Raw genomic sequence first — 262,690 nt, 5'->3', positions numbered from 1 at the left:
AAATAAAATAAAATAAAATAAAATAAAATAAAATAAAATAAAATAAATCTGCTAGTAGAGCTGTAAGTATCTAAATCCAACTATTAGATATATGGAAGTATCATCTCATGCTCAGATAAATACAATGTTAAGTGCTATTAATAGTGTTATTGTGGTCATGATCTGGTTTTGCAGACCTAAATAATAAAATTATTAACTTAGCTTGTATGGTGGGAAAAAAAGTTTCTGGGCACATGAGATGTAGAATGGAAAAAAAAAAATAATAAAAATAAACTGAAACATTGGTAAGATACTGATGGACACAAAAACTGAAGAGTGCATGTATGTCTGGACCCCAGTGTGAAAAAGAGACTAGAAGCACTAAAAAAGAGAAGATAAGAAAGATAAGAAAGGTATAGAAGGGTCCCCATGCAAACAAAAGCTAAATAAACTAGGATTCTTTAGCACTGAAAAGACATGTGACAGGGCCTATAAATCCTAAGTGGCATGGAAAAAGAAAGCAGATGCACATTGTTCTTCTTAATAAAAGACGGAAAGGGCCTTACATGAAACTATCAGATCACATTGTCAAAGAAAGGACATTTTTCCTCATAATTTGTAGTTAAAATGTAGACCATTTAATCACAAGAATTTTGTGGATGCTTAATTGTTATATGGATTTGAAAAGAAAATGGACAAATTAATGAAGAAAAAGCTACGTCTAGCAAATACAAAAATATGACTGTTTTGTCCAGAAGTCCCTGAACTACAAATCACTGAAATGTGTCCTGGGCACCTAACACTGCATGTACTTCTCCAAGGCACTTGCTGTTGGTTGTATTGAAACTGTTGGGATGGAATGGAACAATGGAATTCCTGCTTCAGTGCAACACAGCCATTCTTATACTGCTATTAGTACCACTCAGTTTTGATACAATTTGGCTTCACTGCATATTGGAGAAAAAAAGTAATCCATAATGACCGAAATTCTAATAGGTTCTTTTTCTCTCACTGTAATAGATGATGGCACACAATTCTGAACTGTATGAAATGTGTTTATAGCAGGCTCCTAGTCCAACACCAGGACTTCTCATGTGACTTTTTAGGATTTTGGATAAGATTCTATCTTTTCCCTGGAAGCCCTCCCTCCAGGAACCACTGAAGGCATAAACTTCAAGTGGGAGGATTAACTGAAAGGGTCACAGCTGTAAAAGCCAACTAAAAGGCAAAGGATTTCCTTCCCCTGACTCTACACCCTGTCAATATTAATCTTTTTCCAGATTGTATTTTATCTTACCTGTATCATTTTAAATACTGAAACCCCACAAAAATATAAATAAACATTGTGACTGTGGAAAGCTGGTATTGACTAGTAGGATTTGAATGGTGTTGATGTATTATGCTTGCAAAAGGAATTACATTACTGTCAAAGTCTCCTGGCCAATACATATCCACATCCACAAAATGGAAAACATCTTGGTTCTTGCAATAGTGGCACTGAGCTGACTAAAACAATATCCTTTTCACTGCCATTATACTAACACAATATAATTGGGGAATTGCTGGAGTCCCTATATTTAATTTTAGTGCCCCAGCAAATGATCCTAACAGCCTAATGGCTAGATGCTGCTGTTCTTAATACTGTTCAATTGACTAGGTTTCAAAGTGTATCAATGAGTCCTTTAAGTATCCACTAGAGCTGTAAGGTTTCAGATTACAGCTCTTAAACTATATGTGATCTCTAACGAAAAAGAAGAAGAAGAAAAAAAAAAAAAAATTGATAAAGCATGCTAAGGCAGCAAAGTCAGCAAAAATTGTGCAGGCGATCTTACTTCACTCTATAACCAGGTAAGCACATAAATTACATTTGGTCAGTAAATAATACAGCTGGGAAAGTAAACAACAATGCAAACAATAATCCATTTTTTTATAATTAAATCTTACCTAGGCCCTCATTTGGTCAGAATCACAATTTGTATAGAACTTTAAGTATGAACATGGGATTTGTTTTTTTTAAAAAATGCCTTGTAGCATTTTATGAAAATTAATGCATATCCAGTATTGATCCTGATTTGTGCATGTTAAAACAAGCCTCCTCGGGTAAAATATTCTTAAAGTCAATAATATGCTGTAATCTCATGTGACACTAATAAAATAACACAAATGACAATTCATTTTTGTTTACTTGTCTCCTCTTTAATGGATTGATAATTTTTTTTTATTTATTTATTTTTTTTTTTAAAAGTAAATCCTACTGCATAGTAGGCATATTTCTAAAACAGTTCTGATTGATTTTGGGGGTCATTTTTGAAGAAACAATCAATCTCTAGAATTTTTTCCTGAAACATATTTTAATGGCTGTTGAGGTATGTTGTGCATAAAACAAACACCCAAAAGCAGCCTTGAAGGTTCTAATCCAGCAAACACTTTACACTTGCTTCCTCCAAGCATACAAATAGGTCCACTGAACTCAGTGAGGCACAGCTGATTTCACAGATTTTAAATTAAGCATATGCGTTTGCAGATTCTAGCCTAAAAGAAGCTGAGATATTACAGAAAACAATTCTGTCATAATCGGAGTTTATCTGTGTACAATGCCAGCTGTATTTATTGTAAATTGCCCCAAATTAAGATCACAGCTATTACCATTCCTCAAGTAGCTGTGTTTTGCAGCCTCTTGGAAACAGAATAGGAAATGGTGAAAGTCCTGTCACAACAGTACTAAGAACTATATGTACTTACTGAGACAAACAAAACAACCTTGAGACTATTCTTCTGCCATAGACAGTATTTCACCTCCTCAGTTATGGAAAAGAGTGGGAAAAAAAAAATAATAATTTACTCAGCCTTTACAAACTGATAAGAGGAAGTGTGTACAAGGTGTTGAGTGAGATCCTTTCATATGCTGTTGGTTAGGTCAAGTATTTTCACCAGAGAAATCAGTGATCTCTGTTGTTATTCTGGTGTTCACATAACAGAGGGAAGAGTTCAGTAAATAGAAAATGAGTTGAAGTCTGAATGGGGATAAGATACCAGTCTATCTTTTCAGAATGAAGGTATATTAGGAGCAGCATGCCCTACGTGCCCTTGAAAGACTAGCTCTGCAAGCATCAGAACCAAATTTCTGTATTTGTGTTACAAGTTAGAGTTCCTGTGGCAAGAGTCTAATTTCTAAGAGGAGTAGTCCACACTGGAAAGTTCAGCTTCCCCCAGTGGGACCATACCCTTCCTAGTCTAGATTTGATTGCTTCACGGGCAAATGGGCTCCATATATAGCCATGATGACATAACTGAATTTTTAGAGATAGAGAGAGAGAGAGAGAGAGAAAAAAAAAAAAAAAAAAAAAAAAAAAAAAAAAAAAAAAGTGCTATAAAAGCATTTATTAGATGAGATTGTAAAGTCTCATTGAGTTCAGTAGAAATGCTCATGGACCTGATCTATGGATAAGCTGGCTACCATTTTGCACTGACTACTGTCCAGACATCCAGTTTCCTACTACATTGTATTTGAGTAGTTCTTATCCCAGTACTAAACTGAAAACAATGAGAACAAATCAAAGTTAATCCTTTGTTAAACAGTGCCTCCTCATTTTCCTTTCTTTAAACATTGAACTTCTGGAGAAAAAAACACTGTCTTCATGGATTCTCTACTGTTGGAAGAATATAGCCAATGCATGGCAAGTTTTTAATAAAAGCTAGTAATTGCTAGAAACAAACAAATTCAAAACAAGTTCATGGTGCTGCCCCTTTTTTTTTTTTTTTTTTAGTTTACTGCTTCTAAAATAATCTAAGAAATTATATGAATGTGTTTTAAATATGTTTTATGTGTAAACCATATCAATTTAACAAATTGCGGACTACCAAAATTCCAGTGTAAACTGGTTAGGTTCTTTGGTTAAATATATTTTTGGTGTTGCTCCTCTGCAGTGAAAAGAGCTATTCCAGAGACAGATTAACATATATACTTTCTGATATCTGTGAGTATGTTTTCACGGACATACCTTCCTTTCTCTTCCTGATCCAATTTAAGAAAATCAACTATTTGAATTAACATTGTCTACTAAGTCCTTTGCTTTGTTTTTGTTTAAACAGCTCAGCTTCTGGACTTAAGCTTCCAGAAATTTCATCCAGCTCTCCATCATTCATTAAAATAAACACTGCCTATTTTATTATTTGCAGTTCTGACGTCTCTCCGCTGAAACAAAAGGGTAGATTGTCTGCTACAAGAGACACCTGGAAGGTGCACAAAGTACAAAGGCTAGGATTCAAAAGAGTTCTCAGTGTATTCAACAAGCAATTACTTCTGCTTGTGATAGGACACTGTCAGCTTCAAACACAAGGCATTCTTTGGAAAGATTAGTCCAAATTACATTTTATTACATTGGCCTGCTTGGATGGCCTAAACTTCATCTAGTTCTTATTCTAATGGAATTCAATCAAGGGTATTAATATATTGTTTATGACATGTTTGGAGTTCTTGTGTTATCAGCATACATTCATGAGAGGAGCTTCAAACAGTATCAGATAACAGTGAGCTGGATGTTGGATGTTGTACAGCACAGGGGATTTTATCATCTTGTTGAACCAGTGGCAGTGATTAAATTAAACTGTCTGAACAAAGCTTTTGCATGTCAGGCTGTTGAATGGCAAAATGAAAGAGTGACACACTTCAAAGATCAAGGAGAGAGAGAGTTGGAAAACCATAGTTATGTAACTTCTTATTTACTATATTGAAAAACTGAATCAGTGGCTGCCTGGGCTTCTACTAGCAAATAATCAGAGCAAAACATTTTATGCATTCAAGAATTAATTTACTACATATGCCTGCCAAAATGCATACGAAGTTTTTAAATTGATGCTGTTTCTCTGATTTCAGTGAGCACCACTCTGAGTCTTACTGGTTTTTCCCTGCCATACTTTTGAAAAACTTCCAGAAAACCTGATTTATAACATTTCCCCTTACAGGTCAGTTTTCGTATGTGTGAGATCCAAAGGCACAATTCATACCTGTTTTCTAAAATGAGCAATACCGAGAATCATCATTTCATAGACACCTGCAGGCCTGTTTGTGGGAATAAATATTGTTCATAAAAGTTACTACTACAGTATCCAGACCCTAAATTCTTGAAATGTGGGATTTTTAACAGCTTACATTAATTTAAAAAATAAAATAAAATAAAATAAAATAAAATAAAATAAAATAAAATAAAAATACAAATACGAATGGAGACCAAGTTGAAAGGGAACTAATAAAAGGCAAAAGAAAAGAAAAAAATAAAAAAAAAAAAAAAAAAATGATCTATGTACCATCCTTCCACAGTGCCTGGTTTCTGAAAACAACTACTTTTTGCAAACTTCATTTACTTAAGTGAGACTTTTTAATGTGAACACCATGATTTACAGTGTAGCAAACAACTTGCTGATTTTTTTTTTTTTTTTTTAATATTCATTACTAGCATACGTCAAATTTTAAGAAACACCAGAATGACTTTCTTTCATTCTATGCAGAACTCAGAATAGGTCTTGACCTTGTTCAGGGTGTTAGCATAATATAAATTATCATTTCTTATCAATAATAATTTCATTTCATTACTTTACTTTGCACCTTTAAACAAGCTTTAGTATGCTTTCTGCATAAATAAATAGATTTTCTTTATTTATTCAGCACGATTAATTTGTTTTCATGTGCAAAAATGAAAGCATCCTTATTTTTATCAGAGCTGTGACTTAAAACCCTTCTTCAAAACCTGTAGTGTTTTTATTTGATAGTAATATTTTTCCTTCTTGTAGAGCCATAGTGCAATGACATCCATTAACATTCAAAACTGAGGAATGCTTTCAAATTCAAATCCACTTGAGATGGTACAGTAGCAGAAATGGAGCCTGAGGGAAAGAATTCTGAGAATAAACAGAGAACCAACCCATTAGAATATTCCACTGTGTACATCTGTTTTTATAATTGGTGCTACATATGTGTGCATACATGTTTGTATTTAATTGCAGCTCTATGAATAAATCAAGATTTAAAATTTATGGCAAACTAAATATTAGATGTTTCAGTGCACCACGGTCTTTATGCAATAGCACAAAGATACCTAATTATTTGGTGCATATTAAAGCTTACATATATGTATGCTTATTTAAGAAAAAATATACAATAACTTTCCAGATATAGCTGCTCATATTAGACATTCCAGGAATTTCAGGCTATGATTCAATACATTTATAATCCGTACTTTTTCAATCTTCCTCTGTTTTCATCATTAAGTGGCACTGTATATAAGGCAACTTAATGGCCAATAGCATGAAATGTACTTGCCTAGAAAATGTGATTGTTTAATTTTCTTTGAAAAAAGTAAATATTACACATTCACTACTTATGAGACATGGGCAATCTAACCAAAACAATGTAACCATTTAACCAAATAGCAAGACTATTTTCTTCTTTTTCCATAGTATCTCTTTTTCAAAAAAAAAAAAATAATAATTATAGCAAAAATAATTTAGGAATCACGGTTTTAGTATCATGCAGGATTCTAAAGTCTGCTGGGATGAACAGCATTATAGTGGAAGGATTTTAAGAAGCTCTTCACTTTAAGTTTAGTTCTGCTACTAGAGAAGGCCAAAAAACAGGTCTCATTATTCATGCGCATATTCATGTAAGACAAGGAGAATGTGACCGAGGTTGTATACCAAGTTATTACAATCCTCTGTGTTGCACTTTTTTTTAAATATATATTCTATATCATAGAATAAAAAATGCATAATACTATGTACACAGGTATTTTTTATTGTGTACAAGCATATGTATTTATGCACTAAACCTTGGGGTTTTATTCTTTTGCCTGATAATATAAGTGTGATTCACTAGCAAGTAGGGTGAAAGCATTGATATTAACAGTTGAGAATTTCCTCTGGTGTCTTTTAATTACTGTGTGACTTACTGACACTTTCCAAATCAGATCTCTTTCAGACGTTTGTAGTCTGAAGTCCTCAGCCTGTGAACATTTATACATATGACCAGTCTCACTGCACTCAGCAAAAATAGTACATGAATAATGGTAGTCGTGTCTGTGAGAATGGAGCTCATCTGATCAATAATAGACGGATGTGTCTGATATAGTCTAGATAATCAGCAGATTAATATAATTTGATTTATCCATAACAGTAGTCTAAAATAAGTCAGACTGTGTCCCAAAAATGCGTCTCCACCAAGAAACAATATGCCTAAAACAACTAGCTCAGTAATAGACCTCATTACGGAAAATGTGAAGTTAGTCAAGGTGAATCTCCAAGCTATAGGTGAACCTCCAAAGATAGGTGCTAGCATGCAGGAAACAGGTCTCCATTCTGAACTATATAAGTGCATGGGAATTCTTATGTAGCTCATAGGGTGAACATAAATATATTTAAAAGAAGATTGTAATCCAAGGCAGGAAAAAGATGAATCCTTTCATGGGCTATATATATAAGAAATAATCCACTAATGCTCTTTGAACTATTCATTCCTCATTATCATCCTCTCTTATATAAGTTCACTTCAAATAACAGTAATTTACTAATGATATTCTCAACATTGAAATTCATATTTGCTTTCCTGTAGATAAAAAATAGAAGCAGTCTTGTGCTTCACTGGTACTACTCACCATGGAAATGGATCAGTTTCAGGGGAAATTATATTTGTGCTTCATTCCCTATATTGAAAAGGACTTCCAAACCCTGAATAGAGTCCATGTGAATTCCTTTCCTTATCATGCTATTCCATACAGAGTCATGCAGACACAGGCTTAAATAGTCCTGTATATCCTATGTGCTAATCCATTTATTTAAGCCAGAATCTTCATGAAAGTACTTCAAACTACTACAAAAGCAGTGGACTCCCATTTGTCTAGTCCCATAGAAAGCACTCTACAATATGACTTTCTGCAGCTAGAGGACACATTACTTCAGCCGGAATGTCTGAGGAGTCTGTTCCCCTTCCTAATATCTAGGAATGTATTAATTATTCTTAAACACAGCTATTAGAAGTGTTAGCACATCAATATAAGGCAAAGATAAAGGCAATTCAGAGTGTGCAAAAGGAGCAAGGCAATATTTTACTATCTAAACTATATGCTTGTGTTAATGCTCATGGTCAGAATCCATCATCATGCATCAATGCATGCCAGGTCATATAGGAAGGAAACACTACTCTAACTGGCAGCCATAGCATGGATCAAAAGACCAGAGTGATATGCTAATTTGGTTTAAGATGAATAAGCATGTCAGCTGCAGCATTTTATGTAAAACAGAACTTGTGAAGTTTTACAATCAGGTAGACACCAGAAAGGAATTACAATAATCCACCTTGGAGGTGACAGAAGTACTATATGGATTAGCATTTCAGCTGTGGCCTGAGAAAATATTATCCTCAACCCAGCAACAACAAGCACATAAAATGAGTAAAAAGTGCAGTGAGAATGGCATGTAAACGATCACTAAAGAACACAAAGAGTAAGAATGACTATAATTATCTGTGGCAAGGGATACAGGGAAAAATGCAGCTACAACAAGGAACACCAGGAATCTGCTGAAGTACTTACACATGGCTTAGTTTCTGAATAGTTTCTGACACACCTTTGCACCTTTACCTGAAGGCCCTTACTCATCAGTGCATTTAAACCGGCAATTTGAGATATATTCAGGAAAGCTAGGAAATTCTAGCCAGTGCCTATCAAGAGACAGGGTGATTTTTACTACTCCTAGCACAGGGCTGTGGGAGAAGTTAGCTCCCAAAATGCTCCAAAATGCCCTAGGGTGGTCCCAAAAGGAGTTATTTCACCTATACTCTCCTGGCCAGAATAACGAGGGATTTATTTCTTTTCATATATAGGTTGACACTATATTCTAATAGCATTTGTTGCCTCTTTGCATGACAATTACCGCCTACAATAGTGGTGTAGTAAAATCACCTTCAATAGGAGGTGTAGTAAAATCACTAGTGTGTAACATGGTTACCTACTCAAAGAATGGAAAGCTACAGTGAGTGCGTAAAAAGCCAATGAACTGGGATTTGAAATGGTTCTGAATAAGCTTACAGAAGTAATTAAGATATTTAACATTCCATTTTAAGCATTTGTGCTCTAGGAAACACTTGCCCAATCTGGCAGTATCGGTTAGGCCTTCATCTTCAAACGAGGGAAATGGTACTCCGTGCTGCTTACAGGGCAATTATTGTAGACTTGACTTTAAAACCTGAAGCTTATGTTAAATGTATATATTAACATTCTTGTGCTTCATTTTGTATGAACAAGGATTTGCCTAGTGTCAATGTACCAAATAATATTTCCTCAGGAATTTATGCTAGAGATGGTGTGGGTCTAATTTACACCATTATAGGAATATAATGTGTGAAGTACAAAGATCATGCATTTTGATAAATATGTATATAATTTCTTTTTGCTTCAGTGAGATAGGCTATACTGGGACAGGTGTTTTATGGGGATATTCCCCCATGAAACTGATAATCCTTATTCTAGTGAATGCCAACAGGCATTTTAATTGAGAAAATATTATCACACATTCAGTGTCAAGTAGTTTAATGGTGTTTAACCTGGCGCTAAATAAGTGTAAAATGCTAAGCTCCATACTTCTAATATGTATGTTGCAAAATAAAGATTAAGCAGGTATGTTCTGCATGTACATAGCCAACTATAATTCTTGTACCGAGTAGCAAATATATTAATAAGTAAGGCCTAAGTGAACAAGATCCAAACAAGTGGAGCTAAATTCACAGCTTTATTAACACACAAAAATAATATAGGAAATACTCAATGCAAAGTCCACTGAAGTAGCATGTATAGTTCCAACGGTATTCAATATATTAATGCAAATTTTAGGCTTTATAGTAATTTACAGCAATGAGCAGTCTGATAACTAAACTAGTTTAAGATCTGTACAAGCTTCATTTTACAGCCAAGTACTTCTACTGCTGTTGTCTTTGTCAGACCTGTGTCTGGCTACTCCTCTCCATGCTTTAGAATTGAAATTGGCTTGTAAACTTTTTCAGAACTTCTTCAGAAGCTGCACTACATTAAAATAACTTTATCATTGCCCCTTTTTCTTCTTGAAAGCATTACAGATATCTCATTTCTTCCCTCATCTTTTTGGAGTTCAGGACCCTTTAAATGTTGCTGTACTGTGTTTCTTACCCTCCAAAGAAAGCCTCTTTTTTTTCCTAAAGCATTTTGGACAACTGAAGAACATCATAATCCTGGTCACCACAAAGGCTGTTTGCTTCACGTGTGTTTTATAGTACAAGTGTTTGCTTCGCTGGTTAATGGGCAAAAACTTTGAACTGCTATGATGCCTGTGAGAAAACATTGAGCTTGTGATAGATTTGGGCAGGGGACAGGCTACATTTCTAAAAGGGAAAATAAACAATAACAACTAAGTAAATCTTTCAAGGCCTATTTTTACAGTCTCCTCTAGAAAAAAGAATCAACAAGACATTTGCGACAGTGCCATCTGGTGACTCCCATACTATCAGCTGTAATAATAGGATTTATTTGCAACAGTTGAAAGTTTGTACCACAAAAGAGATCCAAAATAATGAGGAATGTCTTCCTTCTGATTATAACACATTCAAAAAAATATAATTTCTCTCTTGGATGTCAATTTTGGCTTGGGTTTTTGGAAATACTCTGATTATTTTCTATATTTACAAACAGCAGTGAAAAGAATAAAATATACAAAATTATAGAAAATAGTATTAAAATACTTAAATATTACATCCCATATATACACACATAAGTGTATACATGGAAGTACAAAGGAGATATGTAAAGTGAAGGAAAATAATAAGATGAAAAAAAAAAAAAATAAGCAAAAGATCTTTAGTCTAGTGCTGTGTATTTTAAAATCTTCAGTAATAAGATAAAACTCGAATTAGCACTAATATTGTACTATTCTCTGAAAAGGGAAATTGTGCTGACCCAAGTAACTTAAGGCCAGTAAGCACCAGAAAAAAATATAGGGAAATTTAATGGAAAAGCTAATAAGCTGATGTGGGATTCAATTAATACAAAATTAAAGGAATGAATATAATTAATGATGGTCAACATGGTTTTGTAGAAAATAGGTCTTGTTAAACAAAACTTACTTCATTCTTTGATGGGATTATTAATTTGGTTTATAAAGGTAACTGCATACATTTGGACTTATGTAGGAAGTTTCGACTTCAGAAGGTATGTTTTTTGTTTTAAATGGCCTAAACAATTTTAGTAAAAACTCCTTTCAAAGGATTAAGAAGTGTCTAAATCTTCCAAAATTCACTTTCCAAAAGCAAAGAAATTGTTGGGACATAAAGGACAAGCCATGTACATAAGCACATGCTGTGACCATATAATGGAATGCAAGAGCACATCCAAGCAAGAGTACCTACCCTGACTTTAGCAGGGTGCTGTAAGGGTCAGTAGGTGACCTGATACCTTTTCATAGATAACCTGGAATTAAGTTTTTAAAAACTGCAGATACGGTTTGTAGATTACACAAAACCTGATACAAAAGCTGGTGGAGTAGTAAATGTAAAGACAAGACAGACAGAGGGATTTTGAACTGTTCCGTAAGGTAGACCAACAAAATCCATTTTAATACAGCTACATGAAAAGCCAAACAACTATGAACAAGTTGGGCTACATGTAAAAAGTAGAGGACTGCGTTTTGCTAACCGGTGCCTCCAGAAAGGACTTAAGGCATCAGACAAATAATTCAAAGGGAACCATGAGTGTGATATTGGAACAAAACGGTGAATAGAGCCGAGAGATCTTATCTCCACAGACAGCACAGGTGAGACTGCTATCACACCTGAGGGAGAGCAAAAATAAGACGGGCTGCAGGAAAGAAGAGAATGATCACTGAAGAGAAAAAAAAAAAAAAAAAAAAAAAAAAAAGGAAAATCCTTTCAGCTTATCAAAAAGGAGATACAGTGGTGGCTTGATTATAATCACTCCCTCAGGAGAAAAGCCCACAAACCAAGGCGTTCTTTAGTTGAGAAGGAAAAAGCATAACAAGTAGCTGTGTACTGAGCCCAAGCCAAATAAATTAAAACAAGAAATAAGGCACACAAAGTTTAATAGTGGAGATGATTAACTACGGAACAAACCAACAAAGGAAGCAGTGGATACACTATCTCTATTAACGTCTTCAACTCAAGAATAAATGTCTTTTTGGATACGCTTTATCTAAACACAAGTTATTGAACTCAATAGAGAGGCTGTTGGGTGAAATTCAAAGGCTTGTGAAATACAGGAAGTCAGAGTAGATGATCTAATGGGAATATTTGCAAAGACTAATCTTAGCCTCAGGATACTAGTCTCCTTGGGTTACCTCTTCAGTCAATAGAGAGTTTCCTTTAGAGAGCAATTCAGAGAAGAAGAATAACTTCAGAGTTCTGATTTGCCCCTCTCCACTGAGAGCTTGCCTCTCCACGGACTGAAGAGGAAACCAGAGGTTTAAGGATAACTGAAATAATCTGGGCTTTTCACTAAAATGTGACCATTTTAAGATTATAACAATTAAAAAATGACAATGTTATTATGTATTTGGGGAAGGGCTTACTGGGTGAACTGAGGGGAGAGCCCTCTTTTCACCAATTAACCCTTGACAACCTGATTTGATTATGCAGGGAGTTACAGTTTTTCCCAGAGATTTTATCTATGATGTGAGGCTGAAGATTAACATGGCACTCCTTTCCCACCCCCTTAAATATTCTACTTGAGGATATCTCCATCCTTCCTCCATTACCCTCTAATTTTGGAGACTACAGCAATCATCAGTAGATCCAGAAACATATTTGGTAGATAGAAATGAACCCCGTGGCCACCACTGAGTTGGTGGGAGGGTGCCTCTGCTTCCTGTCCCTTTTTAGTACTGGAAGTGGTAGGAATTATCTTAATTCTTAACTAATGTATCAATGTGGCTATCTGTTTGGTAATTTTAAACTGTGATGCTGCTATGGCATTGGTACATCCATACCATCCGTTGGTGCATGCTAACCAGGGAGCCATATCTTCCTATGCTAGTTAGTCTACGTGCTGCCCTTACCTCTGTTGTGCCTCCTTGTCTTAAAGGGCATAAATTGCTGACTAGCTGCTAGAAAGTACTTAAACACCAAAAGGGAAAAGCTAACCTGGTTATGAACTACAGAGTGTTGTAGAACTTCCTTCAGTGCAGTTTCTAAGACACTATGTGCAGACTTTATTATTTTGAAAGGAAAAATATGTCACTACTGATTTGCCATGCTGAAAAAACTCTCTATTGTGGCTACTTTAATGCTAGCATATCTCATTTCAGTAAAAGTTAAATGCATAACATACAAAATTTTAAGTGCCTAAAACTCAGTTCTCTCCTTTGTGGGCCAAAATCACAAAATCAATAGCATGCTTTTTTAATTCTTCCATCTAGTTTTAAAATGTTTTCAAAAATAAATCAAAAGGTTAAATTACACCAATCCTTCATTACACTGAAAATTGATCCTAAGATACTATTTATTAGAATCCATGCAAAACTAACAAAGGAGCATTTTACATAGCTGTAGCACTGGTTGCAAATGTTTGTCTGCCATCTAGTGGAGTATGTTACAGCTTTCAGTGATATTTATTTTTCTCCTGTTTTGTATTTTATAAATGTTGGATGTTATTTGAAACAAGTTATAGAAGTAAGCATGAAAAGCATGAACAACAGCGGTTCTCTCCTCATAAAATTCTTAGACAACCTGAATTGCTTCAAAAGAAAAAATAGTCACCGTTGTGTATGCAAAATTCTGTAATGCAAATTAGGTTGTGTCAGTTGATTAACACAGAAGCAGGGATAGAAAAAGATGAATACGTTGAAAATCAGGGCAAAGATCTGTGTTTTTTTGCCCCTTTTTTTTTTTTTTTTTTTTTTTTTTCTGTCTGAATTTTGCTCTAGAAATATTCTGGCCAAACCTGTACCTATATAAACAGAGACCAAATGCAACTCAGATACCTCCTGTTTGACACAGAACAAGATAGTAATAGTAAAAAGCAAATTAAAGCTGCATTTTTAACACAATGAAGGATATCCTTGATATTTATCATACAAAGTTTTGGGTTAGAAGGAACCTTAAAGATCATCTAGTTCCAACCGCCCTGCCATGGACAAGGATGCCACCCACTAGATTTGGTTGCCCATTATCGTATCTATGTTATATGTCTCCACACTAAATTGGTATGCACATGCCAATCCCTTGAATACCTACACTGCACACGGTAACACTCTAAAGGTATTTAGGGATACATAAATTCAGAATTTTGTGTACCAGAACAAAGAGCAGCTTTGGCCATGTGGAATATTGTGCAACTCTGACAGTTTCTGTAATAGTTGTGTACATATTAGGACCAGTCAAAATAATTCTATCAAAACTCCAGGACAAATATGAGTTGTCAGGAAAAATCCTTATTGAATAATGCTTGTTTATGTAGGGGAAATATTGTAGAAATGACTGCTGAAAAATTGGAAACCAATGAAGCCCAGCTAATGAGAAACTCAAAATCGAAGGGAGAGAGGGAAATGGTGAATTATTGCAGATTTATTTGGAATAAGGCCCACTTCACTTCACAAAAATGGAGGGATAAGGTGTAGGACATTAAATCATGATAAAATAATCCTGAACGAAAATCTCTGAAGCTGTAGTATGTGGTATTTTTTAATTGATTTTTTTAATTATTTATTTATTTATTTATTTATTTGTAATTAAACAACCTATTTTAACTAGAGTGCTCACCCATTTGAAAGTTAGAGGATCTGCCCAAACAAAATCATTTCTTTGTGTCCTCCATTCAGTCACAGTTAAGATGAGCAATGCCCATATCCACTGGTGGTTTATGTCCTGCATGGCTTTCACTAACTTCAATAAAACTTCACATGATGTAAGTCAATGCTGAACTTGGGCCCAGTATGTCTAAAAATGGAATGGTCATTGCAAAGACATTTAACTAGAGCAGATAGACAGCTGCTGATTGACAAAAACTGGCAGCTTTATTACTACTGTCATTCTTACAGTGAAATGCATAGCCTGAGATACCATGCTAAAAATACAAACTACATTACCAGCCTGCTGTAGTCATTTTTTTCTTCCATGTGAGTACAATTGTCACAGCATGCAGGACTAAATAAGCATGCATGTAACTTGCTGAGTTGCTCCTATGCCTGAGATTGTTTTCATACAAACAGTGAAGCTAAAGAAAACATTCATTTCTGAATTGGAAAAGCACTTGATTTGGGAAAAAAAAAAAAAAAAAAAAAAAAAAAAGTCTGAGTTTTACTTTAGTCTGTACCTCTGATAGGAAATAGAAGCTAGGCTTCTTTTTCTGTGACCTTAGGAAATTAGGAAAGTCTGTCCAGATATTTTGGCTCATATCTTTACTTTAAAATGTGTAAGGCCAGTGTATGATTCTCTTTTAACTCCCACATTAAATCTTACTTAGACTGAAGTACTGTATTTGCAAGTGATTAATGTATTTCCTTAATATTTTTTCTAGAGCATTTATATCTCATCTGAGGTCTTGAGCTTCATGTGTAAGGTGCATGTGACTGTAAAATGCTGGCTTTTTCACGGCCCTAAAACACTAATAGTAAATAGCAACCTGCTACTCACAATACACGTTAGATGCAGGTTCACTGGTCATTAGGAATGAACTTATTTCTCTGTCCTTGATTAGCCCTCTCAAAAATTTAATTTGTCCTGTTCACAAATGTCTGCCCCTATAAACTTTAAAGAGAAACTGGGAAGAAAGCCAGGGGGTACAAAGCAGCCTTCCTAGGAGGAAAGAAAAAATGTCAAAAGAAGCTTTTTTGGAGCCTGGTGAAGAAGGATGAAGCGAGAGGTGATAACGTCAACTAGCAGCCTCACAAGCTTCTTGCACTGACATGGGTTTGTGGTGGGACATTTTGGATCAGGGCAATGATGGCAGAGGAGGCTGGCAGCCCCATCTTCCCCCCACTGCCAGCCTCTAGGCCTAAAAAACATCAGAACAGTCAAAAAAAAAAAAAAAAAAAAAAAAGTTTTATCACTCTGGGGGCCCACAACCCGGCCTGGGTCTGGCCTTATCCCCAGGGAGGTGCCTGATGCCCAGGGCTGCCCCAGCATCCCCTCAGCCTGCCCAGCTCTTGGCTGGGGTGGTGAGATAGGCCCTGGCTGCCAGGCCCTGCCCTGAAGGACCCCTGGGGAGCCCCTGCAAGCCCCCAGCCTCTGCAGTGCCCCGACACTGCCTCACTGTTGCTGTTTAATAAGTGGCTGTGGCCAACTCAAAAAAATCTGTTGTTCAGCGTGCTGACCCTGTGGTTAGGGAGAAAGGAAACATGACCACCTTGCAACCTTACTCTCTTCCCTGCATCTCCTATCTTTAAACATGACAATTTTTGGATCTGTCATGCAGATAACATAATCAAATAAAATCAGGCTAGGATATCCCTCAGCCTCCTCACCTGCCTGTGGCCCACTCCTCTTCTCCCTGGCTTAATGGTCCTGCCTGGCTGCTTCCTTCAGAAATTTCAGTACAGCCAAGTGCCTCCTCCTCGATTCCTCTTTTCCATCTTCTTTATTGAAAATTACCTGGGATCTCCTTATACATGCTTTTTGTTTGTTTGTTTGTTTGTTTTTATATCAGGTAACATCAGAATGTCTTAGAAACTAGGCTTCCGTTTATCTTACGGACAGAAACATCACTGATATTTATCCTGAATATTCCTAATATTCATCACATTACTTTTTCTTAGCTCTCTTTTATACTGCCCTTCATGGACTGTGAAGTCAGAAGGAACTGCTACAACCAATTTGCCTGACAGCCTGCAAAAAACATTGGAGATTTTCCCCAAAATCTAGACTAAACCATGTCTTTTAGCAGTATTTGTAATTTCATTTTAACAACTTCGAAGAGTAGTCAGCTTGCCATTTCCCTAGTACGCTGGGTCAATGTTGCATTACCTTAGTTCCTGGAAAGTTGTACCTTATCTTTAAGGTATGATTTATCTAATATCAACTGTGTTCTTTTTGTTAGATTAAAAAAAAAAAAAAAAAAGCCATTGGATTTCTTTCTGTGCTCAAGGACATACACATGGTGATAACGTCTCCTCTCAAGTTTTCCTTAAGGAACTGCATAGACTGAGTTCTCTAAGACCTCATGAGGTTAGTTTTCCAGTCCCAAAACAGTGTTATGGCTTTTATATAAATAATTATTGTATCACCACAAGTTTCTGGATGTATAAGCATCGAGCCTGGAAGCAGTAATCAGACAGCACCATGGTTTTATGTTTTCACTGTCTGTATGATAAATCTATTTTCTGAATTTAGAAGGAACTCTTCCTACAACTAGGCAACACTTTACAAAACCCTCTCAGTGCAGCAGTTTATTCAGTTTACTATTTTTCAAGAACTAGGATTTTGCTTTTTACATTTTTACACCTGAGTTAACTAGACAACTAAACAGATAACAACCAGTACATTTCTGTTTTTATTGAATGATGTCAACAGTGTGTTTTAAGTGAAAGTTGTCTTGCAAAATTCAAGCATATTGCTTCTACATTTCACACATAAACCTGTAATAGAAGAGCCTGCCTACATTTCTATGAAACAGTGTTCAAATAGAACTCACTACATTTTTTATTTTTATTTTTGTCTTTCATTCCTTGCTGATAAAATCCCAAGTTCACAGATTCACTCTTTGCTAGTACTGATGCTAGGTGGCTGGTCTTCAATTCTGTAATCACTCTTTTAAACATCAAAATTAATTAGCACACTTTTCATCTCTGGAATCCTCAGTGTTTCAAACTGCTTAAAAGTAGCATTTGTGATTCAAAGAAGTAATCAGTTGACCCCTTTGGTTGTATATTACTATGCAATACCTAAGCCTCTAGCTCAGGTAATGCATAGTAATGTATAAACCCCCTTGTTCAGTGTTAGCTCTCTCTAAAGCAGGTTGTCTACTACTACAATACATGGCATTTTGTCATGGGTCACTGATGGAATCTTAGGGTGCTGTAATTTCTGTGCTTTTTATTTTAAGGCATATGCAAGTATGAGGTATACAAGGGCTGGTGGTGGTCGTGGTTGGGGAGTTCTATAGCATAAAACTATAAGCAAGCTTTAGTCTGAGATAAAAGTACACAAGTGTTTGAAGGTGAAAGGTGTTGTGTAGAAGGACTCATCCTGCTAAGGAAGCAAGTCTAGGAATAACCAGAATTTGTTCAACTGAGACTGGCACGTGGGAAAGAAAGCAAGCTGACTTTGCCTGATCATCAGCCAGTGTATTTTCAGGGTTTTGTAAGTCTTTTTTTTTTTTTTTTTTTTTTTTAACAGACTTTTTGGGAATCAAATTTCACTAAGAATCTCGGACTCCCTAATGTTAAGATGGAGGTTTCAGAATCATTCTTTTTGTTGTAGTAATTTACAACCTCCTGTGAAATTATTTTCTTATTTAAATTTCTAGAATGTAATTATGTAACTTCGAATTTCAGGGATCGTAACAGTTGTCTAGAATTGCATGCTCTCTGCAGGACTGGATTCATGACCGTGCTTAAGCTCTCACAGCTACATTATGTGACACTAATGATAGTGAGACTGCAGGAAAACTGTGAGGAACTGCAGAAAGACATATTAAGACCGGTTAGGTAATAAAATGGCAGATGCAGTTCAGCACAGATAAACAAAAAATATATATATACAAAGAAAGAAACAATCATAGTTTCACATATGAAAGAAGAGCCTTTGAGCTTATCACTGCCACTCACAAAGAGAGCTCAGTGTTCAGTTCATATTAAAAAAGTCAAGTATTAGGAATTACTAGGAAGGGAATAAAGAACTAAAGAGTATACAAACAGGCCAGTATTTACATGACTAATGCTGTGTGCAGTTCTGGTTCTCTTTTCAGAAAAATAATGAGACGGAAAAGTTTCAAAGACAAACACAGAAGCTATTCCAGACCTTTGGGCAACCAAAAGTATTTTAACATGTATCATTATTAGTTACAGTAGTATGGGAAGATTTAAATGTAAATGTTATACCTGCAGAATCATGACTTTCACAACCATGATACTTAAAGGTGTACTGTGCAGGGAACATTAAACAAAGCTAGTAAAAATCAGGTTCAAAATAATTAAGAAGTGGTGATTCTTTATGCCACGGACATCGAATGATAAAGGCTGCTGTTAGTCAGGAAACATATATAGTCCAAGGGAAACTGGACAAATACTGGAAAAAACAACATTAGGGATTACTAAATAGACAAACCATATGATGTTCAGGAAAGCCTGGAATAGAAGACATTTAGAAGCTAGAATACAGAAGGAAAAGAACCAAATGTGCTTGCATTGTTCTTATTCTTCCTCAAGCATCTGCTTTTGACAACAAAAGAGAGACTATTGTGTTAGGAAGACGTTTGGTTGGAACCAGTATAGCTATTCTGTTTTCAAGAGTTCAAGCTGTTTGACTCTTTACTGTTAAATCTAAGTTGAATGTTACCATTTAGATCCATGTAACAATAAAAAATATGCATTTTGAGTCTATATCCATCAAACTGAGTTTCTGAATGTCAAAAACATTCTCTGCTTCTATAATTCCGTATAAAAAGTTGTCTACCAGAGAAAATAAGTGTATAAAACCAGTAAGTTTATCAATGATAAAATGATAGCCACAACTTATCAGACAGAATTGCATGCAGGCTGATCTCATATTGCAGTTGCAAACTGTTTTAAGCACTTCGGGAACATAGAACCAACACTGGAAATCATGCTAAATATAGAAGTAAAAATCACTATTGTGTATTTCCAGTGGGAAAATGATAAAGAGCAACGTCAAGAGAAGCCAACAAAATTACTGCACTGTCTAAAGATCTGGTAATGCAGGAAAATGAAAAGCACTAGCATGCACACACACTCTAACAGAATTTCACAATAACTTCGGCCACATTTTTTATAGTTCAAATAAAACTTTTGGAGTTTAAGATTCATAAGTGAGAATTCGCAGATTTAGCTATACTTTGGAGCCACAACTATTGGATTGCCTAAGGATACATATATTTACATAAAGGCCAGCATAATTTCTCACAATAATTGTGTACTCGTTGAATATATAGAATAATTTAGTAAGAATCACCAGATTTTTTCAATAAAATTGTACAGGAAGAACAAAGTGTCTTTGGTTTATGACAATTACATATTAAATGCTAAAAACACTGTACAACAGTTCTGCCCAAAGCTTTTAACATGTGGCTGAGCCCGAACAACATTTTAATGTCAGTGATTGGTTACTTCAAAGTCATTTTCTTTTTACCACTGAAACAAAGATTGTTCAGGCAGTAAATTTTAGTTCCTTGATTCTTTTTGGAAAGAAAGGAAGATAACCTGTTCACAGTGCAAGAATGCTCCCCCAGTCTTTTCTGATTATGACAGGTAGCACTGAGTCTAGCTAAAATAGCTGATCATTAATTTAACTGACCTGATGCTTTCATGACATTTTGCTGACTTTTCAGATTTAGTAGGATAGATTGCATTATTAATCTTTTCATACTATGGATAACGTAGCATTTTCAAAAAGAGAATCACAGAATCACAGAAAAATTAAGGTTGGAAAAGACCTCCAAGATCATCTGGTCCAACCATCACCCCACTACCAACGTCATCCACTGAACCATGTCCCTATGCACCAGGTCCGACCTTTCCTTGAACACCCCCAGGGATTGAGACCACTTCCCTGGGCAACCCGTTCCACTCTTTCTGAGAAGAAATGTCTCCTAATCATTTTAATTGTTGAAGAGTAGGGCTCCTTGTTCAATTCTTTGTTTTAAATATTGAAGAGTAGGGGCATGACATTTCCATTTTTCCACTCAACAGGGACACTGCCCAAGTGCCAGGACTTTTCAACTATGATGGAGAGAGGCTTGGCAACTACATCAGCCAGTTTTCTCAGAACCCTGGGATTCATGTCATCAGGTTCCATAGACTTGTACCTGCTTAGATTCATCAGGTGGTGTCGAACCTGCTCTTCGCTTACAGTGGGTGGGACTTTGCTCCCCCAGCCTCCATCTACGGGTTCAGGGAAATGAAAGACTTGGGAAGCCCGTCTACCAGTGCAGACAGAGGCAAAGTTGTTGAGTGCCTCAGCCTTCTCCATGTCCACCATTACCAATTACTCAGATATAGAAACTCACTCCTAATATAAGAAATTAGTCACCTATAATCACTTACACACTACTATTTTCACCCCTCAGTCTATTTTCACAAATGTTAAAGGCACATGGTGGCCCTTGGGGACCCCTCCTGTCACCCCAGCCCAGCAGCCCAAAGGAGCTGGGTTCCCTATTGTGCTCTTCCTCGAGGCTCTGTGCAGAAGGGATGCCACTCGTCGTACAAGGGCTGGGGGATGGGAAAGAAGCACTCACACAACCCCTGAGAATTGGCAAGAGTTCTTTATTTCTGGAACATCTTGCAGGTGAGCCTGCGAGATGTGCATGGTGTTTGGTGGCTCCAAGCTAATGCTTGGGATGGGGCCTGCATGACAATTAGGGAGCTCGCTGGGCACTCCTGCGATGCTGTTGGTGTGTTCGCATGGCAGAGAGCAAAGATGTGCCAGGGTAGTCAGAGGTCTGGTCTGGCTGAGGTGGATCCACCTCTATTGGTTCCTCCACATCTTCTGGTGGATCCAACTCCATGGGCTCCACAGTGTTTGGCAGAAGGACAAGCCAGTCCTTGCCCAGGACTGCCCACACGGGATGCCTTCCATCTGGAATGTTTTCAGGCCAGGGTGCCAAACCAGGGGGTCGTCCAGTTCTGTGCCTAGGTCCCATGCCACTGTCCAGTTCATTTCCATGCCTGGGTTCAACGCTGCCATCTGTTTCACGGCCATGGCTGGGTCCCACACTGTGTTCTGGATGACAGGCATGCCTCTGCTCCCCATGACTGTCCGGATGACCCTCCTGCCTTCACCCCATGCCACCGTTGTGCCACTGGTTAGGCCCAGGCCCCCTGTCGCTGTATGGCAGAGGGGGCGGCCTGTTCCCTGCGTCATTGCGGTGCCAGTGGTACCACTTCTAAGTTTCTGTGGGCTGTGTGCCAGAGGTCCCTTGGGCACTGGTGTCTGTTGTGCCACAGGCGCTACCCCTCTGCCCTGACACTTCTTCTTGTTAGGTGCACTCCTTCTCGGTGCTTCCTTGGACTGCATTGCTGTCCTCACACCGAGGAGGCCTGCCGCTCGCCTTGCTGCTTTGGCTCTTCTTCCTGCCACACAAGCCAGCTGTCAGAGTGCCCAGAAGCTCAGCAAGTGGTGGGCCAGCTGCAGGGGTCCTGTTTTATAGGGCTCGCAGCAAAGGCGGGGCAGTGGTGGCCACTGTGACCTCAGCAAGCCTCTGTGATGGAGTGGTCCACGCGTGGCCGAAGGCGTCTGTGTTATGAGCGGCCTAGAAGATGCCCTCACGTGGAAGAAGGAGGAGGGTTGCGGGGGCTGAGGGATCCTTTTCTGGGGCTGGCTCCCCCGGGCCATTTGGCTTGCCAGAGAGAAAGGCTGCCCCTCAGCCACAGGGACTGCCCTGCACCTCCCATCCTGTGCCCTGGGTTTATTTTTAACACTTGCACACCCCCAGGGACGGTGTCTACCATGATCCCCAGTACCTTTTCTGCAAACATCACTTTCAGCCATCTGGCTTCCAGTATCTACTAGTACATGAGATTTCTCCTCTCCAGGTGCAGGTCTCAGTATTTGCTTTTGTTGAACTGCACGATGTTCTTGTCAGCTCATTTCTCCAGCCTGCCATACAGAGATTATTTAATTTCCATAATGATTAAAATTTATCACTGCTGAAGAGTCACTGCAAAACACATTAATTGCTTAACATGCTTTAAAGCTCTCTCTTAAGTACAAGAAGATGTCTTAAATGGGCTTCTAATATTTTACTGTTATTATATAAGATACATGAACAAGAAGGCAGGTACCATCAGTCTTAAAGACTTATTTAGAATAATTAATTTAAGAAGTCTTTAAGAATTTGTTCTCCAGAAGTACAAAATATTCTCACCTCCAAAAATGGTAATAAGGATAGCTAATTCCTTGCTAGATAAGGCTAGGGCTAGCTTTGTGACTCAAGGTCACACAGGCTATGTATATTCGGAAGCCCTGTGGCATAATAGGAATGTATCTACAGAGTGAAAAAGTTCATAAAGATGATCCATTGTTAACACTACTTGCATATTGGAGGACTTTCCTTCAGACGAGGTCAAGTCCCACAGATCCCATGCCCACTAGTGGCTGGAGAAAAATTGATGTAATCATAAAATGCCTCTTTCAGTTTAGATTCATCTGTAAGGAACTGAGCTTGTGAACTGCAGCTGCAACTGCTCTGTGATGTGAACCAAAGTGGAGTCTGTTACACCCAGTATTCAAAAAAGCTTTAACTCTGAAGTTAGAACATTGACTTAAAAAGGATTTTGAACATCCATTATGACTGAGACAGATGATATTACTTTAAATCCCTGATAGTTTGATTATCAAGAAGTTTTCAGAGCATCCTCCTGGAATGATTTTTTGACAAGAGTAACTGGAAATAATGGTAAATAACTTAATGTAATATACCTTTCTATTCTCTGCCAGGAGTATGAAGTCTTTAACCTGCTTGACCACTTTTTGTAGAGCTGTGACCTAGCTAGAATGTGTATGATGCAAGCTCAAAATAGAAGGACCTTTTTTTCTCTGCACAAATAAAGTTTGACTTAAAGATTCCTGGTTTATTTCTGTGTACTCCCCTCTATCAACCATGCAGGTCACTACAGTTCCACTAACAACACTATACAGCTTTAGACCATTCTGATAAAAAAATACAAAAGCTTAAACAGCAGCAGAGGAATAATACACCAGAAACATTTTTTTTTTTTTTTTAATGAAGTATATTTCCTGGATGCAAGGACATTCACTGGATAATATGCTCCACAGTTCACTTTATATGCACTATAAAGACTCGTTTTGGCATCAGTGAAGATTCCTAGTGCTGAATATAAAGACATTCCTTCAACAAATGAGCATGAAGACTCACAACCAAATCTTATACTTTCCATATATGCTTTGAGTCAGAAGTAACAACACAGACTTAATATTTTCAGGTCTAGTACTCCAAACAAGCGTAAATTAAATAAGATTTAAACTCTGTATGATATCCCGTCATACAGAATTCAAATTTACATAGATATCTGCATAAGTCAAAGTTCCTTTTTTACACAGGTTAAAAACACTTCTTATAGCAATGTGAATTAAATGACAATTAATTATCTTCATTATAAAAGTGCTTTATTTCTTACTTTCAGAATGAGATTTAAATCACTTAAGTCATCGCTGGTACTCTGGTTACAATCAAGTCAGGAGGGGCTTAATTCCTATCTTGCCCACAGATGAAAGTGTCCACATTGTTTTATACAAATACAGGAGTAAAAACAGGATACATTAGCACTTCTAAAGGCCACTTTAACCAGCTATACTCATAATATTCACTGGAACATGCTAGCAATTTCAGCAAGTGTTCAGTACCTGACATGGTTTAAAAATACTGGATGCTAAAGAGGGATTACACTATATTTACACATGGTTCACAAAAATAACCAAGTATTAAAGAATAATAAAAATATTGTTGGGCCTATCTTATTTGAAAAAACTTCTCAAAGCTGTTCTATACATCATCCTTTTCAAGAAGATTACAGAAATATTCTGAAACCTTCAGTCATAATTTCACTCTATGTCTGAACAGCAATCAATTTTCTTATCTATTAACCCTAGAACTTTGAATTCTTCTCATGCAGAAGGCTTCTTCCACGTCAGCCTGTCATATTTTCAGCAGCCTAAATAAAGAAAAAACGTTTATTACAAGTCATAAAAAGAAGAAGATGCCATGCAAGTTAATACCTTATACTTACCTAGGAATGTTATATATATATATATATATATATTTAATAATGCTTTCAACTGCCATTAGCCTTTACTAACATAGCCATTACTGTTTTGTTAAATCGTGTATCTTTATCTGAACAGATTGTATCCTGATCATTTTACTCTAATACTTTCAGGAAGTGCTAAAATGCATGATGAAACTTTGCATAGTAAACGCCAAAGGAAAACCTCTAATTATTGCTCACTCATACAGTGAAATTATTTAAACAAAATTTATTAAAAACGATACTTATCACAACTGCCTAGATCACATTGCCAATTATTTGATCAAGTTCCTAAGTCTTTATGACCGCGTAACTCAACCCACCCAACTAAGTACAATATTGATGGCAGGCAGGCAGTGCTAAATTTTAAGCCACATATAGGACAAACAGGCAAAGGATAGAAACAAAAGCAAAGGGGAAGAATCAACCCCCCCCCCAATTACGTATAAGCACAGTTAAACATACATATGCACACACTTAAACATATAGATGAGTAGGTACACCAGTAGGGAGGATCCCTTGGGAGTCAGTCCTGAAGGGCAGAGGGGTCCAGGAAGGCTGGACGCTCCTCAAGAAGGAAGACCGAAAGGCACAGGAGCAGGCTGTCCCCTTATGCTGTAAGATGAGCCAGCAGGGAAGAAGACTGGTGTGGCTGAACAGGGAACTTTTGCTGAGTGTCTGGGAGACAACAAGTTTGTCTGTGGAAGAAGGGACAGGCAACTCGTGGAGAGTACGAGGAAGTTGACAGCATATCCAGAGAAATAATTAGGAAGGCCAAAGCCCAGCACGAGCTCAACCTGGCCACTATGGTTAAGGATAAGAAAAAATGTTTTTATAAATATATTAAGGGCAAGAGGAGGGCCAAGGAGAATCTCCATCCTTTACTGGACACGGGGGAACATGACTACAGAGGATAAGTAAAAGGCTGAGGTTCTTAATGCCTTCTTTCCATTGAGCCAGACCACTTATTTACGGGGTACTCATCGTCCCAAACTCTAAGTCAGGAGCAGAAGAACCCCCCCCCCCACAGCTCAGGTGGAAACAGTTAGAGACATGCAGCTCCACCTGGACTGTCACAAGTCCATGGGGCCAGATGGGATATACCTGAGGGTGCTGAGGGAGTTGGTGAATGTGATTGCTGGGCCGCGTTCCATCATTTATCAGCAGTCTTTGTCACCCGGATATGTCCCAACCTTGTCTCCAGTCCCAACTGGACACTTGCCAACATGATGCCCATCTATAAGAAGGGTCATAAGGAGGACCCAGAGAACTACAGGCCTGTCAGCCTGACTGCAGTGCCAGGAAAGGTGATGGGACAGGTCATCTTGAAGGCAATCACACAGAACATGCGGGACAATGGGGGATCAGGCCCAGCCAACATGGGTGCATGAAAGGCAAGTCCTGCCTGACCAACTTCATCTCCTTTTGTGACCCTCTGACCCACTTGGTGGAAAAGGGAAAGGCTGTTGACATAGCCTACCTAGACTTCAGCAAGGCCTGGTCTCCCACAGTATTCTCCTGGAGAAGCTGGCAGCCCATGGCTTGGACAGGTACATGCTTTGCGGGGTTAAAAACTGACTGGCTGGCCAGGCCCAGAGAGTGGTGGTGACCGAAGTGAAATTCCAGCTGGTGACCAGTCACCAGTAGTGTTCCCCAGGGGTCAGTGTTGGGGCCCATCCTCTTTAATATCTTTATTGATGATTTGGATGAGAGAACTTCGTGCACCCTCAGTAAGTTCGCAGATAACACCAAGCTGGGGGGAAGTGTCAATCTGCCAGAGGGTAGGAAGGCCCTGCAGAGGGACCTGGACAGGATGGGTCGATGGGCAGAGGCCAACGACATGAGGTTCTATGATAGTCAAAAACTCAAATAGGGTGGAAAAATAGCCCTGGCTAGGATCCATGTAGTCAAAATCTGAAAACTCAGTTTTGTACTAATCAGAACAGAGATAGATAGGCTAGGTACGGATTTTCCCTCCAACCCTAGAGAAATAAACGTAAGTTACAGTGAAAAGGAACCATGATGCTTAGGTAGGCAGTAACAAACAAAAACCCTTTAAAAGGCAGGTGAGTTTTTTAAACTATAGTCATTTACTCTATTAGCTGAACAGCTAAATTACAAAGAGCCATATATATACACACAGGCACCCCCTATGAAATCCCATTGCTTGCCCCTGGAGAGATTTGAAGCATGGGTTGATGTGGCTAGAGCAATGTGTGAAATCTCCATTAGCACCAGCAGCTGCATGAACTTGTTTACAAACACTGAACACTGTGAGGCTGAAGTTGCTTAATTAAGATGATACAGGTTGAAGAAGAAAGTAGCAGACAATCACAACATGACACAGATGAGGGGGCAAATGCCAGCTGAAAACTCCAGAACATAAAACTGTTTTTTATTTCAAAATAGAATTTATACATTGAAGCGTAGCAAACTGAACATAGATCTGATTCTTTTAAGGAGAAGGGTATGTGCTTTTTAAGTAACAGTATTACCTTTAGAGCTTCTGTAGCTTTACGCAGTTCTTTAATAACAGAAGATAATGCTTCTGGATTGATGCCCTGCTCACAAAGCCGCACACAAATAGACAAAGTCTCCATATCCAAACCAGTGTTTAATATTCTTGAAATCTCAAACAGAACTGTAAAAGGAAAAAATGAAAGCAATTAAATCCCTACCGTGATCAAAAGTGTTATTCATCAAAATTTATTTTCCACTGTAGAACCTGCAGAGGTGGCAGTTGAGTCTCTGATTCAGCAAACTTAACGCTGGATAAAGGGTTTTGAAAAAAGTGAAAAATTCAATAATTAAACTGCTTGTAAATTATGTGAAAGGTAGGCTATAAAAAATATGTGGTTTTGAACTCCAAATACTTACTGAAAACCCAGCTTAAATGGACTGGAAGCTTTGACAGAGAATGCCAGGAGTTTTCTAGCCCTTTCATTCTACAGCTAAGCCTGGTTTTATATCCAACATTAATAGCAGACTAAGGACAAGCAATTCTATTAGAATCCTATAGAATTCAAATTTACCCAGGCCAAGAGATTAAAGGTCTAACATATCCAGTCAATTCCACTGAAGTCACAGAGAAAAGTCAGATGCTATGGAAGAAAGCCTCTGACTTCCACAACTAAAGTAACATGACCATAGGAGATTAAATTATGAGCATGCATCCTAGATATACACATTGTTACACAGGAAGCCTGGGGTCCTAAATCTGCAGGCTAATACACTTTCCATTAAAGTTCTTAAAACCTTACTTTGTCTCTAATTCTCCATACTCTCCCTGACATCCCACAGAAATGAAGAAAGGGAAGGTGTCAAGTTCAGTTATAAAATCTTAGTATCGCTCTCCTTCCCACACAAATCTCTCCTCAGGTGCACAGAAGCAACTTGAAGCACCAGGACAGCCACAGTTGTCCTGCCAGTGCCACCTTCCCTTCAGCTGTAGCTCAGAGGAGGGAGTTGAACCACACGCTTTTGCACCACTTCAACTCATGGGGATCTTTGCTATGGAATCCTTAAGTAACCATAAGCCTAACAAGTGAGGGATGTAAGGAAAGGAAAGGAAGGATGTAAGGAAAACACTTAACTTTTTGCATCCATACCACAGTTTCTTAAGACCCACAGTTAAAACACACCCCCATAACCAGCTAACCTTGCTTCCCCATGGTTAGCCTGACAAAGAAAGGCAACAACAGATCGTTATTCACCCTGCGCACGTTACTAGGAGTTTTATTTAGTTTAGTTATTTATTTCAAGAGTATTTGTAAGTCTCTAGACTCATCAATATTTCTGCTTGCTTCTAGTGCTGCTCCTCCCGGACTCTTTATCCCACAAGAGAGTCATTTTTCTCTTTGCATCAGGAACTGTTATGCCTCCGTCACACTCGCTGCCCTCCTCACAACTCCTTCCTTACCAGGCAGGCTGACTAAGAAAGGGAATTGGCATACCCATAGCTTAACAACAGGCATATCAGCCAAACCCAGAGCTTAATAAGCAGCCGCTGGGTTTAATTAGGGTTTAATTATGGATGAATCAGGGTTTAATCGGGTTATTTGCCCCCTCACCGTCCATGGTCTCCCTCACGGCGTTGAGGCTGGCGGCATTGCTCGCCATGGCGACCGCGCGAGACCCACCCGGAAGCGGAAGCTTCTCCTCCCACACCACGTGATGCCGGCCGGCAGGCCCCGCCCACCCAGCAGCGCGCAGGCGGAGGGCGGCCCCGCGTTCGAATTCGTGCCGCGGCCCCCGCCGGCTATTGGCCCGTTCGAGAAAGGAGGGAGAGTCGCGATTGGCTCGGCGGCGGCGGCGGCGCGTTCTGATTGGGCAGAGCCGCGAAGGGGGCGGGGGTAGTTAAAGAGCCGCCCGGCGCCACGGCCGCGGGCCGCTTTGAGCTGGGGCGAGCGGCAGCGGGCGCCCGGCAACCGCCCGCCAACGGCCCCAACGGCCGCGCTGAGCGCCCGCGGCTCGGGGGGTACCGGGGGGAGGGGGGGCCGGAGTGCCCACGGGGGGTACGTGAGAGGGGACGCGTTCGACTTCAGCGCTGCCGTGGTGCTTTTTAAATTAATTTATCTTTTAACTGCTATCTCCTTTCGCTTTTTGAGGTTTTCGGGAGCGGTGGTTTGGGTTGGTCTCGTGTTGTGCCCCCAGGGAATGCTGAGCGGGAATGGGTCTCGTGTGGTACCGGGGTGTTTGTGCCTGCTGGGGAACAGGAGGCTCAGGGGAGACCTCACTGCTCTCTACAGCTGCCTGAGAGGAAGGTGTGGGGAGCTGGGGGTCGTCCTCTTCTCACAGGTAACTAGTGATAGGACTAGAGGGAATGGCCTCAAGTTGCGACAGGGGAGGTAGGAAACGAGGAGACATTTCTTCTCAGAAAGAGCAGTCAGGCATTGGGACCGGATGCCAAGGGAAGTGGTGTAATCACCATCCCTGGGGTTGTTCAAGGAAAGGTTGGACGTGTTGTTTAGGGCCATGGTTTAGTGGGTGACATTGGTAGTGGGGTGACAATTGGACCAGATGATCTTGGAGGTCTCTTCCAACTTTAGTGATTCTATAAAAAAGTCAGTACCACCAAGCCCAAGCTACCTGTCTTTAGTGTTCTCTTGGCTCCTAACAAATGGCTGACTACCACTCTTTAAACCACCCCTCCGTACAACCCTAAAAAAAAAAACCACCAGAATTCTAATTTCCTTCCCCCTATCCCTTTTCTCTCTCTTTTCTAGGCACAGCTCATTGGTATGGGTGATACAAAAGAAGCTAAAATGCAGATCACACCAGAAACTCCAGGACGAGCTGCGGTCTTGAATCCTTTTGAAAGTCCAAGCGATTATTATACTCTTCAGGAGCAGATTGTCTCCAGTCCTTCAGTATTTAAGTCAACAAAATCTTCGTCTGTAAGATCTAGTCTTTAGATAGATATATAGATGTTATATAGAGCGCTAATGAAATGCTTGAATGCTGTATTTTATTTTAGTGTACTTTAGCGTATGTACTAAGCCAAGAAATTTGGTGACATTTCAGTGGTTCTTTTGATTACTTCAGCACGCTTCTTAAAGTCCTAACGTTGTTGCTCAGTCTTCCTACCTTATTGAAAAAAAAAGTTTTTTTTAGACCTTTAAATAGTTGATGTTGCAATAGATTAGCATATACCTGGTAAATAGAAGAAAATCAAAAGAATAAAGAACAGTTTTTAAAAATAAGTACGGCAGTGGTGCTGTAGTCCCACTTTAAATGGAACAAAACGAGTTCCTATGAAGTGCTAAGCAGTCTGTATGCAAGCAAAGCTTATTTTTATTATGAGCTGTTTGCATATATCATGTTGCACATGTACATGGAACACGTTTTCCAGTTGTAAATTACATTCTGATTTTCACTGGGAATTATCTCAGTAAGGTTTGCAGAGGGCTGTGCTGGTGAAGCTAAAAAGATTTGGTAGATTGTTTGCTCAGTGTTTTGTACTTAAGTGTTAAATATACGAGGGAGGTTGCTTTATTCTTGAACTGGATTTTGTTGTGAACTATGCACAGCATTTCCCCAAAGTGTGACTGCTTATGGCATTACAACTCCTAAGGCTCCTTGGAAAAGTGAAATAATAGGAAGGTTGCTACATTATTTGAAAATCTTGGATTAGATCAACTCATTAGATAATGGGTTTTCAGGGAACTTCATTTTTCACTGTGGCAATATAGAAGCAGTTTTATCCCATGTTTTGGATCTTTAGTAGATTTGCTGTCAGAAATTGAGGGAAAAATGGCAACTAGATTTGTAAATATTACCAATAGGCTTTCACTTCATATCTCACAAATCGTTTTCATACCACTACCAAGATGAAGAAATCTGGCTGAGGTGGGGTTTTTGTTGTGTTTGGCTTTTTGAAGCAGGTCGTTTAAGTAGAAACTCTTTTGATTGGCTTGGACAAATCTGCAAGTTATGATTGTCTTGTTCCATAGATATTTGTCTTGTGGCTTTGTGTTTATCATTTTATACTAGCAAGCATTAAGTTTCCATTTCTTTTTTTTTTTTAGACACCAGGAAAATTTAGATGGTCTATCGATCAGCTTGCTCTAATAAATCCTGTGGAAATTGACTCGGAAGATGTTCGACGCCAAGCAATGTATTTGAGTCATGCTAGGTAACTCACCATCTGTTTTTAGGCAGTTAACTTAGCTTGAACAGCAGAACACAGTTCATTTGCTTTATTGATATTTCTCACAGCATTAAAAACTTTTATTCAAACTTTTCAACATAAATTGTTGTGTCCCTGATGTGGATATAATAGGATGAGGCTCCTCTGTGTTACTCTTTTAAAGTTGAGAACTGCAGTGCCTCTCTGATTGCAGTTTGAAAGACAGCTAGATACAGCAGTCAACAAAAGCAAGACAGATAACTTGCCAGTAGCTGCTATCTAGCTACCTCTCCTGCTTCTTGTCATAACACAGCTTATCTTCTCAGTGTTCAGTATTGACACCTAGGAAGAACAGACTTCTGTGGTCTTTGGGACGCCTGCAGAAGAATAAAGCTGGGAAAGCCTGTACTGGCAACCCAGTACTGTTTTTGAAAGGTACAGATTATAACTAATGTGAAGGAGGAAAGACAAAAAACCTTGTCTTTAAGGAGAAAACTGCTAGTTACTTGAAGTTATATGGGATCTTGATCACAACTTTTTCCTTTCTCTGAATGTTTCCGGGAAGGGAGGGGGAATATGAGCAAGTAAAACAGGCTTGGTAGTCAGAGCTCAGGTTGGAGGATGGTATTTAACGCTACTAGAGCAGTGATGTGTCAAAGGTAATCAAGGGAAGACCAAAAGTGTTGATTCCTGTAAATAGTCCCATACGTTTCTCAGATGTGAACTTCCACAAAGAATTGCACCTCATGGCATGAAGCATCATAGTAATGGAATAGTAAAAGTCTTCTTTCATGTTTATTCCTGTAGGACTTTTAAGTCTTGTAAGTGAAATGGAGGAACAGATAGAGGGCTGTTAAGGGTGAGAGATGTTGTGAATTAGACTTTCTTACAGTCTGACTGTACTTCCGTTGCTCTTCCTGGACAGGCTTTCTGTCCTTGGCTATAGCTGTGGGTGATGTGTATGGGTGAATGCATTGAGGGGAGGGAGAGAGAAGGGGGTATGTATATAAAACTTTGTATGAAAGCTCATGTTAATTGATCTTGCATAAATTTTGCTTTACAGAAACTAAAAAGTGTCATAAATGCAGCTCTTAACATTAAAAGTTTCTGATTAAAAAAAATACTTTTTGAAGCCAATATGTAATCATAAAACCACAGAATGTTTTGGGTTGGAAAGGACCTTAAATTTCGTGGTTCTAACCCTCTGCTGTGGGCAGGAACACCTCCCACTAGACCAACTTGCTTAAAGCCTTATCAAGCCTGGCTTTCAACACTTCCAGGGACGGGGAATCCACAATAATGTTACACAAGCTATATACTCTTTTAATAAAGCTTGTTAACAAGTCATTTTCCCAAGCAGTTGCAAAGAAAGAGAAGCATAAGGAATTTGGTGTATATTTCAAGCTGTTAATTCTCCAGTATGTAATGAAAACACTGGGTAGCACCAGTGTGGAAACCTATGAGCACTCTGCATACTCAGAGTGTGTAGACTCATATGTAGACTTAGGCTTGTGCAGTATTACTGTTTTCATAAACTGGGCATCATCTACGTGCTTATGTGCTCTATGTTTATTGCATTATTTATAAAGCAATAAGAACCTTTTTCTGGGAAACTGTTAAGGAAAAATATAAGGCATGTCAGTAATTTACATAGCCATTTTTTGTTAATATGGCGCAGTCTTGTGCAGGAACTTTCCTCTTCGTTTCTACTTTCTGTTGGTAGAATCTGTACTGTCTTGCGTGCTGTGTTTCAAAGCTGGAAGTGCTCTGTTGCTTGAAGTTGTGTGCGAGACTGGCTTTTATTCCTGTTAAACACACATGCCATTTTCACTTTATTTGCATGGAGTTAGTCACTAAAGAAAATCCATCCTATCTCCACACTAGCCAGCACTTTTAGTGGGAGCTGCTTTTCCAGTTTCACTGTTTGTCCTTTGGAATCTGGCTTGTAGAGATACTTGTTACGCATGATCCACTATGCATAACTAAACAATGATTGTTTACTTTGTTGGTACTGTACCAGAATTTTGTGCAAGTGCCTTCACAGAACAGTCATTTATAATGTCTTCAGCTACATCTGCTTAGATGATGCTAAAGATAGCATATCAAAGTACTGCAGAGCTCTTTAAAGTCTGATTCCCATCAAAGAAAGAGCTACAAGGGAAACTTTATTCATGTATAGGTACACCTATATGTGTTTTTAGCAAATAATGTCTGTTATCTTGCTGCTATTTAGTATTATGTACCAAGGGATACCAAGTATGCATGAAAGTAATGTGATTGATCTTTCTAAGATGATGAAAAGTCATTGTAATCTATTTTGAACCTTATAAAATATAAAGTAGTAATTGAGACTTGAATGTGATTGTTAGAGGAAACATAAATGGAGAACCTCACGTATCATTTGAGGGTAGTTGAAGTAATTGCAATTTTTAAAGACTATTTTTTAATTAGGCTTCTTGATTTATTTTTAATTCTCTTTTTTTGCAAAAGGTAAGTTAAGGGAATGTGTTAATTGGTTCAAATTGAAGCATAATGTTTTATTCCTGAGCTGAAGAAACTATGGAAGACTAGCTATTTGAAAGGGAGAGCCCTGTGCTGGGAAAGTAGGCTGCGTCAGAAATTTGAGTGTGCAAATGTTTTCTAAATATCTTCTATTGCTCTCTTTTCCAAAACTTTTATTATACTTGATTTTATAGTAAGCTTCTTTAAACTGTTACCATGAGATTAGGCTTATGAAGTTCAACATAAATAAATGGTTTATTTAGGAAAATCAACTACAATTGAGCTTTTGTTCAGATAAATAAAAAATGCTTACTGATACAAAGAGTAAACAGAAGGTCAGCAAATCTGTACCTGTACATTTTACAGATCTTTTTGAAATGAATTAAAGTAATTGAGATATGCTTGTCAATTTTTAAACTTGTAGTATGAGTTTATTGCTTGTAACAGTAAAAACATTAAGCCTTAGTCTTAGTATGATTTCATTTATCATATTTCTCTTATAAAATGCTTAAAGACTACATGGCTGGGCTTAATATTTTTTTTTCGAATTGCAATGGTTTTGATAATTGAATTGATTTTTGCTCCTTAGAATTGATAAGGAGACAGAAGACAGAAGGCAAAGAGCCATTGAGGAGGTAATCAAACTTTCTATGCTCTAAAACGTTAATTTGTTTTAACTATATGCCTTGGGGGGCCCCCTCCCCCCCCCCAAAAAAAAAAACACCACACATTTTTATATAGAATTTCAAAATCCAAGTGTATTAGATTTTATTGAGTGCTAAGAAAGTATTTTTTGTATCCTCTTCCCTTGCAGATGTAGTTAGAATCCACATGCCTTTTGCTTCCCATCTTCTTTCACACACTTGTGGGATAAAATAGCAGATTTTTAAAGATGCTCTGTTGCTTTAAATCTGCATATCCTTTTTTTCTTCCTTGTGAAGCTTAAGAACAGCATGAAACCATATCTCAGATGGGTAAAAATCACACCTGTAGTAGTTGCGTGTTTCAAATTGAGTTTTCTTGCTCTGGTTCCAGTCTTGCTTTTATTGTGAGAACAAAATTTGCCGTGTGTTTCTTGAGGCTATGTAATAGTGCTCATATCTGTAACATAAGAGCATTTTTAGAGTGTAACTGACAGCAGGTGTGGTTTCTGGTTAAAAAAAAAGAAAAGACTAAGTGCCAGTACTCATACATGTTTTACTGCTAGCAAGTTTAGTCAAATGAACTAACAATACTACCAAAAAGTCTTGGTCATAAGCTTTTCTTATTGTCACTGCAGAGTTTCCTTGCTACTTTTGCAAAACAGTTCAGTTGTCAAAGTACAACAACTTAACAAAATTAAAATTTGGAATTAAGTATGTTAAACTACTCTGCAAGAATGGTAGTATGCAGTAAGTACTGTAGAGAGGATTCAATTTTTTTAAACAAGCAGTTAATGTTAAATTAAGTGTTTACAGTTTGTATTGCGCAGACTTGAAAGATCTGAGCTGGTATGTGATATACAGAACATAAGGGTTCTTTTCAAATCAAACTGTTCTTAATATCTTGAGGCGTGAAATAACAAGATATATAGGTAGAAAACTATATTTTAGGTTTGGGGAAGGGTTAAAATTCTTAAAATACAGGTCTGTTAATAGTGAAAGGTGTGCCTTAATTTTGTTCTTGTTCAGAGTACTAATCTAAATATATGTTGGGAGTTCACAATTCTTAAAAATGCTAAGATGTTTTTTATTCTGTTACTCTAGTTTTTCACAAAAAGACTCATAGTTCCTTCTCCTTGGACTGAACATGAAGGCAAACAAGTTTCTCAGCTTAATTCAACTAAATGTAAGTAGCTTTTGTATGTCCACCTAGAATTGTCTAGCATTTGAAAAAAATCCTTTGCTTTTTTCAACTCCAAACTTCAAGAACCACTGATAAAAGATGGCACAACTGATGGATTTCTAATAGTTCTATACAAGTGCTTTCTTAGTTAAAAAACAAACAAAACATTTATTAAAACAGAATCTTAAGTATTTTTTTCTATTTTTTCTTTTGCATCCTGTTCTTAAATCTTTCCTGTCATAACATTTCTCCAACCAGTTTAATTCACACACATAACTTTGCTAAGCCAGTACTGATAATAGCCAAATCTTCTATTTCATTCTTTTGTCATCTTTCTCATATTCTTATTGCTTTCCTGTCAGTTTAAATGTATGAGAACAGAGTTCTATATTTATCTAGCCTTATTTCCTACGTAAATGTCCTGTCCTTGGTGTCCTGCTGTCTCACTATCACTGTATGTTGTGGGTTTTCTAAACTTATTTAATGTATGCCATTATTAGGTTTTATTATTAGTATTGTTATAAGATTTTATACATAGTCAACAGAACACACAGTAAATGGCTTAGAAGCTGGATAAATGTTGGCTATGAAGTACTGTGTGATAGGAAATTCTTTAACAAGTGTTTGGGGTCTTTGTTAGAGGATAAACTATTAAAATACCTCCTCAAGGAGATGCAAGGTGTGGATAGTGGGTATTGAATTGTCAATTTTAAAATAATCAGTTCGTGAGCAAAGAACATAGGCCACAATCCTAGACCCAGGAAAGTGAGTGGTGAAACAAAATGGTGTAATGCTGTAATAAATAAATAATGGTGTAATAAAAAGGATAGAGTTGTAGATGCTTCATCTTTGTCTTCAAGTCCAGACTGCATGATTTTCTGCAAGTGTGTTTTACTTGAATGCAGCCTATTTGTCTAGCTATAATACAGCTTTGTTTCTGATCTCTAATGTAGAGGAGGCTGCAGTGGGCAAAGATTTGGGCAAAGTTGATGCTGTTTCACAAAGCTTTTTTGAACAGAAATGTTGGAATTCTCTTAATCGGCTATAGTTGTAACTTTAATATTCCTTTCTAATCTCTCCAAAACTTTAATACAGCTGTATACAATTTCTGTATCAAATATTCTAATTTACTGCTGTTAAGTTTCAAAACTATATGCAACACGTGCTTAAATTTAAATTCTTATCTGTTCCACAGCCATAGATCTAAATAACATTTCTCCAATTGGAAGACAGCTACCTTTGCAGCCTGGGAAAAGCAATGGTGAGTAAAAAGCAATGTCTGAAATTACGGGTTTTCCTTGAAGCATTGGAACCCATTTTTTAAAGGCTACTTAACTTCAAAAGGGAATGATTTTTTTTGTTAATATTCCTTAAGAAATAAATGTTCCTGATCTGTGTGCTACTGCTTATTTTAATATCTGTTTCTTATAGTAATTTCATTCTGTTATATTGGTTCATAGTCTTCAAAAAAAAAAAAATCCTCTGTGGAGTGTACTTTTTCCAAGTCCATACGTACTCTATGCTCTGAATTTACAAATAGTAAATAAAAGCTTCAGGTTTATGGGTAAATTACAGTTTCAATAAACCTTTAACGTATTGGATCATTTTGGGTTACAAAATCTTGGTTATTCTCTCTGCCAAATAAATAGCTTAAAAGATGTCTTAAGGTGTCTTTCATTTTAGATATCTTTTTCTCCCAAGGTATTTTGATCTTTCTCCCATTTCCTTTTCAATCCTTCTTTTCATCAGAGGCCTGTTTCCTCAGTTAAGAATGCCTCTCCAGAGGCCTCTGTGCTACAAACCTCTATTTCATCTCTAGGCCTGATGAGTATGCTATGTATAGTATTGCTAAATCAAAATCCTACTCTTAATTAACACTTTTCCTTCTTGCAACTGTAACCTTTAAATAGCTCAACTGCAATGCAATTTAAAAGTTAATTTTTGTTTCTACAGTTATACTAAAAGGTCACTGCAAGCTAATTTTGTTGATTTTATTCATTACAGCTGCTTGTCAGACAGTACTGTCTTTGCCAGTGGATTTTAATTTAGAGAAAATACTAGGTATGCTTTGTAATATCTAAATTTAATTATGGATGTCTAAATAGAAAACTTGTTTTTGGCTTGTTTTTGCTGTTTTTATCTTATGAAATAATGAAAACCTAATGTATGAATGAGAGTTTTTCGTAAGTGGTCTTAAAAATAGCCAGTTATTGTATGTTGCATGGGACATACAATTTAAAGTTCATATGATTAGAGTGTAGACATAAGGATAAAAGAGATGGAGGATGATTGGAACTGTATTAAAACACCAAATGCAAAAAAAAAATAATAAGCAGAAGACTTGTTGTTCCTCCTTCAAATACAGCAGTTAGTTAACTTTGACAGAAGTTTGTGATTAGATCACCACCTCTACAATAAGGCTTAGAGCCTGATCTTTCCTTGAGTAAAACTATACTATAGTTGTGCCTTTAATTTAAGTGAGGCTGTGGTGGTGACTAGCAGTTAAATGGTGGCAAAAATGCCATGATTGATGAGGAGGAAGGGACAATAGTACATAATTAATTACTCTGTCTGCTATATCAAGCAATGGCTGTTTGGCTCTTCAGGCAAAAGGACTGGAAAGACCTGTTCTTACAGTTTAATGGATGTGAATACACATTTTAGAGGGTTTTGGCTGCTTGCTCCTATCCCAATATTGAAGTTCCCAACCCCCATTGTGCCACTTAAATTATTTGTGAGATTGCGGTATAAATTTATTTAACTTGGTTATCAAAACTAAAGTGGAACCTTACGTAGTGCTTTAGTGTTTGATCTTAACAAATGCTTCCATCAATGAGTAGTGCATGAATTCATGTGAACTTTCATCTCTTACAAGAAATAACCAATTAGGGCAAGATATTTGAATGAGTTTTTGTTAATATTGGTATGCACTTCTACTGTAAACTACTAAAATGCTTTAACTTCAAGTTCAATCTGTTTTACCTTTGGATACATCACCATGATCATCAGAGCATGTGAGAGACTTGAAAAAGGGTCTTCTATTGTTTATAGAGTATAACAACCCCTTTTATCAATTTAAAATGTTAAGAATAATACAGTTTTGGAAAAAGGCCAGTAAGTGGACGCTAGCTTCTCTCTCTGTTAAATAAATTGCAGACTAAAGTGTTAAAGGTTGATAGGCAGAAGTGGAACCTTAGTGGAAAGAGTGTAATGACTGTTGTAATGAGAACAAATGATCCCTTGGGATAGGTCCCTAAATTAGTTCAATTCCTTGCTGTAATGGTAAATTGGATTAAATGTTCTGATTTTGTTATATATGCCTCCATAGTGGAAGGTTTTTCTTGCATTCTTATTGGAAACAACTTCCCCCCCCCCGTTTCTAGGTGAATATTTTAGAACTGATGAATTTGCAGATCAGTCTCAGGAAAATCTGAGCTCTTCATCACTCAGAAGAAAGCTGTTTTTAGAAGAAAATGGAAGTGTATCTGAGTGTTTGTCCCCTCCTCTGCATAATCCATGCAGTAGTCAGCCACTTGGAGTGCTTTGTTCAATAGATATATCTCCAGTCCGGTGCAGAAGCCCCCTGGAAACATCTAGCTCAGTAAGTAGCCTGTTGCGGGATGGATGGGGTGTGACTTAGCTGGCACAAATTCTTTACAGCAGGCTGTACCAATTCTGTTTTCTAACAGATTTAACAAGATGAACAGCTGTTTTTTTTTTTTTTTTTTTTAGAAAGCTACAACTTTTTTATGGAAGAGCAGGTATTAGATCAAGGGTGTTGGTTTTTCAAATTCCATTTTCAGAACAAATTTATATGAACAGAAGTCTTGAAAGAACATGTAACTAATTTTTAATCATACATAATGTCATGCTGCTATTCTCTGTAGAAGACATTTTAATTTCCTTTTGCTATGAAAATGAAGTAGGAATTGATATATCAAGGACTTCCCTGTAAATATGTTGGAAACAGGTTATTTGTAAAATGTACACATGGAAAAAATGTTTAAATCAATGAACTGCTATCTAAAATATTAGCTGATATAAGCTGATGATACAATTATATTCCTTACAGCTCATAAGCTCATTTGTGGTGGGAAAAATAACTTGTCATATAAACAGATCTTTGAGTGCTTTTTTCTTCTCCATTGACCAGCAAATTCAGATGAATAGACAAATACTATAAAATGGAACGTAATGTCTGGATCTTAAATAAAGTGAGGGTGAATCTTATGCCCAGATAACCAGCTAAGCTCTTTTAGGTGGCATGGTAGTATGGCTTCATCTGTTTGGAGGCTGAAATGCATGGAAAAAAAAAAATCCCAGCAAGAGCAGAGCTTCAAAAAAGTCCACACCATAGTGAAGCATTCCTGTAACGCAATTATACTGCCTCTTTTTTTTTTTTTTTGCATCAGACTCTTAAGCAAGATCTACTATATGTTTTTTGAGGAAAATTACTTTGTCTGCTTGTGAGTTAAGTAATTCAGCTATTGATTCCATTAAAATATAAATAGTAGGCAGCTTTCATCTGTCATGGTGTTAGTTAGAAACTGAGATGAGTACTTGACTATACAGCTCTGTTCAGGCTTCTCATAGTTCTTAAATATAGTGGGTGTTAGATTCTCAGTTGGTATTAAATGATAGAGTCCATTGCTCTCTTCTGTGCGGAGGCATAAAGTCCAAGTGAGAAGTTACAGTAAAGCTAAACTAATGAAAGATTGTCTTCATACAAGACTAGATTTCGTCAGTACTGCTATATTTGGAAATTGCTTGCAAATCAGAAAACTTCTTACGTGTGTATATTAATCTAAATCTCCATTATGAATTTTTTTTTTTTTGTTATTGAAGGGTCAGTTTTCATCCAGTCCTATTCAGGGAGGAACAAGGGCGTACAGTCTGGGAAGCATAACCAGCCCCACGTTTCCAGAGGGGTCTCCTGCCCATGCAGGTTCTCCTGCTTTTTCACCAATTGCCTTTCATATAAGACATACACCACTGTCAGGTACAGTTTCACTGTATATGTATTACTCTTTCTTGATTTACACGTTTTGATTATAAAAGCAGCTGTGTTCTTACTGGGACTTGTTTCAGAGACAAGGCAGTGGGATTGGCATGACAGCAGTCTCTTTGGCACAGTCATTGGCTGTGAAATATCTGAATCATGTGAAACTAGGAAGTGTAACTGCTTGCAAAAATCAATTAAGGAAGATGATTTAGAAAAAGGAATGGAGATCTAATGAACAAAATGTAAAGGATTAATCTAGTGTGTGGAGGAGGGGTTTAAAGCTATATGCCTGAACAAAGGCAGGTCACAGTTTTGATTAGGTCAGACCTGAAGGATTTTAATTGGACAAAGAATATTTAGCTTGAGCTTTCAAATCATGTTATGGTCAAGATGACTTAAAATGAACTTGACTAGAGAAGAAATAACTGTTGGTGTCCTTGCTGTTATTCCGAAATATGTCAGTATTTTCATGTTTCATCCATTACCTGGAAGGACTTAAGCCATGTTTCTGCATGATTTTGCTCTGAGCCTTGTAATGTTTCAATAGTTACAGAAATGGATTGTATTGGTATTTTGCCACATTTTTTTTTGTTTCTTGACAATTTTATTGCTACTCAAATTTTTTTACATGCCTATGGAATGTACGCATTTGTATTTATTCTGAAAACAGACACAGAAACAGCCTGCACATGCTTTCCTGGGAACACTATAGCATTGCTAATTGAAAATGCAAGGCCTCCTCAGCCTTAGACATAGTCTACCTTGCAAAATATGTAGTTGGAAAAATGTGGTGGTAAAATCTGGATTAAAAGGTTGCCTTGACCATGTCAGGTTCTTCTAGTAGGCCTTGGGGCAAGGAGACAGTTCCCTGTGAAATCCTGTGTAGTTCGCTATAATTATTCCAAGTACTGCAAAGCTTTGAGGATGATCACTTTTAACTCCATCTGATATCGAATGGAATAACTTTTTTTTTCTTTTTCCTGTGGACAGACCAAAGAAAACTTACATTTTGTTCTCCAGATATTCCTTCTACATCCAATAGAATGACACCCCCAAGTACAAGAAGTCCTTACATCGATGGTTGTTCTCCAATTAAAAATTGTTCTCCTATGAGTCTTGGAGGATGCAGAGGAACTGCTCAGTATCAGACTTCTATCATTAGAATACCATTTGCAGTTGAAAATCATGATGAGGATGAGGACAAAGAAAATGCTGCTCCTGCAGAAGTTCGGTTCCCAGAAATGGATAACGGGATAAACTTGTGTCAGCAAGATGATGCTTTCACACATGGAACACGTCTCGTTGTAACAACTGTGTCTATTGCACCAGATCACTCGGAAGCTTGTCATCAAAGGTTGTCATCGTTTCAGGATACAGAAGGCTCAAAGGAGAATAATACTGTAGATATGGCTGATGCAGCTGAAGTATCAGAGGAGAACACTTGGATAAAAGAAACAATTGGTAACAGCAATGCACCCATGACCAGCTTTATGACAGGGATCACTTTCAGTATTGAAAACTCCCGCATGTGCATGTCACCTCTTGCAGAAAGCAGTGCCAATCCTTGTGACAACAGCAGCATTCAGGTAAAAATGAAAACCTTTTTGTTCTCCTATAACATTGAACAAAATGAATTCATTTTTATTACGTATGCAATACTTGGATGCATTTGCCTATTTTTCTCTCACTGGATGTAGCTTGCAGGTTGTATTGGGGCTTTTACTATGCACCCACCCCAACTTCCTTTCTCCAGTGGAGCTTACGTAGTACTTAGTGATTTTTTTTTTAATGTTACTACATACAGTAATACATTTAACTTGATCCAAACAAATTCTGGCTGGCCATTTTACATCTTGCTTTTGTTAGTAACTGATAGTTGGTTGCATTTGATTAACGCAACTTAATCCAAGTCATATCCCTCAAATTTTTATACTTGATTTATTGGTGATAAATTGCAGTACAATTTAAAGTTCTTCCTCTTGATTCTTCCTCTTGATTTCAGGTGGACAGTGGTTATAACACACAGACATGTGGAAGCAGCATTATGGATACTGTGGGGGCTGAAAACAGTTGCAGAGAAAATGATGTGAATACTAACATATTTCAGAATAAATCTCAGCTTCCTAAAACAAAGGTAGGAGTTAAATTACCAGAAAAAAAAATGAGTCTTCCCATCTAATTCATCCATTCATTATTTTATTCAGTTTCAAGGGGTGTGAGAGAAAAGACTGTCAGGCAAATAAATGCAAAACAGCATATTAATATAGCATCATTTCAAGTATGTTGAAAACAAAGAAGAAATATAGGACAAACATTGTAAGCTGTCAATTAAAGTAACGTATTCTATGATAAAGGAAAAGATAGTTTAACGAGAAACTGAGGTATATATAAATGGTAGGTTGTGAGGCTGATCATGGTTTCTGAGGCATTGTAGTCTGTCCTTTTTTTTTTGCTTTTGCTTTTTTATTGCTTAGTTTTTAAAAACTTGTGTGCCTGTGGAGAAGCACATTTTGGGGGGTAATTGTCCACCACTTCATTTTATAAACTTGCTTCCAATTTTCTTGACTGTATCTGTCAGGCTGACTTGGTGGGGGACTCATGGAGGGATGAGTCTTCTGATTATGAGCCCTGTAATGACCTACCTTAAAAAAGCCTCCAGAAGACATCTAGCGAGGCTCCCAGGCTCTTAATCTTGTGACTGATGGGAGGCATTCTGCCAGAGCAAGGGAAGCAGGGCTATAGTTTCTTTGCAGTAGAAAGCAAAGGTCATCTCCTCAGACTTGGTAATTATGGTCTCATCAGCTTAGTCATTTACTGTCTTCTCCTAAGCATGGTTTATAGTCTTTGAAGACAGTAGTGACCAGTAAGTACAAAAAGACCTGAGTGCATTTAGCCCTGATTTCACATCTGGATTTGACATGCTAATTGCTGCTTCTCTTCCATGGTAGAGAGTGGACTGATGCTGTTTCAAAGACCAATGACAATAAATTTGGGCTCAGTTCAGATTAGGATAACTGCCCTTACAGGAAGAATAGATGAATCCTTTTTTCCTCCAACTTGTGAAAATGCTCATCAACTCTGAGGTCTTGTCACTCAGTCATCCTTGTGGATATGGATTATATGTGTGACGGTATTCTTCAGAATCAGTTGGCTTCTATAAAACGTGTGCTAAAGAGTCAGTGACGTCACATAGCTGGCTTTTCCCAATGGCAGTCTTGCGATCGCTTGGTCCTGATTAAGCCCAGCTTTATGTTTTGGATTCTAATTTGTGTTGCTGGCATTATGTACTTAATTCAGCTCTTAGAACAGAGAACCCACAGAGAATGGAAAGCAAAAAGCATGGCTATTGCTGGCTGAAAGAATTGAGCCTGGCTCATTCAGAGCATGTGTGCGTTAAGAGGTTCTTGTTGACAGCCTGTCTCAGCAATTGTCAAGAGAAAACATTTTCATTCTTCTTTCATTTCAGACAAGGAAAGATGGGAGGCTAAGGTACTAACTGTAACTTGACATTTTCAGATACTAAGTGTGGATCTTGTTTCTTTGGGGAATTTTTTTTGTGAAAATGGTTTTAAAATAAACTTTTCCTTATAAATCTAGGAATGTTTTTTAAGCCATAAGGACAGTCAGTTGCTGAGAGCAAAATCTCCAGAGAAGCAATCCTGTTTCCATAAAGCGAAAACACATAGCACGGTATTTGGTCAAAATGCAAGTTGCAACATTTCTACCTGGAAACATAAAAATGAAAATCAATTTCAGGGATTTCACAAAAGTGGTATGTAATGCCCTGATGGGGAACTTGAGCTGTGCTGTCTAATAAATGTTGATATGTATGATCTCAATGTATATGGGAATGGAAAAGGGTAGGCTCAGCCTAAATCAAGTGATGAAACTCAGCTGACCTTTGTTAGGAATGTGTGTATGTTTCACAGTAGATCACAGACTGTTAAAAATGAATCCTTGGACTTTAATATCAGGCTACTCCTTCACAAGTTTTGCTTTGTTTTGCATGGAAACACCATTCCAGTTGTAGAAATAACTCTTCTTTAGACAAAATTTTAAATTCTCATATTACAAAGATGAGCTTTATGTCAAAAGAAGCCTTTCACCAACTCTTTCAGCAGTTTTTGTCTTGATTTCACAGAAGTCAGGGAAGAGGATAGGTGACAAATTTCTTTATAGGATAATAGAATTCCTGCCTTTTAAGCAAGCAGCTCTTACTCTGAAAAGTGTGTATCCATCAGTTTACCATTATCATGTAGTTAACTAAGATGTGCTATTGGTTACTTCAAAGTTAAAGGATAGTGTTGTTACCTTTAGTAATTGCATTACTGCTGATCTTGAAGATGATCACCAGAGTTCACTAATGTCTAGTAAGAACACTTGTGTCCAAAGCCATGCTCCAGTATGCTTTCCAAGGAGTGTAAATAGGTGCAGTGGTGTTCACTGGTCTTAATATGTCAGTAAGGGAATGGTGCAGCCATTCTTATCATGGAAGTAAATAATTCCTACTTCCCTCCTCTATTTCAGCCCTAATTCTATTATGCCTGCTACAAGAATTACAAAAAAAAATAAAAATAAAATAGATAAGTATCTAGGAATACAAGTCTTGCATGCCAGTTTTTGCAAAAAGCATTTGTTTAAGAAAACTCAAAATACTTTTGAGAAAACCATCAATGAACAAAAGCAGTGGAATGAGGAGGGTCTGCAAGCCCATAACTACCTTTGCCTAATCAAATGAGATTTGGTTAAATTTGATTGAATTTGTTTAAAAGGTTCATTTGGAGTTAATGTGCTTGTGTGTGTGTTTAGAAACAAAAGTATGGAATTTTTCTATCCCTACTAAGTAAGAAGGAAGGGAAGAGAGAAGGGGAAGAATTAGAATCTGGGGGCTCTGTGTTTGTAGATCTCTGAAGCTTTATATTTTTTGTGGATTACTCAAAACATCCATTTTAGTAGTTGCTCCAGTTGAAGTAGTCTTTCTCTCTTTTTATAGCAACGATATCCAGTCCCAGGATGCTGGATGCAAATTCTGCTTCCTATTCTGTTCAACAATCCACAGAAAGGCCGACATCACAGTGACAGATGCATAGCCATCAGCATACTAAGCTTGAAACAGTTGGTCCAGCCTGAATTTGAGGGAAACTGACGTTTTTAAAAATTTCAGAAGTGGAAGTATGAACAGCATTGCATAGCATTAAAAAGCAATGTGTTAAAACTGGGACTTCTGTGCAGGCTCTGTATGAATGGAACAGTTCTTGAAAAAATGTCATCGGTAACTTAACACTGAAGGCTTTCTGAAAAATATCCTTAAAGAAAAAGGGAAACTTCTGTGCTATCAATAAAATGTGGTTTTAGTCTTCACATTTCAAAAAATGAAAATTAAATAAAAATCACCTTAGGTTTCTCACCAGCAAACATGACGTATGTTATTCTTACTTCAGTAACAGTTTTATCAGTATTTCTGTAATGTTCATCTGATGATAATTGAACCCTGAACCCAATGTCCTGAGAGATCTATTTGATAAACTTGAATTAGTGCCCTGCTAAAAGGTGGAAATATTTGACAGGAATTGATAAATCCTAGAGGATCACTTTTTTAAAAAAGTGAAGAATTAATTTAGATTTCTGGAGAATTAGTACATTTAATTGGGCATTCAAAATGTTCTCAGCCTTAGCTGATAAGATTTGTAGCTCAAAGGCAAAACAGCTTATTGTCAAATTTAATCGTATTTATTACTTTGTCTTTTGTTCCTCATTATTTTCTTTAACAATCAGTTGAATGGGTTACCTTTAGGTTACCTTTAGATTTCTGGAATGTGCAAAGGAACAAATAACAGTATACAGCAGTGTAGAGAGGGGGAAGATGAAAAGCATTGTACTCTAAATTATGATCCATTTCTGAACTGCTCTGTATGATAGGTATGGTTACAATGTGGTTGTACTTTTTTAATGAAAAATGTGATTCTTCATAGTGATCTGTTCTGTGATCAGAGGCTTTTAAAGTAGCAGGTTGAAAAAAAATCATAAACTGATTGTGCCCTCCAAGTATTTCTTCAAAGATAAAGCAAAGATAACACCAAAAATGGTGAGCGTGTGAAGTAATTAAGGACACCATCCCCCCTCCCCCCCCCCCTCCCTTGCTGCAGTTTGCGGTATCTGTGATTTTAGTGGTGCCTTTGTGTATTGTTTGGGTGGGAAGCAGCAGGGAACTGTGGGAAGAGGTGAAGCAAGGTTGGCAGCTTGTTCTATGTTTATAGCAGCTTGCTATACATAAAGTCTGGGACCAGTTATATGTCTGTTTCTTGAAACTACATTTGTAAAGTTTCCAAGCAAGCCTTTTAGACCAGTGGTAATGGGATTCAAACATGTCAACCAATGTAATATTTTTTCTATTGTAATCAGTTAATCATGTTAATTGGCTTAATCATGTTAATTGGCTCCTTCTGATGTCTATAAAATCTGATCAAGTCCTTTGTAATGAGTGCTCACAGAGCTGAGTATTGTCAAATGACAGCTATATCTGACCCAAGAAAACCACTGAGGAGTGAGCTGTTCCTGTGAGGACTGTAGCAGTTCATGGGCTGTGATTCTTAAGATCTTGGAGAAAATCTGTAGTAGGGGGGATTGCAGTTTCTGGACTCTGGGAGGTGGCAATTGGCATTGGCAGAACAAGTCTATTCTGAGGCTAGAATGAAAGCTACTGCATTCCCAGGCACTTTGGAGGATAGCTCAACTGTAAGGAACTCACAAAATTCAGTAGCTACCACCTTGAAAGCTTGGTATCCCTAGTTGCTGTGGTCAGAGTTTACCAGTGAGTCTTGGAGCACACTTAAAATTACTTTTGTTCACTCCTGACAGCACATAAAACATAGCCACAGCCAAGTGATCTAATGTAACTTAAAGGCATGGTTAAGATTAGACCTTGTATCCTAACTTGCCCGTACTGTAGCAATGCAAACGAGACTGATCACTGTGACAATCTTCACTTTCAGATTTCTATATAAAATTCAAAATAGTAAATTACGCTTAAAACAGTTTATCTGAGGGTAAGCAATGATCTTACATTGCTTTAAGGTATAGGACAAAGGCTAACACACCTCTATGGTGGTATGGTTTTATCTTTTCCACCTACACAGTGTGCATGTTTGCACAAAGTCACCCATACCTCCAACACCCAAATCTGGAGGGAAAGAACTTTTCCAGAGAGTAAAAACAAAGTCCATGGCATTTATTTTTCAAAAGACATGTTCCTTTTTTTTTAAAAAAAAAAAAAAAAGGAAAGAAAAAAGGAGAGCTTGAAACTTGTATGTAGCAGAAACTTTTTTTGTTGTTAGTTGTGCACCTGCAGATGTGGGCTTGCTTTTTAATGAATGTAACTCAGGTTCACTTCTACTGTTCACTTCTACATAAGCCATTCCTTACCTTATCCTGATAAGGTAACTTCAGAAATCCTTCTGTTCTATTAGTTGTTAGCTTTTGTGAACATTAGGTTTTATTTCGTAGCTGTCTTGAGCTGTAGAAGTTCTTCTAGGCTTGCTTTATTTGTCCTTGTTTGCAGGAGGGTAGATTTGCCCTGTGTTACTGTTCTTTTTAAGCGTGATGTATGTTTACTTTGTCAGCTTGCAGAATTCACTATGAGAGTGAATTCCTGATGTCAATTTCTAGCAGGGCTGTTGAGGCTGTCTCTTGAATGGGTACACTTTCATTATCTTCCTCAGATGAATCAGGATTGAAGCACCCTATTCTAACTAGCAGAAAAACTGCGAACAAATGAACGTGTGGCTACAGAAGTGAGACTTACCAGTTGAAGAGGGGTGGCTTTTTCTACTGTGCTTTTTCTTTTTTTAAAACACTGGATATTAACCCTTGAAGGATGCTACCACCATAAGCCCACTGGACTGCAGCATTACTTGTTTAGGGAAGGCTGAACTCCAACAACAGATGGAAAACAGTATTTTTCTTGCTCTTGAAGACATCATTATTTTCTAACAACTTTACAGAAAAAAATGTTCTACACAGCTGAACAAATTGGTTCTTAAGTATTTCCTTCACTAGTAGTAGAAACTTTTTAGAAAGGGGGGTACAGAAAGTATATACACTGTGCCCTGTTCAGTAACATCTACTTTATTTTATTAAGATGACAAGGGTCCAGAAGGACATACAGAAAAACATTATGACATCAATTTCATCATTTTGGAGATGCATTTATTTTCCTCCATAAGCTAAGTAAGGCTACAATATTGGTTTAAAAACTATTGTCCTTTCGTCCTTTATATTCATAAAAACAGTTTAAAAAGCAGTTTTACAAATTATTAAAAAGTGTACTTCAAAAGTAAACACAGTTTCCATCATTTTGCCCATAGGGAAAATGAAATACAAATGATTCACATATGGTTTTAACCATTCTACTTAGCTATTGTTGTAGCTTCTTTTTCTTTTTTTCTGGTTCGTTGTTGCTGCTCATCGCAGTAGAGAACTGTGCAGGCACATCATTTCCCAGTATCTACAGTAAAACAAAAAGAAGTCAAAACTGAATTTTAGCTTATATTATGCTTATAATACTTGAATTTATCTCCTACAAGTACTCTATCAACATGGGAAAATACTACAGTAATCATCTAAAAAGGACTCTACCATCATGATGCATCTATCACAGCTAGAACACTAAACTGGAGCTGGAAAAATAAGGGAGATACAAGAAGCAGCATCCCTCCCCCCTGAAGTGCCATCCATTCTTTTGCACAAGATTATGGTGCAATACATACCTTAGCAAACAATTAAAAGCTAGTGCGCATGAGTGAGGGAGAGGTGAAAAGGTCTCAAAAGCAAAATGAAAATTGTTAGGTTACAACAATCCCAACTCTAGTGTTTTCCTGAAGTGCCATTACTGTCAAACAGGCCCTGCCAGGCTCAGTACGTGGCTCAGGATACTGCACAGTAAAAACAGCTTTAGCTTTGGTAGAAGCTATGAGAATTTCAAAACAAGTAGAAAACAGACCATCTAGAACAAGGAGGAAATGGAGAAAAGCCTGTACCTTTACAGAGGTAGGCTGAATTGTCCTCTAGGAAAGAGGTGGTTAAGAAGTGCTTTCTTTGGGAACAGGAAGTTGTAGCATGCAAGCAAAAGTGAAGCAGCTTTAGAATGAAGCACCCTTCATTTAAGTAGGGCTCACAAAAGAATTGGACCAACAGCCATCCACATGAATGTTCTGCTACACTCAAGACAACCTGTGATGCCTGATGAATGAAGAGGTGATGGGTACTTCAGGAGTTTGATGCAAGGAAACTGATCGCTAGGACTTCAATGCCAAGTTACATGAATGTGACAAAAATATACATCATTAAAAGAGGCATGCTGAAGACAAGTTATGTTCTAATAAGATTAAATTAATTGTACTAGAGTAACACAGTTATCAATGCTAAAATTAAAAAAAAATACCTCTATTATTAACACTAGCACTTACGGCTAGGTTTTTGGTCAGCTAGCTAGGATGGGAATAATGATGACAAGCTGCAGAGCTCATTAAGTACCCTCAATAAGTAAATGTCACAAGAAGGCACTAAGACACTCTAGCTTTCTAGATGCTATAACACTGCATTTCTTAGAACAAAGACTTACAGACTCCATGAAAAACAACTCTTGCCTGAGATCCTGCTTAAGAGATTACCCACAGAATCATCCTTGTAATACTCATTTCAGTGTACTTATTCAAATACACCATCATGGTAGAAGCAAAAAAAAAAAAAAACAAAAAAAACTTAAAATGTATTACAGCAGTAATATCAAGGGATTGAATGACACCTTCATTAAAGGTGGTGCAAAAATGGTAGAATGCTTTCAGAGTGAGATGGAACTTAAAAAAAAAACTGACTGGGAGTCATATACAATTTATTAATAGAATTAAGAGGACAGTTTAAAAAAAAAAAAAAGTGAGTAGAGAGATTTGTATTACAAGTCAAGAAAGATCCTTTAAATGAAAATCCTATTCAAATGAAGAGATAAGTACAAAACTGAGTGTAAAAGAAGTTAAGGCCTAGATCAAAAACAAAACAAAAAACAACCTGCTATAGACAACTATAATTTCATAAAAAGATCTTCAGAACAAATGAGGTAAAGAGTAATAATGACATTGTGAAGTCCTGCCACTTTCCATCCATTCTAAAAGCAAGTAGAAAAAATGTCAGCTAGCAAAGGTTCATGTGTATAAGCTCATTGCTTCAAGTTGGTCTGAATACCAGAAAGAATGCACAACGATGCAAAGTGTTCTCATCTAATGCCATAAAGAACAGAAAATTTGATCCTGTATGTATCGGTGTCATGAGTAAAGTATATGGAATTGAGTAGCATAGGAATGGTAAATGGATTTAATAAATGAGTACTGTTTTTCCTATATTATGAAAAGCATGTTATCAAATAACAGTATTAGGCGTCAGGCTTGAAAAAAAGAGTAAGTTGTTTTTTTTTTTCCCCATATATAGTTAGTGACTTGCGGAACACTCTTAACAAGACACTGAGAGAGCCAGAAGTGTAAGTTAGGGCAGCGGGTGGGTGTCGTTGAACAAATTCACAGAACAAGACTCCATCATTATCACCAGAACATTTCTCAGTGAGATCATATGCAAGTCCCACGTTGCTGAAAGCTTTGAATGGACACAAAGCGAATGTGTATGTGTGTGTTTTTTTTTGTTTTTTTTTTGTTTTTTTTTAGTACTACAAATGTCTACTCCTGTTCTTTGAAATCATGAGGACTGCTTGTCACCAGACATCAAAATATTTGCATGCATTTGGAAACAGATGATTTCTCAGAAAAAAAAAAAAAAAAACAAAAAACTAACATATTTGTATAAACAACAAGGACCTGTCATTTATCTTCACTTTTCTTTTTCCTTCGTAATTACATATACTCGTTATGTATACTCAATACTGCAACCATCTGTTTACCAAGAGTCACATGCAGCTTGTATGAAAGTACATGATCTTGTAATGCCATGGAAAACACTCAGCAGGCCTGAGGTATGAGCCCTGGTGAAGACCCCCGAGTCCCAGATGCAGTGAAAATCAGCCAAAGTCAGAAATAGTCTTACGACCAGACATACACTTACTAGGACATTATAGGTCTTACAACATTATCAAGAGAGACTTTCATATTGTGGAATTTGTGGTAAAAAAGGACTGCTATTTATACACCTCTCCATGCTCAATCATGCCATTTCCTTCTGAGCTACCTAGCATAGCTGGGCAGTAGTTTACTAGAGTTAAAAAAAAGTTCCAAGTTTTGGAAGAATTTCAAAGAGGAGATCTGATTACAGAACCATGAAACTTAAGAGATAGTATTTCAGTGAATCATCATCTTTCCCGTCACTGGAAATATTCCTGATGGGCCAAGAAAGGAAGTTTAATTTAAAACCCTTTATCCTTTTCAACAGTCAGTAAAAAACAGATCTGTGTTTTATTGAGAGTAGATAAGAAGCAAATAACTACATTCTGCTGATGTGTTTTTTTTTTTTTTTTTTTTTCCTTTTAGGATAAATTTTACTTTATCCTAAAATTTTAAGATTACTGAAAGGTAATATGCTGCTATAAATCACAAAGCTTTTGTCTTACCTTTGGTTCTACCAATACCATCCGAATTTTCTGATGCTGGATGTTGGAAGCATCTAACATAATGTTCACTTTAACCTTGTCAAATACATGTAACGTTGTGTCTTCCACAGTAAGTGATGGTACCTAAATGTTAAAGTTTTGTATAAATACTTACTGCTTATAATATGTCTTACATTTTTATATCAATAAATATTTTTATACACAGTTTTTAATGTGTTCATTTTCATTGACATGTAATGAGTTACGGTGCTGAATGCCCAGAGTGTCATGGTATAGGTGCTATGTTTAATTTCTGGAATAGATATTAATATCTAATAATCCAAGTAAATACCACACATTCCTCTGTTAGGACCATTTTTGTTTAAACTTATGAAGACCACAGTGACACTATTACCACAGATTAATGAACCTGAAATTAGAAAAGTCTCTATTAACCATCTAACCCAACTAGAACAGATTTTAGTCAGTCTGCTCAATTAACATTTTTTTTTTTAAAAAAGGACAATTAATAAAGGTTACAAAACCTACTTCATTGTTGTAATCAAGTCTTGGTGTTGGTTTATCTTTTTCCTCAAAGAAGACTGTTCCTTCTAACCCATACTTGGGAATCAAAACCACAATTGCATTTTTTCTTACAAATAATATATATGCATCTTCATTCACCACTCCTTTGGTTTTGAAGAACAGCTGTAACAGAAGATACAATAAAAAAGTGTTAGAACATTCTCTTCTGGATGACAAATACACCAAATTAAAAAGAGTAAAACACTCAAGCAAATACAAATTTATACTTAGAGATAATTACTCACCATATATTTAAAAGCAGATTCATATCATTATATTAGCTACTTATAGTACCACTGCAGTATTAAACATTCATCATATTTATTAAAAAAAAAAAAAGTAAAAAGCATCCTCTAGATGCAATTCTAAATTTTTTCAGTACCAGCAATATAACATTGAAGCTTTTCCTCAAATAAACAGCATTCATTCTTAACGATTACTGCAGACTTATTGATCTACAAAGAACAACCTGATTATTACTACTCAGTATTTCCTTCCTTCCTTTAAGGGCACCGCGAATCCTCCATAGTTTGTACTCCCACCTCAACTACTTACCTGTGTATGGAATGCAACAGATGCTCTCTGTGCATATTGAGCCATTTTATGCCGGTAGTTGAGATTTTTACACAGATCTGATAGTTTATGTTTATCTGTAAGTTCTGGATAAGTACTGTCTGCTCCTATGGCCACTGCCAAAAGTCGATGTACTATAATGTCAGCATACCTGCAAAGACGATCAGTGACATGTCACATTATTTTGTATTACATTTCTGAATATAATTTTGTTTTTAGAAATCTTACAGATCAGAAAAATCTTTGTAATACCGATGGTCTGCTGACATCTCCCTGTATTAATTCAAGATCACATTCCCTTTATTGACCAAAGATATGCTCTGCAGAGAGAAAATAAACTACGTTGTTTTCTTTTTCATCTAAGAAAATCTTTACTACATTCTACCAGTACAGCTTGTATTGTTGAGCACTTAAAAGAAGAAATAAATAAAGCTTTATTCCTGGACTAAAGCATAAAAAATATGTTTCACCAATACAAATCTAAAGCTGAACAAATACATTATATTGTTTTAAATAAATACCACCAACAACTAAAATATTTCTTAACAAATAAATCACCTTTGTCCTCTAAAACTACCGTAAAATAAGTGTACCTTCTAATGGGTGAGGTAAAGTGGGTATAAATAGGTGAGGCTAAACCATAGTGATGAAAATCATTATCCATTCCAGAACAGAAATACACAGCTTGCATCATGCAGCGAGTGGTCAAAATTCGCAAGAGTGTATTTAGATACGGGAATGCAGGAGACTCAGCTTTGTCTAATGATTCAGCTAAAGCCTTGGCAGAATCAGTCTTAATTTCCAAATTCTGTAGGAAGGGAAAAAAAAAAAAGTCAGATATTACAAGCAAATATTAACATATCATTATTTGAATTTCAACACTTAAATCCATGCTGATCCTAGCAACAGTAACAAATATCATACCTGATAAATTCTGAAGTATAGACAACTTAAGGAATGACAGTGTTACAAATAAAGTCCCATGCATTCCTCATTATTATTATTTGTGTTCTATGCAAACAATGAAAACCTAAGTCAGTAGCCTACAAATTAGTTCTGTATGGATGCCAATATTAACAAATTTCTCTTCGTTTTATTGTTTTCCATCTCATTATTGGTTACAGGTATATAAAAAGGTATATAAAAAACAACTACCTATATATATATATAATTATATACATAAACATATATCTTTTTGAGTAATTAAAAGTAAATTTGGTTAATTAAGAGAACGTTCATCCATGGAAAGCCTTCCAAGTAAAATAGTACTTTTAAAATCATTTTCAGATTAGAAATGTGTGTGACCCAAACCTAAAAACTGTCTCAAAAATCACATACAGCTTAGCAATGAGAAATGTTTCACAGCACATAACATTAAAAAATAAAACAGACAGAAAGATTTGCTTTCTTTACCCAATAAAGTGTTTTTTTTTTGTTTGTTTGTTTGTTTTTTTTTTAAAGCAGAAGATTTCACCTAGAAGTGCAGGAACCTTGCTGCAGTTAAAAACTGTAGCAAGACACACTTTTACAGTACTGCTTTCCAACCCCTATTCTTTGGTAAGTGCCCAAACAGAGAGAAAGTGCAGCTTTTTTATCATACTAATTAAGTTAATTAATTATAAAACTTGCCTTGGACTTTGCTGCTTTCACAAGAATGTCATAATTCGATGGAGGAGGAGCTGGATGTTTCCGGAGCAGGGCAAACTCTGGGAACTCATCGTAAATTTTTTGTGCTACAGAGACATTGGCAAGCAACATGAACTCTTCAACCATGGAATTTGTTTCTCTGTCAACATAAAATATTTTGCATTGTTAGGAAAGCATTATTAGGTATTTTTTTTGTGTCTAATGAAGAAAAATTTTACCATCCTATCAATATTATGTATTAGCATCTAGTAAACCAGTATTTTTGAACATACAGTACAAGCAGACAAACATTTTTAAGAGCAAAAACACACCAAATATTTAGTAAAGTTCAAACACTGGGGCAGAAGGAAAAAAAATCAAAATATTCTAAAATAACAAATGAAGAGAAAAATGCTCTTTAAGATAGCATTGCCCAACAGATGAGCTGCTTCTTCCTAAGAACACTATTCAAACATGTGTATGAAGCTTAAAAGCACCATATTGCACACGATGAAGTCATGACAATGGACACAACTTGCTGCAGATTTTAGCACAGAAACTGCGTAGCAGCATGACAGAAAGTAATTAAACAGATCCAGAAATTGCATGAGTAGCTCTTCTTCTGAAACTCCTCAATAATACTGCTGATATCACTCTGCAAATGTGCAGTAAATTGTTCTGTTGTTAAAGTTTCAGTACTCCATGACTCCAAATTCTACTTTCTTTCCCTTGTTAGTACCAGCAGAAGAGCTTCAGAGAGGTCAGTGGGATGTAGACAATCGGTAACCCAGTGCTCCCTTAAATCAGTAGCAAAGACTTAAGTTCATATACAAAGCATTCATTTAATAGCTTACTTCATAAATACTGTAGTAAAAAACAGATTAACTGTCTTTTCTAGGATTATTGACTTGCACTGTTATATAAACCTTGTACATTATTAAGTAAATGCTGTTAGTTAAATATACCTTAATTCCATCCCTGCCCCAAATTAAGCAATTGAGGAAAATAAAAAGGCATACTTAAGTTCCTTAGTTTGCAGATCAATAGGATCATGAGTTTCACTGTCCATGTGGAAACGAACTTCTGGTGAGGAAAGTGTCAAAGCTCTGGAAGACAATTAAGAAGTATTAATGAATTACAGTAAAGCAGAAACAGCAGCAGAGTTGCAGGTCTATGCACAGCACCTACGTTTGTTCTGAAAAACATAACAAAACAAGACTGGAATTGATGTTCAAAATAGCCAAAATTATGATGCTGCCACACATCACAATTAGCTTCCACAATTTCAAATTTAAAATGCTACTCCTTTGGTTGTTTCCATAATGACTGTAAGAGAGCCATATTGCTGATTCATTTAGCAAAGGAAAAATTAACACCCCAAGTTTGTGTTTTTAGGGGAACAAAGATAACTGTTTTTCTGCAAATCAAAGTGGCAAAATACTTTTCTTTCCAAAGATTTTCACTGGAAAAACGAACACATCATCAACATATAATTTCACAGTTGTAAATAGACAAAAAATGGGGGGAGGGGGGAGGTAACAGCAACACTGTGTGGTTTACCCATTATCAATTCTCTTCTTCTTCAGAATTTTTGCTAACTTGTTTAGTCCACGTAAGCTGACAGTAATATCGTCATTCATTGTTGCTGAATCAATTCTCATCTGTGCTTCAGCATACGTGAGAGAAGCCTTGAAGAGGTTAAAAGAAAAGACATACTTAACTGAGCACTGAAAAGAAAAACACATTTCTGTCTTGCAGAAACTGCAGTTTGTCGTCAAAGCTGGTTCCCAGTAATACAAAATTTTATATTCAACACCTCAATGTATGTCATTTACAAAGACTAAAGGACAAAACAGGACAGATCTTTGGAAGACCCTAAGAAAACTCAAGTGTTCACGGTGCTTTTTTAATGCTGATAACAGACATATTTTATACGTTAGAGGTCTGATTTTACTGAACTGTATTAAACACATACAGACTCTAATGAATTTATCTAAATGGCTAGCTGGTGTAAACCAACCATGCCAATAAATATCAAAACACTTATACTACTTAAGCAAATTACCATAATAAAGTAATTGCAGAAAAAAACATTGCAGCCATAGATGTTCAGAAGAGGGCAGAATACAAGAATTTCCTTTATTTTAGGATTTAAGCATGATTTTCTAATTCCAAGAAAGTACATCAATATCAGAAATGAGAAAAAAACCCTTCAGTATAAAGTCTGATGATCACTGCTTTTGTAAAAAGGTCTACAGCTTTTTAAAATAATATATATTCATGTGACTAACCTTGGAATTAATAATACTCTTTGTAAATCTGGTTTTTAGAATTTCAGCATTATGGTTCATCTCCCATACACATGAAAATGCAAGCCTATGAGAGGGGGGTGGAAAATCTGTTAAAATCCACATGCGCACATCTGAAGTTTCTTGTCAGGATTGAAGTATGGATCGTATACATATACCTGTCCACATTTGATCTTAAGGAGCATAAATTGGAACTCAGTAACTCTGGAACCATATCAATCCTCTGCAAAATAATGAATAAAAAGCATGACTAGTCATAAATACTTAATGTTGTAATAAAAGCTTGGAAATAATTTGATTTTCTCACTATAAAAGCTCAGATTTGTGAAAGAAAGGTGCACTACTTTAGAGAAAACTCATTCCAAGATCTATTTTAGCTATTTATTGTTTTAATAGCAGTTATTTCTAAGAACCAGGACAGTGCGAAATAATGTACAGTTTTAAAGAATACAGACCATAGGAAACAGAGATTTAACTATCATAAGGAAAAAACAATGGAAATGACAGAAAACAGGTCACTTCTTTTGCAGTTTCAGATCTATATTAAAACAGAAGTCAAGTTTTAGAGCGTGTTATTTCTTGCATCAAACAGAAATTGAAAGGCATATTCTCTATGTAATTGGTTTTAAAAAAGAAGTCTTGCTGTGTAGAATGAGGGAACTCAACTTCATTTTGATAATTATGCAAATTAAGCGCATCCCAAAGGAGCTTTTCTTTCTTAGTTTAGAGATAGTGGCTCTACTCCTAAGAATTTAAAAGGGAAAGCAATGAAAAATTAATTGTACAAAAAGCTGTCTATATAGAAAACTCACTTTTTCACACAGATACACAGTTGTTCCTCTTTTTGCTGACTCCTCATCCAAAGCATTTCCTGGGCGAATAAAATGACTGACATCTGCAATATGTACACCAACCTTAAGAAAACAAAACAACAAAACAAAAAACCAACAAGCATCACATTAGACATCTTATGAAACAATTAGGTCTCAACATGAAATAAACTTTCTCAGGTTTTTATTTACAAGCCAATTTACCTATTTCCTGTTCCCTCCAGCATATCCTATATTTATCAGTAGGTATAGTTATAAGCTCTTAAATTAAAAAAAAAAGAATTGTAGCAATTATGCAAAATAAGGACATGCATATATTTAGTGGAAAATTGCGTTCATTACCAATGCAACTCTTCTTGCCTAGGGCCTCAAACAACCTGTTTTTTCAAGGCTCATTGCAATTTTTTTTTTTCTTTTTTCTGTTTGCCTGACCTTCAGTGTTGACATTCTCTGCTATTACAACTACAGATTAACTTATAGCAAAGAAAGCACAACTGAATCAGATATAATGGTGCAGAGAGCTAGTGTTAATCCTGTAGCTTTTTAATGCCTTTTTAATCAGTCCTTGGCTATTACAGCTGTAACTGCACTCTACTAGCACTTTCCTATCCTAGCTTCAGATATCCATGTTTACACTTGGCTAAAGCAGTAAATAAATTGTTACTTTCTCATAGTAGATGAGCTGACAGCAGGGTGAATTTAGAAAAGATTCAATTCCCACTTTTGATAGAATGTCTCTTTTTTTATTCCCATCTTACAGTTGTACAAACACCAGTAATTTTTTTCACAACAGATCTTGAGCTTTGCTGGTATCAGTTACTATTACCAATACTGCACTGCTTGTAAAATATATAGTAAATGACTAGTTTGACAAAACAAAGAACCCACCTCCAGATTTCCGTTTTCCATTTCTCTACAGTGTAATGCATCATCAATATCCGTACAACCAGGAGGATCAACACTACAAACACACAGATGTCTCAAGTCCTCCCTGTATATCATATCCTGAAGTTAAAAAACAAAACAGAGGAAAAACCATCTTCCATATCAAAGTAGAAATGATCATTCAAAAGGCACTTTGCGTAAGATTTTCCAAAGCAACCAAACATTTAAAGAGTGGCTTTTATTTAGCATGATTTCCAGTGTTATTTATCTACAAGATGTATAAACTATAGTGATCAAAAAACAAACAACAACAAAAAAGAGATAGATGATGATCAAGTACTGCAACGTGTTTTTATAGCAAACAGGAGGAGAACGAATAAAACCACAATGCTTTCATCATCTCGGAATTAGCAGGACCAGGAATCGAGAATTTTCACATGAAATTGTGACTGGTGTCCAGCTAAATAAATCGTTTAGAATAACTGCTTACAAGTAACATTAGCTGTCCAGGGCTTACATATCTACACAGCTGGAAGGAACTGCACACTTTGGAGGTATCTACCTTTGTACAATGGCTACAAAAAGATCTTAGATACGTATCTTTGACTAGACAGCCAATGTTAGACAAGATCCGTCTGTTAGTTTCCAAGCTCGGAAGAAACGAGTATTGTGGGAGTGTGGCCACGGGGGGTCGGCAAACCCCACGGTTGGTGATAACATCGGATTCTTAACGATGAGGCCATCAGGAATGTAAAGAGTTCAGAGGAAACAAAGAAGGGTGACTCAGGAGACGCCTTGCCGTCTCGGGTTGCTTGTTCTCCAGCTCTTAAGACATGGAAGTTGCTGGATGTTTGCTGTTACCAGGCAAATTTGTTGACCAATACTGAGTGGGAAAGTACTGCTGTGGGGCGAATGGTATAAGAAGGGAGCCTGTCCTCAATGAGGGTTGAAGTTATGCCCTCAATAAAAGAGTGCTAAAGTTATGTCATCAATAAAGAAGTAGTAGTTATTGATCCTAAAAGAACCCTGGTGTGGTCATTACGCCACAAATGGCGCCCAAACAGGGACATGAAGTACAGGGACAACCTGAAGAGCAGGGACAAGCTAACAGAACATGGACAAAAACAAAGGAGGAATGAACAGGGACAGGCTAGCAGAACAGGGACCAGGACAGGACCAGGGACAACGATCGCCTCATGAAGGTTTGGACAAACTCAGCAAACTGCCTGCTCAGAGAAGCTCGTACTGAAAGTCACTGGAAATAGGTGCACTGGAGCTGGAAACAAGCTCAAGCTGAGAGAAGCGGACCCGCGCACACAACTGCCTCTCACTGGTAAGCAGTTGTGCGCTATGGGGAATCATATGGCCTTACAAACAAAAAATGTCCTGGTAACCTTACAGCTTATGATCCTGAAACATGGGACCAAATTGAGGTCAAGGTGTGGGACTCTGCTACAAAAAACGACAAGGTTGTGGTGGGATTGTTCAGCACCTGGCAAGCAACCTCTGAAGCCTTAAAGAGCCATGTGGGGCCACAATCAGAAACGTGTGGTTTGCCAGACAGTGAGGGAGCTGCAGGCTCATTTACTGATCCGCCTGCTGTGCCATCGGCGCCCCCACTGCTACTGCCATCGCAGGCCTTTGCTGTTATGCCTCCTGGTGACCTGCACGTTCCTTTTGATTCAGGCCCTATAGGCCCTGAAAAGGAGCCGGATCTGTTTCCCTTCAATCCGGGAGGAACAGGATACATAGGGCCCGAAGGCTGAGTTGCTTAACAACTTAAAGCGAGACATACTGTTCCCACGACTAGCCCTGCAACTTGCCGGTGTTAATAATCAAGTAAGGATTACAATCAAGTAATCAAGCCTCTGGGTAAGGATTAAGGGATGAACAAATAAAGGGGATGCTATTGTGGGAGTCTATTACAGACCACCCAGTCAGGATGACAACGCCGATGAATTATTCTTTGCGGAACTGAGAGATGCCTTGAGATCAACTCCCCTATTCCTTATGGGGGACTTCAACTTGCCAGACATCAACTGGGATCACCACATTGGCGACACAAGCAAGTCCAGGTCCATAAAGCACCTAGATGATAACTTCTTGGTGCAGGCGCTAAGGGAAGGTGCCCTCCTAGATCTGCTGCTGGAGAACAGAGAGGGTCTTGTGGGGGACATGGCAATTGGCAGCTGTCTCGGCCATAGCGACCATGAAGTGGTTGAGTTTAAAATTTTGGAGGCAATTTTCCTTCTGTCACCATAAACTTCAGCCTTGGATATGGGGAAAGCAGACTTCAGGCTGCTCAGGGAACTAGTCAGTAAGGTGCCCTGGGAAACTGCTTCTGAAGGCATGGTGTCCATCAGTGCTGGTCAGTCTTTAAGCATTGCCTCCTTTTTGGAGGATCAGGCAATTCCAAAATACTGGAAGTCAAGCAGGCGGGGCAGAGGGCCAGACTAGCTGACCAGGAATCTTCTCTTGGAGCTTAAGCAATAAAAGAAAATGTATGGCTGCTAGAAGGAGGGTCAGGCGACGTGGAAGGAATACAGGGACATCGTTCATTTTTGTAGTGAGAAAATTTCTGTGGCCAAAGCCCAACTAGAGTTGAAGCTGGCCAAGTCTGTGGGAGACAACAAAAAGTTTTTTTTTTGTAGATATGTGAATAGAAAGAGGAGGACCAAAGAAAACATAGGTCCGCTCCTTGATGGGGAAGATCACCTCACAGACAAGGACATAGGCAAAGCAGAGATGTTTAATGCCTTCTTTGCCTCCGTCTTCAACACTGATGATGGGCTTCAGGACCCAAGGTGCCCTGAGCTGGAGGACCATGATGGTAGGAATGATAAACTCCCAACCAACCCTGACCGTGTGCGGGATTTGCTGCTCCACCTGGATCCATACAAGTCCATGGGTCCGGATGGGATTCATCCTGGGGTGCTTAAAGAGCTGGCTGATGCCATTATGGGCCCTCTCTCAATTATGTTTCAATGATCTTGGGAATCTGGAGAGGTCCCGGTAGACTGGAAGCTGGCAAACGTTGTGCCAATTTTCAAGAAGGGCAAGAAGGAAGACCCTAGCAATTACAGGCCTGTCAGTCTCACATCAGTGCCTGGTAAAACTATGTAGATTATTCTTGAAGTTATTGAAGCACACCTGGGGGACAATGCAGTCATTGGTCCCAGCCAACATAGGTTCACAAGGGGTAGATCCTGTCGACCAAGGGAAACCAGCTGATGTGATCTTTTTGGACTTTAGCAAAGCTTTAGACACAGTTTCCCATAGGATCCTACTGGACAAAATGTCCAGCATACACCTAAACAAAAACATCATACGATGGGTGAGCAATCTGCTGATGGGCAGGGCTCAAAGGGTTGTGGTAAATGGGGCCACATCAGGCTGGCAGATGGTCACTAGTGGGGTCCCTCAAGGCTCCATTTTAGGGCCAGTCCTCTTCAATGTTTTTATAAACGATTTGTATGCAGGACTAGAAGGTGGTTTGAGCAAATTTGCTGACAACACCAAACTTAGAGGAGTTGTAGACTCGGCTGAGGGTGGAAAGGCCTTGCAGAGAGATCTGGACAGATTGGAGAGTTGGGCAATCACCAACTGCATGAAGTTTAACAAGAGCAAGTGCTGGGTCCTGCACCTCGGATGGGGCAACCCTGGCCGTACATACAGAGTGATGAGACACTGGAGAGCAGCCCCACAGAGAGGGATCTGGGGGTTGTGGTTGACAGCAAGCTGAATGTGAGCCAGCAGTGTGCCCTGGCAGCCAGGAGGGCCAACCGTATCCTGGGATGCATCAAGCATGGCATTGCTAGTCGGTCGAGGGAAGGGATTGTCCTGCTCTACTCTGCACTGGTGTGGTCTTACCTTGAGTACTGTGTGCAGTTATGGGCAACACAGTACCAAAAGGATGTGAAACTGTTGGAGAGTGTTCAGAGGAGGGTGACAAAGATGGTGAAGGGCTTAGAGGGGAAGACATGAGGAGCGGCAGAGGTCACAGGGCCTGTTCAGCCTGGAGAAGAGGAGGCTGAGGGCAGAACTCATTGCAATCTACAGCTTCCTCTCAAGGGGGAGTGGAGGGGCAGGCACCGATCTATTCTTCTTAGTGACCAGTGATAGGACCCGCAGGAATGGTGTCAAGCTGAGGCAGGGGAGGTTTAGACTAGACATCAGGAAGAGGTTCTTCACCAAGAGGGTGGTCGCACACTGGAACAGGCTCCCCAGGTAAGTAGTCACTGCACCAAGCCTGTCTGAATTTGAGAAGCATTTGGACTGTGCACTTAGTCACATGGTGTAAAATTTTGGGTAGACCTGTGTGGTGCCAGGAGTTGGACTCGATGATCCTTATGGGTCCCTTCCAACTCAGGATATTCTATGATTCTATGATTCACAATTATTTGAATTGTAATCTCCCATCCTTGTCAAGTAATTTTGTTTTACATTTTAAATGAAACCTTCTGTAGTAGTAGTGGTAGTTGTTTATTTTTTTATTATTATTATTTTAAATTTTAAAGTGTCTATCCCTAACAAACAGTTTTAGCCAAAGACAAGAATCTTGCTGAAGCAGATATTGTTTCCACAGGAAATCAGGATAGAAGTCCAGAGAAAAATGGTTTTAGACAACATTTCTCCTCTATTTTTTGGACACGGGAATACCCAAGAATGTCACAGTGTTTGATTTGAAGGAGAAGGCATAGTAATTATTGTAATAATTAAAATCCATTACCTTTTCTGTAATGCTCCATGGCATTTTTGGTAGGAAACTAAGGACAGCCTGTGAAAAAGGTTGATGAGGGACATCATGTTCAAGCAAAAGAACTTCTGTCTCAGTCTCTTTATCTCCAGCACTTCCCAAGTTCTTTACAAAATGACCCTGAAAAACAACATACTATTTATATATATATATACACACACACAAATATATGTACAAATGCATACATGCATGAACATCAAGCAATACCATTTGCTCAGAAGTAATTAAATATTTGAAATGCTCCTAACATGAATACTTTAAAATGTATTTTTTCTAATGAATTAATTCTTTCTAACTCATTTTAAGTAGCGCGACCACAATGTAGCATATACTGAAGATGCATAACGTGCTACTATTGAGTAGCACACTTCTGTAACTTGGAAACGTGTCTGGCCTTATTTAACGATCTAGCTAGCATAAAACAGATTTGTATTCATTATTGGAATAGTTGGTGTATATGATAGTGTTTCAAGAAAGCCAAATCACTGTGACGCATTTGCAGCTTTAAGGTATTCCTGCAGATACTGTTTCATTCTCTAGAAATTTTTTAAAGTGTTATTTCCTCTCTTTTAATATACAGCATACATTCGCTCTATTAATACCTTAAGACTGTTGTGTCTGCATCTCTGAGACCTGCACAGAATTTGCTTCTTTGCACATGTGATACATGTGTTATGTACGTGAAAGTGAAAATATGCCTTTTTTTTTTTTTTTGTAACTACAGAGCTAATTTTTGTTTGGGTGTGAGCCATATTCAATATTCACATAAATAATTCCGCTCTCTACATAAGCCTTTCATGATTATATGCTATACTGCTGTTAGACATGCACACAGTTGTTTATTTTGCCAGGATGACAAACTGCTGAGACTTCATGCACATCTCAAACAGCCCTATTGGTCTTTCAGTCCTACTGGGACTTGAACATGACGGAGTTGATAAAGCTCAGGATACCCACCACTGGGTAACAGAGATGTTATACATAGAAATGAGGGCTACATCTATACTAACAAGCTGAACAGGAGCAGGTATAAGTTTGCTGTCTGGCCTGCAGGCATCTGTAATGAATAAAGGAATAGAATAGCTCAGTTAGAAGGGGACCTACAAGTCCAACTGCCAATAGTGTTTGATCAAAAGTAATTAAATATTTGAGACTATTATTCCGTAGATTATTAGTATTAAATTAGTTATTAAATTACACAGTAGGAGTCATATTTTCTTCTTCATTTAACCTTCTCATCTTAAACAACTGATTCAGGAAGTCTAAACTTTTTCTTTTCTTTTCTTTTGCTTCAGCAGTACTAAATTCTCCAAAGTTAAAACTGAAAAAACTGTAAATATGGCAATTCAGTTTTGCAGGAAAGAAAATTGTTGCCACAAGCCACAAAACAACTAAGGTTTAATTTGTCTATGAATTTGTGCTGCACCATACATCCCACTCCCTAATACTTTAACTCCCACCTCCCATCCTCTGCAGCAATGCTGTTTGCCTTAAAACACTCTTTCTGTACGTTCTGAGTTTCCTCCATACCTGTAAATGTGCCTGAGACACCTGTGCTCTCGCTACAAACTACACACTCTTACACAAGCCAGTGGAAGCCCCTTCCAAACCTAGTGTTCAGCACAAATTGAAGCTTATGTCCAAACTTTCTCTTATATTTTCCTATTTATTTATATAGAACTTTTAAGAACTTAATTACCTGCAACTCTGCCCCACCTGATAATTTGACTGAATTAGGCCCATATGCCTAAAACTACTTGCCAGGATGCTGATCAACATGTAGATGAACAAAGCCAGAAGAAAAAAGTTGACATTTCTAGGAAGCCAGACTAAAACAAGGTAGTCCCTAGTTAGTCTAGGTAGTCCCTAGATAAAGCACCATAGTTAGGAAGTATAGGTTCATTGCAGAACCTGAAGACTGGGTTTTTTGGTTTGATAACATGTAATTTTGGGGGCAGCAAGAGTAAACTAAATTATTTAGGGACTTCCTTAATTTGCACCATTAAAGAACAGTATACAAAGAACTTTAGAAATTCACGTCAACACCTGAAGTTACTCAGCATTACAGATAATAATAAACATCTTACCTAATAAGTACAAGTCAAATAGATAAAAGTTCAGAAGGAAACACAAACTTACGTTAGGATACCTAGAATTCCTGGGCCAACCATCAATTGCAACAATTATTCTTTGTCCTTCCAGAGTATCTGCTTGTCTTGTTTCTATTCGAATACGAGGAATCCTGCGATCAGCTGGCGTAAACAAGTGCCGCCTTGCCTATAAGCAGTCAGAAAAAGGAACAAATAACTTCTAATTAAAATAATAATAATAATAGTAAAAATCTACTCTTACAATAGCTTTATTACCTTACCTCTTTGATCTGTGATTTGGAAAGCATGCCACAGAATGGTCGCCAGTTTCGTTTTATAATGCCCACTACTTTTCCTGTGGGTCTCAGCATGCTCTTGTTAACAGAAGTCTTCAACTGGTACAAAACAAAGGGGGGAAAATACACAGAACTGTTTGAACTCGTTAACGTGTTTGATTACAGCACATATCTCAAAACCTTGGTGGTAACAGGTTAGGTTATTGCTATAATGCCATAAACTTATTATGGCTTCATAAACAGAACAATTAGTATTTGAAATGTGACAAACTTTACTCTGTAAGGATTTTTATGGACATAATTTCAGAACAAAGAACAGCAGACAAAAAGACTGAAGAAATGTTATCTTCTGCTGTCTCAGTTTGTTCCCCAAGTATCTCCATTTTCTTTTCCAACCTATTCTTTTATTTTTTAATGAGTCTTTTTAATGTTGCTTGAAAATTCTCCAGTAATTCTAAACACCGTAATAAATATGTTCCAATGAAATTCAGTGGAAATATTCTGTTTTCCAAGAAACACAAATATTTGTTGGACAGGATATATATACATGCATACACGCTAAGCAGAATTACTGCTAATAGCTGAGGAGTATGTTACAACTGGTTCCAAATACATCCAATGCCATTAAAAGCTGACTCTCATTGTAATACCATATCTGCTCCTATTCCAGCAACTCCTAATCTACACATCAGCATATAGCTTTGCATTTTGCAACCTGGCTACCACTCAGAAACATTGGAATTATGTAATTTAACAAAATGATCTGGGAATATCTGATAGGGATTAATACCCCTCAAAAAAGCACCCATTTTATACATGTATTCACATAGCCAATGCAACTGTAGGACTAGAATAAACATTTAAGTTTCCAAGATTTTTTGAGATAATTACAGCTTTTAGGAGGCAGTATTAAAAAGATGCACAAATCTAAAACCTAATGATCAGGATATTACAGATTTTGTCTCTCTTGACAGAGAGAAGTTAAAAAACAAACAAACAAAAACATACAATGTTTTCTTTCTCCTCTTCAGTTTCAACATCATCTTCATTCTGGCCATCATCTTGCAAGACCACTGAGGATGGTGCCACCCATTCATCTTTTGCCAACAACTCCACAGCTACAATATCTTCATGAACTGCTCGGTTTAAATGTTTAAGACCTTGTATAATTATCTGGATTTTTAAAAGACAAAATGAAAACCGTCACGATGATAGCAACAAAAGATCTAAATCAAAGCAGCATAATGGAACAGTATACATGTACAACAGGCTCTGTACTCTAAAGAATGTTTAAACAATTTTTTTTTTCCACTCTGTAGGCTTATTTTCACACTGATATTACTTCAGGATTCCAACAGTCTCTCCAAAACCATCTGCTTTCACTGGACTTTAAAAAAATATAATCAGGCAATTCTATTTTTGCGGGCTAGAGGCCTCCACACGCTACCAGGAAATTGGAGTTAAGAGTCAGAGAGCATAAGAAGCACATCCAGCTGCCACCAGAAATAGGGACAACTGCTGCTGCTTGGAAAGTGTCTGTACAACTGTACCAACAGTTGTAGGGACATAATCCGGTATCACAGAATCATCTAGGTTGGAAGAGACCTCCACAATCACCGAGTCCAACCTCTGACCTAACACTAACAAGTCCTCCACTAAACCATATTGCTAAGCTCTACATCTAAACGTCTTTTAAAGACCTCCAGGAATGGTGATTCAACCACTTCCCTGGGCAGCCCATTCCAATGCCTAACAACTCTTTCAGTAAAGAAGTTCTTCCAAATATCCAACCTAAACCTCCCCTGGTGCAACTTTAGCCCATTCCCCCTCGTCCTGTCACCAGGCACGTGGGAGAATAGACCAATCCCCACCTCGCTACAGCCTCCTTTCAGGTACCTGTAGAGTGCAATAAGGTCGCCCCTGAGTCTCCTCTTCTCCAGGCTGAACAACCCCAGCTCCCTCAGCCGCTCCTCGTAAGACTTGTTCTCCAGACCCCTCACCAGCTTCCTTGCCCTTCTCTGGACTCGCTCGAGCACCTCCATGTCCTTCTTGTAGTGAGGGGCCCAAAACTGAACACAGCACTCAAGGTGTAGCCTCACCAGAGCTGAGTACAGGGGGACCATCACTTCCCTGGACCTGCTGGCCACGCTGTTTCTTATACAAGCCAGGATGCTGCTGGCCTTCTTGGCCGCCTGAGCACACTGCTGGCTCATATTCAGCCGACTGTCAACCAATACTCCCAGGTCCTTCTCTGCCAGGCAGCTTTCTAACCACACATCTCCCAGCCTGTAGCTCTGCTTGGGATTGTTGTGCCCCAGGTGCAGGACCCGGCACTTGGCCTTGTTGAACTTCATACCGTTGGCCTCAGCCCATCGGTCCAGCCTATCCAGATCCTCCTGCAGAGCCTTCCTACCCTCGAGCAGATTGACACACGCACCTAACTTGGTGTCATCTGCAAACTTGCTGAGGGTGCACTCAATCCCCTCATCCAGATCATCGATGAAGATGTTAAAGAGGACTGGTCCCAGTACCGAGCCCTGGGGGACTCCACTAGTGACCAGCCTCCAATTGGATTTAACTCCATTTACCACAACTCTTTGGGCCTGGCTACCCAGCCAGTTTCTAACCCAACAAAGCATACGCCAGTCCAAGACAAGAGCAGCCAGTTTCTTGGGGAGAATGCTGTGGGGGACGGTGTCAAAAGCCTTACTGAAGTCAAGGTAGACCACATCCACAGCCTTTCCCTCATCCACTAAGCGTGTCACCTTGTCATAGAAGGAGATCAGGTTAATCAAGCAGGACCTGCCCTTCATAAACCCATGCTGACTGGGCCTGATCGCCTACTTGCCCTGCAAGTGCCATGTGATGACACTCAAGATAATCTGCTCCAAGAGCTTCCCTGACACTGAGGTCAAACTAACAGGCCTATAGTTTACTAGGTCTACCTTCCGGCCCTTCTTGTAGATGGGCATCACGTTTGCTAGCCGCCAGTCGAATGGGACCTCCCCCGATAGCCAGGACTGCCGATAAATGATGGAAAGCGGCTTGGCCAGCTCTTCTGCCAGTTCTTGCAGTACCCTCGGGTGGATCCCATCCGGCCCAATCAACTTGCATACATCCAAATGCTGCAGCAGGTCTCCAAACATTTCCTCGTGGATTGTGAGGGCCACATCCTGCTCCCCATCCCCTTCCACCAGCTCAGGGTACTGGGTATCTAGAGAAAAACTAGCCTTGCCGGTAAAGACTGAGGCAAAGAAGTCATTAAGCACCTCAGCCTTTTCCTCATCTCTTGTAACTAAGTTTCCCCCGGCATCCAGTAAAGGATGGAGATTCTCCTTAGTCCTCCTTTTCATGTTAATGCATTTATAAAAACATTTTCTGTTATCTTTAACAGCATTAGCCAGATTGAGATCTGGATGAGCTTTGGCCTTTCTAATTTTGTCCCTACACATCCTTACAACATCCTTATAATCCTTCTGTGCGGCCTGCCCTCTTTTCCAAAGATCATAAACCCTCTTTTTTTTTTTTTTTCTCCTAAGCTCGAGCCACAACTCTCTGTTCAGCCAGGCCGGTCTTCTTCCATGCCAGCTCATCTTTGGGCACATTGGGACAGACCACTCCTGAGCCTTTACGATTTCCTTCTTGAGTGCCCAGCCTTCCTGGACTCCTATGCCCTTCAGAACTGCCTCCCAAGGGACTCTGCCAACCAGTGTCCTGGACAGCTCCAAGTCTGCCCTCCACAAGTCCAAGACAGCAGTTTTACTGGTCCCCCCCTGACTTCACCAAGAATAGAGAACTCTACCATTTCACGGTCACTCTGCCCAAGACAGCTCCCGACCACATCTCCCACCAGTCCTTCTCAGTTTGTGAACAGAAAGTCCAGCGGGGCATCTCCCCTGGTAGGCTCACTAACCAGCTGTGTCAGCAAACTATCTTCCACACTCTCCAGAAACCTCCTAGGCTGCTTCCTCTGAGCTGTATTGCATTTCCAGGACATATCTGGGAAGTTGAAGTCCCCCACGAGGGCAAGAGCTGACGATTTCACAACTTTTGCCAGCTGCCTGATGAATTCCTCATCTGTCTCCTCATCCTGGTTTGGCAGTCTGTAACAGGCTTTCCCACCAATCCTAACCCACAGGGACTCAACCTTATCATTCCCAGTCTCAGCCTCGAGTTCCGCAACAAGAAAACACTCTCTAATACAGAGAGCCACACCACCACCCCTTCTGTGCTGCCTGTCCCTTCTGAAGAGCCTATAGCCAGTCATTGCAGCACTCCAGTCACGGGAGTGGTCCCAAGCAGGATAAACTTCTTGGAGGGGAACAGCCTGAAAACAGCAGGGCAAATAAAGCAAGAGAACCACGCAAGGGCTCACCACAGTTTTTCTCAAAATCCTCTGCAAAGTTGTTTCTCTTTCACCAAAAGTTTCAAAATGATTTAAGAAAAAATGTTATATCCCAGTCAACTGAAATAGCATTAAGAACTAAGATTCAGATTTTGTTATATGTATTTTATCAAACCACAAATTATACCTTTAAACAGGTTATTCTTTTTTTCAAAAAGGGCATATTTGGTATTTCAGCGGTCTATATCCACACAAACAAGGCAAAAAAATGTCAGAAAAACATGGAAAAAATAATATAACGTTCCTTTAACATCACGAGTCACAATGAAAGAATTACATTTTAGGTCATTACTGACATTGACTAAAATTCAAGTGTGAAGTTAAAATAAAAAACTCACCTCTTTGTTTTCTTCAGCATCTCCATGAACCCAAACAGTAGCTTCAAGATAATTATCTCTGCTTGCCCTATAGGTTCCTTGGAGGTAAATACCAGATTTTATTCCTTGCTGCAATCTGCTAAGCGGAAGGTGTTCTGGGAAAATTATTTTGCCACTTTCTATTTCTTTCTTTAAGGGAAAAAAAAAAATAGAGAGTCTTTTGTATCTGTAATAATTCCAAAACTGTCCTCAGAAACCTGAAACTCAAGCTAGCAAACTACAAAATTATAACTATGTGTACGAATGAACATGCACAATAATGAAAAACTATTATTAAGCAGTCATTTTTTCTAATGAAGCATAAAATCATAAAGAACATAGAAATATAATAATGCTAGGAAGATCTTTTCTCTTCCTGCTTGCCTGCAGTTACTTAAAAATTTACCACAGAAGTAAAATATGCATGTATGTTTGTTTATATTGACAAAATACATATTTGGTGAAGAAAATATTATCACAGTACTACATAGCAAAGAGTATAGCATACAGGGTAAGCAGCTGTATGAAACATGAAAACACACTACTAGGACTAAACTTTGAAACAGTTACTAAATTAAAGCTGAATGAATTGTAGATAACCCCTGAAAGTAGCAGTTTGGCTGCCCTCCACCTTCTTCCCACTCTTGTGTGTCATAGAATCATAGAACCACAGACTAGTTTGAGTTGGAAAGACCACCTATTTCCAAAACCCCTGCCATGGGCAGGGACACCTCCCACCAGACCAGGTTGCTCAAAGCCCCATACAGCCTGGCCTTGAACACTTCCAGGGATGGGGCATCCACAGCTTCTCTGGACAACCTGTGCCGGTGCATTGCCACCCTCAGAGGAAAGAATTTCTTCCTTATATCTTATCTAAACCTACCTTTTATTTTAAAGCCATTACTCCTTGACTTATCATTACACTCCCTGACAGAGAGTCCCTCCCCAGCTTTTCTGTAGGTCCCCTTCAGGTACTGGAAGGTTGCTGTAAGATGTCCCCAGAGCCTTCTTTTCTCTGGGCTGAAGAACCCCAACTCCCTCAGCCTGTCTTCACAGGAGAGGTGCTCCAGGCCTTTGATCATCCTGGTGGCCTTCCTCTGGACTTGTTCTAACAGGCCCATGTCCTTCCTGTGCTGGGGGCTCCAGAGCTGAACACCATACTCCGGGGGGGGTCTCATGAGAGGAGAGCAGAGGGGGAGAATCACCTCTCTCGACCTGCTAACCATGCTTCTTTTGATGTAGCCCAGGATACAGTTGACCTTCTGGGCTGCAAGTGCACCTTGCTGGCTCATGTTGAGCTTCTCATCAACCAACACCCCCAGGTCCTTCTTCTCAGGGCTGCTCTCAATCCATTCTGCACCCAGCCTGTATTTGTGCTTGGGATTGCCCCAGCCCAGATGCAGGACCTTGCACTTGGCCTTGTGTAACTTCATGGGGTTCACACAGGACCACCTCTCAAGCCTGTCCAGGTCCCTCTGGTGTGTTCCATTCCACTCTGTTAAAAGTAACTGATGGAATTAATCTTCCCTTTTATTGGTGGTGTTAGTTTTCAGCTATGTTAATCTTACATGAGCACCTCAACCTTAATTCTGATAAACACGGGACAAAGGGAATAGACAATGAAGTAACTCATCTTCAAGCTGCAGCATATACTTCTGTCCACTGACCACTAAATCAGATATTTTGCTAAAAAATGCTTTTGATACATAATAAATTAACACAAGCTTTCAAATAATAGCCAAAATAAGAAAAAAAAAAACAAACACAAAGATCAATTGGTTTGCAATAGACTTCTGAAGTTTTCAGTTTAGTTAAATAATTTCTAGTATTTATACAATTTGCTGAATCACAAGTTAACATTCTCAACCTCGTATCAATTACCTAAAGCAAGTGTTTTTTTCACAAATAAATAGGTGATACCTACTAATAAGTTTATAAGCAGCAGTAAAAATAGCTGCAATATTTTCTTTTCAGTTAGCAATAAGTTGTATTGTCAAAATGGTAATAAAGAGTTTTAATTTCTGAACCGATCCTAGTAGCCTGACATACAGCATCCAACAATAGACTGCAGAACATTTAAAAAAATAAATTAAGCACAAAAGAAAATAAAGACATACCCCTTCATCAGATATGCAAGCAAGACGATCTACAAGATCAGGATTAGCTATCAAGCTTTTTATATACTCCTCACCTACAAAAGCACACACACAAATAGTTATACAAGAGAGGTAATGAATTTAGGCATGAAGATACTGCTGAAATAGTGTATCCATGCAATAAATTAAACATACATGCCATTTAACTTACACGTATAAGCAGTTATCCCTTCCTCAAAGGCTTTCTCTTTATTATTTCTGTCATTTGTTAGAAAGATAACTTGGATCTCCTCATTCTGCATTTTTTTCAAGTGGTCATTGTACCATTTTACTGCTACCCGAATGGCTCTGTCGTTGCGGTCATTAGAACTTTCTCCTTGCTCTTGCTCTACGTATGTTTCTCTAAAGAAAAATAAAAAGTGGAAGGGGTGGTTAGCAAACCAAAGCCAAAAAAAAAAAATCCTAACATTTATCCATAGTCACATCTTTTTCAGACAAACAAGATTAAGATTGTAAAGCCAAATGAATCACTCCTGTACCAATTTTTAAAATGTGTAACACTAAAGACCACTGAAGAGTTAGGAGATAGGAGGGTCAAGAAAAATAGCAAGGAAGTGTTAATTTCTTACACAACCTCCTCACTGACAATTGAACAGCGTGCAAGATGAACACTGCTGCAACTATGATACTGCTGCAGTGGAAATTACTTACGAACATAAATACAGGCAAATTAATTGCATCTTCATTTCTTAGACCCTTCTGTCACTACCTGACTAACCGATTTTTGAATTCTACAGGTTGAGCTAGCATATTAATAAAGTATTGGAATATGTTTAAACGGAACACTGAAATAGAAGAGCATTATTCCATTGCACTGGTTAATGCTATTGCCCATAAAGTTTAGTCAATACCCTTCTCAGAATATGTATGTGCCTACAGCAGTTAAAAAATTAAAAAGCTCATGGAACATTCAATTATTTCCCAATGGGATTCTTTAGAATTATATAGTGCTGTGCACTAATTAGACTGACATGCCCATCTGATTTATTTGCCTAGTTCATGTGTTCCAGCTGTTTCCCAGCTTTTTAGCTGACATCTATACAACCTTATTATATCCTATTCTACACCTTACCGATGATGTTCATTGGTGAAAGAATAGAAATGTTTTTCCGGGTTTCCAATCACGTCTCTAATTCGTTTGTACACCGGTGCACTCCGATTCCTGACTTCTTGTAAAACTGTCTGTAGCACAATGACATTCTTGATAACAGGATCTTCAAGTATATCAATCTGAGGAAGAAAATGGAAATGCATCAGAATTGTTTTGTGTTTTTTTTTCTTTGTTTTTTTTCTGACAATAACATGATTTGAAATATTTGTTTGGTTAATATGCAAAAAACTAATGTGTGCTCACAAGCTATTCCTGCCATTCTCTCTTGCCATTGGGAATATGAAGTGAATAATAAGCTGCACCTTTCTGCTTGTGGGCAAAAAGCTCAGATTGGATTTTCCCATCTCTCTCTCTCTTTTTTTTTTTTTTTGTTTGTTTTTTTTTCTTTTAAATTTAGCACTGTTCTTTTTCTCTGCTCCTGACAGCCACGGTATACAACCATGTCCAAAAACCCATGCTCCTGTCAGGAGAAAAAGATGTGTGCTTCATTTCTGAGCTTGTGGCAAGCAACTGTGTAAACCCACCTCCAAAAAGAGACAAAAATGAGATACTGGGTGGCATGGCTGAAATAATTAAGAGCAATGCCAGATCAAGCTTCTCTGATGTATGTTTAGATGACCTAGAACAATGTATACAGGACAAGAAGCTTAATTCTATTCTACACACAAACTGAATTACCAGGCCAAGTGTTACTGTTGCAATCCTGTTCCAGTTACTAGACAAAACCTGTTCCTGTTTTTACTTGCATCCTGGCAAGTTCTCCAAGTCCTCTACAACATATGAAAACTTCACCAACAGACAACAAGAAGTTCACAGAGAATAGGCCGAAAACATCCACTCTCTTGCAGTTTTGGATGAAAACCCTTACTCACCGCTTTTGATATTGCTAACTACTAAAACATGAGAGCTCTGTGCCCCTCTCCTGAGTAAGGAATGACAGCATTCAGGACCCACATCTTCCAGCCTCCAACATCTGCAGGGGATATTGTACGTTCTACTGATGTACTCAACAGTATTAAAACAAACAAATTAAACACTGAGCTTGAGAATTCACCGTCTCACAGCCTGCTGTACTGCCTGTGTTGCCTAGACTTAAGACACTTTATAGTGATGGGTTGCAGAGTTCACCCCAAACTCATGGGGCTGTACCTGGGATAACTCCATTCATAACTCTATTCATCCATAACTCATAACTCATCCATAACTCTATTCATCACATGGGACCAACACCGCACTATAAAATTTGTAGCAGTCTCTGAAGGACAAGAGAGGTATTTAGGACTATAAAACACAAGAGGCCACCTCCCGTGGAGGATTCAGATCACTGCTTCAGCATCTGCTCACCCTCCCTGCCTTTCCACACCCACGCCAAACCAAAAAAAAAAAAAAATAACCGGGTTTCCACTCCCAGCGTTTCAGGCAGCGAAACCCTGTAAGGAGGAAGCAACCCAGAGCCAGGAGAGGCGGCAGGACAAGGGGAGCAGCTCCTCAGCCCGGGCTCAGCAGCCCCTGGGGAGGGGGCGCGGGGTAATGGCGCCCACGGGGGACTTAACGGCGGCCGCGGGGGAGCCCGGGGGGAGGCGTTGTGCTGTCCCCCGTCCCGGCTCACCTGGTGGAGGAGGAGGTTGGTGTCCGGCAGCAGGTAGTGCGGGCCGGGGCACAGGCTGCTGGCGGCGCCGCTGGGCCGCTCCTCCAAGACGCTGGGGCCGCCGTCGGGGCGCGGGGGGCAGAGCGGGCAGGCGGCGGCGCCGCAGGGGATGTCGTCGCGGAGGTAGTGCTCCCGCACCACCTTCAGCACGGAGCCAGCCCGGGTCCGCTTCAGGAAGGTCCGCGAGGTTAACATGGCGGCCGGCCGGCGGAAAGGCAGAACGAGTAGTGGAGGGAAGGTGGGAGGGGGGGGGGGGGGAAGATGGCGGAGGTCGCGTCGCCGCGGTGATGGCGTCGCGCAGCCGCGCTGAGGGGGAGGCGGGAGCGCGGCCGGGAGAGCGGTTGTGGGGCCGGTGGTGCTGTGTGGCGTCCTGCCGCCCTGGTGAGTCGGAGCCTGCCCCTCTCCAGGTCCTCTAGAAGCGTGCACTCGGCTGTGCTTCTCTGGAGCGAAACCCGCGGCCTGTCCCTGGCGGTGCCGTAAGTAGACGTGGGTGCTGAGCGAGCCCCGGAGCCCTGCAGCGGCTCGGGACCCACAGAGCATCCCGGTCCTGCCCTGCCCTGCCCTGCCCTGGGCATGCCCCCCCGGAGCAGGCAGCCCGGGGAACCCCCAGTGCCTCGGTTTTGGGAGGTGCCCCTAAGGTACCAGGCACATCAGCCCGGTAAAAACAACAGGGATGAAGCTGGGCTTCAGGGGGTGCCTTTTCTGTTTTCTTGGCCCACCCGTGTTATGCTCCTCGCTGGGTGATGCTCTGTGATGTTTTATGGCTTGGGGTCTCCTTGAATGCTCTTCTGGCAGTGGGAGAAGCGGGTGTGCCAGCAGCAGGCTTACTGCAGTCAAGCCCCTTGTTAGTGTAATTATTTAGTAGTATAAATCCCCTGTTAGTATCATATGTTAAAAAACAGGGTCCTCAGGAAACCACCCTGTTCAGAGCTTTTTAAAATGTCTTCCTTAAGTAAAAGAGAAATACGGTACTGCGATGTTGAGAAGCATTGCTTGTTTAGTTAACTATTCATAGTGACATCATGTCTTAATTGTTCTGCTTTTTTGCAGTTGACTCTTCAGGGGGCTATTCTCAAAATATAACTTTAAGAAGTGTTTAAAATAGTGAAATAAAATGTCACGTAAAAGCTCTAAGGAAATCAGGAAAGTAAACATCTCTAGCTCCTTGGAGTCTGAAGATATTAGCTTAGAAACCACCATCCCAACCGATGATCTTTCTTCCTCTGAAGAGAGGGAAGGTACCGTGAAAATCACTAAGCAGCTGATTGAACGGAAGGAGTTGCTCCATAATCTGCAGCTGCTTAAAATAGAATTATCTCAGAAAAACTTGATGATTGATAACTTGAAAGTAGAATATTTGACCAAGGTAAGAGATGTTACGTTTCTTTCGCCATACAATCGTTTCTTGTTTCTGCTGCTTTTAGAGTATAGTAATGGCTTGAGTTCTCAAAAGGATGCCTCTGAACTGCGTACTGGAATCCTACTTAGCATTGTATTTGTTTATTTATTTAAAATCACAAAAGGAGGAAACAAAGATACAGAAAATGTAACTGAGTTGTCCAAGGCCTTAAACTTACGAATGGATGAGCTGGGATCACGTTAGGTCTATTTCATTTCTAAAGGAAAAGGAGAAAGACCTGTTTTCTTTTCTGAAACAGTAAATAATTTGTCATTGATGTGAAAAAGTTAATGGGACTTTTAACCTGAACTTGATGTAGGCTAGAAAAAGTCCTCTGAATGCTATTGAGCGGTCTATTAGCGAAGATGTAGCTAGAATATGCCACATAGTAATAATAATAGTAGCAGATTTTGTTGTGTGCAATTTCAACTAAGATGCCTGAAACTTTGCAACATTTATGTCAAGTCCAGGTTTACAGCCTCCTGTACAACTGGTCTTTTCACTAGTTTGTTGGCATAAGTTTAAGGCTACTTTGAAATCAGCCAAGCAAGTAGCTATCTGGATGAAATAAGCAGCTGCAGAACTAAGTCTGTTTAATTTGGGGCAAAATCCATGCTGTATTTTGTGAAGCCTTAGCATATTTAGAGACCTTGTTAGACAGTCATCTTTGTATTCCCAGTTCTCTACTTTTTTCTTAATAATTATTATTCTTTAAAATAAATGTTTAACAAACAAAGAGTAACTTCTCTTCTGCATTTTATTTTCTTTAGATTGAAGAGCTTGAAGAGAAGCTTAACGATGCAATCCATCAAAAGCAGCTGTTGTCTTTACGACTGGATAGCCAGCTGGCATTACAGCAAGAAGATGCTAGGTATGACAATGTAATGCTAAAGACTTTGATGGTTTATTGATAGGAACTTGGATTCATTCATGCTAATGAAAAGTGATGGTTATGAGTTGCAGGAATAGGATTTATTTTGTAGATTATACTAGTATTTCCATTCTAAACCATTAAGCATAAGTAAATTTTAATTCATTTCTCACTTGCTGAAGTCTGTGATTTTGACTTTATCTGCATTCAAAATTAAATAGCATCTTGAATAAGGGATGTTTTAAAAAAGCATAAAGAGCAAAAAGAGCAAGGAGAGGTACCAGACTGAATCACTGGAACTGATTTTTTTTAAAACTGCGCAGCCTGTGTGATTTAGGAGTGGTAAGGATTTACCCTTAACACTTCCAGGGATTGCAGATTGGTCAGAAATGCTTCCTGTTAATGAGACAGAAATTTACTTTTCTCCTTGCTCTTCTGCAGCATTTTGAATTAACCTGTAGCTGAGAATAGACTGGCTAGCATAGCAGGCTTCCCCAGGTTACTTGGGCAATTAATTTTTTTAACACCCATAAGTGGTCTGTAAAGGGAGAACATGACTAAACTGTCTCATGTTACAGTAAAGAATACACCAACTTAGAGGATGTGACTAATTCAAAGTCATATTCTGTAATAATCCTGGAACAGATGTAGTGCTATAAAGCCAGATCTGAGATCAGCAGACTTTCAACCAAGAGCAGCTGATTGTTGGAGAAGTGTCTCTAATTCTGTAGGGCTGTTTGCACAAGGGGGAATATTTTTGTTTGTTCATAATAAATTATCTGAGAAGTGCTCTGTAAAGTACTACTGTTCAAAATATTAGTAATACTAATCGGCATAAAAAGGTTGAACTGCTTTCCTTCCTTCAGTTTTTTCATTAGTTGTCTGTTACCTCGATTCTCATCCCTGTTTAACAGAATCATACACTATCTGCAGAAAATGTATGTATGTGTGACTGCTTTGATGAGAAGTTTTCCTCTGAAAAAAGAATTGTCTTGTTATACTAGTGATTAAATTTATGACTTTTAAAATAATTTAGAAGCTACTGCTTTTTGAAGAATGATTTAATTTAAATATGTTTTGAAAAGTTACAGCAAAAAAAAAAGCCAAACAGTTACTTTTAATTAAAAACAAAAACTAAAAAAATAAAACTTTTGAAACATCTCTTGCTGAACATCCAGTTCTCTTGCTATACAGTACCTTGTCAGTGGTGAAAATAGTGATGGCAGTGTTTTGAGTCTGGAAGTAGCGTTGCTTGTTTAAGTGTTGTTTTTTTTTTTAAAAAACCCCATTTATATGTACAGGGTAGAGCATGAAGGGATGGATGTGTATGGAATGGACCATAAGTATGTGTATTCTCTAACTCAGAAAGACACAGGTTGAAGTTAATACAGCTTTATTTGGTGATTTACTAGTTCCTTGGATTTTGTGTGGAAATAAATTCTGCTTTTTAACCTTTTATTTGGCAAATTAAGACTAATTCATAAATTAAAGTCAGTACATGTGGAGGTTAATTGTTACTTCACAGAATCAACATACTATTGTCTGACTTTGGGTTACTGTCAGTACAATTTTGCTGAACTGTGTGTGGGGCTATGAAGCTCCGTTTTTTTCTATTTATATGATGTCAGATGTGATTGTGTAACCATGGTGGTGTATGCTCTTGCACTGATTTCCTAATCTCACTCTAAATGTTCTCCTTTATGACACAAGCATATCTCCTATGCCAGGATATTGTGCAGGTTTTTGACTTATCTTACTGTATTGTCTTCTGTTTTCAAATCAATCTTAAAGAAAACATCACGCTCTAATGAAACAAGAAATGGAAACTATTTTAATGAGACAAAAGCAGCTGGAGGAAACAAATCATCAGTTAAGAGAGAGGGCTGGAGATATCCGTCGGAGCTTGCGAGGTTTGGAATTAACAGATGACTCCTATGAGAAGCTAAAGTCTTTGCCTGAAGATCAGCTTTCCATCCCTGAATATGTTTCTGTGAGTATTGTCCTGTGTTGGCTTAAAATAGGGCTGTGTGCAGGGTCTGGTTGGGATGGCACTAACTTTCTTCATGGCAGCCTACATCTTCCTGTGTTCTGGATTTGTGGCTAAAACAGCGTTGATAACACACCAGTGTTTTGGCTGTTCCTAGTGATTGTGGTGTTGAGTGTTTTTCTTTCCCTGCTTTGACTCTCCCCATAATGTGATCAAGCTAGGGGTGATCATGAACTTAAGAGGAGACACAGCTGGGACAGGTGACCTGAACTGGTGAAAGAGATGTATGTATACATAGTGTCATGTTTGGCAACATAAACTGAAGGCAGAGGAAGAACCTTGGAGGATGAGAGTGGTGATGGCTACTTCAAAGGTGGCTGTCACTCAGAGACTGGCTGGGTACCAATCTGCTTGTGGGAGGTGATGGCTGTTTTTGCATATATATATATATTTTTTTCCTTCTAAACTTCCCTTTCATTTTCTCGTATTAAACTGTGAAGAAAACTTCCTGTTCTCTCTGCTGTCCTGCCTCAAGTCAGGGCAGGGAGGGTGTGAGCGACTGTATGGGAATATAACTGCCGGCCAGGTCAACCCACCACAAGTTGTAAACTGCTTTTATTTAAAATCAAGGGGATCTACAGACTGTAGAAGCCATTCTGGATGTCTAGAGTTCTTATTCTTCCCTAGCTAGGAATGAAAGACTTTGTCCTTTTCCTGTCTCTGACTAAATGCAGAAGCTAAAGAGTAGCTTAAATTATGCTTTAGTTTTGACTTTCTTGCTTTAAGAAGTTTGTTAATTCTAGATCACGGGTAAATTTGGGGGGAAGAGAGCAGTATTCAGTTTGCATTAAAAAGGCAATGTTCTCACAGACAGTGGGCATGTCCAGAACACCCTGGGCTCAATTCTGAGAATACAAAGGGTTTAGACATATAACTTTGACCGAAGTGCTAGTAAGGTACTTATCTATAGAGGTGGTTATTAAAGAAGGTGTAATTAACATGATTTTAAAAAGCTTAGTGTGCTAGTTGAGTGTGCTGTGTGAGTGAGCTCTCTTGCTGGACGGAAGTCATCATACACTGTGTTCTAGGCTTGTACAGAGAAATAAAACCTTTCATCCTTAGCCAAAGATGTTCTTGGAAACACCTCTTTAAGTTCCAAAACTTGGACTCCTGAAAGTACTAAGAAAATTTTAAGGCTCTGAGTGATAAACAAAAATGCTTAGTTTGGAGCCTACTAGGTTATTACCCTCTAACTGTCTCTTCCAGCCCCTATTCTTTATATAAAGTGTTTGAAGGTGGTGTTTATTTATTTATTTATTTTTCTGTTGATTCCTGCACTACCATGGTTGACAAAGCAGACTTTAAACAGAAACCGAACTCCATGTCAGCTTGCTTGAAATTGGTGTGCAGGAAGCTCAACTACTCCAAGAACTGACTGTCAGGCAGTTTAAAAGCCTGTGTCGCTGAGCAGGACAGGCATCAGGAATTAATAGCCTTGCCGACTGCTTTAAGTGAAGCTGTCACAGTATGATTAAAGTGCTTGGATTGTGTTTGTGAGTAGAAAGGGGTTCTCAAAAAGCTGTGAAGTGAGAGTGGTGAGTAAGAGCCACCTTCTACCCCAGTCTACCTTCTACCTTTCTTTTCCTTTTGCATTCAGCCAACTGCTTGGTGACAGAGACTCCACCTCACTGAAGCCCCTTTCCTCCTTACATATATGTCACTCGGTTCTTTTGAAGAACTGCTGGTTTTGGTCTTTTTTTTTCCCTCTTCCTCCCCAGAGAAAATATTCTAAAGATACACTGTAGTAAGATGCTGTTTTTTGCTTGTTCTCCCAACTTTTTTCACAACGCAATCAGTGTGAACCTGAGCGTACCACTTAAGCTCAGTGCTTGCTTATCATTACTTTGAGTTATTCTGCTGATACGGACACTGGAAGGGTACAGAGCTGTTTTACGTGGCCTGTCTATGCATCCATTTGGCTTCTGGAGGCTAGGAGACGATGTTGGGAAGAAAAAGTGATTTCTTTTTTTTAATGCTCTTCTCAGCTTTGCCCACCTAAGGAGGACTTGTGTGTTACTGTAGTGGGTTTATGTGGCAAGGTTTTGGTAGCAGGGGGCCATAGGGGTGGCTTCTGTGAGAAGGATCTAGAAGATGCCCCATGTTTGGTAAGGGCCCCACTGCTGACCAGAGCTGAGCCAATAAGTGATGTTGTTTGTACCTCTGTGAGAGCAGATTTAAGACAGGGAAAAACGCTGCGCCACACAGCACCTGGGAGAGTGAGAGGAGTGAGGAACAGCCTTGCAGGCGCCAAGGTCAGTGAAGAAGGAGGGGGAGAGGTGCTCCAGGCACCGGAGCAGAAGTCCCCTGTGGCCTGTGGTGAGGTCCATGGTGAAGCAGGATGTCCCCCTGCAGCCCATGGAGTACCACGGTGGAGCAGGGTTCCACGCTGCAGCCCGTGGAGGAGACCACGGTGGAGCAGGTGGCCCTGCACCGACGGAGACTGTGGCCTGTGGAAGACCCTGCTGGAGCAGATTCCGGGCCGGACCTGCAGCCCGTGGAGAGGAGACCACACAGGAGCAGGTGACCTGGCAGGAGCTGCTGCCCGTGGGGGACCCAGGTTGGAGCAGTTTGCTCCCAAGGGATGGACCCCGTGGTACAGACCCATATCTGGAGCAGTTCTTGAAGAACTGCTGCCTGTGGGAAGCCCACGCCGGATCGGTTCGGCCAGGACTGCATCCCACGGGAGGGACCCCACAGCACTGGGGACGAGAGTGACTGAGAAGGAGCGGCAGAGAAGAAGTACTATAGATTGACCATAACCCCCATTCCCTTGCGCCACTCGGGGGGAGGAGGTGGAAGAGGGTAGATGGGGGGAAGGTGCTTTTGGTTTCTTTCCTTTCTTTCTCACTTCTCGAGCTTGTTAGTAATAGGCAATAAATCTTACTATCTCCCTACTCTGAGTCTGTTTTGCCCATCATGATAATTACTGTGTGATCTCCTTGTCCTTATCTCAACCCCTGAGCCATTTTCATCGTATTTTCTCCAAGCTCCTCTTTGAGGAGTGGGAGTGAGAGAGCGGTTGTGGTGGAGCTCGGCCGCCCACCTGAGTAAAACCACCAGCGTTACTCAGGCAGATAAAATCTCTGGATGCAGATTTATTTGCAGACCAATAGTATAGCCTATAGATATTAAGGTAAACTTCTTGGCAAGAAAGGGTTCTGCTTAGAGAAAATTTGAACAAGAGATTTCCAGACTTGAAGATAAGAACTCTTTTCTATTTCTCAGCATTAAATTACTGCCTTCCAATTCTTCAGGATGCAAGCAAATTTATATACAATGCATATACTTGATTTGCAACAGGGACAAACAGCAGTAGTACAGTTTAAAATACAGATATTGCAAACTTAAAATACTAGAATTAAAATAAATGTGAGATGTTTTTCTCTTTTCTTCCACAAAGGGGTGCAATAGTGACATGTTAGAACTAAGGCTAAGCAATGTTTATCCTTTTTGATGATGACAAATTTCAAGTGATAACATACAAGTATTTTAAGCATCTTTCTTTTAGTGTTGTTTTTGTTTGTTTGTTTTGAACTTGTATGTTAAAAACTTTAATGTTTTTCATCACTTTTGAAAATTATTTTAAAGAAATGGCATATGTGAAACTTTAAAGCACTTCAGGGCACTGAACTGGTGCTTGGAGACTGAATCATTTGACATTCTCAATAAAGTTGTGAGCATCTTACGTACTCATCTGTGTTTAAAAAACAACGCAGCACTTTTTGTTTGTTTAAATGAGTCAGTCTGCAGTTATGTCTCAATTGTTCACTTTTAAGTAGGCTAGAAAGATAAGTAAAAGCTGTGTTTTCCTTCTCAACCCTGAAGAGGAAAAAAGTCTTTTAAAATGGTGTTTTCTTATTCAGATAGGTTTGATTTTAATCACTGCGTCTTTCATTTGTATCATTTTTACTGACCTGCTCTCTTCTTTAAGAAGGTGCTTAACTGTAGCAGCTGCTTTCACGTAACTTCATTTGACAGGTGCCAAATTTCCCTTATTTTGCACCCACCCATTTGTAGCCGAACTAGCTGTTGTGGTTTAACCCAGCAGGCAGTTAAGCACCACACAGCTGCTCACTCAATAATCCACTGCCCAAGTTGAATGGGGGGGATAATCAGAGTTTTAAAAAAAAAGTTAAAGTCATGGGTTGAGATAAAGACAGTTTAATAGGACAGAAAAGGGAGGGAAAATAATGGTAATAATTATGATAAGGAATGCACAAAACAAGTGATGCATGATGCAGTTGCTCACCTCCCACTGACCAGTAATACCCAGGCAGACCCTGACCAGCCTCCCCCAACCAACTCCCCCCAGTTTTATTGCTGAGTATGCTGCTGTGTAGTATGGGGCATCCCTTTGGCCAGCCTGGGCCAGCTGTCCTGGCTGTGTCCCCTCCCAGCTCCTGGTGCACCCCCAGCCAACTCACTGGCACGGCAGTATGAGGAGCTGGGAAGTCCTTGGCTCTGTGCAAGCACTGCTCTGCAGCAACTAAACATCAGCATGTTATCAGCATTGTTCTCATCTTATATCCAAACCAGAGCACCATACCAGCTGTGTAACTGGATGAAAATTAACTCTATCCTAGCTGAAACCAGGACACTAGCTTTCCATAAAGTGCTTTTTTTTGTTTAAGTGCTTTTATTGGTGACTATCAAGCTTTTTAAGAAAAATAATTTTAAAATTTTATTATCAGTTTTGGGAGGGGCAGGAGGGAGAAGATTTGATGGAAATTCAGTGCTCAGTTTCAGATACAATCAGACAAATTCCAAAAGAATCCAGACAGATGGAAGCTGTAGTTAAGTTGTACATACTTACTGCATTGCGTGCACATTTCTAAAGCATTTTTATAAGGATGTAGTTGAAGCCTGTAGTAGGTCAGAAAGAAGCCACAAAAATAACTTCACTCTTTTAATTTCACGTGAACCCATTAGAAGCAATGTGCTTTCACAGATACATATGGAAAAATCTTAAATATTGTAGGGCTAGAATACTGAATGAATAAAACAGTAATGAAACGATGAAGCAAGAGAATTAAGTTAGTTCACTTTAAATGAAAGTACAATTTGTAGTTGAACAGTGGCATGTGACAGTTGAATTTGTCATTTGAAATATTTAGAATACGAAGAAAGTTGTCATACCATATCTTGGGTTAAATTGGATTGTAGTTTTAAAAATCTATCACTTAGTAGGAAAATTAAGGATGTAAGTAAACAGCCAAAACGAACTGAAAATCCCTTGGACGCTCCTCATTATCTCCTGCTAATTACAGCGCAACGGAGGCCAGCCTTCCTGCATGGAAATGCTTGATTGTTCGTGAACACTGACTTTATCTATGCTTTTTTACTTGCATTTCTTATTTATGCATATGTAAAACAAACAATTAACTGGGGGGAGGGGGTGGCGGGGCATGGTAGTTTTTCCCTGAAAACGCAAAGTAATCTATTTGTCCCCCCAAATAAACATTTTAAGGTAGGAAGTTAATCTAGAAGTTGCAGTGGGGGGGAGTTCTAAGTACTGTCATGAGGGTTCTTTCTTCATTGTGTTTTCCTTTGCTTTTTACTGTTAACTTTGTGTTTTTACTACTGACGTTTCTTGTGTCTTTTCTTGTTCAGTGGAAGTGTTCTGGAAAAGTTTTATAAATCTCTTTTTTTTTTTTTTTTTTTTTTTTTAATCAGAGGCTATGCTTATGACAGGAGTGGGGTGGGATGGGATAAGGACGGAGTATGTGTTAAATAGGTTTAAAAAAATTCCTTTTACAAGGTTTTCCAGTGCCAGTTGTGCAGAGGCACATTTCTGTTTATGCCGGAAGTATTTATACTGTATGTATGAGGGTTTTTTTCTTTCAAAATGTACTATATAGTAAGCCTAGAATGATAACTAATTCTGGGACATGTTCCCTCGGAATAGGGCAGAATCCACATCCCCAGTCTTGGGGCTCATTAGCTAATTTCAATCTAAGTTGCTAAAAGCCTCCCCTTTTCTGTCTTCAGCTGTGGGGTTTTGCCACAGTGTTGGTGAGCTGGTTTAGGCAGCTGGTTGGGCCGTAAAGCAGCTATTGTTGCTATTTGGATGGTGCGAGGGGGTGTCTTTTTGGGGGGCAGGGGTGCTGAGAATTAACTGTTTGGTTTAGATAGGATATAGTTCTACTGAAGTGGAAACCAAAGCTTTCCATTTTTTTTTTTCCTCCAGGATTCATCTCACAAAACCCAAATGGACTGGTAGCGTAGTTTCATGATGCAGCTGAACCCGGAGGGCAACACGTTCCTGCTGGAAGTGTGTGGGTGGTGGTGGTGTGGTCAGACTTCTGGTGGTGTGCTGTGCTCACTTCTGTGCTTGCTCTGGGGTTTTTTCTTGGTGCACAGAGAGCATATTGGGCATACTGAACAGGCAGAAAACGAAGTTAATCTCTCTCCTTGGCTTCACACCCCACAAAAAATGTGCATTGTCTCCAGAGGGTTAGCAAATTAATCTGGTTTACTGCTAATCAAATAGGCTTTGGAATTGGCACAAATAGAGGGGGCAACCGTGTGCTCCCCTGTTAGCTGTATTTTTCTACTTGGTCAGCCTGACTGGGAGCTGTCTCCATTGAACAGAAATGTGTATCTTTACCTTTATTCCTTTTTTTTTTTTTTTTTTTTTTTTTTAAGTACCAGACACAAATTGATTATTTCTTAGTTGCTTTTTTCAAAGGCTGAAGAAAGTCACTGTCCTTGGTTTAACCCCCAGCTCAGGCTCCCAGTATGCACTATTTTGTGAATTATTGCCACAGAATATTGAGCTGATTTGTTTTGGAGATTGTAATACTGCAATTTTGTCTGTCTGAATTTTAAATATATATTTTGTTCTTTTAGATTCGATTCTACGAAGTAGTCCATCCCTTGAGAAATGAGCTAAGTGACCTACAGGCGAAAAAGGAGACCCTAACAGAAGAAATAAGTGGGTACAAATCCCAACTGAAGTGTGTGATGGAGGTCTGTGTACTTCAATTATATCAATTAAGAAACTGTGTAATTATATATGCTTATATGTGCCATAGAATCATAGGGACACACATCTCTCAACAGATATTACTACCTATAAACTTGCTCTCCAAATCATGTATATGATACAAAAGTTTTTTGGATAAAAGTTTGGGGGATGGAGAGAGAGCAAAAGTGCTGTCTATGTGCTTGTATAACAGTTAATTTTATATTATAGCTACCCTGCAAGATCTACTTACAAGCTTACTGCTGCTAAGGTGTAAGACATAGCTCTTACCAATTTTGTCATGCTCTTTGATGGTAAAGTTCAAATAGGTGAAGCTGAGACAGCAGATTCATCCAAGAGTAGTCAGACACAAATGATCAGCATCTAGTTTTCAACATGGTGGTCCTGTTAAAAATTTCTTCACCTTTTGTTTTCACAATACATAAATGACATTTTTTTTTGCATTCTTTGGTGTTACATCTTCTCTGTTATGCCCTTCAACTTCATATATTTTTATTTTCTAATTTATCTTTGTACTAAACAGACAATTTGATTTTGGGTTAGATAAATATCTAAAGTAGAGAAAAGTTATCTAGATGTATTTAGGTTTTGTTTTCAGACTAAAGAAGTTGAAACAGTATAAGGAGAATGCTGCTTTTAAAGGTATTTATAAATACTAATAGTGTCCATATACAGCTAGGATGTTGATTATTTTTGTATTGTAGCTTAGTTCTGCATAAATCTGGAGCTTCAGCTACCCAGATAGTATTTATCTAAATCATGGCTGACAGGGACTTAAATGTCACTGTCATTTTATTTCTTTTGAAATTTTTTTTTATTTTCCACAACTTTTTTTTTTTTTTTTTTTTTTTTCCTTTGAAATTTACTTATGGAATAATCAAGTGTAATGAGACAGTAAATCATGCAGGGTTGTCCTGTGAAAATTTTCATTTTTCATCTTGATTGAATTTGGCAAAAAAAAAAAAAAGTCGATAAAATTTGTGCATTTATATGCTTCAACATTAGTTTGTGCTCATCTCTGATCATATTTGAGATAAGATTAGTGATGTTGACTTTGATTTACAAGGGCACTTTCATTCATTGTATATTTAATGTGCCCTGACTTAGTAAATTCTATAGGAGTATTTCAGAATTGCATGATTTAGTTGACATCCCTGTTAATTTTTGCTGCAGCAATTAAATGCAGTAGTAGATGATTAACATTGTGCTAGAAAACACAATTGGTACAGACCTTTGGTACAGACCTTTCTTTAATGTGGACGTTTCTCTTTTTTTTTTTTTTTTTTTTTTTTTTAACCACACGATGGCACTATCCACCTTTCCCACTGATTCATTTTTCAAACATCGAAGTTTACTGCGACTTTCTTCTGATGCTGGTGAGAAAGCACTAGACCTTACCTGTGTTAAATTGAGGTGGTTGTTTTTGCTTAGACACTATTTGCATAATCATGCTTAAACTGGGTGAGATTAAGTACCTCGTTTAAAAAAAAAAGAAAGTCAGAAAAGAGATCCAGATGTTGAAATGTCGCAAGTTTTACAGTTACTAATAAAAATAAGTCTTTAGGACTTACTTCCTTTTCCCTGAAATCTCATTTCCTAGGTTTCAGATAAGATCACTTAGTATACTTGGAATAACTTGTAGGGTTGGGTTTAACGTAAAGTTTCCCCCCTGTCCATTATGTGTAGAGGTGACATGTTTTGCAATTTTAATGAATGTGGCCTAATAATGGTATTTTATGTACGGAGAGACACGAATCTCGGTATTTTGCTTCTAGCAAGTTCAGATTTGACCCAACGATTAATATCACCGTAACAAGGTACCTCAGTTTGTTTCCTATAAGGCACGAGGAGCATCAAAATGTGAGGGTACTTTAGAATCTCTAACATACTTAGTACACTAAAGCTAATATACATAAGCATTTTTTGCAGCATACGAATAAATGGTTTCAATGTGTACGGTTGGGGTTAACTTTGTCACTTGAACTCCTTTGATAAAGTCAGGCGTCACTACGAGGAAATATATCAACAGGAAATAAAGCACAGTTTCATTCAGTTTTATTTAATCTCTTGCACCCTTTTACTACTTTTGTGTAATAATCATTCTTTATTTCCAGTTGCATGAAATACAGTTGCTGAAGTTCCTTTCCTTATGTTTAAAAAAACTTTACGCTCTTTGAATGCTTCCTCTGGTTTCCTGTCCGATGTTTCCAACAACTTAACTTTTCTCTGATGGTTGTATTTCTTCTCTCTATGCAACTCACAAACAAAGTGTCTGGTTTCAGTTTAAAACTTCTTTAAGAAACTACAAATGCAGATTTTTGAAATACAGTCATCACAGAAGTTGATCGCGTTGTGTTTTTTTTTCTGTAAGAATAAACCACTTCATATAATGTGTTCCTTTTTTTTTTTCAGTATTGCAAATGATTATGGCCCTTCCTAATTAGTTTCACCTTCCTTTTTTCCTCTTTGTAGAAACATGGAAAGAAACTGAAATATGCGCGTATCTCCAATCTTTCTATTAACTAGAAATAGTTTTGGGCAAAGAGGAGCTTGCTGGCTTTTCTGGCTGTTCACGGAAACACTAGATCTGCATAAGTTTTATATTTGTAGATATTCACTCAGAAATAAAGACGTAAGAAGTATGAGAAAATTAGCAATAAACTCACAGGAAATCTATCTAGCCAGTACAGAATTGAGGAGGTGGGGTTATCAGGGAGTGGAGTGATATGACAAGGAGTAATGGCTTAAACTAAAAGAGGGGAGATTAAGTAAAAAATACCTTCTATATCTACTCTAAAAGGGTGGCAAGACACTGGCACAAGTTGCCCAGAGAAGCTGTGGATGCCCCATCCCTGGAGGCATTCAAGGCCAGGCTGGATGGGGCTTTGGGCAACCTGGTCTGATGGGAGGTGTCCCTGCCCATGGCAGGGGGGGCTGGAGCTAGATTAGTTGCTTAGGAAGGAGCTCATTTGGCACAACAGATGTAGACTTACACAAAAATGAGTATTGGGAAACTCAGTACAGTTGCCTGGTGTTATAGCCACTCAGTCAACTGAGCTTATCAGTCTACAACTGCTCTAGCTAGGAACCTTGCTTCTGTAAAAACTGAATTGTCATTGTACCCTTGTAAAAGAAATAATTGTCGGAGACTTGACGAATCTGCATCTTCTTTCTCTCTAGGCAATTTCATAAATTCATTTGTAGTAGAAATATTTTATTTCTGATTTCAGGCTACAAAAGGCATCTTTTAAGTATTTATCACTTGCGTTTTTGCCCTTAGGTATATGAAAACATACTTTCCTTGCTCAGAAGGGGCTGGAGGTCTTAAGTGTTTATCAGCCTCTGTTAACACTCATTTAATTCCTGGTATGCAGAGCATTAAGAGCAAGAAACTTACAACTTTGTTACAGAGTTTTCTTGTTGATTGTCGCTGCTCTCAGTTAGCACTTAACCAAAGCCTGCTGAATCTGTAGCACAGTACCAGTAGGGTGGGGAGCTGCTTCTGAGGACTGGTAGTGAAAGAACAGAGTTTGAAGACTTTTCTAGCATTGCAACATAATCTGATGAACACATCTGGTGTCAAAAGATCTTTGTCTCTATTTTCTGTTTTTTAAGTGATCGATACAAGTAGTTCAGCAGTACTACAAAGGTTGATGGCTTTCTTTATGTAATCATTGCATCTTGTGATTTAGATTGGTACAATTCCCTCGGTTCCAGGTTCAGCAGCAATAGTCCTGGTGGGAGGTGGTGGAACTTGTAAAAGTAATGTTCCTGTGTTTCAGTGCTGTTGGATCTCTTATCAGATGTATAGGACAGACTTCTTTCAGTTCTCCCTTTACAGTGCTCAGTAGCTGAAGTACGAATGACGTTGGTGCTGTGACCTTTGGAGGTACAGGTAGAAAAAGAAAGTCCAGGTATAGAGCTAGATTACCAGAGCTTGACAGAAACGAAACCAGCTTCTGATGTGGGTGTTGCCAGGCTGAACAGCAGCGTACTATTTTCAGAGTCATTTGATTCCAGAGTGGTTAGAGCCTTTACTCAAACTGATGTAATTTACTTCTCTCTCTCTCTCTCTCTCTCTCTCTTTCTCTCTCAAGACTGAGAGTCTGAGAAGGAAATTCTATTTTTCTTTGTAGCTCTAGAAGATGAAGTATTGCTTTCTTCATTTTGGCTACAAGTTTCTTGGCAATGTTTTCCGGGAATTCAGTCTTGACACAATTTTATCAGGGCTTCCTTTCTGTAGCTATAACTTTTTTCTGTAAAGTTGCCTTCAGGACTTGTAATCAAATTTATAGTTTGACGGTTATCTAAAAGCTTTGGGTAGCTGAAAGGCAAGGTTGGGTGTATGTAGGCCAAAGGTCTTTTCTAAGACCTTGTCTCTGAGTTGGGATTAGTAGCTGTCAGGTTTTGCTAGACAGATCTTATAATTTTCTGTGTGATAATGTTTCCCAGCTGGAGGAAAAACATTTCTATAGCCTTCAAAGAATGAACTAAGCTATTGAATCCAAAGGGTCAGTTGGCACTAGATGTGTCTGAGTTGTAAAATCAAGGCTGCTATTGCCACTCCAGAAACACCATGTTCCCTAAGATTTCTGCTGAAGGTTTCACATCTGTAACTCGAGACTGCACACTAGAAGCCTTCTCCAAACACCAGTTCTTTCAAACGGTGCTTTGATTACTTGGCCTCTGCATTGCTCTCTGGAAGGGACAAATAAGTCTTCAGTTCTAGGTTAACTGTGTCTCCTTTCTGTCATTATCGATAATGTTTATCTTGTACAGGAAGAAAGCTGCAAAGAAAAAATTTCTACCAATAACTGTTAGTTCAGGGCAGCAATTTAACATTTTCAAGCCTCAGGAAAACTCATGTATCTACTGAAATTCTCTTTCCTATCTAATGTTCTTCTACCTCTTGATAGAAAGGTGTGGCTTGTATAGATTGCTGGTCATTGTTCAGAAGGACCAAATGGCTTAATTCTGGTTTCTAATGCAGTGATCCCAAGGATTTTTTTCACCCGAGAACATGTAAGTGAAGTGTAGATTCTCATCAACTCAGATCCAGAGAAAAAGAGCTTGTTATTTTCCCCCAGTTTCTTTTGCAGAAAACGCATTTATGCTGAATCTCGTCATCCTTACCTTTCTTGCAGAACTTCACTGTTTTGAAAGTAGATCAATGTTTTCATTTATCAATTTTCATGGCAGGTAGTGTCCTATCTACAATCCTTGGCAGATTACCAGTTTCATACCAACATACTAGAATAGATGTTTTATTCATCCAGTTATGCGTAACATTTTCCTGTCATTTGGACAGTAGTATTCAAATAAATGCTGTATTGACCAATAAACAAATGGAAACAAAATGCCATTTTTTTTTACTAAGTAGCAGCAGCTCATCCAAATAATGAAGGAGTTTATACATCGCAATGATATAGTAGCTTTACATTTGCAGAGGTTTTTAGGTACTTTAGAATATGAATAGAAAGTGCTGGCTCGTGTGAGTGATCCTTCAAAGATGAAGTTCTTTGAAATAAGCTTTTTAAAAGCACGATCACTTTCTTTCACAGGCTTATCTGTCGATAGTGTGAAGTCATACTACTTTAATTTGATTGGCTGATGAATCTTTTCCCTGCATTTTTGTTTATCTTTTCATCCCCACAGGCCTTTCAAAAGATCAGCAAATCCCTAGCACATATTATGTCTCACTGAATTTGTTCAAAAAATAAGTCATCCACGTTTTGTACTTGGAATTTAGTTAGGTGTTTGTTTCAGTGACTACCCTAAGTTGCTCTTCATTCCAGATGGAGGATAAAAGCGAAGCTTAATTTCATAAAACTGAGGTCTGTCATTATATCTTTAGTTTCTGTATCTGCTTTGGGTTTAAAATGGTGCAGATTATGTAAGATTAGAATCTCTTGCTTGAAACAGCCTCCTTTCAACAGTATTTTAAAGAAAATGGAAACACTTTTTGGTAGGGACTACTTCTCATGCTCTCTAGAAACCATCTGTTCTGGTTAAATACTGGGTCTGTTGGACATTTTTATTAATTTCTTTAGGCAATGTATGCCTACCCGTCTCATATACCACAGGTTCATTTGTTTTAACCGCCTCATTTGTCTGAGTTGCTACTCTGTGCAGTAGTAAAAGTAAGAAGCTGAAGAAAAGCCATGCGTTGTTGGTAAGATCACCATAATCACGTTCCATTGCAAGTAAGTAATGTTTATCCATTAAATTTTGTTAGGGTTTGTTGGCTTATTTAAACAACTTATTTTTATTTATTGGTATTATTTCCAGTTCAAGTCCTTGAATGTGTATCTCGATCCATTTAAAAGCTCCCTTTGTGCTTCAGCAGGACAAAGCTGTTCATCAGGACGTCCAAGCTATCTCTCGGAGATAAATTGAAAGATGAAGATGTTCCAGTGCAGAGATCTTAAAATCAGTTCAGGGTACACGAATGTTGTTATAAACCAAATTAACTTCATCTCATTCAAAGCAGAGCTTATTCTTCCTAAGCACAGGCAGCTTGATTGCTTGTATTTAAGATGTATTGCTATAGAAGTCCAAAAGTCTGTTTATCTGCTACCTGGAGTTATGCATACTGTAGGTTTTTCTCTGTGTTAGCGTATAGCCTGAATGTTTGACTTGCCTCGTTGCTTCTTTTTCCTGTGGTTAAAATGCACCTTTGATACCTAAAAGATCAGGTACTTGGAAAACAGAGACTTATGCAGTAGAATTAGTATTTCTTCAAGAATTACTGTAAATCTTTAAAAACAAAAAGACCAAAGAAACCCCATCTATGTTTATTTATCTGCTTTAAGTGTTTGGTAGTTGAAATATGTCTTGGTATCACTTTTCAAAAGTAGACTTTAACTTCTTCACATCACCTGAGTTATCTCGTTGTTGCTTGACATTATCATGACATTAACAACTGATTTGTTGAGTAAAATTCAAATCCTATTTTAAGTCTCAGGTGTTAGAACTTACAAATTTTGTAGATATTTAACTTTTAATTGATGCTTTAGAGATGTTCATGACAGATTTGTCTGGAGATGTGCTTGGAAATACATCTGTAGTTCACCAATTTTAACTTTATACTTCTGGTAATTGTCTTCTAGGTGCTAAATCTGTAAGACTGTAGGAGTTTTAATAGCCCACTCTGTGAGTGGTGTATAAATTCCAGCATGATATTATCATTCTGTGCCATTCAGCTGCTATCTACAAAGGAATTGTATCAAAACTTAACCTTTCAGTTTGCACTTAACTTTCAAGTGCCCTTACCACCGTATCCTATTGCAAGATGAGTCATGTTTGCACTCGTACTTGCACCTGTATGTTCCATATTTGAAACTCTATTTAAGTGGTAGGCAACAACTTTAAAAAAAGATCTGACAGAGGCTTTACTGTTATAAAGCTATCTTTAGAAATTATAGGATATTGATTACTTATAGACACTCTTCTATAGTCCTGGCTTGTTTAATGTATACCATTAATTAGGGTAAACCTAAAAATAAGCAACACATATCAGTACATTAGGATGAATAACAATTGTGTCTATAGATTACATATTCTTACTGATTTGTCTTCCAAAATTTTCAGGAAAACACTTTAAAGCTGTGATTTTGTGTAAAATTGTGATCTATGTGATTTTAGAGCAAGTAAAAGTCGCAAATTTGTGAAATATATTTGTCAACAGCATACCTACAGTAAGATTAGTAGGTCAGTTGTGCATTTCTGTAATGTCTAACAAGCATTTAGGTGTTTTTTCCAAAAGGCATTCTGTTAGGTTTTTCCTATGGTGCCTCTGAGTTTGGTGAGCGTTTGAAAGAGTGTTCTTTGTACATTTCCATCCCTATCCTTGAGTATTATCCTTGTATTTGCTCCTCCTAGCAAGCCATATCTAGGATTCACCCACTCTATATGTCCTGCTGTCTATATATCCCGTTGTTGTGAACTTTTCTTGTCTATTAAAAGCTAACTAAAGACAATTAATGTTCTTTAATTGCCTGTCCAAAGCATAGCTTGTAGTTGAATTTTGAAAAATTAAACACTTATTCAAGTTGCTGACTGCAAAATTAATTTATAGTGCAGTAATGATTGATTCTATAGTCACATCTTAAGGCAGTCATTTGGCCTTGTAAGAACAATCTTGTGATGTCCACTGGATATAACTAGATAGTTGCATTATAACTAACGCATCCGTTACTGATTATCAAGCCTGTCGCGTATAAACCATCGGGGCGGGGGGGGGGGATGAAGAGAATTCAGCAATGTTCTGAGAAAAGCGTTTGAAAACCAGTGTGCTGATTTGAGTATTAGAAGATATGAATTACAAATGGAGATGGGTTAGCTCGGAGTGGAATTTACAGAGAGAAAATGGAGATTCAGAACAAATTTGTCCCCAGATAAGAAATCTGGAGTTCCTGTGCAGAATTACCACTGCAAAAGAGCATTTCCCCCACAGGATGGAAATGCAGTTGAGAACTCTGTAATTACCGTGAAAGCAAGTCCATTTTAGTTTAATCTCATGTAGTAATCGGATATTATTAAAACAGAAATCATGAATTTCTTAAACTTTGCAAATAGTGGGATAATCTTCCTCTTGCATTTAACTTATTTTCGTCTCATGTTGTGAATACTTAACAGGCCATTACCAGTTTTTTTCTCTCATAAATGATTTTAGTAGTAATGTAAATGATTTTTTCACACTGCAGGAGTGAACAATACCAGCAGCAAAACATGACTGCTGTATGTATCGTTATATGAGAGTGTTCAGGATGCTGTCAATTGGCTTAGGAAATGGTAATAGAAGGTGTCAATTCAGAAGAATGATAGAATTAGGTTCCTAGGGGAAAAAAAAAAAAAAATAGATGCCTGAGGGGTGCTATCAAAGTTTTAATAAGCAATTCTCGTCTATCAGTTTTTCTCTAGTGTAGATGGAGTAATGTTATTTTATTTTATTTTAAGGAAATGAGGTAGTATGGCATTTAGGGCAAACAAGTAAGCTTTCTGAAAATAAGTACTATTAAATTCTACTTTGTAGAAAAATCTGAGAAATTGAGTGAAGATTGTGGATTAAGGTAAAGAAGTCTGCTGTTCCTGTAGGGGGTGGAGGGAATAATACAATGATTAAGGATTCTCTTTATCTTCATAAGGAATAAGGTGCTTTCTGTGTGTTCTCTTGCTTGGGTCCTATTTTCTGGTTCTCATAATAGTCTTTTAAGGTATCTGGAGAGGAAAACAGAAATTAATGTGGATATATCAGTAAGTAAGCACCATTTTTTCCCCTTATTTTTCTCTTCCTTTTCTTGTTCCTCCACCAAAACTTTGAATGATATTTTTCAGCAAGCATAAGCAACCGGATGAAATTTGGGAATAACCATCTGAAATTTTGACAGAGCATTTCCCAAAGCTTCTGAATGACCAACACTCTTTCTCTCCACTCCCCTCCTCTCCCCTCCCCTCCCCTCCCCTCCCCTCCTCCTTTTCTCTTCTTTTCTTCTTCTTTTTTTTTTTTTTTTTCAAATGGACCAACAAGTATCTTTGTAAACAGACTGGCTTTGAAAATGTATAGGTGGTATGACTTCTGTCCTGTTACAGCCAGTGTACTACAAATGTGTAGTGTATAGGAGGGCTACTGGTTTAAGAAGTTGCACTAATGGACAGGAGCATTAGGAAAAAAATAGGTATGTTAATCAACCGGTTAAAAAAGATAAAAATAAGTTTGACTATCCATATAGCTGGTTACTTTGTGGTGTGTGCTAGATTGCCAAATACTGAGACAAATGAAAATACTACCACTTGAATGTATATAAGTGGACTTCACAATGTTTGGACCATGATTGTTTTAAGTAAATATAAGTATAGCTGTGGTCACTTTAAAATGTCTTGCCTTCTAGAGCTATGAAGATGAGAGAAGGAGTCGGTCAGAACTGGAGGTCAGATGCCAGCGTTTAACACTGGAACTGGCTGATACCAAGCAGATGATTCAACAAGCTGATTACAGACAAGAGAATTATGATAAAGTAAAATGGTAGGTATTTCTAAACTTCATGTTCTACTAATATACAAATATTAATAGATTAAAATCTTTTTAGTTTAGTCAATCAAGGTTGAAGTTTCATTTCATGATTTTTGGCTCATGTGTGCCACTTATTTTACCTTACCTGTCCACTGATAACTCAGCTATGTCGCATAAAACATTGCAGTCATAAAATGAAAAACAGGTTAAAATCTGATGCATCAAATTATCTTCCTAAAAGTTTATTCAACAATTTCCTGTGTTTTCAGAAGAGCCTACCTGTTGCATTGCAACTATAGAAATAGGAGCTGTCAATGTCAAACATTTTAGGAAAAAATACTAGTTTTTAAAGCTTAAAAGCTGTGATCTAATAAAATGGCCAGGGCTCTACTGCAGGGTGCCCGCACAGTGAATTAAGAGTGTAGGACCTTGGGAATTAATGTTTAACAAAAAAAAGTGTCTCTTTCCATTTTTAAAATACAAATTTTAGAGTTCTTGCCTATGCTTTGAGTGGCCATCTCATAAGCAAAATAGTGAAAACGGACTTTTTATAAATACGCTCAGACACATACTTCACAGTCTGGCTCCCCGATGGCTTTTTCAGTGTGCTTCCGACTACATGAAATCTGGCCTTTGGCAGATTTTTTGGGAAACGGATTCAAAAATGAGGTTTATGAATAGAAAACACCCTGTCAGTTCCTTGTTGTATAATACTGCATAAGCTCAGGTACAGTTATTGACACAAATGACTGTGCCACTAACTCATTTGAAAGAGGGTCTGTCTTCTGGATAACTGTTCACAGCCATATATGCTAAAACAACCTTGGAATCTACCTGGAAGCTTGTTGCAAATAGGATAGATTGATGCTATGGTTTGCTTCCCATGTGCAACTGCATCTTATTAAGTGGATTGTAATAACTTTCTTGTGAATGGCCCCTGTGTTTAACAGTGTACATTTAAAATAGTCTTGAGTTGAAAAAGGCATGAATGAACGTGCCAAAACTATATTTGAGAGAGTAGGTTGTATTCATCTAGGTAGGCACAGACGAAAGGGAGGGGAAGGAGCACTACTGGCATGCCTGCATCAGGATATTTGGGAGCATTGCGGGAGTTAATCACTTCCAGGCTCATTTCTGCCTTTAAAAATGTTGTGTTAAATCTTCTGGTTCTGGTGTAATGCAAGTTATCTCAGTTCTGAAGCTATGCTATGCTTAATATAAAACTTGTCAGCTTTTTTTCCAAACTGCAGGCTTATACTGGCTCATTCATTCCACTGTTCTGACAGGGTCAGATACAGTGGTGACATAGAGTTGCTTCTTTGTGCATATGGGAAGCACTGTTATTCAGGACAGCAACATAATTTTTGCAGACATGTGATGTATAATTTAAACATGAGAAGAGTAGTGTTACTTCCTCTGGCGTCAAGGGACTGTATACAGGGGAGAGCAACAATTGAGAACAACTGTACTTCGCTTTCTGTATGATTAGGAATATGGGAAGGAAGTCACTTCAGTTTTTATCCAACTTCAATATCTGCAAAAGATTCAGGATAATGTCATGGGAAATAGCATCTAAATCTTGACAAAACTAGAAGGCTAGATAAGGGTTTCTCCTCTTAGCAATGAAATGTATAACCCAAAGTTACACTAAAGAAGAATAATCAGAAGAGGATGAAATAATTTAGGATAGGGATTCAGAATTAGTATACTGTAATTTAGAATCATTGTTTAAATACTTAAATGAAGAAAACTCTTTCCTATAATAAGACACTGTTGCAAGTGCTAATAACTAAAAAAGGTTAGATTATCACTAGCTGCCCTTTGACTTGATGGTAGAATTCAGTGTCATGAACGGAAAGAAGACTGAGAAATTACAAAAGCATAGGACTCTTGTTCATTACATTTTACATGTCTAACAATTTCGCTTTATTTTAACAGTGAACGGGATGCATTTGAACATGAATTGTCAGAACTCAGAAGAAAATATGAAATATTAGAGGTGTCTCATAAAGCACAAGCTAAAGAAAGAAATGATTTATCAAAAGAGGTAAACTGTAAATTTCGTATTTCAGTAACTGTCTCTTTCTTCAACTCAGGAGTTTGATTCTTTGTCTAGTCAAGTCTGTAAGCATCTGTAGGACCATGGAATAATTTATATTAAGATGGCCCTTGGGAGGCCAGCTGGTCCAACCCCTCCATGCAGGCTAGAGCCACTTTAGGTCAGGTTGTTTACCGCTTTGTCAAGTTTTTAATGTCTCTAAGGGTGGGGATTCCGTGGCTTTTCAGGGCAACCCATTCCATTGTTTGTCTATCCTCTTTGTGAAAAAATCTTGGTACTAGTCAGAGGTGTTGTGGCTGTTGCTATTGCCTGTTGTCCTGTCACTGTGCACTTCTGAGAGTCTGCCCCTGTTTCTGTGTTCCAGATGAAGATAACAATACAGATAAATAGAAGATAACATACAGATGAAGATAACAATAAGATTTTCCCTGTCCAGAATTCTCTGCTGGCAGCTAGGGAAGGAAGAAGGGGAAAACAAACAAAGAAACAAAACCCTGTTCTTTGAGTCCCTTCACGTGTTGTGGCCTATGACCATTTTGGCAGAGTTCTGGTCTTGGTCCAGTATGCTAATGTCTATCTTTATGGGGAGCCCAAAATGGGACAAAGCCCCAAGGTACATGGCTTTCTTTGCTGTCAGGATGCAATTCTGGCTTATGTTCAATTTGTTCAACCTCTTACTTACCTATGCAAGCCATATCTTGCTGGATTTACCATAAAGGGGCAAAATGTTTATTATGGGAGGCAGCTGAAAGCTATGCAAAAGTCCAAGTAAATGACACTAACAGCTGTTTGCCCATCCAGGGAGCCAGCCTTGTCAGGTTTGCCAGACACAGGCACAGTTTGACTTTGGTAAATCCATGCTAGTTGTTTCTAGTCACCTATTCTTCCGTATGCATGGACATGGCTGATTTGCTTCATAATCTTTGAAGGGACTGAGATTAGGCTTGACCAAGCCATAGTCCTTATGTCCTTACGTAGTCCAACCGCTTGGTCCATACCTTGAAGATGTATTCCAGTTGTCAGAAGGCTTTCTTACTTGCTGTGGTCTTCCAAGCAGGAGAGCACCCTCACCAGTGATATTGGCCAGCTCCTTCAGCATTGTTCATATGCTTTGCGTTTTTCCCTAGGTGTGTGTACATGCCGTGTTCCTAGCTCTCTAGCTCACTCTTCATTTCAGTCTTCCAAAGGCTGAATGCTGTGAGTATGCCCTCTCTATCAAAAGGTGCAAAACCAGTTATAATTTAGTTTAAATCTTTCTGACCAGTAGTGACGATAGGGCAGAGCTACCCTATGGCTTATGTTTTGTCATGTATGTGGAATACACAGTTTTCTCTTCTTTGTGACTCTTAGGTAAACGAAACATTACTGACTTTTCCTTCACTTTGTAGAACTTAGGACTGTGTCAGGAATAAAAACACCGGTATTCTGGACCTCCTCTTTCTATGATACTTTCTATTGATGAGAAGAATTCCAGTGCTGCTTGCCTTTTGGGCAGGACTGTCTACTAGGCTGGTAGACTTCTTTTTCCGAAGTGTCTCCATTAGTCTTTGAAAGTGTTTCTGTTGGGAAGATGAATAAATGCCTTGTCAGATACAGAGGGATTCTCACCTTTCTTAGGGTTCTAGTGAGTTCTGATTCCCATTAGGTCAGTCACTTCACGCAAGTCTCAGACATTGCCATCTCATGGCACTAGTATTTCACAACGAAATTCCGCTCTAAAGACCTTCCAAGAGCCAGAGGCCTGATAGGTCAAGAGAAACGTTTCTTTGTTGCCTCTCAGTTCATTAATTTATTCATCCAAGAGGCACAGTGGTTCAGTGATAGCACCCTATGGAGCACGTATGATAACTTTTGGGTCAAGAAACTCAGAAACACATATAGTTAGTGTTTCCAAATCCACTGTCTCATCTATAGGATTTGGTTGCTTATGCCACTACAAGCTTCCATTGCTTAGTATCCATTATCACTATTTCTGCATCTAGATTGTTTATAGAGAGGATTTGTTCACTGAGCCTTCAGGATTAGTGTTTTACCTTAAGTTAGCTAGTTAGGAGTGAATCATCCAGAACTTTAAAAATCACTAAAGGGTTTTTCTCTTCATCTGGGGTAATATAACATTGCAACAGCTTTTCAGGAGGGAAAAAGGTGGTGTTTTGTTTTTGCTTTACTGAATCTCAAGAAAGAAACTTTATCAGTTTCTATTACCATTGTCTAATTTTCAGGTGATTTGTAGCTCAGTGCAACTTCAGTGCAAAACTAAGGCTACTTTTCAAGCTGGGTTTATGTATAGAAATCTTACCAGGAAACACCAAAAAGAATAGGGAAACGATTGGCTGTTCTGAATAAATCTTGTGAATTTTATTTTCTTTTAATGCGATACGTAAGAGACACTGAATGAGAAGGTTACTCTCGAGTCCTGTACTCGTCTGGGCAAGAATCAAGTGGAGAATCTCTGTGTGCTGACAGTGGCATAATGAGACCAATTACTTCCTAGAAAATTCAAAGGAGGTTGTGTTCCTTAGGGTCTCTGAACAGTGCTAAAGATTAAATGGTGACTATACCTACCACTTAAGAGAGTACTCTTCTGCCTGATTTTGCAGGTAGCCATAGAGAACTGAAAAAAAATGGGGAACAAGTTGATGTTTTGTTAGAAATTCTTTTATTTTCTCTTCTATAGCATTCTAAAGGCTTTGTGAAGTTGTTTGTTCATTGATGTTTTAGCATTGTAAGAGGATATCAAAATGCAGGTCTGTTTTCATCATGCAACAATGGCCAAGAAAGTATTGTCATGTACATAGAGATGCATGTAGGCATCAAAGGCTGAAGTGTAGCAGCAATAACATTTTTTCATTAATTTTATACTAAGTAAATCTGAAAGGGAATAAAAGTAGTACTAATTTAAACTAAAATACCACTTCAAGCATAAGTGTTTATACAGTACATATTCCAGGGGAGGGAGGAGTAGGAGGGGGTAGGAACTCCTACATTTTCTTCAAGTAGTAATCCATAACATCTGTTATCACTGTAGATGGTACATATAACATGTTACTTTGAGAGGGTATTTTTGTGTGTTTTTTTTCCCCATTAAAGTATAGAACAGGCATTTACACCTTACCCACAGTGGTGTTCATGTTCAGCAAGTGGTCAAATAGAGAGAACTGTGCCTTAAGAATTCTTTTCCCTATGCGTTTTCAGATGCTAAACTACCTGCTTCATGTGGTTTACTCAAATTTCTCACGCTAGTAACCTTTTCGTGCTTTTATGACTGAGGAGACACTAATTCTATCTAAAATGTGTACAGAATGTTTTAATGTCTTTGGGGACATGTTTCTCATAAGTTATTCGTTTCTCATTCTTTTAACTTGACATGTGACATCCTTGGGAGCTTACACTCTAAAATTACTGGAGTTGATAAAAGTGCCTTTTACTATTGTTTACAGAATTGGACCACTCTTTACCAGTGTCACTGTGCTCTGTGGTTGTTCTCTGATGACGTTAATATCAAATAGATGTGGAGACCAGTTACAGCTATCTGTAGCAATGCTTTGCTAAACAAAGGTGAAAACAAAGGATGCATAACCTTCCTTGCCCTTGGTCCTGGCCTGGAACATTACTTTGTCCATGACAATCATAGTTCAACCCAAGAACTATCAGTTTTGCCTTTTCTTTATTGAGCAGTAATGAATCTGTTGCCTTTAAACCCTTCACTTCTATTTCTGAGAGTATTGTAGCCAGTATGATGATGGGTTTGTACCAACAATCATATTATTATGTATCATTTCTGATTTAGTACTATCAGTATCATTCAGTACAGTCACTATTCAATAGCTAACTGTTATATACATACACAGGAATATTAAGGGGCACTTTACACCTCTTCAGGTGCCAACTATCAAAAATAATGAAAATTCATAAAATTGAAATTTTATTCAAGTCTTTTTTGAGTGTTGAGCTTCACCAACTTAAACATTATTATATATTTTTTTTTCAGTTTGGGTGTTTCGTAGAAGAGAGTCAAAAGGAAAAAATCAATATGTGTATTTTGGTTAAATATTTATCTACAAGGTCATGTTATAGTGTTCTTTTTAATGCCTTTTATAGCTGACAACCATACAACAATCCCTAAACCTGTTGCAAAAAGATAAAGATTATCTTAATCGCCAGAACATGGAGCTTAGTGTTCGCTGTGCACATGAAGAAGATCGTCTTGAAAGACTTCAGGTTCAGTTAGAGGATGCCAAAAAAGCTAGAGAAGAAATGTATGAAAAATATGTTGCATCCAGGTAAGCTAGTGTGTGTTCACTTCTGTCAGGCAGTCAAATTATTTAACTTTTACCTCGTTTCTTGCACAAATCCTGTTTAAAAATAAAAATTCTTAGCCTCCAGAAAACTAGCCTATATTTGTGTAACTAGAAATAGAATGCTACTCTTGGTTTTAATGTGTTTTTATACATAAGGAAAATTTTCTTAAAACTTTGATATAAGACTACAGCAGTGAAGGTTTCAGTATTGAAAGCTTGCGGCAACGATGCTCTTCTCTGTATATAGAGATTAAGTAAGGTAACTAAGTAATTGCAAAAAAGAAAAAATATTCTAAGTGCATGTTTCACCTCTTTCATTACCAAATGACCTTTATTAAAAACAGGAATATTTGAAAGATAATCTAAACCATTTTTATAGAACAAAATATATTTAATTTTCACAAATGTTTAAAATAGGACATAGTTTCATATGAGCTCTCAGTCTTTCGAATCTCAAGTCTGAATACAGATATTCTAACAGTAGCCTTGAGGAACAAATTGATCATTGTATGCTAGTCAATGTGGTAAATAGTATCAAATTTTTATGCTATTTGAATTGTTATTGGCATATGCACAGGATGTCAAATAGGAAATACTACATTATTTACCAATATGTCTTGCTACATATATAGTACTATACTATAAAGCTTCAGACAACATTTAGATTTTTCTTATTCAAAATTAAAGGTAATCCAGTTCATGGATCATCTACATTTCCCTACATCTAGATGACAAAAATACTATTTCAAAATTTACCCCAAAATGATATCAGGTATTTGCCTGAATATGTAATTCATTAATGAACATACAGCCATTCTTTTGGTTAGCAAGGTCCTTAGCAAAACAGCTGTGGGTTGGATGAAAGTCCTCTTGAGCTTAGAGTATGAAGCCAGTTCAACTTTCCTTCCTTTTATTTGAATCGGCAAGATGCAAACAACATCTATAAATCTTGTGTCCTTTCATAACTAAGATGAAGCGTCCTAAATATGACTCTCCTATAATACAACTAAAAGACAAATTGTAATCTAAATGGAAATATAAGAGCACTCTACTGAAATTACCAGCTATGGGGTTCCAGTCCGTATTGCTTATCAGAAGTCTGTCTAGTATTAAGTATTACTCCTTTCGCTACAGCTGCTTCAGCAGCAACTCAGTGTTCATTAAAAGGTTCTTGGCAGGTCTGTCGAGCTATTTACTTAGAATATTTCCTTTAAACAAGTGGTATCACTTGTTTATTTTAGTTACCATAAAAATAAGTGTCACTTTTAACTTTCATCTGGTGACGTCACTGGGGGTGTTCAGGGCTCTTGCAGATTCTTCTAAAATTTTCAGTGAACCTTCCTGACTTTTAACAGTCTTGCTACTGGAGAGGAAGTATAATTTCTGCAACTGTAGAAATGATATTTAGTTATGGTAATAGCAAGTAGTAACGATAATAGCAAGTCGTTGCCATCTGAATACAAAGAAGATGATAATGCTAGTTGATGCTTTAAGAATTGTGTCCTGGTCTTCAGCATTTGTTCCATTTCTATGTATTGAGCTATGTAACATATACAGAACTGGAAAAAAAAAATTCTAATGTACACTTCAGTACAGAGTGCTTTTGGGGTCATTAACTTCTGTATTGTATCAAAGATCTTCACAAAATACCTTGCTATAGAGTGGTGCACTTGAGTAAGGAAGGGAGAAATATTTAGTTTGAAGAGCCACCTCAAATTCAGCGTCTTAATTTTTTAAAAAAAAAAAAAAAAAAGTCATGAAAAGCTGAACAGCATACATTCTGTAATATGTAAATCATTTCATGCTTTTATTTAATTCAGTGGAAGTTTTTGGCCAGTTCAGGTACCGATTTCTAAAAAGTAACAGCTATTCCACAATTGGAAATCCAAAGGAATCTAAAACCTTTTATGGCTGTAAATGCATATTTCTTCATGTATGTGCTTTTATTTCCAGACCTGTAATGGCTACCAGTGGCTTCGTTGTGGATTGATTATTCTTGAACAGTAGTTAAGTGTCAGTATTACTCTGAAATGAGATGATTTATCCTGGAATCTTCTGATGTCTGCTACTTAAAATATATTTATTTATTTTAGTTAATTTATTTGTAACATTGACAGGATAAATAAGTAAATCTTTTTATTTCACAGATTTCAACAGCATGTAATCTTCAGTGTTTCTTACAATGTTTTACCCTTAGGATGAGGTGTAAATAGCACACAACAAAATCTTGCAGTATGGCAGTATTGTAGTTATTAAGTTTACTGACCCTTACCTTTATGAAGAAGCTAGAAAACGTTGGGAAGTAACTAAAAATCCTTTCAAGTGGTTAATTAATATAAACACTCATGTAGAGGGTGACAAAGGATTTCTGCATGAATGTTAAACATAATGTTGCATGATAAATCAATGCCAAATGCATCAAACTTTACATATTGTAAAGTTTGTTCCTGGTAAAATTTTCAGTAAATTTGCAAAGCAATGTTGCTTAGAAGACATACTAGCCTAAGTGGCAGGAAAAGAGTAAGAATCAAAATAAACTTTAAAACGTACTTGTACTGCTGCACCTGAAGCTTTGATATTTTGGCCATGCAATTAATTTTAAATTCCCATGTCATTTTATGTGTTTATTTATAGGGACCACTATAAAACAGAATATGAAAAGAGACTTCATGAGGAGTTGGAACAATTAAGACTGAAAACAAATCAAGAAATAGAACAACTTCGAAGCACTTCAAAAGAGATGTATGAACGTGAAAACAGGTAGATAAGATGTGGCAATAAGCTTATTAAAATAGAAACTTGCAAGTACTGTTTTGTGTTGAGGTACAATATTAGTTGACTGGCTTTATGAGAGATTAACAAAATGAGAGAAATTAAATTCACTTATAAAATTAATGAAAATCTTGTAAAAGCTAACAAGAAACAATTTGGTTTGGTAAAGATAACCATATTACATTTATTATGAAATGACTGACATTAACAATGTTAATGAAAAGAAATATTAAAACTCATCTTGTAGATAAACATTAGTGGTTTGAAATTTGTTTAGATGTACAATGTTAGTTAATTCATACAAAATGTGTTGATTTACCTGTCATGATGTATGGACAGTCTTGAAACTGTGCCAGGAAACTAGAAAGGAAGGTACTGATGCAGAACGCAAAGCTGGGGAAAAAAAAAAAAAAAAGGTAGAAACCAGGAAGACTTTGATACACTTCTAAAATCAATCTGTTTGAGACTTAGAGCATTATCATTCACAAAAGCATTCATTTCTTGTAAATGATAAAATCTTTTTTTAAAGGAGATCCTAGTCCTGCAAAGAGCCGTGGACTGAATTCTGTATTTTGTCTTGTCTTGTTAAATTCCATGGAATTATGTGTGGTGTTAGGCATATATGTAAGTCTTTAGGGTCTTGGACTTTTGGTGCTATATTTATTTTTGAGCTTGTTTTTTTTTTTTTTTTTTTTTTTTTTTTTGCCACTTGTACCACTTTAAAACAGGAGGAGCCACTCAACTATTCACTATAAACTCATTGTGTCTTGTGTGGAGAAGAAAATAACTATAATAAAAAGATATTTGTGGCATTAGCATCTGTTCTTCTAATAGGTAGCTTTGTTATTGCTCTGAAGAGTGGAAAAAAAAGCATGACTTCTGCTGTCTGTCTTCCAGGCAACTGAAAGTTTCTAATTAAAAATACTGCATCACTCTGTAGTTTTGCAAGTGTGAGTAAAATGTATGTATGCACATATACATACACACCACTTCCTCTGTTCAAATCTGTCTTGAGTTACAAAGAATTATTAGAATGTGGGTTGAGTTTTGACATTGGTCTGTGTATCACTGAAAAAAAAAAAAAAAAATTGAAGGAAATCTTGTTTGCATCTGGAAGCAATTTACTCAACTTCTTTTTCCGCACTTTGAAATAATTACTTTTGAAGTGTAAATCGCTTATATTTGACTTCATATTTCACAAGAAAAATGATTTCTAGTGCTTGCTCTTTTTATAAAATAATTTCTAAAAAATTTCACCAAAAGATGGTGCTTTCCCCTCAGTGTTGAGACAGATGGAAGCCCAAATTAGGAGCAAAACAGTTTGAAGTGAAATAATGTGATGTGATAAGATGCTGATTGACTGTGACTGAAAATAAAACTAATGTGATGGTTTTATCTTAAGCTCAGAGCATAGAAAGGTATTAAAACTAAACTAATCTTATATTTAACTCTTTTCCTTCTCACTTTGAGAAGTCTGACAGGACTGATGTTTTCCTTGAATTTATTGATGGTTGATTTACCCTTGGTTGAGTCAGTCCAAGAAGCTAAAATAAGGTGTGGGGTGGGATCCAATAGAAGTGTGATAGAAACCAGAAGGAAACACCAACAATATGCAAAACCTATATGACTAACTGGGATTTATTATTTTTGTTGCTATATATGAAAGTAATGTGAATTGTAACGGATAGGCATATAGACAGACAGCTCTCTATTGCGCTATCAGAATTGAATTAGGTAGTTAAGATCAGTCAGTAGTAATCCATGAAACAAAAGTATTTTTCCTAACAGAATATTGACAGAATACTTCTGTTTCCTTCAGAAATTTGAGAGAAGCAAGAGATAATGCTGTTTCTGAAAAAGAAAGAGCAGTTATTGCTGAAAAGGATGCTTTAAGAAAATATGACCAACTCTTAGACCAGTAAGTATACTTTAAAAATGCATATAAATAAATCTAAAGGTGTGAGTACACCTATATCCAAGGAGTTTTAGGTAAGAGGAATGACTGGTTTGGCTTTCTGCTTATGAAGAATAATTTCAGTTGCAAAAATTTTGTTTAAATGAGTTCACAGATTTAATTTTAGTAGTAACTTTTTTTCCGTTACCAGTGCAGTAACAATGTGAATGCTTGATTCACCTTGTACAATCCTGTAAAGACATGCAACCTTAATTATGCCTCTTGTAGAAAGAAAAGGTATATTTCATACTGCGTTGTAGCAGTGCTTAAACTCTGAACCTCTTATTTTTCTTTAGTTGAAAGTAGAAAACATCTTCCATGATGACTTCAATTAATAATTTCTCTAAAAATGTGGATAGAGAGCAGTAGTCATAAACTATTAAGCTTGCTATATGCTTCTTCTCTTACTGCTCCCTTTCCTCCCTCTTTCATAGTCAGTGTATAAAATACAGGGTCCTTACAAACTTATAGTGCAGTTCACATGGGTATAGGGGAACTGAGACTGATTCTCTACCTTCTTGCTCTACCTTCTTGCTCTGCAGCACCTTGTATTTACTTTTTGTAAATTTAGGATATCAGCTATTATTAGTAAATTATGGCATATTTAAGAACTATTGACCATAATCAAAATTGTTCAGGGTATGTTTGTCATATGGCCTTAATTTTGGGGCTTTTTTTGTTTAATTGTTTAGTGTACATCTTTTTTTCCAAAAAGAAAAGGTCGGTGCACTAACCAAGTGTGCCACCCTGTCATCTACTCAAAGGAAGTGCTTATGTGAACTTTTTTTTTTCTTGGAGTTGTTTTTAATTGCACATAGTAATCACACGAAGTGTTAATTTAAGCACAAATGCAAATTATTGAAAGCTTTATGTTTTTTATGCAAAACTCCTGCATTACAGTGGCAATACTAGTGAAGAAACAGCACTGCCCCAACATTAACCACAAAGGACTGAAAAAAATGTCAGCACCATCTTATGGTGTGAAACATGAGGTATAGTTCTAGAGTAAACAGGGTGGATTAGGGGACATGACATTCATACTCAGCTTCAGGGGTTTGACTTCACGTTGATTCTAGTTCGGGCTGAAAGTATTATAGGTGTCTTAGATTCTACAACAAGAATTCAGTTAGCAAACTTTGATATGACAGCTCTGGCATAAAAATCAAAGTATAGAAATCAAAGCTGGTTGACTGGGCACAACCAGGAAACTTGGTTCAAAACTCCTCCTGAACCAAACTGAAATGCTAGTATAAGTCAACCGTATGTTTCTGATGAGATTCACAGCTTTCACTGTGTTATGACTCACCATGACTCACAGAACTCATATCTAACTAGAAACTCTTCTGAAAAATAGGTCCATCTTATGATAATTTGAATGCGTACACTTTCTTGTTTTTAATGGAAGTACCAACTTTATAATTCTTACTATATTTACAAATTTAAAAGCCATGTAAGAAATATTTTTCTATTCTGCTGTACTCCCTTTTTATATGATGTGTCACCTTTTTCATACCGTTGTTTTTTTGAGAAGGGAAGATACCCTGTAATCAGAAACATAAGAAATAATTTTGAAAGTTTTTTAGAAATAAGCTTCCCCCTTTAAAGGGGAAAAATAAGAAAACTAGTAACTTGCTATTTGTCATCATCTTGATAAATGCTCATGCCTCCATCCTACTGTAACTTTTTTCTCCAATTAAGTTCTCCAATTAAGTTCTCCAATTAAGTAAAACTCTTCTTTCTTCCCTTTAAACAAGTTGATGAGTGCTGGTGTTGGAGCTCAAGGAATTAGGTTACTCCACAGATGACTATGCTTTTTAAAGAAGAAAATTCTGCTTGACACAATTAAAAAGACGTACTTCTTTAAAAAGTAGGTCTCTCTTTAAAACTGTATCCCTGCTAACCACAGTACAGGTGTCAAGACTGTGGCTTTTTATGTATTCCAAATTATCTACCCTAATGAATTGCAAAGTAGCAAGTTGGCATGATGAGATGGAATAAATAACTTAAGACCCCAAAGTCTGAGGTTACTGTGGACTGAAATATGATGGTTTTGTGGAACAACAAAAAAAATCTAATATAAGCAGAACCCCCAACAATAAAAATGGGCATTTGCATTGTCCAATTCTATATTTAAGTGATCATAACAGCTAGTTCTGCTTTATTAAAAACAAGGTGACTCATCGTAGTTACCACTGGTATCATAATCTGTATAAACAAACATGTCTGAAAGCTTCAAAAGTATGTGGAATGTTGACTGGCCTGAATTCTGGTTAAAGCCCCTGGCAAATCTTGTGATCAGAAGTGTAACTAATAGCCAATTTTCTAGTCAAGTGCAGTTATTTTCATTCTGCTTACTGATTCTGTGATAGCTTTTTGTAAATAGCTGGTTATGAACCCCAATAAAATACTGAAGTGATAGTATTTGTGGAAGTGTTACATCGATAAACAATTGGTCGTTTTGACCTCAAAGTAGATTGCTGTGATGTCAGGATGTAATTTTTGTTGCTCTTCTTGCTAATATACAGATGTGAATTCTGTGTGAGAATGTGCATTTCATTTACATGTAACAATGAAAGAACGGGTTTGATATTTTGGCTTAAACTGTGGTCAGTGTTACATGTTGATGACCAAATGGAGACATTTTCACTTTGCTTCAAACTGCTCATAGTGTGACTGAGAAAATATCAAATTTTAAAGCTATGTTAACTCAATAGAAAGTCTCTGGGTTGAATGAGGAGAGCAACTCTAATAGTTCCATCTACTACTACACAGCTAAGTGTAGATGCTAAATATGTTCTAACTCTTCCTTCTTTTCAATATTTCTCAAGTGTTGTTTTGAAAATATTGACTGTTATCCTTTTAGTAGTCCTTGCTAGCAAGAGGGCAGGAACGTAACTGAAAAACAGAACAAGAACAGCGTTGCTGCCTATTGCTTTTTTTCTACTAGTTAAATTTCCTAATTTCATATAAGATTAGAGGTCAAAATGAAATGGCTCCCATGGCAGGGTATTCAAAGTGGAATCCAAAGTCTAATATGGGGTAAACTCATGCAAGAGCACTTCACCTCAGGGTATATTACAAGAGCTGCCTCTTGCCTTTGATTATTCACTTCCTTTAAAACTTAAGGAGTGTAATTTCTTTTTCCAGAACTGTACAGCTTAGCTTTATTTGTGGAAACTGTCCAAAACAAACCAAAAAAAATCAGAATCACTGGGAATACAAGGGAAATCCCTAGATGGTGTGATTTTTTTAAATTTTTTTTTTTTTTTAGAAGATCTTATTTTTCTTAGTGACCAAACAAGAAAATTAGTATTCCGCTATGGGAAGTTCATTGCTGCTAATGTGATGTACTACTCCAGGTGATTTTCTTTTTCTGTTTTTGGAATGATAAAATGAGATGTGTAGAAAAATGGAGAAATTAATAAATATGCAGTAAAAAGAACATTTAAGAAAACTTTGTAATGGCAATAGTGTTCCTTCAACCTTGCAGTAGGCACTATTTAAAAAAAAAAAAAAAACTGTTTTAGGAAAGCTAATGAAAGGCTTAAATTACTGCCTCTGTCTATGAGGAAGTAAGATATTTTTAAGCATGTACGTGTGGCTTATTTTTTTTAGTGTATTTAAATATGCAAAGATGTTGAAAGGGCATTTTAATATGATGTTTTTACAGTTGGGTTGAGTAAAGTCAGGATGATGACTACAAAAAATAGTTTAGTCTTAGGCTTGTTGTATAAAGACTTTGAAAGATTTTGGCTTATTATGTAAACATTTCTGGATATATTTATATAGCTCGTCCATTTAAAACTATTACTTAAGTAATTAATAATCTCTTAAGGGAGGAAAACACATCTAGGAGTATCTTTAGTGTTTCTACTTAGAAGTGCCTTTCTCAAATAAAGAGTGCAATAGAATAAAAAGTTAGGTAGTTGTAAGTAGAAAAGAAAAAAAAACTGTAAAGAGTTCTCCGTATGGTGGTGTTAACCTACATAACGCTTTCCAGTCAGGTGCAGGGCATATATATGTTTTAAAGACTTAGTCTGCCCTTGAATCTTCAATATTTGAATCTTTTTTCCCCCCTTTTGTCTGGTCTTTGTAAAGATAGTTCTTACTTCTAGAATTCATTTGGAGGTGAGATTAATGCTATCTGGCTTTAGTCATCTGTCTTAAACTTTGTAGATGATCAGGAGAGGTGATCAATCCTGTTTATAAAATGGGTATTTAAATTAAGTGAAATGAAGATCCTTATACATTTTGTATTAATTTTAAACAAGCCTAGAGACTACTATTTTAGATGATAAAATAATTGGATAAATTTACTGAGTAAATAAATGTTTCTTTTCGTTTAGAGTCTGTGAGTATGCAGGAATGTCGTGATTTAAATTAGCATTTGATGCATTATACATTTATTTTTAATAGAAACATGAAAAGTAATTATTTGCCCCTTTTACTAACATGTTTTAATAATCTGGATGTTGATGACTGCAGTCACAGGAGTCTAATCTTAAAATGATTAAGTCAATGTAATTTACTGCTCATATTTAAATAAGAACCTATAACCTCTTCAAAAATGTTTGTATAAAATATTTTAATCAATTAATTAAAAATAACAACCTTCAGGCCTAAAGTTTTCTTTGCCAAAGCTGCCATAACCCAATATAAAAACTACTGCCATAACCTTTTACTCCCTAGACATGACCGCTACTTTTATATATGAAGTACTTTATAATCCTGTGCATTGAAGAGATCTTGAAGTAGATCTTGAAAATTACTACTGCTTAAAATTTTCAGTTTCAATTAACATCAGTAGTATTTTCTAAAATACTTTTGTGTTGTAATAACCATTTGTTGTTGCTCTGATAATTTGACTTCTATAGCCTGATGTGTGTATCTTCATCAAAGATTTAACAAAGATTTAACATCAAAGATTTAACAAATCTTTGATAACACCAAAGATTTGTATCAGATTAAAGCTGAGCCATTTCCTGTCATTGTTAGACCTAGTCTAGATTTCAGCCATAGTCCATGTAACTACTACGCACTTCCCATTAAAAACTGCCTTCATCTTCTGATGAGAAAGATAATTACAGGGTGCAGCTAAAGGGTAAGATGGAGATGTCATGGAAATTGCTGAAATACACCTTCTTTGAAGCTCAGAATCAATGCAAAGAAAGCAGTGAAAGAAGGAGTGGTAGAATGATAAAGAAGCAAAGAAAAAGTCAGTTTCCTGGGAGACTAGGTCTGGTTTGTTTTCAGACTGTAGAATTAGCACTGAAATCTGTAATAAAAGGAATTGTGTGCATCCGTGATTTCTGCCGAAATGCCTACTCTTTTTTTTTTCCCCTTCTGAGGATACATTTCCATAGGCTTTACATCGCTGCTCTCTAAAATGACTCTCTTTCTATAATGTTTCTGTGTAAAAAAAAAAAAAAAAAAAAAAAAAAGTCTGACACCTCAAAGCTTACTTCAGATTCCACTGTAAGTGGAAAGAATTTTAATAAACAAAAGGAAAAAACTTAATTAGCTGATTTGATCAAATACACAGGTTGTAGCATTGGGAAGACTGCACGCTTGCTAGGGCATGCCTAGCAATCTTTGCGTGTTCACTTATAGGCATATCAACATTTTGCATTCTCAGCTAAGATAGCATCCTTCCAGGATCAATGCTTTAAGCCCATAACCAGTCACTGTAGCTGTGTTGAATGATAAGCACTAGGTAGAGAATTGCCAGGTTAAGACTCACAGGAACTACAAATTAGGCTGATAGCTGGCATTTGTGAGCTTTGTTACATCTGGAACACAGTCTTTCACATTTATTCTCTTACTCTGCATGAAATGTTCAATGACTATAGCTCTAGAAATCTTTCAACTGAAGTTCGATTTGGTACAGCTGTTAAGAAATAATTCTCACAAAATATTAAGGATAGCTTGGGAAGGTTGTAATACCAAAATATACTCATATTGTTTCCCTAATTAAGACTACAATTTTATAAAGATTTTCCTTAAAGTATACATACGTGTTTTACCTATTCAATTCTTGCTAGACCTAATCTTAAAACATTAAGGTTAATAAAAGCAAAGTGTTGAAATCCTGTGGTGGCTATTATGCTGAGTACCTAAGAAACTATTTACTCTTTCAGGTGTTTATGTTTTTTTGATAGCCTGGGAAGACTGAAGGTGTATCAATGTCCTTTTAGAACAACTTCAAAAGCTGTCGTAAGATCCTTCAAGAGGCATTCTATATGAGGGTGCTGCTGCTTAGTCATCTTATGCATCTTGAATTATAGGGATGAAAATTCCACTGCAGGCCATGATTTTCATATGATTGTTAGTATTTACACACACATTTTTTTGTGATTCATAATGTACAGCTTGTTAATGATGTGCACTGGCAATCAGCAAATAGTGTCTCTTCACAACTTCAAATGATGTTTCAGGTGCTAAAAGTTTACATGGGCTCAAAGGGAGACTGAAAAAGCTACTAAAGTAGAAACCACATCCATCTCAGCTAATTTTTAGCTAATTCTTGAGATAGAAATAGTTGGACACTAGTGGGAGAACTTAGGGAGAGATGCAAAGTACACAGACATCTTACTTGCTCTTCTCAAAACACACGCTTCTGGCTCTAGTTGGAGACAGGATTACCAGGCTCCATGGACCTTTCTTCAGATACGCTACAGCTATGCAATGTTGAACAGAAGTTGTAAAATACTGCGTTCTTACTGTTCGCTTTGTGTCCCTTTGAAAAGTCTAGGCTGGATGTAATGACAAGATAAATGAAAGCATTTTTCTGATGATGCTTTTAATGTGTTGGGTTATTTTTTTGATTGCTACATATATCAGGTTATATATGCAAATATATTATTTCTGGAGTGTTTCTAACCATCTGATCTTGAAGAAATTTCAGTGTGAAGACTCTAGCAGTATTAGGCAGCCCAAAAGATTAACAATTCAATGGCAGATGAGAATATAAACTGTTTAAAAGGAAACTCCACAATTTTTAGAATACAGAAGAAAAGCAACTCACAAATAACATGACCATATATACCTGCAGTGCTTATTAGTTGCATATGTCTACCAAAGTTGTGTATTATAATTCCGTTTCAAAAGCTAAATTATTTAAAGCAGGGATATTGTATTTTCTGTATGGCTATGAATATTTTGATATTCAAATAATGGTTATTTAGTTATTATATTTCAGCTTACTAAAACTATAGAAGTTCTCTTTTAATAGTATATTGTAAATAAAATAACAGAAAATAGCACATCTGAAAATTCTAACCACTGTACAACAGTGTGGGGGATGATTTTGTGTAGCTTGATATGTAGCTAACACAGATAAGCACAAAAATATGTGCCTGTACTTGAATATGTACCGTAAAATTAGTTGTCTCAATTACTATGATTTTCAGGCACTCATTTAACTATTACAGTTTTCTAGTATTTTAGCAAATGACTGGGAATATGAAGATTTTGTTGTATAATCCATCTTTTTTTCCACTGCCTTAGATGTCCTGCAGCTTTTTTTTCTGTTAAGTATGTCCTCAGTGTTACTCAAAATTTTGACAATCTGTTTGTAAAATCAGAAGTTATGAACATAAGGTCTTCTGTAAGTGTTTTTTTCTGTATGTGTATTTCCATATAACATCCAGAGCATTTTGGTAAAACCCTAAGTAAAGTTCAGGGTGAACTAGACGGTTAACGGTATAGACTTCTTCAGTCCTGGTGTCTCAGTAACCATAAAGGTTCTAGCATCAGTGGGTGATTACCTTCTGGAATTACCTTCTGAATCTGTGACTATGTTATGGATATCATCTGGAAGAAGATATGATGCTGTGCTCTTGTCTGGACAACTAACTGTTCAAGAGCAGTTTGCCTGAAGAGGTTCTTATGTGGTCTAAGAAAGGAAGCTTTATGATTTTACAGATGAATGCTGAACTCATGCGAGACTTCCTGAAGTGTTAGACATGGAGATTAACATTTATTAGAGCTTTGGGCTGAATTTTGGGCAGAGCTTGCCTTTGCAGAATCAAATTAAAACCATTGATAAAATGTCAGGTATAAATGGGAAGCCTAACTCTTCTGCTCCTGGCCGGTTCCTTACTTGCATGGTGCTGATACCCGTTACCTGTAAGCCGCTCTCATGAAAAAGGAAAACAATAGCATATTGTTCTGTAATTGAGGGTAGCCAGTCTGTTTGACAGATATTCTGTAAACGAAGAACCATCATGCTGTGTTCACGAACACTACCAAAACAGTGAGTATCAGTGAGCCAAGGTACTTTCAGACTATAAGCTGCAGGGAGCTGTTTGCCTTTGACGTTGATGCCTCCAGTACTGAATGCCTAATTGATCTTAATCATACTGAGGCCTTCGCAAAGGAGAGGTATGGTATTTGCATGTAGTGCTCACAACTGATGAAACCATTGTTTGAGTCCTTGGCAGCCTGTTTGCTGCTTTCTCTCTTCATGAGATTGACTTCTCCAGTTCCTTGACAGGAGAGAACAGGAAAACCAGGGCTGAAGGACTGACATCTCTTTTGCATGATCTTGTTTCTAGATGTTTCCTCAAGAATGTATCCCAGTTTTTGTCAGGTTTGGCTCAGAGTTGTTTACATTCAGGGACACCAGTGAATTGTTTTGAAACTATATGCCATCAGCACTAAAGTACTGCATCATATTTTGGGTAGTGGGAAGGCCATGTCCTTTAGGCCATGCACCATTTCCTCAGTGGAAAGCCATTTAGGTATTTTCTGGAGCTGTTTGCATTTCTAGCTAAATGATCTAAAGGCACAATTGTGTCTGCTTGTGTGACTCTGTAATTCTGTAAGAATATTCTATGAAACCACAGGACTGAGTGTGCACTTAATGCTTGATATGCATAGTTAACCAGAGTTCAAGAGCTTGCTAAAGAATACCTCGATCCTAGATAGCTGCAGAGTCCTTATGTGACACATTAGCAGCATTTTTAGCAAACATTGTGCAGCTATAGTGGCACTTAGATGTGACACGATGCTTGAATCCTGGGGACACCAAAAGTGTAGTACTTCTTTGAGTTATTCGTGATATCAGTGAGTGTACAATTGTTAAGTGTTTTTTATAGAAAAAAAAAGTTACTTTAGCAAGAGGGCCTAGAGAGGGGGCCTCTTGAGAGGGCCTCTGAGAGCAGCATTACATAAAAGTGGATAGGTTTAAAAAAAAAAAAAAAAAAAGGAAAGTGGATGAGTCTATTTGCATATCTTTTCTAATATTTAAATTATATATATATATGCTCAAAATGATGCAACTTATAGCTGGTATTGTAACAAATACTACTGCATGTATATGTACATAGTTTAAGCTTTGATGTGGAATTTTGTCATCTGGAATTGTTTTCATGGATATTCTGATTGTTTCATGGAAGGTGTCCATTGCCGTGGATAAACAGATATAAAAGTGCAGTGATTCATCTGATTCATTCCTTCTGAAATTTTGCTTAATGTTTGTTGTGTTTTCTTTGAGATATTAACCTTTTCCTTCCTGGGAATATAATCTAGATCATAAGCTTCAAGATGGTTCAGAAAGTTTCATCTTTCCATTTCACCTTGGATGCATTATACTGAACTGGCTGTGGGTTGTAGAGAGAGGATGAAGTTTTCCCATTCAAATCCACGTGGGAAAGGGAGAAAGTTTTGGAGTGTGTGTGTGTGCGCAATATGGTACTGTAAGTAGGTGAGTTAGAAGCCCTAGTTCTCTTCACGCTCACTAACTTCAGGCATTTAACTGACTCTCAAATCCCCAGCTATACTCAATAGAGACTGTTTCTCTTCACAGTAGAGGATAAACAGGGTGTGACCAATCTAAATCTTGTGCCTCTTTAAGGTGAAACATGGATTGATACATTAATTTTAAGCTTTGTACATCTAAAACTGCGTGATGGAAGATTGCCTTATTTCTGTTACATGTTCATTGAGGACATTTTTTGTTGTTGTTCTTACATGTGGGGTACTTTTTTTATAAGCTAGTGGGACTGGGTTTTCAAGTTTTAGTTCTTTCCCTTATGACACACTGTTCCCATTCATAGGTTGGAATTCTGGGTTTGATTTCTGTGTTATGTCAGTTCTGGGCATTTTTCAAAGTATTATATACACATTGATGAATGGGGTAAATTTGTCAAGTTTGTTTTCTTGGAGCTGGATGACAGTCTCTATTCAAAGGAAGAAAAAACTTTTTAAAGTAGTGCATTTGCTGTAAGGTACTCGCATTATTAAAACATGCAGATGAACAGAAGGTAGTTGACATGTTATGAGTTAGAAAAGACCTACCTTGTGGATATTTGTTTGCCTGCCGATCCTCCTCCTGCACTTTTTTCTTTAACTTTGTAAAATAATCAAATCTTCATTTTTGTCCTTTGTCTCAAATGGCTATCTGTTTATACAAAATTATTAAACATTTTTAATTTAGCCATTAAAATAAGTAAAAATATTGCAACCTCCTCTATTATAAAATTGATATCTTTTGGCAAAATTATTTGTGAATTATTTTTAAAGACATTTTTTACATTTATCTTTGCAAGTCTCTTTTGTAATGCCAGATGTCTAAACCTTTTCATAAACTTCAGTTAAAAGAAGCATATTTTCCATCATTATTTTAAAATATAATGTTTACTGGAAGGGAAGTCTAGTGAATTCCCACAGATGAAGTGTGAGTGCATTTCTCCCACTTGTAAATGAGTTCTTATTTCCTACAGTACATAATCTGGTACCACAATGAGTCATTTTCAACATGTTTTAGTTTAGCTTCTAAAACATTTTAAAACTTGGCAGATACATATAAATGAATGTTGCATCCAGTTTTAGAAACTGCTTCCAAATAATATTTTACTAACATGATGACTGTGAATAGACCTTTTAGAATGCAGAAGTGTCCTTTGTGATAAGCCTAAAAGCATTTGGCAAGGTCTTATTTTCATTTTTTTACCTTCAGCACGTTTCAGTTTAACCATTCCGTAAAACAGGAGAATACTTGGGTGAAAGATCCTTAAGTTTTACAAGCAGAGCACTGTAAATGGAGTATTTTAACCAGACAAATGATAGATTTCTTTGCAAATGGAACTTTGCAATTTCATGCTGATTTATTTTTCAATTTTAGTTTTGTTTCAAAACAAATAGAGTGCTATCTCTGTTTTAATGACATTGTTTTGTCATATGTCATTCCACACTTTAATCTGTTCCCTGATGTGTAACCTTGAAAATTCAAATAATAGAAAAGAACTCAAGATTAAATAGTTCATATGATTAAAAGGGTGTTATGAGTAATGGGGGTGGAATGGGAGGAAAATGGGGGAAGGCAGAACAAGCATATTTATATTAAAAAAAAAAAAAAATACTCCAAATTACCATTGTTCCATTTGTGAGAGAGTTTCTTTTCCATTTATCTGTTACTTAAATAATATTTTTTATTTTAAATTTTCTTTCCTGGCTTCCTGGTATCTGGAAAATTTATTGTAATGGGAGCTTGAATACTTTGCTCAGATGTTGATGCTCTGTGTTTAGACACAGTTACGTTTCTGCAATCTGGATTTGAATACCACCCTAAATTTTCTCCAGTTGTTGGTGGCATTTTTGTTAGTATAATATTCACAGTAGGGATAACTGTGCAAGTCTGTGATTCTCTGTTCCAACTAACCATCTGCTTGTTGTCCACAATACAACACGATGTTATCAGTAAGTTGTTCTTACTGTAATTGCTACCCCTAAAAATCTCTTTAGCTTTTTATTAGATTTAGGAGAAGATGCAGGAAACATTTAAAACATTTAGAACTTGGATTACTAAGGCTTTCATTGTATAGATTTCCTGGAATCCTTTTTTCCCTTGGTTGTGTGGTGTAACAAAGGACACCTATTTCAAAACCCTCCTTACTCCCACCCCCAATTGGTCTTAAATATACTTAACTTTTCATCAGGAAGAATGTCAAAAAAGGGGGAAGGAGTTAATTTCGGGGATCAAAAGTCAATTATTTTGTCAGACAAAACATGAGACATTCTTCTCCTTCCATTATAAAGTTGTTATGAAACTTGCAGAAGATTTATGATAGGCAAAAGAAGAGGAAAGGTAGTAAAGATGAGGAGTGGGGAAAGCCCTAAAGTGCATGAAAAAGAGATGAGACAAAAGAGCAGTCATGAAAATTTCACTGAGTGGGATTCACCTGAATGTAAAATATGCCGTGCATTTTTCCAGTCTTTCTCTTGGCAGACTGGACAAAGAGACAACTGTTGCATGAAGGGAATAGGTGAGTTGAAGGCAGTGTGGTGGTGATGGTGGTAGAGTCTATTTCTCTGTTCTGCACATGTGGTTACTTCTGTGTGGCTTCTGTGTGGCTATTTCCAGAGGTAGAAATTGTAAATCTTTTCAGTGTAAAGTTGTATGCATTTTGTTCAGTATAAGGTGAACATCTTACAGTTCTTTTTTCCAGGCTGATACTTTACCAGAACCCTCGAAATATATATATATATATATATATATATATATATGTGTGTGTGTGTGTGTGTGTGTGTGTATACTTGGGATGTCATTTTGGTTTATACCACTGGTTCAGAATTATGTTGCATTTTTTTATTTGTTTTGTTTTAATGTAATACTGTTAGACTTTGGATGAATTTGAACATATTTTTTTTTTTTGAGAAAGGTAAGTGTAGCATGGATTTGTGTACAGCTTTTACTGTTGCTGGCAGTGGTTAGACTGTTGTCTAACTTCACATGCCTGCCCTGAGATGAAGTTGCTTCTCTTCGTTGACCTAAAATATAAAGGAAGTCTACGTGACTAGCTTGGATGTAGATACTCATGTTGTAAACATCTGAAGCTAGCAGAAGTGAGTCCCACTTGTCTTTTCTGAGTGAAATTAGTTATATATAATCCTTTTTCTCAAATTAATGTTTTTTAGAGGTTTTACTGTTCAACGTTGCTTGGGAAGAAGAATGTTAAAACAGAATCTTTAAGCATATATTAGCTATTGGTCATAAAATTAAATATTTTCATTGTGAAGTATGATAACTTTTTTTAATGAACTCTGCTGTATTCCACGATTAGGAAAGACAGAGTGACAGAAGTTCATTGACATTATGAAGGTCTGTGGCTGTGATTATACAGAGGATTAGATTTGGTTAATAAAACTACAAAAGGCAGGAAGACAACATGTTCCTTCAAAATTTTCAGTCTTGGATATTTTGCAGTAACTCTTAGAAAGTCCACACCCAAGTGAAGAGGAAGCTTGTGTTTCTCTTTTTAGAGAAAAGGGGAGAAAGGACAGAAAACAAATGGACAATACACCATAGTGCTTCTGTATTATAAAATAGGTGGAGGTCTTTTTGGGTCTAAATGTGTAACAGCACCATTAACCAAAGTATGCCATAACTGTACTTGAAATTCAGTACATCATTGATGAGTACAGGGTTCGCACGTACTAATGGTTTTCCAGGAGGTTGTCATAGTGATATCTGGGGGCAGATTTTCCGTGACTAGATTCCATGGAAGTCTTACCAATACCTCCTGTTCTCAAGCACCACCTAACCTCAGAGGCACTTAAAATCAGCCTGCATTCCAAATTGGAGCACATCTAGATAGAGGTCTGTGTGCATGCTCGGAAGTCTTCTGGTTTGGAAAGCTAAGTACTTATTTTGATATGAATAGGGAGGTGCTTGAACTCTGTTCAAGTCCCTGAAGGGTGTTTTTTATTAGATTGTAGCTAACATGCAAAAGCATTGAGTTCACTCACGAATGCTGTTAGAAGTGGAGATAAGTGCTACACTTGCCTCTTCTTTAATGTGCTGTGAGCACTCACCCAGAAAGTTTAAGACCTGGATCCTTTTCCTTTGTCTCCCTGCTGTTGGTGTTACCTGGATGTTAGGCCAATTTGCCTAGACTTATTGGCAGCAAGTGCTGCTACGAGTTGACCTGTGCTTAAGAAAAATATCACAATAGAACAGCTTTTGGGTTTTGTGTTTGGTTGCTTTTTGTTGTTGTTTTATTTGTTGTGAAAGCCAATCAGAGAAATCTGCACAAAATCATAAAAATACAATTAAAATACAAGTTTTAGAAAAGTTATATTAGCATGCTTTAGCTGTGCTAATTGCCTCTTCGCATTTCGTTTCCCATTGTTAAAAATAAAAGTGGGTATCGGTAATAGAAAAGTTACTTGTAAGGTTTATATACATAACTTGAGAGTGACCCTGCAAGGTCATTCTTTTGTCATTGCATGTAACTTTTTTTTTCATAAATTAAACTAATCTCCACTATTCCTAATGGAAGATACTTTAATTATAAGTGTTTATAAGGAGTTTTAATTCCTGTTCTAATGTTTTTTATTTTGTTGTTGTTGTGGGGGTGATGATTTTTTTTTTTTTTTCTGGACTGTAATAAGTAGCTTCTAATGCCAGCATCAGTCCTTAAATTTCCGTTGTTCTGGCATCTTTCCTTCTCACTGCCCATTAAAGTCTTTGTCAGATTTGATTTTCCTAAACTGTAGCTTATCTCATGTCTCGTGGGATAGGTTTCTTGTTGTCTTGAACATCTGAGTAGCATTTTGTTTAATCTTGACCTTCCTTCAACACAGATAACTGGAAATCTGAAGTGTTCCACTGAATTTCCTACCGTATCTTGCACAATAACATACTTTCCCCTGGATGGACCTTAGTGATTCCTGGAATTGCATGTCTCTTGCATAGCTGGATCATGCTAATACTTTAGTTAACATGAGTTCATATAAAGTACCTAGATCCTTTTGGTCAGTCTTTTCTGTCTTCTAGGCATCTGGATTCTGGATGAAAAGAGCCATCATGTTTTCTAGCCCTGCTCTAAGTCCTGCATTTGTATATGCATTCTTCCTTGTTTTTATGGTTATGCTGCTAAATCAAGAATCACACTCTGACATATTAGAGAGGCATATTCTGGAAGATGTGCAATGTTTTTGCTTCATGTACTCAACGTGAGATACGACTAAATGTAGGTATACTGAGCATGGGTAATGCAAAGGAGTTGCAAATGTGAAAGGCAGTGGAACCTTGGTGAGCACAAGCACTGAGGTTTGGAGAACTATTCAGCTGAGCAAATGAAAATTGCTGCTGCAGGGCTCTCTTTTGACTGCAGTAACTAATTTTCACCAATTATACTCGATCTGCCTTACATGTGGATGGCTTAAGTCTTTCTAAACTTAGATTTACAAAATCACAGAATGGGTAAAATTCATAGGATCACAGAACAGCCTGTGTTGGAAGGGACCTTGAAAAATCATCTGGTGCAGTCTTCCGAGCCACTTTCAGGCTTTGAGAGAGGCTCCAGTCCCTTTGTTTATGCAGATTTTTGTTGGACTTTCTCCATTTTGTCTAAGTCTCTCTTGTACTGTTGGGCCCAGAACTGGACCCAGTACTCCAGGTGTGGTCTTACCAGTGCTGAGTAGAGGAGAAGGATCACTTCCTTTGACCTGCTGGTAAGACTTTGCCTAATGCAGTCCACGAAACCATAAGCCTTCTTAGAAACAAGGGTACACTGCTGACTCGCAATGAACTTAGTGTCCACCAGGACCCCCAGGTGTCCCTTTCTGCAGATCTGCTTTCCAGTTGGTCTCCTCCTAGCATGTACTGGTGCCTGGTGTTGTTCCTCCTCAGGTGCAGGACTCTGCACTTCTCCTTGTTGAACTGCAGCAGGTTCCTGTCAGCCCAATATCACCAACTTGCCCAGGTCCCTCCGGATGGCAGTACAACCCTTTGGTATAACGGATATTCCCCTCCTAATCCAACTAGACTGTGCCACTGATTGCCACCCCCTGCACCTGGCCACTCAGTTTTCAGTTCACCTCCCTCTTTTTACATGGCCTCTTCTATCAGCTTCTCTGTGAGGATTTTATGGGAGACAGCGTAAAAACCCAAACATAAGCATCCAAATTCCATATAGGGTATTCAGACATCCAGAAAACTGACATACATGACAAGAAGACATATAGAAGACTGCTGCTCCACTTCTGGAGCAGCAGTTACAGACTAGGTGGGATCCCAAAGTCATAGGGATGCCTGTGGGTGAGTAATTGAGTCAAACCTCTGAATTTTGTCAGGCTGAATCACAACTCTAAGCACATAATGAAGTGGGAGAATTATCCATATAGTCACCTTGCCATTGCTTATTGATAAAAGTATTCTTTATGTATTTTCTTAAAAAATTCATAGTCAAGCAGGGAGAAAAAGAACAGCAGCAAGATTTCTCACAATAATTGTAGTAACAGACTTGTGGATGAGTGAAAGTACAGGGAGAGGCCAAGTTGTATTCAAAAAGCAATAAAAACTGTCTAATTTTCTTGATTTAATCACTTTTTTGTCATTTTCTCTGGGATTGCAACCGTTGTATTGTAGTAGCCAGGAAGATAAACATCAATAGAGATAGTGATGCCAAAAATGTTTATTGTTGAATGTAGACTCTCCTTACTTGAATTCAAAGGCATCAGAGAAGGTACAGAAAAGCATTCAGGTGCAGAAATGCTTCATTGTTGGAGTCACTAGTTTCTCATTAGTTTTAAAAGAATTATAGTTAGCTACAAAAGAAATTATTATGCTCATGGTATGATGGACTCACTTTAACATGAAATGCACAGGGTATGTATTTATGGTGTGATACCTTAGTCACTGAACAGGCAAAATTAGTTTAATATTTTTATTATCTTTCCTTTACCTGCTTCTACTCAGAACTCTGCAGAAAAGAACTGTTGATATGTGTTAATTTTTTTTCCAAGTATTTATTTTCTTTATTGTCTTACAAGCGTGTAGCCAACATAGTAATTAACATATCATCTAGGCAAAAAATGGTGTCTTTGATATAGAAGCTATAGGTAGTAGTATAAAAAATTATACTATAAGAAACAATGTCATGGGAATATCAAGGAATCTATACTAATGTAACCCTTACAGCAGCTTCATAAAGAAAGCATTTGAAGCTTTATAAAATTGCCTTTAGCAAAATTCAGTTGATGTGAAATAGAAAACAGTCTTACCTTACCAAAGTAAGAGCATACTAGCTGTAAGTAGGTTTTGTTTCCATTTCCCTATCCTTTTTCCTGCAGCATTCTCTAGACTGGTATGTGATACAATTGCCTAAGCAAGGATTATTGAAACATTTTTTAATCTATATTTAAAATATTTTTTCAAATCTTCAGCTATTCAGTGATGTCTCAATAGCATACAAAAACTGAATTGCTTGAAAAAAAATGAATTAGTTTTCAAAACTTATAATTTGGGCTATAGTATATGATATTAATCAATGTGAACTTGCATTATTGAATTTGGAAAAAAGTAACCTAAGAAGTGAAAAATAATTATAAGTTGATTCCTTGTTTTTGTCATTTAACGGTTCATACAAACTTTTCAAAGTATTTTTTTGCTGTGTTAGGTAGTTATGAAAAAGCATAAAACAAATTATTCCTTCTCTGATTGTAATTTTTGTACTTGCATAAGTTATAACTCTTCTTATTTAGCAGCTACCAATCATAATCATAGTGAAAATATTGACTGATGTTACTTTTTTTCCTTTTAAAAGCAAGTAGCCTGTAATCACATTTGTTTTGCTAACTATTATCCCTATGGGCTACCCTTCTGTATCCTATTAAACAGAAAACGTTTGACCTGTAAGAGTGCCTTTTTAATACACTCCTGATTTTAAGACTACAGTAGTATAAATTGATAGCAGTTAAGAAATACCATTATACTTTCACTTGCCTGCTACCAATTATTATTTTACCCTTGGGTCATCTATGAAATGATTAGACATGTTTAAGCATCACTTCTTAAATTCTTAAATTCTCTCTTATGATATTAGTACTTTTTTTTTTTTCCATAATGCTTGCAATTTCAGCAGTTTTGTACTAAGTTGCCTTGCTTTACTACTCCACTTACCACCCTACAAAATAAATCTTTGTATGTTCAAATTAATGCCAAGATGCCAGCAGTACAAATTATAATGGATGATTCATATTACAAACTCCTAGAGCATTTATTGGTGTGCTAGTACATTCTTAGGGAATGACAAAGTCAGATAAACTTATATATGTAAATGTTGATCATTAAAAGAGATCATATTTGTTGATCTTGAATGTGTGCACATTTGATATCTATTCAATGATATATATATATATACACATATGTTTAGTGCGGTTGTTAATTGTTAATAATTCGTTTGAAAACAATCTTCTGAAGTACTAAACTGAATTTGTTTATAAACTAGATTTGTGTATTGACAGAGGGAATGTAATGAAGGAGGATCTCGTAAAATAAGAGAAAGTATGTATCTATATTATAAAAGGTAACTGAAACGTGAATTTGACAAATGAAAGAATGGTTCTGCCAGTGTAATATTGTTTCATATAAATGTTTTTCTAGAACTTTGTGAAAAGTCTGAATTCTAGCCCTGTCAACTGAATTGTCCTCAAAACCTATTTCTTTTACTTTTTTTTTGTCATTTTTTTTCATGTTGTAATTCCATCTTTATTTCATGTTTAATAATATAATCACAATAATTATATAATAAAGTTTTGAAAAGGCTTTGAGAAAAAGATTTTTTAATGGAATACCCCCAAAAATACAATTTTACTATTGAAAATGGGTCACAAAAATAGCAGTTTTCTCAATCAGAATGAAAAAAATATTCTAAATAGTGGAGAATACTGTAGAAAGGATTCTTTACCTTCTTGAGGCACTTCAAAGTGAAATGGCCCCTTTTTTCCTTGAGTTCCATGTTGCTCTTTCATATTCTTTAGAAATTTAGTCTCAGTCTCCTTTTTTTTTATTATTATTAGTTTTAGAGATGCAGAAACTAGTTTTAAGTCAGTGAGAAATATAGAATGGGAACTGTACATGGCATTAGAGCTGTGGAAACTTGAGTTCCCAAGAAGAATGGTAGCTGAGCCCCAAGTGTTCTTGTTGTAATTTAAAGTATAAAAATCTCACAAAAATAATTGCAATAGCATTTTTGTTTATTAAATCCATAAATATATATGTTAAATTCTCCTTCTAATGTATATTTTACGTACTTTTCTCTCCACAAAGTTAATGGACCTATTTTTGTCTAAATAAGAGCCCCAAATACTGCAATATACTGTTTACTTGACTAATCATATTGCTTGCCTTTTTTGATCATGATCTGAGAGATGCATTGAATTACTTTAAACACATGCTTTAGATTCCTATAGATCCATAGTACAGTTGTTTAACATACCCTGCATTTTTAAAGAAGCAAAAAAAGATTGCTCACATTCATACAAGAGCTTGCTTTCAAGCCAAGAATGACAGATGCTGTTAGAGCTGAGAAATGAAGTGTTTTAGGAAAACACTCTAACTCAGGTCAAAGTAAAAAAAAAAAAAAAGAAAAAAAAAAAAAAAAAAAAAGCCTTTCTAGAGTGGAGGTAAGTACTTGAGGTGTGGGTATTGGTTGTACAAACTGTCAAAGTTCTAATTCAGTAAATCAGCAATATCCGAATGAATGTGGTAGTCCTGGTCTCTGCATTTTCCAATTTAAAATCATCCTCATTTCTTGATTTCCTCATTATAAGCAAATGCATTTGCAAGGATGTTTTATTATTTGTATTTTGATATTGTAGAGCGTGTGTAAATGATCAAGGAATGGTGAAGAGAGGAGTTGTCTGCACATAATCCAAACTTTTGTGGCATGGATTTGACTGTACTGTGCCAAAGCAACATACTTGTCCTATTTTAATGTTGACATGGTTAGCTAGTCCTTAAATTCATTCCATCTGCTATAGAGAATAATTTACATGAGGGATTGACTTCATTTTAGGTTAGAATATAAGATAATAGAGTAAATGGAAATTTGAAAAGTAAAGAAAAACCTTGAATATTTTGAAAATGAGAAAAAATACAGATAAGAGTCAAGTACTGAATTATACCAGTGCAGTATACAATGCTATATGTAACATTTTTAGTGCACAGTATTATGGAAAGACAAAATACAGTAGCACAGACTGAACAGTGTAGCAGTTAACGTACCAGAAGTCCTGCACACACTATTGCACTTAAATGATGATGGTTTTGTTTTTTAATACACTAAAAATGCCGTGTCTTGTTTTAACAACAAAAATTTGTTCTGAATTAAAAAAAAAAAAAAAAAAAAAAAAAAGACCTTTAAAGATGGCACAGAAGTAGTCATTTCTCAAATCTGTCCAAGTCAGGAACTTTACAAACCTACAAGAAATTCTTTGGAGTCATGCAAGAAAACTTCGGAAAGATGCTACTTGTTATTGACAATATATCAAAACAGCTGTAATAGCTCAAAAATATGATCCTGCAGTTGTAACAAATTTTATCCTTTGGTTAATCTGTAAGGTTGTCTGTGGTGGAAATGGCAAATAACCAATAATTCATTTGGATTTAAAAAGACATTATATTTGTACGCAAACAAGTTCTGTTGAATTGTGTTACATTCTGTGGCTAGGGCACAGATTCATAAAGAACACTTTCTTCTGTTTTAAGGAACAATTTTAAGATGGGATAAAATGCTAAATATTCTGTCTTCCAGTGTTGGTGTCTCAGGCAAAATTGAATTAGCTTAATATTCTTTTATTACCCTGAAGGGGTAAATTTATGTGGAAAGTTCAAAGAAAATGGTTGAAACAGATTAAGCCACAGGACACTTAAAATAATCCTTGTTTAGAATTTGACATGTATCTAAAATAGCTGTATATCTCAGAGCAGGTATTTGTTACTCTTACCTACATAGTTTAATTCAAACAAGAATTAATTTAGGAAAGTCCTGTGTTTTATGTGGGTCAGGCAAGCTAATCTCTGTGCTACTTTTGGCTGTACCTGAGACTACATGTACACAGTTCGTGTTTTTTGAATGTATCTGATCTTACTTAAAAGCTAGTCAGTTCAGATACTATTATTAGTTTCGGTACAAAGCTAAGCAAAGACTAATATACTGTTCTGCTTAGCTTATATATTGACTGGAGTCTTGCAAGAGTCTCTTCATTTTTGAAGGTCCAGAGTTTTTTGAAAACCTGTCGTAGCCAAAAGAATTACAGATCTTAGCAGCACACATCTAAAAATAACAGCTTTTTAAAAAAATACCAGTTTCCTTCAGCGTTTGCTTCCAGATACATACATAACACTCAAGTTCAAAGGCAATTATCTTTGCTTGTCAGTATTCATCCATGTCAATTACAATCAGCAGTCATGCATTTCCATGCTCGGTCCCTTTCCACATTCAGCTGAGGATACAGAGCACAAAGTGCAGAAGTCCAATACTGCTGCTGCTTTTTCTTCACTTTTTCAGGGCTGTTGCCTCCACCAGTAGTTTTCTCCTTGGCAAGTTTGACTCTTGTATTTTTTGCTTTCTCTGCTTTTAAGAGGGAAAAAATGGACATTTTGGTCAAGGACTACAGCATTGACAAACAAAAGCTCTTACTAAAGATTCTGGAAGTAGCTTCTGAAAGAATGTTTGCTTCTTGGCAAAAACAGGAGACCTGGTTCTGTTTTAAGGAAAACTGGGTTTGATCTTTGCTACCATGACAGAGACCTTTTACCTAAGGATTTCATTCCAGTAATCTGCTCCTGTAAGGCTGTGCTCTGGTGGACAGTTTACACTTCCATATACCTGGAACTTGAGAACAGGAAAAAATATTCATGAAGTGCTCTACCTGTAAGTTCAGTACCATTATATGGATAATAATGGGTTAACACCACTTTCATAACACTTATTAACAAAAGGCAAAATGAGATCTCCTCACTGATCTAATGGAATTGTTTCATCAAATTATTGTTGAACATGTTAGTGAGCATTGATGATTTAAAGCTATTTTCAAAAAACAAACAAACAAAAAAAAAACAAAACAGGTAAACTTGGAGATAATGCAAGACTAATCAACTTACATTAGAAACCAATAGGAAGCATAAATCTTTCTCTTCAAATTTGGACAAATCAAGAATAAATCTGAGGTTTTTCAATTTCCTTAGTGGGAAAACTGAGTTTTTCCTGTGTTGCTTTTTGTGACCAGTGAATCCCAAACACCATATAACAGAGGGACTCTGCAAATGGCAATATAACGGATAAAGTTCTCATAATAAGACTTTCTATATTAAAAAAAAAATAATAATCAGGAGACTGATGGTATTCTTGATGATTCTGCTTTGAAATGGGGTCTTTTTTTTTTTTTTTTTTTTTTTTTTTTTTTTTTTTCATATAAGCCTTAGATCCCTCCCCTAGCAGGAGGACTGCTTGGTTGTCAGAACTAGTTTCCCTGCTTACCATGGGAATAGGGTAGCCTGATATGAGGAAGCATTCATTAATGTGTGTGTAGCTAAGTCAGTCAGATTCTTGACTTATTTTATGGCTAGGCTGCTGACCTCTTTTGAGGTAATGCGACAAGTGCTTCGTTATGTTCAGCAGTTTGAAGTGTTTGGCCCTTTAACTCTGTCAGGCGACAAGAAGAATTTCTTTCGCTCTTGTTCTTCTGCAGTGAAGTTCTACACAGTTGGTATAGCTGACATACTTTCATTTTATGTTAATAGACTAAAAACTTTAAAATACTTTGATGTGTAGGGCAGAGTGATCCTAGGGCACCTTGATGTCTCAAAGCTTTCTCACCGTATGGAAAAGTTCTAATTTTTGTCATGAAAATCTAGCAGAGCCTGTGTCACAATGATGGTTCCAGCAAAACAAGTTCACCCATAAGATTTACACCGCTGCCTTTTAACTCCTGAAACTCATAGGCTCCATGTTGCTTTCAGGATGAGAATTCAGCAATTCTGATGAGATTCCCTACTCAGTAGATTCCCTACCCAGACTCATGGTGTTCTTGTAGGGTGTACAGGTCAAAGTCAGTTGCAGAGTGCGATATGGTTTAGTGGAGGACTTGTTAGTCTTAGGTCAGAGGTTGGACTCGGTGGTCTTGGATCTCTTCCAACCTAGATGATTCTGTGATTCTGTGGAATGGAAGTTCTGAAGCAGAAATCAAATTTACCCATGACAGTTCTCCAAGGTGTGTTTACTATATAAACAGTCACAGACCACTCTATTTATTACTTGCCTTTGAATGTCCTTTTATGGTTATGAGGAATTCTGAAATTGGGAAGAACTGAAAATACAGGCCAAACTCCATCCCATTCATATGACAGCAGTCAACGTATCTGGCTGTGTTGCCTGTTAGTATTGCTAAGACAAGTATCCTTTGGTGTCATGTACCTATAAATGTTTCATCCTTCTCTGTTCACCCCAAAAATAAGTGTTTTCTGAAAGACTGGCTCCATTTTGAATTAAGGAAAGTTGAACTATTATCCTATTAAGTGGTTTTAGATGAAGCTTAGAGTCTGGTTCCAACCTGGTTCAGGCTTTAACAATAGAAGAATGGAATGCTGAGAATGGAGCTGAGAGTGGAATAAAGTTAAAAATAGTATGGGAAAATATTAAACACCTCCATCTACTTAAACCTTCTTGTAATAAAGAAGGCAAAAGACTTACACATTACACAAAATAAGGTTAACTAAAGTACAGTAGCAACTGGGTTGTTTTTCAGTCATGACCTAAGCATTCACAGAAAACTGGTGACTGTCATGGTCAACAGTTCATTCACATTTCAAAGGAAATGAACTTTTCCTATCTATATTGAAGTCTCAAGTGAATGGAAGTCTTTCATGTAAACTGAAAGAATATGAAGGGTTAAAGCCCTGTTTTAACGTATTATTGGGTTACTCCACCTTGATCTAAGGTGTTAATGTTAACAATATGGCTGTGTTAAGAGAACTTTCTGGCAGCTGTTTGATGAGTACAAGAATCACACCTTCAGTTTGTTTGTTGGTTGCACAACAGAATTTTGGGGCTTCTGGCAGAAAGAAGGAATAATGTCAGGAATGAAATGATAGAATGTGGTGGTTTTACCGTGCTAGGCAGCTGAACACCACAACCGCTCTCTCACTCCCCCTCCTCAGATGATGAGGGGAAGAAGTAAAGGAAAGAACAACTCACGGGTTGAGATAAGGAGAATTTAATTAAAAAGAATATATATATATATATATTATTAAGGAAATTATTATTAATTAAACAATTCAACTGAAGGGAAAAAAGGGAAAGGGGAAGAGGGAGGGGGAAAGGGCATAACAAAACAAGTAGATGCTCTGTGGAAGTGCAGAGGAAAGAAATTACTCTCTGCTTCCCACAAATGAGCGATGCTTGACCACGTCCTTGATGCAGGGCCTCAACGCACGTAGTCAGTGTTCGGGAGGCGGACAGACGTTTTCACAACGTCCAGCCCTCCCCTCTTCTTCCTTTTTCCACCTTTTATTGCTGAGTGTGACATCATATGGTATGGAATATCCCTTTGGTTGGGTTAGGTCAGCTGCCCTGCTGATGTTTCTTTCTCACTTTTTGCCCACCCCCTAGGGGGGTCAGAGAGAGTCCTGATGCTGTGCCAGCACTTCTCAGCAGCAGACACAACACCGGTGTGATACCACTGCTGTTCTAGCTACAAGTGCAGAGCGCAGCATTGTATGGGCTGCTGCAGGGAAAGGTAACATCCCAGCCAGACCCAGTACATAGAAGCATTGAACGCACAGAGGAGTAGGAGCTTTCATTTTCTGCCCCAGACTGAACAGGTATCTGGTCTGATATGCCACAGTCTGGAAGTTAAAAAGAACATGTTTTAGACTCCGTGTACTCAGCTGGGAAAGGGAACATGTGGAGATCAGGAGTGTCTTGTCTACCAGTCACATCAGGGGAAAAGACCTAAAAGAACAGACATTTGTTTTCAGGTTCACTACAAGAATGAAAAGGAAAATGATATTTCTCAGGTGTGGTTAGTGCAGGGATTGTAATAATTCAGATGAAGAAAGAATTAACTTTTGAGAGGGAACGGAGAAAATGAGGGGAGGAGGAATACAAAAATGAAGACAAAGATGTAGGAATGGAGAAGAGAGCTGGACATAATTGGAGGAAGCAGAGAAACAGGAAACTTGGCAAGTCTAAGAACTATACAAGTAAACTGTAAGAGTGGCTGCAAAGCTGCCCAGTGGAAGGGGGCGTGGAGGTATTGGTTGATAGTCAGCTGAATATGAGTGTGTTCAGGCCAAGAAAGGCAACAACATCCTGGCTTGTATCAGAAATAGCGTGACCAGCTGGACTAGGGAGTTGATCGTCCCCCTGTACTCAGCTCTGGTTAGGCCACACCTCAAGCACTGTGTTCAGTCTTGGGCCCCTCACTACAACAAAGACATCAAGGCCCTAGAACGTGTCCAAAGAAAGATGATGAGCTGGTGAAGGGTCTAGAGAACAACTCTTACGAAGAGCAGCTGAGGGAACTGGGGTGATTTAGTCTGGAGAAGGGGAAGCTCAGGGCAGACATTACCATGTTCTACAACTACCTCAAAGGAGGCAGTAGTGTGATGGGGGTCAGTCTCTTTGCCCAAGCAACAAGTGATAGGACAAGGGGAAATGCCCTCAAGTTGTGCCAGGGGAGGTTTAGGTTGGATATTAGGAAACATTTATTCACTGAGTGGGTTCTGTGGCATTGGAACAGGCTGCTTAGGGAAGTAGTTGAGTCACAATCCCTGGAGGTCTTCAAAAGATGTGTAGATGTAGTGCCTAGGGACAAGGTTTAGTGGTAGCTTGGCAGTGCTAGGTTAAAGGTTGGACTGGATGATCTCAGAGGTCTTTTCCAACCTAAATGATTATATATATAGAAATATATATATATATATATAAATATAAATATATACAAAAATGATTTTTATATAAATAAAAATAAAAAAAATACAGGCCTTTTTGCTGTTGGCTTTTCAGAAGGCAGGTAACGGTTATATTACATCTAAGACTCTTAGCAGGTACACCTGAAACTTTTATTGCAAAGCCTGTTAGTGTCCCCATAATTCATGAATTCTGACTTTCTTTTCTTCTTTTCAGACCTTGATTTTGTCTTTTATATTTTAACTGCTTCCCACAATCCTACTGTTCTTAAAGTATGACTTTGTAGAAAAGCCGTATAAAGGCAAAGTTGTGTCTCTCTGTAAAAATTTTGTTAAACTTGTCACATAACTTATGAAATATGGAAAAGTATGTTGTGAAAGCAAATCTGCCCAAGAGTGGAGATAGGCTGGAGTTAATCTTTAAAACTAACTTTTTTTTTTTTTTTTTTTTTTTAGTAAGTGACTGCATTTTAAAATATTTTCTTTTTTACATGGCTCAGCAGGCAACATAGGATATTTTGATAACAAGAATTTCTTAATTGGGATAGGCTGCTGAATTGAAAACATAGATTCATTTGAATTTTTCTGCTTAGAAATGAAATTAGATTGTTTTATTAGTGGCATAAATGGCTTGGTGATTTATCTATTCAGGGTTCGTTTATTACTTGTCTTGAAGTTTTTAAGACTGTGCTGAATATCAAAAAGGTACGTTGTGTGTAGAATGTACCTTTTATGACTGTACCTGCTTCATTTTATTCTGGGCTATAAGAGTTTGTTCCATATTCTCTTATGCTATTGATGCTATTGTCCAAGTGTGTTTAATTTTATATCTTCAGAAGATTTTCTGATTGGTTTGAAAGAGTTATACAGTATATTTTAAAAAAGCAATATATGTTTCCTATCTCGGTAATGATACACAAAGATATCTGTGTCTTAAGACTTGTAATAAACTGGATAGTAAATAATATTTTATTATTTAATAGTTGTCTGTAAAGCTGAAGTGTACTTGGTAAGCACTACCTTTTTTAGGTCATATGAATGAAGAAAGATCTTAACCCTGACTCCTTTGTTTTCCAGTTAATAGTAATGTTAATATAGTTCTAGTTGCTATCACTACGTAGGAAAGAATATTTCACATATCTTAGAGCTGAAAGAAGAAAGATACAGTAATGCCTCACCATCCATTGCTTGTCTGTCTGTCCTTTCAGTATCCTTGCATTAGGTAATACCCCTCTCTGCTAACTGTTAACGTTATCATGCCTTTCCATCTTCTGCTCTTCTAATAAGAACTCCCTGAGTTGCCCTGTTGTACTGAAGCATGCCTGATGACCTGCAGTTGGATTAATGGAAGTTCTTTTAAGTTTTGAAATACAGGTGTAAATCCATGTATTTTTTCATTACAATAGTTTAAAACAGCTGCTGGCAGTGCAGGTATGGTAGCCTTTGATACGTGTTTTTTTTTCTGGTAGTTTTTATGTAGCACCCAAATGCTAGTAAACAAATAAGCACATGCATCTTGTGCATGTGAGTACACATCATTATCTGTGTCTTTGAAAGGAACAAGTGGGATTTTGTAAACAGCAAGCTCAATATCAGCCAGGCAGCGAAGGCCAGCAGCCTCATGGGCTGTCTTGGCAGTAGTATAAACAAGACATCAAGGGATGTCCAGTTTTGGGACATTCAATACAAATAGCATTGTGATAATCTGGAGCAAATCTAGTGGAAGGCTATGAGAACGGTCAGGGCTGGAATACTTGCCATCCAGCAGGATGTTGGACTAGATACCTCCCGAAATACTTTCCAACTTGAATTATACCTGTTTTGTATTAGCATGGCTGAGATCATATTTTTATGGATAATTTTACTGGGGAATAAATTGAAAATTATACAGCAATATGCTGGCCTCATCTTTATTTTTTGCACATTTCTTAAGTCGCTACCAAGACACCCCTTCCCTGCACCCTATACATTAATTCTTATGGGAAAATATTGCTTTCCTCCCGATGATTGCTAACCATAACACTTTTAGGAGCACATCCTTGACAGATAACAAGGTATGCCTGTACTTTGAACTCTGCTTATCAGGGAATCAAACCTGTTACGTGTGATATTAAGGGACGTACCAATCACTTACAACGTTCTGGCAGTTTGAACCCTAACCTTCTGACCTACTCTGCCAGACTTTCAGTGGGGAAAACGGGGGGTAGGGGAGAGCAATTTCTCTACTGGTACAATAGCTACCTGCATATTTTCTTTTCCAGATGTCAAATGAGTTTTTATCAGATAGCCTTCCAGTTAGCCCATATCTCAGAACAATTGTTCATACGTTCTCATTTTTCTCCCCATCTTTTTCTGTGAATTTTCAGTGATGAAATTTCTTTTTCTTACTTTTTTTTCCTTACTGATGATCAGAAAAGTTCCTTTTTTCATCACTGCGCAGAATAGAAATTTCATTTTGATATTGTTAATTGCATACAGTAATCAGATTTGTGGAATTCAGAGCTTAAAAATCTGCATGTTCATTTCTGACTGTTTAAGGAGGTATGTGGCATTCCAAACATTTTTCTTCTGTTTATAGCTGGCTGTATTTTCAGTGAAAATAGATGTTTCATTATTGCTGTTGTCACTTATGTATATGCTGTTCTGTCAATTGTTTAACGTAGGTTTTTTTTTTCTTTTTTCATTGTTAGATTTAAAAATCATGCACTAAATATATTTTGTTAAGTATATATTTACATATAAAATTATGTTTATGAATTTTCTATTAGTGTAATAGCAGCATGTACAACAATATGCTATGGGCCAGTTGTGAGCTGAGAGAGTCAGTGATGCTGCATCAAAATATATTTGAGCCGCGTAGAGTACAACTATATGCACCTATTGGCACTCTGACGACTAACTCCTTGAATACGAAATTAGCCTAGTAAATAACAATCACTCCACCGAGAATCTCAAGATTCTGAAAATATTTGTATTGCCTTAGCTGAATATTTAATGAAATATCTGTGAGTAGCAGGAGACGACAATTGCAAAGGATACGTATACATAGGAAAACCTAATTCAACCAGCAGTTTCAGAGTCTTTTTGTAGTTGTTGACTCTGATTTATTAGTTTGTTTGGGCATTGAAGAACAATGTGTGTACTACATCTAAAAAAAAAGTGTAATCAGCAACTTTTGTAGCTTCCTATGTCCCCAAAATCTGTTGAGGTATGCCAAATCTACTACAAAAGCTATTATTTGAAATTTCATTTCAAAGTGAATTTAAAAAAAAAAAAAAAAAATCTGTTTGAACGTTTATGTCGTTTAGGTAATGAGAAATCTACTTGTGTTTATTCTGGTGATTGCATGTTCCACTTAAGTTTAGAATGTTTCTCATGCTTTCAAAATTGAGACTTTTGCCATTTTATGTGTTAGTGCACACGTACAAAAGATAGCTTTGAGCAGTGCATCAAGGCTGTGCCAGGAACAATAGAACTGTTCCATTTCTTCTGACTGCTTTTGGCTTGAGGTAGAGCTGCTGGTGTCGGCATCCTTTAGTGTGGCTATGTTTCATTTCAGGTTGTTCTGTTGTATTTAGAAGTCTGTGAAGTTGTTTCCTTTGGTATTTCTTCACTGTGTTTCAGAGAGGGCATTTAATAACCTTCCTCTTTGAAAACGATGAATCTTCTACCTTTATTTGGAGTTATTTTAAGATTTTATTCAAGGGATTCTGTGAGGGGATGATTTCCATTTTGGATTCACAAGCTAAATATCTTTGTTCCTACATACCCTGAAATACCTGATACTCTCTGTCTGATGTTTTCTATGTTTTGAGTTTGTACACTGCTTCATAGTCATCAGCAAAAACATAAATGAAAACACATCTTGACTAAACTATTGCCTAGTAAAAGAGAAAACAATGACTATTAGTTGTCCTAAAAAATTAGCTGGGTGACTCTGTTCTGCTATTTGTTTATCTAAAAAAAAAGAGAGAGATTTTTGTGGTGGAAACAGTGGAATTCTATCCCACCCTTTATTACTTGCTTATTGGTTTCTTCAGATACTTTATTTTTGTTAAGTTTGTTGTACTATGCCTCTATACTGATGAAGTTCAATTCAATTAATTGAATAAATGTCACGGGTTCTTTTCATTGAATCAAATAACAAAACAGTAAACTCCATCAAGATGCTAATTAGTTAAACCAAGTAATAACAGGCTAATACCCAGGTAAGTGACTCTGAGCAAACTAAGTGTATGCATCAGCAGTATTGAATTATCACAGAACAGCAAACACATCTCATTTCGTTAAAAGAAAAAGAGCATGTCAGGTGCTGCTCATGTTGTATCTAGTAGCCTGGAAGTAAGCACATACTTTCAGGAAGTGGAAGACTGAATTCAACATCCATCAGAACTCCAGAGCTGAGAGACAACTCTCCAGTGAGGGTTTATTATACAATACTTAGGGCTGAAATATAGCTCCCAAGTACAGCAGGGTAGGCTACGCTAGGCTGAAGCAGTCTCCACCAGCACTGTTGAAGCTGTTTCATGATGCAGAGGCAAATCTTAAATTTCACAGGGTCAAAGTCAAATGAAAGGGAGTACAGTAGCATGGCCCTGGGACAGGGAAACAAAGGTGGATTTCAGTCCCTGCCAGTTGGAATGGTTTAGCAAATATATCTCGAGCAGATTCATCCTTAACGTTCATTTTTCTAATTTTTAAAGAGTTGGAGCATGGTAATTAGTTCAGTCAAGCTGACTTTTCAAGAGAATATGCATAAAGATAAGCAGCAAAAAAGCTTTTTACCTTTATAGTAATTCATCAAGTTATGCCTTTTTTATGTGTCTTCCATAACCCTCTCCCTCTAAGCTTGTACTTTACCAGTCATGTTAGTGAGTGGTTAGTGAGGTCTGTGCCACATCTAACCTGTTTCCTTCTCTGGCATAAGGCACAAGAATACATGGGAAATACACATGTTCACATCGGACGCTGCAGAGAAATGTTTCCAATACAATGTATACTGGGCATTAGTCTGTTTAGGGTAGAAAGCATATATAGATCCTACATACTGTACTATACTATACTAGATCATATAGTATATAGGATCCTATAGTATATGTAGGATCTGTACTATATAGTATATAGTTCTATATAGTATATAGATCCTACAAACTATATTATAGATCCTAGTAACTCCACTTACTGTATTTTGGGTTTAGGTGTCCTGAGACTACAGGTAATGTAAAAGTTGTTTCTCTTGCTGGATCTCCACGTTTGGAACTATGAATTCATACAGACTGCAAAATACTGTGTGGAAGTGTTGCCTCCAAGGAAGTTGTTTCAAGAGAATGAGGATCAGAGACTAAGATACAACAAATGCTTAGAGTGCTGCAAAACAGAAAAATCTGCTTTGAAGCAAGCAGCTTTAAACAAAGCTTCTAAGCTTTCTCTCTCAAACAGATTTTACTAAACCACATGCAAAAGTACCGTATGTTTAATTACTTGATATGAAGCAAATGTAACAGCTGGCAAGAACTTGCATGTTAAATCATGCTTACCCTTTAACATTTAAGCTGTATGTTTCTGGATTTTTTTTTTGAATAACAATCTAAAACAAGAATACAGTGCTGGATAAAACTTTAAGAATGTTATTTGGGGAAAACAAATTTTATGTAAAAACTATTTCAGCAAACATTTTACATTGTTTAACCATTTGTAGATGGCATGCTTCATCTTCTGTTTAATCATTATACTCTGAACTTTTTCTTTCTTTTGTTGGAAATATTTAAAAATAAATTTGGTATTAAGTGCATTGTTATTATAGTCCACATTAGAAAGAATATAATTGACAGATATTAATGAAGCATTTAATAAATGAATGGTACAAGAGATTGAAAACGTCTGCAAAACTGCTGTAAGAATCTCCATGGCATACTTGTATTTAAATTAAGAATGACAGTTTTCTTTGCCATTTTGTACTAATTATTACAGTAGACATTTCAGTTTATGAAACCAGCCGTATATGTAATGCATCAGATAGATGTTCAGTGCTTCAGAAACTGTGCAATCAAAGCATTTAGAGCTAAAGATCAGAGTTTCTACATTTTCAGTTGCTTAGTGGGTAGCGTGTGAACTCAGTTCATGGGAAATTTCTGATTGCTCAGAAACAAGCCAACCAGTTTTTAGTACTGAGGATCAAAAAGAGCAACAGTGACAACAAGATCCTTTGAGCACCCATGTCTGAAATGGAGTCTCAGTTTGCCACATGTATGGACAGCGTATGTGCTGCATTGAACATGCCTGAATTTAATTTAGACCACTTTAAACTGCTATTACTCCTCCTGTGACTCCATGTAGCTGAATGAAGAGCAAAGAAAATTGTTCTGTGCTTTTATACTTAGTTTTGTTTTCTTTGGAAGTGAGGAAGCCATAACAGCCACTCAGTTGCAAAAAGTGAGGAAGTTAAACTGTGATTTGAGCCTCATCATGAAAGAAGTAAGGACAGAATTTGATGAAAGATGCTGAAGGGTGCTGAAGGATTGTCTCGAAATTGGAGGGATCGTTGACGAGATGTGTCCCTCAGGGGTCTGTACTGGGACTGGTACTTGTTTAATATCTTTATTGATGACATAGCAGGACTGAGTGCACCCTCAGCAAGTTTGTGGACAACATGAAGCTGAGTGTTGCATTTGATACGATAGAAGGAAGGGATGCCTTCCACATGGCCAAGTGCAAAGTTCTGCACCTGCGTTGGGGCAATCCCAGACATCAGTACAAAGATCAACAGACTGAGAGCAGCCCTGCAGAGAAGGATTTGGGGGTACTGGTGGATGACAAATCCACCAAAAGCAATGTGTGCTTGTAGCCCAGAAAACCAACCATATCCTGGTTGGTTTTCCCACATCAAAAGAAGCATGGCCAGCAGGTTGAGGGAGTTCATTCTCCCCCTCTGCTCTGCCGTTGTGATTTCCCTCCTGGAGTACTGCATCCACCTCTGGGGCCCCTAGCATAGGAATGAAATGGATATGTTAGACTACATCCAGAGGAGGGCCACAAAAATTATCAATGGGATGGAGTACCTTCCACAAAGAAAGGCTGAGGGACCTGGAGTTGTTTAGCCTAAAGAAGAGAAGACTCTGGGAAGACCTTGTTGCAATCTTTGAGAATTTAAGAGGGGCTTGTAAAGGGCCTCCCTCTTTTCAATAAGAAAGATGGAGGGAGATTTTTTATAAATGTATGTACTGATAGGACATGGTTAATGGTTTAAACTAAAGGAGCATAGATTTCAATTAGATATAAGGAAGAAGTTCTTCACAATAAGGTGGCGAGGCACTGGAACAGGTTGCCCAGGGATGTTGTAGATGCCGCATCCTTGGAAGTGTTTGTCAGATTGGAGGGGACTTTGGGCAACCTGATATGGAGAAAGATGTCACTGCTTTTGGCTGGGGGGTTGGACTAGATGGTCTTTAAAGGTGCCTTCCAAGCCAGTCTGTGTTTCCATGATTGTATAAACTCTGGGAATGATACAGGAATGGAGATGTGAAGATACAGATGGAGACTGTGATGATAGGAATGGAAACTGAGTAGGCTAGAAGAAAGGTGAGAATAAAAACAGATACCCCAAGTAGAAGGAACGAAAATAGAATTGGAAAGCAGGAAAAATCAGGGTTGGAGCTGGGACAGAGAGGGAGAAGGGCAGGAACATTAGAGGACATGTTGGGGCTCGAAGGGGGAGGCTTGCAGTAGGAGAGGTTAGGGAGGAAACATCTGTAGCATTTAGGTTTCTTTACAGATTTGGCAGTGAACCAAAGTACAGATGCTTGTGAAAATAGGAGAGTATACTGTAATTACTTTAAAGATCTGAGACCTGGAACTGACCCATCTGTGGAGTCAGGATGATTTCACAATTTGTAGGTGTTTGTTGTTGTTTTGTCATTGTTATTGTTGTTTTGATTTGATTTTCATTTTTAAACTTGAAAATAACGTTTCAAATATATCCTAAAGAGACTTGGGTTGGTATAATCAAGTCTGCAGAATTAGAAAGGGTGGGTGCTGATCTTTGTATAATCTTAATAGGACTTCCTTTGGAAGATGTATTTTATAGTATTTACTTGGTTGTCATTCTTTCCTATTAACAAGCTTAATACTAGAATTTGCTTAATTTTACAAATCTAGTTGTCTTCTCATGTACTTCATTATTCAACTGTATCTGCTTTTGAAGAGTACTGCTGTACATCTCAAGTTTTGTCTACAGGATAGATGACAGTAGAAGGTAACAGTCTATTTCTGTTAGGTAAAAGCAGATTAGAGTTGCTATCCCAGTACATATGGGATGCTTATAAAAAGCTGGTACGATTGTTAAGTGAATCTCACTGTGCATGTATATCTGATAAAAGAAAAAACAAAAAACCTTCCAAATATAACTTAAAGATTGGGCTGTACTGGACTTGTCTTGTAGTTCTCCCCATTCAAAAAACAGATGGTCATCACTCTTTCTTCAGGTACAGAGACTATTTGGAGAAGTGTACTTTTCTTAGTTCGTATCACTTACATCAAGGTCCATTTTGTGATGAGTTTACCATGAAATCTTTCAGTTTACTCTCAATGTATGCAGGATTCTAAATATATCATTACCCATTATATGCAGAAGCAAACTTCTTCAGTAGAAGAATCTTAAAACCATTCTTAGAAACCAGAGTTTAAGTCCCTTGCTGAATATTCTCTCTTCTACTTTAATCTAAAAATAATCCTTTTGATAACCATTGTGTCACTCTGCATTAGCAAACTTCAGGTATTACTGACTGGTCATCCTAATGGCAAAGAGACATAATGAAGCTGAAACCTCATTTCACATGATTCTTACATGCTTGTTTGTTTTGTTGTTATTGTTTTTTTTGTGTGTTTTTGTTTGTTTGTTTGTTTGTTTGTTTGTTGTTTTTTCATTAGCTTAATCCATAGATACCCTTTCTATTCCCAACCTTACTCTTTTATGAGACAAAACTCCACTCTTTCACTTCATCAATTTTATTAAAATTTCTTGATTGGGAAAAATCCTGTACACACACATGCCTCTATTTTTATTTTTATTTCCATTAGAGTAGTATTAAAGCATGGGTTGTTTTGTTTTCTTCTGTTTTTCATAGAGACCATCTAGGTAGAACAAGGAATGCATTTTGGCATTGTGTTTCAAGACTATATACACATGCACCCACACTTGTGCTGCAATAGTAGCCAAGAAGTCAGAGATACTATCAGACCAAGTAAAAGCAAATATGACAAGGAAACTCTGAATGCTGTGTTACAGTGGAGGAGTTGCTAGTGAGCTCAACATTGTAGTAAGGTCAAAAGAAAACCTACTTGATTAACAACGGTTTCTCCTTTTCTACCTCTGGAAAAGTTGTAGATGTTTTCTGTCATTAATGGAAGTGTTGCTTTTCATACCGCAAGTGAAAATGAATGCAATTATGTTGACAAAGAAAAGCATAAAAATTATTATATATCGGTACTCATAAACTGTACCCTAATTGTACGTATCTCAAAAATCATTGCCAGTGAAATGAATATTATTTTCTTCATAACTGTACCAGTACAAAACAGATCATGCCCATATAAGCTACTTAAAATTTCCAAAGTATTTTTTTTCTTTCCCCGAATTTACTCTTAATGGCGGTGTTAATAAGCATGCTGTGGAAGCACGCAGATGATTGACTAGACTTCAAAAGTTATCAGTTATAACTTCAAAAGTTATGCTTCTTCGGAAAGTTTGGGAAGTACAGAGAAATATGTGTGACTTCTGTTTATGCATGTTTGCGGTGTGTAAGCTCTATACAGAACAGATCATTAAACCTTAGTCTAATTTAAGGTCCAAAGCAGTCTACAGGAAGGCATACCCATTTATTTTCTGTAAGGGCACAAGATACAGCTTTGTTGTTTAAAGCCAATAAATGTGACTTGTAGATAAATTCCATTTGTGCACTACATCGCACATCAGATGGCTGGATGACGTGTATCTTTGTGAAGACATGCTCGTTTTGGAACAAAATTGTCTTCCCAGGATTGTAAACAATGTCCTTAGCAGAACAGATTCACTGTCATGTCTGCAGCCAATCATGTACAAAGTATGGAGAACATAAGCATGCTGGAACTATTTTTGTGTGGTAAAATGAAAATAGGAACATACAGTCAGGGAGCAATGATGAAATGCTTAAAGTACCAGCCTCGAGCAAAACTGACAGCAGTCGATATCACATAGATAATGGGCATTTAGCAGTTCTGTCTGAGAACAAATGTCATGTTACTATTGAAGAAGAAAATTGTTTTAAAAAGAGCGGTTTTCATGAGCTCAGCGGGCAGAACTTCCAGTCTCTGCTCACGCAGCCTGTGTGGGAACAATCTCATTCATGCATTGGACTGTTTATTCATACACAGATGTCTGCAGAATGACTATAAAAGACATCGTAATGACACCTGTTTGTTCTGTTCAAGTTAATTCCAGTGAAAATTGCTTCCTCTTTGTGCTTTAGAAACATTCCCACATCTGAAATCCTCAGGGAAAATATTTGACTAATCTCCTTGACTTTGTTAAACACTCTCAAGCCTACCTAAAGATTAGGTACTAAATAGGGTAGACTTGTGTTGCAATGCTATTTGACAAATGGGAGTTAACAGCGGTACTGGGTTAGAGTAAAGGTTTATCTGGCATTCCGACACTTTGTCAAGTGGCTTCTGTGTGAGAAGCACTATCTTGCCTTCAAGAGTTGTCAAATTATTTATTTTCTGAGAATTTGTTCAGTCTCCTGAGTAAGAGTTAACTTCTAGCATCCACAACATCTTATGATAAGGAACTTTGCAGATCACAATACTCTGTGTGAAGAATGACTTTTGTTTTTACTCTACATCCACTAGCTTTATTAGATGCCTCCTCATTCATCTATCAGAAAATACAGTGAACAATGGATTCCTACTCTCATTCTCCATATGATACAGGCCTCTACTATTTCTTCCTTTTCCTTACACTTTAAAGAAACTTCCTTAATTAATTTCTTCCTCACACTGCCACTGCTAGTTGTCAAAGGTAATCCTTATTACCCTTCTCTGCCCCTACCTGTTCTGTTTTTTGTGGGTTGAGTTATGAGAAATGTATTCAGCATTCATTATGCAGGCAGCAGCATGGAATTGTAAAGTGACGTGTTGATTTCTGTATTTTCTCTGCTCCTTTCATAGTAATTCACCAAATGTTGGTTTTAACCCTTATTTAAAACTGAGCTGAAGTTTTCATGGATTATTTAATATAATCCCAAAACCTCATTCATGAGTGAAAAGTCAGGTAGGAGTTCGTTATTTTATGTATGTGGTTAGAATCATTTTTCTAATGGTGGTGTATTACTTTGCATATGTCTCCTTTAAATTTCACAGGGCATTTAATGCTCAGCTTTGTAATGTTTTCTACTGTTATTCACATCAGCCTCTTTTTTTACAGTCCAGTAAATTAGTATTCCATCAGCAAACTCTTAGGCCTCTTGGAGATTGCCTGTTAAGTATAATGAGTAGATAAACTGAATTCCACTTCTAAGTGGACTAATACTTATCCGTCACCTGCTATCTCACATATATATTAACAAAAATACATTTCATTCCTGTTTTCTGAGTCTTCATACCTGTGGTTCTGAATGACTGTGGAATTTAATAAACTGCTGTGGTCTGATGTTTCTTCCTATCTTTGGGTTTGGGGAAAAGCAGTGTAGCAGAAACCCATCATACTTTAAAAGGGATTCAGCCTTGGTATCATTGAGGTCTAATACCACTTCTCCCTATCATATATAACACTTAGTGGTGAAGATAGGAGACAACAGCTTCCTTGGTATCTCTCTCATGTCCTTTAACAGATTTCAGAGGTATGGAATATATACTTTTCTGTACTGAAAACAAAATTGATGTTGATGTAAGATTTTTTAAAACTAAGGTATACTGTAAGGTCATTGTCATTTGATTTTGCATTATCCACACATTCAGCAAAGCCATGGACTGAGTTTTCTACTTACTGTGTTTTGTTGTTATTAACATATTGAATTTCCCTAATGATGCTTCAAATATAGGCAACAGTAGTTACATAGGTAACTGTACTGTACTAACATTTACTAAATTTTTAAAATTATTTTTAATTTCATATCGGTTATAAATTTCAGAACAGAACCAGCATGCATTTTAAGTTTGTTTTGAATAATTTTTGAGTTGCCAAAACTTTTTTTTTTTTCTGTTTTTAGGTATAGACAAATGCAGCTTGGCACAGAAAGCAAAGTAGCTGAACTTCTTCACCAAAGTAAGTTAAAGTCCTTTGAAAGTGAACATGTTCAACTCATGCAACAAGAAACAGCTAAGAATCTTTCACAATGCCAAATAGAATGTGAGAAATATCAGAGAAAGCTGGAGGTATGTTATCCAAAGACACTTTACAGAGCATTACATAGTCATTTTCAATTAGAATTTAAAATGAAAAAGCTTAGGGAAAAAGCACCGAAGAATATATACATGGTTGTATTAGTATTTCCACCAAATTTGGCTGAGGCAGAACCTAATGAGAAAGTTTACTATGCTTGACCATTTCAGTGGAAAATAAAAGGAAATGGAAGAGGCAAAACTGGCTCATGGAGAGATGTTGAAGACTTGTGCTGTAGATAACCAGTGTCCATCTGGAAATCATGGAAATTCTCTCTTTGTGTTAAATGTCAGTATTTAGATACCTTCCTTGTAAAGAATAGGTCCTTATTATGCACCCTTACAAACAAAGCCTTTCTGTCCTCTAATCTAGTTCTTCTAAGACTGCATACCAGTTCTAGGGGAATTTCACGTCAGGAAACAAAACAGAGAATTTATATGTATTATTTATTATTATTATTATATAGTCCTTAAAATTATATACTACAGTTTCAAAACCAGCAATAAGCAAAACAAAAATTTGGTGAAATTCTCTTAAAAGTATACTGGTAGACATATATAGGCTTTTTAAAGTTCTCATCCATCATTTAATTACACTAAAATATGTCAAAAAGGTTTAGTAGAATTTTGCATATCTGTACTTGTTTTATAGACTTATTACTAGGAAAAAACTAGTTCAGACCCTTTTATAGGACACAGCATCCAGTAGAATCCAGCTTAGCATAGTTAGATGTTGAAATTTGATCTCTGACATCCTTCAGAATCTATTTGTGCAAGATGAAAAATAAGTTGGTTTTATTTTCCTATACACGCAAGGGTAGTAGCTCGCTAGCTGTTTCCAACAGCTGAACGTTCATTGACAGCTGGCAATTGAAACCCCTTTTTTAACTCAGTGTTTCCAAAATAAGTGCAATTGTACATTTAGTCAATATTGCTTTATGATTAAAAAGTCTATCTTCACACCCACAAAGGACCACAGAAGAGCAATTGGAAGTAGACAACCCCAAGCAATACTCTGCCCTTGCTGTTCGTAGCTCTTCACAGGAGCCATCAGCTCATCAAAGGACCAAGTCCCCCCACAAAGAAGATCCCAGAGGATCAAGGGCAGTGGGGGAACCCTAGTGACACAGTCCGAGACACAAGCCTCTGCCTATGGACCATCCCAGGGCTGTCCAGGAGAGCCTCGTGGGCCAGGGGGCACCTACCAGTGGGTCAGGGGCAATGGGAGAGGGTCACCTTGGGGTATGGGCTACATGATGTGATGCAGAAAAAGAGCATCTGGCGTTTTCACCAGGCTTATGTTAAGGGACATGTTAACCAGAGACAAGGAAAAGAATGGATGTAAGTGATATAAAGAGAAGCAAGCATAGGAAAATAGAAGGATAAGGGGGGTAAAAAGCCACGTCTGTGTTACTGCACAACTCTGTGTGTGTACCTTGATGTGTGCATGTGACTCTGTACCAGATATTGGCATGAGACTGGCCTTAGAGTCTTCTCTGTCCATGTGCCAGCAGCTGCAGGGGTCCATACTGCTTAGGTGTATATATATTTAAATATATATAAAATTTTATTTTTTTCCCTTTCTAAAAGCTTTTTGATACTCTCAGAGTATCCTTCTAGAGAAAACATCCAGCATACAGCTAGACATGCACACAATACAGTGGGTGAACAATTGGCTGAAGAGTCGGGCTCAAAGGGTTACGGTAAATGGGATAACATCAGGCTGGTGGACAATCACTAGTGGGATTCTCCAGAGCTCAGTTTTAGGGACAGTTCTTTTCGAAGCTTTTATCAAGGACCTGGACACAGGAATTGAGCTCACACTAAGTAACTTTGCAGATGCTACTAAATTAGGAGTCACTGTTGATTCCCTTAAGGGTAGAGCGGCCTTACAGAGAGTTCTTGTGGATCTCTGGTTAAATGGAAGGTGTCCCTGCCCATGGCAGGGGGGTTGGAATTAGATGATCTTTAAAGACCCTTCCAACCCAAACCTTTCTATGATTCTATGATTTTGATAGATTAGAGGGCTGGGCAATCACCAACCACATGAAAATTAACAAGAGCAAATGCTGGATTCAGTGCCTGGGATGGTGTAATTCTAGATATATGTAGAGAGTAGGGGACAAGTGAATGGAGAGCAGCCTTGTGGAAAGGGGCCTGGGGGTTTTAGTTTATGGCAAGCTCAGTATGAGTCAAGGGTGTGCCCTGGTGGCCAAAAAGACTAATGGTATCCTGGGGTAGAAAGATAACCGGTGAAAAGAAGTGACTGTCCTGCTATAGTCAGCAACGGTGCAGCCTCACCTCAATTACTTTGTGCAGTGTGGGGCTCCACAAAGTAAGGATATTAAAATATGTGTCCAAATGTGTCCAAAGGAAAGCAACAAAGATGGTGAAAGGTAATGGGCATGACTTAGGAGAAGCAACTGAGGTCACTAGGTTTGTTAAGCATGGAGAAGAGATGGAGAGGTGACCTCATAGCTGTCTACAATTTCCTCATGACTGGAAGTGGAGAGGGAGGTGCTGATCTCTTCTCTTTCGTGGTGATAGGACTAGAAGGAATGTGTCGTCATGCAAAGTTAAAGCTATGTCAGGTGAAGTTCACATTGGATATTAGCAAAAAGTTCTTCAGCAAAAGGGTGGTCAAGCACTGGAACAGGCTCCCCAGGGAAGGGGTCATGCCCCAAAGCCTGGCAGTGTTCAAGAAGCCTTTGGACGATGCTCTTAGATACATGGTTTAGTTTGGCCTGTACAGAGTGAGGAGTGGGACTCCATCCTCATGGGGCCCTTCTAATTCAGATTATTCTATGATCCTATTTAAGAAATTACTGTTTCTGCATTATCTCTTCCCCTTTACTGTCCACAACAGAGTTGGAAGAACAAGAGTGTATGTTTACACATTTGTATAAAGTCTGCCACCTTAACAGTAGTGCTAATAAAAAAAACTAAGTTTTGAAAAGCAATTTGGAAAATAGTACCAGTGTATTCCTGATTTGCATTGGTAGCCTTCCTAAAACAGTCTTCTCTAAAATACAGCTCGCAAGGATGGTCAGAGGGCTGGAGCACCTCTCCTGTGAAAACAAGGTGAGGGAGTTGGGGTTGTTCAGCCTGGAGAAGAGAAGGCTCCTGGGAGACCTTATAGCAGCCATCCAGTACCTAAAAGGGGTCTTCAGGAAAGCTGGGGAGGGACTCTCTGCCAGGGAGTGTAGTGATAGGACAAGGGGAATGGTTTTAGGCTAAAAAAAAGGTAGATTTAGATTAGATATTAAGAAGAAATTCTTTATTCAGAGGGTGGTGAGGCACTGGCACTGGCACAGAGAAGCTGTGGATGCCCCATCCTGGAAGTGTTCAAGGCCAGGCTTGATGGGGCTTTGAGCAACCTGGTCTGGTGGGAGGTGTCCCTGCCTATGGCAGGGGAGTTGGAGCTAGATCATCTTTAAGGTCCCTTCCCACCCAAAACCATTCTGTGGTTCTATAACATAGTTGATGATTTGAAGCTATTTAACACCTTATTGTCACTCTGTGAGATATTTTTAAGTATCAATGCAGAACAACAAAAAAAAAAATAGAAATTATATTCAGCAGTATACTAAGAAAAGTATTTATGCCTCAAAAACACCAAGGTATTATGTCAGTATATGAAAGTACATCACAAATTCTCAGTCAAGATCCTGATTAATCTCTATAACATAATATATAAAATGTCATCCCTCTGCAAATGTTTGCCACTACAGGTAAACCTTCCACTGTCTAGAGAATGCTGCCAACACCTTGACACCTACACCCAATATATTTTTTTTACATTATGTAAAAAGTTGAATGTTGTGGACCCTTTCATCTCTACAAACTTAGGATTTATTCTTTTTCAAACACGTACCTTCAAAAACGTATCATATCCTGTTTGCTTATTTTACTATTGGAAAGGTGTCAAGTCTGCAACAGAACAAACTTGAAAACAAAATTTCTTCACCTGTGCAAAGTTAGGGCTGAAAACATCACCAAGTCCAGTTTGTGAGATTTAAATGAGATTGATAGTATATATCTAAGACAGCAGGATACAAACTGGGCAGGACAGAACAAGAGTTTTTTTTCCAAGTGCCAGCTATGGCATTCTTAATTTTGGGGGGGAAGGATGCTCTTATTGGAGGTTCTGCATTTCTATGAACCTGCATAGGCTGTTTATGAAGAGGAGCTGTAGAGTGGAAACAGAATTACAGAGTGGAAACGAGGCTTTAGATAAAATGTAATTTCATGTTGTTCTGTCTGTATTGGAACATTCAGATCTTAGCTGTTGAGGTTAGTTGTGGTCACGAGCACTGGGAGTGCCAGTTGTGCTAGTCTTTGAGGTTGCTAAATATATTTTAATTGCACAGACATGTCTAAACTTTGAGGAAGATAGTTAAATTCGAGCTGTGTTTCCATTTTCTTTGTGGATATTTATTTTATTTGAATAACATCTTGAATATTTGGCATTCAACTGTACTAACTCTTTTGGCACTTTCCTCTCTAGAGATATGCCTTGAAACCAATGCTCTTTCATTACGAAATGTTATTGCGGAATTTAAACATTTGTTGTCCATAGTTTTTTCATTCATTCCTTTTGAGTGAATTCTTATTTTTTTAATTTCCTTTCTAATATGCAGTTTGAATGTATTAATATTTCTTTCATATCCTACCTTCTTACAGAGTATTGATCTTAACTAATGGTGCAGTCACTAGAACCTTTGGTGCTTCATGAAAAAACAAAAAAGTTTTTATTTGGGTTTCAGCATGGTTTCTCTTCTTATGCATGCTAAAACTAGGAAACTGCTGTTTTATATGTTGCCAAGTTTTGACTTATAAATTTATTCTTCTGTGGCAATAGTTTTTTTTAAAAAAATGTTTTTATTTATTTATTTATTTATTATTTCAGTTGTTTCTTTGAGCATTGTGCATACTTTAGTGTTTTTGACAGTGTATCTGGTATTGCTGCTGTATCCAGTATGCATATGTTTCTGTTTCAGTATCTCGAGGCCTATATTCAGTGATCATCTCCAATGTGCAGAATTGTATTTGTGAAGTCAGTAGTCACAAGTTAGCTACAGTGCTACTTAATTATTATTTTAACTTGGTTTTGGTGGGTTTTGTTTGTTTGTTTGTTTGTTTGTTTGTATCTGTGCAGCATATCGATTACTACTTCACTAACCAAATGTGTTTTCATTCCAGTCAGTTTTATATTTGTCAATGTTGTTTTAGATTTTCAAGTACCATATCACTTAGCTTTCTTGTTAAGCTTTAGTTCATATACAGACCTTCGTAACTTTTACTTTTGAGTATATGCCTTTTTGTTTAACCTTGGTGGGTTAAATCCCAAATGTTAATGGCATACTACCTTTCAGTAATAAGTAAATAATAAGAATCTGCTTTATCTTAAATAACAATTTTTTTAATTTATGCTTTTTACCATTCTATAAAGGAACGTTCTTGGTTTAGATTGATTACTAAAATCTGAATCCAGTTAAAGCAACAAAAAGAAATGTATTCATGCTTTGTTGACTGCTGTGTATTAATTTTTGTAGCTGTTATTTTATTGTAGCTATTGTAGCTATTTATTTTTTGTAACTTTTGTACTTTAAAATTATTGTAGCTCTTTCAGAGAGGGATTCACAGAATTACTAAGGTCTTAGGAGAGTGTTATAATGGATACCTGAGTGTAATCTGGTACAAGATCATATACGTGAAAAAATAACTAATTTTTAAAATATTTTGATTTCTCCTATGGAAAAGTTGTATTGATGCATTATTGTTATTTGATTTTATATTGATGAACATTTTACATGTTTTTTGTTTGTTTGTTTTTTGGCCTTTTTCACAGCTGTGATGCTAAATCCCTGATCTTTTCATTATTCATTGTCACAGGTGCTTACAAAGGAATTTTATAGTCTTCAGTCTTCTAGTGAAACACGCATTATTGAACTCCAAACACAGAATTCTGAGTTTCAGGCAAGACTAGATACTTACGAAAAACTTGAAAAAGAACTTGATGAGATAATAATGCAAACAGGAGAAAGTAAGTTATGACACAAATCATATTGTATCTGTAGATGTTTCTGGTGCTCTGACAAGACGTCTTATTTCTCAAGGCACTTGGAAAGTATTACAGTGTCTGCCATTCTCCCTCCTCATGCCTGACGATTAAGATGCAGTAATTACTTTGACAGAATATATTAATGACAATTTGTGGTGGTTTTACCCAGCTGGGCAGCTGAACTCCACTGCAGCTGTTCTCTTATTCTCCTACTCAAAGAAAAAGGGGCGGGGGGGGGGGAGGAAATACGATGGAAAGGGCTCAAGGGTTGAGATAAGGACAGGGAGATCACTCAACAATTATTGTCCCAGGGTAAAAACAGACTCAGAGTAAGAGAGATTAATGTAATTTATTGCCTTTCCCTAGCAGACTAGAACAGTGAGAAACTAAAAGCAAACTAAAAAACTCTCTCTACAGTTACCTTAAAGGAAGCTATAGCAAGGTGGGCATTGGTCTTATCTTCCAAGCACTACTAAGTAATAAGACAAGAGGAAATGGCCTCAAGTTGCACCAGGGAGGTTTAAGTTGGATATTATGAAAAAACTCTTCACTGAAAGGCTTGTAAAGTATTGGAACTGGCTGCCCAGAGAAGCAGTTGAGCCACAATCCCTGGAGATCTTCAAAAACTGTGTAGATGTGGTGCTTAGTGACATGGTTTAATGGTGGACTTGGCAGTGCTAGGTTAAAGGTTGGACTGGATGATCTTAGAGGTCTTTTCCAACCTAAATGATTCCACGGTTCTATGAAAAATCCCCTCCCCATCCACCCTCTCCTACATCCTCCCCCCAGGCAGTGCAGGGGAATGGGGAATGGGGGCTGCGGTCAGTTTTGTCAGTAGCTTTGTCTCTGCCACTCCTTCATGCTCCAGGTGGGTTCCCTCCCACTGGACACCGTCCTTCCCAAACTGATCCTGTGGGGGCTGCCTATATATTCTTGTCCTTCTGTCTTCCTTTCCTTCTCAAAAAAAATAATTACAAATTTACAAATTACAAATTTAAAATAACGTTTTATATGTTTTAATGTTTTATATGCAAACAGTAGTGTATATAGCTATGCATATATTACTGGGGTGTAGTGACACCTGGCAGTCTTTCAGTACCTAGGGTGTGCGTACTTTTATTCATTCTATACACTGCAGTTTGTACTTGTTAGAATAGCATGACAACCCAAAGGTTCCAGTCTGACCATAAGTATGTTTGCTATATACATGCTTATGTTTTAGTCAGTAACATGTTTTTGTTTTTAAAGTATGTATGAACTTGCCTAAGGAGTATTTATGTATTAATGCAGATTTTTTTGCCCTTAACTATTTTTTCCCCAAGAAGAAAATTAGGTTCAGAATACTGTTGTTTGTTTGTTTTTACACAGATTTACATTTTCTTACTGATCTTATGATGGCAGTAAAGATTTTTACAGAACTGAATAATTCTTAACTTCTTCCTAAATAGTCTAATGTGTTTTAAATATAATTTACATTATAAGATACTTATATGATTATAAGATTATAATCATAAAAGAATATGATTTAAAGAAATTAAAGTTTACAAATGCACTGGTTCATTTATATATAACCACTGTTTATTTTCTGATTCTGTTGGAGGAAAAAGGGGAGTTATAGTACAATATTATTTTAATATGTTTCAATAACTTTGTTTTTCGTTACTATTGTTACTGTATCTTTGACACTGAAATTTAAGGGTAATACTAGTTAACACTGAATTCCAGCATCAAGGTTAACTTCTGAGGCAAATTGGGAAAAAAAAAAAAAAAAAGACATTTGTTTTATTTCTTTTTTAAAAATACTTAGAGAATACTTTCCCCTATGTCGCAAATTAAGTCCTAGCATTTACGTGTCAAAACTAAAGGTCAAAAAATATTTGAATGAAAGGAAATACCATTATTTTAAAATTTAATGTGTTCTAGAAATACTCCAATCAGTATTTCAGAGAAGATAAACTAAACACTTCTTTACATTTCAATACTATGTGATTTTTTTTCCCTCTACTTGAGTTATGAATCTTCTGCTGTTTTACACTATTTGGGGGTGCTGAGTGGTTAGGGGTGAGCATTGGATTCTCTGGAATTTTTAGTAAGCTGTGCTTACTAAATGCTCAAGGTGTATTTTGTCATATAATCATATGAACTTTTTACTTTGGAGAATGTGCATGTGGTGATGTGCATGTGCATGATCACTGAATTTTGACTTTTATTCCCTCATCATGCCTCACTTTATTAATATTGAAATAACATGAAACAGCCTCTTCAGGAAACTATCAAGAATTGGTATAGCCACTCCTTAAAGCATTTGAGTGGTTTCCACATGAGTATCAACAGTAAAGTTTCTTGGCATCTCTCTCTTCTTCCTTTTCAGGGTAAAATCTTCATGTTGAAGGATTTTTGTTGTAGACTAGTCATTTGATTGTCTTGCTTCCTAGTGCTTGGAGCTTTTTAAGAAAAAGATTGAGACTATCTCTATCCTCACAATCATACTTTATAAGAGTTTCCCCTCGCTAGCAAAAATGTACGTTTTATACCACGGTGTCAGGTGAACAGCCTGGAAGGACAAAAAACAAGATGACACAAGCACATACCAATACAGAATGCTTCTGTGGCTTGGTATCTACTATATTTCCAATTTTTTTGGTGTGTGTCTTCCTGATCTGACATTTATGTGGACACTACTGACAGTTACGGATTTATTGAGTAGAATCTCATTGACACTTTTCTAAGAAATACAGCCCTGAACTTGTAACCAGAAAGGTTGTTTGTGAAAAAGGTAATTTCCTATTGTAACTAAGCCTTAAAATTCTGAAGTTCTGGTGCCTTTTTACTGCCACAACAGTCAAGTTTTTCTGTCATACTTACTGGAATTTCTATATTGCTTTTCATAGAATCATAGAATGGTTTGGGTTGGAAGGGACGTTAAAGATCACCTAGTTCACCCCCTGCCATGGGAAGGAACACCTCCCACTGGACCGGGTTGCCCAAAGCCCCATCCAAACTTGGTCTTAAACACCTCCAGGGATGGGGCATCCACAGCTTCTTTGGGCAACCTGTGTCAGTGCCTCACCATGCTCTCTGAATAAATATTTTCTTCCTGGAATCTAAAACTACCCTTTTTTAGTTTAATACCATCCCCCCTTGTCCTATCACTCCACTCCCTGACAAAAGAGTCCCCTTCTGCTTTCTTTTAGGCCCCCTTTAGGTACTGGGAGGCCACAGTAAGGTCTCCTGGGAGCCTTCTCTTCTTCAGGCTGAACAACCCCAACTCTCTCACCTTGTTTTCATAGGAGAGGTGCTGAGGTCTCTGATCATCCTTGTGGCCCTCCTCTGGACTCATTCTAATAGGGCCATGTCCCTCTTCTACTGGGAACCCCAGAGCTGAACACAGCACTCCAGGTGGGGTCACACAAGAGCAAAGCAGAAGGGGAGAATCACGTCCCTTGACCTGCTGGACATGTTTCTTTTGATGCAGCCCAGGATATGGTTGGCTTTCTGGGCTGCAAGTGCACATTGCAAGTTCATGTTTAGCTTCTCATAAACCAACACCCCAGGTCCTTCTCCTCAGGCCTGCCCTCAATCCATGCTCTGACCAGCCTGTATTTGTGCTTGGGATTGCCCTGGCCCAGGCGTAGGACCTTGCACTTGGCCATGTAGAACTTCATGAGATTTAGTTTATCTTCTATTTTTACACATCATATAATCTCAATTTGCCTAAAATTTAGATGTTAGGTTAGATCTGCTTTGTTTGGATGAGTTAATCTGCCAATAAATATTTAGAATACTATAGAGTTGTAAATTTACAATATTCAATTGTACTACAGCATGCAACAAGGATGGTGCAGGGTCTAGTGGGCAAGACATGTGAGGAGCAGCTGAGGTCCCTTGGTTTGTTCAGCCCACACAGAGCAGGCTGAGGGGAGGCCTCATGGCGGCCTGCAGCTCCCTCAGGAGGGGAGCGGAGGGGCAGGCGCTGAGCTCTGCTCTCTGGGGACAGTGACGGGACCCGAGGGAATGGCATGGAGCTGGGACAGGGGAGGGTCAGGCTGGGGGTTAGGAAAAGGTTCTGCACCCAGAGGGTGGTCGGGCACTGGGACAGGCTCCCCAAGGCAGTGGTCACAGCACTGAGGCTGCTGGAGTTCAAGAAGTGTTTGGACAGTGGTCTCAGACACTTGGTCTGATTTTTGAGTGGTCCTGTGTGGAACCAGGACTTGGACCCAATGATCCTTGTGGGTCCCTTCCAACTCAGGATATTCTGTGATTCTATTTTGTCTCATAAATTCTGTTTTAGAGGCACACTACATTTAATGTTGTCACTAATGATATGAAAAAAGCTAATGGGTAAAACTAATTATGATGTCAACTTTTTTTTTGTATTTTTATGAAGGGTTTCAGTTAATATTGAAGGTTTCCAAATTGTAGTAACTTTCATGTCAGGGGTATGCAAATGGCATAAAGTCAGTGAGCTTTGCCAAGTGGTGGCAAAAGAGGAAGCATCCCCTAATTCTGCTTCTGTGGAGGGGCTTGTTGAAGCCATGAAAGAAGCACATTGGCACAGACAGTTGCTAATTGATCAGGTGTTACCGGACACTATGCTCAGCAGTAGGTTGCCGCTTTGAGACTACAAGTCAAGTTCAGCATGTGGGAGTGGGACATGTAAGGAGCATGGGACTGATGAGGTGGCAAAATGTTTGGAGTCTCATTGCAGGAGACAGATTGGTGTTGCAGTAGAAGGCAAGTGTTATGTATGGTGATAGGGGAATATTTGGAGATTAATGGGTCACTGTTACAGTTTGCAACTTACTGTTACTACCACTAAAGACAATATTCACAGTCATTTCCAGATGCATTACAAAGCTAGCTAAGTCTAAGCCGTGGACTATATCATGAATATTAAAAGTGAAAATACTTAGAAAACTGTTGATCTAGGCCAAACAGCTTATCAGTAAAATTGAATTTCTTAGTCATCTTGTACACAACTAGAATGAACTTAATGTTCAAACAGTTGCATTTATTGTATTGCTTTTATAATTAGAATTTCAAACTTTCATTTTTGAAGTTCAAAGCAAATACCTAGCTAAATAATTGTTATCACAAAGTATTGATATTTGCAAAATATCATAATTGGTTTATGTGGCAAATTCAGAAGGCAGCCTGCAAATTACAGAATCATGGATGTTGCAAGAGGCCCCTAGAGGTCATGTAGTCCAACATCTGCTCAAAGCAGGTCCATCAGGTTGCTTAAGAAACTTATCTAGTCAAGTTGTAAATGTCTCCAGAGATGGGGATTCAACTACCTTTCCTAGTAACCTGTTGCAATATCTGACCACCCTCATAATAAAAACCTCTCTCCTTTTATCTAGTCAGAAATTTCTGTTTCAACATGAGGTCGTTGCCTCTTGTCCTAATAACTGCACACTTCTGAGAAAAGTCTGTCTTTTCTTTTCACTGTAGCTTCCCGTTTGGTAGTGTGAGACACCAAGAAGATCTTTCTCAGCCTCTCTTTGTAAACTATGTACTGTGGGTCACTCATGGTCTTGGTGACCCTCTGCTCGACTCAATACAGTAACGTCTTCCGTGCACAGGGGAGCCCAAAACTGAACATAGCATTGAAGGCCCATATCCTTTGACTAGCAGTGTGCACTCTTGCTAATGTAGTTGGCCTTGTTTCCTACAAGTTGATTCATGGTCAGCTTGTCCACCAGAACCCTCAAATCTTTTCCTGCAAAGCTGTTTTTTATTCAGTCAGCCCACAGCCTGTGCTAGTGTCTGGACTTACTCCATCCCAGATTTGGGACTCTATATTTGCCTTTGCTTAACTTTAAGGTTATTGTCAGTCCATTTTTCCAGCCTGTCAAGGTCCCTGTGAATAGCAGTCCTCTTCCAATCTGTCCTACCACCTCCCCAATCTGGTATCTTTCTGAAACTTGCTGAAGGTGCACAATATCCCATCATCTGCATTGTTAGTAAAGATTTTGAGCAGTATTAACACCTGAGAGATGCCAATACCGAATGACTGACTCAAAGTTGGACTTGGTATGACAAATTTGAGACCAAAGGTCCATCCAGGTTTCCACCCACCCAGTGGATGCTGGTTTGGCTTTAAGGATATTATGAGAGACTGTATCAAAGGTTTTGTCTTTACACTAGTCAAGGTGAACAACTTCTGCTGTTCCCTCTTACTACCAATCATTTCATCACAGAAGGCTATCAGGTTAGTCAGACATGATTTGTTTTTGCAACCTGTTCCCAACTGTGTTCTTGTCCATACTTGGAAGTAGGGAAATTAGCTTCATAACTTTAACAGAGACTGACGAGAGACTGACTGGTTTATCATTCCACAGAATCTCCTTCTTGCCCTCTTTGAAGATAGGTATGGTATTTGTTTTCCTCAGATTATCAGAAATTTCTGATCATCGCGGTCTTTCAGTGATGGTGAGCAGCCTTGCAGTGACATCAGCTCTCTTAGCAACCTTGGATTTGCCTCTTCTGATCCCATGGACTTGTTTATGTCCAGTTGGCTTAAGCACTCACTAATTTTATCTTCCTCTACTTTCTCATGTATGCACAGAAAATGCATTATTTAGAAAAAAACGGCAACATATCTTTGTTCTGCTGAATTAAGTTTGTAATATTACTTTCTATTTTGTGACCATACCAGCAGTGAATATTTCAGGGCGCTGACTTTTTTTTCCCTAATTTTATATTATCTATTACTTTTTTATTAAGTCCTATGTTAATTCAAAAATAAAAAGTGAAAAGCCTGCCAGTGTCATAGAGTGAATGTAAGGCACTGTATTAATGCTAATGGTCAACAAAACTGTTTGACTAAAGCCCAAAAGGCTGTGTCAGTTTACAACAACTGAAAATCTATCTTCTAGAAAAAAAAAAAAAAGTGCATGTATATAATTATAAATAGAATCACTTAGAAGTTTGTAAGTTCTTACACTGTAATTCTGTTCTTCAAAGGACACTTTAATAATAGTACCTTTCTGGATTTTTTTGCAGTGGAAGATGAAGTTGAAGCTGAAAGGGTTCTCTTCTCATATGGGTATGGTGCTAATGTTCCTACAACAGCCAAAAGACGACTAAAACAAAGGTAAATTACTTGTTCAAGATAAAGTAAATGAAGATATGTGTAGTATGTCCTATCTTAGAAACGAGCCAGTTTGGTTAACATAAAGAGTCGTTTTAATGACTTAAGAATACAGAAATAGAGTAAAGAGTAGGACCTGATAATGTGGTCTATATATATTAATGAGCATATAGGTATTTTTCTAGGTTATTTTAAGATTTTTTTTCTTATTTTTCATATTTTAATTGTATAAAAATTAAGCAGCTGTAAAAACGTACTAGTTACATTCTTCATATATATATATAAAAGGAAATAAGTTCTTTAATACCTTTAAAATTATTTTGTTTAATTGCAACAAAAACATATCTGTCAGGAAATTAAGAAGGCCAGAATTTTAGAGCATCTTGTTTCATCTTTACACCCACAGTGTTTGATTCCAATTACATGTTTCAGTTTGCTCTGATCCTATCTGATCAATAAATAAAAATGACATGTAAGCTAAATAGCACAGCTCTTGATCATAGTAATTTTAAAATAATAAGTTTACACTATGCATTATCTTTAAGAAATAATGGTGACATTTGAATAGTTCATTGTGTGCATAAAGGCTACATCTCACTGTAAAAGATAGGGAATGTAGTTTTATTTACAGTATTTTCTATGATTTATAATATTCTTAAACTTATTCTTAAGAAAAAAAAAATACTTGATTGTTCAAAATGTATCCATACAGTATAAAAAGAAAACATAACCTAAGATTAAACTCATGGAGTAGTGGGGTGATTTAGGTTGGAAGAAGGATGTAAAGGTCATTGGGGTCCAACACCCTACTCAGAGCAAATCCAATTGTTCAAGACCTTTTACAGTTAAGTTCTGATTATCTCCATAGATGAAGATTCCACATCCTCTACAATATCAGGTCAGAGTAACATTTTTTTTTTTTTTTGTCTCCAGCCTGACAGAGAAGACAAGTTCTCTCAGTATTAGACTCATTCTTTGCATTTTGAGTGTGCCTGCAATTTGCTTGAATGCAGGAAAGTACACTGTAATTTGTATTAGTGTTGGACTTTGACCACACTTTCTTCCATCAAAATGAGAAACCCCACCATTATTGGTGGACACATTGGAATAGAGACTAGATAAACATGTAGCACAACTCCACAGGATATATATCTAGCATTCAGCTATCTGTGTTTCAGGAGCAGGAAGTGCAGCTTTTGTCATGTATAGCTGTTTGTTTGTTTTTGCTACAAATGTGTGTTTAGTTGGTTTTGCCCTCTTAACCTCCTGCCCCCCCACCTTCTTTAATAAAAAGAAGATTTAATGTCCTATAGGACAGTAATACACCATGATAGTTACTGATGAGAAGTAAGGACAAATGATGGCCGGTTCATTTTTGCAGCAAAGATTTATGGGCTGCATACTGTCTCTTCTATAGTTTATACTTGTTTTTCAAGTAAGTGTTGTCAATACTGTCAATCATATTACACCTGTCATGCACTGAGTTGCATATTTCTGTCAGAAATCATAAAGTTTTTATGTAGTACTTAAGTTTGGCATAGCTTAGTTTACTCTTTTGTATTTTTATGCCTCATCAGATTGTTTCCTAGTAACATTTCTTTTTATGCTGCATAAAATTTAAGCCAAAAAAGGGAAGAAAATCCATAACCTTGTTGTATATCTGTTTTAGGAGACTAGTGGGAGCATCTTTGCCTAAAATTTCAGTTCCCTACTCCTCTGTCAATAGTTTGGGAACTTTTCTGAGTTTCAGCATTTTTCTGAGTTTCTTTCTTTTTTCCTACCATATTAGGTTCAGATTTTATTAGATGTAGATTATGTACACATTCAAGGATTCTGCTAAATGACTTTTGAATGATGAATCTGATGATCAGTAAACTGGGATTTCAGAAATGTTTAGAAGATAACTTCCTGATCTTAGAAGTGGCTCTGTTAGAATGTATGCATCATAATTCCTCTTTTGTTCCAACAGACATTAACAGATAAAGCTAATTTTAAATCTTCATAATGATGTTGGAGACTTCATAGATTATCTTCTAAAATTAAGAACCTTAAAAAAGCCATAAAAGTGTCTGTCTGGTCTACCTGCTGCTGTTCTGACTCAAGGATAGCTGTCATGTAGAAAAAGCGTGTGATGCCTTTGGCTCCAAAGCTTAAAAGTTGGTGTCTCTCTGACACCAACTTCTATGTTTAGAGCAATTAAATAAGTACAGGTACATTTTCTACTCTCTGGAAAGAGAATCTATTACAAATGTGAACAATAATCCTTTTCGAGTCCACTACCTATTTTTTCATTCCAGACCTTTGGAATCCTAAAGGAATAGCTTTTACATGTTCACAACACACATTTCAGTGTTAGATTAAAACTTGATACAAAACTACCTATTCAAGCACAGTGTGTCATGGAGTCTATACCTCTTTGCCTCTACTTTTTCTGTGCTATTTCATGTCTTTGGACATAGGCACTGTAAACCCATACTAGTATAGTAAACCCATCTGGGAACATTCTCAAGCACTGAGACAGAAAGGCATGTAGTAGCTCACTTACTCTCAAATTGAACTCTCAGCATAGGTTAGCTGCATGAGAACTACTTAACAGTAATGCTTGCTGGCCCACACTAACCCCTCCACTGAGCATAGAAACTGTTCAGGAGAGTGTAAATTACCAAGTGCCAGAATGCTAGCAGGGATACTCTAGTGGTTTGCTAACAGTTATCACATCCTTGAGCACTGCATACTTTTCTGTTGTAGTCGAAATCAAAGTTTTCCGGTCTTTGGAGATGCAGTACCTTTGTCCCTTTTGCTTTAAATTTAAGCTAGTCAAAAAAACATATTGAAAAGCATACTTGGAATACATACTTGTGCTTATCTTTAAATACTCAAAATTAAGGTTAAGTTCACTGAATAGTTGTAGCCAGAAAAATTAGGTCCCTAACTAGAGATATTAGAGAAGTGGTTGTTTTCTGTTTTGTACTAGATGGGATCCTAATACACATCTCATATCTCTTAAACAAAACTCTGAATAACTAGTTTGGAGGATGTCTCTATCCCTCAGTTAATGTTTACACAGTCTGATGCTCCTTGCAGGAGTAACTGAGAAAGAACCAACCTCTTAGTGAATGCTGTTGCCAATTTCAAGCCATTCCTCACATACAAGGTGAAAGTAAATGATTGTCGGTATGAAAGTTTAGGTTTATAACACAAGTGAAGAATATTAAGACTTCTGCCAAATCTAAAAGTGTATTCCTTTCTACTGAGGAAAAGATGGTGGTTATGAGTGGTCAAATTTTCAGAGAAAGTATGTATACTCATCTAGCTATACATAGTCTAAACCTCAGCTTAAGGGTAAATAAAATCTTCCTGTTGGTCAGCTGTAGGCCACTTAGGCTCATATAGGTTCAGTATTGTGGTCAAGAACTAGATAACACTGCTATATTTTATTTGGAGACTTCAAAGTCTTAGATTTTCAATTTATGGACAGTACGCATTCAGATTCTATGATCTGAACTGGAATAACTCCTCACTTTCTTTGATATAGAAGTTTTTGAAAAATGGCACACATTTGACGGGAAGGACAGATTGGTGTGTAGAGCCATCAGATGAGTGTTCAAGGCACATTAAAAAGGGATGAGTATTATCCCCATGTGTCTTTCTCATCGTTAGAACTCTGAATTTCTCATGTCATAGTTGTATAATAGATTGGTTGCTGGAATACCTAAATATGGAGGGGTACAGCAATAGCTTATCTAGATATATTTTTCACAATAAGTAGCCAAACCACTGTGGTGGTTTTACGCGGGTGGGCGGCCAAGCTCCACCACAACCGCTCTCTCACTCCCCCTCCTCAAAGAGGAGCTTGGAGAAAATACTTGGATGAAAATGGTTCAGGGGTTGAGATAAGGACAGGGAGATTGCACAGTAATTATTATGATGGGCAAAACAGACTCAGCATAGGGAGATAGTAAGATTTATTACCTATTACTAACGAGCTAGAGAAGTGAGAAACAAAGGAAAGAAACCAAAAACACCTTCCCCCTATCTTCTACCTCCTCCCCCCGAGTGGTGCAGGGGAACGGGGGAATGGGGGTTATGGTCAGGCTATAGTGCTTCTTCTCCGACGCTCCTTCTTGGTCACTCTCGCCCCCTGTGCTGTGGGGTCCCTCCCACGGGATGCAGTCCTTGCTGAACTGATCCGGCGTGGGCTGCCCACAGGCAGCAGCTCTTCAAGCTCCAGATAAGGGTCCAGATATGGGTCCGTACCACGGGGTCCATCCCTCAGGAGCACACTGCTCCAACCTGGGTCACCCACGGGCAGCAGCTCCTGCCAGGTCACCTGCTCCTGCGTGGTCTCCTCTCCATGGGCTGCAGGTCCAGCCCAGAATCTGCTCTGGCAGGGGTCTTCCACAGGCCGCAGTCTCCATTGGTGCAGGGCCACCTGCTCCACCGTGGTCTCCTCCACGGGCTGCAGCGTGGAACCCTGCTCTACTGTGGTACTCCATGGGCTGCAGGGGGACATCCTGCTTCACCATGGTCCTCACCACAGACCGCAGGGGACTTCTGCTCCGGTGCCTGGAGCACCTCTCCCCCTCCTCCTTCACTGACCTTGGTGCCTGCAAGGCTGTTCCTCACTCCTCTCGCTCTCCCAGCTGCTGTGTGGCGCAGCGTTTTTTTTTCCTGTCTTAAATATGCTCTCACAGAGGTACAAACAACATCACTTATTGGCTCAGCTCTGGTCAGCAGTGGGGCCCTTACCAAGCATGGGGCAGCTTCTAGATCCTTCTCACAGAAGCCACCCGTATGGCCCCCTGCTACCAAAACCTTGCCACGTAAACCCACTACAACTACTGAATCCTACAATCCCATCATTACAGGATACATAAATTTAGACATCTCATCATAGGTTTAGTGTAGAGATTTGGCATCTAACCTCCCATTATAGTCAATCAAGTTCTAAGCAATACAGTCAATGGAGTCTGGAGTACATTTCAGCTCATTGTCCAAGAGTCCACTTTAGTGGAATATGTTCAGGCTCTAGTGACTCTATTGAATAGGACTAAATGACTGTAATAACAACTTGAAAGGCTAGGTTAGAGATCTGGAAATAGGCCCTGCAATTGCCTGCTGAACCTTCCCATTGCTGTCTATAGAACAGTGTTCCTGAATAGATGATGAACTTTTCTAATTTTGGACACGAAACGTGCAACACGATGAGGTGTTCCAGTATCTGAATAATTAATTTGTGGGTCTGTTAAATAGTTTATTAAAAATAATAATAATAAAGTGGTGATAACATGTATTGGCATATTAAATGTCAGACAAAATGATTTGCCTCTGTTTAGAAAATGATCGAGTATTACATTTTTTGCTGTACCCCTACAAAATGTATATTGGTGAGTATTTTTTAAAACTGATTTAAGGAGAAGCCACTTAAAGTGATTACTTAAAGTGCTAAAAAAGTAAATGCTCATAATTAATTAAAACATCCTGACATGATTATTGGAATTGCATAGATTGTACAAATGATACAGGTAATTACTTTGTAAGAAATACTACAGTAGCATAACTATGGGAATGTTATTTCAGTGCTGTTAAATTCTGTAATATTTTCATTGTTCTTTAAGCTTTGACCATTCCGCTTGGTTTCACTGTGTAGTTTATTTATTAATATTTAAATACTGGTGAAAAATCAAGGCAATCAAGTTCTTAAGTATAACTGTGAATTTCTTTTGAATATTTGGGAAAAAAATCAACTTGCGCTTGCTTTTTGTTGGCACAGTGTTCACTTGGCAAGGAGGTTACTGCAGCTAGAAAAGCAAAACTCGTTGCTTGTAAAAGATCTGGAACATCAGAAGGAACAAGTAACACAGATTTCACAAGAGGTAAATTACTGCTACAAAAAAAAAAATCAAATCTGTACAAACTATAAACATTGCAGAACAGCTGTTCATAAAATGAAATATTTTCTAAACAGTGTTTATTATCTATTTGATGTCAAAAAAATGGCCTCATAATTAACCAAAACTCTATGTTAAATGTTCTCAAAGAAGTTTATATTGTGTTTTGAAATGGAGATCAAAAGAGGGATTACTTTATAGGCTACACAAGAATGTAGGCCAGACAGACAACGTTCTGATTTCTGAACAGAAAACCAGCTAGCCAAACTAGTTTGTTCTGTTTGATAGTTAATTGTTCAATGAATACCTCATTACTTTTTACACAGCTCTGCCCTTAAATCACTTTTGAAGATATTTCTGTAAATCCTTTTGTAGTTTGTTCAGCTCTTGAGTCGTTTGAATATACAAATCTAAGGAATGTTTGACATTAGCCATTTAAAAAAAAGCAGCTAAAATTAATCTTTTTGACAATGTTACAATGGGTTAAATTTCATGATCTTTTTAACGTCTGTATGTAATAGCTGAAATTGCATATTACACTCACACAGAGAATAAACACTAACCAAAATCATTTTGCAATCTCCTGGAAGTAAAACTATTTTTTTAAATTATTTTTAAGATTGTCTTCCAAGTTTCTTGTAGGAACCAAAGAAGTGCTAGATTTGCTGTTAGATATTGCCACCTTTCCAGGCTAACTGCTTTGGTTAAAATATACCTTTCAAATGTCCTTGACTTGAAGATATTAAGTGATTAAATCCAGTGGTATCCTTGGTAATTTCTTCTATTGTTAGCCTTACACTATCATTAATAAAATATGTGCTTTATTTCCCCAAGCTGTCTGGTTTCCACTTTCATAGATTTCTCCTTACCATTGGTTTTACATTTGCTTCCAAATCACTCATGAAATATTTAGAACCACTGACCTTAATTCAAATTCCTGCTAAATTTCACTAGAATATCTTCACCTAATTTTTGGAAGATTTTCTATGAGATGTCTTGTAGCCTTTTCTTGAACTTTTGTCATATAAATGTATATTTTAAATTGGAATGTGATTCAGTAGTAAGTTAAATGTCTTGCAGATAGTACAGATAGCTAATGCACAGCTACTAAGCCTATCAAGCTTGTATAAAGTTAAATTAATTTATGTTTGCTATTTTTACTGTATGCCTTGAGCTAGGATGGATTTTTACTCCAAGGTGTCCTGTTTCTTGATTTTTTTAAAAAAGCAAAACAGATCATGCTCAGGTAGCCCATTGCTATTCTTTCAATTGACAGTTGGTTCAGACATCTAAGTGAAAGTTGATGACAAAGTGATTGCACCGACTTTTGTTTTGAACTTGGATTACATACTGGAATCCATACTTGGATTCTGCTGCAGTATTTATGAAACAACCTTTTAAAAACTTTATCAAGGGAAAAAAAATTACAATAACTACAACAGGTGCTCTTTATAAGGCTTTTTTTATGCAGTATTCTCAGCCAATTGCTGCTGAGGTTTACAGAAAAGAGAGCTTTATAGAAAAGGAATCATATTGATCTTCTTGTAAAGTTTAGCCTTACCAAGAAGAAAATGCCCACTTCTCCATTCTTTAATTAATTTGATGGAACTAGGGTACCCGCCTGAAAGCTGGAACCCAATGGAAAAGCTCAGCTGCTGAAGAAAACTTACCAGTCTTCAGTTACGCCCATTATAGTTTTTCAGGCTTTATTTAAGTGTGCAGAATCTTATCTGTTCTCAGGTCTTAAAATAATGATGCAGGAACACATAGGAATCTTGTACATTTAGGCAGAAAGAAGTTCAAGCTGCTTACAAAAAATAATACTTTTGCTCAATAATAATGCTTAATTCATTTGTATATGTGTACATGAGTAAAACTGATTTAAGAAATGCATTTAGCGCTTAATTTATTATGGTTTAAAAACAATCTCTTTTAGGTCTATAGAATCAAATTAGGCGGCAAAGCACCACTATGGAGGGGGAAGGGATAGCTGTTTTTAGTAAATGTGATCCATTCTAGCTAGTAAAATTAACAAGCGAGTAGATGAGTTAGCAGCATTGAAACAAGCTTACAACTCCTCCCTTGTTCTTTCCTACTGAAGTATTTAAAGTCTTATCAAGGCGAACAGTGAGGAACTTCATACTGTGATGACAGAATCCTTTGAAATTTCTTAGGCTATCAGGAACAGGTTCTTCAAATAAGAGTTGCATTAATTTTGTTTCTCCTTTAATGGCAGCCTCAAGGTTTTATGCTGATATTTTTAGATCATCCTAGACATTAATGCTCCATGTCTTGAAATTATCTCTATGTCATGTAAAGACTCCTTCAGTTGTCTTCCTGAAATGGATCTCTTTGATAGCTTGTGCTGCCAGAAAACTAATAGCTAATTTTTTTATTGCTTACCAATTCATTGAAGATATGTTTCTTCAAAAAGATGTTTGCCTCTTGTTTTTACTTCTCTACAATGAAATTGGAATTTCACTGTGGACTAGAGTAATTTCTTTAATTTATTTAAATAATACTTAAAGATTCATATGAATTTTAATATGTGCAATGTTATTTTCTTTCATTAAACCTTTTTAAAACATGAGGTGAAGATAACTCTCCTTTTAGAAAGGTCATTATGTTGAACAAGCAAAGTTTTGTCCAAATTCTGTTTTTTAACAAATGTGAACCATTAAGTTATAAGTTCTTTGCACATTTGACAGAGTAGAGAGTATTATAGTAAAACTCCAATAAAATATAATGGAATCAGAGAAGGAAGGAAAAGAACTTAGGCAACATAGCCTCATGTTTTGAAAATTGGGAATAAGAGAAAAATATGACCTTAGGAAAGTCCTGAAATGTTACTTAGGCTAGTTCTGTAGGAAGGTGGGTATTTTGTTTTGTTTTGTTTTTCTGCTTTTGGAACAACAGTGCATAGCACAACTTGCTCCTGAGTCTGATTTGGCAAATGCAGATTGTGTAATCTATTCAGGAATATTATAAACTAATTGGAAAGCTTAATGATTAAATTCATTCCATTAGACCTGTTTATATCTAAACTTTAAAAGATTTTAATTTATTTTCTTTCAAATCTAGTTCGTGTTCGTGACTTGTATGTACTCCAGCACCTGAAACTGTTAAAATCTGTATGTTTGATCTTAATTCTGTATATCATATAGTGAATTATATTGTTACACTGCTAAGGATACAAACCATATCAGTTAATATTTAGCATTGCATTTTATTGTTTTATTCCTAATGATCCTAATTTGTGCAGGGAATAAGGCTAGAAAGGTTCGTTTCCTATATGTAGGTATGACACCTCTTTTATACTATGTTAAACATCCTGTTGGATTTTACAGTTCATATACAGCAACTGATTAAAGAAGGGACTTTTTTTCCATTATTATTGTGTCTTTATTTAGATTCAATTTCCAACACGAAAATTCCATTGTGATAGTATGCTATTTTAAAAAGATGTCACTTGTGGTCAATACAGCGAACAGAGGCCTTCTGTATACTCCTTTTTTCATAAATGCAAGCTGTTAAATTAAAACACTGAAATATGCAAACTAGGAGAATATAGACACTGGTAGCGTGACTGTAGTGAAATTATATAGTTTGTTGCATTTTTATGAGTTAACAGGTTTGGTTTTTATATTACTATGTAGTTGGTAATAATTGATTGTGATTCAATAATAAAGACATCATCGTGCCTTACAAATTTTAAAATTAGTAATGCTCTTTTTTTTGTTAGCTTGACAGAGCAAATTCTTTGTTAAGTCAAGTTCAACAGCCATATAAATACCTCATTGAAACTGTGCAACAGAGAGATTCTCAAATAAGTCTACAGAAGGAACGTATTGCACAACTTGAAAAAGATGTCAGGTAATTAAAATTGCTGTTTCTTTATTTTAAATAGAAATTAAAATAATTTATGTATTTATCAATGGAAAAAAATATGTTATTGTCCATAAAGTAGCAGATGTAGACACTCCATCATTGACTAAGTCCAGTTTTTATGCTGGAACTCTAGCATCTGTGAATTCTCTCATACAGTTATAAAAATAGGCTTTAGGTTTGGAAAAGCAGGAATGAGGGAGTCAGGTTTAAAATGAGTCTGGAGTTGAGAAGAGTTCTCAGGAAGTAGAGGAAAGTTCAGAAGAATAGAAGGAAAGAATGACATACCAGTTGTACAAAAGTAAAAGTAAAGAAATAAAGTCACAGAAACATAAGAAGAGTCCACCAGCAAAAGGTAACTCAGGTGTGACATGAGCAAGCTTCCTGTAGTATAGACTCTGATTTGCTGTTCTGTCCAGCTGTCAGAACTCTCAAATCACTAAGCAGTTTCCCACCATCAAATACCTTTATCAACTGTGTTTACCATTTGGTTCCCAGCTAAACTGTTGTAAAATAATTTGCCACCCTATTTTCAAGGAAGTGGATAGCTGTGTCCCACTGCACTACAGAAGAATTAATGTTCAATCTGTTTGGCATTTTTGTGGTGTCTTAGTTTAGAAAATGCACCTGGTAATAATTATGAAACATTAATGCAAATGTATTATGAAGCAATTACATTAAAAACACAGTTTTTCCAATAAATCTGTTAAAGCAACAAGAATAGAAAAAGTAAGTCTCACCATAGGTAAATACTTTATCCTACATATAGAATCATAGAATCAGTTAGGTTGGAAAAGACCCTTAAGAGCAAGTCCCACCATCCTAACACTACTAGGTGGTGGACCCAAGTCTACTACTAAACCGTGTTCCTAAGTACCACGGCCACATGTCTCTTAAATACCTCCAGGGATGGCAACATCTCCACTTCCTGTATCATCCTGTTTCAATGTCTAACCACCGTTTCCATGAAGAAATTCTTCGTTAATATCCAATCTGAACTTCCATTGGTGCAACTTGAGGCCATTTCCTCATGCATTCATTAAGAGTGTTTGGATGGTCCAGGACGGTGTTTGCTAAACCTTAAGGATGAATATCTAAAAAGGCTTATTATACATATTGAACTATACAAAAATTAATACATTTAGAAATAAACTGAAATCTTCACTCATAGTCCCTAACAGAGTATGTTCCACTGGGCTTATTTTTAATGCAGTAAGAATAGATTATTTGATTTTATTCCAGAAACAAGTGTTTTATTATGTTCCTAGACTTGATATATAACAACAAAACCCTCAAAGATAAATTATATTTTTCCAGAAGATGGGAAATCACAATAATCTCTCCATATGCAAGGTTTTACCTTCTAATTGTGAATAAAATAATCAAAAAATTGGTCAGTAATAGCAAATTAAATTTTCAGATATAGGTGACTTGAAAACTTTTTTTTTTCTATTCATGTAGCAGTAGTTTACTATTTGTGTAGTCCAAAAGCCTCTCAAAAGCTAGGAAAAAATAAACATTGGAACATTTTCAGTCCTACGTTTCTTCAGAAGAAGTCTTCATAGGTGTCTAACAATAGATTGGTTAGTTCATTTCTGAAATATACATGTTTCAAACCATTAAAATATGTAAGAAATTAAATGCCTTATTAGCATTGATTCTCCTGAGTTTTTGTAGCTCATCACAAATAATCTGTATGCCCGGATATTCTTCCTAAATTTAGCCTGCAAATTAAGGCACTTAAATTGGGAACTTAATCATGTTAGCTTTCCTTAGTAGCCCATGGAAGAAGTAACATCTCCAAAAAATAATTCAGATTTGGGATGGAATGAATTATTTGTTAGAGATGCCTGTTAGTCTCCACTGATTTTCGGCCTCTTCAAGTTCCTTAAGGTTAGGGAGGAAAATGTATCTGCACCACATAGTGAGCATCCATGGTAAACATATACCAGCAGTACCTGACTGTGGCAAGCTGGGGTGTGCTCACCATCGGTCAGTCTTTCTGTAAACGAAATTGTGGCCTGAGAAGAAACTATTTTTATCCTTAATGGTTTTGTAGCAAGAAAATAACACTTTACACATCAGATGTTTTAGTAAGAAGCTTTTTCCTGTAGTTTCCAATATTCCTTTTAAACTGAAATGTCTAATATTCCCTTATCACAGTTTTACCTCAGTTTTGCCAGTTTCATAGCCCAATGAAATTATTGGAAACAGCCTAATCTCTATGCCTTTTTGTACATATTAGTAGTCCTTAAATTCATTGTTGATAACTACATGTTTAAAACAAATTTCCTAAATCGTTGGCTGAGAGTCCCTCGAGCACTGGAGAAATCATAATCATGTATAAACTTGATAATATTGGTCATTTGCTTTTCTATATCTGTAACTGGCATCAAAGGTAGAGGAAGGGATCTCTAACCAGAGTACCGTTATATTCCAGCAATCTGTTGTCAAGATAACCTTTTGTAACTACTAATAATTCAGTATATCTACTGATTTAGATTAAATTAAAATTAAAATGGAATTAAAATTAAATTGAAATATTCTTAGGTGATTTCAGTGGATATTTTGTGGAACATTTTGACTCTCAGCTATTGCAGAACTGAATCAGAATATGATTTAGATAAATTAATGATAATCTCTACCAAATGTATTCCAAGTAAAGCTCTGCTATATAAAAAGATTTAGACCACTACATTCCTAACAGTCTTTCTTAGTTTATCAAACAACTTTTTGTTGGTTTGTACGTGGAATATTTTTGAGAGGATGAATTCAGAAGATTAATGCCCCTCAAGGACAACCCTAAATTCTACAGATAATGTTGGTGCTATTAGAAAAATAATAGTGAAAACACTACATAGGATTTGTGAAGCCTGTTTTTTCTGTATGTCAGAGCTAAGACAGAAGTTCTTAAAGCCATTTCAAAATTAAGTATTTTTCTCAAGCATTATTTATAATGTTTTCTTCTGTGGTAGCCTCCTTAAGTTGAGGTTTAATTTATACTACAGTTATACAGAACACATTATTGTATTTTAAAAAATTATGTGTAATTTGTCCATCGGTTTTATGTCTAGAAAGTAACTTTACAAATAACAGCTAAAATAAAAATAATATTCAAATTCATCTTTTCAGGCAGACCTTTAAAATACTGGTTAGTGATTTTTTTTAATATTTTTTTTTTCTTGAATTCTCATGTGTGAGTACTTAGTTTATGTCCTCACACCTAACCTATGCTTGACCATGCTTTATCTTTCTTTTTGTTTATTGTGGAGAATCTATGGTGGAGGAGTGCTCCTTTTACCTTGTGTTTTTGTCTCATCTGCTCATTAAGAGAGACAGTGGAGACTTACATACCCATAGAGATTGGTCTTCTATTATCAACTGCAGATCTAGAGTGTTGGCTCATACAGGATGGCTAATGACAGAAATAGAGGTGATTCTTGTGACCATTATACCCACTGGTGCTAAGTATACTGGTGTATACTTTTAGTCTACTTTCTCCCCAAGCAGCAACAGAAATCAACCCGTTGCTATTGAATATTACACTAGCTGTAGATTTAGCCATAGATTGTTCCATGAAAGTGTAATTTCTGATAGTAATTATTTCCACAAGAAGAGTGGAATAGACTCAGACAGAGCCTTTTAATATGACTCTTGAGAAGTCCATCCAAGATCCATCCAAGTTTACTTCCAGCATGGTCTTCAAAGTCCACTTTACCCAGAGATGCTTATGTGTCCTTATGTATAAGCTTCATACCTCTAGAGCTAAGGCTAAATGTCTTCCTTACACAGAAGAAACTATTTCAGTATTGTTCAAATAGTATTCAAGGTTGCTTGTGTCAGTAGCTGGCAAGTTGAAAGAAGAGGAATGGTCAAAATATGTACTAGAGTGAATCAAGGCTTGAAAGTAATATATTCCATCAGATCTGGAGCTACTTTGGTGGCTTGCTGAGAAATGTTTCTGTTCTGAATACCTTCCTCACAGTTCTGTGGATCTTTAGCCATACCTTTACCACAGACTATAAGAGCTATTCTGGTTGGGGTCAATGCTTAGACGAACAGCTGTCAATGCTGTTAGTTATTTCTGTGAACAACTTAGGGACCTATCTGCAGGTTGTCACGGTTGTGTGGTGCTTAACTTCATGTGTGAAGGTACATGTTTGCTGCCACTCAAAGATAAGAGAAAAGTTTACTTAGGGGTAATCAAAGCTCTTTCAAATATTGACTATGATCACTACTTCTGTCCTCCCCATCCACCACAGAATTTTCCTGGACAGGCCATCCACTGTGCAGGCATTCTGCAGTGGAGAGAACTGATGTACAATTGGGAGCTACCTTGTATGCTTGTGTGCTCAGCCATGTATCTGCAGATATACTCCAATAACAAAATCTCTGGTCTTGAATAAGAAGGCATCTACAGGATGAATTTTTAGACGGTCCACATATATCAAGATATTCTATTAAGTAGCCTCTCATTTATGTTAGCTCAAATAGTGCTTTCATTAATAAAATTAAATAGTGATGGTTAATAAGAGCAGTTGTATGTATGTGGATGACTGCTTTGTATTATAAAGAAAGCTCTTGAGTATGCAGTTCTTTAACCAGAAATGAAAACACCACATTTAGCACTCCTTTTGAAAAGAAATGCCTTGTAATGATGTCATGCTGTGGGAAAATAAGACTATGGATTTCATTCTTAGGTGTGTAGTGAAGTAATTGTAGTTTTGGTACATAGTTTTCTGCTAAAACATCTAGGTATATAAATAACTGGCGACATTAAACAGGACTTCATTCATAAAGAGAAGGTATTTATTTTAAATGTACTCAAATTTCTTAATACCAATTGCTGGTTTTAAAAGTAGCTCACTTATCCGAAAGCACTCCTCAAAAGCCTAACTGTGTGGCAAACCTAGAATCAGTACAAGGATTTTGCTAACTAAGAAGCTATATACTGAAATGTTTCTTACCTAAACATTTGGGGTTTTCTAATTGCCATTCAAATATTATAAAGCTCAGCATACAGTGTTAGTTGAGTTTTTCCCATCACAGAATGAGCAATGAGCTTTTTATGAGAATAGTACCATTCTGTGCAACATGCATCATCTATCCAAACACTACTGCAATTGGCCTTTTAAACAACGTTTGTACAACTATATATTTTTTTCTACAAATGTAAGTTTTCTGACCTATATTACAACTTTAAAAAGTACAACTTAAAAAAAGGTTGTTTTTTTTTTTTTTTTTTAGATTTATTTTTTTACAATATAAAAAAGTAATTATTTTTCAGTTTGGACACTATTCAGACAGGAGTTCTTACACCACCTGAAGCACTCCAATTGAAATCTTTAAACAGAAGTCTCCTAAATGTCTTAAAAAATTTGATCTGTCATTATGTAGCAGCACAATGAGAGATCTCTTCTGAAGAACTTGTATTTGAAGAATTTTTATACCCCCTTTTTAACTACACGAGTTAAAAAGAAAACTCAACTTAAGCTTTCAAAACTAGCTGCTTTCTCTGAGCTAATAATCAGTAATTTGCAGAGAAGGGATATACCCACGTTGTAGGTTCAATTTTACGTACAAAGCCTTCTCATATACTATTTTTAGATTTGATCGTTTTGACAGTAATATTTGGATGTGAACATAAAATGTGAAAAAAAACACCAAGACTGAACTTCAATTTTCAACTTCATCTTGCTCTAACTTGAAAGTAACAGAAAGAGACAATCCTTATTTCATAAAGCATTTAGAATGCACGATTCTCTGAAAAAGAAACCTACTTTTTGTCAAACTGAATAGAAGCAATAATAAAATCCAGTAATACATAAAACCATGTTTATTTAGTGTGTCCAACATAAACATATTATCCTGAATATCTAATAATAGAAGCTTCTGTAGAGGCCAGTAGCTGGTATACTTGGATCAAAGATTTAAAAGATGCCTCAGTTGCCCAAATTCAGAAGGGTTTTAAAAGTCTGAGACTGGGAAATGCCAGTATTCATTCTCCAGAAAAAAACACATCACCTAAAAATGTCTTTCTTATGATATCCAAGCTACGTTGCCTGTAGATCCTGAGGTAAGCAAAACAAAACAAGCTAGTGGTTGCTATGAGCAATGGGTGTGTATGAGACAAGTGTATTCCCTGGTAAGTCCTGTGCTCATGGTCCCTGGATTCATGCCTGAATAGGTCTTGTAGGTCTTGAAAGCATGGTGGAATGAAATTGCATGTCCTCCTAGACATTATTATTATTATTATTATTTTCCTCTGGAAACCTAAGTGCACAGGAGAAGCCTGAGCTGTTTTTAGTTAATTCTCTAACCAGACTTTTGGGGGGGATATTTGGACTTTCACTAAGGGCACCTTCCCCACACTCAGAATGGAACAGCCAGTGGCCGGGACTGTTGAGCACAGCAAAGTCTACACTTGCCCTTCAGTTTCAAAACAGCTGTTTGTGCTGTTAAATAATTCAAAGGCTATTAGATCATCCCAACATAGTCCATTTCTCCCAAGCATTCACATTTTTTTTCACACAAGACTGTTCAAATCATTGGAAGATATTTTTTTTTTGATACAGTGTTGTTTAATACTTAAAGGCATCTCTGCGCCATGGAAACTTGAAAATATGGTCAGTTAAAAAAGGTTTAGATCCTGTGTCTTCAGGTGGAAGAAAAAACCCTTGAGCTCAGCTAGAAGAAGCTGGTTTGTCTAGACTCATAGGTTACAGTTTCAAGATCATAGTAAGACAATTAAGACACACTGTCACTAAATGGGGCAGTCTTATCCTCAGCCTTAGGTCTCCACTGTACGTGGTGGATCAAGTTGGTGATCCACATGAAAAATGACTTTAAAAACAACTGCAGTGTTCATCCACATCGGTAAAACGACCTACTCATGAGGTCACAAATTTTCTAGTACCAATACAAAGGGAGGGAGTACTGTTTTGTGATTAGGGATAGGGAAGGATGATCTTTCAGCAGCAGTTGCCATTTAGGTCAGCTGAAATGAACTGCAAATGAACTGCTCTCAGATTTGTTGCACTGCAAATTAGAACTGGATTAGTTTAAACCACTTGCTGATGGAAGTGTGAGATGGCTTAAAGCTGGAACCACGTTGACCATTTACATCCAAGATGCCTGTTCAGAACACTTTATTAACAGGGAAATGGTCATTCTTCTTCCCCAAATTGAACTTTCAGGAAGTTTTACTTAGTCATTACAGGTGTAATGACTAAAATAACATTATTAATGTTATTTCTGATAGCTCTGCTTTCTCACTCTGTTAAGTGTATATATGCCTCTTTTGCAGTATTCTTTCAGAAGTGTACAAATTATTTTCTTCTGTCTGCAATGATGAAAAAGCATTAGTATTGCAAAATCACTAAATCTGAAGTCTGCACTTGATCTGGTAATTCTATATTCTTAGGGGATTTATACATGACAGAAAACACATTAAGTGCTACTGATTTACAATGGCAGTCTAATTCCTATATTTGACCAGAAACAAAGAAAATCAGAACAATGCTGAGGCTGCTCCACATGGATCAGTTGTGTCATGTTCTTTCAGAAGATGCAACTAGTATAACAAGAATGGGTTCTATTCTGTGGATGAAATTAAACCTTGAACATGAATTTCTGGTTAGTCATGAATGCTGACGTACATGCTTATTTGGTACACTATTTAAGACATACAGAAATTTTTTTATTATTGCTTTTCTAATGCATTTGTGAGTCATTCTCTGAATGGATTGGTTTCTGCTCCTAGGAAGTACAGGAATCCAAGAAAAACTTTCATATCAGTGAGTTATAACAAATGAACGCAGGAAAATCATAGTACAGCCATTTCATCATGATTAAAAGCATCACAGAAAATAACATTCTTGAAAATACTATAATATCATTGCAGTTTTTCATAAACGTTAATACTTTCCTTTAAATAACTCAGTAAAGCAAGAAAAAAACAACAATTTGGGTAAAGCATACAATTTTTCTGAATTCTAGTGAAGGCCTAGAAGTAATTGACAGTCATAATTTACAGTACAGACTGCCAGAAAATCTCTGGGACAAAGGATGATGATGTTGCTCATTTAAAACTAGCAAATGATACACAGACAATTAAAGAAAAGGTTGATTTATTCTGTTGATTATTTCTTGTTTAAATATTGGGAATACTGAATGTTTGCGGTATATGTAATTGCTCAGTTCAATTTATAAAATTTTAATACATTTGCTTTTGAACTCGTGACCTGATTCAGTACTGCATATTTGCATTCCATATGCAGAGTTGCATTTTGCATAGTTGTTGATTTATATTACAGTTTATATTGCAAAACCTATTTAGTTAAGTCACGATAATGGTGTATTTAACATTGGTTCTAATAAGAAAAATTATGTCTTTTAACAAAACAAAATTATGTGCTGGCATTAGGTATGCATTAGTGTGAGATTTATTGTTGAAATCTGTTGTTTGGGCTAAATGTGAAAATACATTTAATTGCATCAGATGAATTGCTGTGTAGAACCGGAATGTGTATGCAGAACAGTGTTCATATTCTATAATTATGAAAACAAAGGACAAAGTTAAACCTGATGTTGCACTATAAAGACATGCCTTTATGTTGAAATAGTCATCATGCTGTTCACAAGACAAACTTGATTCTTTTGATTCTCTTGTAATACAAAATAAAAAAATAGCAAAAATACGTTTACAAATTTTGCAGAAACTACAGAGCTGAAAGGGAGAGCTGCACATTATGCTTTCTAGTATTTATTTTCAAAATTCTAAATACAGTAGTATCAAAAGAGGTCACATAGCACAGCGTGTGCTGTTTGTAGTGATGCAAACAACAAAAGGAATTCACTTTTTAATATGTAAGTGTAGATATAGCAAACCTTACTCTACTTCTAAAATAAGCTCATTTTGCAAAGAAGAAAACAATAGTTAATAACAGAAGGTTCTGATAACGTTTTTAAATTACCATTCAGGAAATTAAATAAATAAATAAGATTCTGAATAGAATTACATTTTGACTAAATAAGATTTTGTATACATCAATGCATTCAGGCCCATTTATAAAAATTCCAGTGCTTAAACATACAAAAGGATCATCTGATACAATTACTCAAGCAGATTTTCATTGTTGACAGTATTTAGCTTTAGAAAATGCATGTTTCAACCAGAATACAAGATTAAAAGAGATTATCTGTTGCTATTACTGAATTTCCTATCCTCTTTTACCAGTCTTTTAAATAAAGAAAAGACAGCTTTGCTGCGTGTCAAGAATCAAATGGCAGCAGATTTGGAGAAACTTCTAACTCATCGTGAGGTAATCTTTCTGTTTTTTGTGTTACTACCATAAACTATATTTTCTCTCTCCTGAGCTTTAAACCATGGGAAAAATGGTTGAGTTTAGTTTGATTTTGAGTGTTTTTGTTGTTGTTGTTTTCTGTGTAATCTTGAGAAACACAGGTCATGTCAAGCACTGAGGAGATTCTGAGTTGTAGTCTCAGTTGCTAAATTATGTCTGTTGACTTAGTCCCACTGTCTTTTCTTATGCGTAAAACGTGTGTTATAAAGTGTTTAGAATTTGCAATCATTTAACAAATATTTAGATAAATGTGATGTAGTTGATACACATGCAATCTGCAATACCTGCATGTGCCACAGTGTGCCCAGGATGTCTCTCTGCTCCCCAGACATCAAGACCAAAAACCTGGGCAGAGCATGGCACAATTCATTTCCAGTACACACATCTGGGTTTCTCTTCAACGCTAAAATACAATTCAGGGAGAGGAAACGGGATGGTAATCACCTAGGTTTCATCCAGAGCCAAGGTACTTCTGTATGTACTCACCTGAGTTTCATCCCAGCAAGGAGTCAGGGTGCTTCTGGAATATACTCTAACATCTAGAAGTATGCAAAGTCTTGCAGTTCAGACATAAATGCACTATATGGGGATTCCCAAAAGGCTTTTGTAGAGATCTTGCCCTAAACATTCTTAAGAGACTAACCTGTCGAGGAGTATGGGAGAAGATCTTTCTGCAGATTAAGTCTGAAACAAAGAATAGAAATGAATGACATTTACCTATATGTTACATAAAAATGGATTTTCTCCCATACCCCATGACAGGTTAGTTAACTATTTCCACAGTAATATGAAAAGTTTGCTAAAGCTACAGAATACTGAAGATATCATATCAAAAACTGACTGAGAGGAGTTGTTAAATGACCTTCCAGAGTTGCTGAATGTTTTGGCAAAGATCTGCAAAGAAAATATAACATTAATGAATCAAAATTATGAATGTGAGGAAGAGCAACACAAGCTATATACACAAGGTGATAGAACCTAAATAACATGTTACATGTTCAGAATGATCATCTTGAAGTCATTTCACTAAAAATACCCTGTCAATTCTCAGAGAAGAGAGAAGACAGGGAGATGCCTTTCAAACAATTTGCAACTCTCCTAATGCAATCTTAGAAAAGATACCTCATCACTTATTCTAATACCATTATTTCCACAGAAACCTAACTATTCACACATCCTGAAGTCCTCCCACTCCAATTCCAAAACTCTTCTTCTCTACCTCCTTTCCTTGCTATTGCTCAAAATTCCCTTCCTAGATTAGTACACCAAAACTCATCTCATGAGATGGTCCAAAACATTTTGTCTGTGTTGACCACTTTAAAAAAAAAAAAAAAAACACACATTTTTGATAGAATGAAATCAAAAAAATTTCATTGACAGCTGAGTTTAAGTGAGACTCAACTTAAGTGAAAAGTGTACTAAGTCTTTCTCCTGAGTGCAGATCTCAGATGTGAAACAATCACCTTATATTAAAACAGAAAGAACACAAGTACTTAACTTGTTTACTTTCTATGCTAAATCACACTGGGTGGTCATCTGATGCAATATCTTCCCAGAACAACTTTTACATTTACCCTCTGAACTGATTGTAGTGCTTGTGAAGTTCCATGAATGGTGATTATAATAGTCTAGTTACAGAAGAGAGTAATTGAACATGCTTCCCCAGAGTAATTTGCAGGTGGGTGTCGTTAACCCAGTAGGATCATCAGTAGGTGTATCAGGAGTGATCATTTGATAGCTCTTATTTCTGATGTCTTTATCTACATTGTACATTTAAATTTCAAATTTAAGACCGAGTCTGTTACACACATGCAGTTTGGATTTGCTTTTGGTTTTTTGCTATGAAACACACTGCTATCTATTGATATAATAGAAAATATTTTAAGCATTTTTAGATAATTTACAAGCCTGCAATTATGTTAATTATATGAAAAATAGTCTGAAGAAACTAGTGAATTACTTGTATAAAGATGTAGTGAACATTCTGAATTTCCAGTATGGTAGGCCCTTGGCAGACTAATTTCAAATTTACTTCTTTCAAAACTTCCTGTTCCTACCACTGCTCTCCTAAGTAGGGCTGCTCACAAGTAGTCATGCTCTCAAATATTCTCGCCTTTGGAGCCTTGTTCTCCGGAATAGTTACTGTACTGTATTTCACTTGCGTCAAAATCCCTTACTACTTGTTAGGACCATCAAACACTTGAGTCCTGAATGAGGTGCCAAGTATTTACTTGATGAAGATAATCAAGAGTGCTGCAGGAAGGATACTTCCTAGGAACATGCACCTTGTTACTCTAGGTATTGTATTATATATAGGTGGTCTCATATCAACCAACACGCCTTGCAGCTGATTAAAGTGAGTAGAATATGATTAATAAAACAAAAAATCATAAAGTTTCTGCCTCAAAGCTATGCAACGTTATTTACATCCAAGTAATAGCCACTATCACTACCCACATAAGCTGTTCCTGATGTGCAGCATTTCGCTTCTTTGTGTCATTTCACTAATTAAAATTTTCTAACTGTGGCCAACAATGCAAGCGAGGCTGAATGAGACAGGCTTTATACAAAATAAGAAAGCAAATACTTATGTCTGAAACAGACTTCATCATGAATGTTCCTTGTACCCTGGAAATTAAGAACTTGAGCAAATATTGCCAAAATTATTACATTTTTTTTGCCAAATTTCTATCTGCTAAAAATAGTCTGTATTAGTCATATTATTTTACCTAACAGCGACAATAATTATTCAAGTCACCTATGCAGAAAAGAATATAAGTACTGAAAAAGAAACATTAGAAGTTGCATGTTTGGGAAAAGAAAACTAAGAAATGCTAGTACTGGGGGGTAGGGGGGTGTAGAAAAAAAAACAATAAAAATAAGCTAAAGAATAAGCTAAAGTTGTTTTAAGGAAATGTTTGGAGAAGTAGCTTTTTTGCAGGAGGTGAGGGGGTGATTATGTTTACCTTATGTCATTTCTGTTTATTCCTAATGCAGCCTTTTATTTTTCACTTTTAATTACTCTTCCAGTAAGCTTACTTTTTCTTGAATTCTCTAAAAGGCAAATACCTCATACATCGAAATCTTCATAAAGGATAGGACAACTTAGTTTACAATGAGTTAGTCTTCAAATAATTTTCTTTGACATTTTAATAAAAAGTTATATAAGATATGCTGCAACATCACAGTTTCACAGTAAATATCCCTGCTAATAGAAAAAAAAAAAAGGCTATTCTTGGACTAATAAAGACTAACTTCATTTACAGTGTGTTTTTAAATATAAGTAATATGCAATCTTCAGATCACATAAATTATTTGCAGAAATACGGATTATGTTTTTAAGTGCTACATGCTGTCAGGTAATATCATTATCGCTCTTGTTTAGTCACTGTGCATACTAAACTGTCATTATTGCCAAGAATTGCCTTGTTGCCCATGTTTGCAAATAAGGACAGTAGAATTCTTGAATGGATAAACCCAAGATACTCATATTTAATATAAACTAAAGTTTTAAGTATGTTAAAAGTACAAGCAAAACAACAAAATAATGTTAATGCTGTCTTACAGTGACATGTTTCAATAAGTAGACAGTTTTGATTTAAGGTATTCCAGCCTGTGTGGTCTCAGATTGTATTAACGCTTTTTAATGAAACGTTAGAAGGTGGGTGGCTGGTTTTGGTGGGGGGTTTTTGGTGGAGGTGGTTAGTTGTTTTTGTTTTTCATTTTCATCTCCTTGTGATATCAGCTGGATTCATAACCCTTGATTTGGAGATACTGATAGCATTTTGTAAGTTTTTTGGTTAAAGAACTTTCATTTATGCTTAATCTTACTTCACTTTTCACTTAATTTTGGAAGAAGAAAGTTTAATATTAAATTCTGAATCTTGGCAGAAACTGTACAGGGCTCTTATGTGAGCTTTTTTATTACAGGAAAAAAATGACATTACATATTTCATGTAATAAAATAGTTCATTATTTCAAATTATGTAGACTAAGTTAATTTGATGATTATTACTATATTTTGCTGTGGAAATTAAAATGACAAGTGGTCATTTGACTATGTGCGTTCTTAAAAAGTTAGGTCACCCATGTGGGAGAAAACCAAGATTTTTTATTTTATTAATATTTAATTATTTCTTGGCCTTCTATTTCCTTTTTGTAGATGATTAATTTCATAAATGAATGGGGAACACATTTTAATATATTTTCTCATGTAAATCATTGAGAATCTGCTGGTACAGTAAACATTTCCATGGATTTCTTCTTTGTATGGATAAATGCAAATTTTATTACTTGAGAACAGGTTCAGTGGCATCACTGAGAGCCATATGTATCCAGAATCATGCTGAGATTTTGTTCTTAGAGGTTCACAACTACGGCCTTCACAGTGCTGCTGTCCTCTCTGAGCTCTCAGAAGGAACTGGGGTATTCAGTACTGTGATGCCATTTGTAAGCCCCTCAGTGCATGATATTGGGTACAGTTAGTACAGCCAAATTTTTCAGCTGATTTCTGACTAAGAAATTTTATGTTTTTTCAAGATAACCAACAAGGTTTGTAATTGTTTTTCCAGATCCAACAGAAGAGCATAAAACATTGTTTGAAAGAACAATGGAGTATCCCATTAATAACCTCCTATTAAACAGTGCTCTTTTTTTTTTTTTTTTTAAAGGATATTTCATATCCAGACTTTTTTTGTATTATTATTTGTAGTCTGTGCTATCTTTTTAATCAGCTGAACTTTCGACCCTCTGTCTTTATCTTTGGTAACCAAACCACACACATAAGAAACTTGTGCTCTTGATTCATCCCACTCTGCCTTTAGTCTTATACCCCCAAATGCAGCCCCTCATTATCTTTGTATAGGTGGAGGGGCATGAGAAGGAAAGATGTTCCTTCAGAGAATAAATCAGGATGCAATTACTCCTCATGCCTGAGTTGACCCAATGGCTCTAACGCTACCTTGCCTCTTTGCTCCTAGCTTCTCCTTCTTGATCCTCATCTTGTACCAGCTCTGGCACTTCTCTAATACTGCACTCAGACCTCTCAGATCACTAAACAGAAACCTAACATGACCCCAAAACCAAAAGTGAATTGCTATCTGTTAGTTTAGCTGTTTGAATCACCTTTGAAAAGGGTCGAGCAAGGAAAAGAGCAAATAAAAAGGCTGATATGTCAATATCACTTACCTGGGGAAGAGAGGGGGTAGGCATTTTGTGTCCAGACCTGCAGAGCAGAGCACACCAAACCTCTGTGCCATCCTTCATCTGCATCCAAACTGCATCCTTTCCTGCATGTAACAGTAATCTATAACTTACAGGCACTAAAGTGCAGTTCTCTGTAGTGCTGAAGTTAAGTGGGATGAATCCACTAACTCTGTTCAGCTGAAGCTCTTGATCCATGATTCCCTTTTATCTGTTTTTCTTCAATTCCAACAGCCAGCCTTTGACTAAAAGAAATATTTACCGTGAGCTCTGTGATCTTGGCTCTTCCATTGCCTTTCATGGTTGATGCAGTTGTTAGTATTTTGGAACATCAGAAGTGCAATTTTAGACGTTATCCATTGGCGTATAACCGTCAGATAAAAACTTGGAAGGGCAGTCTGTCAGCGCTCAGATGTTTGGCAAGAAGCTTTAGTAATCATTTTCTGAGGTTACATTTAAGAGGTTATAAATTCACTATGCTTTGATGTATGGCATTGTACTATTTCTTCAGATATTTAAGATGCAAGCTTATTGTAAAGCAATGCAACACTGTGCAAATATATAGAAACTGATTTCTAAAATCTTGAAAATGTACAAAGCATTGTTTACATTTTTAATGTGGGATTCATAATCCATTGTTTTTGCAAAAAAGTAGAACAACTATAACGAATGGTTATTTAGATGTTTTATAGAAATATTCTAGGAGGCATGAAAAGAAACAAAAGTGAGACAGTGACGTAAGAGACATTCCTCTGAGTGTGAAGAACAGTTTCAGTTTGAATGAATATAGGGGAAATAAGTTATACTACTTTTTAAACTACTTGAATTCACCTGTGCGCAGTGCACTCTGCCAATTAAGTCATTTTTAATCTATGAAAGTATAACTAATACTGTGAATCTATTCTACTAAGAAATAAAAGGGTAAAATTTATAAAATTAACAGTGCAAATGAAGGCTGTCTATAATATTAATTTTTTATAACACACTTCTTTATGCCGACACGCTTAGTTTTCAGGACATGAATATTTTACATGGGTTGAAAAGATATGAAAACCTGCTGAGATTTTATCTCCTTTACACATCTGTGCACTTGTAGTACATTAGCAGCTGTGCATACAAGTGACAGAATGTAAACTTGCTGAACTAGTCACCTGCCGTATTGACACATTCACGTGTTACAGTGCCAAAGCTCTTCAAGTTAAGTTAGCAACCAGAAAATGGGTTCTGGCTGTCTGCAACGGGACAAAGTAGAAAAAGTGTAGTAGTAGTTTAAATAAACCTATTTGATATCAATCAGTTAAATGGATACAAGCACATGGGGCTTGATTGCTCTTTGTTTACTTAAATCAGTTTAGCTTATGTCAGTAAATTGTTGTGTCACTCGAATTGAGGGCTAAATCTACCTAAATATGTGTGCCTGAATTAGTATGAATCTTAAACCGGACCAAGTTAAAAGTTAAATAACTTTTAGCTTAGCTGTTGCAAGATCTCATGTTTTTTAAAACACAATAAGTATAAAAAACTCCTATTTAGGAGTTCTTTCTGAGAATAGTCTTCTTAGGTTAATGTTAAAATGCTAATTGCCTAAGTGATTATTGAGTTGAACTTGTATACTGATTGGCAGGTCAAAAGCTTTCCAAATCGGAAGTACAGCTCATCATTTATGAATAAACATAATGCTTTTCTCTACTTCCCTGAAACCTTTTCCAGGTTTTCACTGTTCCTTAACATCTATGAAAATAACCCTGTTTAGTAACTGAGTATTTCTCTGTCCTTCATCACAGTGACTGAAGACCTCACAAATACTATACTACCCTTGCAATGTAAAGCAGAAAAGTGGTATTAACCTTGTTTTGCAGAAGCAGCAAACACAATGAAGGAAATAGTGGTTTGCCCAAAACTCCACAGAGCTTGTGGTAGGGCTTAAGCCAAGAGCTCACGTGTGCTAGTGCAGTATCTTAATCACAGTCATTCTTCTTTCCTTATATTTTTCAGATGAAAGGCCTGGAAAGAAAATCTCCTTGGTGTTTATTTCTCCTTACTAGATGCAAATTACCTCTTTTTTTTCTTTTTTTTTTTTTTTCTAAGTTATATGTGAATTCATTGTCATTTGGAAGTAATTTCACAAACTAATTACATTTTTACTTTGTATTGTTCAGAGAATTTACATTGACATTATTTTTTTAATCCATGTCTCCTGAAAAAGTCTTTCCAAAGTCCTGTGAGTTTCTTAAAAAAAAAAAAAAACAAATTTAACAGTGTTTTATTATTATTTGAACTGTAGAGTAGACTTATTTAGTTTTCCTAGTCAATATGGAACATTTCAGAACCTCAGTTCTTAGTTTGGGTTTTTATTCCAGAAGTCACATCTGTACTCTGAAAGGCCAGGGGCTTATCCCTCTTCCTGGTCTTAAGTGTCACAGCCAGATCAGCTCCATGCTGCTTGTGACTGTTGTCCTCTAGACCAGAGTAGCTGTGTCCACAGCAGTCTTTTCTAGGCCCATGTGATGGTTATGTTACCCTAACAAAGACGTTCTTGCTTTTGGATTTTTGTTTCAATTGAAAGTATCCAAAGTAATGGAAAATTTTAAATATGGCTTGAAGGTATGCAATGTGTTTGGGGATGAAAAGCCTGCTGGGATAGTGTTGGGAGGCTTTGCAGAATCGAAGGAGACAACTCAGGTGCAGTTTCACCTATTCTTTCTCTCGAGAGTGATGAACTGTTGAACAGGAATGAACTGTTCCTGACCATACTTATTGAGACCTAGATGAAATTGTCCAAAATAACCAGGGAGCAAGGTAATGTTTGTGCAGTATAGCTTGTTAGGGTTCAGTGCTCCAGCTCCGTCCTGGTGCTGTTCTGTTTCGCAGTCCTGATACATCCAGAGAGATTGGCTCATACTGTCCTTAGCCGTTTTTACAGAATTCTAGTTGTCTTTATTTTCAGCTAGTTCTTAAAAATTTAAAAATACAACTTATTTAAAAGGAAAGTTCTTCACTAGCTGAAAAAAAAATGAAAGAGAAGAAATTCATTGCAGGCTAGAGCTCTTATCTGAATGAGATTAAAAGTGTAGCATGTTTTGTCCAAGCAAACAGGATCTGATGGGATGCAAGAAAGAGAGAAGCATAAGGCAGCATTACATAGATAATGGGTAAGAAAAGAGAACAAGGTAGAACACATAAGAGAGGTAGATGAATTTAAGAACAGAAAATAGTTTTTTAGTTATCCTCAAAGTGTTGAAAAACTGACTTATTTTTGCTTTTTAATAGATGGTTGCCAAATGCATTTTCAGATGTGTGTATAAGACTGGAGAGAGTCCATGTGATCGGGCAGGAGAAACAGCTACTAATTAGTCCTATTAGGATATGCATAGTTTGTTAATGGCTCTAAGAGTTGTTTTTTTAGAGAACTTCTATAAATAAGCAGGCTAAGGTTCCCAATGATTTATGTAAGTCTTGACTTTAAACATGGATTAAATGTGGATTATCAGAAGCATTTGCAATTCTGTGACGTTGTTCTGAAATTTTAATGTTTCTAGAGTCTGAGAATCCAGTAGTCTGTGTGCTAGCACCTACACATCTATCTTACACCAGAATCCTGCACAAAACCCTATTACTTCTCCACAGTTATCCCCATTATCTGGCCTGCAAAAGTGAAAGAAAGGATGGCTGCTTTTATTCTTTTCCTCTTTTGAGGAGAAGCAAAGTCTTGTGAAGTGTCTGTGCATGACCTTACTTTTTGATCAGTTACTGTTACATTCTCACATTTATCTTTCTTACTTTCGTATTCCCTCACAGTGAGGGAATGTCCCTCACTGCTAGATTTGCTACTCCCACCATTTCGTTCCATCTCAGCAATGACCTTGAGGATTCCAGATGAGTTTTCATCATTTCATTATTAGTTGTACTTTAAAGTATGGCTAAGTCTACCCTTAGCTGTAATTAAGTTATGCTGAAGAAGATTGACTGGTGGTAACTTAGGACAGAAGGCCAGTGTATTGGTTTTAGGAACCTGGAGAGGAGCAACAGCTGCCATCTGCAAAAACAGAGGTAGAGAGAAGTTCAGAGGCTCATAAAAGTCTTTGGTGTCTAAGGGGGAGGGCAGTACGTGTTTAATCAGCGATGGAAGCTTACTGGATGAAAGGAGAAAACTGCTTTGTTGGGGGAGAGGGGAAGGAAGGGGTATCTGCAGGGGTTGGAAAGATAGGATTGAAAAGAAGTGATTGGTAACAGGTGCCTTCAAACAGTCTCTAGCTCTGCTTCTTTACCCTCTTTTCTGTTTAAAAGATTGTACATGATAATGTCAAAATTATATGTGTTTCCAAAGTGAATGACTTCCTGCTCATCTATGTGCTGCGACTTGTTTTATATAAAAAAAAATGATGATGTACAATGCTTAGCTCTCTTTTTAAATGTTAAGCCACAAAGTAATTATCATTTTTCTTATGCTACGTTTATGTTCCAAGATTCTAGTTTCTATTAATGTTCTGCATGTTTTCTAAGTAGATTACAGGGACATTTCTGCATCACAAGTAAGCCCTGGAGCTATTCTCAGCTTAAAGCTTGGAGAAACAAAGTGACATTTACATTACTATTACTAAACGAGTGTAGAGAAGTTTCTAGCTCATATTTTACAAGGAAAAATATGCTCTTAAGCAGTATTCCTCATTTTTGTCATCTATTTTGTTGTTGTCAAGCTTTAATAAAGTTTGAATTCCAAACAGTACTGAGTTTAGGGAGAGGAAGGATTTATCATTTGGGTACATTCATTCTCTTCTTGGAGCTGTATCACTCAGAATGTCTTACTAACTTTTATAGATATCCTTTAAAGAATTATGTTTAGGTTTGCAGTGGTATACAGTAAACATTTGTGTATTAAATAGTGATTTCTAGTCAGCAATTCTTTTTTTTTTTTTTCTTAGATTCTGAGAAAACATGATAGTAACACAGGATTTATTAATGTCGATTAAGTAAATCCAATATCAATATGCTTTTGCTCTCAATAGAAAGTTTCATAGGCAAAATGCAGTTCATGGCTTATGAGATGGAATTGGCATGTGTGTTTTAAATGATGTATTTTTGAAAGAGCCAGCATTACTTACTGATAGACATTTAAACAAGAAATCATTGGTACTAGGGTTTTCGGAATGTTTAACTAATATTTTGTTATATTCAGTTTGATAGTGTTGGCTATGGATATTTCAGTCACATTCTGCTGGTTATCCAGCTTTGTAAAATTTTATTTTTGATCACTTTATGGTATCATTTGAATACTACCAAGTGGAAATTGAATTTAAATACTTTGTAAGAAATACCAAAGATGGGGAGAATCAAACTATAGTAATATGTTACTATGTTACTATGTCATTGTTGGGAAATCCAGGAAATTCTTCATAATAATATAGGCTAATAAGGCTGTTTTGATATGCACTTTTAGCATGTTTCATTTGAGCAGAACTTACTCTAGAAATGATAGTTTTTATTAAATTTGTATTTGACTAAATGTCACAATAACTCAGATTAAAAAAAATACTTGAGAGTTTAGTCTTCATTATAATTATAAATGTATTTTTTATCTTTAATACACAGTGAAAAAAAACTTCCAAAATTTAGCATACAAATTCTGAATTATGAGACAAATTATTTCCTATTTTTCTTTAGAAAGATTTAACTGTTAAAAAAAATGAAACATGCAGCTGAAATAGAAGTATCTGAAAGATGGAAGCTGTTTTCTGTAATGACTGTGACATTTTATTGTTGCTACAGTTCTAATGTGTGTTCACCTTATAAAACTAGAACTAGTTTGTAGATCCATTTAGTCACAGATCTATCCGTTCACTTTATGATTTTATATGCACATGGATGTAGAGAACTCCTGAATTAAGTGTAGTGCAGAGAAGCTATCAACATCCTGCATATGGTCTGGCATCCTTCCATCACCCACTTATCAGGTTCATTTGTTTGATCAGAACATTTCATACTGTCTTCCAGCTTCCAGCTTTACAATGTGTACCCATGTGCCTAACATGACCATATGTTCCAACCTCACATGAGAATTCTTGCTGACTTCTGATATTTCCCGTACAGCTGCAGCAGAGGATGCAGCTATGTCAAATACGGTCTGTCTTACATGAGGGTGTAAACCATGATGTGTGGAGCTTTCTTGGTTGCAGAGATAGTTGTTCTTTGAGATCCGGTATGCATGTGGGTTTTACTCCTGATGGGCACACACTCAGAACATTCCACTGTTGGCGCTGAATTTGCACCATTCATGCCACTGCATCCTACCTGTCTGCAATCCTAAGCAGTGGAATGGACTTACCATTTTCATCATTTTACTGTCTGCTACATCAAAACAGATCTTCTGTAGTGTATTTCTCAACTTTCACGCTTTTCATCATTAATAAGGTTAGCATATTTAATTCTGTGCTAATAGAGTTGGTGGCATTTCCACTCTGCCAAAAAAGGAAGACAGCTCTTTCCAGGGTGAGGGCCCTTTTGCAGTGTTTCTCTAGCTGTTTGGCAAAAAAAACAAAACCCATGAGGAACAGTTCTAAAGCAGTTCTTTATGGGAATTGTCAGTATTTCTAAAGTGGAATCATTCTAGGTACTACTTTTGCTTGAGAGTCTCATTCCTGGATAATGACACATTATGTCTCCTTTCTCTGAGTGCACTCCAGAGTTAGAGTACCATACTGAAACTTTGTATTCACAAAGTGCTCTATGCAAGTCACAGCATATATTGAAAGATGGAATCAGGTTATATTTCAGTTCTGTGGTCTGTTGTTCTTCAGAAATATGTCATTGACTTGGTGGTCTATGCCAACAGCCTGTAATAGAAGATTCTGTTTGTTCACCTCCCTTTTAACTGGTGATCTCTGATGATACTAAAGAGTATTACCAGTGCAAAGATGATTTGAGCTGTTCTTGTTAAGTCAATAACAAGGCAGAAGAGATGGATCTTGCCCGATTTTAAAAACTTAGATATCTACATCTGAAAGTCATCTAGGGATTTGTAATCAGAAGAGAAAAACAGGCACTACTAAGGTGTGATTCACCATATCCTCATCTAAAATCAGCAAAATGAGTTGTTAATTATAAATCTTACCAACAGCTTTAGAGAGGAGTCAGACAAGTTGGTTTGCCTATGTTATTAAAATGTTATTTCTAAAGTTGTCTGAAGTTCGATATGAGGAAGTCCATCCAAGTATTTGGTCACATGTTTCAACCAAATTACAACCAGAGGTCTCAGAAAGATCCCTCTCCATCTTAATATCAGCTGTTAAACAATACAACTTTTAATAGACTCTTAACTTCCACAGGAAATCACAGTAGGAATCTTTGAGGCATCTGAGTAAGAAAATTTACAGATTTCATGGGGGACAATAGTCTTAGTGTTTCCTCTACCATCACCTTATATGCCCATCAAGCTTGACCTTACTGAGCACTCAGAGACAGACAACTGTGAATCCAGTTCCTTCTGAACCACCTTACCCTATCCATTTCCAGATTTAGATCACTTTTACTCAAGAAGGAGTTACAGGAAGTATAAAACTTCTTTTTCTCCAAGGCCTCCCAAAAACATTTGGATACTGAACATGAGCTCTTAATTCTTGGAAGACTGAGAAATCAATTCAGAAATGAAATGATTTACAAAACACTACCAAATAGATATAGCATTGTTAAGGGTCATTTTAGTTTTCTCAAGTAAGTATTCTTTAACATACCCATAACCTCAGTTGCTGAATTCTGCTTTTTCCTCTGACTTATTTGAAGACTACAATAGCTGCCTAAACTGGAGAGTACGTGCATGTGAAGAAAGATTTAATTGACCTAACACAAACATGTTTTTCATCCCAGTACAGCTGTCTTCCCTCACTTGCATGTTCTGTTATAGTTGTTGTTGTTGTTATTTTAAAGATTAAAGTATAGCCAGAGTAGTTACTAGACTGCAGCACAGTCAACTGTTCTTGGACCTGAAGACAATGCTGTAATCTCTCAAGTTTCTCCAGACTGGATACATATTTTTATTCTGTGTTATAATTTAGCCACATGGAGACCATATGGTAGTTAAAGTGAGGAATACAAGCTTTCCAGAGATGCTCCTCAACATACATGCTTTACTCTAACAATATGTAAGACTTACAGATCGAGGGGAGGAGGAGGTGACACATCTACAACCATTGTCTCAGTGCTTGACTCTCAAATTCTGAGAGATTTTAAGTTTTGATTAGCGTTTTTGAGAAATGAACCCCTCTGGTTTTATCCCTCTTTCAGCTGATTTCCCTTTTTTGTCAGTGAAATTGGCTTTCCTGTTTAAGGTTCATAGTATTTAGTACCTCTTCTGTGTTTCCATTCTTTTACTGGGAATTTATGCTGCTTTTTTCTCTGGGAACACTTGTCACTCATCAAAATTCAGTGGTTCTGCCAGAATCTGACGCATTTTCTAGAACAGTAATTTCAGAGCGTCCACAACAGACATGCTCTGCTTCAAAATGGAGTTCTAATCCAAGGCTATGTTTGTAGTCATAAATTCTATTTGTAAAACTAAAAGTAGAATACTATTTGTCATCATAAAGGTTCAGATACCTGTGCTGTTGTTAGGGTCACTTTTACTTTAGAAGATATTTTTACCTGAGTGCTGTAATTGTGGGCTATATTGAATGAGGAGGGAGGCAGGTTCTGTGATGATTTCAATGCTGTGAACAAACATTGAGTTTACTGTCAGAATAAATCTGTCTCCAGTCCAGAAAGATAGGTGTCTCTCCCTACTGAGCATCTCCGACCTTTCAGTTTGGTCTATGTAAAGTTTCTTTTCAAGATTATTGTACGGAGAGTATTTGAAGGTGTGAGACATCCCTGCATGACATAAGAACTGATGTTTATGTAATTGATTCCTATAAGTCAGTTGCATTTTCTTAACACGTTTCTTATTTTGCATCTGCTTCCAGAGCAGATTTTACATGTTTTATTTATTATAATTATACACACATATAATGTTAAGGGCCTTTACAAGCTGTTGAGTGCACGGAGGGGATTCTTTCTTGCTTTGATTATAGTTACATTACAGAGTAAGAAGAAAAATCCTGAGGCTTCTTGATGATCCACTGAAAAAAAAAATGGAAATACTGATTTGGTAAATAGCCATTGAGCTTAATGTAGGCATTTTTTCATATACTTTATCAGTTATTTACTTGATAAAACAGCATTCCATTTTATGTCTCAGTCATATTCAACATCAGGCGATTCCTTTGTTTTTATTATGATTACATAAAATAGAATTTAGTTATATTTAATACTATACTTACTTTGAATTTCTTAGAACTCATTTGGGAAATATAATTGGCTTTTCTGGTACATGCATGTTTGAGCATGGATCAAGGACAACAAAAACACTGTTAACAGAGCTCTGTTTATAGAATCCATAACTCCAAATACATTTCTGCTTTATACTGCTGCCTTTTTAATTCTTGTGTTTGGTCATCCCCGTCTTCTAATTACATTGCTAGTTGATTTAGTTGAAAGAATCAAATTTTATCCTTCCTAATCCCAAAGTGATCTTTTGTCTCTGTTCATGTAATTTATATTTCAATTATCCTTATAAACAGGTAAAAACAAGTTTAAATAAAATATAACTTTTACTTGCTTTAAGATCAAACATCATCATGGGAATCTCAAATTCTACTGAAATATGAATATGCAGACAGCATCCAACTATTTTGCCTTTTTTTTTTTTACTTTATGTTTTAAAAATAATTGGAACTTCTTTGGTTTGTTTCCTTTAACATGGTTTAAAAGCTTGCTGTTTTTGATACTGTATGAAGTTTTTACAGACTGTTAAGAGAGTTTCATCACAACAGCACTGATAGCATTCAGCCTAATAAATTGACAAGGTAGAATTAGGAAAAATTCCCAAAACAGAAAGCATTTTAATCAAAGAGCAACATGGAAAATATATGTGCCTATCCTTTGTCTACACATAAATATGTCATTTATCAATTAAACAAACAAACAAACACTGGCATACAAAATGCCTTTTGCTAGTTTTAATTAAGGATGTTGGAAATCACAGTACAAAAATAAATAAATAAATAAATGGAAATGGACAAGTCTGTTCTTCTGATAGTATTCACAATGCAGTATATGTTATGTTTCCTCAGCTCCCACTTTGTCACTCCCACTGTTCTGTCTGTTCATTCTAATCACTTATTTTGAATTCCAGCTACTAATTATATATGCAAAGGTCTCTGTGATTCTTTTATAGTTTAAGTAAGCTTCATTAAATGTGGGTAATTAAGTGGAATGCGGGATGTTAGATTGTTCTAGTATGAACCTGTGTATGTTTAGGAAAGCTTACATGATCAATGGTGTGAGTGCCTGCTCTAAAAATGCAGTTCTTTTCAACACAGCAATTCAATGCTTCAGGTATGTGTGCGAGGTGAATTACAATTGCACGGTGGCTATTCAGGATGAAGGATGTTTTAGGTGAAGTAGAAGGATGAGAAAAGTAAATGATAAGGAGAGTGAGGTGAGAAATGGATTCAGTTTATGACATCTAACTTCAGTTATCTAAATGGAAGTGAACATTCGTTCCTTTGCTTTACAGCAGCTTAGTCACTAGCAACCTAGTCAATATGTTAGTGTTATTACAACACAATTCAGCTGACATGTCCACTTAGGTGTAATGGAAAATTAAATTCCTACCTCATGTGTAGATACTTAAGTTTAGACATGTAAATGAAGGTGTTAAAAGCTTGAGCTAAATCCCATGTGTCACACAGGTCATTACTTTATTATTATTATTTGTATTTGTATTTGTCCTGGTAGCCAGAGCAGGTTAGCATCCTTAAAACCTTAAACAAAAGTTTTGTATGTGTTGTCACTGTAGATAAGCAGTGTTTTTGTCCCAGTTGCATACTTTATTTTTTCCTTGTTTCATCTGAACCCACCTTTCATGCTATCTGCATTGTTTTCCATTATCTGCACTGCCACATTCCCACAGAATATTCCTTAGGTGGGAATTGGCTGCTTGTGTTCCCAAAGTTAGGGGCAAGTGAGACCACAACTGTACAGCCAGCACAGCGAGGAGTTGGGTGAATCCACTCACAGGTGTCAGTACTCACAGTCCTCCCAAGAAGAGTTGCTGTCTGGCCCTCCAAAGCAAAAGTCCTCGGACTTGGAAGCCTCAACACCATGACACTCCATGGCTTACATAGCATGGCTTGCGTAATCCAGGAGCCAGCACAGGAAGGGATAAATAAATGGAGCATGACTTCTACTGGGGCAGATTATGTTAGGACAAGGGGAAATGGTTTTAAACTAAAAGAGGGGAAAGCTAGATTGGAAATTAGGAAGAAAATCTTTGCTGAGAGATTCTTCCTGTCCATTTTGAACCCTATACCTGCTTTTCCTTTTCTTTTTTTTTTTTCTTTTTTTTGTTCACACTGGAACAAATTCACATATTTCTGTTATGTATGTATGTATATATGCTATGTATCTCCAGACCTTCTTCACTACTAGTTTTGTAGACCACATTATCATCTTTTAGGATTAAAAAATAGTATTAAATCATGGTAACGTGCTAACAGTGCCAGGTATTGCTACCGAATTTTTGTTTAGAATTTAAAAGTGAAGCTAAGAAATAAAATTGTGTTAAGGAGCAAAGAAATCTTTAGAGATATGAGTAAAACTACTGCAGTTCAGGACAGAACTTTTTTGTCAATGTTTCATGGTCAGAAAACTACAAATCTCTTGCAAATGCTGTTCCAAAATTCTTTTCATGTTTAGCAGTATACATAGTAGTGATTCTACTGCATTCAGTGTTTCCTGTGGTATTCTGCCAAGTTTGTTAAGGTTTTTCTTACTGAATGTGATTGTAGAACAAATATGAAGGCAACTTGAGCTAAATTCTCATAATAAATTTGGCTGTGATGCCAAATGAATTTATTCATTGTGGGCTAATTTGTCATCCCCACTCCCCTGTCATTCCCTCCCATAGTTTCTTATTTGGGAATTCCACTGTTAGAGTGGAAGCTCATACTAGAGCTGACTCTCCAGAGCCTGTTCCAAGTCTCAAAAAAGGCAGGGCTGTCAAGTACAAGACAGACACCGGGAGGAGAGAAGACCTTAGAGTGCTGAGAGGATTTTGATATGAGAGAATTTGACCCTATGCATACAGGTTTCAGCTCTGTTTCTGAAATAAATCTGCATGACAGTTTTGAGGTTTTGCCTTGTTCAAACGTGCAGCTATTTGGTTTACAGAATAACCAAGTTTAACTATAGGAGCAGCACTTGTTAATGTCAAAACATTGTTTATGTACAATTTAATCTCCTCTGATAGCGTACTTATTTGCTATATACTTGCTTGAGTTATTTTCATCAAGAAATTCTGTCTATGTGTCGCTTTGGCAACATCTTTGCAGAGTTTACAACTTTGAAAAACATGTTGGCATCAGCTATGCAGTCCTTTTAAACAGCTGCTCTGCAGTCATGCTGTTTTAACATGCCACCACACATGGCTGAATTATGCAAATAGTTAATATTAAATGACTGAGATACAAGAACAATTTGTACACTCGATAAAGCTCATTTGTGGAGTTTAACATCCATTCATAGCACTGAATTAATGTGGGGCAGTTGAAAGAGAACAACGTGATTCTTTTGTCTTTAGGTAAAAATATTTGTATCTTGTATTAAAGGCAATAATGGACAGAGAGAAGCTATATGTCAAGAATGTTTTAAAAGGCTTTTCTTTTAAGTGTTTATTAATAATGCAATGAAAATAGGATGTGCATCAATATAATTTTCTGGCAAGTGCTAAGAAATAGGTAAAAGCAAATGTTTGTCATTCAGCTATAAATCTGTAAAACTCCTTTGTTTTAAATGAGTTACCCTGTTCTAGTTGAGAGATAAGACAGGATGTTAATTATTGTAATGCTAATCTTTTAGTTTTCCTACTGACTTTGCTGTGCTAGTTCTGCAATAATGAGTTGTGAATTACAGTCTGGAGGTAAAACAACAGATAAAACACTTTAAAATTCTGTAACTTATAGTAATACCCATTACATGCTGGGGGAGAGAACATTAGGCATTAGAAGATGCAAGACAACTAAAGAAGACAGCTAATTAAAGTCACAAAGTATTATGAGTTTTCCTTTCTCCCTTTACTATACCTTTTGAATAATGGATTTCTTTCAGCTAAGTAGTATGAAAAGGCTGCTTTTTTAATTAATTCAAATTGTTTATAAAGCAAATTATTAGAACATCCAAAAGCTAATCATTTCCTTATACTTTTGTTTTTCTCCTCCCATGTTGGAACTATTTTAATGTTTCACGAAATTTCTTTTCCACCTGATCCCATTTTTGCTGTAGGTCCTCTTAAGGTTTTTCTCTGACTTTTCTGATCCAGAGACAACAACATATATTTCTAGTAATGTATTTATAAGACTTCTGTGCAAGACCCAATGCTTGAAAGCACAATTTGTCACAGTCATTCAAATTAGATTTGTAAACTCCCTCTGCCTGACAAAACAAACTCAAAATAATTATTTTAAATTAAATGAAAGCTTAAGTTAAAAGAGATGGTGGGAACACAATTAGTGTTCTCCTTTACAGCATGTAAGCAATACAAAATCTGAGTTATATAAATCCTATGTGACTTTTTTACTTTCTTACTTTTACTAGTATCCAATTAGTAATCTTGTTAATGATGGCATGTATGATATGGTCATGCTTGTTGTATTTACTGATCCACATTTGGTGAATATAAATTCATTATTAACAAAATAGGTTCAAATATAATTTTACTGAATAACTTAGTGTTGTCCTTTTGTGGTTTATAGGAACTAGCTGTAATGAAACAGATTCTAATTAATCTACATGGTAAGCAGAAGGAACAAAATTTGCCTCAGTCTAATATTGATGCAAAAATTACAACGGCAAAAAACATATTAAACCCTTTAGCAAAGCTTCCACCAGAACATGAAGAAGAAAATATATTTACACCTAAGCCAACGTTATTTGTAAGTACTGTACTAAGAATAAGTGCCTTAAGATTTTTTGATAATTTTCCTCAAATTTAGAAAAAATAGGGTCATACTTCAAGGAGATATATAATTAATTCAGCTTAATATTTGCAGCTCTTTATGGTAATGTTTCATTTTGAAGAGATAAATTGCAGTTTATGATGTTATTTAGCCCTTTGGTAGTTTCTGCATCTTAAGTTCAAAGTAAACAAGATTTTTTTAAAAAAATGTGATTGTAATATTAGAATCATTTAGCAAAATTTTAATAGCTACAGAATAAGTATATAATTTTAAATCTACCCTGAGCATGAGTTGAATGTGTACACATATAGCAAAGAGCATCAGTAAGGAAATAAAAGTATTTATGTATGTTTATATTCCTGCATATATTATATTCATGTATATTTATAAATATATGGCCAGAGATTATATCAGTTCTTTTACTGAGGATGCCAGGTATTACAAAACCCTGTTTTATTCCTTTAGAAACTAAATGCTTGGATTTAAATACTTCACGTTACCTGCTTCAGATTTAGTGCTTCTAGTATTTGAAAGCTTCAGAAAAATAATTCAGAAGTTTCTTACTACGAGTGTGTCTCAACTGATAAATTTAAGAAAGTTACAATGTTGAGTCACAAAACAAATCATGACTCATATTTACACTGCTTGAGGCTACCTTTAGGGTGGACTGGTTGAATCCACACGGTGTAGAATTCTACACTCCTGCCCCCCCTTTTTTACCTTTTTTTTAAATTAGTTTGCTATTTTTTGTCCAAATATGTATCTATATATATTTTTTTTTGTGTAGATGATCCAGGATCTAAGTGGTCAATTTGTCCTGTCTTACTTAGAGGTATAGAAATAATGTGGAAATCTAAAAAAAAAAGTGCTTTGGCATGTTGTAATTGTTTCTCTTTGAAAAACTCTAGCCTTTTCAGGCTTTGGAGTAGGGAACTGAAAATGGGCCAGTGGCAGAATTTCTTACTAGATGGGGAAATAATTTAATAGTCCTGTGAAAATCCTGCCAATTTAATCCCATTTCTAGAATTTTAAAAGTCTGTACGTATAAACAGATTTATTTTTATAACCGAGAACTTAAAAAAGAGAAAAAGATGGAGATTTAAATGTGTTGAGGATCCAAAGCCAGCTGAATTTGAAGATTGTCTAGTTATTAAGTCTTGGAAGAAAAGAAATAGCAGACAAAACAGAACTAGAACAAGCTTAGAGGCAACGTACAGAAGAGACAGTATTCAGTAAAGGGCGAGTTTGTAGCGAACCCTGAATAGAGAATAGTCCTTACCTTGTTGCACCTCTGCTTTTTTATTTTATTTTCTCTATAAACAACCATTGAATTTGCCACAAGAATGTTATGCTATCCTGACTGTGTAGCAGTAGCCCATAGGATTATGAAGGCAAGGAGATAAGTTGGTCACAGATAATTCTCTACAATTAAAATACTTTCCACACTGTCAGAAAACTGCTGAGTTCTTTTATTTTGGATTATAACCTTTTAAGAACTCTATTTCTGCACAGTGTTTGTCAGTTATGGCACATGTAAGATGTCTTTACTGAGTTCCATCCATTCTCAGATAAGAAAGTCAGATGATGATATTTAGAATGAAATCTATTTATGGTACACTCGGCTCATCTTTTCATTGTGATCTCTATTTTAAAACAAAGCCTTTATCTTATCCACTTTTTGTAACCTAGAAATAGGGAGGTTTTAATAAACATATATAGTAATAATAACCTAGAGTACATAGTCTTATTTTTAATTTATTTGAATTTGAGAAAAAAATGAGCTGCATAGGAAGGAAAGAAACTTTCATGTAGATTGCATGTTTTTCTCCAGACTTTCACTTTGTCTCACAATTAAGACGTCTTTTATTTTTTACAGACAAATACAGAGGCACCTCTGTGGTACAAGAAACTACAGAAGAAAACATCACCGTAACATTTTTCTAAAAGTATTCAAGAAAATCCTTTGGGGAGCTTTTCTTTGAAGAAAGATATTTTCACCATAATTATGCCCTTTTCACCATAAAGGCAAACAGCTGTTTTGTTTTCAACTGTTATTTTGTACCTGTAAAATGGTCTTATGTTTCATAAAATAATTTTTAGATCTGTCACGTGAATAAAATGTGTGGAAATAATGTGCGCAGTGATTTTACTAATATGTATTTGAATTGTAAAAGATAAATAAACACTAGCATATTGTACACACATAATCTGGGCTGTTAAATGGTGTCTTATTCAGAATGTTCAAATTAATGTATGCTTCAGGTTTTTTATATTGTTTTTCTTGAACCCTGTGTTTCATGCCACATTCCTTGCAACTATTCTGGCACACAGAAATTGAAAAAAATATATACAAATTAGCATCAGACTATATCCTACTTTCTCTGAATGAAATACATCAATTCAAGTGAAAAAAAAAATAATCTTATCACCCTTGATTGGTTTAGTTTGTCAATTAATGGCATTTATTTTACCAAACAATCATTAAAAATCTTCAGATGAAGGAATAAAATACATCCTAGTTACCAGCTCTGATACTCCCTGGGCTAGATACGCTTGCTCTAGTGTAATTGTGTCACTATAAAAATAAAAATGGAACCGTGATGTGTGAGTGCTGTAGCATGTACGATGAAATGGACAACTTGCCATTTTTAATTGTATCAAAATAAATCCCATCTACTGTCTACTCACCTCTTCCATTGCACTGTCCATTTAGACTGCAGAGAACATCTCCATTATTTGAAAGCACTTCTGACTGCATATGGTACATTTATATATATATATCACATAAATATTGATGGCATTGTTTAAGTGACTGCATACTGAAAATATTAGATTTCATTTAAGAGGAATATTCCTTTTCTTACTTCCTGTTTCCTTGATGGTATGTCTTCAAGTGATTCATTGTTCCTAGCTGGGCATCAACAATATATAATATACTATATTATACTATTTATGTATTAATATATATAAATATTGAGGTTATGATTGCTACATATACTTTTATTCTTCGTTTTCCAAACATCAGTCTGAAGCAAAGCAATACTTCCTCTACTGCAGGTAAGCTTCAATTCCTTTATTTTATTATTATTATGCCAATTTTGAGAGAGTAAGATAAAAACACTAGCAATTGCACATCACAGGATTAAAATTTTGTTTCTGTGATTCTAAAATTTTGATTCTTTTGATTCAGGAGGCAAAATGTGTAGACAGAGGAAATATCTTACAAGACTAACTTGTTCAATTAAAAAAAAAATCTATAGCAATGTTTGGCTCACATACCTATCTGTACAGATATTATTGGATAAACTGATTTCTTGAAGTGTAGGGCTTTCTATAACTCTTTTTTTTTTTTTTTTTTTTTTTTTTGTGAACAGAATCATTAACATTTTTACATTTAATGTGAAACTGCTCCCATATGCAGATACTAGTTTTGTAACTGATATTTCATATGATTCACACACATCCCACAGTTTAACTTCCCAGACTATTCTGCTTGTCTGTTATCACCCAATAATCAATAAATCTAGAAGGACTGTGAACTATTCTAGGCAAGATACTAGTAGGACTCTTAAGTATTCACAATTTCTTCTCCTATAGTATCCTTATAGACAAATTGGTGAGAGTGGATGGAAATTTGGCTGACGGACCAAGCTCAAGGAAATGTGATCAGCAATGCAAAGTCCAGCTGGCAAATAGTAGCATCCCTCAGCAAGGTCACAGACAATGCCAAATTTGGGGGAGTAGTATATATAGGGCAGGGTCTTGGAGGGGCATCGGCAGGCTGGATAGATTGGTCAACAAGAACTTTATGAAGTTCAAAAAAGGCAAATATAGAGCCCCGCCTCTGGGATGGAATAACCCCATATGCCTGACTGATTGGAAGGCATCTTGGCAGAAACAAACCTCAACATCCGAGTGGACAACAAACTGAACATGAATCAGTAATATGCCCTAGCAGCAAAGACGGCCAGACGGATCCTGGTCTATATATAACAGTATAGCCAGCAGATCAAGGGAAGTGGTTTTTCCCTTCTGTTTGGCACATGGGAGACCACATCTGGAGTATTAGGTCCAGTCTTGGACTTGTTCATGACATTGACATATGCAAACATATGGACATATGGAAGACATTGATGGTGATTCAGCAAGATGATTTGGAGTACATTGATAGAGAAGGGGAAGGTGAAAGAATTAGACCTGCTGAGCCTGAAAGGGTTTGGAAGGGTTTGGGGGGTTGGATCATGCTGCAGTCTCCAACTACCTAATGACATGGTACAGAGACAGCAGAGCCAAACTTCTCTTATAGGTGCAAAATGATGGGCTAAAAGGCAATTGACACAAGATGTAACACTAGATATTTCAACTGGCAAACACTGAAACAGATTCCTCAAAGAGGTGGTGGAATCTACCTTGGGGATACTCAGAACTCAACTGGACAAAGCCCCGAGCAACCTGGTATAATGGACCTGCCTTTGGGTTGGACCAGATGACTAGTTTTCAGAATTCCTTTCCAACTTAAATTACTCAGTGGTAGCATTTCTAAATATACTAATACAAGACAGGGACATTACTTCTTACCAGGTGTTTAATTTTTCCATGGAAATAAAATATGCAAAAACGTTGTGATACTTCCAAAATGAAATGTGCTTTGTAAATTTCTGCATTCTGCAGCAGCCTGATTTCTAGGAAGGCTGACAAAATATTGCACTGATTTACGGTGAAATTATATTGACATTTAAACAGTTCTTCAGATGACAGTGATTTTTCTTTTTTAAGTAATAACAAACTCATTGAAATTTGCAAAAAAATAAAAGTAATCAGCATATATTGATAATTCATAATGCTCTTGGTAGGTTCTTGTAACCCCTGATCAACATTTACATTTTTTTTCCTATTGAAGACTCTGCATTTTTCCCATGCCTTACTATTAGATTCTAAGGCTATAGTTAATTATCTAGGAGGAGACCTTCTAAGTTTTGCTTATGAAAGCTAGAATGTCACTTAAATAAAACTATTCAAACATGAAATGCCCTGTAGCAAAAAATTAATAAATCTTTTTGCTCTTTAAATAATGAAAATGTTCAGTTGCGTTACCTGTACAGCATTTTTACTGATTTGATTTCCCACAAGCATATTTGCCAAATGAATTACTCCAAAATCATTCTTCACAAAATGGTCTTTTCAGATTCCCATTGTAGTAGGTCTTGTGTCAATGAAGTATGAGTCAAAGTAATGAAGTAAAGATAAATGTTTAAGGGTAGTCATGCATGTAAGCAACTTGTGACTGAAGTGCCCAACCCACATAATCACCCTCAGTTCCTCTTTTTCAAACCAAAGAGAGAAAAGAAAGAAAAATCTCTATCTGCTATGACATTTTTTAGTACAATATGTTGCTGTTACTTAAGTGTGAAGTTTCGTAAGTATATGGGTTGAACAGGAAAGAAGGAAGGACAGTTGGTTTAGAGCAGGTTAGGATTTTTTTTTAATTTTTTTTTTTTTAACAGTATAACTGCCTTCTCACATTTTTCTCACTTTGCTAGAAGCAAAGAAACTTCTAAAGAAGTAGTCTTCCTGCCCTCCAAGACTTTCTGTGCAAAACAGTGATGAAACCTTGGAAAAGAAGAACAACTGCAAATTTAATATTTGTCAGTATCTCTGGGATAAGATTTGCTACCCCATAGAGTTTGACTTATTTTTGATTTCACTTATCATTTTATGTGATATCTACTTCCAGCAGAAAGGAACACTAACTCTACTAAACCTCTGACATTTCCAGATGGCCAGGTAGACTTTTTTTTTTTTTTGCTCCTCGTATGTGTTCATCAACTTCCATGCCTTCGGAAGGCACAAGGCAGAGAGCTGGCTTCCTATAAATAGCGTAGTACTTTTTGAAGAAGTATTTATGATGTTGCGTAAGTACCTCGATTGTCATTCTGCTTGCAAATGGATTTATATACAACAGCTTGAGTCTGTAACATCCTGTCATCTTCCAGGCCACTCTCATTAGGGAGGTCTATTGAGGAAAAGATTTATCTCCATGTTAACATTGCATTTAATAGAATGCATGCCAGACTCTTCTGAGTCAAAGAAGTATATCCCTGGAATTTTTGTATACCAAAGCATATAGAAAATCTGTGTATCCCAGGAATTTTCATATACTGAAACATATAGACAATCTGTATTCATTCTTGACCTCTGAAAATTAAATGAGTATCTCTAGAAGATTAAGTTTTGCTTAGTGTCTTTGGGCAATATTATCCCCATCTTAAATTCCCAGGAGTGGTTGGGAATTCTTGACCTTTAAAATGCAAGCTTCCATAGCTTAATAAGGCAGTTACACTCGGGGTATTTCACACTTAAGCCTGGCAGCAATCAGCAACAATACACGATGCTAACTCTTAGGAGACGGCATTGCTAGTGCAAAGGGACAGTGGTTGAAAATTATAGAAGAGTGATGGTGTCGCAGAAGGTGACAGCAATGAGGAGAAGCAGGTATGGATGGCTCTCTGCAGATGTTAGACCCTCAGCAGCTCTTTAAGCCCTCTGCTGACAGCACAAGAAGCACCAACTCTGTTCCACAGTTAATTTTGTAGAGTTCCCTGGTTTTCTTCCCTCAGTAATAAGTTTTGCATAATACTAGATGCCTCTCAATTAACTAATTCCCCCCCCCCCCCTTTTTTTTTTCCTTTTTCTATTTTGAGAGTCTCCTTTTTCTCAGGACATTGGAACTGGGTTCAAATAAAGGGTGAATTTTAGTCAGCTTATCCTTTAAAGAATGAAGAGGACAAAAAAATCATCCCCATGAAAGCAAGAAATTGCAGAAGTATTAAATGCAAAAAGTTAGGATTGATCATGGAAATAGCTTTTACTCAGAAACTTACATGTTTTCATAGACTGTGCCCTTTTTGAAGATACTACAGAAATAACCACTGTAGAAGAGAATGCTGCTTTGATTGAAGCAATAGAATCAACTTTGTTTGACCATGAATAATTGAAGTCTTTGTGTTAATGCTTCTTTTAAGGAGTAGTGGATCAGTAAATGTAACTTAATTGCAGGAAAAGTCTTATGGATGGAATTTATGACTGCATTTCAATGAAAGTCTTTTCATTTTTCCTTCTTGGTTAAATAGAAGAAGGATTACTTAGATTATTTAGTCTTGCAGCTGAAATGGTTAGCAATTCCCAGTGCTCCTTTTTATCGTGATTTTAGAGATACATATTGTGGCATGCAAGACTTTCTCTTTTGCTTTCTTACTCAGTTCTTTAGAAGAACTTGTTTCTTTGTGTATTATTATTAGGTAAAGCCTGGCAATGTAGTGCTTGACTATTATAAGGAAGTTGTCAACTAGAATTTATATGTGGTTTTTAAACAGGATTGTTACCTAAGTGCAGTGGCCCTTTGTAAACGGAAGAGCTGGAAATACTCCCACTCAGTTCTCTGAGACCTTGAGAGAGGGTCTTTTCCATGCCCAAACTTTCTTATGCTCCTCATCACTGGTACAGAGCCACACGTACAGGAGACTTGTCACTCTGTGCTTCTCAGGCCTATGATTTCCAAGCCCAGACAGCTCCCAGTGCCAGTGAGTAGAGCCACATAAAAAGAGATTCCCAAGTTGTCACCCCGAGCTATGTGTAAGATGTTCACACAAACATTAATAGCACTCATCATCTCTTCCGTGATGCTGTGAGAAGTGTAAGCAAGGGGAAAATACAGTGTTTTGGTGCTGTCTATTCATCGGCCACCTTTTCCTTCTTGGGAGTTAAATTATTTTAGTGCATATATAAAATCTGAGTGAGTCTTCATTCTTGGACATTCAAAAGGAAACATGCAGCAAGTCCTGTGAGGATGGCTAAGTCCTTTCTTTCAGATATTTCATCAGAGATCTCTGTGTTCAGATCTCAGGTACTGATCAGACAACTCCTAAGAGACCATCAGGCACCACTGCTTACACATTAATCTTTATTTTATTAACTTATTACTTAAATACTAAGTCAAAAAAAATCCACTTAGTATTTATGAGTGAAGGGGTACGTGCCTGAAAGTAACAACGAGCACTAAAGGGAATAATATGTCAATGACTTGAGTCTTACTGAATTAGCACATTCCCTGTCATTTTGTGTCATTTCTTTCATTACTGCAGTAATTAACTTTGCAGAATTGCATTTGTTCCATTCAGCGGGGAACGGAGAACAATAACAGTGTTTATCAGCAGCAAGAGGGAGCTTACCTTTCTATCTCAACTCCGCAAAATCTCTGCAGGCTAATCTTAAGGCACAGCCAGGGTGCCCTCCTACACAAAGGAGCCTGTCTGAAACCTCCCTTAGGGAAACCTAAGTGAGCTGATTAGATCTGTTGTCAACGAAAACAGAATACCCAATCCTATGAAATATAGCGGTTTTGCATTCTGACGTGCCATTTCAAATCTGTCCAAGCTGAAACCTTTGTCACAGTTTTACACCGTGATAACAATTCTGAGGTTGCTGAATGACTTAAAAACAAGGACAGAGCATTTTCAGTCTATTAAACTCTGTGAAAGTACAGAGAGACAAATGATGTAAAATTCTTGTGTTCCTAATTGTAGCAACATCAAGAATCTCTATTATTTTGTAAAGTGAAATATAGGTATACAAATCAGATCATTACTTCTAATCATATTTATTTTCAATGCAAAGCAAAGAAATTTTCCTGTGAACAGACATGTTTAAGTTGGTTATGAATGAAATGCAACTAAAGTCTCTTGAAATTAATTTCATTTTAAAAAGTAAAGGCTGCTGTAATGCAACATCTTCATGGGTTTGTCTGATCTACTATCCTGTCTCCAAGAACTGTCAGGTTCATGATGGAAAGATGCAAAGTTGCCGTGGGCCAACGGTGGATTGTAGCATATTTACTGATTTGAATGATAGTCCTAGTATTCATAAAATGTATAGTTTCTTTAATTTGCAAGCTTTCAGATTCATTGGATGTCACTGGAGACAGGAATACCTGATCCACTTTCTCACCTATGTTTATTATTGTGTTTTCAGTTATTATTTTAAGAGATTTTCTGTGTTTTTTTGTTTGTTTGTTTTGTTTTTGTTTGTTTGTTTTTTGTTTTTATTCTTATATCTCCTATTTAATTTAAGAAAACATAAAGATTTAACTGTAAGGTGCTTAAAACTCTGCTTCAGTGCCACTCAGCCATGGAGGTACCAGAACTACAGGTCTCAGTGACCACCTAGAATTGTCCTAGGATGATGCCAACTCCTACAGTAAGGCTGTACACAGGGAGATGACCATACAGTGCTTCATTCTGCATGAAATGCTAACTGTGGGGGTTGGCAATAAGAACAAGTGTGAGTCTGAACATCTATGGAACCAGAAACTGGAACCCATTTCTCCTTATGATCATTATTCTAAGCACTCAGATGTAGCTGATGCTTATGTTCCCCTTTTTCATGGGATGTTCACCAACTGAATACACAGTGGAAGAGTCTGGACCTGGCAAAGCTGTTGGCTTCACAGCACTCTACAGCAGTTACACTGCTTCCATAGGAAACTGAGTATGTTCCTGTTCTCCTCAGACGGGATTGAATTTGATCCATCCCACTGAGTGTTCACAGAAGTTAACTTTCGGACAAGATAATGACAGGAACATTTCTGTCCTTCAGCTTTGAAAAGAAACAGACAAGACAAAATTAAGAGCTTCCAGTCTATTGGTCTGAAGCATCTCCTACAGAATGTGTTCAGCTCCTAAGCACTGACAGGGTATTGAAGTTAATAGATGCCTCTTCCTGCTTCATTTTCTGTTGTCTACTTTAAATGCCAGTTTTTATTTACCTTATTCTTAGGCACCTAACTTTGTGAAATAACAAAGAACCTTGGACAAATTTTAGAATTAGTATGGACAGCATGACTACTTCAACACTTCACTTTGCAAAGCTTAGCACTTACTTTTCAGTTTTAGGTCACCAGTAAAAGTACATGTAATCCAATACAACAAATTTTGGAGCCATGGCATTTGCTGGAGAGTGGATGTTCTAAAACAAAAAGCTTCAATGTTTAACAATGTCTTCGCAGAGGGGAATTCCTTAAGTTGCATAACTCAGTGTGAATAGGCAACTTGTTCAGCTATGGTGATGATTACTTAGCTTTCCGTGAGCAGTGTTTTCACTCTTGCATTCGGAGCAGAGGCAAGCAGGCATTGCATCATACTGTCTGTCAGTGCAACATTTCTGAAAGAAAAACTGACAGGAGACAAGTTTAATGATACCACAATGTCCTTGGGATAAAGAACATAGAGCTTCTTAAATTAGATACCAGGAAAGCTTATTGCCACTGTTTCATATGATAAATAACCTCACCTGGACTGGAAATGCTGCAAGGGATCATTGCAAAATGCTCCTGCTGAAAGAACACAGGGGACCAAGCTGGTCTAACCCTACTGTGATTAATAATTATCTCAGAGGTGAATTTCACTATGTTCAAGTAATTGTTTTAATGTAAGATTTCAAGTAACACGGACAGATACAGATGTGGTATTGATGAAAGCCAGTTTGTGCAACTGCAACCTGCTCTAGTCACATGATCTGAATGCTAACATGAAGCAGAAGAGTTAACATCCTCTTTGTCCCTTCCACTTTTTCTTCTTTCCCCTTTCAGCGAAGCCATATCTGAATTCAAAACTTAGAATTTGAAAAAGCGTAGTGCTGCATGGTGAAATACTCTAAAACATGTAGAACATGACATGATTTTTATTCTATGCCAACCAAAGTGTATGTTCTAATATTAATTTGTTTCTCCTGTGCATAAAATGTGTGTAAAGTACAGATATATATATTTTTTTCAGAGATTACATGTGTTTATGTTGTAGTATCTTATGGCACTTTGTAGCCCATACTGTGTGCCAGCATTATGAATTATTAGGCCTTGCTCTTGAATTGCACAGAAGCAAGGTTTTCTAATCACTTAAAAGAAGCTTTGCATTTTGTTAATCTACAAAGTTATCAATATGCAATCTAGAGAGAAAGAAGCCTTGTTTTGTTAAAAGAGTGAATCAGCTTCTTTATCTTATTTGTATCTTCGAAGCAGCAGAGGGATTAAGATGTATTGTTAAAGTCTTGCCTCATCCAACTTGCCACATTACTTATGAGTTCATGCATACGCCGCGTCCATAGCTTAACTAAGCATGCTATGAGCTGGTCAGGTAAACACATCTGAAATGGGCTATACATTCATGAAGTGCAGTTTTCCATGTCATAACACAATAGACATAGACCAAGCTTTCATTAAGTCATCCAGCAAGAATACTTACAGGCCAAACGTGAATGTTCTGACATAGATATTTTGCTCTAGAGCTGCTCTAGTCAAAAATAATAATAATAATAACAACAATAAAGTATCATTAAAATGGAGAATGTTTTTTTTTTCACATTTCTTTTTATTGTCATTTTTAATATTTCTTACATTATTTTCAAAAAGAAATGACAAAAAAGTCAACTGTTAAACTAGTACATTACATGTGGAAACTCTAGCTAAGGTGGCTGTAGAAAGTGAATGCAATTTAGATCTCTCTTTTTGGAAAATGATATTCTTAAACATAACTGAATAAATATTGAATCCCAGGAGTTGGACTTGATGATCCTTGTGGGTCCCTTCCAAGTCAGGGTATTCTATGAAACGAATACCAGTAAAATAAGTCTAGAATAAAACTGGATTAAATAATTTACTGAATACTGTGTTGCTATGTGTTTTCCAACACGATTTATAGAGAACAAACTGAGTAACACTTGGAACTCCAAATGTCAATATATTAACAAGTGTTTGATGTTCTTCTCACTGAAAAATTACTTACTTCTGTTCATCAGGCTTGAAATATTTTGAGAAAGGCTGAAAATCATGGGGAAAAAAGCAATGTTGTGCTAGGTGTGTTTAGATATGTTGTATATTATTTAACTCAATATACTATTTAATATGCCTGAGAACTAAAATTAAAAACATCCTAAAGAACCTTGAAATTGAATGCATCTGGAGCTCATTGGAATAATGTAGTTAGACAAACTAAGGTGATATCTGTAATACTGTTCTATGTAATTAAACATTTCACTTTTTATAACATATTACCTTTTTTTTTTTTTTTTTTTTATGGCCATATTAACTTATGTTCCTTATTTGTGAAGGGGGCTGTTTCTGTGTATATGCATTTGGATAGATGTATGCCGGTTCTAAAGCCCTGTTGTGAATAGGCTTTTCAATCACTGATAATCACTGTCATTTTTCCCCTATCATCTTATTTCCAGATCGTTCCAGTGCTGGCAAATTGGTGGTTTTCTGACTGTGCCTTACCTAATTAAATGAAACTAGACAAACTGTAAGGAGGCATTACTTCCTTCATGGGAGGAGTTCATCACGAGGCAAATAGAAACCGTGAAGGAGGACACAGCTGTGCCTTTTCTTTACATTACATGACTAGAAATACAGAAATTCCCCCATCCAGAAAGCTGAACATAGTCATCATCTCTGTAAACCCTCAAGTGAACAGGAGTTAAGACTTGTAATGGTGTGCAGCCACGTTTTATCAAGCCCGATCAGCTTCGTCAGAGTGGAGGATTAGAGTCTCTGGGGTCACTAGTGTTTGGTTCATTCATCTTTGCTATTGGCAAACCAAGTCCTTGTGATGGCCACTATACACAGCAGCAATTACAGTGATTTCTTTGCTCCACTGGTGAATCTAAACACAGTCTCTGACTTATGGAGTTTTGGCTAAGATGAGAATTTTAAACAGTCTGATCACACAATGACATTCCTCTTCTGTGGTGTGATTTGGGGTGAAAATTGGGTACACCTTCAAAAAGCTTTCACAGGAAACACCTGATGCATCCTTCTACTCCAGTCTGAGGTAGGCTTTTGTAATGTCTACTTTGCTGTTATCCTTCCTGACAAGTGACATCCAGTTATTCTGCTCACTATTGAAAGATGTTTCAAGTGCCTTCAGTGGAGGTCAAAGCTCACAGTCCTCACAGTCTTTAGGCAGATGCATGGAAAATCAGTATGTGGTATTGACTTTTTTTGGAAACTATTTGCTGTTCTTAAACTTCCTCTTTTTTCAAGAAATGTCAATCAAGGTAGCAGGATATGTTGAAAAGTGTAATGGTCATCTGAGTTACTACCCTTATCATTAAGCAAGAGAGAGCCCTGTCATAATTTTAATATCCCCTGACTGAATGAAAATCCGTCTTTTGCATCTGCTCTTCATAGCAGAAGAGTTAGTTCTTTCCTTTTTTTTTTTTTTTTTTTTTTTTTCCTTCCCACCAGTGACATACTGTTAAGTAGATAGGAGACACTGCCTAATTCTTTGTGCTCGGTCAAGTTGGGCTGGCTCCTCTGAATAGATGATGGAATTGGGGTGCACAATAGCAAAAATGAAGCAGTAAAAACACCTTACAGGTTTACTTCTAAATCAGGAATTCCTGACCTGTGCTGCACATGTTGTTAGTGATCTGTAAGCTGCTTTAGAGTGGTTCTCAAATACTAACAAGAAAGATTAATTCCATCAGAACATAAATAGTGACACTCAAGCAAACTCAGTTTGGGAGACGTGATCATGATTAAAATTCTCCTGGTTTAACTCCAGCCATTCAACTTTCAACCCTGATAGATCTTCATCTGATAACTCAAAGAATTCATTCTCACTGATTTTCCTCTGCTTAGGCATCTATATTGCACATAATTTTTAAGTGTTTACCAAAATGTTCATTCTAAAGCAGCATGTGAGCTCCTTGAGGAGTAACAAAGAAGAAAAGCACGCCTGTTGTCAGTACATTAAAATCCATTATACAAGCTTTTTATTATTATTATTATTGTATTTTATTTTATTTATTTAATGAAAAAAAAATATCGCTGTGAAGAGGAAAGATGGAAAACTGCATTCCTAAAATGAGCACCTAAATTTACTGCTTGGTCAATCCCTTCAGAGGGAAGTAGAGTTTGCCTACATCTGGAGGCCTACCCCTCTCCATTGGCTATGCACAGACAATTTCACTGAACAACTGGGTGCAAGCTCAACAGCCAAGTGTGAAGAATGGATTTCAGCCCCTCTTGAGCTGTGGATGTGAAAAAAATTAAGTGTTTCGGTAAAACACCCTCACTAGTGCCTCTTACAGTATAATCTCTGTACAATTACATGAGTTTCATCTGTTTAGGCATCTAAGTTTTACATCCTCACTGTCCACCTGAGAAATTGCCTTGAGCTAACTAATCATTATTAAGCCCAGGTCCTTTCCATGTCTTCATATACATCTATATTGGAATATGAATTGTTTAGCAGGATCCAGCATACCAATGAATGGTTTGTTGTTTCAGTAGGCAGGTTTCCCACCTTCATTATTTATTTCTCCCCCACTTTTAATCTCCTCAACAAAGTTGATCAATGAGTATGTTTTCTTTTAAGCCTTTAAAAGAAGGGAAATAGTTTGTACTCAAAAACCAACCCCTCTAATTAGAAATAAACACACCTAGCAATATTCTATTAAAAAGAAAAAAAAAAAAAAAAAAAAAAAAAAAAAGAGAGACTTGCTGTTTAGCGATTGTAGCCAAAAATGTTGAGCTAAATCAAGCAATATGCATTACAGAAATGTTTTACATAAACTGTTATCTTTTGCAACTTAATTCAAGCTAGTTTGACAAGGTCTTGTTTTTCATAAACACATACTGACTGGCCTAAACTGAATTATCTTTCTACATTAAGAAATCCCTGCATTGATTATTAACGTTAAGCTGCTCAAAATCAATGTCACAATGCAAACTTCTAATTACCTGCATCATTCCTTTTACATTTTCTTTTAAGTACTGGTTCTAACTCTAGCTTTCTTAACAGTCTTTTGGAATATGTCTAGTGTTCTAACAATTACTGAATATTAATCCTGAAAGCTCACTGACCAGCTCTTTTAAAGTTCTTGGTGTGAAGTTATCCAGACATACCAATCTAAGAACATTAATAGTAGCTGTTTTAATGTGTTCTTGAATTACTGTTGAAATGGAAAATATTTTGTCATTATCATATGATACAAATGTATTACCTACTCTTTTCCCAAACACGGCACAGGAATATTTAGTGTGTTTTTGTTTGTTTGTTTGTTTGTTTGTTTTTCTGCTTACTTATCAACATTCTACATTTCTTTGTCTAAAAACAGACACAGTAGAATTTTTAGTACATTTCCTGGACTTTTTTTTAGATCTTCTTTTCAACACAGGTCATTGACTTCTTAGGTATCTTCTCTTCTGTATTATTTTCCCATAATCACTACTGTCAGATTTATATTCACTGTTACTAGTTTTTTTTTTATTTGTTTGTTTCCCCAGCTGTTGGGTATCTTTATTTACAACTGCTTTGCAAAATCCCCTCTAAAGAGGCAGAAGGAAAGAGGTTGTTCTTTTGAGGAAGGGATTTTTTGTTTGTTTGTTTGTTGTTGTTTGTCTGTTTTTTAATTAGCTTCTATGGGATTGTAGACTTTAAGGCTTGTATTCACCTTGTTCAGATTCTGCCTAATTATTCAGTATTTACTAATCTGGACTGCTCTTTCTTTCAGTGTGTAGAATTAGCCCTTTTAAATCATGAATTTGATAGCTTTTTGTTTCAGTCTTCTATGCTGATTACGACCAGTATGATTAAATAATTAAATAATTTTGTAATGCTCACCAAAAATTTCTGGGTTTTGGATTGGTTATCAGATCTGAGGATTATACATTTGTCTAGTGCACAATTCTCCTATGCTGGATGCAAGATTGTTTGAGTACAGAGACTACTTAATTTTAGAAATTGTAAAGGCATTGACACCAACAGCATGAGCTCTCCTGCTTCACCACTAAGGGAACAGGTAAATGACACACTGAAATTCAGGTTCATACCCTCGCCCTGAATATGGCAGTTCAGCTATCACAGGGAACATAGCCACACGGGATCATCAGCTTGTGTGGGTAGCCAAGTGGTCACTTTAAGGCCCCTAGCGCTGCAGTAAGCAGCACACTGTGTTGTGCAGATATTATGCTCCCAAGTCCCCAGGATCTTCTTTCTGCACATTATAGGCAGTTGATTAAGGAGCTTATCCTTTCTTCCCCTACTTGAAAGAATGCAGCATAAGAGGTGAAGGAATTTTTTCTGACCACATCCCTTAATTATTTGTGTTCTCAACATCAGGATTTAGTTCCAAATGAGTGTTCGCTGCCCTACCTTATTATGCTAAGAGGTTCTTAAACAAGTATTATGTCATTGCTTTAATGCCCTCCTAGCCTGTCTAGCCAGACCATCCCCTCTGCCATGTCCAAGTCTGTAAAGGCTCCATCTCCCAGCTGGTGGAGCAGTACTTCACCAAACCCAAACCATTCTACATTATTTCCCTGATCGGGAGACTTCAGCCAAAACATGCATGCATGCCAATTTTACCGTGTTAGTGTTTGCTAACAAATTTTCAGCATAAACACTCTGGAGCCAGAAATGCTTTCTTTAGTAGTAAAGAATGTGGTTTTGTCTCATATTCAAGCAGTTAAGCAGCAGTATAGGACCACCCATTGCTAACAAATGTTGCCAACAGCACTTGCTTTTACAAAGCAGGTAGCCTCAGCATGCCTTAGGTGAGGCAGAAGAAAAGGGTGGTGGTAGTTTCTAACAAAATTCAAAGTGACGGACAAACCACCTTTCCAAAAATCGTAAATGTTATTCTCTAAGTATGTACTTTAATTAATCTTGTGTAATTATACTTCGTACAGATTTCCATCTGGGCTAATAGCACATAAATAATTAAATGACATGCTTAAGGAGCATGCTGTTGTAGTTTCTGGCCCTGCTATGCAACAAGTCAGAGCTGAGAAGCTGTATGACAACCGATGAAAATACAGGAAACACTCGTGTCTTACAGCTGAGTCAGTGACCTGTTGTTCTCAAAAAAGCCTGTTGTAATAAACAGTCTTCAGTTCTGAAGTACATCAAGCCTATAAAGGTCACAAACAGGACTGGAAAAAATAAGATTTTGCTGCACTTTCTCTTTTCAGATGGGCTGAAAATACTTGAAATGTACCTGAAATGAAGAAATCTGAGGCTGTTACCTAAAGTTATTAAGACTCTTTAAAATCTGAGTAAAGATTGAGTTCAGCTACTGAGTAAGATGTCTTGTTTCCTCCAGACAGGTTGATGATTCTTAATCCAAGAATTCAAGTAATGAGCAGTTGAAGTTTCCATCTTGGAGCATCTGTTCTGCCAAGTCAGCACTGGCCTTGATAAATAGCAAATCAGACTGATGCATGCAAGTGTATACACACATGCTCAAGTTAAACTTGAGGGAAAATACTTGAACAGTTTTTTGCATAGACAGATTTATATAATTAATCTGTAATTAGGCTTTATACAGTGCAGACTGACTCAGGTCAAAACACAGAAAATGCAGACATGGTAGGATCTTTACCTGTTGCTGCAAAAATAAAAAATAAAAATCAAGGGTTATTTGTGGGTAAGTGTACATACCTTCATTTAGATGTCACAAACCTTCACTGGAATTCTAACTAACTCATTTTACATTGAAAGAAAAATATGTTTAACTAAAGGATAAAAACAAACCACAAGTACAACTGCATCTGGGTGCTTTTAGTAATCTTAGTCAACTTCAAACATTAAGTTTTGCCTCATTTTAAACTGTGCAAAAGAGAGGCTTGCATACACCACTTGTTTTATATTTGTCTGTACTGAGCTTTGGGATGGTGATTTCCCCTTGGCCTGTAGAATAGAGGACTTGGTTGTTTTGCAATGTTTATATCTTTTTATTCTAAAAAGCTGTCAAATCCAGCTCTCTGACGCTGGAGTCACTCAATTCAGGAGGTTCCTACCTGACAAGATGTGCCCGTTCAATTCCAGTGATGAAAAATGTCAAGCTGGTTTGGAGAAGGTGCTCTCTCCACTCTGGGCAGTGTGCTAGAGTGCCTAAGGACTCAGCTGGGAACAGGAAGGTTTTACACAACTGTCCTAGGGCATACAGGGGGATTGAGAACATGAAACTTACTTTCTGTACGTCGTGCTTCACACTAAAGCATTGTCAAAGGGAAAGTAGAGGTATTTTCCTGATGGTAAGGCTTTGTACATGAGGGCAGAAAGCTGGAAGTGGATGACTATTGAAATGTAAGGAGGAGAAAGAAGTCAAGATGAGTGTTTTTTTGTTGTTTAAAATACATGCCTGAATTAATTAGGAAGTGCCATTTTCTACTCTAGAAAGAATATCATTTTTTCACAGTATTTTGTGTAAAGTGAAATGAAAAATGGCAACCTGGCTTGCCTTTGAGGAGGCAAAGGGAACACCTCTGCAAGCTAATCCCGAAATGGCAACAGATAAAGGTACACAGCAGCAAACTATCATTTCATGATTTTCCACGTTCACTTTAACAGAAAGTTACCCTGCTACATTCCTCATTGTGGTGGTGCTGTATTACATAGCGCATGAGTGGCATTCGCAAAGCCTGTCATGACTTAAGATGGTACCTTCTGGCTCCAGCGATCTCGTGTTCACTGGAAAGCTAGAATGAGACAAATGGCTTTCTCGAGGTAAAAGGATCGTGCTCGTTCCCTTTTGACAACTGAAAGAAAAGTGAGAAGACATGTTTTCTCTCAGGGAGATGGATTCTAATGGGAGGCCAAAAGCAGGTGGCTACTGACTTGTCAGGAAGGAAATTTACTTCCACTTTTCTAGTAAGTTTACATGAAAAAATGAAGTAGGTATTTTCTGACTCAAGATAAGCCTCTGAATACTCTAAGAGTGCCTGAAATTATTATCAGACAACTTAGTGTGGCCTAAAGTCTGTCTCAGATCAGTTGATGTCCTCAGGTTTCCCTCACTTCATCATTACGAAACACCCCATCTCCACATCTTTCCGCTCCTCCCCTCCACTCCAGTTCTGGCCCCTTTCCTTCTCGCCAGCACAGAGGGCACAGGTTCCTTGCCTAAAGGTGCACCTCATGCAGCTGACAAACTGGTTAAAAAGGTAGACGTTTTTAAGTCTCCATCCTTTCCACCGGTCCTGAACTCCTCTGCCCCAACCGCTCTCCCACAAGGCAGTGCTGGGCTCCACCACCACCAAGCTCTGACCGCCTGGGACCTGACATTTGTTCTTGTTTTCTCCTGTCTTCCCTAATGCGTACAGCACTACTAAGCAAAGAGGAATGCAAAGAACAAGGGAGTTCAAAGCAATCGAGTCTACATTCATTGAGAATGTCTGGATCCTTGCCCGCCCAGAACCTGGAGCATTTACATAGTTTCAGAAAGTTTAACCCTTTTTCATTAAACCCAGCAATGTTCTTCCCAGCGCAGAGCGCCGTGCTTCTCTTATCAGTGACTAAACACATCGGAAGGCGTCCCTCACAAATCCAGCTCCAGGCTCTCACTGTTCCGTGTTTTATTTCCCAGTTTCTCTCTGTGGGACAGGAATCTAAGACCTGGAGTTCTCTGTTGTAAGATGCTCGGAGAACTGTGTCGCAGGGGAGCAAGGAATCGCTTACAGTAATTCCCAAATGCTCCGGCCGAAGTTCTCGCTTACACGACGGAGCTGACCTGGGTTTAAAAGACCTTACTTGTTTTTTTTTGTTGTTGTTGTTGTTTTTGCTGCAAATTTGTCTGCTCAAGTGTAAACTCACTTCTGACTCTGCAGAATCAGAGAAGAAACAGAGACGTTCAGAAATGATTATAACAACGAACTTGTATTTTTTTTTGTGATGATTAATTCTGAGCAAACTGTTCAATTTTATTTAGGAGATTATGCTAGTTGGCAGCTTATCACTGGCCTTCAATTTGTAAACAATATTTATTCATTGAAAGAGGTACAAAATCTACTAATACTGGAAATTCTTAAAACAGGCTATCAAATAATTTTTTGCTTGGACCTAAACATTCATTTAGACTATCTCTAAGCTAAATAGCACAGCATTGCGTACGTCAGATAAGCAGCAAACCTGAGCAGGAACAAGAGTCGATCCGACTTGCCTGTTTAATTGTTAGTGACAGTCGGAATGCTAAAATAAAGATTGACCCTTTCAAAACTGCATACTCGTTAGTAATCTTCCATCGACTGCTGCTTCACAGAAGACTGTAGGACCGGGCCCGTCATTAGCACAAAAACATGGAGATGGGATTGGATTTGTTTACCTGCAGTTCAGACCTAACTGCATCCTGTAAAAAAAAAAAATAAAATAATAATAATAAATTAAAGACATTCAGAGCTGCTTCTGAAAATGTGTAAGTATACACAGAGCTTTACTCGGTGATACCGCCCTAATTAAGCAGCCAAAGCGTCTGCCAGAGCAGGCCCTTTATAAATGTACATATATAAAACAAAGCAAAACAAAAAAACAATTTTGAAATTATCTGTTTATCATTCATTTAATCAGACGGAGGTAAAGCATGTAATTAAAGTTTGCAAGTCTCAGAAACATGTCAGTTACTACAGCCATGCAATTTACATAAATGTCTGAAAGTTACGGGTGTATGTGCTCCGCCAGATGCTGCCTAGCCCCGCGATCCCGCTGGTCTTTCAGGAGAATTACAGCTGAAATAAGGTGCGGACAGCACATTTTTAAAGCTGTTACGGAGCAGTCTGCACCAAACTCCTCCTTTCCGAGGGTCACAACCGCAGTCTGAAGCCTCGCTGGGATAAAACAGGGTTATGTGGGGGGCATTCGCACAAACCCCAAACGAGACCTGTTTGCTAAAACACCTGTTTCCAGGCTGGAATGGAAAAAAAGAAATGCTGGCGATGAGTCCTGGGGAAAAGGACGCTGAAGTACACACACTGTATGAACTGAATACATACTAGTGGTGGATGGAAATCGGTCTGCACTACCTTACGGGCTGCGTTGAAGGGAGCAGCCGGACCCACGTTAGCAGTATGGAGCACCAAGCTACAGGCTGCTAACCAGCTGGTTCGTGGGGGGAATGCTGTGCTCCTCCTGGCTCCTAGCTGGCCTTCGGCACCCAGACCCTGCAACAGCCTCCTTGCACGGGCTGGGAAGCGTGTGAGGCTGCCCAGAGAAATGCTATTTTTTTTTTTTTTTTCCCTGGAAAAAGAGCCGTGTCTGTAAATGACAGGGGGTGAACGTGTGGGGGGGGGGGGGGGGGGTGGCAACATTTCTCCAGACCTGGAGATTCCCTCCGTGCAAACCGGGACCGCAGGGCAGCAGAAGGGTGGAAAAGTTTTGGTGAAACCTGAGGCAGCCCAGCTCGCTGGCCTTCTTTTTGGCTGTACTTTTCCCACACGGTGTGAAAACCTCCGTGGCTGTGCAGAGGGACGGCGTCCCTCCCTCCTTCTCCTCCTGCGGTGAAACCTGAGGGAGCCCAGCTCGCTGGCCTGCCCCTGCAGCGGAATCGCTCTGCGCCGAAACCACACCTCAAAGCCAGCGCGCTGACAGAAACTCGCCTTGTCCGAGAGGGGAAAAAATAAACATAAAAAGAGTAAAAAGGGGTAGGAGAGCAACGGCGTGCCTCAACCTTTTCCTCTCCCCGTTTTGCTTCCTTCCACCTTTTTCCTCTCCCCTTCTTCCAGCCGCTTTTATCACAGCACTTTTCTCAGCACACGGCAGCGATGCGAACGGTAGCACCAAAATTCATTCACAGCAGGTTTCGAGCACGAGTTGTCTCCGGGACAAAAAAAAAACAAAAACAATATCGATAATAATCATGAATTTGAAGTGACCGGCTTTAAACCCCCCTTTTGAAGACGAGAGGTGGGCAAGGCGGTTATACCCAGCCGCGGAGGGCTGCAGATGACACTAAAACCCGAGAGGGGCCCGGGCTGACGGGCACTTGTTGAGGCGCCCCGCGCCGTGCCGGGCCGTGCCGGGCCGCGGGGAGGAGCCCGCCGCCATCCCGCGGGCCCCGAGGGCCGGCCCCTTCCCCGCGCCGGGTGGGGTGCGGGGGGCGGAGTGGGGGAGATAGGGGCGGAGAGGGGGGGATAGGGGCGGGCGTGTGCGGCCCGATAGACACCCGTGGCCAGGTACGGGCGGAGGCACTGAGGGCCACGCCGGGCTGGGGCTCCTGGACAGCGAGAGCCGAGCAGGAGCCGGAGCCGCCCAGAGCCCAGCGCCGCTGGGTCCGTGCCGCCGCCGCCTCGCCTCATGGCCACCCGGGTGCTGAGCATGAGCGCCCGCCTGGGCGCCGTGCAGCAGCCCGAGGAGCCGGTGTTCGCGCAGCTCAAGCCCGTGCTGGGGGCCAGGGAGGCGCCCATCTTCCCCGGGGAGGACATGAAGCAGCAGCAGCCGCAGCCGCCCCCTCAGCAGCAGCACCCGGGGGGCGGCGGGGGCGGCGGCGCGTCCCTGCCGGCGGAGGAGATGGTGCAGGTAGGCGAAGGGGGCTGAGGAGGAGGAGGAGGAAGGAGAGGGGAGGAGAGGAGAGGAGAGGGTGCCGTCCGTCGGACGGGTCGGGGGGAGCCGGGTGTGTTGGGAGCCGCCGCCGCTGCCGCGGGTGGGGTCGTGCTGGGGTGGGGGGCACGCACCGGGGGCTCCGTGCCCGTCCCCAGAAGCCGACGGGGAGCGGGCCGGCTGCTGGGGGAGCCGCAGGTTGGGGGCTCGGCTTCAAAGCGAGCTGCCCCCGGCTTGTAAACAGGAGGGGGGGGGGGGGGCAAAAAACCCCCAAAAAAAAAAAAAAAAAAAAAAAAAAAAAAAGCAGCCTGGCGTGTTAGGGCAGCCCCGGATCAAAGCGCCGGGCCGGTGTGTTTGTTTTGTTTTCTGGTGGTCTGCCTTTGAAGGAAGGGCTCGAAAGCCGCTCTGGGGCAGGGGTTGCTGCCTGGCAGCTGCTTTCTCTTTTCGGGTGCTAAACGGATCTGGAATGAGCGCCGTCTTGACAGGGCGAGGGGGAATGTAGCATTTGCCCACTGGAGAGTGCACGATAAATGTTTTGCCGATGACTGTACCAGGCATGCATCAGGCGCTCGCCACCCACGGATTCCCTCGCACCACTACACCAAGGGAACGATCCCAGTAATTAAAGAGCTCTCCCGGCACCGAGGCATGAATAGGGACGTGTTGAGCACGCTGTTAACCAATTACACACCGTGCAGATTTATTTTTTAAGTTTTAACGCAGTCCCCGGGACGCTTCGCACGAGGGGTACGGTAGCGTAGCCAGCCCGCCTTCCTTTTATTCGGTGTTATTTCTGTCTTCACGCTCCGTGTTTCTCATCAAACGCCCTTCTTCCACGCGCGAGAAGTCCTGGAAGCGCAGGGATCGAGTGTGTATGAACATCGTCTGAAGCGCTCGGGTAGCCAGCCGAGGATGTGGCTTTTTAAAGTTCGCATTTCAAAGAGGCGCGGGCGAAACAGACCGGCAGCAGCCTTGTTAAACAGCGAATTCCCGAGCGCCAGATCTGTAGATTAGACACGGAGCCTGTCATTCCTCTGTGTAGTGCTGTCTTGTAGACATAAAGATGAAAAGTTTGTCGTACGCCCAGGCATCGGATCAGTCTCGGTGCTTGCTCTGCGTGCCGGCGCTTTACCTTCCCGCTCTTGATGATGTTGATTAGCCTCCCAGTTATAAAAGGCAGCTTTTTATTTAAAACTCCCTCCGTATTTAACTCGGGGTTGGCTAAGGAGCATTGTTTTTTTATTTCTGAAGTCTCACGCGACGTACGTGCCATCTTGTTTCTCAGTGGGTAACAAGTCATGGGGGTTATCGTACGTTTCTTTTTGCAGACGAGATGTGAAATGGAGAAATACCTGGCGCCTCAGCTTCCGCCCGTCCCGGTCATCCCCGAACATAAAAAGTACAGACGAGACAGTGCCTCAGTTGTAGACCAGTTCTTCACTGACAGTGAAGGCTTGCCTTACAGCATCAACATGAACGTCTTCCTCCCTGACATTAGTCACCTGAGAACTGGCCTGTACAAATCCCAGCGACCCTGCGTAACCCACATCAAGACCGAACCTGTCACCATCTTCAGCCACCAGAGTGAAACTACTGCCCCAGCCCCTGCCCCTACTCAGGCCCTTCCCGAGTTTACCAGCATCTTCAGCTCTCACCAAACTCCTGACGTGAACAACATTTTCATCAAGCAGGAGCTTCCAACTCCAGACGTCCATCTCTCTGTCACGCCCCAGCAAGGCCAGTTGTATCAGCTCTTGAGCTCACCGGATCTAGATATGCCCACCACGACTCCTCAGGCAGCCGTCATGGACTCCCTTAGCAATGTTTCCATGCCGTCAGCCATGGCAGGCCTTAACACCCTCTCCTCGGCGGTTCCACAGACTGCAATGAAACAGTTCCAGGGTATTCCCCCCTGCACCTACACCATGCCAAACCAGTTTCTTCAGCAGCAGGCCACTTACTTCCCCCCTTCGCCCCCAAGCTCAGAGCCTGGGAGTCCAGACAGACAAGCAGAGATGCTACAGAATTTAACCCCCCCTCCGTCATATGCCGCAACTATAGCTTCCAAGCTGGCAATTCACAACCCGAATTTGCCAGCAACTCTGCCAATAACTCCCCAGAACATCCAGCCAGTCAGATACAACAGAAGAAGTAACCCAGATTTGGAGAAAAGACGTATTCACTACTGTGACTATCCTGGTAAGCAATGAGTTCCAGAAAACTGAGCTCTTGTGATAAGAAAGTGTGATTAATTACAGTCTTTTCTTTTAGCTGTAGTATGCTTAGAGAAACAAATAATTTCTTGTTAAAATAGATTTTTTTCTTCAGCATCTTATTTAGTGTGGTGTGTATTTACATTCTTTAAATAATGCACATCATTTTCTTTGTGTCATTTGTTACCCTCTTAAACTCCTGAGCTCACTTTCCTGTGTTACAAAAGTTGTGTTCCATTAAAAAAACAAACAAACAAAAAACAAAAAACACACACACACACACACAAAAAAAAAACACTTCTGTAGTTAAAGTCAGTGTGGCTGTCCAGCTCATGCTCTTGCCTTTCCAGCTCTTGTGACGGAGCAGCAGCTGAGCTTGAATCTGATGCTGAAAGACTCGCTTCAGTTCCTGGCAGTCAAGGCTATGGCTGTATCTCCCCTGGTACAAATAGGGAATTCATCTGCCTAGATATATCCATTAAAACTACCTTTGAAAATTGTCTACAGATAAATTCCCTTCGAGACTATCCTTCTATTATATTGCACTGGAAGAGGAATCTAACTCTACAAACCTTTCCTTCGAGTAATGCGTGGTGCCAGATACGGGACGCTGACACTGCTCTGCGCACACCTAGAAATCGCAGCTCTTGGTTCTCTCTCCCTTTACAAATACTACTCACAGTGGTGTATCTCCCGGTTGGTGTGCATGATAACTGCATAATGGAAAAGTGATGTAGAATCCTGGGTAACAACAACACAGACTGGTTTCAGCAAATTCTTTAGGAAAATTAAGAAAAAAAAGTCTGTCTCTGAGCTGTTAACTTATGTAGCAGGTGTTACTATACGTAGATTATTCTACACTACATTAGAAGTTATTAAGTCTACCAGAAACATACATATTTTTTTTTCTATGTAAAGCAATGTCTCCTAGGAGCTTTCTACATTAAATTATACTTCTAAATGGTTATGGTGCCAGAAGGTAATAAACTTAAATGCTTCCAGATAGTACCTCAGCACTGCATGAGGAAGTTAAAACATGATGTGGAGCGTTCCTATTCTCCCTACTGAAACATTTCTCTTCCATCTTATTTTATTTTGTTTTAGGCTGCACGAAAGTTTATACAAAGTCTTCTCACTTAAAAGCGCACCTGAGAACTCATACGGGTATGTACTCGCTCTCTCACTGTGTCTTGCTCATTAATGGGTTATACATCTTTTGTAAAGGCAGAAGCGTTTGATCTGCTATCTTCTCCCTGCTTTCTGTAGAGTGGTATGAGATCAGGCTGGCAGTTAAGAAAAGTTTCAGGTTTGGTTAGGTTAGTAAGAATTCTTTTTATTCTTAATGCAGTTTTGTTGAACCTTTTACAATACAAAACTCAAATCAGTAAAGAATGAAACAGATGGAAATACTGTTTTTCAAAAAATAGGACTTGATTCCTGTGAATAATGAATTCAACTTAAGTGCTCTAATTTTAAAGATTTATCTAAATAAATAGAATTCTATATTTTGAGCTTTATCTTTGACCTGTTAGAATTACTTAATCTTATTTTTTTTCAGAAAAGTAATGAAAATTCCCCAGGTATCTCAATTTAAATAGCCCTTAGCATTAAGTATGCCTTTTTTTTTTTTTTTTTTTTAAGACAAACTGTTCTACATTAAAAAGAAAAAGAAGCACAGAGACTTCATTTCAGTTTTTTGTTGGTGAAAGACATTAAAATGGGGGAAATGAAAATGAAAACTGTGTGTAACATTTGTGTTTGTACCTTGATCGAGTTCTGCCTGCAGCTACAGACAGTCCCAGTTCGTGGGCCTGCACCGAGCCAAGCTCAGGACAAAGCTTTGCTTATCCACGCACACACGAGCTGTGCCTTCAAAGGACAGTTATGTGAAGGCAAAACTTTGCAGGGTCTGCTCCTGAGGGTGGGCCCATGTAGACAGAAAGCATGGCAAGAAAGGGAGGTAGGGGGAGAAATAGCTAGCTCCCCAGCAGCACGTTTGCAGCTACTAGGACAGTTCTTTGCTGGGATCTTAATACAAAACTGGTCACGCTAAATCTTTACAGTAAAAAGACAATTGCTTAATTGCTTTTTTTTTTTTTTTTTTTTTTTTTTCTCCGTAGAAATAAAATGAGAGGGTTACTACTCTTGTTTTTTAAAATGGAGTGTGAATGCCAACTCTTACGTGTAAACATCAATTCAAAGCAAAACAGGAGTCACAGTTCAAGCAATTCGCTTAGTGAAGCAGGCTGTCAACACTGTGGTTGTGCTGCTCAAGTAATGGGATTTCACTTAAGTTTAACCCAAAAGTCAACAGAACAGAACATGAGCTATGATCTAACAAAATATTTCAGTATCTCTGGAAACAAGGCTGTGTATTCAGCAGCTGCTCTGAATGTATCTTTAGATTATTGTAGAGAAATTGAGTATCTCCAGGCTAAATGTTACTATGGAAAATTTGTTTTGATAAATGAAAGTTATCTGTGGTGCAATCACAGTAAAAAGTTAAAAGCAACTGTACAAGGATTATTGCTTAACTGTAGTAATAGACTAAACAAGAACACACATTTTTGATACGTACAAATTCACTCATTACCAGCTAGCTTAATAAAGATATTTTGTGAGGCTATAAACCTGAATAATGTCAGAGAGTGCAATATTACTGCCCTTTAATAAATAATCTGTAAGTGTGTGTCTGTGCACTTACGCATTTCAGCCCGCAATTGAATCTCGGTTTTAAATATGTCACTTGCTTTATACAATAACCAGGTAGAAGATAAAAACAAGCTTCTACTCTAAAAAGGAGCATTACTTAGGCTTCGTTTGAAACGTATGCTTTCCCTTTTTAAAATAAACTTGTATTTTTTGTACTTTCAGTAATGACTAGGTTTTTAAAGTTAATGCTTGTGTGCATAGAAGTATGTGTACATCGTTAATATACATTGCTTAGGGTCACTAATGTTTATTGTTACCTTCACTTTTTTTTTTTTTTTAACCTATAGATGTTTGACCTTAGAAATGTGGATTAATGTGCAAAGGTCAGAGAAGCTGATGTATTCATGGAAACAAGAATGTTGTTTTAGATAAAAATCTAGTGAATTTAGGCAAGCCTGGAATACAAAGGGTCTTCTGGGGAGGTGAATGAAGGGATAAACTGTCTAAAGTGTTAACATGCAAGAATGTGAGTCCATATCCTGTTACCTGCATTATTTTGGAGTTTGGATTAGTTTAACTCTCTTGAATATTCATTTAATACTTCAAGATTTCCAGTACAGATTCTAATCTCCCTCATAACATACGGCTGAAATGTGTCGATTAACGAGCAGGATCTCTGATGCACCCGAAACCACGTAAATCAATTAACTGAGGGTTACCTAACGAGGGAGACACAATCTCAGAGCAACTGGGGTACTCTGGGGGCCCAGCTCCCTCAGGATTTCAGGGGAATCTCCCTACTGACCTCAGAGGAGAGGGACTTGATACCGAGGACTGAATTTGAGGGTGTGTTTCTGTGTGCATACAGTCCATTTTCTGTGCACCCCATCCCCCAGAACTATGAGTTCATACGGTGTTTGTTGAGCTTTGATTTTAATTTTTTTTTTTCTAAAGACTTGCGAAGCTTTTACCTTCAAAGTCTGAAGTAATTGTCACGTAATCCATTTTAATAAAGTTGTGTGTGATATTCTTTCAAATCCCTTCAGGGATAGCAGACCTGTTTATCTGGCTAAACCCGTTCTTTAGTAATCATGGACCACTGAAGTTGTTTTCTCCTTATTCTTAGTTTCTTAACAATACCTTTTAAAATTGGCTGCAGTCTCTCTCTCATCCCAACCAGTCCCCGCCCTTCTCAGCAATCTGTCATCTTAAAATAAAAGAGCCTGCAGCAAAGTTTGTCTGCCATTAAAAGTCAAGACAGACCTTATGGTTTTCCTTTTGTATTGGAAAATCTCAGCCTTTTCACAGTATTTATTTAGCAGTCTTTCTGTTCTGAATGGCTTTCACTGAGTCTAATAGATGTTCTTTGAGAACAAACTTAAGGAAAATGTTATTTTTGATAGGTGGAATGCAGGCTATAGTCTTCCTTAGAATTCAAATATGAACATGTCGGACTTCTATGTTTAAATAAAACTGGAGGAAGCGCGCAAGAGGAAAATCCTGTACTTTTTTTCTTAGGCGTTTACCTTGCAGTGAGTCAGATGGTATAAACTGGTATAGTTCTTATCTAATTAAATTATGCTGGACTCTGTATTCACGCTTTCACTGTTGATTTGGAATCCAATAGTCACATAACCAACTAAGCAAGGTTAACGTTCCAGTTGCTGAAGCAGGCATACATTTTTTTTCCTTCCTTTAGATAATGCTTTAGCATTTGTCAGTTACAAACTAAGTTTTGGTTGTTGATACACTGGTAACCCAAAACATGGACCATAAGCAAATATTCAGCTGCTGCAAAGATAACACAACATTGTGCGTCCATCTCTGTGCAGTTCTGGAGCAGATGTCCAGTATGTTTGAATAGCTTAAATACTTCAGCGTGGTATGAGTAACTCGGTATGAGTTATTCCTGAAACGGGCAGAGAGTGATACTCAGCGTGCTGTAGTACCTGTTGGAGCATCTGTCAAAATAGATTGTATTTTTTTGACATCTTGAAGCAGGGATTTTACCTGTTAGTCATGGAACGAGTTTAGTTTCATAACTTGTATTGTGCAACTAGTGTGTAGAATGTGGGGGGGGTGTTAGGTATTTATTGCAGGCTGTCCAGCATGAAAACTACCGTAAGGCACAGGCATAACAGCTCTGTGTCCAACTAGAAAAACGTGCCAAATGTCAGTGCAAAGCAGTTCATTGCCTGTTGCAGATAAACCTCATTAGATCTCTTCTGTGATGTCTGAGTAGACACATATATCAAACTATCCTTTAGAAACAGCGGTCCTATAACTTTGCCTGTTGCATTTCTTTATGTGTAGAAATTTGGGACTCTTGAAGTTGAGCCTTTGATATGCAGGCACCTGGAATGCCCTACCTGTACCCTACCCGTGATACTGCAGCAGAGCTGCTGGCTCTAGGGTATTTTTTATTATTTCCGTGAACAGCTGCACTCTTGAGAATTGTGTATGTTTTTTAGAAGAAAATCTGTCACTGTTTTGAACACATCAAGGCGCACACATCGAGGACATTTTCCAGCTGCATATTGGTTTTCTGTATACAGAGTCTTTGTACAGGCATGTTCTCTGATCACATGGTGGGTTTGCCATTAATAGTTTCTAACATTAACTGCAGAACTATTTCATCTCTATCTATAGATCTAGTTTGTATTTGGTGATGGGAAGTGGAAGCCGAGATAACTCCAGAGAAATGGCATTTCTCTAAATGAGATGCACTCAAAATACTTCCACTGTCCCTAGTTATTTCAAATGTTACATAGGCATGGGACAGCTGCTATCTTGTGCAGTTCCTCAAGGTGTTAAACGTTTCATTTTAATTTAGATCTCTGCCTCAATCGATCCAGAATTAGCCTGTGATGGTACACCAGAATTAGAACCAGTTGTGTGCAATGGACCTTTGCAGTCCTCAGGACTTTGTGCTCAGAATTTGCCATAGTTGTACATGTATGCGTGTTAATGGTGGCACCAGATAGCATTGCCAGGCATTCAGGATGCCTGTTCTTTAGAAAGGAAGACAAGCAGTAGTGGACTCCTACTGGGGAAAAAAAAAAAAAAAAAAAAAAAGCACCTCACAAAACCATGCATTGACTCGAATCATCCCAAGAATTAAAGGAAGGATTTCATTCGTGTTGTACGAGTGGAGAACTGAAGCTCCGCAAGGCTCTGCCTCATGCATGGTAGCAGCTTTCCATGCCTGTAGCAACACTTTATCTTGGAAAAATCTTTTGGATCATGAAAATAACCATTAAGTAGTATTTCCATGCAGATTCTGTTTCTTTAAACTGTTGAATGAGTCAGTTGCACAGATTGTGCTTTAAGGAGATGTCAGTAAATGCCGTCATTGGTAGAGAGAATAAGGAAAAATGGAGGAGAGTTAAATAAAATTGTTGACAAAGTGCATTAAAGTGCAGTGTTGCTAGACACTGCTGGAGAATATGTTGTTATCTTTTATTTATGAATTCTGCTAAATCCATTAGTTGCCTGTGTGAGAAATGGAAGTACATTATTTTCCTCTGCAAACCACAGTTTAAGGGAAAATGATGCATTTTTCAAACACTTTGTGGATGATTGCAGACCTTGGGATTAATTGATTCAGTTCTTTATCTGTAGTCATAACCTAAACGAGACATGTTTGAATGCGTTGCTCTTTTCTGGGTGAACTGTTAGCAATGTAAGGCTAAGTTTTAATTAAATATTACCGGTCATTCACGTCAGTGTCTGGCACTCAATTTTTAGGATGCAGGGATGAAATTCCAAGGTGTCAGGTGAGGGATACTCCTGCTAGACTTGAGATACTTAAAAGAAAAGCCTAACATTTTCCTTTTGATTAAAAGCCTAGAAGGTCTCTCTGAGCATGAAAGCTTAAAGCAAAAACAACAAAAAAACAGTGTTGTTTCTGTCAATTGCTCCCTGAGAGGATTAAACTTCAGTTCCAGGATATTTGATTCCTGATAAGGAAACTGTTGACCTAAGAGACCGGATTTAAATATAGTTCGTTTTGAGACCGCCCTACATACACTAATATAGTCCAAGATTCACAGCAATTGCCAGTGATTAAAACTTTCCATTATTTGATTAGACATTCCTTATTGTAATTAATTTCTGAGCTTGACTTGGACAATTGATTCCTGGTTCCACAGAACGTGTGGTGAGTGCTGTTGTTTGTTGTTTGTTAGATGACCTGCACCTCCCATCGGGGAAAGATTAGAAACATGTAAGTAATGTCCTAGTTTAGTCTGAGTATCTTGGTAGCAGCATTCCTGTCCTGTCAGGCTGCATTATTTATATTCGGTGATCTCTAACAACTCTGATTAAGGACATATTAAAACCTTTGATTTTGGCAAGTGTACAGCGCTTCGCTTTGAATTAAAATAGCTTTAATGTATTGCTTTCAGTTTTTTTGTGTGTGCATACAGTAGATGGAAATCTGGAAGTCTACAGTACATGTTTAATGAATTCCATTTTAAGAGCACCTCTTATCTGACTACACAAGAGCCAGTGTTATTGGTATGAGAGCTAAAGAGCTGTTCTTGCACCACAGGCGTGGATGAGGAAATGTGTTCTTCAGCACAGAACTTGTAGACACGGCCATGCACCCCAGATGGCATGGATTTCTTATAAACCTACTTAGAAAAAAATTCCTTTCCTCTTTGTTTGCATATCTCCTTGTGGAGAGACCACCTCTGTTAAGACAGAATCTTATGCCAGAAAGAAAATAAACCGTTTCACAGGCCAGTCAAGATTCCCCAGTAATCCTTGAACTGCGTAAGACAACACTTAGCAAAACAAGAGCACTTCGGGCGTTGGTGGGAGCTCTGAGAAGGATACTGCCCTTTCATAGGTGTTGTCAGAAATGGAATGATGCATAAGGTTTTTTTTGACTGTCCTCCCTGCTTACCAAAAAATTACCTTTTCTCCTGTTCATGCTTCTGTTGGAAAGATCAAATACTACTTGATTTATCAGCGATGGGGCTTACCAAAGGGAACTCTGTTACGGGATTCCTTAAAATCCTGTTTTGTTGTGAAATAGTACTTAATGGTCACCCATTAGCCCTTACTATACTAGGCACAGGCTTTTATCACATTTTAAAATGTGCAGCATATGTTATGCATTCATATCACTGGGGGACTGGATGTTTCAAGGACTGCATTTATTTCATCAACTCACAAAATAAGCTGGATTTCCTTCAACCTCTTTGTGCGCCGTCAGCCTTCTAATCCCTCTCCGTCTTGGACAACACAGAGAATTTCGATGCACTAAAGAGCTTTTAAGCAGCTGAGTTTTTTTTTTTTTTTTTTTTTTTTTTTAAATTTTGAAATTTCATCTTTCTGTTCTTTCTCTGGAAAAAAAGCCTTAAATGGAGGCAAAAATGCAAGCTAAAAATCTGCTTTTAACAATGACTAAAATGCATAGTTGATGACAGAAGGAAGGTCCAACTTTAGGTGAACTTTCAGAGGTAAAAACTTACTTTGAATGAGAGCAGAAAGGTACCCAAGCAACTGCTTTTGATTCCAGTCAGCTGTAAGAGGTAGGACTTTAAAACTGTGATCCTGTAACCTAGAGGACGGCTATTTCAGGCAAGCTAAAACAGAGGGAAAACCTGCATTTGTTCCTAGTTCTTCTAAAAATTTGATTGTAATATGTCAGGGAACTAAGACAACTAATTTTAAGATGTGGAAGATTTGAAAGCAAATGTGTCAGAAAACTTGGGGGGCAGACAAATCTCTCTCATTAGCCTGTTTTAAAACTGGACATGACATAGGTACCTACTGGTACAATCACTATGGTGCAGAAGCTTCTGCTTTTCCTCCCACCTTCTTATCACACCTAGTCGCATGTGTTTCAAGGCCAGCGCTTGGCACTGTGAAAGTTATTCCAGTGGAGCAGAGTGTTTTGTGGTACCGATGGGTTTGAGTCTTGCCCCAAAGCTAGGCCGGCCGCTGCTTGGGCCGGGATTACGTGTTGTCTGGACTACCTGGGGCTGGCTTTCTGCTATTGTCAGACACGTCCGTCTTCTCACTCCTGAGGAGGCAGATGCCAGACAGCGATATGGCACGGAGAGAGCCGAAACGTGTTGTCTTTGTCAGTGACTCATGAAGGCGATGCGTGCCTCCTCACAACTTCAAAGGGGTCCCTTCCCCACCCCCTTCTCCACCACCAGGTGAAAACACTTTCCTACAGAACAAGAATGGGCATTTCATCTTCTAGCCAGCTTACTCACGTCGTCTGTGTCTTCTGTTCCCTGTCATGTCCAGCAGCAGCCTTGAAATGTGGGACCTTGGTTGAAATTGTCCCTTTTTAAGTCACTGGAGTCATCGTGCCGGCTCTGTCAGACGCATGGAGGCTGCTGGCACTCCCTTGCATTTCCATTTGACAGAGGCCTGTTTACTTGGCCCGTAGTTGCAAACACTTAGGTGGGTCTCAAACGCTCTTTAAAGCACGTAGCATTAGGTAGCTTGCACATGATAAACACAAGTAACATAAAAATGACGGAAAACTGGGAGGAGGGATCATTCTATACTCTTACGAGCCTGTAATCAGACGTTGTGTTTTTGCAGTTTGAAAGCTGTGCTGCTATTTCTTCCTTAAAGAAGCTCATAGCTCTGACAGAAAATAAGAGACATTGCAGGTTTTGGTGGGTGTAATACCTGTATTTGGGTTTCTGCATACCAGTGCAGCTGACTAAATTTAGGTTTGAAAATCTGGCCTGCAACGTTTGCAGCTTTATATTTAAGGAAAGCAATTCTAGTAGTGAATTACAAAAATAAAGTCACACAAGTCTTTTCTTGGGTGAGGTGAGGAAGCTTACTTTTTTGTTAATGGAGAAATTCATCGCTAGTGGAGGTTTTCAGTGACTCTTTTCCAAACAGCAACTTAAATAGAAACATTTTCTAGAACAAGGTCAATGTGGTAAAGGGTGTTTTCTGAATGACCATCGTCTACCCCGTGGGTGGCACTGTACCTTACCCACGTGAGTATGGGAATAACCGTCACTGCCAGTAGATAGAATTAAAGTTAGGAAAGCACTTGGTGTATTTTTAAACTACTGTGTCGCATGAAGATAAATTAAAAGGAGAAGAGCCAGCACTGTGACTCACCGGTCCAGATAATGCTTTTGAGGTATCAGCGTGAGTCCCAAACCTTGGGATCTACAGTGGGGTAGTTTGTGTGTCGAAGTGGACAGTATGGTCAGCATGTTATATGTAGATACCCAGACATCTTTTTGACATCTTGAAATCCTAAAGCATTTTGTGTGTGTGTGTATGTATATATATATATACATATATATTTGGCAGATAAACACATTGCACGAAGAATAGTCTTCTTTCAGGTTAAACTCCCTTATCTCGTGTTAGGTGCTTTCTGTAAAAGAGCTTCCAAACTAAACATTAGTACTTAAAATTTCTATGCTCAAATACAAGCCTGTTTCTCATGCTCTACAAATTTATTTTTAAAACTGTAGAATGGATGCCTATTAACAGTTCAAGAACTTAAAATATATTTTGGGATGCATAAGCCTAGCAAAATATTTTAAATCAGTGATACTGGAAGGAGGTTATACAAAAATCCAATTAAACTTATGAAATCCCTATCCTGTTGAAGTATAATTTAAAGGAAAGCAGTTCTGTTTCCCAGAAGTGCTGTGTATAATATTTCTGGCTTGGGAAGAAAGGGCTGGAGCGTGCTATTTGGCTAGAAATCGGTACCAGCTTCCTCCATGGTGTTTTAGTTGAACAGTGTTGACATTCTAACAAATCCCGTGGAAGCTCCCCTGAAGTGGAGGAGTTAGCTGTTTTCTTGCTTTTACAGTGAAATATCTGTTTGATACAGTGATCGTGTTCCAGTAACTGAGCTATACTGCATTCGTATTTGATGACCAATGGCATTCTTGGTTTAACACCCTATAGAAGTCCTAAATTGCTGGAGGAAAACCAAATATTTCTGAAACTTTGCAGCTACTGTATTTCACACAATCATTAAAATAAACAAATCTTACATTACTATGTAGCCAATGAAAATACTGGATAAAGGGTTCAGTGTCCCTTGTTGTGTATACCTTGTTGTGTATATGTGTGTTGTTTGTTGTTGTTCTTCTAAAATAAATCCTCAAACCCAGATTGCTGAGTGCTTTAAAGTCAGTGTAGCAAAGCAGGAGGATCACTTCAGAAAATATAACATGAGGCTTTTTTTTTCCCCTTGCCACAAGAATTTACACTGAATTCTTATTTCTGCTAAATGACAAAAAGCATGTGTATAGACCAGGAGAGAGAAAATGCTACCAGCTAGTTGTCCTTTTGCTTTCTTTAAAGGAGTGAAAATAATCTCCACCTTCTTTTTCGTGCCCCCCTCCCTCCTTGCCCAAAAGGAAAACATTTGAAATTGATTCAGTTCTTAAATAGAACTTTCCAACGGAAACTAGCATTACAAACATAGATATTCAGTATTTTACCCCTAGGATTTATTCAAAATAATCTGAGCCTCTATATTGGCGCTAAAAATACATTTTCCAGTTCTCACTGGTAGCCAAAGCAGGGGTTAAAAGCAGCATTCTGGCTTTAATTTCCAGTACATAAAAGTAACACTGTTAAAACAATCTGTGTAAGGCACCAGCTTGTTCCCCTCAGTGCATCCATCCCCTGAACACTATTCAGTTCAGCTCAGGTCTGCAGAAGGCAGCAGGGCTCTTCTGCACGTGCCGCTGCCCCACCACGTGCCTTTTCCCCTGAGCTTCCAGGAGGTCTTAGTGGCCATGGCAGCATTACAAGGTGTGGTGACTGCTGTGGTGGAGTAAGCTGTGCAGGTTTCTAGATATATCTCGGGGAACCTGGGGCCCCTGGAGTTTGGTGGGGGTCTTGCCATTGAGATCATCGTTGACTGGGAGCCTGTTGTGTCCAGCAAGCCCCACCGTTCACCACAGTCCTGGTTTCTGGTGGTTTGTGTGCCAGGAGTCTTCGCACCACTTGTGTTGTTACAATTGAGTCAGAATGGGAGGTCAGAGGTTCTGTTTGGTCTTAGAGTCAGGTACTACCTGCATGGGACAATTCTGAGACTGCTTATTCAATACAACACGGCGCAGCACTCAGTGAGTTTCTACATGCTTCACACCTCCTCAACACCAAGCTTAGAAAAAATGGGTTTAGTTTCCTGGTCTCCTTCTCATCCATTTCATTCCAGGCAGTCCTCATCTCTTACATGATAAGTGCCATCTTCCTGTCTTCTTGAACCATTTCTCTCATTGCCAATTCTGAAAATTGGTAAACACCTTGGGAGTATACAGAGACCCATCTATTGATATGCTCTCTCTGGGTGGTCAGAGTTGGGGGGGGGGAGGGATCACAAGCCCGGGGAATTACAACTGACAATCACGGCAGTTTTAAGTGAAAGTTTTTATTAAAGATTGTCCAGAAGCTCTTACAGAGTCATCTTGATGAGACTACTCTGGATTTAGGTTAAAAAAGAATAAATCTAAACCAGATAGAAACATTTGATTAGAAGAGCTTAAAGACAATATGGAGAAAGAGAGGAAGGAAAGGAGAAAAGGAAATACACTGGTTTTGGGTTAAGGTGATTCAAATGCAAAATTAATGATTTTGTGCAACTTCTGTGCATTTTAACACAAAGCATTCACAGAAGATCACTCTAGCATTATTCCTGTGGAACAGTAGTGCAAACTTTTACAGACCCCCACATGAACTATAGTAAGACCCTGTTTAAATAAATCAAGGATGACGTATATATTGCAAAAGATCCTGCACCGAATAGAGATATTTTCTGTCACTCTGCCATGAAGACCAAATGCGTTATCTCAGCTGGCTTCTCTGATGTTAGAAAAGCTTTATGCACTGTGTTTGAATGAGATGTATATTTTAACCTGCAGTCTAACATTGCATGGAACAAATACAAATATCCTGTACTGTAGATCACTCCAGTCTTTGGTTGGTATCAGGCAGGGTAAATTCAACCATGACAGAAATTTGTAAGAAATTGTGGCCTGATTTACCATCCATCAAATAATTTTGAACTCTGGGAGGTGATTCCAGGGCCCAGGTTTGTTGTTTTCTTAAGGCTTGATATTGTTTCTATGTGATTTCAATAAATCCCGGTTACCCTTTGTGCAAAGAGCAGGGATTTTGGTTGGCTGGTTAGTTTTTCTTTTAGAGGTCTCATTCTAGTTGTGATCATTCTGCAAGTATGAAGGTACTTCCCCATGGTGAGCAAACAGATGACTTTACTGCTATTAGTAGATGGAAAGTTACTACTTAGTTGATCAGAAGAAGCAGTATAAACTCACAGACAAAACCATTTCCATAATTTCATTTAAATGAAAATTAAGAGACTCTGAAGTGCTGTTCTAAAGTTTCTCAAATGGTGTTTTCTGCAGAACAAACAGCTGAATTGCAGGATATTGCCTTGTCTTTTTTCCGCGTGCTAACGTGATGGTAAAACAGGCAACAGTATGAGTCACTCCACAACGCTATAGGATTGCAACTGCGAGGGTAAAGGTCCAAGACCAAATGGAGAGGGAGAAAGAAGGTCTGTAAGCTGTCTGAAAGCATTTTTTGAAAGCCCAGCCTTGGTCTGATTCTGCTTCAGGTGAAGCTACTGCCGAGTGCTCACATAAACTCACTTTTCTTTCTCTCTGCCAAATGGATCAAATTAATATAAAGGATATGGATAGCAATTGACTGTGCGAACTGAAAGGTGTTTTTGTCAACCAGCGTCAACCAATAGCCTATAAATAGGAAATCTTAGGCTCTTTATTTATACGAAGCGTACTTGTATGGTGACATCATGTCCATACCAGCTCCTGAGCAGGTGTATGCCCACATGTAAAGTTCTCTTTTCACATAGAATTCATCGTGGCTTCATGTCTTCGTGTTTCTCCCATTTCAACAAACAAGTTTGTAAATTATAGATGTGCTTCAAGTACCCTGTTTATAGTTTTAAAATGGATGAATGCAAGTGTTTTGGGTGGTTGGACCAGTGTATTTAGGACTAGCAGGATACTTCAAAGTTGTATTCAGATTTTCTGTAACATAGCAAGATGCCATGCTCCGTCTACATCAGCATAGACCGACAGAAACAAGCGAGCACTTGCCTCCTCTAAAATATGGCTATTTAAGCAGCTGATTGAAGACATTTAATGCTGAATTGAGGACTTTGGTATTTTAGATGCTTTCTTCTATATATAGCCAGCCCAAACCAGAATACCACATGATTTTATTGCCTCTGATGTTTTAGAAAATATTATCCCAGTTGTATTTGTAACACACTGTGCACCTTTGTTCACACATCGGAAGATCTTAAACAGATCTATACATTGTAAGGAATCTTTATAGAAATCTTCCAGTTTCATACTGGTTTCAGCTTTTAAAAAAGCTCGGTTTAACTTAATTTACAATTTTTTAAAAGGTACAAGTGTTCAATCACAAACTAGGCTTGACTGTTTTGAAACTTTCCTCTCTACCCTCTAATAATGAGATGGATGTGAGGAAGCATATTTCTCATGCAGGGTTTTTTTAAAACCTGTGTTGCTTTCTGTACCGTAGCTGTCTCTAACTTGAATGAGTATTAAGCTTATGTTTGAAAGTTCCTGAAGTGGTGCCATTTTAATGAAGCATTAATCAGAGGTTCAAGTGCAAAATTTGCTGAAACAAACAAGAGGTTGTTAATTTGAGGCCTGCTGAACATGCCTGTGAATAATTGGGAAGGATCAGTTCCCGCTTTGTTGTTGTTTTTCATCTTTAAACTGAGCAGCAGTGGCGGTGCGATCTCACGCCGATTTTCTTTGGAAAACGAAGCGACAGCTGACAGTGCTCTGCTTTCTGTCTTTCCAGGTGAAAAACCGTACAAGTGCACGTGGGAAGGCTGCGACTGGAGATTCGCACGCTCGGATGAATTAACGCGCCACTACAGGAAGCACACGGGGGCAAAGCCCTTCCAGTGCGCTGTGTGCAACCGCAGCTTCTCTCGCTCTGATCACCTGGCTCTCCACATGAAGAGGCATCAGAACTGAAAGCTGGACTTGTCGCTGAGGCAGTTCTGTATCTATGCAATTTCCTATTGACTCTCGAAGTACAACTAAAATGAGTTTAATTTTTGAGTATGGATTATCCATTTAAAAGAAATCTCAAAGGCAACTGGAAATGTATATTTTGTATATTTATGCAGAAAAAGGGAAGACACTGTATCACAATACCGGAGTGTTCAAGTCATTTGTTTGCTCTCATGATGTATATGGCTTTAGTCAGCAGGTTTCATCTCTTTACAAGTATTATGTCTTGACACATGGCAGCGTTACACTTTTGTTTTTCTCTTGTGGTGTTTTGACCAAAGCACTGTCATTGTGACAGTGTTTAGTAAATGAATTAATGAGAGGCTACATATGAATGGACGCAGTGGAAGAGCCATGAATTGTAATCTGTCAGGTTTTTACTGGACATACTTAGTACTTGTGTTTTTTTTTTTTTTTAAATGTTAAGTTGTTCTGTGGAGATAAAATACATAGAAAAATTCATAAACAGCCATAGAACAAAACATTTTGTTCTGTATGTTGCATGTTTGCTATGACAAAGATTTTGTAAATATGCAAATCAGCTTTTTAGGTTTAATACAAAATTTTTCTAAGAATTATCTGAAAAAAAGCAGTTGTTTTACATTTGATAACACGGCACATTTACAAAAAAAAGTTACTTAAATACCTCTCAAAACAATACCAACTGGGCTTCATTTTTCTTAAGAGAAATGAGCAAAATGTTCAGATGTTTTGTACCTGTTAACTCAAATAGTGTGCACTGAATATTCAAAGCAGGATTTCGTTTTCAAATTGCTTAAAAGGGGGGAACATTTAGAATGAACTGTAAAGTAAATGTTGGACGCTTAAATAGTGGGGATAGTTATGATATACATACAGAATGTTAAACCTCTTACTATAAGCTAAACTTAGTATCACTTTAAAAAGAAGGATTTAGGATGCAATTCTCATATACAGACATGTTAAGCTGGTTCAGCACGAGTATGATCTAGTTTCATGTGGATATTGCATATAATTTATTAGAAGGTAAAGGAAACAGTAATTTTGTTTAAAATTACAGTGTAGTTTAGTTAATCCACTGTTGAGATGGACACACGGGAGAATTTACTGCTGACAAAAGTAGCTGAAACTCCACTGAAGTCAGTGAGGTGGTGCCCTTTTATGCTAACAATGACTTTGATCCACAGTGTTCAGCCTTGAAATAGTAATTGAAGAGCCAAAGATGAGGTTAGACCATGTAGGATTTGGCCAGGCAACAGGAGAAAATGAAACAAACCTAGTAAAAGTGTCTGGATTTCACAAGCCGTAATATTAAGCTGTCAACCAAAGGGTAAAATAAACAATCAAAATACCAAAAAAGGGTCTTGCAGGAAAACCTAGCTTTGTTAAAACTGTTGTTTGTCTTTATTTATTTGTGGTATATGATAGACTCTTTTTTTTTTAAGACAATTTTACATATACTTGATAAATTATAGTTTTGTTTGTTATAGTTAGAAATGTTGCTCTTAATGTAAATAGTTGACAAATGATGTAAATAATTTTGTAAGGCTTCAAATGTTTATACGTGGAAACACATGCATAAATTGGTTGCTGTTTTGCTTCTTTTGCCTCCCCCTACCTTATTTTTGTATTGTGGTATTTCCTATGCAAATGATGGAGCAAACAGCTGTATAGTTGTAGAATGTTTTGAGAGAGAATGAAATGGTTTATATATAAAAGACTTTTTTTTTTTTTTTTTTTTTTTTGCAAAATAAAACAAAGTGCCTAATGTGTGTGTGTGTGTCCTCTGTAGCTCTTGACAATGACAGTTCTGTGTTTTTTCATTACAAACTGGAACTCATAGCAATATTAAGCTAATTAAGAAAAAGAATTCATGTTATTTCATTGCCGGGATTGTCTCTTTGGAAAGTACCTAGCACTTTGCATCCTGCCATGATTAAAGTAATAAATGTGAAGTGATAAGTGGTAACTTCAGGGTGCTTTTCTGCCACCAGAACTTTAAAGGAAGTGTGCAGTAGGCTGAGAACAGTTGCAGTAGTCCATCCACAGGCATGTGATAGGAAAGGAAAAATACTCATTGGGTGCATACAAGAAGTATGCAAATTCTCTCCCACTTTCAAATCAGGTAAAAGCTGTTCACACCCATCTACAGTGTTGCTCGAAAGTACTTTCTCCCCCCAGAGTTCCTTCCATGTTCTGGAAAAACAGGAGGCTCCCAAAGAAGTGCCCTCCACAGCTGTGTCTCCTTTTCTGTTATTTTTGCTTGGAAGATGTAAATACAGTTCAATTTAGAAATTCCAGTTGGTGTGGGTTTAGATCTAGGGTTGCAAATGTGTTTCGATCCTTTCTGCCAAGCTTAAAGAAAATGGGTACACTGAACTTTTTTTAATGAAATAGGTCTTAAAAGCAATGCAAGTTTCTTTAAATTTTGTTTATTATTCCAACTTCATATATCCAATTAAATGAACTATCAATTTATTCAAAATTCAATTACTGTCCTGTAAACTGTGGCTCTTATTCTTGTATGTCTCAGTTCTTTCCTTATAATCTAGCTTTGATTTTTCTTTAATTGATTTTTCTCTCTTAATTAGCCTCTTCCATTTCACATAAAACCAGTTCCACACATTGACTAATCCCCTCCTTATAGAAAATACCAAGGATAGGCATGAGTAAAGTCAGTGAAGCCCTGGTTAATTACCAAGGAAATCTGCCTGCGTCTAACCTAACTGCAGAACCGCAAATACAAGAGCAATGTTTTGGAGGCCGGGAACGATAATTCCCAGCAGCATTACTGCCGCATTACCCTTTTTTGATCCAGCAGTTAGAAAAAGCGCAGCGGTTCTTCGGAGTGTTTCTGTTAGGAGGGGAAGTTGGCAATGAATTCGGCCATCATTCATGTGCTGTCACAGCTAAGAGAGAGTTACCAGAGCTTATTTTCCTGCGCGCAGGGTGAAGTAAATAACAGCAGTGTTCCAGGGCGTTCGGCGCGCCAAGCCTCGCCGTTTGGCTCAGCCCAAATAACTCGCGTCCCGTTTGGGATCGGACCGGTGGCAGGTTTAGTAGCTGTTCCTGGACTTCTGCAGATGAAGACAGTTCCAGTTCTGTGTTTCCCATGCCTTTCCACAACGAAGGCCCGCTGATTCCATGGTTTCAGCCTCTGACGTTGCCTCACGCTCCTTTTAGATGTTCCTATTGCTCAGCTACCTGGTTGCATAAACCAGCTTAATGGCTCCTTGTTAATCTTGAATGAAAGGCCATAATTAGGCCCATCTACTTCAGCAGCACTTAGCCTAACGCAAACAGAAACACGCAGAGCAGACCTATGCACTGGAATACATTACAAAACTGAAGGTGGAGAAGCTTGCTTCGGTGGCGAGTGCTACATCCACAGCTCATGGTATTAAAACAGCGGTTGAACAGCCCGTCTGATCTCAAAACCTGCAAGAAGAGGTAGCATCATCATAGTCTCTACGTGGTTTGTTTGAAGCAGTTGGTGCAGAGTCCCCTGAGGTGCTGAGGCAACTCTCAAATCCAGATCTCAAATTATCATTCCACGTGAAGGGAAAATCCAGTTGGCAAACTGGCTTTTCTAGTGATCACGTGAAAGCAACATTGTCCTCTCCACTGGGTGCTGAGTTCCTTCCTGTGGTTTTTATATTAGTTGAGGGCCTGATCCTCCACAGAAGTGCCTCTGCGCCCACATGGGAATCCTGTGGCATTCATTAAAGGGGATCCTCTCAAGGATCCTTGTTTTAATCTGGTCTGTAAGGTGCCACGAGGCTCTGCCATGCTATACAACCACAACAATGGTTTTGCTGTTGACCTTCATGAAAGAGAGTCCGGCTCAACAACTATTATCCAGAAGAATGTGATGAATTACTCATGTGCTGAATAATGCATCCTGGCACTTTATGTGTAAGAAGGCAGAGGAAATTTATTGGCCAATGTAAGCAGGAGAAGCAGCCCAATGGATATGCTTTTAATCAAGTGACTTGCATGCTTTGTTTGTGTTTACTTATTCCTCCTCTCCTTCACCACTAACCATTACGCTGTTGTCCTCTGCCATGTTTCTAGCACCCCCACAAATGCTTGTTTGGGATTTGGGATTTGAGCTGACACAGGCCACTGGAGAAACTTACGGCAGACCAGGCAGAGAGGTCTACAAAGTGCTGTCTATGGCAAACAAGACGTGCAGTGGTTCCAAAGATTTCTTTGATGTTGCTGTTGTGCTTTTTAAAAATAGCTACTGTTTACATATAAATATGTATGCAAATACATATTGGCATCTGTGTGTATGTGTGCCTGCTCACTTGAATATTCAATTTAATTTCGACTCCTGGCAAACACTTGCTTTTGAAATCTCTTGATGGCCATGAGGTCCACAGGTTAGCTGAGGAGCAGAAGGGGGAGGAGAAAATGGATGTTCCTATGTTTCCTCGTGGAATTTCTAAACAATCAGGGAAATGTAAAGACCTGTTTTCCCTGAGCTGTGTATACTGTACTCAGGAAAATGCAACAGTGAATTTCTGTTTCCAATGAGTAGTTTTTTTGTTTTTTATTTTGAAGTCTTTTAAATTCTTTTGGAGAGAGTGAGAGAGAGCTGTACAGAGAAGGAAGGGCAGTTACAACAACAAAGCTAATTAGAAAAAGAAAAAGAAAGTAAATCTTCAGCTGGGCAATCTAAAAACATGATTTATTTCTGCAGGAAAACTTGCGCAAGAGGTAGCAGACAGCAACCTGAAATAAAGTCTCGAGTGTAGCTTGTCAAAGCAGAGTTCCTCCTCCCCTAGCTCCACTTTTCCTTCCTGGTCTCTGCCCAGCCCCATTTCTGCTGCCCATCAGTCTCAGGTTTAATTCATGTTCCCCACTGCTTCCATCCCATCCCACCCCACCATCTGGGTGCCAGCTCTGTCTGCCCCTCCTGCTCCCAGCCGGGACGTGCATCTCACCTAGCTCAGGTTCCAGCAGCGATTGCTCTCCCTGTTTGATGAGAGGGCAAACTGCAGGGAAGTGGATGGAAGAAGCAGCTGTGTACAGAGTACTGACCGAGAACTGGGGAAATACAGCCTGGAAGTGTGACAGCTTTTCTCTCTTTTTTTTTTTTTTTTTTTTTTTTTTTTTTTTGCAAATGTCTGTCTGTTCCTATTTTCATTTGTGTGCCTTTTGTTTTTGACTCAGGCTCCTCAGGCAGAGGAGTGAGGTGAGAGAGCGTCACAGGAAGAAGGTGTGAACCTGGAAAGAAATGTCTTCCTTGCTGTCCACTTCTCTTTGTGGCACAAAGAATATCAGCATGGCTTGTTTACTTTCTGCCAGTCTCCCTACGCAGTATTGTATAACTGGGGCAAACTTCCTTTTTTTCCTTAGGTACAGTGCTTGTGTCAATATATAGGACACTTTATAACTACGCACACAATGACTTTTGCACCCACTGCAATTTTATTTTTCTGCGTGGGGCTCGGGAAGCCGATGGGAGCCTTCTCCTTCCCATGGGACAGGGCGAAGGCATGTGATGCCGAGGGGGATTCTCGTACTGAGGCAGTAGCTCAAAAATGTTCAGCTGTTCCTTGTGGAGTCATGGGGTTTTCAGCCTTGCTTTTTGTGCTCACCATCCCATTTTCCTGCCTTACTCTTTTTCACTGTAGTAGAGTCAGCTCAACAACGGCTTCAGCTACAGGAAGCTTTAGGAAAATGTGGTTTGACTCTTTCTCAAGAACTGAGGAGTCACATTGGCTGATTTGCCATCTTTTCTGCCTGGGAAATCAAAGTCTGAAGTATTTTCTAAATAATATCCCCAAAGGCCATTTCTCTTCCCAGCCTCAGTTGTTGTTTCTGTTTATATTTGTTTGGTTTAGCTGGCTATTGTTACTGTGGTTTGTCATTATTTCCAACGCATTGGGCTGGATCACTAGACCAAAAAAAGGACGTAGGCACCCTCAGAGGGACCCGAAACCCAGTCTGCACACACTCCCAGGTCAATACCCAGGCTGCAAGGTTCTGTACTCGTGCTCTCTGCTGCTCTCTTTTTCCAGTCCCACAAATACTGTGCTCTCTGCTTCCCGCTGGCCTGGCCTCAAGGAGGATGAAAACTCACTCTGTTAAGTCCTCTCTCTGGCTCCAAATAGCCCATGGGGTGGTGGGCCTCCTGAGAAGTCAGGGATGTGGCTTTCAGCTTTTTCAGGCTAACCAGGAGTGGGCACCATGGTCCTGGCCACCAGAGGATTGTCCTCCTTCAGTGATTATTGTATAAAAGAGGAGCACCATCACCAAATCCCTTCAAGGCTCTGGCTGTGCAAAGAAAAGCAGTGGCAACATGTGAGAAGCTTCATTGTGTATACAGGCAGAAAGTGAGCCAGAAGAGTGCCTTTGACATTAAGACCCCCAGAGGATTTAGGCAGGACAATACCTAGTTTCTGGATCCTGACCAAGGATAAGCGTGACCTGAGTCCTTAACAGCAGGAAGCCTGAGGCTCTGCTGCATATCTACACAAGCACAGCTTGAGGACCATAAGACATTTTAAACTCATAAATTCATGGGCATATAGAGTTTAACCTGTAGGGTTAAACATTGACAGTATGAAGGTTTTCTGATTATGTGCTTGCCTCACGCCATACTTTAGGTGTTAAATCCTTTTTGAGTGATTTTTTGCTTCAGTGAGAAGAAGCACTGTGCAGCTTTGGTAACACGTGGCTGGGGAAGGCTTAAGAAATTTGTTTCTGTGGACTGTGTTGGCACCAGAGCTGGACTTGAGGTCTGGGTCTGTAGCAGCCAACTTCTCCCTCAGTGTCAGTCGTGCAGAGCTGGCACCAGCTGAATACTGCCAGCATCTTGCAGGTGACTCAGGGCACCTTGCACACATCAGGCTGGACCAGGAACTTCCATGGCTGATTGAAATGACATAGTGAAATAAAATTTAATTTGAAAAACTGCTGCATTACAGTATGACACAGAAGACCTAAAGTCTGAGTGTATTGCTGTATTGCTCTCGGGGAGCTTTCACAACAAATTTCTGGATTTCAGTCTTTTAATCCACAGTCTCTCCTGGGGCTGGGTCCAGATTTTGTACTTATGAAGATGTTTATTTTCCAGTTTTGTTCAAATACAGCAATCTCCCAAGAGCAAAATTTTTGAGATTTTGACTGTGGAAGATGGCAGAATTCTTGCAAGATTAACAGCATTTGTTCTACAGCCAGCTATCAATTAAAAACCTTACATGGTCCAAAACATTCCTCTCAGCCCATCTCTGATGGATCCCTTAAATGAACACTTGAATTCACAAAGTGCTGCTAAGAAAAAGCAATAGTAATGTGTTCAGATGCTCTTGAAGTTGCCTTGGCTTTTTTTTTTTTTTTTTTTTTTTTTCTTTCTTTCTTTCTTTTGGTTTGTTTTTTGTTCTTACTGTTCTCAGCTAAATAATGAAATAGTAGTTTTCTTATACAAATATTTTTAAATAATTACTAAATTTACCTGTGGCTTCCCCTCCACCCTAAAAATTAATAAATCGTTGTTTTCCTAGCACTGTATTTGGTTTCTCTCCTGTGCTGTTATCAGGCTAGAACTAAGAATCATTCCTCCTTTGAAGAAGCTCAGACAAATGGGTAAGCCAGGCTAAATGTCCCCGGGGGAAAACTTACTTCATTTCTGAAACATTAACAACAGCAATCAAATGAAATGTGAGTATTTTCAGAGTACATACTGTGCCTTAGGACATTTAAGCTACTTTCTTGAATAAAGGAACTTTTCAGTAACCTTAAAGAAGCATACCCTGAAAAGACAGTTCTGAGTATCAGATATTTCTGACACATACCATCTGCAGAAAAAATAGGCTCAGGGGACCCATGTATTCCTCTTTTATCTCCTTTCTAAGCTTATTCTGTGTATTTATGTTGCTTAGCTTGCACCTTGTAGCTGGTAGTTGTTTCTTCGTTTGCCTGTGACAGATCCTGCTGTTTTGTGATAGTCCCTTAGAAGCACCTCGTGCTGTTTCTTCTTAGTGTTACTCAGTTTGTTGCTGCAGTGGAGAACAGGGTGTTAGCTGAAGTCTGGTGAGCTGAAAGGAGGACGGCCATCTGACCGATCTTCAACTTGTTTCCAAGCAAGGATTGTTTTCATGAAAATATTGCCTGCTACCACGTGTCAGTGCACTTCAGCATACCTGGAGAAACAGATGGGGCTGGAGGATTTGCTGATAAAACTGAATAAAATCAAACTGTATGCCATTTGCACAACTGTGGTTTGGGATGGTTTGGCCAATGCCTGGACAGACATCTGATTTGAATTGTTTTCCTGAGGTCAGTGTAACTGCAGAGAGTTCCCATCTGCTCCCTCCCATATTTTTTACTTCTTAGTGCCACTGTGCCATTAGCATGATGGACAAATGTTGTTTATTCTTTCTCAAGTGTCTCATCCTTGGCATTTAAGCACAACCATCTGAAAAAAAACTCCCTTACAAATTAAAGGGAACAAATTAATCTTACAGCCAAGGCACTGCATAAAATCTGTCTGCAAGCAAATGCTTACCCCAGGAAGACAGGTAGGCAGCCTCCTCCTCGCAGCAGTGTAGTGGTATAAGTCTTAAGGCTGAGAAACATATGTTTCTACTAGCAATCTAAACATGACTGGGACTGCTCCCTGGTACTGAGGCTGATGGAGATGGAAACGGCTGCATCCGTGATATTGGTCGCTCCTCCCCTCCATGCCCTGCATACAAACTGCCTATTGAGAGCAGTCCTGCCCTGTGCCAGCTCTTGGCCTGCATTTGGGAATTGTTTGGGAAAGTTGGCCCTGTCCCCGCTGTGCCAGGCACTATGCTAACAATTAAACTGCACAGACAATTGCCTTCCAGTGCCTGGGAACGTTCCTTGGCATGTTCTAATTTGCCAATACGGACGTTAGCTTTGGAGTTCAAACTTTGGCAGATTCCGCTTGGCTTCCCCCTGACTTTAAAAGGAGGGAAACAAACAAAAAATGGCATTCAGGGGAGCAGTTCTGCTACATGTGGTCCTTCTTAGAGCCTGAGAAATATGCAAATATACAGGCTCTATTGATTTTCTTCAAATTACTCTGCATTGACAATAGAATAAAGACAAAAAGCAGAAATGACCCAGAAAATTGCCTTACTATTAAGAAAAAGGAAAGGGCATTTCATTTTTATTTTTTGTTATTTTATTTTATTTTAGTGAGTGACAGAGCTTGGGGACGATGTCTATATGGGGGGCTCAACTGGGAGGCTCCTCAGGGAGCTATGTAGAGGAAATGGGAAAAAATGATCCTTTTAAAAAAAAAATAATATGAGAGAGAGAGAGGGAAGAGGTCTAATCCCTTTGAAGCTCACAGTTTTATGAGAGCTTTGTCCTTGGGAACTATTCACCAAAGATGACTAGAGCCGCTTCGAGCTTTGCAAAATTACTACAAACATAAGGTGAGTGGCTTTATCATAAAATTGGAGTGGCCATTAAAACTTCAAAGGAGACGTATGACCTGAATTTTACCTGTCACAGTCTGGAGTATTTATTATAGGAAGATTTGATTCCTTTCTTTAGTTAACAGCCTGGTACTCACGTGAGGTCATGGGCTAGATTATAGTTTTCATTGGTGGTATGACAGATTAGATGTTAATATTTTATTGCTCCTGACCTTGGGAATCCATAAACCATTGGGCAGGTGAGAGCTGAAAAAAAAAACAAAAACAAACTGGCTCTTTTCACAGTGGGAGCATATTTCTAATACCCTCGTGTGCCCATAGTGGTATGTTTCCATTGATTAGCATCTAACCAGGCTGACTTTGACAGAACACATCCCTCACAGGATGCTGGAGACTGCAGTCCTTTAGGAGCCCTGGTCAAGCAGCACCACTGCCCACAAGCTTTGAAATAAGAATACCCCAAAGGAACGTCAGAGTTGGTAGTCAAAATGGTAAGGAAGGAAAGACACTGTGATAAAGCCATTTTTTCCCAGCAACATCTATGTATTTTCCCAACCTTTGTCCTTCCTTCTAAATCTGCTGGTTTGCTGTGCTCAAACCAGCATGGTTCAACACCTCCTTGTTAATGGGCACAGAGGTAATGTTTTCCCCTTGTTCTTGCTGGGGCTGCCAAATTCGCCATACCATCACTTGGTTCCCTCTTCTAATGCCTTGGTGTACTCTCATTTTCAGTCTTCTCCTTTCACTCCTTCAAAACTCTTCCCCAAAATTCAGGTCTTCCTATGACTTCCCATCTGCCCTTCCAGTGTTTTCTACCATTCTTCTGCCTGCTCCCAAGAAGTGCTTTTAACAGCCTACTTAAGAGAACAATTGCCACACAGGTCTTTGGCTTTCTAGGCTGCTTGTATTGCATTTTAGCAGGCAAATAATAGCTGCATCTGAGTGAACATGCTTGCCTACAACTGTATTTGTAAATATTCAGAATCATTTTACTAATATTTACATGAGTCTGAGATGCTTATTGTTCTAAGAGAATATGGCAATAGTATTTTAGCAGTACTCAAGTGGGATCCTCTATAAAACTAACTGTTCATCTGTGTTTTCCAACGTCAGTTAAGTAACATTTGCAATATCCTAGTTGAGAAAATAAAAGTGCTAAAAGAGATCTTGATTCAAAGTCACAGTATGGCTGCGGCACAATTGACAGCATAACTTGTGGGTCTGGATTCCGAGGCATATACAAACTATTATACTTACCTGTATATCATTTCCTACATCCAGATTAAGGTTCCAATAGATCTGAAAGATGGGATTTCAATAGATTTTAGGTGCCCAATCCTGTGCAACAGTAGAGATGGCCAGCTTGCTAGCACTGTCCTACTTCTATAGGTACCTTTATGGTCAGCCTAAAAACAGTGGTACTTTTGCTCATTAGGAATAATGATGGTCGTAGCCAGCTTTAGCATAATAGGCCTGTGGGAGCACTACTTTCTCAGGGACTGAGAGGACCACAAGACATTTTACATTAGACCACGACTGAAGTCATCGCCAGCATGACATCCCTAGTAGCCTTGCCTAGGCAGAAAAGGCAGGGTACAGAGACTCCTTGGAAAGCAAGACTTTTTGAAGGGAACACTGGATTTGCATCAGCTGATGAGTTCAGAAGCCAGTGACTGTTATGGTGTATAGAAGTAGACATGCAAAATCTGGATGTTATGATTTTAAGTGCAAAAGTATAAGATCTACAGACGTGTGTGACAGGACAAGCTCAGACCTCTTCCAACAGTATAATTGAACTTGGAGATCAGATTACAATCTTTGAAATAAAATGAACAAACAAACAAACAAAAAACAGATTATCACCTAGAGATGCAAGCCTCCTTTCCTAGCTGAAAGCCAGAACCTCTCAGAGCTGTCCACCTTTCAGCAGTTAAGTGAATGAGGTCTGCAGGTCTCTTGGGACTTTGACCAGGGCATCTTTGTCTAATCCTGATGGCTCTCTTCTCACCTCTGCCACGACCTGAAAATCCACAGCCTTGTCTCTCTTGTTCTGAATCACTCTATTTTTCTCATCCTTCTCCATTGCCTCCCAGTCCTAGCCATGGTTTTATCCTGATCATTCATGGCCTGCTGTTTCCTCGTTCCTTTCTCCTTCCAGTCAATGCTGTTATCACAGCAGCCCTAACCACAAAGTTTCTGACTGGCAGTGTGGTTGGATGTCCACCCTAACTGAGGTCATCTCACCACCCTGCTACCAGGAGGACCCTTTCCTCTTCCAGGACAGCAAGAGAGAGACTCAGCCTCTCCTTTCTTGCTGCATCAGGCCCCTTGCATTCCCACTGTTCTCCGCTGCCATAGCGGTACCCCAATCCCTTCACATATGGAAAACCCAGCAGCTAACAAGCCACAGCAAAACTGGCCTGGCTGGTTGGAGACCAGCCAAATAGCAATACGGTGGATCATGTGTCACAGGTACTTATAGAAATGAAATGTCACAGCACTCAAATAGAGAAGGAAGACTTGGTCTCAGGCCATGAGGTGTAAAAAAGCTTTATTGGAATCTTTTCTAGTTGAAACTAATCATAAACTACTTATTTCCACTGCTAAAAGGGCCTGGAAAGCAGCTTGCTGGGAAACTTTTTTTTTTTTTTTTTTTTTTTTTTTTTTTTTTTTTTCAACTACAAATGTATGAATTGCAAACTGGATACCAGCCTGAGTAAGACTTGTAGAAGCAGATAGACTCTCTAGGGTACCTGGGAAAAAATGCAGTGGAATAAAGTCCATCGCTAGGGTATTTACATTGCAATTTTATTAAAAATCCTGTCTGAGACAAAATGTAGACTGTAACTGCCATGTATAAGGTTGTGATGCCACAAAAAGCAGCTGAGGCTTTTAGCATACTGTTTCTGGGAAAGTCTATTTCCAGTTTCTATTGTCAGTGTTAAAAAAAACAACAACAACAACAACAAAAAAACATAGGAACGGTAGGATTTTGTTTTAAGTGATCAAGAGAGTTGAACCTTAAAGTGTCATAATAAAGACAAGTGTTTTAAAGAATACAGTGTGTGGCATTAAAAAAAAAAAAAAAACAACAACAACAAAAAAAAAACTAAGAAAAGTGTAGAAGGTAGGATTCAGAAGAACAGAGAAATCTAAAGGCTTGATGTGTTCTGATATGTAACAAAGAAGTGAGAGAATCCATATGTGGTGTTTCATGTTAGGCCTTGGAATAGAACAGGTTCTTCAGACCCAAACAATCATAATTAAGCTGGATGCAAAAGTGTACATTAATTTAGCAAGAAAGTTCTGCTTACAAGTACCACAGTCAGGCAGCTAATCACGCAACAGGCATTTTTTTACTGGACAGGGTGTATCATAGTGTCTGATTGTTCGTCACAGCGGAATTAAATGAGCAGTGAATAACACCAGAAGTAGGAGTTGCAACCAACTTCTCATCTTGACGTCCAGCTCCTGTAGCCAGACCCAGTTCCCTCAAAGGACCTGCCACAACTCAACATGGTCACACTGCTCCAGCCTCTTGGCCTTGCCAGGCAGTGTCTTCCCCAGTGCCCAGCACATAGTCCACTATGGCTACTCTGTCTCCCTTGTCTACCCAGGCCTGTGTCACTCCCCAGCTTCCTTTCCATTCCCACAGTTTTCTTTCAGGAGTCCCCCAGCTCTGACTCTTCAACTTGTTGTATTTTCTTATCCCATCCAGCTCTCCCTCATGTCCAAACTGCTTGTCTCCATTAGCAAACCATGGTCATGTAGTTGTTGCCTTGCTCTTTCTCAAGCTCCTTATCTAGACTTGCTGTCTGTGTTTACAATGTTGGGCCCAAGAGTGCTTCCCAGTTCCCATGTCTGGATGTGTACTTAGTCATGCCCCAGCTCCATGCTGGAATAGAAACCTGGATGTGTATGCTGGATGGGAGCTGCAGCGTGTCCCAACAGGCCTGACAATTCAGAGGACCAGGAAACAAGGGCCCCAAGATATGCTGCAGAGCAAGTAAGTACAGATGCAGCAGCTGTTTCTCAGCTAGCTGGCTCTCTAGTCCCAGTTCCAAGTCCAATTTTCCGTACGCAGTCATCACTCCCCGTCTCCACACCCAGCCAGTCTAGGTTTCTGTTTCCTGCTTTGGATCCATCTCACAAACTTTCTCTTCTCAGTGGATCCCATTCTGACCTTCTGATCAGACTCAGCCTTCTAATCACATCTGTGAGTCCAACTCTCACTGCCTTGGTACCAGCAGCAGTCTCCCGGAGTATGCAAGAGACAGGTTTCTTGCTCTTGGGCCTTGTACACGACCCCTTTCCACTCCTGGCCACTGCCACCAGCCACTAAGTGATGAAGAACATCTTCTTTCCTTTAGCTCAATTGTTTTGTGGAGACAGCCAGCACTTGTGTCCTAGTCTGAAGAGGATTCTGCAGCCTGGTCATAAAATGTTTGATGCCAAATATCTTGGACATAGTATTGACCTTAACGTGAGCAAAGAACGTGGATTAACATACACAGTGAGGCAAGATTCCCTGCACCAATGACCTAGAAGTAGGCATCTACCCAGACCCATGTTCTGTGCCCAAAACCATGTTAGTGCAATGCTGTTGCTTGTAGGAAATTGTGAGAAGGTCAGGCATGTTCAGTGACAGCAGGACTTCTGTCACTTTAACCAAACAAATCTCTGAGCAGGTGCATAACTCAAATTTTCAAATTTGTCAATTGCCTGAATTTGGGTAGATTTTTGCAGGGATGGGGAAAGGCACATAGCTAGGTTTGCCAGCATTGCAAACAATGTTGCAGGGAAAAGCTGAACACCAGCTGTTTTCAGTCACCAGCCTTACACTGTTACCTCCTGGAAGAAGCTGGAGAAGGCAATCCATGCATGCCCTCCCCGCCAGGCTCTGCTCTAGACAGGCTTATTTCAAAGCTGCACGTTGGATCTGTGGCTGCACCACAGATGCTATTGCTCCAAGGGTCACTGTCTGTATTATTATGAGCTAGGTTCAAGCTACACTCAGACAGGACTGTCTGGTACTGTGTATTTTTGTTAACCTATGACACAAAGGCTTTGCCTTTCTGCATAGGATCACTCTGTGGAACAGGGTGCTTATGAGAAGCACTCAACTTTCCATATCTCTAGGATATATTTAAAAGAGTTCTTTAAATGTTGATTTCACCTGGTCATGGTCGTTAAGGGACAGCTTGAGGGCAGAGCCCTCAGGATTACTAACTGTGTGTTCAGTAAGGTCACTGGGGGCTGATCCTCGACATTTCAACTCTACCTGCTGGGGAGCAGTTACGATCTCTGGCTGTGGTTACTGACACTGAGCTCTGCTGGAAGGCAGCTGAGTCTGCCTGAGCAGCTGGGAGCCCGCATGCACCCATCTTTTGCTGCTTTCTGGATTCAGGATGTGGCTGAAGGTTGTACCCAAACCCAGGAGCTCAGAGGGGCTCCATACACACACCCTCTTCAGGAACATGCCAAATGCCTGATTAAGTTTGCTGAGGGTTAACTGCTGTATCATTCACTTTGTGAACTGTTGTCCTTCCCAGTTCTGTATTTTCTTTTTTTCCCAGTGCATTTGTCCCCAGCTCCTTGCAGGCTTCTAATACTTCATAATCTCTTGTTGGTTCCCTGGCTCTTTTGATGTATGTATGAAAGTTGATGGAGCTGTTGAAGTCCATCAGCTGACTGACGCAAAACACCATTAATACAACCCAGGTCACATACCACATCCAAGTCAACCTAAACCTGGGCACCCCAAATTCTTCACACTCCTTTGGCTAGTGCTGCCAAGAGGAGCTGGAACTTTCAACTAGATCTGACATATCAAAACCAAGCAGTTCTCAGCCTCTTTGTTCCATGGCTGTATCAGGTTCTAGTCTGACTTGAATGGGAGAGGTATTCTTAAGACTGCTTTTGTTTATTTATTTTCAGATGCGCATACCACAAAAATTAGATTACGGTTTGAATTTTGTCACGGCTGTCTCCTGCAAAGACTGGTTCTGTCTGTAGCAAGTAGTTTCTGGAGGGCTTCTTCTATTAATTACATGCTGCCACCCACTTATTTCCTTAAGGCAGATTTTGCATCCGCGATTTCCCTATGAAGCTTCCTTCCTTTAAGGTAGTATGTCTCTAAGGTGGGCAAACTGACAGCATAGAAATGGCATTTACAATCCAGGGGTCAGAATATTTTTTTTCTGCCACATGGAGGGGTGGCAAGCGCACAGACTGTGTGACAGAGAGCATTAACTCGTTCTGTGCTAACGCTGTAAACAATTGCAAACTGAGGCCACAGTGGGAGACTTCACTGTTGCCTTGATCCTGGGATCCCACATATGCTTAACTTTACATTTGTAAACAAGGAGAAGCACAAGATAAATATACAACACTAAGGAGATGATAATTTGGAAGTTTATTAACATAATTACTTTTTACTGGTTAGATGGCAGAGTGTTTGAGGCATCTTGCTGAGGGGCCAGAGGTGCAAGTGCAAGCTTTGATTCAGACTACATTTAAGAGTCACTTACAGTCAGCCTCCTGTATTTGGACACTCAGTCATTGGATTGTCAACTCAGAGGTGAGGGGCTGCCTACACAAATAAGGCCTCACATGAGCCTCACAGAGCAGTCACATGCAGAGAAATCTCTAAACTTGGTGTACATGTTAGCCTTGCACTGCAGGGTCTCTCTGGTGACTTGGTGAACGAACAGTGCTCGCCTCACAGCAAGGATTCCTACATATCATTGCTATCTATCTCCATGGAAGAAATCTGGGAACCCTGGGAACTGGGGTTTTATGGTAGCCAGAGGTGATCATGGCCTCTGATGATTTTTTTCTCTTTTTGTTTGTGTCTGTGAGAGAGGCATTTGCATTTGGTGAACGTTGTGTGAATCAGTACCTTTGCGGACGTTCACCTTGCTTGCCCTAGCACCATATTTTCTTCACTTTCCATTTCTCTTTCTCTCCTTGCCTTAATGAATATTTAGCTATTCTGTTCAACACAGGGAAAGTTGAGACAGCCCAGCTGCATCCCTGGGGTATCCCTGGCTGATGGCAGGGAGGTCTGGGAGGAGATGTGAGATGCATGTCCCCCTGCTGCCTCCTCCAGCACAAGAAGGGATTGAAGCAGGGTCTCAAACCTTGAGCAAGTGTTTTAACTGCGAGGTACAGGGTACAGAGGAGTTTGCTACTGTGGCCTTTCTCAGCCACGTTTTGCATTGTCTTACATGCTTTGTGTGTCCTGAGGCCTGCAGGTGACCTGGGGTGTTGGTGGGTGGTGTGTGTGAAGGCTTCTCCATTGAGCTTCAACACAGTCCCAGCCCAGGCTCTTTTGACCTAGGTTGCAAATGAGCTGCCTTCTGTTTTCATCTCTGTTGTTTCCTTAAACCCTAACTCATTTTCAAAAAGAAATAAAGGGATTTCACAAAAATATTACTTAAACAGGCGCTTTATGCAGAATAAAATTAATACAAAATAAATTACCCTGGTGCTGTGCATTTGTTTGGCTGAGAAAGAAGGTTTGTCTTGTCCTTTCACCTAAAGCTCATTAAAACATCTTTCCAGACATGTTTTGCCACTCAAATTGTACTCCTGCACGCTATAAAAGCAGCAGAAAATTAATTCATCTGAGGTCGCTGCCCATCCCTGCCCCACTTTCCAGAGTGAAATCCACATGGCCATCAGGACTCTGCCTTTTTGGGATTTATTTGGGGTTGCACCTGAGGCCCCATTTTCACCCCCAAGCAGTGGGAAAACTCACCTGAGAGGCAGCTGGAACTTTCTTTCATGCAAGGAAATCCCCTCACGTAGCATAAGGCTGTTATTGTGAAGGTGGCTGACTCTGTGCCACCTTTTTCCATATTAAACGTTGGCAGGGGAATTTACCATGCCAGGCAGAACAGCTAGTGAGTGCTCTTCTTGCACCAGGGCCAGCAAAATGCTAGTTACCAGACTGCCACTACTTGTGCAACAGAAAGTGTTTGAGGGCTTGGTGGAACATCTCATAGCTTCAGAACCACCCAAAAAACATCTTTCCTTTTCTCTTTCCCCTTTCCCATTTTCTTGGGTTTAAACTGGAGTGGAAGTTCAGCCCTTTCACACTTTGTAGCATATTAATAGAAAGAAACAGAAGCATTTTTAGCTTTTAGATTGATATCTTCACCTTAGTTTTATGTCCCTGATCTCATCTGCTCTATAATTGTGTCAAAGATCTGTTTGGAGTAGTTGTGGTTTAAAACTGGAGAAAGCTTTGTCAAAATTTATGTGCAGAACATGGTTGTCAGCTCACGCTGTGTGACTTTATTTACAAATACAGTTCAAGGAACAGAAACTGAGTAGAGTGCATTTTGACAAATATCTTAAAACAACCCTCCTTTGAGGCAACTGATTTTGATTTTTCCAGCTCCTTTTCCAGAAACAGGAACTTAGGAACTGAGTTCCATTTTATTTTTTTATCATTCAAGTCATACTTCCTCCCATATAGTGACTTCACAATTTGCATCAAAGCACACTGTATGATCCCCAGAGTAACTGTTATTGGAGGGTAAAGGTATAAAAGTACGCCAAATCTGTGAGCTGTTTGGAGACTATTAATATAAGACTTCACTATATTGCTAAAACCACAGAGATCTAAACCTCCGATAGATGCCGTTCTGTTTTTTGTTTGTTTGCTTGTTTGGTCCTGAGGTTGCACAGCTGGCCTGAGCTGATATAAACATTATTCTGGGAAGCATAAATAAAGCTAGTAAATCCACCTGTAAGAATTCAAATGGCTCTAAAACCTCCACACTTAAAAATGTTCACCCAGGAAGGTTTTTTTGTTTCAAATGTTTAATAAAAGAAAGTATGAATATGTGTTTTTATAACTTGTAGTCCTCCACTCTCCAAAGTTACATAGAGGCCCTGATGGAAATTATCACTGAGCAAGATTTTTAGTTCTCCTGACCACACTAACACGGTGACTTAGTTTGCTAAGGAAGCCCAAATGTTCCTTAAATAAAACTGAAAGGAAGCTGTAGAACCTCTGCTTAACAACAGCAAACAGAAAACAGTGAGAGCACTTGACGTTGAAAATTTAATTTTCACCACCATGTATTTATCTGAGTTTAGCACCCACTCTTAGCTGATAAGGAATAACTAATCATGATTTAAGCATTTCTTCAAACCTAGCAACCTGTTGAACAGCTTCTTAATGTGCCTATCAATCACTTGGAGATAAGGATAGTTTGCACTCATAATAGCTAGTTGTAAAAATAAATAGAAGTTACTATAACTAGTTCAATCAACAATGGGATCTTTGAGGTCAGAGTGGAAATAATCAAACAGTAAGTATGAATAGGCTGTAATTTTTCTGATTAACAAATGTTTTGCTTGTCATGTGATCTTGAGAGCTGCTCTTAGCTTCTTAGAGGACTAAAATACATTTCAGAATGTATGTATTTACATTAGAGGGTTAAACAAACATGCACATACCAGTTACCTTCTAAAGCTATCTGTGCATGCAAAGTTTTCTTCTTCTTTTTGAAAGTATCTTTGTTGTAAATTTAAATTCTCAAAAGGCCATTTTATAAAGCATCCAGCATAAAAAAAAGGAAACTTAATAGTGTGTAGAAAGTACTGTGGAATGCAAACTACAAATTACTGACATACAAAATAAACATATTACTCACATCTCTCTGATACAGCTGAAAATATAACAGCCAACAGGAACATATTAAATCTCAGCACCAGTTGCTGATCAAAATAACAGTGCCCATATATAGCCAGTAGTTGTGCAAGAGGAATAAGAGAACTATGGCTATATCTGTATATACATCCCAATCAATGACAACTACAATCTGAAGATTGAAGAGACATTGGCCCTAGCTTTATGAATCCAAAATAGATGCTCTGATCACCTTTTGGAAGCACCTGTTTTTGGAAATTATTATATAAAGATCATAACCCCCTAACTTTTGGTATTTAATAATTGCATCTGTGTTATATATCTAAAATAGCAAATGAGATGATGTCAGTATAACTTTATTCTCTCCTTACATGTAGCCTATACAAAAATACAGTGTCTTCTTCTATGTTCTGTGATAATCAGTGCAGTGATTTCAGACAGAGGTAAATAAGTCTGTAACTCATATTGTACTCAGAAACTTGTATATGCCCATGATATCATACAACCTGGAAACATCTCTGCTCTTAAGAGACAGAATCACAGAATCACTAAGGCATGAGGAGGCCTTGGGAGGTCTCTCATCCTACTTCCTGCTCAAAGCAGGATGAACCATAAACTCAGACCGGGTTGTTCAGTGCTTATCCAATTGGGCCTTGAAAACTTCCAAAGCTGGAGACTGTACAGCCTCTCTGGGCAGCCTGTTCCAATGGGTGGTTATCTTCACTATTTTTATTTTTATTTTTATTTTTATTTTTATTTTCCTTGTGCTTACTGCTACTCAGAATCTCCCCTTTTTTCAACTTTTGGCCACCACCTCTTGTTCTCCTGCCATGCACCACTGTGAAGGACCTGCCTCTATCTCTTTGCTGACCTCCCAGTAGGTAGCAGAGGTTGATATTAGGAACTTCCATGGGCATCTCTTCTCCAGACTGAACAAGCCCCATTCCTTCATCCTCCGTACAGGGCAAGGACTCCAAATGGAAATAAACAGCTGTTGGAAATCCTTATGTTGGTAAGAAACCACAGCATATTTCCTCTATCAGTTGTTTGCTTCTAACCTTGTTCATTCAGTCATGAAAGGAGTGACAGCACTTGACAACTGTCTCAGATCTTAGATGTTTAATTAATTTTCACCTTTACCTTCCTGAAGAGGAGAATGTCCAAAGTAGGATACTAACATCTGACCTGATTCTGCAAAGCAATGAACACTCACAACTTTTGTATGTCTGACAATTCACAGAAACCAGCCCTCCATTAAATACAGCGAGGGTGTTGGCTATTTGGCGTATTTCAGTATTCAACAATATTCAAAAGGAAAAACCAGTCAGGAGACAGCAAACTACAAAGGAGCATTCTAGAGGAAAATTTGCTTAAAGACCACGGAAGAATGAGATTCACTGATGTCTAGGAGGAGCAGACAGGACTTCAAATACCATGGAATCATTTTGGAAAAAAAAACCTTTTGGAACAGCAGATTTGTGGAACTGACTTTGTTTACCACACAAGTTCTGAATCAAGGAAAAGAGCTGTTCTAAACGAGGTGCTGTGACTACTTACCTATCAGTTGCTTTGATCTGTTTTGACTCATCCTTTTAAATTTGAACACAACACAGGAATACAGTAGCAGTAACTTCCACACGAGCTGGAAAAGAAAACAGAATATATATAATGAAGAGATGAGCAAATCTCCAGCATTGCAGGCACTTCAGCTGGAACTTGGCCTTTCAAAGAGCCATCCAGCTTTTATTTTAAGGGTCTAATGTGGAGAAACCTCTTGATCCCTTGGTAGGTTTTTCCATTTGTTCATTACTCTGATAGCTAAAAAAATGAAAGATGTATCTATTCTCTAAACACAACAATGCAAATGTGTTCATTCAAAGGGATCAAACCAGAATTCTATATGAATTTTCCAAGTTACTTCTTAGATGTTATTTGTGAGAATGTGTGTGTGTGTTTGATTTAAACCCAAGTCTGTCACTGCACACTTGTTTTATGTTTCATAAACTTAATAAGACCTCTAAGTAAATGAAGTGGGAAATTATGAAATGTCACTGAGGACACACATAAATATCAACTCTTGGCTCTAAAAAAATGAGTTGTCTGGAAAACATGTTGAGTAAACTTATTAGTATTTATGTAAAACCACTCAGGTCTCCAGCAATATAATTCTAAAAAAAGTCTTCCCCTCAGGTAAATAATCCTCAGGTTCTTAACTACTTGTAAGGTTTAAAATGTCATAGCGCAAAATATTGCATTATTTTGGCTTAATAAAAACATTTTAAATTGTTTCCAAGACTGCAGTAAGGGGTTGTTTGTGGTGCCAGCAATGACTGCAGAGTAACAGTCCTTATTTCAGTGCAACAGCCGAGCATCTGTGACGTTTACAATCATATGAGTTACAGTTTAAAAGTTTAAAGCTTTCCCGTAAATGATGATCATAAGGAAATGGATTAAAGAAGCAAAATATAGAACTTGTTGAACTAGTCTCTATTTTAAACGGGATTATATCTGACAAAGCCTTTTGTTTTAAAGTAGCCATCTCAACAGCAGCAAGAACAGATTGGGTTACTTAAAGGGGCACTGACAACACAGAGGAAACAGAAACCCCTGCGAGTTAAGACAGGGTGCCTCAGTGTCAGAAAACAGGAACTGCGTGGTGTGATATCATCTGCTGGTTTTGCTCATCCCCCTTCCCTCCCCCCCGCCCCGGTCACCTTGTTGCCTTCACCAGGTTGTGATTCAGGTCTAAGAAGGCATGGAGTAATAAGGAAAGAAAATTCCCCTTTCCACTGCTTTCACCCATGCTGGTGAGCTCCCCATCAGAGGACTGAGCGTGGGAGCCTGGAGAGGGAAGCTGTGGACCCCAGGCTCATGTGTCTGGGTAGGCATGTGGCTGGTGTATGGAGACCTTCTTCTGCACCACTGGGTGCCCTGGGTGAAGCTACTGTGATCTCTGGGAGTAGGAACAGCACAGGAATGAATTACATGTTTAATTTTGTTGCGTGATTTTACATTTTCCTTTACAAAAACTCCAGTGCCCATTCCCTTCTTACAGCACAGACATACTGTTGAACAGTGGAGATACACACAGTGGTGTTCTGTTTAAGGAATGGGAAAATGTAGTTTAGCTTTTGCAAGAGAAAAAGGGGGAAAGGCTATTCAAAGACACTGAAAATGTGGGATGATCCCTTCAGACAATCAAAGAAATCAAACTACTGTTTAAAGGACACTTTTGAGGGATTTTGATGAACAAACAAAACAAAACAAAACAAAAAAAAATAACGGGTGGTCTTGTAATCATTTTCCGAATAAGAGTATCCAGGGTATCCAGGGCAATCACATAGGGCTCAGGAGCGCTGGGATGTTTTGGATGGTAGCCACACAATATAGCTCACAAAACCTAGGAAATCCCAGGAAAATGATTTTCAGGGTCTCTGAACCAAGCCCTAAGTGACAGCCAGAAGGGGTGTAATTCAGCTTCAGGTTATAGATGCCTAAATTAGGTGTCACTGCAGGCACAATGGGAGCCAAGTGTCTGAGCACCTAGCATACTCAGTGGAGTTTTAGCCAACACGGCGTGGGTCTAGAGAGCCACGTGGTCTTCCTTGCCTCAAGCTGAACAACACTTTGGACCCCCTGAACTGACTGTATATGCCAGTTTTTATAGATGAGTGGATAACTTCACAGAGTTATGAAATAACTGCTTGGAATTACACTGAACATTAAAAAGCAAAAACAAACAAACAAACAAACAAAAAACAACAGGAATTATCTACAGTTATTTATGCAGGGAGCTGAACTAAACCTAAGGCAAATTTTATGTTTTTATGAGCTAAAACCGAACCATTAACTTGATATTTTTGTGGAATGTAGATGGCATCTGAAGAAAGTCTTTCTATTTATTGGTTTCACTAAAACCTAATTATTCATAGTAGGGACACATTCAGCTTGCAATGGTTTCCCCTCCCCCAAAGCAATGGGTTTGCCCTCTGCACAGCAAACTGAGTCTTGTCCCCTTGTTTCACTTCACCTGATTCAACATCCACGCAGCTCAGGTTCTCACTCCAGACTAACAGTGCTGATTTATGGGTGGAGAGAAACAAAAGTCAAAGTACTTATCTTCTGCTTCCCTACCATGTTGTCCAAGTTCTCTGTGGGACACAAAGACACATCTTCCTACTGGTCCCTTTCATTATGTGAAGGGAAACAGCTGGGGGTTACCAAGTAACATATCGGTCTGAGTTGGAACAATTTCTATGAACAAGAACCCCAACTGGGATCAAGTATAAATAAAAATACATATTTATATTTAACATTTTAAAGTAAAGCAAAGTATTAAAGTAAGGCTGCAGAATCTTGGGCCTTACTTATCAAGCCTTTTCCCCTCACCAAGTCAGTCATCTTATGCCAGAGGCTATGTAGTTAAAAGAATTTTTATTTTGCTAGTAAAAATTATAAATTAAAAAACAGAACAGAACAAGACAAAACAAAAAACCACCAATAACAAACAGAAAAGCTCCAAAATCATGTTGTTACTCTACTTAGACTTCTTGGTTTTCTTTTAACTTTGCTAGCTAAGGAACCAAATGAAGACTTTCATCTTACACATTTCTTTTAGAGTTATCAAGTTATCCGTGAATGCTTGGGTTGTGTCTCTGTCATCTGGATTTACAAATCATTTCATGTTCAAGTTTTGCATAGGGTCAGGTTTTCTTGGTCCTTCTATCAGATAACTGCAGGCAGTCATGGCAAAGGTGTCATCAAGATTAGCCATCAAACTTAGATTCTCAGTTGATAAAGAAAGAAATAAATCAATTGGTGAATTTATCAAAAGATAAAAAGCAGTTTACTTAAATAGTTCTACTAAACTGTACTCAACAAGGCACAGATTTCATAGGCCTGTTGAACCCTGAGTTTTGCTGAGATTTCAAACACTGGAAAAAATGACATGCATAGTCTGTTAAAGCCATGTGTTTCATGCATATGTGTCTGAATCTTTTTTCCAGAAATAAGTACATGAAATATAAAACATTGCCCAATTCTCCTATATTGAATTGTGGTACTATGGTGATGGACTCCTGAAAATATCTACAAAATATTAATTAGGTTGTCCTGTTACAAGAATAAGATATATCAGCTTGAACCACGAATCATACTCATAACTTTCCTAGTATCTTCTCCTACAAAGACAAGCTGAGGGAGTTGGGGTTGTTCAGCCTGGAGGAGGCAAGGCTATGGGGAGGCCTCATTGTGGCCTCCCAGTACCTAAAGGGGGCCTACAGGAAAGCTGGAGAGGGACTTTTTGTCAGGGAGTGTAGTGAATAGGACAAGGTGCAATGGCTTTACATTAAAAGAGGGAAGATTTAGACAAGATATATGGATTTTTATTTATTTTTTAATTATTTTTTATTTTTAAAGAGATGTTAATATCCTCTCATTTAAGACTAAGATCTGTATCTGTGTATACTTACATGGACGAGAGTTCTCTCACTAAGGCTTTTGTCTCCATACTTCCCAGTCATTTTGTTCCCAAGGGACAGAGACACCCAACCTCCCACATCTGTGTGATCTGGGAAAGAATGTGTTCAGACAGCAAGGTGCTCAGGAGTCTATGACATGGACATAACAGAACTGGGACCAGCAGCTACACACCTCTAGGAGACTGATGAGAATACTGAAGGGATATCCACAGCTGAATGTAATAAAAGCTGGCCTTTTCTAGTGGGGACAGGTTGTGGCTGCTCTTTTGCACAAATTTTCTAATGGCCTGAGAATAACAAAAACGGTTGCTTTGTTGTATGCAGCTGAAGGTTGCGCTGCTAATAAACACTGTGGTTTGACAATAAGTATCACCAGAAATCAACGACTTGGGAACCCTGTATGCATCCATGAATTTTCAATTTGATAGATTCAACTTCTGAAACAATTTGCTATTGCTGGTTCACTGAAGAGCTCTTCTTCTACTTGCAGAGACACCGAAAGTCTTTCTGCAGCTCATGCAGTTCAGTGAAATAACATTCTTATGATGTCTTCTGTAGATGAGGATGAATTGCAAAGCATTTCTGAGGCAGGAAGAAAGGATTTGAACAGGATAATTAAAGTGTACTTCAATGTGAAATGGCATCCCTAACTAACTAAAACATAAAACATTAC

The 262,690-nt window shown here is 37.9% G+C and overlaps 5 protein-coding genes across 6 annotated transcripts; 3 read left to right on the top strand and 2 right to left on the bottom strand.

Annotated features, from left to right (window-relative positions):
• Positions 1-23,886: 23,886 nt before the first annotated feature.
• On the bottom strand, positions 23,887-29,135 carry MZT1 (mitotic spindle organizing protein 1). The gene is made up of 3 exons (XM_035320781.1): positions 29,016-29,135; positions 27,441-27,586; positions 23,887-24,852 (listed from the first exon to the last, which is right to left on the bottom strand). Exons 1-3 carry the CDS (start codon positions 29,062-29,064, stop codon positions 24,829-24,831), a joined length of 219 nt encoding a protein of 72 aa, XP_035176672.1. The 5' UTR covers positions 29,065-29,135; the 3' UTR covers positions 23,887-24,828.
• A 145-nt stretch (positions 29,136-29,280) lies between these two features.
• Positions 29,281-46,913, top strand: BORA (BORA aurora kinase A activator). Its single transcript, XM_035320767.1, has 13 exons — positions 29,281-29,432; positions 30,171-30,341; positions 31,473-31,579; positions 34,665-34,710; positions 35,821-35,902; positions 37,095-37,160; positions 37,904-37,960; positions 39,283-39,500; positions 40,745-40,898; positions 41,892-42,487; positions 42,904-43,035; positions 44,499-44,673; positions 45,895-46,913. Exons 2-13 carry the CDS (start codon positions 30,186-30,188, stop codon positions 45,978-45,980), a joined length of 1,875 nt encoding a protein of 624 aa, XP_035176658.1. The 5' UTR covers positions 29,281-29,432; positions 30,171-30,185; the 3' UTR covers positions 45,981-46,913.
• A 1,974-nt stretch (positions 46,914-48,887) lies between these two features.
• Positions 48,888-76,335, bottom strand: DIS3 (DIS3 homolog, exosome endoribonuclease and 3'-5' exoribonuclease). The gene is made up of 21 exons (XM_035320733.1): positions 76,073-76,335; positions 74,425-74,582; positions 73,504-73,694; positions 73,314-73,387; positions 71,179-71,346; positions 67,444-67,608; positions 66,421-66,534; positions 66,189-66,326; positions 64,023-64,169; positions 59,297-59,413; positions 58,391-58,492; positions 57,737-57,801; positions 57,561-57,645; positions 56,830-56,957; positions 56,289-56,375; positions 55,273-55,429; positions 54,237-54,451; positions 53,626-53,794; positions 53,035-53,193; positions 52,507-52,629; positions 48,888-49,404 (listed from the first exon to the last, which is right to left on the bottom strand). Exons 1-21 carry the CDS (start codon positions 76,304-76,306, stop codon positions 49,315-49,317), a joined length of 2,886 nt encoding a protein of 961 aa, XP_035176624.1. The 5' UTR covers positions 76,307-76,335; the 3' UTR covers positions 48,888-49,314.
• Positions 76,336-77,161: 826 nt separating this feature from the next.
• PIBF1 (progesterone immunomodulatory binding factor 1) lies at positions 77,162-200,376 on the top strand. Of its 2 annotated transcripts, XM_035320743.1 has the most exons (17): positions 77,162-77,477; positions 78,281-78,381; positions 80,173-80,371; positions 87,278-87,397; positions 97,304-97,437; positions 99,364-99,472; positions 103,586-103,767; positions 106,420-106,545; positions 108,377-108,475; positions 146,453-146,618; positions 152,520-152,670; positions 159,697-159,787; positions 165,558-165,660; positions 169,418-169,548; positions 178,799-178,883; positions 197,969-198,148; positions 200,049-200,376. In XM_035320743.1, exons 1-17 carry the CDS (start codon positions 77,226-77,228, stop codon positions 200,103-200,105), a joined length of 2,286 nt encoding a protein of 761 aa, XP_035176634.1. In that variant the 5' UTR covers positions 77,162-77,225; the 3' UTR covers positions 200,106-200,376. The 2 variants fall into 2 exon arrangements, with proteins under 2 accessions (XP_035176634.1, XP_035176645.1); XM_035320754.1 differs by lacking the exon at positions 152,520-152,670 and having other exon boundaries at positions 146,453-146,508.
• A 19,753-nt stretch (positions 200,377-220,129) lies between these two features.
• KLF5 (Kruppel like factor 5) lies at positions 220,130-239,189 on the top strand. Its single transcript, XM_035320725.1, has 4 exons — positions 220,130-220,515; positions 221,865-222,735; positions 223,854-223,913; positions 237,252-239,189. The coding sequence occupies exons 1-4, from the start codon at positions 220,294-220,296 to the stop codon at positions 237,428-237,430; spliced, it is 1,332 nt and encodes a 443-aa protein (XP_035176616.1). The 5' UTR covers positions 220,130-220,293; the 3' UTR covers positions 237,431-239,189.
• Positions 239,190-262,690: the final 23,501 nt, after the last annotated feature.

Source organism: Oxyura jamaicensis, chromosome 1, assembly GCF_011077185.1.
Source record: "Oxyura jamaicensis isolate SHBP4307 breed ruddy duck chromosome 1, BPBGC_Ojam_1.0, whole genome shotgun sequence".
Classification (NCBI taxonomy): Eukaryota; Metazoa; Chordata; class Aves; order Anseriformes; family Anatidae; genus Oxyura; species Oxyura jamaicensis.
The sequence above is the reverse complement of the archived record's forward strand: the minus strand, read 5'-3'. Positions and strand labels throughout refer to the sequence as shown.

Bases quoted from the DNA above. Each gene is read 5' to 3' on its own strand.
- PIBF1 (XM_035320743.1), top strand. From the start codon at position 77,226: ATGTCACGTAAAAGCTCTAAGGAAATCAGGAAAGTAAACATCTCTAGC. The intron at 106,546-108,376 runs GTAGATAAGATG...TGTTTCCTTCAG, and splicing joins ATGTATGAACGTGAAAACAG to AAATTTGAGAGAAGCAAGAG. The intron at 169,549-178,798 runs GTAATTAAAATT...CTCTTTTACCAG, and splicing joins CAACTTGAAAAAGATGTCAG to TCTTTTAAATAAAGAAAAGA.
- DIS3 (XM_035320733.1), bottom strand. From the start codon at position 76,306: ATGTTAACCTCGCGGACCTTCCTGAAGCGGACCCGGGCTGGCTCCGTG. The intron at 56,958-57,560 runs GTTAGTCACATG...AACCTCTTCAAG, and splicing joins AGAGTATTATTAATTCCAAG to GCTTCTCTCACGTATGCTGA. The intron at 56,376-56,829 runs GTAAACCACACA...ATTGTCTTCCAG, and splicing joins AAGAAGAGAATTGATAATGG to AGCTTTGACACTTTCCTCAC.
- KLF5 (XM_035320725.1), top strand. From the start codon at position 220,294: ATGGCCACCCGGGTGCTGAGCATGAGCGCCCGCCTGGGCGCCGTGCAG. The intron at 220,516-221,864 runs GTAGGCGAAGGG...TTCTTTTTGCAG, and splicing joins CGGCGGAGGAGATGGTGCAG to ACGAGATGTGAAATGGAGAA. The intron at 223,914-237,251 runs GTATGTACTCGC...CTGTCTTTCCAG, and splicing joins GCACCTGAGAACTCATACGG to GTGAAAAACCGTACAAGTGC.
- BORA (XM_035320767.1), top strand. From the start codon at position 30,186: ATGGGTGATACAAAAGAAGCTAAAATGCAGATCACACCAGAAACTCCA. The intron at 40,899-41,891 runs GTACAGTTTCAC...TCCTGTGGACAG, and splicing joins AAGACATACACCACTGTCAG to ACCAAAGAAAACTTACATTT. The intron at 42,488-42,903 runs GTAAAAATGAAA...TCTTGATTTCAG, and splicing joins GTGACAACAGCAGCATTCAG to GTGGACAGTGGTTATAACAC.
- MZT1 (XM_035320781.1), bottom strand. From the start codon at position 29,064: ATGGCGAGCAATGCCGCCAGCCTCAACGCCGTGAGGGAGACCATGGAC. The intron at 27,587-29,015 runs GTGAGGGGGCAA...TTCCTTTTACAG, and splicing joins CGTGAGGGAGACCATGGACG to TTCTGTTTGAGATTTCAAGA. The intron at 24,853-27,440 runs GTAATACTGTTA...TTCTTTATTTAG, and splicing joins AAGCTACAGAAGCTCTAAAG to GCTGCTGAAAATATGACAGG.